The 229896-nt window shown below is 50.1% G+C and overlaps 8 protein-coding genes, 2 long non-coding RNA genes, 25 other non-coding genes and 2 pseudogenes across 40 annotated transcripts; 17 read left to right on the forward strand and 20 right to left on the reverse strand.

Moving 5' to 3' along the window:
- Positions 1-828: 828 nt before the first annotated feature.
- PLK3 (polo like kinase 3) lies at positions 829-12383 on the reverse strand. Its single transcript, XM_077824976.1, has 15 exons — positions 12125-12383; positions 10556-10663; positions 10312-10428; positions 9214-9343; positions 9020-9107; positions 8379-8474; positions 7231-7429; positions 6566-6692; positions 5928-6037; positions 5649-5766; positions 4936-5019; positions 4283-4445; positions 3511-3640; positions 3086-3196; positions 829-2453 (listed from the first exon to the last, which is right to left on the reverse strand). The coding sequence occupies exons 1-15, from the start codon at positions 12326-12328 to the stop codon at positions 2259-2261; spliced, it is 1980 nt and encodes a 659-aa protein (XP_077681102.1). The 5' UTR covers positions 12329-12383; the 3' UTR covers positions 829-2258.
- Positions 12384-25790: 13407 nt separating this feature from the next.
- Positions 25791-35327, forward strand: LOC144269048 (uncharacterized). The gene is made up of 2 exons (XM_077824520.1): positions 25791-25893; positions 33833-35327. The coding sequence occupies exons 1-2, from the start codon at positions 25875-25877 to the stop codon at positions 35089-35091; spliced, it is 1278 nt and encodes a 425-aa protein (XP_077680646.1). The 5' UTR covers positions 25791-25874; the 3' UTR covers positions 35092-35327.
- Positions 35328-43744: 8417 nt separating this feature from the next.
- BEST4 (bestrophin 4) lies at positions 43745-58467 on the forward strand. The gene is made up of 9 exons (XM_077824772.1): positions 43745-43896; positions 44503-44597; positions 47124-47357; positions 48227-48381; positions 48545-48622; positions 49348-49506; positions 51124-51204; positions 56792-56946; positions 58065-58467. Exons 1-9 carry the CDS (start codon positions 43745-43747, stop codon positions 58465-58467), a joined length of 1512 nt encoding a protein of 503 aa, XP_077680898.1.
- A 6314-nt stretch (positions 58468-64781) lies between these two features.
- On the reverse strand, positions 64782-64913 carry LOC144269666 (small nucleolar RNA SNORA35). Its single transcript, XR_013346978.1, has one exon. It is a non-coding gene; the product is annotated as a small nucleolar RNA SNORA35 (small nucleolar RNA).
- Positions 64914-66064: 1151 nt separating this feature from the next.
- Positions 66065-73544, reverse strand: RPS8 (ribosomal protein S8). The gene is made up of 6 exons (XM_077824467.1): positions 73389-73544; positions 72613-72719; positions 72081-72180; positions 68976-69151; positions 67597-67726; positions 66065-66229 (listed from the first exon to the last, which is right to left on the reverse strand). Exons 1-6 carry the CDS (start codon positions 73390-73392, stop codon positions 66120-66122), a joined length of 627 nt encoding a protein of 208 aa, XP_077680593.1. The 5' UTR covers positions 73393-73544; the 3' UTR covers positions 66065-66119.
- Positions 66491-66561, reverse strand: LOC144269717 (small nucleolar RNA SNORD38). Its single transcript, XR_013347022.1, has one exon. It is a non-coding gene; the product is annotated as a small nucleolar RNA SNORD38 (small nucleolar RNA).
- On the reverse strand, positions 68568-68640 carry LOC144269716 (small nucleolar RNA SNORD38). The gene has a single exon (XR_013347021.1). It is a non-coding gene; the product is annotated as a small nucleolar RNA SNORD38 (small nucleolar RNA).
- On the reverse strand, positions 72257-72362 carry LOC144269718 (small nucleolar RNA SNORD46). The gene has a single exon (XR_013347023.1). It is a non-coding gene; the product is annotated as a small nucleolar RNA SNORD46 (small nucleolar RNA).
- On the reverse strand, positions 72790-72874 carry LOC144269715 (small nucleolar RNA SNORD55/SNORD39). The gene has a single exon (XR_013347020.1). It is a non-coding gene; the product is annotated as a small nucleolar RNA SNORD55/SNORD39 (small nucleolar RNA).
- An 8195-nt stretch (positions 73545-81739) lies between the features above and the next one.
- LOC144269713 (U1 spliceosomal RNA) lies at positions 81740-81903 on the reverse strand. Its single transcript, XR_013347018.1, has one exon. It is a non-coding gene; the product is annotated as a U1 spliceosomal RNA (small nuclear RNA).
- Positions 81904-83273: 1370 nt separating this feature from the next.
- LOC144269691 (U5 spliceosomal RNA) lies at positions 83274-83389 on the forward strand. Its single transcript, XR_013346998.1, has one exon. It is a non-coding gene; the product is annotated as a U5 spliceosomal RNA (small nuclear RNA).
- A 738-nt stretch (positions 83390-84127) lies between these two features.
- Positions 84128-84243, forward strand: LOC144269693 (U5 spliceosomal RNA). Its single transcript, XR_013347000.1, has one exon. It is a non-coding gene; the product is annotated as a U5 spliceosomal RNA (small nuclear RNA).
- A 1163-nt stretch (positions 84244-85406) lies between these two features.
- LOC144269685 (U2 spliceosomal RNA) lies at positions 85407-85599 on the forward strand. The gene has a single exon (XR_013346992.1). It is a non-coding gene; the product is annotated as a U2 spliceosomal RNA (small nuclear RNA).
- A 442-nt stretch (positions 85600-86041) lies between these two features.
- On the reverse strand, positions 86042-90776 carry LOC144269078 (uncharacterized). The gene is made up of 3 exons (XR_013346886.1): positions 89204-90776; positions 88068-88119; positions 86042-87924 (listed from the first exon to the last, which is right to left on the reverse strand). It is a non-coding gene; the product is annotated as an uncharacterized LOC144269078 (long non-coding RNA).
- Positions 87902-88104, forward strand: LOC144269684 (U2 spliceosomal RNA; annotated as a pseudogene).
- A 1395-nt stretch (positions 90777-92171) lies between the features above and the next one.
- On the reverse strand, positions 92172-92335 carry LOC144269659 (U1 spliceosomal RNA). The gene has a single exon (XR_013346972.1). It is a non-coding gene; the product is annotated as a U1 spliceosomal RNA (small nuclear RNA).
- A 1370-nt stretch (positions 92336-93705) lies between these two features.
- LOC144269689 (U5 spliceosomal RNA) lies at positions 93706-93821 on the forward strand. Its single transcript, XR_013346996.1, has one exon. It is a non-coding gene; the product is annotated as a U5 spliceosomal RNA (small nuclear RNA).
- A 3897-nt stretch (positions 93822-97718) lies between these two features.
- On the forward strand, positions 97719-97882 carry LOC144269670 (U1 spliceosomal RNA). The gene has a single exon (XR_013346982.1). It is a non-coding gene; the product is annotated as a U1 spliceosomal RNA (small nuclear RNA).
- Positions 97883-101158: 3276 nt separating this feature from the next.
- Positions 101159-101322, reverse strand: LOC144269671 (U1 spliceosomal RNA). Its single transcript, XR_013346983.1, has one exon. It is a non-coding gene; the product is annotated as a U1 spliceosomal RNA (small nuclear RNA).
- Positions 101323-105209: 3887 nt separating this feature from the next.
- LOC144269690 (U5 spliceosomal RNA) lies at positions 105210-105325 on the reverse strand. Its single transcript, XR_013346997.1, has one exon. It is a non-coding gene; the product is annotated as a U5 spliceosomal RNA (small nuclear RNA).
- Positions 105326-106696: 1371 nt separating this feature from the next.
- LOC144269672 (U1 spliceosomal RNA) lies at positions 106697-106860 on the forward strand. The gene has a single exon (XR_013346984.1). It is a non-coding gene; the product is annotated as a U1 spliceosomal RNA (small nuclear RNA).
- Positions 106861-107727: 867 nt separating this feature from the next.
- LOC144269021 (uncharacterized) lies at positions 107728-114507 on the forward strand. 2 transcript variants are annotated; one of them, XR_013346875.1, is made up of 3 exons: positions 107728-109828; positions 110917-110968; positions 111112-114507. It is a non-coding gene; the product is annotated as an uncharacterized LOC144269021 (long non-coding RNA). The 2 variants fall into 2 exon arrangements; XR_013346876.1 differs by having other exon boundaries at positions 110920-110968.
- Positions 110932-111134, reverse strand: LOC144269683 (U2 spliceosomal RNA; annotated as a pseudogene).
- On the reverse strand, positions 113437-113629 carry LOC144269686 (U2 spliceosomal RNA). The gene has a single exon (XR_013346993.1). It is a non-coding gene; the product is annotated as a U2 spliceosomal RNA (small nuclear RNA).
- A 285-nt stretch (positions 114508-114792) lies between the features above and the next one.
- LOC144269694 (U5 spliceosomal RNA) lies at positions 114793-114908 on the reverse strand. Its single transcript, XR_013347001.1, has one exon. It is a non-coding gene; the product is annotated as a U5 spliceosomal RNA (small nuclear RNA).
- Positions 114909-115646: 738 nt separating this feature from the next.
- LOC144269692 (U5 spliceosomal RNA) lies at positions 115647-115762 on the reverse strand. The gene has a single exon (XR_013346999.1). It is a non-coding gene; the product is annotated as a U5 spliceosomal RNA (small nuclear RNA).
- Positions 115763-115961: 199 nt separating this feature from the next.
- On the forward strand, positions 115962-126597 carry LOC144269611 (uncharacterized). The gene is made up of 4 exons (XM_077825389.1): positions 115962-116814; positions 123532-123779; positions 125348-125645; positions 126305-126597. Exons 1-2 carry the CDS (start codon positions 115962-115964, stop codon positions 123543-123545), a joined length of 867 nt encoding a protein of 288 aa, XP_077681515.1. The 3' UTR covers positions 123546-123779; positions 125348-125645; positions 126305-126597.
- LOC144269673 (U1 spliceosomal RNA) lies at positions 117133-117296 on the forward strand. Its single transcript, XR_013346985.1, has one exon. It is a non-coding gene; the product is annotated as a U1 spliceosomal RNA (small nuclear RNA).
- Positions 118714-118899, reverse strand: LOC144269681 (U2 spliceosomal RNA). Its single transcript, XR_013346991.1, has one exon. It is a non-coding gene; the product is annotated as a U2 spliceosomal RNA (small nuclear RNA).
- Positions 126598-127026: 429 nt separating the features above from the next.
- LOC144269675 (U1 spliceosomal RNA) lies at positions 127027-127190 on the forward strand. The gene has a single exon (XR_013346987.1). It is a non-coding gene; the product is annotated as a U1 spliceosomal RNA (small nuclear RNA).
- Positions 127191-129581: 2391 nt separating this feature from the next.
- LOC144269700 (U5 spliceosomal RNA) lies at positions 129582-129698 on the reverse strand. Its single transcript, XR_013347005.1, has one exon. It is a non-coding gene; the product is annotated as a U5 spliceosomal RNA (small nuclear RNA).
- Positions 129699-133391: 3693 nt separating this feature from the next.
- Positions 133392-182426, forward strand: KIF2C (kinesin family member 2C). 2 transcript variants are annotated; one of them, XM_077823847.1, is made up of 22 exons: positions 133392-133455; positions 136753-136847; positions 139461-139568; positions 139879-139927; positions 142405-142452; positions 143756-143878; positions 147125-147238; positions 148786-148886; positions 151328-151423; positions 155605-155659; positions 155756-155918; positions 156277-156367; positions 160258-160321; positions 161254-161345; positions 161844-161986; positions 164918-165122; positions 169112-169222; positions 170068-170135; positions 176150-176261; positions 178260-178376; positions 178750-178873; positions 181725-182426. In XM_077823847.1, exons 1-22 carry the CDS (start codon positions 133392-133394, stop codon positions 181802-181804), a joined length of 2223 nt encoding a protein of 740 aa, XP_077679973.1. In that variant the 3' UTR covers positions 181805-182426. The 2 variants fall into 2 exon arrangements, with proteins under 2 accessions (XP_077679973.1, XP_077679974.1); XM_077823848.1 differs by lacking the exon at positions 142405-142452.
- Positions 182427-184152: 1726 nt separating this feature from the next.
- On the reverse strand, positions 184153-202429 carry ARMH1 (armadillo like helical domain containing 1). Its single transcript, XM_077825182.1, has 11 exons — positions 202224-202429; positions 201478-201546; positions 200433-200599; positions 199315-199511; positions 197276-197360; positions 190304-190426; positions 188595-188667; positions 187344-187473; positions 186518-186595; positions 184532-184651; positions 184153-184170 (listed from the first exon to the last, which is right to left on the reverse strand). The coding sequence occupies exons 1-11, from the start codon at positions 202427-202429 to the stop codon at positions 184153-184155; spliced, it is 1266 nt and encodes a 421-aa protein (XP_077681308.1).
- On the forward strand, positions 185458-185621 carry LOC144269674 (U1 spliceosomal RNA). Its single transcript, XR_013346986.1, has one exon. It is a non-coding gene; the product is annotated as a U1 spliceosomal RNA (small nuclear RNA).
- LOC144269699 (U5 spliceosomal RNA) lies at positions 191549-191666 on the forward strand. The gene has a single exon (XR_013347004.1). It is a non-coding gene; the product is annotated as a U5 spliceosomal RNA (small nuclear RNA).
- LOC144269698 (U5 spliceosomal RNA) lies at positions 193574-193689 on the reverse strand. Its single transcript, XR_013347003.1, has one exon. It is a non-coding gene; the product is annotated as a U5 spliceosomal RNA (small nuclear RNA).
- An 8813-nt stretch (positions 202430-211242) lies between the features above and the next one.
- On the forward strand, positions 211243-222347 carry TMEM53 (transmembrane protein 53). 4 transcript variants are annotated; one of them, XM_077824604.1, is made up of 4 exons: positions 211243-211337; positions 213737-213849; positions 217340-217915; positions 220483-222347. In XM_077824604.1, the coding sequence occupies exons 1-4, from the start codon at positions 211295-211297 to the stop codon at positions 220504-220506; spliced, it is 756 nt and encodes a 251-aa protein (XP_077680730.1). In that variant the 5' UTR covers positions 211243-211294; the 3' UTR covers positions 220507-222347. The 4 variants fall into 4 exon arrangements, with proteins under 4 accessions (XP_077680730.1, XP_077680729.1, XP_077680731.1 ...); XM_077824603.1 differs by lacking the exon at positions 220483-222347 and having other exon boundaries at positions 217340-218151; XM_077824605.1 differs by lacking the exons at positions 211243-211337; positions 220483-222347 and having other exon boundaries at positions 213749-213849; positions 217309-218151.
- The last annotated feature ends 7549 nt before the right edge of the window (positions 222348-229896 follow it).

Below are 229896 nucleotides of genomic sequence, written 5' to 3' on the forward strand. Positions count from 1 at the left end.
GGCCGCTCCTCAGTGGGCAATAGCTGAGAAGCCTCCTGACCAGATCTCCCTCCAACCCCCTTTTGTACCTGGCCTTACCCACGTAGGGGACACTAACGCCGTTAAGGTCCCACCAGCCGGACCCCTTGTTCAGCAGCCAAGCAGCGTTTCGGATAGCCAAGAACTGATGTTGCTCCAGCAGGTTGGAGGGACAGGATTGAGCTTTACTTGGTCACGATTAAAGCAAGATGGGCCTAAAACCAGATTCTCATCTCTGCCAGCCCCTTGCGGCATGGAGTTGATGACAGGGTCGAAGACGAGCAGCGATCCATCCCGCACAGGTGAGAGCAAGGCAGGGCGTGTAAGAAAGCATTGAGAATAAGCACTGGGATGGCCCTGATTTTAGGGTGCTGTCTCTCCAGCACCCCTTACTCACCCCCACCCCCCGACATGGGAGCACTAACCCTACCCCAGGCTCTGAGGACCCCCAGCACTCAGACAAGCCGAGTACGATGCAGATGTAGAAGCATGTACAGATCAGCTGCTAAACAGCGCACTGGGGTGCTGCCCCTCTGCAATAATACACCCCTGCACCCATCTTTGTGAGGGGCAGCCTGAGGGCTGCTTCCCAGGTAGTCAATTGCTCAAGAGCCAGGAGCAGTAGCCCTAGGTCCTGGAGGATACATGGGAGTCATTTGCATAGGGCAGGTTAATGTCCCCAGTGCACAGGGAATGCCCATACAGGCAGGCAACCATCGTTGAGCCAGGGGCTGCAGCGAGAGACATGGCACTGCCCCAGCAAGGGCCCAGCTCCCCAAGAAGGTAGAGAAGGGTGGCAGCAGGCCCATGTGTTTTATAAAAGGAACACTTTTATTAGTGAGCAAGGCACGGAGCAAACAGGGCCCTGCACAGACAGGAGACCACGGAAGGGGTGAAATAAATACTTCAATATAAATACAAATACATAAATAATTTCATCAGGCCAAAAAACCTGCATTTGGAAACCAGAAAAAAGTCAATCCTGTTTAGGTCCCAGCTGGCTGAGGGCTCATCGGGTCCCTTTTTAAAGCATTTCGAGTCTGTACCGTGGCAATTCACATTCCCTGGCGCAAGCTGCAAGACAAGCAGGGGATGTGCCTTCACCAAGCCTCAGCACGAGAGGGACCCTGCCCCCTCCTTAGTGTAACAATTCTGCAGCTCTCCCGTTCCCCACCCAGGGCCGGAATAGGGGCCAGCCTGGGCTGACACAAAGGCTGTGCCTTAGAGCTCTTGGCCTTGGCAACACCGTACCTCCTCCCTCAGAGAGGGTATCCTTATTCTCACCCCCTCCTGACAGAGCGATTGGGCTCCTGCTGTAGAGATATTTTCAAGTTCAATAAAGTATTTCCTGGTGTGTCTGTGCCTAGGCTGGTCTGCCCCACAGCAGGCTCTCCCACCCCTGCTGAGTGGCCCTGGCCCCCATCCAGCTCTCAGGCCTCTAGGCAAGATGCTCGTGTTAGCTAAGATCCCACCCCCAGGGCCAGAGAGTGACATGGAGACACCCCCCTCTGCAGAAGAGAGTCCCTAGGGGTAGCAGCTCAGCGTAAAGTCAGCAGCGCTGCCAGAGGAGCTAAAAGCAGCTTCCCCTTCACCCCAGCCACCCACAGGCTGGGCAGGTTTCACTAGGAGCCTTCCCCATGTGGGCCAGACAGGGCAGGAGCAGGGAGGTTCTAACCAAGCCCAGATGGAGCATGGTTCTCAGCTCCTCCCTGCCCCAGCTCAGAGGCCAGGACAGGACACTGACCTGGACAGACATTGGGCTCTTAACATTTAGGCATTTAGACACTGGACAAAGATTTTTCTCCCCCTTAAAAATCAGGTTTGTTCCTTCTCTCCTCAGCTTGCTTGGCATGGGAGGAGAAGGAACAGCTGTTCCCTGGAGATTCCCCTACCCAACCACGTGCACGACTTAAGCTGTGTAAAGATTACACAGGAGTAAACTTGACGTGTAACTTCACCCCACACACCTCCCCATCTCCTCCATGGATTGAAGCAGTCAGCTGACAAACACCAGGGCAAGGATTTCAGTATCAACAGCCAGCAGCCATCAGGAGATGAAGGATGCTGAGGCCAGCGGCTGCTAAGTCAAAATATCCAGATGCCCTTATTTAAGTTCCTTCAGCCTGGTCATATTTAGCTGGGTAGGAAAGTTCTGGTGGGCAGCCAGAGCTGTCACTCATTCCATTGACATGACAGGGGAAGGCTTTCGAATTCAAGGAGGCTTCTCCCAAGGCCCCAGCCTAGGCATTGGCCCTCTCCTGGAGGAGCTTGAGGACATACTTGAGCCGAAACTGGAGCTCTGGAGAGCAGCCCAGCTCCCTGATGCTGCTCGTCTTGTACGTGTAGGAGCTGCGGTCTTTGGTGACGTAGGTCAGGAGACAGGAATGGTCTGGCTTGCTGAGGATCACCTTGGTGTGATCGTTGTAAAAGTTCACCTAGGAGAGCCATGTTACAGAGGAGTTACTTCTCCAGCCTTGGGCTGGGTGTGTCTCATAGTTCCCAGGCTGATGCTTTGGGCCTCAGCCAGCCCCTTCTCCCTGACCTGTGATGGAGCTTTGGCCACGGTCAGGAGGGCAGCCCCCGTGCCATGGCTAGGCCAAGCAGAAGGGGAGCCTCAGGGCTAACAAAAGCTGGGAGGGACACATGCAGCTAAGGGTCCCATGCTGGGAAGCCACAGGTTGGCTACTCAGCCAAGGAGCCCTCTTCCCCTTGCAAAGGTTTCCAAACAAGAGGTTAGCTGAGCAAGAGACCAAGTGAGGAGGTTGCTCTGCCCCTGTTGTCTCCCCCTAGGAGCCCCAGACCTCTGGGGGAAGACTAAGAAATCCCCTGTAACTAGAACTGGTTCCTAAGCCCTGGTGTGAAAACTCCAGCCCTGAAACAGATTATCTGGGAGAAGTGGAGAAGCACTGAAAGCAGCTGCTCCCTGCAGGTGAGGGAAGCAGCCATCTACAGAGGGGTGGGGGCTAGTTCTGTAGAGCCAGCCTTGGGAAACCTACGCAGAGGTCTAGGGACTGGCAAGCCGGGCAGATGCCATCTTCCCCCCTCCATCCCCAGAGCCCCACCATACCTGGAGCGTTCCGTTGCTGAAGAGCATCAACAAGGCCTGGTCAGTTTTCACCCACTGCAAGAGCAGCAGTGCAGGATGCTCAGTCTCATCTGTGCTGGGCAGGTCTCCCCCCTAGGAGAAGCATCCGCATTAGCCACCGATTCCTGCCTGAGCAGCAGCCTCAAGGACAAAACCCAGCAAGCATCTCTCAGCCACCCACTGGTTCACAGGCTTCTACTGCTGCGAGACTAGACAGCGCCTGGGCCAGGAACAAGCCACCAGCTGAGCTCCCCAGAGTGCATTCCCCGAGGAGCACGCCCAGCTGTTCCCCCCGGTATTTATGCCACATGCCTGTGAGCCACAGGCTCCCCCTTCAGCAAGTGAGCTTGCTCTGCCAGGAGTCCACCCCGCAGCACTGGCTTCTGGACAGCCAGGAGGCCACTCACCTTCATGAGATGCTGCTCCATGTAGGAGGCAAAGTACCGCAGCACGCTCGTCTGGCTCTGCAGCTGCTCTGGGATGGCCGACATGGGAAAGGCGAAGTGTTTGCTGTTTGTTAGGTTGTAATGGACCATCCTGGAAAGGGGAGGAGACCAGGTGAGCTTCCATCTCCAGCAGCAAGTCCCTGCACTGCCAGGAGTGCAATGCGCATGGGCTCCACCATCAGGTTCCAGACCGTGGGGAGCCTAGGTCACCCGCAGCTGGATGGGGGGTTCTAGTGTAAGCGGCAGAACGTGCTCAGAGCCAGCAATAGTCTGAGGGTCTTGTCTTGTGACTGAGGTGTAACCACAGGACATGGGCCCTGCTGAGGAGAGGAGCTGGCAGCCTCGTTAGAGTCTGATCTTAGACCTGGGGAGAAGGGCATTGGCTTCCCTCGCCCAGCCCAAGGCTTGGAGTCTAGGAACAGGGCTTGTACCCCTGGGACCTGAACACGCTCCTTGGAGTTCACCGCCTTCGGCGTGTACAGTTACTGCTCCCAGTCCCCATTGGCCTGTAGCCATGCTAGTCTTTGCTCGGCCCGGCCCCTGGGGAGGAGGAACGCTGCTGTTCTGCAGGGAAGCCCTCACGGGGTCCCCCCCAACCCCGCACCTTCTCCTCCTCTTCTTGCTTTGAGTTCTAAGTGCCACGCAGCTGCCCAGAGGCCAACATAGGAAGAAAGCCAGGAGACCCCCCCCACACAGAGCAGAGACATCCAGGTGGCCCATGGCCTCCACTTACTTCCGATCGGCCGACAGAGCCATGTGCGTCCCGTCGTTGAAGAGGACCCCGATGCGGTGGTCGGACAGCTGGTAGCCAAAGCCGTATTTGTTGGAGTAGTCCACCCACTTGCTCACCCAGGCAAAGTGCTCGTGGCAAGCCAGAGAGGCAGGGTTCCGCTCGGCTGGTGGGGGCCAGAAGGGACTGTGAGCAGGGCGACACCCAGGATGGGCCTCATGAAGGAGGAGGCTAGCAAGCACCGGGTGGCCTGCACCTCTGCCGGCCCCAGCAGGCAGATTGGGAGCCAGCCAGGTCTCCAGAGGTCCAGCCCTCTGCTCCAGCCACATTACCCACCCCAGCCAGCTTCCTCCCTAAGCCTATTCAATACCACTGGAAGTAGCCAGTTCCCTACAGGAGGCACCAGTCTCCATTCAGAGCATCTTACAGATGCTGGAGTCCCACAAGGGCCACCGGGCAGCCATGGGGACACATCCCCCCTCCCCACCTTCGGTTTCACACTCCGGGACCATGGAAGTCTTTTCTGACCAAGCCAACACCAGCCTCGAGGAGAAGCTGCTACACCTGGCCCTCCTGTGTTGTCCCCCTCCATCCCCCTGCTAACCCTCTGTGTGATGCAACTTGAGAATCGGCAAGAGCCCGAGAATCCGCGTTACCTGGAGGCATGGAGGACAGGCAGCTCTTCAGGAGTCCGATGGCAGATTCAGTGACCGCAGAGGCCGTAATGCACTCTTCAAACACTGCAGGGGAAGAAAGATCCGTCAGCCATACTGGAGGCAGAGAGCTGCTGATCAGCTCAGAAATTGCAAGACAGGTAGCCTGATCAGCTGCTGCCGAGGAGCACGCTGTGTCTGATGCCTAAGAAGATTCCAAGACACAAGACGATGTTCCCTCCCCACAAGGCAAGGGCAGGGATTTTGTGGAGCTGCCATGAAGAGCTACTGTTCTTTTTGAATTCACAGCTCTGAGGTCACTGGGGAATAGAGGGATTCAAGTTTAGGCCCCCGTCTTCACAACAGGAAACCACATCAGCCAGAACCAGGGAGTCACAAGCATGGGAGGAAGAGATCTGGGGTCTACAGTAACTGGTCATTCAAACCCCCACCCTCAGCTGGGTACAAAGAATTGTCTCTAGACATGGTCCTCTCCTTGCTGGGAAGTGTGATGTCAGCACCAACCCCTGTGGGGTGGCTGGGGATCTCACAGGGTTTCCAGTGCCCCTCCCCCAGCCCAGTGCAACACTTCGCTAGCAGCTCCTTGGCCTCCCTGCCACTCCCACCCGGCAGGCCAGGGGCAGAGCTGCAAGAATCTCAGGGCAGGACGGCTCTACATACAGGAGCTGCTCGAAGCAGGCTTCCGCCTCACTCACCTTCACAGCTGCTGGCTGCTGTCCCCCTAATGGACCTGGAGACGGACCTCCGCGAACCCTCTTCTGCCAGCGTCTCCACGGGGCTGCAGCTGGTGCTCTGACATGTCAAGGGGATCACCTGGAGAGAGGTTGTGCATATTGGCACTGTCCCACCTGGGGCTCCGTTCCAGGAGCAGCCCCACCTCATCCCTGCTCCCCGGCCAGGATACCGACACTCAGGGAAGAGGATCCTCGCCCAAGGAGCCAGCAAGGCTCCCCTTTCCCAGCCTTCAATCTTACCTCATTCCCTTCCACAGTTTTGTAGCTCATCTGCCTGCAGATGGAGGTCTTCATGAGGCCAACAACCAACTTGGAGATGTCCTCCTTCTCTTCAGAGGGGCCCTTCTTAACTAGAAGGAAGAAGGAGACGTTTAGTGGGCAGACCCAGCAGATGGTCAGGGAGGCCAGCAGAGTTGGTGGGTCAGAGGATCGATATTTAGTGTCCTTCCACTGGCCCCAGCCGAGAGCAGAAGCAGTTTGAGATCTTGTTTACATTCTCCCACCCCCTGATTCTGTTCCAGTTTTGCACTTCACTCAGCTTGGCCAGCGAAACCAGGCTGGGCAGTTTCAGTCAGTTTCATTTCCTGGTTCTCATGCACCCGGTGAACTTGCTAAGTTGCAAGGAAACATTTCCATCCCAAGGGAGAGGGATTGGAATGGCATTTCAGCTCCAAGCATGTTCTGCAGAACCTAGGCAATGAGGACTCGCCTGCTTGGAGCAGTGCTCTGTGCAACAGAGCATCAGAATAAAAGCTTCCGTGGAAGATCAGAACGAGCTCTAGAGGTCAGGCGTGCCATCCTCCATCAGGTTTAACTGGCTTCATGCTACCTGCTGGCCAACAACAAAAGCCAAGACAGACACGAGGGAGAGAACTTACTTTTGGGTTTCTTTTTCCCAAACAGCGTCTTGGTGACTTTTGCAAACAGACTCTTTGCCGGGTTGGGGGGACTCAGCTCTGGCATCATCACACAGCTGCTGGGGGGGAGCTTATCAGGTGTGTAACCCTGGGGAGAGAGCAAGCGTGTCATTGTCTGGTTTACCTTCCTCCACGGACCACACGTCACGCAGCAAGACAGACAACAGCTGCCCTTGGTTTGTTGGCGGTGGCCACTTTCTCTCCTCCGACAGCCAGTGGCAGCTCACATTTCCTGGGAGCTGCCCTGAAAGGGCTACACTTGAGAATCGGCCTCCCTGAGACGCAGCCTGCACTCACGTGTAACAGCCACATGGCCCCGCAGGGCAGATGCAGCTCAAATGTATACAAGGGTATTTAGGAGGCACGCTAAGGCTAAAGACCCAGTGATGTTAATGGCCAATAAGGCAGGCTCAGGGAGAGCGGCCACTTGCAGGTTGGGGTCTCCAGCAGTCTGGTGTCCTCTGCAGCCTGCAGGGGCACTGGGTCGTGGGAGGAGCGCAATGTACTGAGACAGACACCCCGGGAGGTTTGCCACCCACGCAGAGATCAGGCCCACCCTGCTTTCATTCTCCTCAGACTGGTCCAGGGGTGGGGGCGCGTTCGCTGCCTGCAGGAGAGCCACTCACTTTGGTGAAGAATTCATGGTCCAGGATCCCCTCCAGCGTGAGGCGGTCACGCGGGTTGCGTTTCAAGATGCCTGTGATCAGCTGCTTTGCTGGCGTGGAGAGGAAGGCTGGGAGGGTGTATTCCACCTGCTTGATACACCTGTACGTCTCCTTGAGGTCTGAGGTCTCAAAGGGAGGGTTCCCACACAACAAGGTATACCTGGAAAGAGGTGATGGGAGTGAGGGCTGGGCACACGTCCCCCGTCCACCTGAGCAAACCCCGTCCTGACTCACCCCCAGCCAAGCAATTACAAGGCACGTAAGTTATTCACAGGCTGACGAGAGGTTGCACCTGGCTCTAAGTGCCACCTATAACAAGCCTCTGAGCAACCACCAGCCTCTAAGTAGCAAGAGGCTGCAGTCACATCCGGAATGCGCCTCCCTGCAATCGTTTACAGCACGAGATAAGGAAGCCTTGGGAACCAGGAATGTCAGTTGAGCCACTTCTATATTTAGCAGGGGTGGAGCTAAACTCTGCCCCAGTCCCACCCCTGGCGGCTGAGCTCACCGCTGTGCGAGCCCACCTTCCGCCTCCATCTGTCCAGGCCTGAGTGAATGGAAAGTTCAACAGGAAGCCTGTGGCTTACCAGGGCAAACAGCCACACAGCGATGTTTACAATTCACACTGTGGGGAGCGATAGCCGCCCATATTAATAGATTGGTGACCACCCCTCGTGTCTGACATTTTCCATTGTTTTGAAAGCACTCTGCAGAGCAGTGTCGTCTGCAGCGACACGGGACTCCGGAGCAGCAGGGGTCTGTCTCAATGGGCTCACTGGATGACACCAAGCGCCAGCCATTTACAAGCACGGCAGGGTTCCCCCCTTAACTGCCAGCCCTGCAGGTGCCCCAGGATCAGTCCAGCTGGGCTTTGCTTCCAATCCAGGAGCAGTAATAAAATCTCTGCAAGCTAAGCTTGGCCCTCAGCAAGGCCCATTGCTTTCAGTGGCATCTGACTGGTACTCATGCAAACCAGAGACCAGCTCACTCATCTGTGCTGGGGAGCGGATCTGGCTGATTTCCCAGGAAGCTGCCCAGGACACTGTCATTCTTCCAGTCTCTTTTCCCACCAGCCCTGCCCTGCTTTGCAACAAGAGCTGGGAACTTACACGACACAGCCCAGAGACCACACGTCTGACTCCGGCCCGTGGCCCTGCCGGTGGAGCACTTCAGGAGCGAGGTAGTTGGGGGTGCCGCATATCGTCCTATGGGGAGAGAGCAGAGCAGAGCATAGTCAGCGGCGCAGTAACAAACCAGAGCACAAGTCTTCCTCCATGCAGCTCCCTGGCCGACGGGGTAGACGCGCGAGCCCTGGGCTCCAGCATGTATATTCTGCATCCAGAGCACCAGGACTCCATCACCCCCATTCTCCAGGGAATGCACCAAGCACCCTGCCCCCATCCCTTCAGGATCCAATTTAACACCTTCCCTAGATTAGAACCCCCCACGATCCCTCCCCCTGCATCCACAGACCACCTCTCCCCCCACTACTGACCCAGCACCAAGCTCCCTCCAGCCTCTGATCCCCACACAGCTGCCCTCACCGCCTGAGTGTGGGGCCGGGACAAGGAGGCACCTTCTTCCCTGTGCATTCCCCTCCCCCCGGCCAGGCAGGGCCAGCAGTTGATTACAGCAAGGTAAGAGATGGGAGGGCGGTGGTGGATTTCCCAGGCAGGGTATGGGGCTGAGGGGAAGAATGAAGTATCAAGGTGCAGGCAAGCAGGAAAGCCTGGCACGTTAGGAGTCTTACTTTTTCTTCTGGTCCATAGACTCGCGCCGGGCGGCGAGGCCAAAGTCTCCAACTTTCAGCTCCATGTTGTCATTGACAAAAACGTTGCCTACAACAGAAGGGAGGCGTTAGGACACCAGCGCAGGGATGGATGCTACCCAGGGGTCTGCTCCCCACCCTGCCCCCCGAACAGGCGCTCAGGTCATGGTACACACCCAGTTTGAGGTCCCGGTGAAGGATGCCTTTGAGATGGAGGTACTTCAAGGCTGATATGATCTGTTTGAGGTAATACCGCACCTCCGGCTCCAGCAGCGTCTGCCGGGCTTTCCAGATGTGCGCCAGGGACTGGAAGAGGAAAAGCAAAGCAGTTAGCGAAAACCTTCTTAGTCAGGGACGTGCCTCACCAGAGGCCTGAGACACTAGTGCGAGCTGTGGTTTGCAGCATGCAGACCCCTGATCTTAATCTGGCAAGCCCCGCCCTGACCAGGGGAGCTGGCTCTGGTACCAGGAAAAACAGGGGCTCGATTCCCGTGTGAGAGCGGCTCTGGTTTGTTCTCTGGCCCACGTTATATCGGCAGTCAGACTAGATCACCCTAGGCATTTCTTCCGGCCTCAGGCTCTAGGACTAAGAGGTGCAGCCTGCTCCTGGAGCAGGATATTTGGTCAGGCCAAAGGACTCGAAATACCACTTCTGGTGAAGCCGTGGCCGTGAGCCACTCATTTTACACAGGGGCTGTTCTGAGAAGTTGCCAGCGTGACTGGCTGGCGAAAGCCTGAATTGATCCAGGCAGGCCCAAAGATGCCACCTTAGCAGCTTTGGGTCACTGAAGGATTTTGGGTCAGCCCCACTGCTATTTACAAGGGAGTGAACTGCTGGCAAGAGAGCCAGACTAGAACGGCCCAAGCAACATGTAGAATCTAGGAACAGCCCCACCAAGAGAAGCCCGGTCACAGGGTTAGTGTGGTTACGCAAGACCAGCACGTGGTGTTTAGCTAACCCGGTTACCCGGCCAATGACACACAATGAGGCAAGGACTGGAAAATGAAAGGGGCACATCTGACAAGCAGCTGAGTGTGAATTCAAGCATCCGTTAGAAAACGAGATCTGCATCCGTGCATAAGCGGTGAGTGACGAGGGGCCTGCGGGGACTTGGGAACGCAAACACAGCTACGGCCTTGTCTACACTAGACAAATCGGGTGTGTTTGCTGCACGGTCCCCCCTTAACACGACTGACACCTCGAATCCATGCACCAGCGCTCCCAACAGCGCCACACCAGCCCATGGGCCATATGGGGCGAGCCCACCACGTACTTTCCTGCTGCAGTGTTCCAGGAAGATATAGATGTTCTCCGAATCATCAAAGTGATGCGAGAACTTGACAATGTGTTTGTGATGCAGGTCTCTGTGCAGCTCGATCTCATTCATAATCTGAAAAGGAGGAAGGAGCCCATCAACTAGCAGCCCCATCACTATGCAAAGACCTTGCTCCGGGCAAGCTTGAAATCTCTCTGCTCTCCCCCAGGGCTGAGCACTCAGCCATCACTTCCACACATACCTTCTCCCGTTGGTGTGGTTTAGCCACTCGGCTATGAGGAATAACTTTCACCGCATAGGTTTTGTTGCTGTTGACGTCAGTCATTTCATAGCATCTTGCAAATCCTCCCTGCAAAGGAAGAGGCAGTCATTACCCATGGGTCACCATTTTCCATTCCTCCCCCTGCTCTTGGAAGTCACCAGAGCATTCAACACATGTCAGTGACTCACTTATTCACAGCTCCACCTGCTCAGGATAGAACAATTGCCATTTGACTTCCTGGAGGTTTCCCTGGAACACATGGGCTTTGAAGAAAACCAAAATATCTGGTTTCCTGTCATGCTAGAAGCCCCATTATTAAAATCTGGAGTGACAGCCCTGAGTCAGGCCACTTTCTAAAATCAGTTCCTGTAAGTCTGTATCATGCCCAGCCTCCCACCACACCACTATTGAGTCTTCTCCCCAAGAGCAACTGGAAAGTCCTGCACATGGGAGGGAAGCGAGAACAGGCCAAGATTTTGGACCACAGGGGGAGAGAACCGTACAGGCAGGTTTTTCTGCAATGATGCAAGGCACACAGCCACAGAATCGCGCCCTGCGCCTTGCCCTAGGTGGAACAATGCTCTGAAGGGTAAAGAGAAGGCGAGCGGCTCTTTCATGGGGGATCAGCCTCTGCCCTATAGCCCCAGCAGCCAATGGGGCCAACCATGAGGCCCCGGCCCGGAGTGAACAAAGAACTCAGCCCTGTTCAGTACTTCCCCCTCCCTCCGGCTGGGAGGTCGCTGGCAGGGCTTTGAAACCGAGGTGCTAAGAGGAGGTTGCTGAAGGCAGCAGGTCACCAGAAGCCTCCGATTGCTCCGTCCGGGGCGAAAGCCGCTTTTCGGGGGCGTGGGAGGGGGGTGTCGCTAAAGATAACGAGTTATCGAGGCACAAGGGGGAGAGTATCGAGTCGCCTCCCTCCACTGCGGCGACCACAGGCAGCGGAGGCTGGGCGTGCCGCAGCCAAACACCTGCTCCGGGGGCAGCTCCTGCCGGAGCGATGAAACCGGAGGCTGTCTCAGAAGGAGAACCGGGCCTCGCAGGGGCTCCCCGGGGGCGGGGGAGAGAGGGCAGGCCCCGGGGAGATTTGCTGGATCGCACCCCAGAGCAAGTCCCTAAAGCTCCCAGCGGAGCCGGGGGAGAGCCCGGGGCACTTCCGAACGGACTCCGAGTCTGCCACTGCCCAGTGCCGGGGATGGGGGAGGGAAGGAAGGGGTGACTCACCAGCTCACAGCCGCATCACCCCCCCGCAGAGCTGCGCCCCCCGAGCACGCAGATACCGGAGCCAGGCTGCCCTCGGAGGGATCCACCCACCCCCATCGGCCGGCAGCCCGCAAGCAGCTCCCACCTGCGCGGGGCGGGATCGGAGAGCAGCGCCCCAGCCAGGCCTCGGGGGTCCAAAGCTTCGCACGGAGCGGCCAGGGAAAGAGCCTTCTGCCCCCACGGGCGCCGCCCCGGGCCCAGGGCCCCCGACCCAGCAGGCCGCCCCCCGCCGCCCCGGGACCCCCTCCGCGCACGCCCCGCGCCGAGCGCCCCCGGGACAGGCGGTACCTTGCCCAGCAGACGTCCCTTGCAGTAAAGCCTGCCCTTGACCGGGTCGGCGATCATCCGGGTGGGCTCGGCCGCTCGGGGCTCGGCTCGGGCCGGGCTCGGCTTGGGCTGGGCGGCCCCGGCAGCGGGGCCAGGCTTGTACGGATCCGAGCCCATGAGGCTGCAGTGGAAGGGGTGATGCCGCGCGTAGCAGGCGAGCTCCATGGGGGGCGCCGGCCGCTCCGCCTCCAGCCCCTCGCACGTGGCGAGCCGCCCTGGAACCTCCACGCCCGGCAGCCGCGCCGCCGGGGAACCCCGGAGCCTTTAAGCCACGCAGGGCCCGACGTCACCCCCGGAGCCCCGCCCTCCGGGTGGGGGCGGGGCGAGCTCTTAAAGAGACCGCGGCGCTCGTAGACGGGGGCCGGGGGCAGCGGCGGGTTCGCCTGGGGCTCGCCTGGGGCTCGCCTCGGGCCCGCGGTTCCGTCGGCGTCCGACCGAGCGAATTAGTAACGGGACAGCGGCCGCGCCCGCTAGATCTGGGCGGGACGTTACCCTCTGCGTTTGAGTGGCCGTCGGCTGCGCTGCCCCCCGGGCTGAAACCGGAACCCGGGGGGCGGGGTAGTCCCCCCCGCAGGGTAAAGAGACTCTTCAACAGAATAACCCCCGGGGGGGGCTGCCTCTGCCCTGCCACCCTCCCTGGAAACCCAGAGAAGGAAAATCCAGTTCACAAGGGCAGGCCTGGGAACGGCTGAACCGCGTCAAAGAAACCGGCCCCCAGAAGGCTGCGGGTTCGGTCCCCGGGGTGTGTTTGGTTTGTTTTCGTCCTTTGGGCCCACGCTCTGGCTGCCAGGTGTTTGCTTCCCCTGGTGTAACAGCCACACCTGGTTGCAGGGAAGAGTTGGGGTCTGCACAGCCCCTCAGAGCCCTCCTTGTCCCCAGCCTGTTTCGGAGATGAACAAGAAATGGGGGTCTCTTTCCCAAAGTATTTTATAACCAAATCACTCCACTATCCTGCAGCAATGGCCCCAAATACTGCGGCAACGTTCCTGCAATCAGTTGTGTTTGGCTCTGTTTGGGTAAGATAATGGCCAGATGCTCAAACGTATTTAGGCACCTAACGACTGGGATCCAGGCCAATGTCTTATCTGACAGGAGAGCACTTTAATCAGGGGGATGGGACCAGTCAGGCTCTTCCTGCAAGGAGTTTCTCTCCTCATTCATTTTTGTAGAAGGGGCAGGGCAGGTTATAGGAAGGGGTGGCTGGTTACCACCATGATGGACTCTTAGGGTCACCGTCTGCCTTGATTCATACTTCACTTCCCATTGTGTCATCTTACCCTGCTCAGAGTTGAGCGGCAGGAGCTCAGCACCCTGCAGGAGTGGGCCCTTGGTGGGCTCTGCCTACCAGGGCCGGAGCTCGGGCTGGAATCAGTGAGAAGGGCACTGGCATGTTAAAGCTATTTAGGTTTCCCGATCCCTAGTCCTCCAAGTCTGAAGAGATGCCAAGGCGGGGCTTGGGGGAAGCCTCAGCTGGTAAGATGGACAGAGAGGGTCAGGAGGACAGGCCTAGCCAGGCTTTACTAGAGAATCACAGGCAGAGATGGAAAACAAACCCTAAAATGTCACGGAGTCTCTTGCCCCTGCCAGGGCAGGATATGAGCCCCTCACCCAGCAGGCATGTGTCAGACACTAATCTGATTGGAGCTGAAAGGCTGTATGGCTTTTAGGGTGAGCGGATGAAGCCGGGCGAGAGACTTGCGTTACGTACAGAAGCACAGCAAGGGGGTCTGGTGGGGAGCTCGACGCCAGCCCCCAGGTGTTTGTTATGGGACAGGCAGCGCAGAGGGCTCTCAGGCAAGGCAATTGCATGGCTCCTCTGGGTCAGGTCCACAGGCTGTCCCTGTTCATCTCATCATCATGGTGTATTATACTGTTACCCTGATCCAATGCTACAGAACATTTATATACTACTAGCCACTGACATGGTGCTTGGGAGACTCAGATCAGCTCCACCCCCTGCCACACTGAGCTCCCACTCTGTCTCTGACCGTATTAGCGTGTTGCCAGACAGTGAGGCATGAAGCTGTTCAAGGAGCATGTCCAGGAAAGACAACAAAGCTCAAACGACATCCTGTCAGAATCCTGCCTTTCTTCCCAATGACGCAGGGCCCAGCCTGCATCTCCTAAGAGTCTCAGAGAGCTCACTGCCAGCCAGACCCCCGGCCCCCTTCCTGTCTGTATCATATCAGCCAGCAGGCCTAGTTCGGGGGAAATGCCAGACATCGCCCAGGAGGGCACAAGGGGAAACCTGAGCATTCGCTAGTGGATCCCTAGTTACTGACGGGTCCCAGTCTTAGCTGCCATCCTGTGTTGATGGCTCAGTAACAGAATTACACGTCTCTTGGTGGCATGAGCATTGGTGTCATGCTGGCAGAGGATTCCTCGCCTCCTTCTCCACCCAGGGAGTTGCTCCCAATGTACAAGATCTCCAGTGCGGTTCTTACTCTGCCTGTCCCAAGATTTTGTCACAAGCAAAGCTGGAGTCCCAAGTATCAACTCTTCCCATGCACTGAGCTGACGATGGTATGCAGATGCTGCCCTCCACTAGTGAATCAGTATTGCCCTCCCTGCTCTCAGGGGCTGCTGATAATCCTTTCCCAGGCAGGCTGGTTTTCCAGTATTGCGGCTGCAATTTGCACCCTGGCAGGACTTCTAATTGCCACAACTGGCTTCTAGATTAATTACCCTTCAGAAGGAATCAGAGTGGGGGAAAGGGGGGGCAGGATGTAGAGGAGACCAAAGGGGCTTAATTGGATTCCCAATCACGTATCAGCATGGGGAGCGGGCTGATGGGGTCCCAGGAATCTCTCTTCTAGGGTTCAAAGAAACAAGACTTCTCAAGGGAGCATCACTTACTTCACCCCCATCTCCCCTCCCCAGCTGTTCTCCTCGCCTTCCTGGACCACCCGAAGTTTCCATTCAAGGATCCTCTTCAAAGAGAAACGGACCCAATGTTGTGGCCTTCACAGCTCACCAGGCAACGGAGAAAGTGTCAATGGCCCTTAATGCAAGCGAATGTGAAGAACCAATTCCTTTGTCTTTCCCAGGCTCCGCCCCGACTCGCTGTGTGATTCTGGGCAAGTCTCTTCCCTGCTCTGTGCCTCTGTTTCCCCACCTATCCACTAAGGGACGTGTTACCTGCCTACCTCCCAGAGGACAGGAAAGCTTCATTAACTTAAAGTGTAGAGTGCTCTCTGAGGCTGCAGAGAGCTACGTACTAGAATGACCTTCTGCCTAGCTCCAGCATCCAAGGAGCTCAGCCCTTTGCAAGCACAGACGGATTTAGCCTCATGACCCACCCATTTAGCCTCAAGCCCATTTTAGAGATGGAGAAAATGAGGCACTGAGCATAAGCAATGATTCCTCTCTGTCTCTCCCCCTTGCTCTGTTTCTCTCACATTTCCAGCTATCACACAGGAAACGAACATACCAGCCACCACCACAACAAACACAAGGGAGCCCCGCCCCCAGTGAGAACAGATGCCGAGGAGACCTTCACCACTTCACAGAAACTAACCCTCTCCACCCAGCCGTAACCACCCCCCAGCCCCTGTTTCCAGGCTCGGGAGGGGCAGGAGGCGTCACGGGGCAACCCTGCGCTTTCCGATGGAGGCCCCAGCCCCGTGGAACCTTCTCCACAAGGAGCTGACTTGACAGAACAACACAGCCCCGGTGCTGGAGGAGCCCTGGTAGAGTTTGATTGGCAGTGAGGGGGCTGGAGCCTTTCACCCTTATGTTCAGGTTGCTGCCGCAGTGGCCTGTGGGGGCTGGGAGTCCGAGGGTGTCACAGGCCAGCACCTAGGGGCAGCAGAGGGGATGGTCTAGTGCTTAGGGTGCTAAGCTAGGACTTGGAAGACCTGAGCTGAAATCCCTGCTCTGCTGCAGCCCCCCTGCGTGACCTTGGCCAAGTCACTTAAGCCCAGATCCTCCAAGGTAACTAGGTGCCCAGCTTCCACTGGGGTTTAGCCTCAGTTCCCCATCTGTTCCCTAGCAATGATAGCAGTGCCCTGCCTCACAGGGGCATGAGAGGGTTAACAGCTGTAAGCATGACGCCCCAGTAACGGGGGTACACGGATAAGTACCTAAGCTGGAAGCTTGATCGCCAGTGTCCCCAGCAGAGAGTTCAAGGACTGAATGGGCCGTGGAGACCGAGTTTCCCGCTCCCTTTTGTGGGGATCCCTCTGGGGCAGGGGTGCAGCTCAGCAGAGCATTGGGCTCAGGTCAGAGCCTTGCAGGCCTAGGAAGGAGGCAGGAGGAGGGAGCCCAGCCAGCCTCGCATGTAGAATCCATCGCAGCATTTGGGAAATGCAAAAGGTGCCGCTGGATCTCCCTGGGTTGCCCAGCCCAGGAACCGCCCCCCAAACAGGCTGGCCAGCCAGGTGCCTGCAGCCCCTAACACCCCCCTGCTCTGCTCATCAATCGGCCACTGGGCAGGAGGGGGTGCCCCTGATACCATCCCACTGTTTGTTTCCTGGCCATGGCACAACTGGGCTGGGTTCTGAGTCACAGGCCTTGGGTGCCCTCTACCGGCTGCTCAGAGCCCAGCAGCTGTGCTCTGGGTTTGCCTCCCCTTCTCCTAGTCACACACAGCTTCCAGAGACCACCCGGGGGGCTAGGCCTCCTTCCTCCTGGGTGCGTGGACCCCAGAAACACCTCGCTCTGCTCTTTGCCCCACTTGTGTAGCCTCTGGCAGTGACCGGATGAGAGGGAGCCCGAGCCGGTGCTGATCCTGGCTTGCAATCGGGACGCTCCCCTTCTCCTCCCGGCCGCGGCTGGGGAAGCAGTCTCTTAGCCCAGGGGACGGCAGAATTTCACACACCCCAGTCACCCCTGCAAACCACAAGCCTCAGCCAGAGGTGGGTGTCCAACCCTGGGGCCCAATCCTTTATGTCAATGGCAGCAGGACCGGGCTTCAGAACAGCACCTGTGACCGCACGGGCTCCAGAACAGCATCTGTGATCTGGCTGGTGTCAGCATTTTGCCGTTGGCTCTGGACCCCTGCCCTTGGGGGTTTAAAGCTGGAGTTGATACGTGACTCTCACTGGGCCCCTGGCGTGCGATTCCCCTGGGGGCACCCTGGACAGTGCTAGGATAGGAGAGTAGGTCTGGGGCCGCCTCCCAGGGCTGAGAAGTTCCATCCCCCCAAGCAATGTGGCCTCCCCAGTTAAAAGACGCCAGCTGAGGCCAGAGCTGGATTCATTTAGGGTGGGCCGGTTCTTGACTGAAGAGGCCAGACTAGGACTTAGAGAGGCTGTGAGGTGCCACCACACAGCACAAGATGGGCTACTCAGAAAGCGCCACGGGGTCAGCCCGTGTCCAGCAGCCTCAGGAAAGACCCTCTCGCATGCGCTCCACCTGCACCCTGTTGCTTTTCCACCACGAGGGATGCTGCAGTCACTAGCCAATGGATCACCTTGGCCTGGGCACCTGGCTGAATTACAAGGGGGGGTTCGGGTGAGGAGCCCACTCCAGAGAGCAGGAGGCCAGAGCTTGGCTGGGAGCCCTAGGCCAATGGAGCTGTCCCTGCACTGATCCCTGCCGGGTTAGGACTGCACTGGCTGGACCAGGAGACAGGCAGCAAGCTCTGTGGAGTGGGGAGCAGCCCTGAGATCCGTGGTGCCTTTAAACATTTGGCCTCTAGTTTATTCAATAGGTTTTTTTTCTGTCCTAAGAGCCATTTTTCATTCATTTTTAAGCTACATTGCAGCCTCCCCTTCTACTGATCCAATCCGGTCCCATCAGCAGGAGTTAAGGGGCTGTGTTGTTACCCACCCCACCAGCAGGGGGCATGGCACAGCTTGCAGGGCACATGGCAGTGCTCATGTGTCAATGACACACCGTGGACAGCAGTTTCATTCCTGACGTGGGTTTCCCTTGGGTTCTGGTGAACTCTCTCATTCAGCACCTTCATTGATTACATGCCAGGGTGCATTAAGGCTGCGACGGAGGGTGGCCCAGCAGCTAGAACAGTAGCCTATGACTATAGCGATCTTGGTTCAAGTCCTTGCTAGCCACAGGCTTCCTCGGCCAAGTCCCCTACCTGTGCAAAGGGGATAACAGCGCTGCCCTTCCTCCCTGGGGTGGTGGTAGGATAAACACATTAGAAATTATGAGGCATTTGGATACTCTGGTGATGGGACCAGAGAGACTTTAATTAAATGCTCACTGATTGAATCACCCCTCCTCAGAGGGATCCAAGCTAATGAAAGCAGAGGATGGAGCTTGTATGATTATTGATGCAAATGCTCAGTTCCTGAGGTTTTGATCAAACTGGATGGAGGCTCAGCTAAACCAGGGGCTGCGTTAAACTCCGCCTGACAAAATGGCTGACAGAGGTGTCCTGCAAAACAATAGACAAGGGGCTATAAAATCCATGCACCAGCACAGGGCCTAGTACCTGCAAAGCACTTTCCATCTTCCCAGCACTGAACAAGTGGGACATAATTAAACCCCACAGCCGCCTATGAGGTAAGTATCAGTGTCTCCATTTTACAGAAGGGGAAAATGAGGCATGACTCGATGAAGTGATTTGCCCAAAGACAAAGCGGGAGCCAGTGCCAGGCCTGGGCTCCCATCACTAGGACTCACCTCCCCATACAGCTCAAGAGCAGAAGGTGTAAAGATCTGATGATGTTTTAAGTGAACCTGGAACACAGAACCGAGAGGTGACATCTGAGTGTTTGAAGGGTCACACGCAAATCCCACCAAGGTCAGAGGTCACGCCATGCCTTCGGAGCAAGGTCTTTCCCCCAGATTCACAGTAAGGATTTGGATTTGACCCATGGCCTGAGTGTCGGGTAACTATAAAATTCCACATTAGGAGGAAAGAAGGAATAATTTCTTTGGTGGGCTGACTTGGGGTGAGGGCATTTGGTTCTTTAAGGCTGCTCAGAGGCTTGGGGTGTTAGAGTAAGTCCCAGGGGAAATGGAATGGTGGGCAGAGCAATGCAGGGGAGCTGGTCAAAACACATAACTGCAATCTCCATTGCTATAGGGGTTTGCAGTTTATCATATGGAGAACACCATGTAGGTGAGTGCATGTGTGAGACAACACATCGGCATAACGCTGCCTGGTGCGGGGAGGAATCTGCTCCTGCGTCCGCAGGGGTGCGTTCGCTACTGGCACCGGCTGGGAGGAATTAAACCAGATAGTGTGCATGGCATTATTGCCCTCGGTTGGAAAGAATCAGACCTGCTTGTGCAGGCCTCCCCTGGCTGTGCCGGGGTACAAGAATCACACCTCCTGCCGGATGGAGTCCTACCTGCTCGCTTATGTTTTATATTTGTGGGTACTACTGCCCTCTGATGGAGGAACATAGATCTGACAACATACGTGTGTGTGCTTTGCTCTGTGTGTGTGTGGGCCTGACAACGTACCTGTGTGTGCTTTGCTCTGTGTGTGTGTGGGCCTGACAACGTACCTGTGTGTGCCTTGCTCTGTGTGTGTGTGGGCCTGACAACGTACGTGTGTGTGCTTTGCTCTGTGTGTGTGTGGGCCTGACAACGTACCTGTGTGTGCCTTGCTCTGTGTGTGTGTGGGCCTGACAACGTACCTGTGTGTGCTTTGCTCTGTGTGTGTGTGGGCCTGACAACGTACCTGTGTGTGCCTTGCTCTGTGTGTGTGTGGGCCTGACAACGTACCTGTGTGTGCTTTGCTCTGTGTGTGTGTGGGCCTGACAACGTACGTGTGTGTGCTTTGCTCTGTGTGTGTGTGGGCCTGACAACGTACCTGTGTGTGCCTTGCTCTGTGTGTGTGTGGGCCTGACAACGTACCTGTGTGTGCTTTGCTCTGTGTGTGTGTGGGCCTGACAACGTACCTGTGTGTGCCTTGCTCTGTGTGTGTGTGGGCCTGACAACGTACCTGTGTGTGCTTTGCTCTGTGTGTGTGTGGGCCTGACAACGTACCTGTGTGTGCTTTGCTCTGTGTGTACATTGCTACCTGTGCTGGATGGAAACTGACCTGCTTGGGTGTATATATGTTTGCAGTGTTGCTGTAGCCGGGTTGGACCCAGGAAACGAAAGAAACCAGGTGGGTGAGGTCATATATTTAATTGGCCCACCTTCTGGTGGGGAGGGAGACAATCCTGAGAGCTCCACAGAGCTCTTTTCCCAGAGAGTCCTGCTCCTGTCTTCCTATGGAGGTGCCTCAGCAGCTGGGAGGTTAAGGCTGGGTTTAGTTTCCCACCCCCTAGCATCACAGTGGGGCGGCGAGGTCTGTATTGATTCAGGGGGGATAGCGCTTCGTATTGCGTCACCTGCTCTCTTCCCATCAGCAGCCTGAATATTCTCCTGGTCATCTCCCATCCAAGGACTGCCCCTGCCCAGGCCGGCTTAGCTTGTGAGAGCGGATGAGGCCCCAGCGTGAGGTGGAGGGGGTGCAGAATACATCAGCGGGCCATGTCTATTCAGACGTAGCAACAACCGGCTGGACGGTGCCCTAGGGAGCAGGGGGCTGGAACAATTTGTATCGTGGGGGTGCTGAGAGCCATTGAACTAAGCTGTAAACCCTGGATATGACAGAAACCACTTCCAGCCAGGGGGTGCAGCAGCCGCTTAGTTCCAGCACCTAGGCCTGGGAGGGGCGTTCACAGAGTCGTATGCTGGACCTGGACACTGCCCTGGTCAGAATGTCCCCCATTTCATAACCCACCGGTGCTCTTGCTTCACCAGTTTGTTTCCACACATCAGTGCATTGGCCCCAGGGTCAGTGACCATTAGCTCCCTCTGCTGGACACGGTCCACCCCAACCCATGCAGGGCCCTTGCAGTTCATTGGCCCCCCGGGGCGCTAGGGCAGCACCGTGTTACAATCAGCTTGTGGCTGGAGAGCTGGGACTTAACAGATGGGGAAGGGGGGGCCTCGACTGAGCCACAAGCATCACCAGACCATTGGACTGGAGCAAAGCCAGCAACAGAAACAAGGGGGAGGGAGAAAGGAGGAGCAAGACAGAGAGAGATGAGCCATTAGATCCAGCTACCCCCGTCAGCTTCTAGCGGGGCCCATGCAGGGGGCAGTTAAATATCCCAGGTCACAGGTTGAAAGGAGGCAGGGACCAGCTTTTATTTTAGAGTCAGGGGAGATCAAGAAAACAAGAAAGGTAAAGTGTCCATGAGAGCAAGGGAGTGGGTAAGGCATGTCCGGGATCCCGCACCAGAATGGTGGTCAGGGGCCATCGACCAGGGAGACAGGATGTGGTTTCAGCCGCTGAGTCCCCCGCCAGCCACCTGATTTCCTGGGGAGGACACGGGGCATTACAGACCAAGGCTGAGGTTTTCAGGAGGGAGTGCCCCTGACCCAGTGCACAGCTCTTGGGAAAGCAGACCGGAAACCCCTCTGGATGGGAAGGCAGACTATAGAAGGAGGGTGGTACCCTGATTCATGCAGTGCTTCTCATTCCCGGAGCTCAGCATCCCTTGCAAAGTTGGGGCTGGATCACTATCCCCATTTTAAAGCTGGGGTGTGATTTCTCCTGGGTCACCCAGTGACAGAGCTGGGAATGGCTGATCAGGTAGAGTAGAAGGGTGGGCATCACCTCTGGATACAGCATCAGAGAGGCCATTACTGGCTGCTGCGTCCAGCTCTGGTGTCCACACTTCAGAAAGGATGGTAACCAATTGGAAAGGGTTCAGGAAAGAGCTACAAGAATGATCTGAGGTCTGGAAAACCTGCCTTCCAATGAGGGTCTGAAGAAAGTCAATCTATTGAGTTTATCCAAAACAAATTAAGAGGGGACTTGCTCATGGCCTACAAGTACCTCAGAGGGGAGGAGATTTCTGAGTCAGCCAAGGGCTCTTTAACCTAGCAGGAAAAGACAGAACGAGATCCAGTGGCTGGAGGCTGAAGCTAGACAAATTCAGACTTGAAATAAGGCCTGATTTCTAAGTGATGGTAATTAGCCATCAAACAGCTGACCTAGGGATGGGGAGGATTCTCTGTCATTTTAATTCTTTAAATCAGGCCCGGATATCATTCTAAAAGATCCATGATAGCTCAACCACATGTCATGCACTCGATGCAGGGATCGCTAGGAGAGGCTCTAAGCTCTCTGCTGGCAAGGAGGTCAGACGGGATGATCCGAATGGTCCCTTCTGGCCTTAAACTCTAGGAATACCCAGGGTCTGGAGTCCCAGCGAGACTCTCACCACTAGACCACATTTGCAGGACTGTGAGGAAGGCCTCTCTGCTTCCAGCACTGAGTATTGCATAGCAAAAGCCATCCATCTGCAGTCCTTGTCTGGTCCCTTTCTCCAGAGTATCTGAGACCTCACAATCTACTGTTCTTATCCTCGCAACAGCCCTGGGAGGGAAGGCAGGGCTATGACCCCATTGTACAGATGGAGAACGGAGACGAAGGGACATGCCCTGATCACACAGGGAGACTGTAGCAGAGCAGGGACTTGAGACCTGGTTTCCCAGGCTAGCACCCTACCCAATGCACCATCCTTCCTCTCTACACCCTCACTTCCTGTAACCTTCAAACACTCGTTCCCTGCATCACACCCAAAAGGGAACTGTCTGTTTCTGTTTCACCCGCTCTGCTTCGTGTCTGAAATCCCCAGCCAGGAGAACGCGCGGCCTTGTGTTGCTATGGAGTTTGTTTTGTTTGCTGCCTGCTGCAGACGGAGCCCAACTGCCTGCTCATAAGGCCGTTGCTCATCTGCTACCATCAGCTCTTGCTGGTGACCCACCTGAGCTCAGGAGGTGACAGATCCGGATGTGTGGGCAGTGTCTCTTGGGGACGTGCCGCGGACACACTCACAGGGTCAGTCAGGCAACGGGAAGAGAAGTAACACTGGAAAGGCAGGCGGGGTGGACTTCTTACAGCAATGAAATCTAGTCACTTTTCAAACATGAGTTAAAAGCCATTCCAAGACCATCAGCTGCCCCAGGGTCTCCCTGCCTATTTCTGCGGCTTGACAACCACATTTTCCTGTTTTTAAAACGTGTTTTTCTCTCTCTGGCTGCTGTGAGAAAGAACCATACAGACAAGACACGGAAACTGACAAACCACCTGCCTCTGCAAAGGAAACCGTGAAACTGACTAGACCAAAGCACAAAGCTAACACTCTGGAAAACTGAGAAAGTCTTTCCTCCCCTCTAACCTCTTTCAGGTAGAGTGAGCTTAGCTGTCACTTGTAACAGGAGTAAGGGGGGAGCCATGGACCAGGGCCCCACTGCGTTAGGTGCTGCACACACAGAACAAAATTTCCAGGTACTGCACCTTTTAAAATTGGTTCCATTCCTTTAATTGTAGAAAGCTCAAAAGACGAATAAAACAGTGTAAGCCCTAACTACTATCACAGCTTGCAGGGGTACCTCACCTATGTCAGCTGATAAAAGCAAATCAATAAACCCTTTAAACTATTGGCCCCTACCTACTTGTGTCTTAAATGATGAGCCATAACAACCTCTTAGCATGTATCAGGGCACCGTTTATTCCAGGCATGTACTGTGATCTCTGGAATGCTTAATAGGTGCTTAGGAGGCAGAGTGGCTGGAGAAAAGGCCAAATACATTTATTATTAGCCATAGGAGCACTCAGCTCACACCAAGCCTCCCCAGGCTTCTGGAAACATTTAGTTTGCACTGAGCATGCTCAGACACAGATCTCATGCTAGGCCAGGTCTACACTTAAATGTTTTGCCAGCATGCAATGCTGGTTGGGGTACGATTGTTTTTATGATGTAGCTAGGCCGGCAAAAGCCCTGTTGTAGATGCAGTTATACTGGCAAAAACCTGCTTCTGTCCGATTTCAAACTGGCATGAGCTGTGCCGACAAAAGCTCCTTTTTGCTGGTATAACTGTGTCTACACTAGCAGGATTTTGAAGGTGTAGGGATAGCAGCAGTGTTTTTAAGTACAGACAAGGCCTGTGAGTACAGTCAGACCCACACCGGTATTATCCATCACACACACACTCCCCTGCTAGTCAACTGTGGGTTGATTCTCTCCAGTCTTGCGTAGTCACTTACATATGTGCAAAGTGGGTGTCAAACGCTACTGGTTTGATGCACAAGGTTTGCACAGGTTTAAAGGATGGTTGAAAGGTTCAGGGCGCTGGGGCATCCTGCCTCTACCTGAGCCTCAGTTTACCTAGCTGTACAGTCATTTTGATCTGTCTCCGAGATCTGTCTCTCACGGTGGGAATCAACATTTTATGACTTCCCCACCCTGCAGAGCTGGAGCAAGGATTTATCCCTTAGCATGGTTGGTGTTTCAAAGATGTTAGTTACAAGCCTTAGTATTATGTATTAATAATTTTCCTTTTTGTTTAGCTTTGTTTCCTCAGCCTGGGGCTCTTTTCCCTCTCCAGTTCCAAGTGCCCCTGGGCTTTTGCTTGTACTGGGGAAAAGAAAATTCATAATTCACACAATGGGGGGGGAGAATCTTTGATCTATTTGGCCCCAATCCTGCAAGCGTTTACATTCACTTTTAACTTTACGCACAGGAGTTAGGCCCAGATCCTCAAAAGCATTTAGATGCCTAACTAGTCGCTCAGCACCTAACCACCGAGATCTGAGTCCCACTGAACTCAACAGAAATACTCGTGTGCATCAAGGTAAGCAAGTGGGTGTTTGCAGGATAAAGGCCACAGAGAGGAGGACGCACCTTGGGTCAGCAGCCAGTCAGATCCCATCCCCCTGCATTTCCTAGAATCAGGAATGGAGGGAACTAGAGGGATAAACCCCCTCAGACCTCCTCCTGGCCCTACAGCGCAATTCCAAGTGCTTTGTCCAGTTGGTCTATCCCAAGTGATGGGGTCCCAGCCAGGCCCTCCCCCACGGCCACTATTGCACACCCAAAAGCCCCAGCATAAGCGTTCCCCTGTCAATTCCATCCCGATCGTTCCTAGCTACGGCCCTTTGCACAGGAACACCGGTGTACACAGGGATGGCAGCAGGGCCCCAGGGCTCCGTAGTTTACACACGCTCTCAGTCACGGGGTTGTGCACGTTGCCTGGGCTGGTGTCCCCTGGCTCTGGGTGGGTTTCCACTGATGGTGAAATAGACACACAGAGACACACACGCAGCTGCTTCCCACCACCCACAGGGGATGGGGAAGGTCAGCCAGGTGCCTAGCAGGGGCCTGGGGGCTGGAGGGGGAGAGGCTGGAGTTGAGGAATTCCGGGGGCTGGAGGTTGGGAGCTGGAAGAGGAGAATGCTGGGGGCTGGGAAGAAAGAAGAGTGCAGGATATGGGGGGGGACACTGAAAAAGGGGGGGGCTGGGGAGAAGGGAGGGGGCTGGATATTGAGGGGCTGGGGAACCAGAGGAAGACTGCATACTGGGGGGTGGCTGAAAAAGGGGTGCTGGGGAATGAGGGGGTGGATATGGGGTGGCTGGATGGGAGAAGGGTTAGGGAGAAGAAGGGGGCTGGATAGCAGGAAACTGGGAAGGAGAAGGGGGTGGGGGCGGGATACTGGGGGGCTGGAGAGAAGCGGACTGCGGAGAAGGGGGCTGGAGGTGGGAGGCTGGAGAGAAGGGGGCTAGCTCTGGGGCAGGGGACCGGGCGGCGGGGGACTGGGAAATCCCGGAGGGCGGGGAGTGACTTGCCTCTGCTCCGCAGGCGGCCCAAGCCGAGGCGGAGCCGCTGCTGGGCGCCGGGCGGGCCACACCCCGGGAGGGCCGGCCCGAGAGAGCGCGGAGCGCAGCCCGGCATGGACACCTGAGACGGGGCCCCGCCGCTCGGCTCCCCGGAGAGCCCCCGCGGGAGGATGGGACCCGCCGCGGGAGGTGAGTGAGGGTTGCCCGGCGGCGCTGTCCCGGGACCGGGGTCAACTTCCAGCTGGAGGCAGCGGGGTCCGCCTCCCTCCAGCCCCGGGCGCCCCCCGCCCCAAATCCTCCGCCCCGGCTGCCCGTCCACTCCGCGCCCCCTTGGGCTCCGCGGGCGCATTCCCACGCACCCCCCGGGCGCGGAGCGACTGACCCGGCCCTGGCCCGCTCCGGCTCGGGCGGAGCAGCGAGGCCAGGCTGCCGGGGAGCGGGTGCGCTCGGGCTTGGCTGGGTCCCGCCGCCCACGGGTCTGTTTGGCTGGGTTTCCCCAGTGCCCGTCCTGCTGCCCGGCTTTCCGGGAACGGGGGCCTGCGCGTCCCCTGGGCTCCATTCACAAGGGACGGCGAGGGCAGGGGCCACCTGGTCCCTCCAGCTGCCCGGCGCGGAGACCCCTCTCCCGGCTGGGCCACCAGGGCCGGGAGTCCGTGCGCCCTTCCCCAGCCGAGCACCGCCTGGGTTCTCCCAAGTTTGGTGCCCCAGCGTTGGGGCAGGTGACTCAATAGGGGGCGCTCTTCCCCCGGCGTCAATCCCGACTTCAGTGCCCCAGTCTAGCCCGGGGGGGGCTAGGGTGACCAGATGTCCCTGTGTTCGTGGCGTTGCCTTATATAGGCGCCTATTACCCCCCACCCCCACTTTTCACACTTGCTGACTGGCCACCCTACTGGGGGCGCCTGTTGCTGCGAGGGAAGAGACGGACAAAAATAGTTCCTGATCATCAACACTGTTTAATTTGTGCCAGGGCCTGGCAGGTCTGAGCCCCGGCCCCTCCCGGCCTGGCAGTTCAGAGCCCCGGCCCCTCCAGGCTCCCCACATCAGTTATGAAAATTAAAAAATTGCTTATGCCCCAGCACCTCTCTCCGTGGGAATTAAGCGCCATTCCCACTTCTGCTGCTGACTCGTTTTGTAACTTGGAGCAAGTCTCTGTGATGTGGAAAGGCTGTTAATTTCCTACCTCACAGGGGAATGTTTGTAAAGGGCCTTGAGACCCTTGGGTGGAAGGTGCTGGCGACCTGCAAAATGCATCCTTGCTGAAAAGGGATGTAGGTCTTTTGGGCTCCAAGAATGTAGCTGTCAGAAGCCAAGATTTTCAAAAGTGGCTAGTGATTTTGGGGGCCCCACCTGAAACACCTCAGAGGGGCCTATTTCTCAGGAAGTGCTGAGCACTCCCCTTTGAAAAACTAGCCCCTTTAAAAGAAATTGCAAGTTAGGCTGCCCAAGTCAGCAGTTCCCAAAGTGGGAAACCAGCAGATGGGGTGGCGGTGGCCCCTCGTGTGTGGAGGATGCCATTTTGGGACCTCAGACGCACCGTCCATGTGAGACCACAATGCACGGAGACCACTCTGCCCTACAAAATGGCGCCCTCCGTGCTCTCTGCGGGGTCTCGGGAGGAAATAATGAATTACAGTGGGTTTCGAGCTGGCAAAAAGTTTGGGAACCCCTGCAGGGCTAGCCTTAGGGGTAGGCGACTGCCCAGGGTGCTGTGGTCAAGAGGCAAGAAATAGGGCAGGCCTGGGGTTCGAGGCTGCAGAAAGTGTGTGTGGGGGGGGCGCAGCAGGGGCCAGAGGTGACGGGGCGGGGAGCCCGGGAGCCAGGGGCACCATTTTCCCTAAGGCCGGCTCTGAACCCCTGGCCTAATCACCGTTGAAAATCTTGCCCAGAGTCTGTGAAATCTGACTCTAACCGGGTGACAGCCTTCATGATTTTTCATGTATACCCATGTAGGAGTAGGGGGTGTAAACCCAGGATCCATGTATTCCCTAGAGCCCCTGTAACAATGGGGGGGGGTGTGCGTGGGGTGGAAGGGGATGCAGTGAAAAGTAAGCGCAAAAGTGCTTTCCTCAGCTCAGAGCCCAGGCCCCGGGACACGAGAGAGGAGCAGCCACGCAGCGTGCTGTGACCAGCCAAGGGGAACGGGGGCGTTTCCTTGCTGCTGCGCAATGGTCCAGTTCTGCGGTTGCATACAGTGGGTGGGAGTTCCACTTGGTGCTTCAGAGGCAGGGGGGAAGATACCGTGAGCCGGCTCCACTCCCCCTGCTCCGGCCATGCTGGCTGGCTGTGCTGGGGCGCAGTGGCATACAGCCACGTACAGGGCCTACAGAGACAGAAGGGAACGTGAACAGAGCGGGAGTGGTGCTGATCACCATGAGCTGGATACCCCGTTGCTGCTGGACTCTCTTTCCTGCTGTGTCAGCGAGCTGCTTGTAGCTGCTGCCATCCACGACCCTGCTGGGTGTATGTGCCACTCTGTGCCCATTCCCCCTGGCCAGGGGGTTGCAGTTCCAGGCTTCTCATGGGCAGTGCTCAGAGAGGAACCAGAACTAGGTGCAGGGGCTTGGTGAAAGCTGCCACTCGGCATCACAGAAGATCGGGTGAGGGCTGCCCAGATGGTCTGACTAGACCCTCAGTAACAAGCACCTTTCTCCCGTCCACTTCCCTGCAGTATCCGGTTCGTTCTAAAGCCTTCCTTCAGGAGGTCTGCTTTCTATCACCGGCTGAGCGATTCATGGGGGGGAACGTTTCTGCTGCCGTGAAACGCGGTCTCCCTGGAGTAAATTGGAGATGGGGGGGATACGAGTTAAGGCTGAAGTTTGTCGGCGGTAACTGCTTGGAAAGCCGCAGCGCCAACCTCTGCCATTGCCAGGTCCCAGCCGCACAGAGCTCGTGTTTGGGACAGGCACAGAAGACAAATGTTTCCAGGCAGGGCCGGTACGCAGTTGGCATCCCAGGGGCCAGGCTTAGCTCTGTCGGCTGAGCTGGGCCATCAAGGCCATAGGCGTCCATCGGGGCTGGGAGGGCTTTTGCTCCACGCTGAGAGCAGTGTCCGTGGGTGACCAGTCTGCTGCTGGCATGGCGCCCCGCTCAGGTGGTCAAGCTCTTGGCCCTGGGCCGTTGCCAGGGGACAGGCCTGGCCCTAGCAAACAGGAAGGCAGTGCAATGAAAGGGACATGCCTTCATGGCTGAGAGGGCTTCCAGTGTTGCCGCTGGCTCTCCTTTCCCGTCCCAGGAAAGCTCCTCGCCTTGAAAAGCTGCGGACAGGCTGCCCTGGGCCCCACGTTTCCTGGGAGAGCCTCAGGTTTCACAGATTTGTATCACAGCCTGCTGGGTCCGGCCCAGAGGGGACGAGAGCAGCACTGGGCCATGGTGCCTGGTTCTCTTATGGGGCAGGACAGGGCGGGGAAAGCACACCAGGAAGGCAGCTCAGGGTCCCCTTCGGAGCCCATCCCCACGGCTGCTTTCAGGGTGAATTTCCTGCAGGTGAAAGGTGCTTGGCAGGCAGCCCGGGGGTCTGGATGTATCCATGGCCAGGTACAGCCGGGGCATTGGCAAGTGGGCTCCCGCCAGCCGTGACAGCGTCGGTTGCTCTCCTTGGCCTTTTGCTGGGGCTACCAGCGAGGGGCGGGGGCCATTATTGCTGATTGGCCTGTGCTGGATTGGAACAAGCCACCTAGTGGTGGAAGACCCCCGGAGCCCCCGGCCTAAGTCCCATGTCCCCCAGCCTCAGGCTGGACTGGAGTTGGAGGTGAAGGTCTCTGCATCCCATCCTGGTCCCCTGAGCCATCCAACCCCCACAGCACACAACAAACGCACACACCCCGTGCACACTGCCTCTTAATTAGCAGAGGGGAAAGTTGCTGAGCAATACATGGTCCCTCGTGAGACACCGCCTCCCCTCTCAAGAGTCCTTCCCACAGCTGGGACCTGAGCCCCGTTTTCCCACGTTGAAAGACCGAGCATTGGCCACCCTGGCTTCCAGAACAGGCCTGCTCAGGGTTTAAGCCGTAAGAGGCTCTTGGTTAAAAACCAGGCCTGGGCCTTTAAGGAGAGCAGGGCGGGGAGGTAAAGCCGACGTCAGGGGCAGTGGCCAGGAAGTGGCCAGGGAGTGCCTGGCTGAGCAGGAGTTCCTCTGGGGATGGCGGGGCTGATAAGCAGAGATTGTTCATTGTTCCACCCCTGCTCAGACCAACGGACTGTAACCGGAACATGGGCCAAAGTGCTGGAGTTTCCTGTCCCGCACAATGGCAGGGAACCGAGCCCGGGGCCCTGTAATGTCTCCAGCATACAGTATTATTCCTATGTATATTACCGTAGCACCTAGGACTGGGCCCCCATGGTGCTAGGCTCTGTGCAGACAGAGCAAAGGGATGGCCCCTGCCCCAGAGAGCTTACAATGTAAGATGAGACGTCAGGTGGGGTACAGGTGAACTAAGGAGTCCCAGGAAACAATGGCCAATGTGACAGGCAGGGCTCCCTGCACACCAGCGATTTAGCTGTCATCCGTAGGCATCATGGCAGTGGAGAGCTGGGAGGGATTTAAAGGAGGACAAGGAGTTCCTTTTGCAGATGTTTCCAGGGAGCTCCTCCCAAGCATGGGGGGGCAGCCTGGGGGAAATCCCCAGGTCCTCATTTGAACGCTAGCTTGTCTGGGCAGCCCCTCTGCTGAGGGTCTGGAGACACAGGTCAGTGCCTGTATCAGAGACGTTCTACGTGGACGTGCCCTCAAAATTCCCTCAGCCTGTCGTGTCTTGGGGCTGCACAAGGGCATCCAAGCCTTGCCATAAGGAGGCATCATGGCAGAGAGTCAAGGGGAGGGAATGGGAACTGAGAGAGGGGAAAGGGAGAAGGGAAGCACTGGGAGCCGAAGGAGAGAAAGAAGGGGTGAGAAATGACTGCAGGGTCGGGGGGAGAGGCAGGTGTGGAACCAGGACCACCAGGTAGAATCACCGTCCCACCAGCCTAGGGAGTCACGGATTTGGGGGTGACACAGTGGGGTCTCTGGTAACCCCACTGCTGAGGGCCATCCCGGTGTGGCCTGGCGGAGAGAGAGCTGGGAGAGAGGAAACAGCGTCCGTGGCCTGGGGCTCGTGTTACCATCAGCACCGCAGCTGCGGCCGGTCTTTGTCTCCAGTGCTCGGACTGGCAGCCTGGCCCCAGCTGGGCTGATGGCTCCGGAGAATGAGCGGATGCACCGCAGGTCCTGCTGCCTGGGGCTTTGATTCCCAAGGATCTCCCTCCTCGCCCTCCAGCGGTTCAGCTCCTGAGCCTTTCCTGCATCTCGGGCATTGTAAAGCATTCGGACGCCTCCCTCGGCACGGGCTCCCCTGGGGCCCAGCCTGACCGCCCAGGGAACTGAACCCCCTGCTTCTCCCCGGGACATGGGTAGCGACAGGTCGAGCTTTCCACACACACCCCTCTGCCAGCCAACCTCGACCCTGACCCGAGGGGGGAGCTCAGGCTCCTGGCACTGGACTAACACCCACCAACCTGCTCTGCCCAAGCTGCTGACCAGGTCCCGATGCCCAGGTGCTGGTGTCTGGGCAGGATTGGAGCTAGAGGTGGAACCCTGAGTCACCCAAGCCCCGTGAATGCTTCCTGTCAGTAAACATCTGACCCTTAAATGGGGAGACAGGCAGGTCCTCCCTAGCCCCACAGCCATCGCAATGCACCAGAGGACCCACTAGGTGTCGCCGATTACCCAGACGAGGGGAACCAAGCCGAGCGTGCATAACTCCGAACCCTGCCTACAGCTGCCTCGTGGGTGGATCGAACCCGCTCTCCGGCAGAGACCTGTGGGGCTGACTTTTTCTTACCCTGCAGCAACACTGGCATAGCTTGTCATGCCAGGAAAGCTTCACTGAATTGATCTGTCCTACATAACGCCTGGCATCTAGATTTCAACCCCTCCCACGCCCCGCTGCCCTGCTGTGGCCCATCAGTACAAAGTTATGCCCGCTGAGTTGGCAGCTTGTCCATAGCAGGGCATTCTGGGGTAGCTGGGGTAGCTACACACGGTCCTAACAGGCCCTGGGGTGGACGAGAAGGTAGGGTCAGACCCGTCTGCAGCGGTGTCGGTCCCAGGATATTGGAGATTCAAGAGGGGTGAGGTCATATCTTTCAAGGGACCAACTGCCTGGTGAGAAAGACACACTTTCGAGCTTACCCAGAGCTCTTCTCTGAGCCACTGGGGTCAGACCTGTCAGACTGGAGTTCTGGGTGGCCTTTTGTTATACGGGCTTTGTTAATTTCTCTGGTTCTGGTGTTGCACATGCAGACAGCATGACGTCGCCTCCGGAGCAGAGCTCACCTGTTCCAGATCCCTGCCCCTACGCCCTAACTCCTGCGCACTGGGGTGCAGGGAGCCCCAATCCATGATACTCTTGGGGTGCAGATCCCTTTATGCAGTTCCCCATATCGTGCTCCTGGCTCTAAGCAGCAGGATCACACTGATTCCACTGTATTGAAGGCCCTCTGCACCAAAGAAAGGGGAGCAGGATTTGCCCCTATAGGCTGGGTGGGGAAGCCCTGGCTGGCTGACCCTCAGAGAAGTGGCTGTGCTGTATGGAAGTATCCTGGAGAGATGCCTCCAACCACCAGTGTGAACGGAAGGGTCTCAGACCAGCTGGTTCCCTGAAAGAATGGCCATAGCCATGGGAAGGAGTTTATGTGGCTGCTACAAGAGGAACAGGCAGATAGCTGGGGCTCTGGACCTGCTGGAGGGGATGATGGAGGGCATCGAGTCTGAAATCCTACACTCCTCGGAACCAAAGGTTTCACTCCCATCAGGATCTAACTCAGCCTGCATATTTCTGCAGTTTACTGTGTGTGTGGATGATCCCTTTGAGTCCATGGTCCTGTCTGTGCAGCGTAGATGCCGACGACCCCAGGGCACTGGTCCTAGGAATCTGGATCACTCATTGGCCAAGTATTGCAGGGTCATGGGTATCCAGTCAATCTCTGTGCCCTAGGGAGCGTGATTCCCACACACCACCTTTCTGGTTTGAACAACACATGCCCCTTTTCAGTACAAGAGCTCACGTTTGCCCAGCCGTTGCCTGGGGAACTGCTCTCCTCTGGAGTGGGTGTAATCAGGGTGTTCCCCAGTGCTCCTGGGCACTGAGCTGAGTACCTGGTGCAGGTAACTCTTTGCAGAGCAGCAGGATCAATCCAGGTGAGAGGCAGGGCTCCTGCCCATGTTTGTTTGTGCCAGGGCTGGGTTGCTTCAGAAACTGCGTTAGCAGCTTGACATCAGCTGCCTGCCAGAATCAGCCTGGGTTTCATGCTCAGACAGAGGAAAGTCCTAGATGGCCACCACGTACTGGGGGCAGGCGGTTCCATTCTTGGGAAGGAGCTAGAGCGGCTGGGTGAATTTAGTTAGTGGTTGAAAAAGGAAAGTCCCTCCCAATCAGCCAGTTCCCCCTCACCTCTTCCCTCCTTTCATGCCAGATGCAACTGGGAGATGCTAGTGGGTCACAGATATTTAGGGCTCAAAAGAAGGACAGGGGGTCACCCCAACCCTTTCCTCTCCCCTGCTGCAGGGTGTTTTAATGTGAGATGCTAAAGGTGGCAGATTTTGGAAGATGTGACCAATAGTATATCCCTCTAATTACCTATAAGTAATGATAGTGGTTAAACATGCATTGCCAATAGGGGGCGGTGTGCTGCTGGGGGGTGCCATCTTTCGGACGACACGTACAATGGAGGCTCTGAACATTCATTGTTGTTAAAGATCCCATGGCACATTTAATAAAAGCAGCAGGGTTGGCCTTTGTGAAGTTCTCATCTGGGTACCTGCACGCTGTTTCCCTGTATTTCAGTTAGGATAGGATTCTTTTTCACTTCCTATCTTAAGCTGCTTTGCAGAAATACTGTACGCTGCGGGGTTCCCCACCAGAGACAGCTACATTTCAGGCCTGGGTGAAGTGAACCTTGTACAGATAAAGTTTGGAAAGTTTTTGAAGAGAGAAACTGCTCTCCAAGAGTTAAATTGATCCATTAAATGGATCGAACTGCAGGCTTACTCAGCAATTGGTGTTTGTTGTACAAGAACTGTTGTGAGTTAGTTACAAACCTCTTTTTATTCAGAAGAAATCACGAATCTATTTTCCTCTCCTTTTTGCTTTAGGTCACGAGCTGTGGACCTTCATACTGTGGGGTGGGCTGCTGCTGGCCACGCGACTTGCTCTAGGAACTGTGGAAGAAACCTGCAACTGCAGTACAGTTGTGGCCTTCTCTGATTTTCAGGCCGCTCCAGCCCTCCAGACATGCTGTTTGAACTTCACCAGGACTGAAATTCACTCCCTGGACTGGAGCCTCTTTGGTGGAGTAACAGGCCTGAGAGAGCTATACCTCTCGCATTGCAGCGTATTGGACATTGTCAATGCACCAGGGGTGCCCGTCATGCTGGAGATTTTGCACTTGGATCACAATCGGTTGGAAAAGCTTCCAGAAAGTTTCCTAGAAGATGCCCCCCGATTGAGGGTCCTTCGCTTGGACGGCAACAAGCTTCACAAGCTGCCCAAATCCTTCCTGAGAGCTTCCACCCAAATCCAAGAGGTTAACCTTGGCTTCAATGACTTGGCCTCCCTTCCCTCCAGTGTCTTTAAGCCATCTCTCACCAGGCTCGGCCTCTCCAACAATAGCTGGGATTGCACCTGCACCTTGTTCAGTGACCTGGAGAAGTATCCCCGAGAGCCACCCAGCGGGGACATGCAGGGCTCTGTCGTGGTGTGCAGCACCCCTGAGCGTTACCGCAGCATGGACATCCGAGACATCGGTAAGAAGGAGCTCTGCCGAGCACACAGCTTGACCGCCCTCTTCATCTGCCTGCCCCTGGTGGTCATTTTAGCCCTGGTCGCCTGGTGCTTTTGCAGGCAGAAGAGAAAGACGGGCTCTGCCCTCAGCCGCAGTCCGGAGTGCCACCTGGCCACAGCGGAGAGGAACGGTGCCAAGGGGCTGGCAGAGCATCACCACTATATCCAGTGTGAGCTGCCCACTGCCCCCACCGAGAGCGAGAAGAACATGCTGCTGAGGAACCAGATCCTGCTGAAGCCTTCCACCGCCCTGCTGGGGAGCGACCGGGACCTCTACGAAGAGGTGGAAATCAAGCTGGGGGCCTTGGATGATTCCTTGGTGCTGGTCAACGATGGGAGCCTCGACCAGGAGACGGGCCCCGAGGGGGCCTCCCCGGTGGCGGCAGCAGCAGACGAACTGGCGGGCAGCGAGCTGGAAGCGGAGACGGTGAGCGTGACGGACGTCCTGAAGGACTCGGTGGACCGAGAGAAGCTCTACATGAGCCAGGCGGTGGATTATTACAACCTGGTGCCTGCCATCGAGCTGGAGGACTCCGACCACCAGGAGTACGAGAACATTGACCTGCACTGAGGCTTGGCCACTGAGGTGTCCTGGGAACCTGGGGCCGTGTCCTGGGAACCTGGGGCCGTATCCTGCCCTTGCTGACATCCAGCGCACTCCTGGGGGTGAGAGGGGATGGGAGCTAGCGCAGGATGCAGCTGGAAGGCAGTGAATGGATATCTTGTCAGTCAAACGACCGTTGTCATGTCGATCCATTGGACTGGAGCGAGAGCAATTGTACATGAGGTATAAATGTCTGGAAATGACTCCGGCTGGCTCATTGCAGAGTGGGACGTGCTGCCTTCCGAATTCCCACCCCCTCCACCCTCAAACCCCCTTTGCCTCTCACGGTCCGGTCTTCCCGCACATGTCCCGCATCATAGGCTCCCGTGGCCGCCCACGACTGGCGGTCAGGGGCCAGCCGTCCTTAGCAGGGCTTCGTGCTGCTCCCTGAATGCCCTGGAAAACAACAGGGGTTCAGGTCAGGAAACTATCCGACCCTCTCCGGCGCGGCGTGATTCCCGTCCTTCTGCTGAGGGGGTCGGCACCGCAGCGGCTGCGTGTCCCGCTCCTGCTGGCCCGGGCATGCAGTGGAGGGAGCGTGTCGAGGAGTCGCAGCACCTCTTGCTCCACCGCACGTGCACCGAGCAGGGGGCACGGAGCCGTCGGGGCACGGAGCCGTCAGCGCGACCCCGCGGGCAGGAGGCAGCTGGAGACGGGTCGTGGGCATGGGGAGCGGGAAGCCCCAAGAACGAGGTGGTGGTACTGACACGGGTTGGGTCTGAAAAAGGCTCGGGTTGGGTTTTGGTCTCCCTCAGGCTTGAATTAGACCCAAGCAGGCCTCTGCCACGCTCCCACCCCTGGCCTGGTTCTGCTCCTGCCTTCGGGGTGCAGGTCGGGACTATCTCCATCAAAGTCACTGGGGTGACCCGGGTGCAAAACCAGCATGAGTGGGAGGAGGCTCAGGCCCTGGAAATCCAAGGCTGCTCTGCTGGGGACAGGGCAGGGTCGCTGCGGGAAGAGGAGGGACCCAACGGTGAGGTGTCCTCGCGGCCCTTGCTGTCCAGAGATGGGCTGTGCCTCTTTAGAGAGTCCCTGCATTTCCCTGCAGGGCAGAGAGGGGACCGGCCACAGCTCCTGGTACCCCAAACCCCACAGCGTTAACAACGACCAGTGCCCTGGGGCACGAGGGCAGCAGCAGAGCTGAGCTCCCAGCTCCTGGCCCTTTAACATCTGGGAGGAAAGTCATTTATTGCTGCAGGGACGTACAACACTGGGACGACGCAAAGCAGAACAGGCCAGCTCCCCTCTCCCCTTGGCTCGGGCTAAGGAGCTCAGGATCTGGCCCTGCGTGTGTTGCTTATGAGGCAGCCAGTCACCACGCCCGCCCTGCTGCCGCAAGAGTCACTGACATCAGCCCCTCGTCCTGTGGCTCCAGGGCTCCCTAGGCCTGAGCGTGGCAGGGGTGTGGGCTGGTGGCTGGAGCACAGGAGTGGGAGGCAGGAACGCCACATTCTAATTCCTCTTCTGCCACTTCCTGTCTGGGCGGCTGTGGGCACATCTGCTCCTCTCTGTGCCCCTAGCTGCCCTGTGGGGTAAAGCTGACCTGGCCCCCAGAGCTGGGAGGCTTCATTCAGCGTGCAGAGCACAGCAGGAAGCTGAGAAGTGCTGAGCTAAGCAGGCTTTGCAGCTGGCCGGCCCTGCTGCTGGGCCACGCGGGTGTTGGCCTCGGACAAGGGCCAGATCCAGCCACAACCACCCAGTCCCCAAACCCTTGTCTGGCCTCTCTGGCTCATGCTCCCAGGGGCCCCAGTGCAGAGCTGTGTCAGGCTATGGGGGGAGGCAGGCGGCTGGTGAGGGGCATTTTATCCTTGTTGGAGTAATGAGGATCTCCTGGTTTTCCTCCTTTGAACCCCAGCCTCGTGCCCACCCCCTCCTCGCTGTCTCTTCCTTCCCGCCAGCTGTGGGGGCTCAATGGGATAGGATTCCCGCTGCCCTGGAGCCAGCCAGAGACACGCCCAGAGCTCCCGCCCTGCCCCAGGCACTGAGTGTGGGCGCAGGGTGCAGTCCTTGCCCGCCGGGACAGCCATGAACCGACCCTGCCTACAGCCAGCTGGCATGCTGCTGGAGCCCGGGCAAGCCAGCAAAGGGGACCCCTCCCCACGGGCCACAGGCAAAGCAGCTGAGGCTGAAGGATGGTTTTATGAGCAGCCATAATAGCTTCAACCCGAGGCCGACTTCTCCTGGAGATCGACTCCGCAGCTTATCTTTATGAGGCCCGTGATGCTGCAACAGCCATGGCCCCTGCCGTGGCGCTGCTGGGATCCCGCCGCCTTTCCTGGGCGGGTATGTGGAGGATCCCTGTTTCCACTCGGACCAGCCCACGGCGCTCTGTGCAGGGCAGCGTCTAGAGCCAGGCCGAGGCTTTCACAGTGGGTTCGGCCTCGCAGGGGACACAGGATCAGCAGTGTCGGTGTATCCCTCCCACCGCTGCGGACTTCTCCTGGGCTGCCCAGCCCAGCCCCACCCTGCCGTGGGTGATGTGTACCCTTTGCACAGGGAAGCTGTCACCAGAGCAGGCCGGCTGTAAATAAGGGCTATTTACTGCCCTCTCCTCTGAGCTGGGCTCCAGTGGGAAAGAGGAGAAGGGAGCGGAGGGGTTGTAAATCATCCCCTACCCGGGGCAGGGCCAAGGCAGAGCTCAACGGATACATCCACTGAACCCTGCAGGGAGCATAGGCTGCTGCCACTCCTACCTCAGCCCCTCACCAGGGCCCTGCCCTCTGCCCGTGGAGTTTCTGCCCAGACAGCCCAACCCCCTGCTGCCCTCGTATGGCCTACGGGCAGCACTGGGGTCCCCCTGAACCCCAGGGTCCTTCACTCCAGCTGCCACAGCTCCTCCTTGGAAGAGTCGCTGCGGCCAGTGCAAAGAATCCTGGCACACAAAGGCTCAAGGAGGCAGAGGACGAAAGGAGACGGGAGGGAGCGAGGGCTGTGTGGGGGACGGAGCAGTGGGCGGCAAGGAATTAATTCCTTCCTTTCTCCGAGGCCACCAGGCTCTGGGAACTGAGACTTTCCTGGATGCCAGGGAAAGGAGCAGTCTAGGCTGGCGTTAACCCTCCATGGAGAGACGTACTGGCCCCAGGAAGGAACGGCAGAGTTTCGGGGAACATTTCATTAACAGTCACTCAGCCTCAGTGCCGGAAGGACAAGCAGGTTCACCAGGCACACCCCGAACCTGCAGCCCTCTCCTGGGAACCGACTAGCTCCCAAAGTGACCTGCTCCTGCATGGCCTGGATCTCTCATAACCTTCAGGCTGGATTCTCCCCTAGTTACCACAGCTTCAGCAGGTGCAAAGATCTGACTGGGGATAGGGGGAAGAAAGGGGTGCAGAATGCTGACTATAGCTGGCCTTACCAGACGTACCAGCACTAGACATAAGGCAGGGCTGTGAGATGAAAGAGCTCCAAGAAGGGGAGGGACAGAACATGTTGATATCTCCGTTAGAGGAAGCCGCATTTCCTGCAAAGAATATCGCTCAGCAATCTCTGCTTGGCAAGGAGCCCCTGCCCCATATGTTGGTGCTTTGTTTTGATTTGAGTATTTATTTATATCCCACCAATGCTTTCTTCCAGGGGTTTACTTCAGGGTAAGTCCAAAACACACAGCAGCAAACTAGTTATGACTCAACACCAAGGCGGGATCAATATCCACCAGGGTCTGGAAGTGAGGGTGCTTAGTACCGTGGAGACGCGCAGGGAATACAGTTTCCTTCCAGAGGGGTTGGAGGAAAGGCAGAGTCTTTTAAACAATAGCACGTGGACAGCTCCGCCTCTTCCCCGTGGAAATAAAAAATGGTTAACAAGATAATGCATTTAGTTTTCTCAATGCCAGTGAAATATATAAGACCCAGAGGGGCTACAGAAAAATATACTTAATCTGCATATGTAAATTAAACAAAGAAATTGCACATCAGGCTTTAATGGGATCTAACATGTTTCACAATATCTTCATTAACATGTACTGACGAGCAGGTCAGTACCCCAAGGGTGATCCCTGAGGATTCCAGCAGGAAATGCAGCTGGAGGACACATCCAGGCAGGAAGGTGAGAGCATTACTGGGACACGCATGCCATGCTAGAAAGCAAACCCCAGAAAGCTCCTGGGCTGGCCTGCCATTCTTTGTGTATCTGCCTGCAGCTGTGGTGCTGGTCATCCTAGCGTGCTATGTTAGGCTTCCACCACGCCTGCTTCGTTACTTTGTGTTTAGTTATTTCCCCCCCCCAGAGACAGAGCAGTGTGGTATCCTCACTCAAGAGACTGGAAACTATTTTATGTTCCATTGCAGCTTTCCTTTTTAATCTCAAGGGGAGCTAGTTCAAGTCCATCATGCTGTGAGAAACTGGCTCCTTTCTAGCCTTGAACAAACTTGGTCACCAAAGGGCACTCAACTCAGTAATTCAATAAAGATGTGCTTGAGGGATGCCAAACTGCTCAGAGTCTCAAAGCCAGATTGGGTGCCTGTGAACAGAGTGGCTGCCTCCTGGGCACTCCCTCCTGGGCTGAGGTCACTCTGCTGGCACCCTGCCTCAGTTTCCACATTCTCAGGGCTCACTCACTCAAGCTACCCAACAAACTCTGGTTCTGCTACTGCCCCGCCCCCCAGGCTGGGTTTATTAAAAGAACAAAACCATTCCCAAAACAGGTTTCAGAATAACAGCCGTGTTATTCTGTATCCGCAAAAAGAAAAGGAGGACTTGTGGCACCTTAGAGACTAACCAATTTATTTGAGCATAAGCTTTCATGAGCTACAGCTCACTTCATCGGATGCATTCCCAAAACAGAGTTTCTTAAAATCCCCATCAAGTCTGTACTCCGCATCTTTCCTATGCAGATGGGGGGGGAGTCATCCAGGCTATCCCAGCCTGCGGCCTCTTTCTGGAGACTCAGGACTCCCTATGGGGAACCTACTCACTGCCCCCTCCCCAATTCTCCCTGGGCATCACCCTCCCTGCTGTTCTTTATTGGGGAACCAGCCCCTCCGGACTCAGCTGGTTCTGCTGATTAATCTTCACCCCCCATCCCAGATGTGACAGGCAAGGCTCATTAGATGGGTCACACAAGCCTGGTCCAGCTCTTAAAGGGTCAGGCTGCCCCAGGTCAGTGCAGAAGACTTCAGTGCCTGCGGGGTCCCCCGTCCGCTGTGCTGGGGCAGAGAAGTGGAGAGGTTGGCTGGAGTTTTTCTCCTGTGTTCAATGAAGTGAAGGGAGGTGAGAGCTCAGCAGCGTCGCCAACCCCAAATGTTCAAAAATCATGAGATTATGTACAAATAATCGATCTGGAGTTTGTTTTATTTGCCTTTTGCTTGTTGAGCCTTTAGGGTGCACAGGGGTCACATTTGGAAGCTTTCGCCTCAGCCACGAGGGCTAGAAACTTACTTTTTCTTAAAGAACGAAGGCTGAAACCATCACAGATCCCCTTGACTCCAGGCACTGGTGCTTTAAGGAAAACAAGAATTGTCAGGAGACTTGGCAACACTGAGGAAGAATACGCCCTAGTGCTTTAGAGCTCATGCAGTGGATGCTGCTAGGGTGTGTTCACTCTCTAAGGCCTTGTTGACAGGGGAACATTACACTGCTTTAGCTTATCTCATTTTTAAACCAATGCAACCCCATGTGTGGACACTCTTACTTCAGTAGAAGAGGGATTTATTTTGCTTTCGCTTATTCCTGTTCCCACTTGAATTAAACTAATACAGCGGTTCTCAAACTGTGGGTTGGGACCCCAAAAGTGGGTCACGACCCCATTTTAATGGGGGGCGCCAGGGCTGACGTTAGACTTGTTGGGGCTCAGGGCCAAAACACAAGCCCCACTGCCCGGGGCCAAAGGCCAGCCCGACCACTTCAGCCCTTGGTGGCAGGGCTCAGAGTTACAGGCCCCCTCCCTGGGGCTGAAGCCCACGGGCTGCGGCTTTGGTCTCTCTCACCCCCCAACCCGCCCGACCTGGGGTGGTAGGGCTTGGGCTTTGGCTCTGACCCCCCCTGCCCAGGGTGGGCTCAGGCTTCAGTCCCCCCGCCCCACACCCCACCTTCCAGGGTCATGTAGTAATTTTTGTTGTCAGAGGGGGGTGCGGTGCAATGACGTTTGAGACCCCCTGAGCTAATACAAAAAGCAAACAACATACCTGTTGGTCTGGAATCAGAGGTTTGTACTAGTTGAACAAAATCAATTGAAATTCTCACTTTAGGCTACACTGGCTCAATTTTAAACCATTGCTGAAACCAGGGCTCAGAGTAGGGGGGAAACTGGGATGGTCACCTACTCCAGCTCTGCTCCTAACCCCAAAATCCACCACAGCCCAAGAGGAGCTGGATGCTTCTGCTACAATAGTCAGCAATGAAAGAGTTAATGTTCCAATGTTCACTGTTGTCATTAGGCTCCAGAATAAACCCACATTCACTCCCTTAGAACCATTGTCTCTGTCTCCTCGCAGACTCGAGGGCGTGATGGTGGGGCGCCTGTGTCAGGTCACCTTCACAAGGTTTCTTTGCAACAAGAAAGGCTAGAAACTTTAATTTAAAAAAAACCCCAAATCTTAAATTCTGCTGACTCTTATGGGAGCAAAGAGACACAGTGGCACAGAGCAGCGGCCTGATCGCTCTCTCCATGACCCTGCTCGGAATGCCTTGAGCCTGTACTCTCTGCACACCACGGCCTGCCACACGCAATCAAAACCAGACGTTTTCCAAGCCTGGGCTCCCCGTAACCAGAGCCATCTGCCTCGGTTTCTCTCCGGTGCGGATGGAAGCTGCAAGCATTGCCTCTGCATTAGGTTCAGCTGGTCCTCCCTTCGCCATCCCACAGTGCAGCGCTTCGTGTGTGGAAATTACCCGGTGGCACCTGCTCCTGGCAGCACTGCCCGGCGCGACTGGGGAGGTTGAGCAGGAATCCCAGGATGCAGCCGTGCATGGATCTCTCCTGAATCTCTGCTGCACTGGGAGTTAGCAGGCAATCCCCATTTGATGTGAGTGGCCACGTGCCATGTGCCAGGCAGGCCTGTGTGAGTCCAGCAGGACGATCTGGGAGCCTTGCGAGTCGGAGTGCTGGCTATATCTCGCCAGAGGGGCTCAGTTAAATTCAGGACACTGCTGGACAGCCGGCAGAGGCATGGCTGGTGTGACCCTCCCTGTCAGTTCCCTGTTCTCTGCCTGGCGCTAACCCCCAATCCATCACCCTGAGGAATGTGGTTTATGAGCCACAGGGAGGTATTTAAAGGGAGAACGTAAAGGCTCTCTCGCTGCCTGGACGCTGGTGGGACAAAAAGGGACTCCTGGTGCAGGTAGGAGGCTCTCCCCTCCAGGGGAGCAGCAACTGATGTGGGTAGGAGCGGGGGTCTGTTCATTTGTGGGCGTCCCCCTTCAAGGAGTTCTGGACTAGCAGTGTCTTGTAGGGGAGTGTGTGGGAGAATCAGCTGTTGCCACTGAACCGGCTCTTTGAACAGAAACAAAGCGTGTGTATTCTCCACGCGAGTGTCTGAGCCGAAGCGGCACTGTTTCCCTTAAATGGTTTTCAAGGGGGACTCTGGGAAGCCGGGTGGGAAGGTGGAGGGCTCACCACCTTGTTTGGGCTGCATCCCCTTCTCTGGAAGCTGCTACACCATCCCAGGCAGGGGCTGACTTTTGACCTGCCTGAGGAGCAGGTGTTCACCCAACTGCACCGTACAGCATGGGTATTCCCCAGAGCAGAGCCCCCCAGAGAAAGGGCTTCTATGCCCGCCAGCCTCCCTACAAACCGTTCGGTTCACACCGTGCCCTGCACCAGCTGTGGGTTTACATGCTAAGCTGGGAGAGTGACAAGTCAATAATGAGCCACGCTGCAGCCTAGGACTCTCTATTATAGCCACATAAGATGGGATAGTGCAAATCCAGACCTGGGGTGGGTGGCTGTAACTCCACTGAGCTCAGCCCAGTTCTATCTGATCACACCTGGTCTGAATTGGAACCAATATGTATTAATAAAACTGACATTACGAAGGGAAGCATCTGCTCAGCTGGCACTGTCTGCTAGCAACGGGTGTATGCATTCGCCTGTGTATCGATCAGCTGGTGCCCTCTATTAACAGTTGTTGCTCTGGGTGTGTGTGCTTGTGCACGTGTATGGTTTCCCCACCAGCACCATGGTGGGTCCTCACCAGGGATGGAACACCGGACCCTCAGCATGAGCCCCTACCAACTGAGCTAAAAGAATAACTATCACATGGTAGATGTAGTAGGTTCTTATCCTCTGATGTGGAACAACCACTAGAGAGCGACAAAGACATGCACGCCTAGCGTGGCTTACACATGCCCCACCCACTGCATGGGAGGTGTCAGGTGGTGTGCGTCGAGGCGCACGGCTGCCCCTTGGTGGCTGAAGGAGCATGGGCTCGCAGTTGGCTGACGAGTGTGGCATCTGCGGCCATGGATTATTATGAGGCCTGCACTGGAAATGCGTGCTGGCCGCTGGATCCCAGCCTGGTGGCCCGAAGCGGGCTCAGGCTCGGTCTGTGACCTCCAGCCATGGCACTTGAGACCACAGAGCTTCCTCAGACTTGCAGGCGGAGCTCCAGGGAGGCGGAGGGGAAATCTCACTCTAGTGCCGTCTCTCCCCACTGCAGCCCGGAGGGGGCGGAGGCAGGCAGCCATGACAGTCTCCTACACGCTGAAGGTGGCCAATGCCCAGTTCGGAGGCTTCTCCAAGCTGCTCTTCAGGTGGAAGGGGAGCATCTACAAACTGCTGTACAAGGAGTTCATTGTCTTTGTCATGCTGTACACAATGCTGAGCATCACTTACCGGTGAGTCTGTGGAACAGCGTCCCCACATGGGATGTTGACACTCCAGGGACAGAACCCAGGACCTATGGCAGCCCTCTGCCACCTGGGATAAAGGACTGATTTCATGAGCTGGTAGCAGTAGTAGGCTGTTCCCTTCTCATGCAGCAGCCAGTCTGTTTCACTCGCATGCGGACTTGCTGGAAACACCTGTGTCCTTTACCCACTTGCTGTTGCTGCTTCTCTTTTATTAACCCTGTTTCTGCCGATGGACAGTGCCTGCCGTTAGAGTATCCATCCATTTGACTGGAAAACATCAGGAAATGCTAGTCTGAGGGAAAACCTGCCACTGGAGAGATCCCGCAGGCCCCCATCAGTGAAAGATCCCTGGCTTGGCACATGACAGCTGGAGTGGAAACTCCTGAAGAAATATACCACAGCGAGCCATCCATCGCAGGCTGGGGGGTGGGGTCACTTGGGGAGGGAGAGAGCAGGGAGGAGCTGGTGCTCCTGTGACGGGCCAGTGAGAGGAAGGGGAGTCTGAAGATGAGCACAGAGCGGAGTTGGAGGTTCCAGGCAATAACGCACACCAGGTTAAGCACCTGATCCCGGCTCTTTGTGTCCCTGCAGGCGGCTGCTGACTGAAGAGCAGAAGCGTGTCTATGTGAAAGTGGCTCAGTACTGCAACCGCTCCACGGACCTCATCCCCATGTCCTTTGTCCTGGGTAAAGTGCCCCCTACTTTGTTTTCCATCCTTAATGGCCAGTTAAGGCTGGAGCGAATGGATCAGATGGGCCAGGGCATGAATCTTGGAAGGGATCCCTTATTCTTTGGCTCCAGGCCCCAGAAACACACGGGCAGTTAGCCAGTTCCAATTAAGGTGACAACAGTTATTTTCACCCCAGGATCTTAAAGCACCTGCCACAGGAGGGTTAGCACTATCATCCCCATTATATTACAGATGAGCAAACAGAGCCCCCAGCAGGTGAAAATGACTTGCCCGAAGTCACACAGCATATCAGAGGCAGACCCAGGGATAGAACTCAGGCATCCTGTCTCCCACTTGACCACACTTCCTCCCAATACTGTCCATTCGGCCTCTCTATTCCCCCTGCAGAATTCTCCTTCCCTCTGCTAAGCTGTTATGTAGCACTGCTGTTCTGCCCCAGAGGTGGCTGCATTTCAGCAACCCCTGTGGATAAGTGCAGCACATTTAGGATCCTTAGGGGAAGAGAAGTCCTGCAAAAACGTGAGCAACTGTTGTATGTGTGAGCAGAGGGCACGGACAGAAGGGAGGGGTGGGAGGGGGCACCAAGCATGAATGGGGAGACATGGAAAACGGAGCGAGGGATTAATGATTAGACATTTACCGGCTAAAACAAGCCCTCACCCAGCCAAAGCTTCCCATGCTGGGAAAAGCTGGTGGGAATGCAGTGGCGCCCATGAACACCTCTCCCCACCCTGCTGTGCCTTGGGAACGGGATTATCTCTGACAGATGACTGGGGCATTATTTAGTGGCACCCTGCCCATCCCATGTGCCAGAGAAATGAGGAACTTCTTTGCTCCTTTCTGAGAGGTGACTCCTGCAGTAGCTAACCTGCTGAGCTCGGGTGGCTGCCTGCCCGCGGGCTGCCCCCCGGTGCCCAGGCCTGACATTCACAAGAACTAGAGATTCACCCCGTTCAGAGAGCTGGCTGGCACAAGGCGTGGGCGCCACTGAACAGGGTGAATTTCACCCTGTCTGAGCATCCCTGAAAGGCCTCAGCTGATGGATCTACCAGCTGTTCCCTCGGGGATTCTGGTCTTTTCACTGCTCTTTACAAAATCTCCTCGATCGAATTCAGCCAGAGTCTGGCTAAATGCTGGAGCTGTTCATTCAAGCCCAGCTGTAGGTTATCAGATGTCAGTCCTGATCCTTCCGCTGTTGCCAGGGGAAATGAGTCAAAGGAAAAGCACAATGTCCCTCCAAACAGCTCAGCTACTCTTTATCTCTCCTGCCACAGAGAAATCCGTCTCCCACAGAAACCAGACAAACATGGTGACCAGGTGTCTTCCCACTTCTGTCTCTTTTCTAGCCACAAACCGCTCGGAGACCATCTTCTGGTTACACACCTTGTGCAAGTTATTTACAGCGTTCTCCCCACCAACCGTACAAACTTGTGCAGCTCTGTACTTACAGCTGCATGCAATCCTTAGCGCTCACAGCCATGGAGGGGGAGACAGAAGGTTTCTGAGAGGCAGAGGGCTCTGGCTCTGAAAGTGGGTAGGTGGGTGGGTCAGTCATGTCGCTTCTCTCTGCTCTAGTCTACCCCCTGCTCTTCCTTCCTGTGCCTTTTCTACTTTCTGGGCTCATGGGCTAATTAGCCTTGTCATGATCTCCTGCCCATCCCCAGTTAGGCCCAGCTTTGCCCCTCAGATTTCCTCCAGAGCGATGCAGTTGGTGGTCCAGTGATCAGAGTGCTGATACAGTTGTCACAGGCGGAAACTGGCCGAGGGGAAAATCTGTCTCTTCTTTATGGTGTGTAGAAAGGGTGGAAAGCGTTCGTTGCCCTGCCCCCAAAACACCAGCGTTGTTTCTGCGCTGGGGATATGAGCTATGGGAGGTCTGCTTTGCCCTGGCTTTGGTGTGGAACTTTTGGTTCTCACATGAAGGATGGGAATAGTGATTCTTTAACCAAGAGAGTTTTCGCCCTGCTGTTGCTCAGGCTTGGCTTAGATTTGGATTCAAAGGGCTGATGTTAACAAGCAGGCTAACACCTTTCACCTAATGCATCGGGGAAGTCTTCTAGTGTGAAGGGCTCATACACGCTGAATGGATCATGTTAAAGCCAGTGGAGGAGGGTAGGTTTTCACTCAACCATTTTAGTGGATGTTGAAGGCAATGGGCCAGATTTTCAAAGGGATTTAGAGAGGGACCAATTGGGATTTTCAGAAGCACCTGTCAGTCTCTCTAGGTGCCTAGATCCCTTTGGAAATGGGGCCCCATAAGCCTTGTCTGCACTTGTCTTTTAAAACATGCCCGTTAGCACACGTGAGCTCCCACACGCTCAAATCCCATCTAGACAAGGCAACACAGCCACGGCCCACACTGCAGCTCTGCCGGCCCCTCACACTCAGCCCAGCCCGCAAGTCACCAGACACCATCCCTAGTTAATGACCCCACTTGCTCCTACCTCTCTCCTTGCTGGGTCTCCGATGCTCGGCCTCCCCAGCTAGTAACCGTGCCCCTGTGGGCTATCTCCCTGGGCAGGTTTTTACGTCACGCTGATCGTGAACAGGTGGTGGGCCCAGTACACCAGCATCCCGCTGCCTGACCAGCTGATGTGCGTCATCTCCAGCACCGTCCACGGGAAGGATGAAAAGGGGAGGATCCTGCGGCGCTCGCTCATCCGTTACGCCAACTTGTCCTCCGTGCTCATCCTGCGCTCTGTCAGCACCAGGGTGCTCAAGAGGTTTCCAACCATGGACCATTTGGTAGATGCAGGTGAGCTCGTCTCAGGGCCGGGGCAGAGCACTGATGCGTTGGTTAATTTCCAGGCTACGGCCAGCAGCTCTCTGCCTAAGGAGCAGCAAGGGCTGGAGTTAAGGTCCAGTGTCCAGGGAAAGCCTAGCTTGGCAGGGTGTGTTTTCTTGCCTGGATGATTTCCTGTCCCCCTTCCATCCCGAGGGACCCATTTCTCCCTATGCCTTGCTCAGTGGTGGCCTTGGAGACTCCTCCTCCCTCCACTGAATGTAGACTCTAGGGGTGGGAGCCTTCCTCTGGAATCTGTGACCCTGGAGTGACTCCCTCCTGGGCAACCAGGAGGCCAGGTTAGCAGTGAAACCACATTGAGTTCATCACCAGTTACTGAGGCAGAGGGATGGAACTGGTTCCAGGGGCTCCCATGGCTGTCTGAGTCACAGAAAGGGGGCTGGACAGCTCGGGGAGGGGGGGCGGGAGGCAGAGCTCAGATCCAGCCACTGGGTAGTCACTGGGAGTTGCTACCAGCTGATGGCTGCCTGGTGGTCTGTGTGAAATGAGCTTTGGTCTCAATCCGGTTCCGAAGACAGGGGTGCCCATCACAAAACCCACCCCACCCAACCAACTCCCTTGCTGGCAGCATCAGCAGAGAGATCAAGGACTGAGCGGGTCATGGAGACTGACCTCCCTGCCCCTGGAGAGGGCACCCCCCATCTCAAGATGGGGCACATTGATGGAGCAGTGTGTGGGGAGCTTGCCCTGCTGCTGCCCGCACCGTATCTGTTCTGAGGATGGAGGGCTGCTGCAGCCAGGCCAGACAATCTGGTCCTTTTCACCAGTGCTGGATTCATGGACCCTGAATATCTGCCCTCCTGCTGTCTCCCACGCTACAGGCTTCATGACACAGGAAGAGCGCAAGAAGTTTGAGAGCCTCCACTCAGACTTTAACAAGTACTGGATCCCCTGCGTGTGGTTCACCAACCTGGCTGCCCAGGCGAGGCGAGATGGGCGGGTCAGGGACGACGTGGCCCTCCGCTTACTCATAGACGTAAGTTTGCAGGGACTGGAAGGTCAAGGGATGGGGCGGGGGTGTGTGAAGCAGGGGGCTTGTTGCTGGGATCTGGGGAGGAGGAGTGTCAGCTGCTGGTGGGGGGGAGCCTGTCCAAGCTGCTGTCACCCAGGTGATGACCCCCTTTCCCCTCTCTGCGTAGGAACTGAATCTGTACCGTGCCAAATGCAGCATGCTGTTCCATTACGACTGGATCAGCATCCCACTGGTCTACACACAGGTCAGTGAGCGCCCGGCCTTCAGCTCACCCTCCATTTCCAACCCTCCAATGGGATCAGGAGATGGGAACCACACGGCCCACGGAAACTGAACCCTCCATCCCAATCACAGCAAGGGAATCAGCTCCTTTCCCTAACACCCTTCACATGTAAGCCACTCCTTCAGGCTACTTCTACAGGGTAGAGATTACCTGCTACATATAGCATCTTCAGAGAGTTTATGGGGCCCTGGGGGCTGACCCATGGTGCGGTAGATCCTTGTCTTCCTAGACACAACTTGAATTTCTCTATCGCTTTTCATCCCAGAGCACTTGGCGCTTCACCCACCACTACACTGCATCCACCTCTGGGGTGGGGCGCAGCAGCTGTTTAACAGCACACAGCAACATTGGACAAGGAGGGGTTCAAACAGGGAAGGGAAAAGGATCCAGTTTCCTAATGAAACTGTAGGAAGAGTGTAAAGTGGCAGCATGGAATCACCCAAGTTGGAATTTGGCCAGGATACCAATTTACACAGCACGCTACTCTTGTGAGATGTGCCCCAGACTCTTTAACGCTCACCAGTGCCGGGATCTCAGTGTTACTCTCATCTATCTCCATCTGTCAAACTGTATCTAGTCTCATTTTTCAAAGCAGTAGTTCCCCCTTTGGGATTCTCCATTTGCATTGGGACTAGCCAGTGGCTTCTCCCCACCCCGCTCTGGCTAACGGAGAGCCTCTGTTGCAGGTAGTCACAATCGCTGTCTATTCCTTCTTCGCCTTCTGTGTGATCGGGCGGCAGTTTCTGGAGCCCCTGGACCCAGAGCAGGATCAGGACCGGGATCTGGATCTCTACGTCCCTCTGACCACCCTCCTGCAGTTCTTCTTCTATGCTGGCTGGCTGAAGGTGAGCACAGTCCTGGCGCAGGACCCTGCCGGGCACCAGCTTGGTGGGAGATCTGACCTTGCCCCCGGTTGTCAGACTCCCCTGCAGCCCCTGTCCCCTCTGTGAACGTGACGTAGGGTCCTGGGGGATGTCAGGGGAATCGAGGAGGAGCCTTTCACCTCTAGGTCACTGTGACACTCCCCAGGGGCACCCACTGTCTGCCCTTAGCATGAACCAGCTTTGTCTGTCTCTGCTGTGGTTCAGCTCCCTGAAACCAACAGCCTCTGGCCCCGCAAGCCCGTACTTCTGGGTCTCTGCAGACTCGCCCTTTCTGTGCAGGCCAGTGCGAGGTGTACACAGAGCCACCCCCAAGTCCTCACGGCGCTCCGTGCAGTGCCTGTCCCTGGACGCTCCTAGGCACCAGGTTCGCTGTCCCGGAAAGAGAACAGTGCGCACGTCACCTTGGTGAATCCAGCCGAGGCGTCGCACTTCACTTGCCACCACAGTGCTACGAGTTATTTCTAATACAAATACATTTATTGGCAAAGAGCCAAGGCCCAAAGAGCCAAATGAGTCATGCGCAAGAATATTAGCAGCAGAATGGTCACACGGACAACAGCAGGATAACAGGCGTAGCAGAGACAAAACTTAATTTTAATGGCTCAAACCCTTGTCTAAAGTAGTTTCTCATCTACAGCAGTGTTTCCCAGAGTGACCAGGTCAGATTTTCAGTAAATAAACATAATGATTAAAATTGCATCAATATATATGCCTTTCACAGCGAAATGAATGACCAGCATGCTCCTGGCTTTCGCTGGAGACCTTACAAAGCCCCATCGTTTAGGGATAAATCCTACAAAAGCAATTTGTTACGCGCAGCAAGTTTTTCAGGCCTGTTAGGAGGTGCTGACACAGAGCTGTGAACCCTTTGCCAACTGGCGCCCATGGGCTTGTGTCTCACAGTCACTGGTGTGGATGTATCCCAGGTGAGTGAGTCTTTCCCATCAGATGGACTCAGTGAGAGATGAATTGGGATTTTGGTTCAATACCTAGTGGGACAAGTGTCCCACTCAAAAATTAATTCTCTCAGACTGGCCCCCTCTTGTGGACCCTTTTAGCAATGACAAAATGGGCCACTGGGACTGACCTCCACTCTCTGCCCTAGAAGGGGTCTCTCCAGCTCAGGGCAGATGTGCCTCAGCATCAGGGAAGATTACAGCACCGCTTCCCATCTGTACCTCTTCTGCGGGCAAGCAGAGGCCTCCGGGGCTGCAAAGCCCTGCTTAAGGGGCTCCTTTTCGGTAAAGCCTTTAAGTGAAAATCCACCGCCGAAATGAGAGAAGAGAAAAGATGAGAAAGCAAGTGCACATGGCTCCGAGACTGGCCCTTCAGCTGGGCTTGCACTGTGTGCGTTCAAATGCATCGTCCACATCATCATCCATTTCCACTGTGGTCTCCTTGGGAAAGGGACCGGGTAGGTGCACACTCCACGGTCCCTAATGCATCAGTGGCACTCAGATAAGAAGTGGTCACCATAGCAACAGCTGTCAGTGCAGCGTGTTTCACGAGCATCAAAGAACCCTGAGCCTGGTGTCTGAGTGCGTGTACCTCATGGGGTGTTCTGCCTTCATTCTCCAGGTAGCAGAACAGATCATTAACCCATTTGGAGAGGACGACGATGACTTTGAAACTAACAAGCTGATCGACAGGAACTTGCAGGTGCGTCCCATCCCTCCGAAGAGCACATGGTGTAGAGACAGGTGTGCCGGTAGCACATCTTCAATGCCTCGGGGGCTGCTCCATCAGACTGGAATAATCAGGGCTGCACAGAGATGCTACAGGCCGGGATTAGGGGCAGGACAGGGAGCCTTTTGCCGCCAAGTCACAGATTAAAATCCAGCCCTTGTATAGGCGTTCCTAGAGCCAGTGAACTGGGGCTTTCAGCAGGCAGATGTCCACATCACAAAACTGACCATCACAAGTGATCCTCATTGGCATTGCAGTGGAGAAGACCCAGAATGAATGGGCTGTATCTGAACTTCAACTTCGGGGTCTCTCCAGAACAGGGGTGAAGCTCAGCCCCAGGGGATGGTGCCCGGGTGACAGGGAGAAGCTAGCACTGCTAACGGTGGGTGGCAGACATCAGCCTCTGGGATTAATTAGGCTGGCACCATGCACCAGGCATAAAAAATCCACAGGAGAAATGGAAACAAATAAAGGAGAAAAGCTAGGGAAGTGTGAAGCTGGAGGATTGTTCCGTCACAGAATGCTTCTCCCGGGTGCCCAGTTCTGCACCTAATGCCTTTGGCTGGAGAGGGTACAGGGTGAATCATAGAATCATAGACTCATAGAATATCAGGGTTGGAAGGGACCTCAGGAGGTCATCTGGTCCAACCCCTGCTCAAAGCAGGACCGATCCCCGGTTAAATCATCCCAGCCAGGGCTTTGTCAAGCCTGACCTTAAAAACTTCTAGGGAAGGAGATTCCACCACCTCCTTAGGTAACGCATTTCAGTGTTTCACCACCCTCATAGTGAAAAAGGTTTTCCTAATATCCAACCTAAATCTCCCCCACTGCAACCTGAGACCATTACTCCTTGCTCTGTCATCTGCTACCACTGAGAACAGTCTAGAGCCATCCTCTTTGGAACCCCCTTTCAGGTAGTTGAAAGCAGCTATCAAATCCCCCCTCATTCTTCTCTTCTGAAGACTAAACATCCCCAGTTCCCTCAGCCTCTCCTCATAAGTCATGTGTTCCAGTCCCCTAATCATTTTGGTTGCCCTTCCCTGGACTCCTTCCAAATTTTCCACATCCTTCTTGTAGTGTGGGACCCAAAACTGGACACAGTACTCCAGATGAGGCCTCACCAATGTCGAATAGAGGGGAATGATTACGTCCCTCGATCTGCTGGCAATGCCCCTACTTATACATCCCAAAATGCCATTGGCCTTCTTGGCAACAAGGGCACACTGTTGACTCATATCCAGCTTCTCGTCCACTGTAACCCCTAGGTCTTTTTCTGCAGAACTGCTGCCGAGCCATTCGGTCCCTAGTCTGTAGCGGTGCATTGGATTCTTCCGTCCTAAGTGCAGGACTCTGCACTTGTCCTTGTTGAACCTCATCAGATTTCTTTTGGCCCAATCCTCCAATTTGTCTAGGGCCCTCTGTATCCTATCCCTGCCCTCCAGTGTATCTACCACTCCTCCCAGTTTAGTGTCATCTGCAAACTTGCTGAGGGTGCAATCCACACCATCCTCCAGATCATTTATGAAGATATTGAACAAAACCGGCCCCAGGACCGACCCCTGGGGCACGCCACTTGATACCGGCTGCCAACTAGACATGGATCCATTGATCACTACCCATTGAGCCCGACAATCTAGCCAGCTTTCTATCCACCTTATAGTCCATTCATCCAGCCCATACTTCTTTAACTTGCTGGCAAGAATACTGTGGGAGACCGTGTCAAAAGCTTTGCTAAAGTCAAGGAACAACACGTCCATTGCTTTCCCTTCATCCACAGAGCCAGTTATCTCATCATAGAAGGCAATTAGATTAGTCAGGCATGACTTGCCCTTGGTGAATCCATGCTGATTGTTCCTGTTCACTTTCCTCTCCTCTAAGTGCTTCAGAATTGATTCTTTGAGGACCTGCTCCATGATTTTTCCAGGGACTGAGGTGAGGCTGACTGGCCTGTAGTTCCCAGGATCCTCCTTATTCCCTTTTTTAAAGATGGGCACTACATTAGCCTTTTTCCAGGCATCTGGGACCTCCCCCGATTGCCATGAGTTTTCAAAGATAATGGCCAATGGCTCTGCAATCACATCCGCCAACTCCTTTAGCACTCTCGGATGCAATACATCCGGCCCCATGGACTTGTGCTCGTCCAGCTTTTCTAAATAGTCCCGAACCACTTCTTTCTCCACAGAGGGCTGGTCACCTCCTCCCCATGCTGTGCTGCCCAGTGCAGTAGTCTGGGAGCTGACCTTGTTTGTGAAGACAGAAGCAAAAAAAGCATTGAGTACATTAGCTTTTTCCACATCCTCTGTCACTAGGTTGCCTCCCTTATTCAGTAAGGGGCCCACACTTTCCTTGACTTTCTTCTTGTTGTTAACATACCTGAAGAAACCCTTCTTGTTACTCTTAACATCTCTTGCTAGCTGCAACTCCGGGTGTGATTTGGCCTTCCTGATTTCACTCCTGCAAGCCCGAGCAATATTTTTATACTCATCCCTGGTCATTTGTCCAATCTTCCACTTCTTGTAAGCTTCTTTTTTGTATTTAAGAGCAGCAAGGATTTCACTGTTAAGCCAAGCTGGTCGCCTGCCATATTTACTATTCTTTCTACACATCGGGATGGTTTGTCCCTGTAACCTCAATAAGGATTCTTTAAAATACAGCCAGCTCTCCTGGACTCCTTTCCCCCTCATGTTATTCTCCCAGGGGATTTTGCCCATCAGTTCCCTGAGAGAGTCAAAGTCTGCTTTTCTGAAGTCCAGGGTCTGTATTCTGCTGCTCTCCTTTCTTCCTTGTGTTAGGATCCTGAACTCGACCATTTCATGGTCACTGCCTCCCAGGTTCCCATCCACTTTTGCTTCCCCTACTAATTCTTCCCAGTTTGTGAGCAGCAGGTCAAGAAGAGCTCTGCCCCTAGTTGGTTCCTCCAGCACTTGCACCAGGAAATTGTCCCCTACATTTTCCAAAAACTTCCTGGATTGCCTGTGCACCGCTGTATTGCTCTTCCAGCAGATATCAGGGTGATTTAAGTCTCCCATGAGAACCAGGGCCTGCGATCTAGTAACTTCTGTGAGTTGCCGGAAGAAAGCCTCATCCACCTCATCCCCCTGGTCTGGTGGTCTATAGTAGACTCCCACCACGACATCATTCTTGTTGCTCACACTTCTAAACTTAATCCAGAGACTCTCAGGTTTTTCTGCAGTTTCATACTTGAGCTCTGAGCAGTCATACTGCTCTCTTACATACAGTGCAACTCCCCCACCTTTCCTGCCCTGCCTGTCCTTCCTGAACAGTTTATATCCATCCATGACAGTACTCCAGTCATGTGAGTTACCCCACCAAGTCTCTGTTATTCCAATCACATCATAATTCCTTGACTGTGCCAGGACTTCCAGTTCTCCCTGCTTGTTTCCCAGGCTTCATGCATTTGTATATAGGCACTTGAGGTAACCTGCTGATCGCCCCTCTTTCTCAGTATGAGGCAGGAGCCCTCCCCTCTCATGCACTCCTGCTCATGCCTCCTCCCGGTATCCCACTTCCCCACTTACCTCAGGGCTTTGGTCTCCTTCCCCCGGTGAACCTAGTTAAAAGCCCTCCTCACTAGGTTAGCCAGCCTGCTTGTGAAGATGCTCTTCCCTCTCTTCGTTAGGTGGAGCCCGTCTCTGCCTAGCACTCCTCCTTCTTGGAACACCATCCCATGGTCAAAGAATCCAAAGCCTTCTCTCCGACACCACCTGCGTAGCCATTCGTTGACTTCCACGATTCGACGGTCTCTACCCGGGCCTTTTCCTTCCACGGGGAGGATGGACAAGAACATCACTTGCACCTCAAACTCCTTTATCCTTCTTCCCAGAGCCACGTAGTCCGCAGTGATCCGCTCAAGGTCATTCTTGGCAGTATCATTGGAGCCCACGTGGAGAAGCAGGAAGGGGTAGCGATCCGAGGGGTTGATGAGTCTCGGCAGTCTCTATGTCACATCGTGAATCCTAGCTCCTGGCAAGCAGCAGACTTCTCGGTTTTCCCGGTCGGGGTGGCAGATAGATGACTCAGTCCCCCTGAGGAGAGAGTCCCTGACCACCACCACCCGCCTCCTTCTCCTGGGAGTGGTGGTTGTGGAACCCCCAACCCTAGGACAGTGCATCCCATGCCTTCCAATCGGCGGAGTCTCCTTCTGCTCCCTTCTCTCAGACGTATCATCTGATCCACTCTCCACATTATTACCTGTGGCGAGAACATGAAAACGGTTACTTTCCTGTATCTGCCCTGCTGATACATGGACATTCCCCTTTTTTCTTCTGGAGGTCACATGATGCCAAATTTCTTCACCATCCTTCTGTCCCCGATGTGCAGCCTGCTCAATCTTCAGAACCTTGTGCCCGTAAAAGCCTATCCTGACATCTGTCCAGGAAATCTTCAGTTTCTCTTATGCAACGCAGGGTCGATACCTGTTGCTCCAGACCTTGAACCTTCTCTTCCAGTATGGAGACCAGCTTGCACTTTGTACAGACAAAGTCGCATCTGTCCTGTGGAAGAAAGACAAACATAGCACATCCAGTGCAGGTCACAACAACTGAACACCCCCCATCCATATTACCTTCCTTCTACGAGCTTCCTCAGGAGTTGTAGTAATTACTCTGAGAATCCGCCAAGGGCTCTCTCCCCAGGCGAACTCCCAGGCAAACTCCTTTTGTTCGCTGCTCAGCTGGTTCACAACTGACTGGCTTTTTATGCAGTCAGGCCCACTAAAGGCTCACCTGGAACAAAGCACACCCAGTTCCCACCCTTTTCAAACAACCAATCAAGCACACAGCACACAGTCACGCTGTCCTCACAATAAACACTCAGATACTCACCAACACAGCCCCCTTAATGCAGCCCTTCGCGTACCTCCTCTCATGCAGCCTCCAGGTCTGACTCTCCCTCAGGCAACGTCCTCGCTGGAGTGAGAGGGAGTTTTGCCTTCGATGCATGAAACGTGTGTCAGGGTCACCCTCGTGGCCCGCCTTCGCTCAAAACACCCCCGCGTGGGCACTGCTAACAGACTTAGACAATAGTCCCAAAGGACATGTAAAATGGAAGGTCTCTGCCCCTCCTGAGCTCCCCTTCTGCCTGCTCTCTGAGTGCTGACCTCCCTCCACCCTCCCCGCCCCCCCGACTTCCTCCTGGGATGCCCAACTTCTTCCTGAGCTGCTGATCCTCAGGGCTCCCTCCCTGGAGTCTTTCCCCCAGGCCAGATCCTTCTTTCCTATCCCTCTCCGGGCCACCTGCCTAGGGTTTGGCCCACTCCCAGACCAGCCACAGCTACCCTCTTCCCTCAGGGCCAGTCACAGAGGACCATCCCCCTCCTATAGCTCTTCTTCCCTGCTGAGCTCCCCCAGCCCTTTCTGGAAATCAGCCCATGCGTCCTCAGTTGGCTCTGATAACTGAATTGAAACACCTGATGCCAGAGCATCAGATCAGCGGATCCCCCACAGGCAGGACTGAGCCCCACTCCCCTTAAAGACCCAACCAGCTTGTGGCATGCTGTGTTCCTCCTTTTGAAGCTGAGCCTGCCCTTTGCCGCCCTTAGGTGTCACTGCTCTCCGTGGATGACATGTACCAGAACCTGCCTCCAACAGGGAAGGACAAATACTGGAATGAATCCACAGCTCAGCCGCCTTACACCATCGCCACGGCCGCAGAGACCTTGAAGCCCTCCTTCCTGGGCTCCACCTTCGATATGCGGTAAGGTCAGCGGGCTCATTTGGAATGAGAACAGCAGCTTTCCTGAAGCAGCAGCTACGGCCAAGAGCCTCTGGGATTGCTCCAAAGGGCGGTTTGGACCTGAAACCCCACTCTAAAAAGGGCTGCACGGGCTCCCCTTTCTTGCCTCTCAGTCACGCCAGATCAGATTTACTCAGTTTACAAGTAGGAAGGTGATTTTTCTAATAACTGCCTGTGTCACAAACTGGTCCTGGAATCTAAGAGACAAGCTGTGGGGTGGGGAGTTCTAGCTTGTGCCTCATCCATTTATAAAGATCTGCAGGTCAAATTCTGCCCTTAGTTACACCTAAGTGAACCCCGTTGTCTTCAGGGGTAATTGAGGGCAGAACATGAAGACAACTGGGTGCACTAGGGTAAGTGAGGGAAGACTCTGGCCTGAATAATCTGAATTACTTACTAAGATGCATGACCTGGGAAGAACCCAGTCTGCAGTGAGATTGCAGGGCTGGCAGTCAGGGGAAAACATCTCTTACTTTACCAAGCAAATTTGGTGCAGAATCATATGGCTCTGCACTTGGAGCGTGTCTCACTCTTGATGATGCACAAGCCAGAAGAGACTCCAGCTCCCTCGGCGTTGAGCTAACAGGAGTAAAAACCATCTCTTAGGCAGCAGCTCTGGCTCCAGGTTGTACAGAAGCAGCTCTGTGAAGGAGATGGGGCTATTTTGAGTAACAATTTTTCTTACACTAACCCCATTAAATTGTGTTCGGGAACTTTGGCTTGGGAGGCGAGGGACCCACAGCAGCCCTCGCTCCAGGTGCCAAACCCAAGCTCAAATATTAAAGCCAGGAATGCTGATGCACTGGCCACGTTTTAGTCAGGGACGCGTCCTTTCAGCCCCCTTGCTGAGGCAAAGCTCCCAGGAGCGTCCAGGGCAGCTTGGCTGAAGGTCTGTGCTGGGTGGGACCTTGTTGTCCCAGGAGCCTGTCCCATGCACGTTGCATGCTTTAGCCAGCAGCTTGTCCCCAGAGCACTCTCTGACGCTGATCTGAAGGCTTTCAGATCAACAGGAACCTTTCCCCTGCCTTCTAGCAGCTCTGACTCAGAGCCTGTGCCCTAATCCCACACTCCTTCCCCAGGATGAGCGACGACCCAGAGCAGAGCCAGCCAGTGGAGCCCTCACCCAGCCTGCCCCGCATGCACACGCCCTTGCTCAACCGCTTCCTGACCGCGGCCGCCTCCCCCGCTGTCAGCCTGAAGAATTTCGGGAGGAGCAACCGGGCCCACCACCACCTTTTGCGCCTGAGGGGCGAGGGCAGCTTCCCCTCCCCCAACCCCCGCCACAGCGAGGACCCTGAATCGGTGGGCCGCATTGATGAGGAAGAGACGGAAGATGAGGCCAGCGAGCCCCCCACACCCGGCACCCGCCTCAAGGTACCCAGCCAGCTGGAAGCCTCACGGGGGCCGCAGAGGGAGAACCCCCAGATCCAAGTGAGGCAGCCCTCCAACGAGAGCATCGACATCGACCAGTCAGCTGCCTAGAGGCAGCGAGCTCAGTGTGCCTTGTCACTCCACTCTCGGTGCGAGCTGTGTCCCCGGTGTCTGCCCTCTAGGCCTGGCAGCTCGTGACAGCACCACCAGCTACGGGCCTGATCCAAAACCCACTGAAATAAAGGGAAAGACTCCCCCTGGTTCAGTGGGCATTGGAGCAGGCCCATAGGGCCGGAAGCCAGACTGTAGTGATCAACTCAAATGCTGCAAAGGGTTCAATGAAGATCGTGCTCTACACAAAGCCCCGTCGCCATTTCCCTGTCACACCCCTCCGGTTGCCATGGCCCAACTGTTGGATTCAGTGGGTGACAAAGAACCAAACTGAGGGACACAGGAGAAATATTCATACAGGAAACTTAAAATGCTGTGAGACGCCTCCTGTGAGGGTAAATAAACCTCTCCCTAGCCTCAGCCGTGTGATTCTTTATTGCTGACGTCAGTCGTTTTCAACAAGACAAATGCAGGGACATCGAACATGTGTGGAACATGGGGAGTGGTGGGGTTAAAATAAGACACGCAAGAGGGATTCTCGTCTGAATTATTCAGTCTTTCAGCTGGAGCCGTCTTTTGACTGAGACAGACCCGTATTGTGGCTCCCTCACACCTGCCTAGGCAGTTGTTAGGTCAGAGAGGTTACGGCCAGAAGGGACGACTATCTAGCATGAGTACCCACACACTAACCTAACGACCCAAATATTACAGCCCACAGATCGTCTTACATTGTATTTTTGAAAAAACTTTTTAAACTGGTTTAAGCAATTTGATGTTTTTGTAAGGGGATGACGTAGTGATCAGAACAAGTTCCATGAAAATAACACAGTGATCACGGATGAGAAATCAAGCCTTCAAAGTTTGGAAATGCAAAGTTCAGGATGAAAACTCCCCCCGCCCCAGCTTAAAATGAGCTATTTTTATAGCATCACAAATGCAATTAATACAGTATGGAATACCCACCCCCACAACCACATATCACTACACAGGTGATATGGCATACTCTTCAAATGGGATTTTGTAACATCTCAATGAAATCTACAAAAACAAGCCAAGTCTGAAGAAAACTGGTTCATTCGTTTACAAGCTATGAACATTTAAAGGTAACAAGGTAAAATATTTCCATTTGGTTTGTCGTAGTTTAGAGCATTTCAGGGCCGCTGTCTCTTTTCCCAGGCTTTGTGTAAATGTACAGGGCTACTTCAAGGCTTCATTATTAATAAACTAGCATCCCCTACAGTTTGCAACAGGGTACACACATTGTGTGACTTTTGGAAACTGCATAGGTAGTGTGCCCCCTACAGGCTGCTGCTGCAGTAGCAACACCAGCCTGGTCTCATTCCAAATTTCCAAGCCCCAGCAAGTTTGGGGACATGTTTAATAATTTTATTAAGATGAGATGTTAAAACAAAAAAAACGGTACAGAGTTTAAGCGTAGAAGTTTCTGGTTATCAGGGAATAACGTACAGATTATCAAGGGGTGCGAAGTTTGGTTTAGGATCAGGTGGCGTAAGGAATACATAAACTGCAATATCCCCGATTGGGGGTAAAAGGCTAACGGGTCAAAGTACAGACATTGAGATATGAGGGTATGTTGTTCATATAATGGCTATAAAACCAGCCCACATGTTGGATCTGAGATGGACTGTCTCTCCTGTACACCCTCCCATCTCAGTAAAAGAAGAGACCAGTTAATCAAGTGCCGACTTCACATTAATTCAGAGATTGCAAGGCCAGAAGGGACCATTGTGATCCTCTAGCACAGCAGTTCTCGAACTGTGGGTCAGGACCCCAAAGTAGGTTGCAACCCCATTGTAATGGGGTCAAAAGGTCTGGCACTAGACTTGCTGGGACCCAGGGCTGAAGCCAAAGCCCAAAGACTTCAGCCCTGGGTGACAGGGCTTGGGTTTTGGCTTTGGCTCAGGCTTCGGTCCCTGCTCCTGGGGTATTGTCAGAAGGGGGTCACAATGCAGTGAAGTTTGAGAACCCCTGATCTAGTATGACCTCCTGTATAACAGGACAGAGAACTGTCCCCAAAATAATTCCTCTACCAGACCTTTTAGAGAAACAGCCATTAGTGATGGGGAATCTACCACAACTCTTGCTAAATTGTTCCAATGGTTTATTACTGTCACCGTCAAATATGTACACCTGATTTCCAGTCTGAATTTGTCTAGCTTCAGCTTCCAGCCATTGGACCATGATAGACCTTTCTCTGCTAGATTGAAAAGCCCATTAATATTTGTTCCCCATGGAGAAAGGCTGTAATCAAGTCACTGCTTAACCTTCTCTGTTAGGCTGAATAGATTGAACTCTTTGGGTCTATCGCTAGAAGGCAGGTCTTCTAACCCTTTAAGCATGCCCATGTCTCTTCTCTGAACCCCCTCCAATCTATCAGCATCATTCTTGAATTGTGGGCCCCTGAACTGCACACAGGATTCCCCCAGCGACTGCACCAGTGCCAAATAGAGAAAATAACAAACCTCTGCTCCTATTCAAGATTCCCATTTACACATTTCAGGATCACATTAGCTCTTTTGGCCACAGCATCACACTGGGCGTTCATGATCAGCTGAATATCCACAACTGTCAAATAGAAAAGGAGTACTTGTGGCACCTTAGAGACTAACAAATTTATTTGAGCATAAGCTTTCGTGAGCTACAGCTCACTTCATCGGATGTATCTCTAAGGTGCCACAAGTACTCCTTTTCTTTTTGCAAATACAGACTAACACGGCTGTTACTCTGAAAACTGTCAAATAGTTTCCAGAGCCACTTCTTCCCAGCAGTCCCCCCACTCTGTCTCTATGGTTGACAATCAAATGGGCTGTATGTGTGTGGAGCCCTCTCCAGCATGTTTCAGACAGGGAAATAAGCAGAGGAATGAAGTGAATTGCTGTGGGAGTATTGTGGCCACATGAATTATGCATAATCCCAGTCAGCAAGAGCCCTGGATTCTATTTCCTACTTCACTACTGAATTACTGTCATCTTAAACAAATCTCTGCCTCGGTTTCCCCATCTGTGCAACAGGGAATATCCCATGAACGTTCTGACCCACTTGCACTCGTACAGAAAAGAGACGAGGTACTTGCGATGACATTTTTCCAGGATGCCTTTTATTACCGTAAGACCACCTCTGGCGTTTCTTTGGTGGAGGGCAGGGGATTCATGCAATGTAGTGAAGAATGCTTGTGTAAACTGTATAGCAAACCTCCAGGCCAAATTCAGGTCTGGTGTAGGCAGGCACCTGTCCCACTAACTTCACAGGAGAGGCATCTAGTTACCTCAATGGTAAACTTGATCCTCCATTGCCTGCCAAGTCTCAGACAGCTGCAGCTAAGGGAAACATGGCAGAACATGGTGTAGTACCAGAGTTTAGACACACCAAAACCATCTGCACCTCTTATTCTCGCACATAGCAGACAGGTTTCAGAGTAGCAGCCGTGTTAGTCTGTATTCACAAAAAGAAAAGGACGACTTGTGGCACCTTAGAGACTAACCAATTTATCTGAGCATAAGCTTTTGTGAGCTGGAAAGCTTATGCTCCAATAAACTGGTTAGTCTCTAAGGTGCCCAAGTCCTCCTTTTCTTATAGCAGACAGTGGTAGGCTGGGCACGGAGGACATTGGCTGGGGGTTACGGGAGGCACAGCCACTTCTTTCGCGCATGCTCTAAAGCCAGAACCCCTTTTCCTTCCACAGGGCAGGATTTGGTTCTTGTGCACCGGAAAGGACTCGAGAGAAATAAGTTGTATAACCACCATTTTATACCGTATTGAAAAGCAAGGTCTTAAGCACATACACAAACATTTTTGGTTTAAAAATATACGTGGTTTAAGCCTGGGGTATATATTTGCACCTATTCCCAAGAAAAATCTGAGTAGAGGGAATTAGTAGTTCTCTGCTTTTGAAACTATTCAACATTTGAAAGGGAAAATAATGTAACCTAGGGCTTGTCCACACAGGGAAGCCACTGAAAAACAAGCTGGGGTGTGAATTTAAGGGCAAAAGCTTTTCCAGGCTATTTCCCCATGTAGACAAGCCCTAATTTCTTGAGTGTATTCAAGTGGTTACTCAACTCTTCTCTGCCACTATTTCAGACTGGATTTGAGGACACACTTCACAGCCCGTAGAGGGAACTGCCAGCAATCTGTGCATCCTCTCTGTTAGAACGGCTCAGCCATGCTTGTGACAGTCTGCTCCCTCCTGATTAACAGTATTTCTTTCATTTTGTGGATGGCCAAGCTACATTTGTAATCGTGACCTGCAAGGTTTAGCAAACATTAAGGACCTAAGTGCTGCATGCTATGGGGTGCTCCCAGGGCTAACAGGTTTGTACAAAGACCAAGAGTGTTGTTACAGTCTATAAGTAAAATATAAGAAAGTGATGCCAGCAATGGTTTATACAGCCATTTTCACATGCAGTTATTCCATCTGTGTACATACGTTACGGTAACTAGCTGCACAACCAACACAGGGGAGTTATATGAAGATCTGCTATGTCCAGTATCGCACTGAGGTATAAAGGCAGAACACCTCCTTGAGATGAATAAAGCCAAAGCACATCTTAGAGCTATTTCAGGTTATCTGCAAGCAGGAAAACAATACAAGCAGGGCTACACTGATTTAGTAGCTTCTCTTTAGTCGCAGGGGCTAAAGGCATCAAAAAACAACCAAGAAACAGCAGCTTGTATTCTGTAAAATCTGGCACATGGGCTAAATAAAAGATATTTAACACCAGTTGTGTGCCTTTGCCACTGCCCCCTGGTGGATGGAATATATCACCACCAAGGTGGTGGTCACCTTGCTAGGAAACAAGAGCAAGAGCCAAGAAACAAGAAGAAAGGAACAGACTTGCATAGCACGAAACACTTGTTGGGGGTACTTCTAGTTACACATCAAAGAAGTCTGCACCTTTCTTAGGTTCAAACACTGAACTGCATTTCCGGCCTGATAACCTACAGGAGACTTAAGACACGCATGCCCAAGCAGAAGACTTGTTTAGTTTGATGCAGAGGAGAATCTTGGGTCACATTATGTTCTTTTCTTCAGCTGAAATGACCTTATTAGGGAATGAAAACCAATATGCAGGGGTGCATCTTTTCACAATGGAGAAGTGACACCGGGGCCTGCCGAGGATCTGTACTGGGACCAGTGCTGTTCAACATACTGACAAGTGATCTGACAAAGGGGGTGAACTCCGAGGTGGCAAAATTTGAAGACAATACAAAATTACTCAAGACAGTTACATTGAAAGCTGACTGCAAAGAATTACAAAGCAGTCTCGCTAAACTTGGAGACTGGATAACAAAATGGCAGATGGAATTCAATGTGGTAAGTGCAAAGTAATGCACACTGGAAAACATCTCAAGTATACATTAAAACGGTGTGGCCTAAATTAGCTGTTACCACTCAAGAAAGAGATCATATGTGAATATCCACAAGTCATACTGTACATTTCTCTGAAAACATCCACACAACGTGCAGCGGCAGTGGAAAAAGCTAACTATGTTAGGAACCACTAGGAAAGGGACAGATAAAACAGAAAATACTATAATGCCATTATATAAATCCATGGTACGCCCAAGCCTTGGATACTTTGTGCAGTTCTGATATCCGCATCTCAGAAAAGATATATTGGAATTGAAACAGGTACAGAGAAGGGCAACACAAGTGGGGTAGGAACAGTTTCAATACAAGGAGAGATTAAAGGCTGGACCTGTTAAGTTTAGAAAAGAGGCAGCTAAGGAAGGATACGATAGAGGTCTATAAAATCATTTTCTCTATGCCATTCATGAATAGGGGTGTGTTATTTACCTCTTCACATAACACAAGAACCAAGGGTCACCCAATGAAATGTATAGGCAGCACACACAAAATAGTACTTCACACAACACAGTCAAGCTTGCGGAACTCACTGCTGGGGATATTGTGAAGGCCAACAGTATAATCAGATTAAAAAAAAAAATTAAGTAAGTTCTCAGAGGATAGGTCCCTCATTGGCTACTAGCCATGAGGTCAGGGATGCCACCCTATGCTCTGGGTTGCCCCTAAGCCTCCAACTGCCTGAAATGGGACTGGATGACGGGAGGGTCACTTGAAATGCCTGTTCCATTCATTCCCTCTGAAGCATCTGGCACCAGCCACTGTCAGAAGACAGAACACTGGGCTAGATGAACCACTGGCCTGACCCAGTACAAAATTATTTTCCAACGTACAAATGGCTGTTCACCCATGTTCAGGGTCTGGCACCTCAGCTGTGCAATCAACAGCAACCTCCTCTCCACTGGATGGTAGGTGGACAGAAAGGGAAGTTTGTGCCCAACCATCGAAAGAGACAGACCACTGAAATAGCCTGGCCCTTCTGCTAGAAGGGAGTTAATCTTGCACTGCAATGAGACTCAGGAGGTCAAGAAAAAGACCAACCAGCCACTTGGCAGTGCAGCACCTATTCTAACCAATGGCTAACCTGAAACAGAAACAACTGAAATTGTAGAAAGAAAAGGAGTACTTGTGGCACCTTAGAGACTAACCAATTTATTTGAGCATGAGCTTTCGTGAGCTACAGCTCACTTCATCAGATGTATACCCTGGAAACTGCAGCAGACTTTATATATACACAGAGAATATGAAACAATACCTCCTCCCACCAGTAACTTCTCAACCGCGCAGGAAACCGTAGATGTGGGTTAAACGTACAACTAGATCAAAATAAGTCCTGGGTGTGTGGCGTTTGGAGCAACATAGAGCACTCACAGCTGCAGAATATTGACTGAAATAGTTTAGTAAAATTTCAAAAGTTACATTCGTGAGTTAATAGCACACGGTACCTGCTACAATAGAAGTTACGGTGTCCAGATAACAGTGATGGGGGGGAGGACGGGGAGAAAAAAAGATAGCCTGGCTATCGATTCTCTCATGTCGCAGTGTCTAAACTGTTCCACAAACGTATGTCTGAAAGGAAAACAAGTCAGCAGGTCTCTCTTAAGTAAACCCTATTAGCCAAAGCTCTCTGTACAAAATGTAAAGCAATGTACAGATAGGAACCACTGTCCAAAATGGGAAAGGTTTCCAAATGGAGATTTTCCCAGCACCCAGTAAAAAGACCCCATTGGTGCCGTATTGGATTAACGGCTTATTACAGGTTATTAACACCTCCTGTAACGAATCCAGTACAGGAGACAACAGACTAGACAGACCACAAGTCTGCTCCAGTCTAGGAATCCCCATTTACAGCAAACATACCGGTGTATAAGAAACACCCCTTTACATCAGCAATTGAAGTTAACAGATCTAGAACAGGTAGAATTACACCAATGGCCCACATCAGTGGCGTAGACTATGAGCTGCTGCACAAACCAAGCCACTAACAACCTCCCTTCCTCCACACTTGTGTTTGCCCCATTAAGTCACTCCTATACATTTCCTGCTAGGTCTCATCTTAGCACAGGGCTTGCAGGTTCAGTGCTTTCCTAGGGTTGAAAGCATGGAGAGCGCAGAAATTCCTGATTATAGCCCCTTTGCTTTCAAGTCTCTGCAGGAGAAAGGAGCTTCACAAGCCCTGCCTCTCTCCACACACAAATAAGCACACTACCCTTTTATAACAAGACTCTGGGGTTTTTATTCGGTCTTTTAGTTGTGTATCGTACATTCATTTGCCTTTCCTGGCCTTGATCTTCCTCAGGTAGAATTCTAGTTCCTTGCCTTCCAGAATATAGCCGTCTGCTCGGCCACACTGTCCAGGTCTGGAGGCGATGCAAGCTGCAATGAGAAGTCAGTCATTAGGTCAGGGAAAAAGAAATGGGAGCTACATTGCTACGGACTCTCACATCAGTGTCCATCCAAACAAGCTGGACTCTTTCTTGCCCTCTACTGTCAACCTTTCTTGGCCTCGTCAAACAAAGGCCAGTAACATGTCTTCAAACAAATCATTATGTTAGTGAGCATCTCCCTGAAAGGACCTGCTCAGGCACAGCTGTGGGGCTATGCAAGACTGAGGGGAAAGGTACGCACTAGTGAAGTCCTCTTCAGATTTCCAATTGTCATCGCTCAAATTCAGTAGCAGAACTGGACAGTGTCCTCATCACCAGAAGACTTCAGAATAGCAGGCCACCCATGCACAACGGCAGATAGGTGAAAGGTGTTACTTGTTAAGCCCAAGAAAGCTGCTCACCGCAGAGAGGATGCACAAGCAGCCTTAGGACTTGTCTTCATTAAAGTGCTACAGCAGCACAGTACTGAAGACACTACTAAGCCAACAGGGGAGCCTCTCCCATCGACTTAGCACTGTCTACCCCGGGAGTTAGGTCAGTGTCGATTTTTCACACCCCATAGCAACGTAGTTAGACGATACAGGTCTGTAACGCAGACCTGGCCTTAGGCTTTTCACAACACTGGCAAGTCTTACCAGAGAAAGGCCTATAGAGAATGACCACTAGCCAGGGCTGAGCAATTCCAGGAGCTGAACAAATGTGCCAGCTGAGATGTGGGAAATTTTTCCTTCCCACCGGGGCCAAAATTGCTGGACCCTCCAGAATCCAGACACATGAAAGGAAAGCTGTGGCTAATATCCACTAAAAACATTTTACAACTAGGCTTGGAAGGAGTCGGTTTTTTAAAATCGGTAGATGTCCATTTCACCATATAAGCACAAGCTGATGAAACAAACATTTCCAGCGACAATTACCAACATTTACAGATACTGCTATTTTAGAACTTAAGAGTTTGATTTAAAGATATTTCCCTGGCAGATTTTGACATGTGATGCTCACAATTTGTGTTTTAATAGTTCTAAAGCTTTAACTTTTTGAATCTCAACATCTACGGTCATTAAATAATTACTACTGGCTAACACCCCCATAATTTCCTGCAACGGTGAAAAATTTAAAATAGATAAAAATACTTAAAACAAACACAGATAACTGTCGAAATTATAAAAATCAAATTCTGCCAGGCCTACTTACAACAGATGAACTCCCCCATCACTTTCTATCTGCACCTCTGCATGGCTTTATCAGGCTGACTAATCCAGACAGGATTTTAGAAATACTAAAAAGAATAGTTTCTGCTCTGGCACCTTTTCTTTGTGCCTGTATAGTCCACTGAGTTCTCCCTCCCTGGGGACTCACCAAGCAGCTTTCCCTGCTGGAATTGCTCCTCCAGGATGCTGCTGATCTTGGCGTTTTTCTTCCGCTCGTCATATTTCTTCTGGATCTTCTTTGAACGCTTCTTGTTTAAGATTTCCTCCTCTTCAGGAGTCTGAAACAAAGCCAGAGAAAGGACTGAGAACAGGCTGGGTTTAACTGTCCACCTTTTTGTTGGAAGCCTCCCACTGAATTCCCTTTTTCTGCTCAGTGGCATTATCTCTATATTCCTTCCATGTCTGGAAAGGAGCAGAAATTGTTTATGCAGGAAAAGGCATGATTTTAGAGCACAATACTCAATTGTCATGTCAGAAACTCTTTGTATTTCCAGTACCACTTTGGTGAACACTACAGTGCAATAACCCTGGTTACAGTCCTGGCCCAAAACATGCCTGATCATGTATGGAGAACACAAGGCAGGAGAGGAGGCTACTGACAGTGAATGAGTTTCTGGAAAAGCAATTGTCCCCCATCGTCCAGCAATGACTGCTGTTAGTCATTGTCCACGCACATAGAATAGGCAACCTCTGCTAGCCAAAATGCTTAGATATGAGGCATGAATGCAGCTGCAACACCAACCAGCCTTTGCTGTTAGTTTACAGAGCCAGGGATCAGGCTCCAGAAGGGATGTGCACTACACAGGCATAGGAAACTCTTCCAAAAGGACAAACCGTAGGAAGTCTGAACTACCCTCCTCCCCAAAAATCAACTGAATCTCCCTTCCCGCAACCACACAGACTGGAGTAATGATCTGAATGTGTCTCCAAACAACCAGACAATGTTAACAGGCCAACCTACACCAACTATCCAACAATAAACTGAATAGTCCAAACTTCTGCCCCAAAAAACACATTGCAGGCAGGACCCAAATGCCTACGTAACTGACTAACATATAGGAATCTGCTCTAGAAGCAGAAGCTTGCTCCCTGCAGTGAGGCCCCAACTTGCCCGCTAGTCTTCTTCAGCATCACCAGTTGTCATCGCTCTCCATTCAGTAGCAGAACTGGACAAAGTTATCATCATCAGAAGACCAAGGAAGCTCTAAGGGGCAGATCCCTCCACTAATCTAACACTGCCAAGTGCAAAAGCCATGGCGATGGCTCCGTGGAACAGTGGTTTTAAGGAACCAGCATTCCCTTTGGAATGGCCATGTGGCTCCAAATGAGAACATCTCAAATGGTTAGAGTTGGTCCCGAATGCAATTCTGAAATACTTTGTTCAAAATTGCTAAGAGGCAGAACTGACAGCAGTGACTGGTATTAAGCAAGGCAGGAACACAGTGCAGACTTTGCAATCCCTGCCCAGCAAGCAGACTGGCACGATTCACACAGCATCAAGAACAGATCTCTCAGCCCAGCACGTACCAGTTTAGCACCCTTCTTGCGTCCGAGGGGCAAGGCATAGTGGGCTTCATACCACTGTCGGTATGGGGTGCTGTCAATGAGAACAATGCAGTTCTTCACCAGGGTCTTCGTCCGCACCAGCTCATTGTTAGAAGCATTGTAGACCACATCAATGATTCTGGTCTTGCGGGTGCAGCCTTGGAAAACAAGGGAATTCATTAAACCCCACACAAGCCAGACGAGCTTTTACAATGGATGTATCATCAAAGCAGACAACACAGCATCTTCAGTGCTCAACCCACACCTCTTTGGAAGTTTATCCTTCAACTACTTGGGGAGTCCTTTCGGTACATCCTTTCCTCTCCCAGGGCAGCCTATATGGGTTCCGGAAAGAGACCTGCAAATGGAAAGCTGCACCCGCTCTAAATAAAGCACTAGATAAACTCCAGCATGGTCCCGTGCACCCTCCTCCTCCCCCGGTCTCATCTGTTGAAATCAAACTTCTCATCTGAAAGTTATTACCACACAAGTTGCATAAAAGACAAGTGCAGAGAGTCAAGGCCCAATCCTGTGAATCCTTCCTACCACGGGTAATCGACCCCATGGAAGTGAATGGGACTCCCCCTGCAGCAAGCACTACACTCTGTTTGCAGGATCAAGACTTTACTACGGAATCTGAGCAGCAAGCTGGGTTTCCCACCCCAAAAGGCCTCTAGAGACCACAGGTCACTCCACAGTGGGGTAAAACACCATTTTATGGTAGTCGTTTTGCTTTAATAAGTTTAGCAGTTGCCATCCCCGGGGACTCAAGTCTTTAATTTGTCCACAGGACAAGCACAGCAGCAATGCTGGCTTTCCCCACTGCTCAGCAGTGCTGGCTCATGCCTGTTGGTTAGGGACTGTCTCTAAAGAAAGGGGGGAAGCTCAGTCTTCACAGCCCATTCAATTTTTGGCCTCCCTGCTGAGATTGCTAACAAGGGATTGTGATTTTCATAATACTTCACTACTAACTGGAGAGAGACCATTTCCCCTCTACCTCATGTCAGACAAACCACCTCTCAGTCATCATTAACCTGCACCAGATTTACTATTTATTATTTGTATTACAGAAGCATCCAAAAGAATAGCCAGGATTGGAATCCCCTGGTCTTAGCATGGCACAAGCAAAAGACACTCCTTGCCTCCAAGAGTACTGATGATGGCAGTGTTGGATCATATTAAAGAAGTTCTGTATTAAAATCACAAATTAGTTTGATTCCCCATAGTTTAAATTCCAAGGTATTACTAATTAAGAGGTCTCTTGGTTTTTGGTACTGTTTCTCTCCCACTATGTGTGAAACTTGCAAGCTGCTAATTGTGTTAGTACATTCTAAGACAGAGAGTCTGTTCTCAAAGCAATTCACAGAGAGAGAGCAAAGCAATACTCTAACAACAGAAACAGCACCCAGAGGCTCCCCGCCCTTTTGTTGTATTAACAATTGTGATTAAAATAGAGATAGAGGATGTATGTGGATGGATGCTTGGTGTGGATAATAACTGAATGATCAGGGAGGTGCCAGCCTAAGAATCCAGTGTCCATTGGCTGAAGAAGGTGTCAAGTGGAAATAACCAGAGGACCCCCCGGAGGGCAGACTGGAATCCACCCAACAGCCTCAAGAATGGGAGAACCAAAGAACAAGATAACATCTTGGAGCCGTCAGGAATGTGCTATCTGCTGATTGATTCAGCAACAGCATGAAGCAGCAATTCCCATAGACTGGCATAGGAAGAAATTCCTATAAAAATAGACTCTAAAAAATGAGAACTTTGGGGGGGTCTGATTCTGCAAACCAACTTCCAGGAGCATCAGATGAGCATCTGACAAGGCCCTGCTCCCTCCTCATGTTCAGGCCACCTTGCCAGTGGCTTGGCATGAGCAACTCTAAGGCTGGTAACTATGATAACAACAGTTTCCACGGTATGCATCTGATGAAGTGAGCTGTAGCTCACGAAAGCTCATGCTCAAATAAATTCGTTAGTCTCTAAGGTGCCACAAGTACTCCTTTTCTTTATGATAACAACCTTGCAGAACCTGTGTGTGTGTGTGTGTGTATGAATGAATGAATGTGTGAATAAATATGAGATTGAATGGAACGTTATAACTATAACTAACTGCTTACTAGGATTCTTTCTGTATTCACAATAAATGTGGTATTTTGCCTTTTTCCCTTTAATAAGATCCTGCTGGTTTTTATTTTATTGGTACAACAGCAGTAGCAGGATTACATATCCCCATCCTCTCACTTGAATGCCCGACTCCTTTTCAAAACTCTTCCCCACCCTCCAACCCTTTTGTAGGGCATTCTCCTTCAAAACCACCTGTTCCAGCAAACCATTCTCATCAAGCACCCTCATGCTCTCCATTCTCCTGAACTGTTTTGTCTTGCTTTATTTAGCTAACAAACACTTGGAGACAGGGAGCACATTCTGCTGAAAGCTGTAAATCTAAACCAATCATTTGACAATCATTTGTTTTTAATGTGAAAACTCCATGACAGCTGCCCCCCTCCTGAAACAAGAGCTTCTGTGAGCAATGCACTCAGTGTAACTATGACGTTCCTATCACTATGAGCTTTACAAAGGCCTCCAAACCTTCTAATAAGCCCACCTAAGGTCAAAGTTATCATCATTATTCACACTGCTCCAGAACCAAACACTGTACAGACAACCACATTGCTGAAGATCAGTATCCAAGCTGTTTGTTTGGATCATTCCTCCAGTCCAGCAGTACCACAGATGGTTAGTATCAGGGGGTAGCTGTGTTAGTCTGTATCCACAAAAACAGCAAGGAGTCTGGTGGCACCTTAAAGATGAACAGATTTATTTGAGCATAAGCTTTCATGGGTAAAAACCCCACTTCTTCAGATGCATGGAGTGGAAAGTCTTGTGAGGTAACTCCCTTCTCTTCATGCGTTAGTCTATGTCTGCATCCGTAATTTTCACTCCATGCATCTGAAGAAGTGGGGTTTTTAAGTCTTTAAGGTGCCACCGAACTCCTTGTTGTTTTCACGGATGGCTGACACAGCGAGAAAAAGACTGAGTTGCTTTCTAGATGCGAGGGGCCCGCATTCTCATCTTTCTACTTACATTCAGAGCCCCAAGAGAAGTTGCCAACGTCCAAGCGCAGAGCACGATATTTCTTGTTACCACCACGAACCCTCACTGTGTGAATCCGGCGCGGGCCAATCTGTAACAACAACAAAAACATAGCTGCTAACAATATCCTAGGGGAGAGCAGACCTTGAGTTTCAGGCTGAAAGGCAATAAGGTCAGTGTAACTATGACAGATCCTAGCATCGGCAGGTGCAGTAATTGCGACCGAAACGGTCCATAGTACCCACCTAAGGTGAAGTTCTCATCACTCCAATTGCCTCCTAAACCAGTAACACTCTGAACTAATGTAATGCTGAAATCCCAGGGGGGGGAGAAGAGAGGGAGGGAGAGATAAGGAAATGCCACTGCTCAGAAGAGCACAGGCAGAAATTAGAGTACTGACTGATAAAGCAGTGCATTTTCACAAGTCCTTATCACTGCAGTATGAAGCCAGAAACTAACACAGCATTTTCTAAGCTGGCCAGGGCAGCACCATCCAGTTATCCCCAACGTCCAAATCCCCCACCTTGGTGTTGGCGGGCGGTCGCCCCAACTCATACTTCCTCTTCTTGTGGTAGGGCTTCCTTTTGCCCCCAGTCTTGCGACGCTTGTGCCAGTTGTCCCTAGAGATACCTGGGTTAAACCAAAGAGCAGCAGGTCAGAGAGGCAGATGAGCCCACCCAAGTGTACAACAGCAACGCTCCGAGTACTCAGCTCTCCAAGGTTCATTTCCACACGGTGCATTCGGTCTAATGCAGCAAGTAGAGAAGCTTCATCACGGATACTCAGAGCCCCCCCATCCCCGAAGCGTTCAGCAAAGCCAGCGCACGGCACGAAAGGAAACGGTCCCTCCCAGACTAGGGCGCTTTGCGATCACAAGCCCTGCACCCCAGCCCGCGCCACAACGCCCGGCCGACGGGCTCACACCCACCTGGGCCCAGGGCGGGTCAGGCTGCGCCCAGGCCTCGTGCCCGCTGCAGGGCCCCCAGCCGGCTGGGCGGGGGGGCAGGCGACGGAGGCTGCCGACCCGCAAGGCCCCCGCAGCCGGAGGAAGGGGGGGAGCTCTGGCGCCGCAGCCCACCCCACCCGCAGGAGGCGGCGGCAGCGGCGGGCCCGCCCCAGCCCGCGCCGCACGGGACCCCGGCATCCCGCCTCCTCCCGCCCCGCAGCGGCCGCAGCCGCCCACGAGCGCGGGCCCCGCGGGCCCCGCAGGCCCCTCGCGCCGCGCCCGGCCCCGCGCCGCCGGCCCCGCGGGCGGATGGCGGCGGATGGCGGCGGGCCCGGAGCCGCAGCCCTACTCACCCATCCCGAGCGGCGCCGGCTGCAAAGAGGGGCCGCAGAGGCTCACGGGGCGGTTTGTGGGGCCGAGATCGCGCGAGACCGGTACGTCATACCGCCGCGCCCGGGAGTGCCGCTGGCCGACGACATCCCACGGCGACCCACGCGCGTGACGCCGGCGCGCTGGCCCGGGGGCTACGTAGGTTCCGGGGCGGGCGGAAGCGGTGGCCGCGGTTACTCCCCCAGCCCCCGTTCTAGGCCCCGGGCAGGCCGCGCTCCCCCAGGCCCGGACCCCCCAGGCCCGGGCGGAGGGACCCGCCGAGCTCCCCGGGCCAGGGCCTGACCCTGGGAGCTGGAGCTGCCCCTTGCCCACGGTGCGGGGCGCGGCTCCTTCCGGGACCCCCCCCCCCCATAACTGCCCCTTCGACAGACCCTAGGGCCTGGGAACAGCCCCTTCCCCTGGCAACTGCTGCAGGGACCGTCCAGCCCCAGCTCAGCCTTGGGAACAGCCCCCGGGCCAGGCCCTGCGCCCCGCTAGGCCGTGAGAACAGCCCCATGCCCAGGCATTGCCCCCCAGGCCTTGGTAGCCACCCTGCGAAGTGCCCCAGGAACAGCCCCTGCTCGGGGATGTCGCTGCACCCCCCCCAGGGGAACGCCTGCTGATAGCCTGCCACGCTCCCGCCCCGAGCAAAAGTCTCACGCCCTCGCTGGAGGGTCCTAGACTCCAACAGCAGTAACAGCCAAGGGGGTGTGTGGCCCTAGCTCAGGGAGTGAGGGGTGAGCCTGTGGGGGCATGCTGTCTGGCGGGATCTGTGTTGCTTTTAAACAAATTGAAGGTGAAATGTTCTTTGTAATCCCCCCTCTTTTCTGATCTAGCACTTCACATGAGAGGCTCATGGGAAAGTGGCTAAGAGGCCTGTGTGACCTGGGTTGTAGAACAGAGTGAAATAGGCTGAAGGAACTGGACTTGTTTAGTCTGCAGAAGAGAAGAGTGAGGGGGGATTTGATAGCTGCTTTCAGCTACCTGAAAGGGGGTTCCAGAGAGGATGGAGCTCGGCTGTTCTCAGTGGTACCAGATGACAGAACAAGGAGTAATGGTCTCAAGTTGCAGTGGGATGTTGCAGTGGGGGAGGATTAGGTTGGATATTAGGAAAAACTTTTTCACTAGAAGGGTGGTGAAGCACTGGAATGCGTTACCTAGGGAGGTGGTGGAATCTGCTTCCTTAGAAGTTTTTAAGGCCTGGCTTGACAAAGCCCTGGCTGGGATAATTTAGTTGGGGATTGGTCCTGCTTTGAGCAGAGGGTTGGACTAGATGACCTCCTGAGGTCTCTTCCAACCCTGATATTCTATAATTCTATGCCCTGAAAGGCATGTCCTGGTTTCAGTTTATATGGAGTTGATGTCATATCCGTTTGATGTCAAAAGAAATCACGAATTAAGCATCTGGCCTTTAGTGTGTCCATATACGCTCCTAACCTTTGATTGTCCTGTATTTATTGGGAAAAATGGAGCTGCGATCTTCCAACCCCATTCAAATTCTCTCCAGGCTTGGAAACATGCTCTTTCCTCAACAATTCTAGCTGTAGGTTAGTTACCTAAACTAAGCCCTGGTCTACACTAGGACTTCGGGTCGAATTTAGCAGCGTTAAATCGATGTAAACCTGCACCCGTCCACACGATGAAGCCCTTTATTTTGACTTAAAGGGCTCTTAAAATCAATTTCCTTACTCCACCCCTGACAAGTGGATTAGTGCTTAAATCGGCCTTGCCGGGTCGAAATTGGGGTACTGTGGACACAATTCGACGGTATTGGCCTCCGGGAGCTATCCCAGAGTGCTCCATTGTGGCTGCTCTGGACAGCACTCTCAACTCAGATGCATGATTGTTTGCCGTTGCTCTGACGCAGGGAGGGGCGACTGACGACACGGTTTACAGGATTGGCTTACAGGGAGCTAAAATCAACAAAGGGGGTGGCTTTACATCAAGGAGTATTTCAGGCAGGACTTCACGGAGGGTTCCAATAAGAAATGGTGCACCTAAGTTATTGTTCTTAGTGGAACAAGGAGGTTAGTCTGGCCTCTGATTGATATGTGGCTAGATTTACCTCGCTGCACCTTCTCTGTGAGTGACTGCAGTGTGACCTAGAGGAATGAGTCCCCTAGACGGGGGGTGGGTTTGCAAATGAGTACAAAACAAATCTGGTCTATTTCTTGTTCTGATCTACTCCATCTATCTTTTACATCTTTGGCTGGCAGCAGACAGTGCAGAAGGACTGCATGCCATCCACATCTCAGGGCTGCTCGGCAGAAGATGGTACAATAGGACTGCTAGCCATCCTCATCTCTTGCCTGCCCAGCAGAAGGTGATGCAATAGGACTGCTAGCAATCCGTATCACCTGCCTGCTCACCATAAGATGGTTCAATAGGACTGACTGCAGGACTAAAGAGAATGACCTGATCAAGTCACTCCAAATTTAGTCCCTGCGCCCATGTCTGCCCAGGTGCTCCTGATCGACCTCACATAGGCAACCAGGAGCACCTTGGACATTACAATGACAGCTACCAGTCCTATTGCACCGTCTGCTGCCACAAGGCAATGGGTTGCTGCTGCTGTGTAGCAATGCCGTACCACGTCTGCCAGCACCCAGGAGACATACGGTGACGGTGAGCTGAGCGGGCTCCAGGCTTGCTGTGGTATGGCGTCTGCACAGGTAACTCAGGAAAAAAGGCGCGAAACGATTGTCTGCCCTTGCTTTCAAGGAGGGAGGGAGGGAACGGGGGCCTGATGATATGTAGCCAGAACCACTTGTGACAATGTTTTAGCCCCATCAGGCATTGGGATCTCAACCCAGAATTCCAATGGGCGGCGGAGACTGCAGGAACTGTGGGATAGCTACCCACAGTGCAACGCTCCGGAAGTCGACTCTAGGCTCGGTACTGTGGAAGCTCTCTGCTGAGTTAATGCACTTAATGCACTTAGAGCATTTTCTGTGGGGACACACACACTCGAATATATAAAACCGATTTCTAAAAAACCAACTTCTATAAATTCGACCTAATTTCATAGTGTAGACATACCCTATGTGCTTTTGACTGCTCTGTTAATTAGAGCTCAGGCTGCTGACTTCTTTGTTGCTTTTCTGTCCTTTCCTGGACTTTTGGAGCTGGTCTGCTCTCTACTTTACCTTTGTGGGGCTTGGACCAGTTCCTTATTTTGCCCTAAGGAGAGCTGGTTGGTTGATCTGCCTCTTGTCCTGCTTGCAGCTTTTTGCCTGTTCCTCATTCTTGGGCTCTTCCTGCTCTGACGGGAGGATGGTTTGTCAAAAACATCTGTCTCACCTGGTCCCCTCATCCAACGTGCAGGTTCACCCCCTGCCCTGGGTTGCTTTGGCTTTTTCTGTCCTTTCCTTTGGCAGCAACCCTGTCTGTGCTACCGAGACTAGGCTGGCACAACCCCATGGTGGAGGAGGCCCACCACTTCCCCGAATGTCCTTAGCTACGCTGGGGGTTAGGTCAGTGTAGCAATGTCGCCGAGGAGCGGGTTTCCCTTTTACACACCTCTGACGAACGGAGCTGTTTTGACTTAACTGTTCAGCACGCACCAACCCTCAGGCCTCGTCTGCACGGGGAACGTAAGTCACGCTGCTACATCTGTGCGGACTGTGGACAGAAGAATTCTTCTGTCTACCTAGCTCCCACCTTTTGGGGAGGTGGGTGGTCTACGCTAACAAGAAAAACCCTCTCCAGGAGCCTTCTCCAGGAACAGTGGCCTTCCATTTGGGAAGTTTTTGCTGATTAAAAAAAGAGAAATAGTTTAACTGCGTTTCTCTGTGACCAAGGTTGACTTTTTATTGCTTCCCTTGTGTCTCCTTAGAGCAGTTGTCGTTGACATAGATTTCAGAAAAGAAAAACCCTCTCCAGGACCTCAGCAGGCCACCAAGCCTGCCTGGTTTGCGGATGGGGGGGAGGGTTACAACAAAAAATGGCAGTCTCACGGCAGCAGAGAACTCTCCCCCTGCCATCAGTAAGGGTTGCCTCACAGTCACTGACCCCACGAGCAGGCAGCAGCTAGCCAAGGAGACATGCCACTGCTCTGCCCTTCCACATTAGCATTTCAGGGAGCATGGCAAAATGGAAGGCAGAACATGGGGGGGGGCAATCTCCCTGGACACTCAATAACAGACTTAAAAGTGGCCATTCTTCAACAAAAAAAACTTAAAAAACAGATTTCAATGAGAACCTGCAGAACTGGAATTAATTTGCAAACTTGACACCATCAAATTAGGCCTGAATAAAGAATGGGAGTGGCTGGGTCACTACAAAAAATAATTTGCCCTCTGTTGATACTCATACCTTCTTGTCAACTGTTGGGTATGGGCCACATCCACCATGATTGAATCAGCCTCCTTAGCACTGACCCCCCTCACTGGCTAAGTCAACTCCCTTCTTTTCATGTGCTCTATATTTATACCTGCCTATTTTTTTCCCCACTCCATGCATCTAATGAAGTGGGTTCTAGCCCACAAAAGCTTATGCCCAAATAAATGTGAGAGTCTCTAAGGTGCCACAAGGACTCCTCGTTGTTTTTATTGTCTTGTATGAAATTTTAGTTTGTACTGACTTCTCTAGTGCTTTTCATGTAGCCTGTGCCTCGGGCGGTGCGGGTGGGCTCGGGGCTGGTCACTCCTGTTTGCCTGCAGGAAAGGGCCGGTACAAGAGCTGCTAAGCTGCCCTGGGTGAGCTGGGGGGAGATTGGTGAATTTGGGGGGTAGGGAATCCCTGCCTGTTGGCCAGGGGCTTCCCTTCCAGCTTCTGAGCATTGGTCTCGCCGCTCAGGGCAACTGCATGGCTCCTGTTCTGGGGCTGAGCTTTCCCTTCTCCTGCTCCCAGGCTGGAGCAGCTGCTCCCCTGTGAGCCCATGGCACCCTGCCCAGAGTTCCCAGGCAAGCTCCAGCCAGCCCGCCCTTGTGAGGAAGTTTCACCCACCTTTGGACGCCCGCTGCCCCCAGTCTCCAAGAGGTTCACCTGGTGGTCCTCCAAGCAATGCTTGGGGGGATGCAGGGGAGCAAGAGCACCCAGGTGGGGGACGGACCCTTGGACACCCGACTGCCCTCCCAGTCCCCTCTCGCCACACACTGAGGGGACTTGGTGGCGTCAAAGTACAAACTGTGCAAGGCAGATGACTTGATTCATGGATACGAGTGTCTGCTTGTGCCTAGTGTAGCAACTCTGTGAAGGCCCAGAGTTACTCCATTTCTCTTTGCAGGTTAATTCGGGATATTCTGATCAGTGTGGCCAAGGTACCTGCGGAGGTGGTTGTAGATGCAATTCTAGTTAAAGGCTGACGTAAAGAAATGACTCGTCTTGCAAAGCAGTTGATAGAAACTTGCAGTCTGTCCTGGTCAGAGGAAACATGCATTTTACATGGCAATTTCCAAATATGATTTGTTTCTCCCCTAATAATGAGACTGAAGAGAATGTTTTCTGTAATAGCACATTCCACTCCTCCGGGCAGTTACTTACTGGAAGGACAAAACAGTGTATTCTGAAGCCTGAATGAAGCAGGTCAACTCAGTGTAGAGTAGATATTGCCCTCTCGGTCAGTGTTACAATTTACAACCACCTCTGACTATTCCATGAACTCCGCACTCAGCAATGACTTGTCATAGCTGGTGATCATAGTTCTTGCTTCTTTTCAGCCGCTAGTAGTGAAGCTATGCCTGTTCCAAAGTGGGTGGATAGTTTTTGTGGGGGAAAGGTAGCAGTTTCCCTAGCAGCAGCTCCAATCCCCAAATACCAGCTGCATTCAGAGAGGATTTTCTTTGTCATGTCTAAGCACCACAGACAATAAATAATTGGCATTCCCATGCTGCGTTACGCACTAAGAGGTTTTTACTTGGTTGTGTAGAAAGTATAAAGCCAGGTAATAATAAAGCTGGAGAAACACAGCCTTCTTTATGCTATTTCGCTTCACTACACCAAGTAAAATTTAATCCCCAGTAAAAAGCAGCTCAGTGACATTAATGGGCATTTTTGCCCTCGAACATTTGTGAGAAAACTGCTAATTGTCTCCCCAGGAGTTTCCTTTTGTATATGTAAAGTCCAGGTTATTAAATCCCTTGAGCTGTGATGCCAAACTCTGAAGATGTTTGAGAATCTTTAGTTATTTTATACTAGAAAATGCTGTTAAAATATGCCTAACAATACAGGTTATTATAAATGGCCGTACTCATTACAACTACCATTTGGGCTGCTAAATACATAGACGTTTGTCTATCTCAGCAGTTCTCAAACTGTGGGTCTGGACCACTGTTCCCTCTAAGCTGTGCGTGTGTGCGCACGCACCCAGATCCTAAACCCCATGCACACGGCGAAACACTGCGCACACAAACATTTGCACAGAACTTTTTTTTTGCACATGCCTGTCAAAAATTAGAGGGAACACTGGTCGAGACCCCAAAGTGGATCACAAGCCTGTTTTAATGGGGTCACCAGGGCTGTCGTTAGACTTGTGGGGGTCCAGGGCTGAAGCCTGAGCCCCACAGCCACTCCTTTTCTGAGCTGAAGCTGGTCCACCATACAAGATATTACCTCCCCAACCTGGTCTCTCTAATATCCTGGATTGCTGGGACTGGACCCAGCTACAACTGCACTGCATGCAAGAATCTGAAGTGTTATTGAAATCAGGTTACAAGAGGCTGAAGTGCCAGACTCCACCAGGGCTGCTGCTTTTTTTGCTGCTCAGCCCTTTCTTAGCTGCTTAGTGGTTTTATATATTCGAGTGTGTGTCCCCCCACAGAAAATGCTCTAAGTCCATTAAATGCATTAATTCGGCGGAGTGCTTCCACAGTACTGAGCCTAGAGTCGACTTCCGGAGTGTTGCATTGTGGGTAGCTATCCCACAGTTCCCGCAGTCTCCGCTGCCCATTGGAATTCTGGGTTGAGATCCCAATGCCTGATGGGGCTAAAACATTGTCACAGGTGGTTCTGGCTACATATCGTCAGGCCCCCGTTCCCTCCCTCCGTGAAAGCAAGGGCAGACAATCGTTTCACGCCTTTTTTCCTGAGTTACCCGTGCAGATGCCATACCACGGCAAGCATGGAGCCCGCTCAGCTCACCGTCACCGTATGTCTCCTGGGTGCTGGCAGACGTGGTACTGCATTGCTACACAGCAGCAGCAACCCATTGCCTTGTGGCAGCAGAGGGTGCAATAGGACTGGTAGCGTTCGTCGTCATGTCTGAGGTGCTCCTGGTTGCCTATGTGAGGTTGATCAGGAGCAGCCGGCCAGACATGGGCGCAGGGACTAAATTTGGAGTGACTTGATCAGGTCATTCTCTTTAGTCCTGCAGTCAGTCCTATTGAACCATCTTATGGTGAGTAGGCAGGCGATACGGATGGCTAGCAGTCCTATTGCATAATCTTCTGCTGGGCTGGCAAGAGATGAGGATGTCTAGCAGTCCTATTGTACCATCTTCTGCCGAGCAGCCCTGAGATGTGGATGGCATGCAGTCCTTCTGTACCGTCTGCTGCCAGCCAAAGATGTAAAAGATAGATGGAGTGGATCAAAACAAGAAATAGACCAGATTTGTTTTGTACTCATTTGCAAACCCGCCCCCCATCTAGGGGACTCATTCCTCTAGGTCACACTGCAGTCACTCACAGAGAAGGTGCAGCGAGATAAATCTAGCTACGTATCAATCAGAGGCCAGACTAACCTCCTTGTTCCACTAAGAACAATAACTTAGGTGCACCATTTCTTATTGGAACCCTCCGTGAAGTCCTGCCTGAAATACTCCTTGATGTAAAGCCACCCCCTTTGTTGATTTTAGCTCCCTGAAGCCAACCCTGTAAGCCGTGTCGTCAGTCGCCCCTCCCTCCGTCAGAGCAACAGCAAACAATCATGCATCTGAGTTGAGAGTGCTGTCCAGAGCAGCCACAATGGAGCACTCTGGGATAGCTCCCGGAGGCCAATACCGTCGAATTGTGTCCATAGTACCCCAAATTCAACAGGGCAAGGCCGATTTAAGCGCTAATCCACTTGTCAGGGGTGGAGTAAGGAAATCAATTTTAAGAGCCCTTTAAGTCAAAATAAAGAGCTTCATCGTGCAGACAGGTGCAGGTTTACATTGATTTAACGCTGCTAAATTTGACACAAAGTCCTAATGTAGACCAGGACATAGTGTTGTAAGCCAGAATCTGTTTTCTTGTTTAACCAAACACCAGTTGGAATCACCACAGCACCAAGAACTACTTACAAACACTGAAAAAGACATAGAAAAAAACTAAAAACATAAAAAAAATTCAGAATAATTTACAAAACAAACAAAAGTAACTGAAAACACACTAACACTTTTCTTCTTTTGACCGATTGCCAGGGGAGAGCGCGAACGCAGTCCCCCACTACCACAAATTATGCAGTCGAGTTTCCCGCATTTGGGGAAATCGCAGGGGTCAGCACACCCGCAGTGCAATGGATGAGCCTCGCCCTGGGAAAACCACCTTCGTGATCATGGTGTCTCCCCTGCCAGGTAAGTATGAATAACGCAGCCCCGGCCGCCGCCCGCCCTCGCTCGCCCCGCACTCTCAACCCACGGTGGGGCCCGCCGCGACACGCCCGCCGGCCCCGCCCACGCCGGCCCCCGCTGCCGCGACCTGCCCCGCGTGTCCCCGGGCCCAGCCTTCTCCCCGCCGAGCCCCGAATGCCGAATTCGGGCCCGGCTCCGCAGCCAGCTCCCGCTCCCATAAGGCTCTGCTCGCACACACATCTGCATACGGGCTGCCGCGGCCCCGCCCCTCCCGCTGCCCAGCCCCGGCTCGCCCGCGCTCAGAGCCCCGCCGCCGGCCCCACCCCCACCAGGCGCCCGGGCCGAAGGGCCGCCCGGTCCCGGCCGGGGCCTCTGCGGGGCCCGCTCCCCCGGCGGCCGCGTCTCGTGCTGCAGCCAGCCCGGCTCGGAAGAGGCGGGGCCGACAGAGCTGCCCCCGGCTTCAGCAGCGCTCCCGTGTCCGGCCTGCCCGAGAGCCGGAGCCGGTCCCGTCCCAGGGATCCCGGAGCGCCGCGAGCAGCTCGTGTCGCGGACCCGCTTCTGCCGGGGGACGAGGGACGCCGCCTCCCGCGTCTCTCCCCCCACCAGGAGTCGGAGCCGCCCCGAGCGGCCTCCCCGGCCTGCTCTCGCGCCCGGCCCCCGGCCCTGCAGAAGGGCGGGGGCGGCCTCCGCGCCAGACCCGGGAAGGCCCCTCGGTCCCTCCCCGGCCCGCCCAGGGAGGCGGAGCGCGCAGGCGGGCGGCGCGGGGGGAAGCTGCTCCCGGGTCTCGGGGGGCTGCAGCTCAGCGAGCCCCCGGGCCCCGGCAGCGACTCGGCAGCAGAGACGGAGCAAGCGGCGGGCCCCCGGCCGGGCCCACCCCGGCTGGCGAGAGACGCTCCGGGGCGAGCCCGGCTCCTGCGGCCTCGCGAGGCGCCTGCCCTGGCTCCGGGTTCGAGCCTCCGAACCCAGCGGGGCGCCACGTGCCCTCGGGCTTCCCCGCCCGGCTCCGGGGTCCTCCGTGCGCCTGCGCGCCAGCGGGAGTGCCTGGGGAGACCGGCCGCCCCCGCCCGCCTCCGGCCCCGGCCCCCGGCAGCGCCACCTCCGGCCGGCAGGGGCAGCCCCGAGAAAAGCCTCGTTTGAGCGGCGAGGCGGCCGGCGAGTCTGATTTGCATACCCACAGTGCATTGCGCTCAGTGAAGCCAGTCCCTGGTGAAGGGGATGGTTCTGCTCGCAGCGTGCCCGGTTCCGACGATCAAGCTCGGGATTGAAGCGGGCTCAATTCACTTTCCTGTAAAGGCGAGCGGTGTAGCGGGCTGTGAGCGTAGTCACCGTGAGGTGAGGAGAGAAGGCGGTTTCCCCGGCAGCGCCTCTGCCGGTGTTTGTCATACTCTGGTTTCTCTTCAGATCGTATAAATCTTTCGCCTTTTACTAAAGATTTCCGTGGAGAGGAACATTTATGAGTTTCTACCCAATTTTTTGAGGCTTCATTTCGGTGAAGCTGCCTCTTCTTGTGAAAAACAGACCAAGTGTTGCAGAGCGGTTATTGTTTAGAGTAACGCTTTGTTAAGGGGTGGAGGGTTGTAATGTGTGATTGTTTCGCAGTTGTAAGTTCCCGGCCGCACGTTGAGGAACTGGGGAGGCCTGTTGGTTTGTTAAGATTGTTGTTAGACACAGCGTGATAGTTCTGGGGGGTCCTTGCGCAAAACAGACGTGGGGTTTGTTGGCAAGTAGCTGTTGGAACTGCTGCTCTGGCAAGTTCTATGTCTTTTCTCATTGCAGTTGGTGAATGTGCTAACACTTTTAAGCTTACAGGAGCACTGCTGGGAAGTTAAGAGGTTTTTTTCTTTGCTAACACTGCTGTTAGATACGCTGTACGATTTTTTTTTGGCTCCTGCTTGCTTGCCCAGACAATGTTTGTAAGGTGTTCTTTTATTAAACGTTTTTCTGACGTTTTTCATCAAGTGTTGTCTATTCTTTCCTACGTCCCTTCATTTTCAGATTAAGGATTCAGGACATTAACCAGTCCCCAGTCGTGGTTCTTTTTATGCACACTCTCTACCTTGATCTGCAGATTTTGTATGTTAATATTTCATGATAACAAAGAGAGCACTCGTAGTAGTGAGTATGGTTGTTCTAAAGGATGTAACCCAGAGAAGTCGCTTGCAACTACTGGTATTTTCCCCACACTGTTTTCTATATTTGTGGTTGCCCCGGCAGCACCTCTGCAGAGTATCTTGGATACTCTGGTTTCTCTTCAGCTCTTATAAATCTTTTGCCTTTTACTAAAGATTTCCGTGGAGAGGAACATTTATGAGTTTCTACCCAATTTTTTGAGGCTTCATTTCGGTGAGGCTGTTCCCTATTGTTGTGTAAAAAGCAGAATTGTGGTTGGACTTTGCTACTTGAACGTCTCTTGATGGCTAAAGCTCCTATTGTAAAAAGAAAACCAGTGCTTTAAAAAATAGTGTTTACAACATCTTTAGAGCTCGATGTGTCAGTGAGATGTTTTTCCAGCAGGGGCCTAGTGGGTGATCTGCATTCACCTAGCTGTTTGGTTTCATATGTTTTTGGTATGAGTGATTTCCTAAGACAAGGTTTGCATAATGTAGAAAATAAATTTCAGATATGCACTATTTTCAAGTTTAATTTTTCTCATGCATGATTTTATTCCCAAACAAAGGAATTAGAATAACTCATCCCCATGTTTTCTGTGTTAATATTTAATGGCACAAAAAGGATATTTATATTGGCCTATCTGGGAGACAGGCCAGTCCTTGCCTACAGACAGCCCCCCAACCTGAAGCGAATACTCACCAGCAACCACATACCACACAACAGAACCACTAACCCAGGAACCTATCCTTGCAACAAAGCCCGTTGCCAACTGTGCCCACATATCTATTCAGGGGACACCATCACAGAGCCGAATAACATCAGCCACACTATCAGAGGCTCATTCACCTGCACATCTACCAATGTGATATATGCCATCATGTGCCAGCAATGCCCCTCTGCCATGTACATTGGTCAAACTGGACAGTCTCTACGTAAAAGAATAAATGGACACAAATCAGATGTCAAGAATTATAACATTCATAAACCAGTCGGAGAACACTTCAATCTCTCTGGTCACGCGATTACAGGCATTAAAGTTGCGATATTACAACAGAAAACCTTCAAATCCAGACTCCAGCGAGAGACTGCTGAATTGGAATTCATTTGCAAATTGGATACAATTAACTTAGGTTACCTTGCATAATGACTTAGCCACTCCCAGTCTCAATTCAAGCCTATTTCCCCTTGTTTTCCTAACCCACCCCCCCTTCCTCAGACGTTCTTGTTAAACCCTGGATTTGTGCTGGAAATGGCCCACCTTGGTTATCATACACATTGTAAGGAGAGCGATCACTTTAGAGTCTATAGGGAACTATTACTGTGCTTTGTTTGACAATAAACCTGGCTCCGGTGCCTTCGTACCTTACTAGAGTCTGTGGGTTTTTGTTCACCTGTATTTTAAATCATTTTAAATGCAGCTTGAATAAAAATTTTAAATCTCTTCTTATCGCTTTAATAACTGATAGGTCCTCTATCTGAGAACTATATATGAAACTGACTTTTGGAATAGGGAGATGGAATAGCAGCTTGCTCCATCCACTGCACACATCACCCTGTTATTGCAGTACTGAACCCACAGGAACGGTGGACCTCCCTACGGGGAGAATATCATGGTCGAAGAGCAGCAAAGAAACGCGTCGTTGTCTGTGTTAACATTTGGTTTGTACTAAGAGTATGGTTTTGAGTAATTTGTAACTCTTTGGTTAGTTATTAGTAACATCTTATTATTAGGCCTCTGAGTTGAAAGACTGCTCTTGCAGATTTTCCTTTGTCATTGTTTGTCGGTCAGTTAAAGAGCTGCTTTCTTAGGCTATTCTGTGTAGGTTCATAAACCACTCTCCTTAGTATTCCTTCCACAAGTGAGTGCATGGTTTGGAGCCTTCTTTCCCCCATCTCCCCACCGGAGAAATTTTCCATCCTTTTCCCGCTGGGAAAACACCACTGTTTTAACTTAGGAAACAGTCTCTGTAAATGTTTTGCCCAGACGAGGGGTACTTCATAGGAACAGAAGAGGAGAAAGGTTGTGCATAGCGTTTAAGGCCAGAAGGAACCATCTGATCACCTCAGAGGGACTGAGGGGCACCAATGCCCGAGGATCTGCAATGCCAAGGAATTGATTGGATGCGATTGACTGTATGTTTGAGATAGTTCTCTGGGAAGGAGCAGAAAAGAGCATTGGTAATGACCAGTGATCTCTCTCCTGCCATCCATCTCCACCCTCTGACAAACAGAGGCTAGGGACACCGTTCCTTACCCATCCTGACTAATAGCCATTAATGGACTTAGCCTCCATGAATTTATCCAGTTCTCTTTTAAACCCTGTTATAGTCCTAGCTTTCACAATCTCCTCAGGCAAGGAGTTCCACAGGTTGACTGTGTGAAGAACTTCCTTTAAACCTGCTGCCCATTAATTTCATTTGGTGGTCCCTAGTTCTTATATTAGGGGAACAAGTAAATAACTTTTCCTTATTCATTTTCTCCACACCACTCATGATTTTATTGACCTCTATCATATCCCCCCTTAGTCTCCTCTTTTCCAAGCTGAAAAGTCCTAGCCTCTTTAATCTCTCCTCATATGGGACTTGTTCCAACCCCCTAATCATTTTAGTTGCCCTTTCTGCACCTTTTCTAATGCCAGTATATCTTTTGTGAGATGAGGGGATCACATCTGTATGCAGTATTCAAGATGTGGGCGTACGATAGATTTATATAAGGGCAATATGATATTCTCAGTCTTATTCTCTATCCCTTTTGTAATGGGGCTGAGGTACAGTATAGCGCTTGTGTGACGAAGGGGGACTGTCCTTAATGTTTCCTCTGAATAGCGTGCAGGGGTCTGGACACAGAGGATGGCCGACACCCTGTTTCCTGGCCACTGATGGCCTGGGCCCTTCCCTCCTGCAAGGTGAGAGCTAAAGTGTTGGAGAACAAAGGAATCAGGTGACCTCCTGGCCCGGGAAAGGAACAAAGCCCAGGGGAGAGGGGCTGGAGGGAGTTTTCAGTTTGGGGCTGGCTGGGACATGGAGTGAAGTGCAGACGTGGTTGTCTGGCTCACTGCCCCCCAAAATGGACCCAGCTGAGGGGTCCAGTTCTTTGCACCTACAAACTCTGTGTTAGACCATGATCCTGTCGTCTAATAAACCTGTTTTACTGGCTGGCTGAGAGTCACATCTGACTGCGAAGTAGGGGTGCAGGACCCTCTGGCTTCCCCAGGACCCCGCCTGAGCGGACTCGCTGTGGGAAGCGCACAGAGGGGCAGAGGATGCTGAATGCTCCGAGGTCAGAACCAGGAAGGTGGAAGTTGTGTGAGCTTTGTGTCCTGCGGACAGGCTGCTCATAGAAAGGAGACGACCCCAGAGTCCAGCCTGGCTTCATGGGGAGCAGTTCCAGAGCATCGCCCGGGGACTCCGTGACAACTTGTATAGGCTTTCTTTGCCCTGTTTTACTGTACGAGTTAACAGGGAGAGATTGCTAGTCACAGGGTCCATGGGTGGGTTTATGCAACTTAGGGGTGTACAGGGAAACCAGCGAGAGGAATGCGGCTGCAAGACTTGTCTGTCTTTGAACAGAATTGTGCGTTGCCGTTGCCATTTAGACTAACGCTTTGGTAAATTTGGGGGGTTGTAATCTGTGAATTCTTCCTTTGAATTCTTCCACTGGAGTCATTTCGAGGAAGTGATCCTCACTTAGAGTGACCTAGTTATGGTGTTGGTTGCGTGTCTGGGAGCTCGTCAGGGTGAGGTAGAAATCGGTGTGGGCAGGGGTGTGCGTGCGTCGCAGAGTATCAGCATTGCTTCTTGGCTCCTTGGAGCGATGGCCAAGTGTCGGCAGTCTCTTGGCCGATCAAAGGCCGTGATCAAGTGTCTTGACGTTTTTGGTCTTTTGGCCTCAAGATGAAAACCTTGTCTGTGTCTCTTGGACTGTGAGGTAAAAGTATTATCTAAGTTATATCTGTTCTTAATTTAATATCTGCCCAGTCCTTTATTTGGGGACTGTATATTAAATTGATTTTTGAAACAGGGGGATGGAATAGGAGCGTGCTCTGTCCACCCCATGTATTGACCTGGTATTGCAGTGCCTCCAGGAACGGTGCATCTCCTTTTGGAGAGAATCTTCTAGTTAGAAAAGCAGAAAAAGTTTAACTGTGACAATGCTTCTTGAAAGCAGGTTTTTTTGAAGTAATTGAAAAATCTGAAATCTCGAGCGCTTTGGTTTCTTTATGACAAAATATTGTTACAGTTTCTTGGGAGTGTTTTGGAGAAATGTTGGTGGTGCTCAGAACCCGCCCCCACAAACTCCATACCGCCCATCCCAACTAAGGCTCTGGGAGGGAGTTTGGGTGGGGGGAGGAGGTCTGGGGTGAAGAACCTGGGCTGGGGATTAGGGTGCAGGGTGCAGGCTCTGGGACGGAATTTGGGTGCAGGCTGTGGACTGGGGGGGGGGGGTGTAGGAGGGGGTGAGGGGCTGCAGGCTCTGGGAGGGAGTTTGGGGATAGGAGGGGGTGCAGGGGTGAGGGCTGTGGGGCTGAGGATGAGAGGTTTGGGTTGTGGGAGGGGGCTCAGGGCTGGGGCAGAGAATTAGGGTGCAGAGGATGAGGGCTCTGGCTGGGGATGAAGGGTTTGGGGCATTGCAGAGGCTCAGCACTAGGGCGGAAGGGCAGGGTAAGGGCAGCCTGAAAGGATCCTGTGTAGTTTTTTCTGCATAACACTGCCAATCTGCCCTGGAGGAAAATTCCTTCCTGACCCCAAATATGGCCATCAGCTAAACCCTGAGCATGTGGGCAAGACTCACCAGCCAGACACCCAGGAAAGAATTCTCTGCAGTAAGTCAGATCCCACCCCATCTAACATCCCATCACAGGCCGTCGGGTGTATCTACCGCTAACAGTCAAAGATCAATTAATTGCCAAAATTATGCTACCCCGTCCTACGAAGAAGGATCCCAGCTTCTTAAACAATCCTCTGGCAAGACAAAGAACCTCACGTCCAGGAGCGGCGAGTGATATACTAAATCACTAAATAAAGAATCCTTAACTTCTCAGTGTTGTCACCCTCACCATTGGAAAATCATGAGTCAGATGGCCCAAAATCACGAGATTGGCTTAAAAATCATGAGGATGCTTTTAAAAAAAAAAGAAAGGTAACGTGGGTCCTCTTTATTTCCCTTCCGGTTTCTGAACGAGGGAAGCTAGAAACTTACCTTTCCAGTGCAGCCAGAGCCCCAGAGAACAGGAGCCTGGGTGCCCGGGGCTGGCAGACAGCGGGGCTCCTCACGGTTGTGTCTTCAACATTTCGATGTCACCAACCAAGTATCAAGTGTGAACTCCTCAGGCACTAGGTGAGCCTGCCTTTGTGACAGATGGTCCTTTGCACCAAAAACCATAACAATATTCTGGTCACTCGGACCGGTCACTCAGCCAGGTCAATTGCACCTCAGATCTCACAGTGAAGACAACGTTCGTGGCCAATCCCATACTAAACTAGCTAAATCTTTACTAACTAGGAAAAGAAAGAAGACACTTATTTACCAGGTTAAAGCAGGGAAACATACACACAAAGGAGTTACAGTCTGAAGTTTCAAAAAGCAGTAGAAGCTGCTGTAACACACAAGCCCTGTGTGTCCCTGAGGGCTAACCCTAGCCAGACAGCCGGGATCCCTTGCTGACGCTTAGAAGGCGTGCCCTCTCCCTGAAGTCCAAGCAGCATAGGGACAACAGTTTCTTCTTGACAGGGATTTTTATTCCATTCCCCCAGAGCTCAAACACTGAGGATGGAGTGGAGGTCAAGGATAATCTAGGCATGGCCCAATATCTAAACAAATACTTTGCCTCAGTCTTTAATAAGACTAAAGAGGATCTTAGGGATAATGGTAGCATGACAAATGGGAATGAGGATATGGAGGTAGACATTATCATATTTGAGGTAGAAGTGAAACTCAAACAGCTTAATGGGACTAAATCGGGGGGCCCAGATGATATTCATCCAAGATTATTAAAGGAATTGGCACATGAAATTGCAAGCCCATTAGCAAGAATTTTTGATGAATCTGTAAACTCAGGGGTTGTACCGTACGGTTGGAGAATTGCTAACATAGTTCCTATTTTTAAGAAAGGGAAAAAAAGTGATCCGGGTAATTATAGGCCTGTTAGTTTGACATCTGTAGCATGCAAGGTCTTGGAAAAAATTTTGAAGGGGAAGGTAGTTAAGGACACTGAAGTCAATGGTAAATGGGACAAATACAACATGGTTTTACAAAAGGTAGATCGTGCCAAACCAACCTGATCTCCTTCTTTAAGAAAGTAACAGATGTTTTAGACAAAGGAAACGCAGTGGATCTAATTTACCTAGATTTCAGTAAGGCATTTGATACCGTGCCACATGGGGAATTATTAGTTAAATTGGATAAGATGGGGATCAATGGGAACACTGAAAGGTGGATAAGGAACTGGTTAAAGGGGAGACTACAACGGGTCCTACTGAAAGGTGAACTGTCAGGCTGGAGGGAGGTTACCAGTGGAGTTCCTCAAGGATCAGTTTTGGGACCAATCTTATTTAATCTTTTTATTACTGACCTCGGCAGAAAAAGCGGGAGTGTGCTAATAAAGTTTGCGGATGATACAAAGCTGGGAAGTATTGCCAATTTAGAGAAGGACAGGGATATCCTACAGGAGGATCTGGATGACCTTGTAAACTGGAGTAATAGTAATAGGATGAAATTTAATAGTGAGAAGTGTAAGGTCATGCATTTAGGGATTAATAACAAGAAATTTAGTTATAAGCTAGGGACACATCAATTAGAAGTAACGGAGGAGGAAAAGGACCTTGGAGTATTGGTTGATCATAGGATGACTATGAGCCGCCAATGTGATATGGCCATGAAAAAAGCTAATGCGGTCTTGGGATGCATCAGGAGAGTATTTCCAGTAGGGATAAGGAGGTTTGAGTACCGTTATACAAGGCACTGGTGAGACCTCACCTGGAATACTGTGTGCCGTTCTGGTCTCCCATGTTTAAGAAGGATGAATTCAAACTGGAACAGGTACAGAGAAGGCCTATTAGGATGATCCGAGGAATGGAAAACTTGTCTTATGAAAGGAGACTCAAGGAGCTTGGCTTGTTTAGCGTAACTAAAAGAAGGTTGAGGGGAGATATGATTGCTCTCTATAAATATATCAGAGGGATAAATACCAGAGAGGGAGAGGAATTATTTAAGCTCAGTACCAATGCGGACACAAGAACAAATGGATATAAACTGGCCACCAGGAAATTTAGACTAGAAATTAGACAAAGGTTTCTAACCATCAGAGGAGTGAAGTTTTGAAATAGCCTTCCAAGGGAAGCTGGGGGGGAAAAAGACCTATCTGGCTTTAAGATTAAACTCAATAAGTTTATGGAGGAGATGGTATGATGGGATAACATGGTACTGGTAATTAAATATTCATGGTAAATAGGCCCAATGGCCTGTGATGGGATATTAGATGGGGAGGGATCTGAGCTATCCATTAAAGAATTTTCTGTAGTATCTGGCTGTTGAATCTTGCCCATATGCTCACGGTTTAGCTGATCGCCAGATTTGGGGTCGGGAAGGAATTTTCCTCCAGGGCAGATTGGAAGAAGCCTAGTCTCCTTAGCACAGAGAGGATTGCCACCAAGAGAAAGAACAGAGAGCAAAAGCCAAAGCACCCCAGGGCAGGGGGAGAGCCTGCAGGTTGGAGGAGGGGACCAGGGGACAGGCGTTTTTGACAGGCCATCCTCCTGTCAGAGGAGGAAGAGCCCAAGCAACAGGCAAAAAGCTGCAAGCAGAGCAAACGGCAGAGCCAACAAGCAGCTCCCCTTAGGACAAAAGAAGGCACTGGTCCTAGCCCCACAAAGACAAAGTAGAGAGAAGACCAGATGTAAAAGCCCAGGAAAAAACAGAAAAGCAACAAAGAAACCAGCAGCCTGACCCACCATTTGAAAGACAAAATCACTGAGCTATGCTCCAAAAAGCAAAAAAAAACCAAAGTAGATAAGTAATTATCCTTACTCAAAAGCAGAGCACAGATCTAACCTTTTCCAGAACAACTATCAAAAGGAATAAGTTAAAAAAAAACAAGACAAAACCGAAACAACAATGCAAAAAGCTCGAAGTATCATAGCTAAAAGCTTTTCTACTTTTGACCGATTGCCAGGGGAGAGCGCGAACGCAGTCCCCCACTACCACAAATTATGCAGTCGAGTTTCCCGCATTTGGGGAAATCGCAGGGGTCAGCACACCCGCAGTGCAATGGATGAGCCTCGCCCTGGGAAAACCACCTTCGTGATCATGGTGTCTCCCCTGCCAGGTAAGTATGAATAACGTCGCCCCGGCCGCCGCCCGCCCTCGCTCGCCCCGCACTCTCAACCCACGGTGGGGCCCGCCGCGACACGCCCGCCGGCCCCGCCCACGCCGGCCCCCACTGCCGCTACCTGCCCCGCGTGTCCCCGGGGCCAGCCTTCTCCCCGCCGAGCCCCGAATGCCGAATTCGGGCCCGGCTCCGCAGCCAGCTCCCGCTCCCACAAGGCTCTGCTCGCACACACATCTGCATACGGGCTGCCGCGGCCCCGCCCCTCCCGCTGCCCAGCCCCGGCTCGCCCGCGCTCAGAGCCCCGCCGCCGGCCCCACCCTCACCAGGCGCCCGGGCCGAAGGGCCGCCCGGTCCCGGCCGGGGCCTCTGCGGGGCCCGCTCCCCCGGCGGCCGCGTCTCGTGCTGCAGCCAGCCCGGCTCGGAAGAGGCGGGGCCGACAGAGCTGCCCCCGGCTTCAGCAGCGCTCCCGTGTCCGGCCTGCCCGAGAGCCGGAGCCGGTCCCGTCCCAGGGATCCCGGAGCGCCGCGAGCAGCTCGTGTCGCGGACCCGCTTCTGCCGGGGGACGAGGGACGCCGCCTCCCGCGTCTCTCCCCCCACCAGGAGTCGGAGCCGCCCCGAGCGGCCTCCCCGGCCTGCTCTCGCGCCCGGCCCCCGGCCCTGCAGAAGGGCGGGGGCGGCCTCCGCGCCAGACCCGGGAAGGCCCCTCGGTCCCTCCCCGGCCCGCCCAGGGAGGCGGAGCGCGCAGGCGGGCGGCGCGGGGGGAAGCTGCTCCCGGGTCTCGGGGGGCTGCAGCTCAGCGAGCCCCCGGGCCCCGGCAGCGACTCGGCAGCAGAGACGGAGCAAGCGGCGGGCCCCCGGCCGGGCCCACCCCGGCTGGCGAGAGACGCTCCGGGGCGAGCCCGGCTCCTGCGGCCTCGCGAGGCGCCTGCCCTGGCTCCGGGTTCGAGCCTCCGAACCCAGCAGGGCGCCACGTGCCCTCGGGCTTCCCCGCCCGGCTCCGGGGTCCTCCGTGCGCCTGCGCGCCAGCGGGAGTGCCTGGGGAGACCGGCCGCCCCCGCCCGCCTCCGGCCCCGGCCGTCGGCAGCGCCACCTCCGGCCGGCAGGGGCAGCCCCGAGAAAAGCCTCGTTTGAGCGGCGAGGCGGGCGGCGAGTCTGATTTGCATACCCACAGTGCATTGCGCTCAGTGAAGCCAGTCCCTGGTGAAGGGGATGGTTCTGCTCGCAGCGTGCTTGGTTCCGACGATCAAGCTCGGGATTGAAGCGGGCTCAATTCACTTTCCTGTAAAGGCGAGCGGTGTAGCGGGCTGTGAGCGTAGTCACCGTGAGGTGAGGAGAGAAGGCGGTTTCCCCGGCAGCGCCTCTGCCGGTGTTTGTCATACTCTGGTTTCTCTTCAGATCGTATAAATCTTTCGCCTTTTACTAAAGATTTCCGTGGAGAGGAACATTTATGAGTTTCTACCTAATTTTTTGAGGCTTCATTTCGGTGAAGCTGCCTCTTCTTGTGAAAAACAGACCAAGTGTTGCAGAGCGGTTATTGTTTAGAGTAACGCTTTGTTAAGGGGTGGAGGGTTGTAATGTGTGATTGTTTCGCAGTTGTAAGTTCCCGGCTGCACGTTGAGGAACTGGGGAGGCCTGTTGGTTTGTTAAGATTGTTGTTAGACACAGCGTGATAGTTCTGGGGGGTCCTTGCGCAAAACAGACGTGGGGTTTGTTGGCAAGTAGCTGTTGGAACTGCTGCTCTGGCAAGTTCTATGTCTTTTCTCATTGCAGTTGGTGAATGTGCTAACACTTTTAAGCTTACAGGAGCACTGCTGGGAAGTTAAGAGGTTTTTTTCTTTGCTAACACTGCTGTTAAATACGCTGTACGATTTTTTTTTGGCTCCTGCTTGCTTGCCCAGACAATGTTTGTAAGGTGTTCTTTTATTAAACGTTTTTCTGACGGTTCATCAAGTGTTGTCTATTCTTTCCTGCGTCCCTTCATTTTCAGATTAAGGATTCAGGACATTAACCAATCCCCAATCACGGTTCTTTTCATGCACACTCTCTACCTTGATCTGCAGATTTTGTATGTTAATATTTCATGATAAAAAAGAGAGCACTCTTGTGTATGGTTGTTCTCTGATGTAAAGCAGAGAATTCACTTGCAACGAGTGGTATTCCCCCCCCCCCCACACACACACACGTTTTTTCTGTATTTGTGGTAATTCATTCATCACTTTAGGTTTTTAACTCCGATTTGTAGCTAAGAAGATGTAAAAGGGAAACAGTCCTATTAAAATAATTGGTGTTTTTACTTTGTAGGTCCTAATGTCCTTTTGCTTTTTTTGCAGCAGATTTTCGTGCTGGAAGCCGGACATGACGGGCTCCTTATTTTGATGTAAAGTTCCCTGATTCGGTCAGCGCTAACTCGGGTCACCCTGGCTGCAAAGCCAAGTGCTTTAGCCCTGATGGTGGTTTTGGAGCCAGCTTGCCAATATCCAGGTTTTTCTTTATATTGTCTAAATATTTTGCTTTTTACTAAACTTTTCTGTGGAAACAATATTTATAAATTTCTCCCCCCTTTTTTTTCCCCCAAGCTTTGTTTTGCTAAACCTGTTCCTTGGTGTGTACAGTAAAAGACAAAAGGTATTAGAGCGGATGTAACACGAGCTAAATCCTTTTGTTATAATTTCTATAATCGAAAGCGGTTGGGCTCTCTGTTAATTTTCTTACGGGGAAGTTAGAATGAACACGTTGATGTGGTTTTTCTTAGGGGGCTCTTTTTGCCTTCAGGCTGTAAGGAGTGTGTTTGAACAGACGAAGCACCCGCATGCAATACCAGAATGGCCCCCTACGCGACTTTCCTCGGACGTGGGAGGATTGCACGCGGAGGCGTACTGTCAGCGCTCCCCAGCCGCACCCCGGTCTCCGCGGGCGGGTCAACGAGCTGTGCGGTGGCTGCAGGCTGGCGAAGCCCAGTCCCGGGGGGCGGCGGGGGCTGGGGACAAGCCGGCCGCTCTTCGCTGCCCCTGGGCGGGTGCCCTAGCCGTAGGGGGCGGGGCGCGATCCCCTGCAGGCTCCGAGCAATGGCCGGTCCGGCCCGACAGCTCGCCGGGGCGGCTCCGCGGCCCTTGCAGTTGCACCGGCCCTTTCCCGCGGGCACCCGGGAGTGGCCAGCACCCCAAGCCCGCCTGCACCGCCCGAGGCGCAGAGCCCGGCACCGGCAGGCTCCGGGCCCGGGGGCGTCTCCTGTGTGGCCCCGGGTAACCAATGCGCGGGGCCGCGCCCGGAGCAGCTGCGGGGACCGCGGGAGCCGCCGCCCCACCCAGAGCCGCGTTCCAGGAGCTGCAGCCGCAGCTCGGAGGCTCGGGCCCCCCTGCGCTCTCGGACCTACCTGTGAGGCTACTTTGAATGCCCAGAATGCATTGCGCACCGTCACCTGCTCCCCGCCCCGCGTCCCTGGTCCTTGGGCTGGGTTTGCTCCCAGGGATCCTGGTTCCAACGGTAAAACTCGGGCTTTATGCCGGCCAGTGCAACGGGCCGTACAAGGGGAAGGATTTACGGGCCGTCCGTGTAGCGCCCATGGGCTTTTATTGTGAAAAAAAAAAGAGCGTTGGTGATTCATTAATTGAAGTTGTGTTAATGGCTACATTGCTCAGAAATCTCTACTGGTTCTTTACATGTCACTTATCTCGAGAATTAACAAAAATACCGTTTACAATGTATTTAGAGCTCAGTGTGCTAGTGAGATGTTTTTCCAACAGGGGGCTATTTTGTGTTCCGAATTCATCTTGCTGTTTGGTTTCGTATGTTTTTAGTACTAGTGATTTGCTGAGACTTTGCATACTGTAGAAAATAACTTTCAGATATATATTCAAATCTCATGCTTTTCATGCATGATTACATTTCCAAAGGAAGGAATTAGAATAACTAATCCCCATGCCCTATGCACATAATTTAACTCAATCCCCACGTTTTCTGTGTTAATATTTAATGGTACAACAAGGGTATTCATATTGGCCTCTCGGGTTATTCTAGATGACCTTATGCAGCAGAGCTCACTGGCAACTAATTCTTTCACTCCCATGTTCTGCTATAGGAAGGCCAGCGTGGGTCAGACCAAGGGTCCACCTAGCCCAGTGGAGTGTACAGAACAGAACAATTTGGAGTGATCCACCCTCATCTGCCACTCCTGGTCTCTGTGGAGTCAGAGATTTAGGGCTTGCCTCAAGCATGGGATTGCATCACTGACCAACTTCACTAATAGCTCTCGAGGGACCTAGTCTCTATGAACTCATCTCATTCTCTGTGGAAGCCAGTGATACTTTTCGCCCTCACAACATACCATGGCAGGGAGTTCGGCACCTTCATTTTGTCAGGCGGGTCCCCCGCACCTTTACTGTATTGCGGGAAAGGGTGAATAACACTTCGCTCTTCGCTTTAGCCACATCATTCATGGTTTTATAGACCTCTCTCACGGTGGTTCTCAACCTTCTTATTTACCAGGGGCCCTCAAAATAAATACACGGCCCTGGGGATCCCCAGCAGAGGTGAAGCAGGGACGGGGCCACACGGGGTCACCTGCTCCCCCCCACACCCCGCTTATGGAGCGGGGCGGAGCAGTGGCGTGTCTCCTTGGCTAGCTGCTGCCCGCTCGTGGGGTCAGTGGCTGTGAGGCAACCCTTCCTGGTGGCAGGGGAGAGCTCTCTGCTGCCGGGAGACGGCCATCTTTTGTTGTGAGCCTCCTGCCCCCGGCAGCAAGCCAGGCAAACGGGCTCGGTGGCCCGAGGAGGTGGGTCAAGCCCAGGTTTCTCTTGGCGGCCGCCCAGTTGGGACCCGGGGCTGTAGCGTATCCCTCCTTCGTCATCTCCAGTCTAAACCGACCCGCCCTCCTCACCTCTGGAGTCTGGTCGCAGCCCTGGGAAGCTGCTGTTTCTGCTGGGGAGAGAGAGAAGCGACATGCAGCGTCTCTCCTCCCCCGGCAGCACGTGACGCAGCCGCCCGCCCGCCCGCCGGGGGGACCGGGCGGCCCTTGGGCCAGGGCGCCTGGTGGGGGAGGGGCCGGCCGCGGGGCTCTGAGCGCTGAAGTGTGGGGACTGGCCGGGGAAGAGCGCGAGGTCCGAGCCAGCAGGGGGAGGGGCCCGATCGGAGGGGCGGGGCCGCGGCAGCCCGTATGCAGATGTGTGTGCGAGCACAGCCTTGTGGGAGCGGGAGCTGGCTGCCGAGCCGGGCCCGAATTCGGCAGGCGGGGCTCGGCTGGGGGAAGGCTGGGCCCCGGGGACACGCGGGGCAGGTCGCGGCAGCGGGGGCCGGCGCGGGCGGGGCCGGCGGGCGTGTCGCGGCGGGCCCCACCGTGGGTTGAGAGTGCGGGGCGAGCGAGGGCGGGCGGCGGCCGGGGCGACGTTATTCATACTTACCTGGCAGGGGAGACACCATGATCACGAAGGTGGTTTTCCCAGGGCGAGGCTCATCCATTGCACTGCGGGTGTGCTGACCCCTGCGATTTCCCCAAATGCGGGAAACTCGACTGCATAATTTGTGGTAGTGGGGGACTGCGTTCGCGCTCTCCCCTGGCACTCGGTCAAAGACAGAAAGAGGAGCAAAAGATGTGCTGTCGGCTGAGCAGCATGATGTCTGTTGTTTTTTTCCGAGTTCTCGCTGAGGTTGTGTTCTTCGCTGTTCCTGGGGGGTTTTCTGACTTCACCGTTCTGCAGCTTTCTCTAGGAAGGCTTAGCTCCTGTATTATGGCATAGCCCAAGGAAGTAGCTGCTTGGCTGCTTTTTTTCATGGCTTGCAAAACTCGAAAATTTTCGCTTACAACGCTCTGTGCTTTCTGCTACTCTGTTAATCCGAAAACGAGAACTGAGAGGTAAGCTGTGCAGGGAACTCTTCCTCAACTTGCACTCCATTCCTTAAGGGCCTTTTGAGGTGTTCCAATTCCCTCCCTTAGTTCCTGATTGACTGCAGGCTATATAGTAAAACTTGAGTTCTGCTTAGGTATACCTTAACCAATCATTTTACTAACATTTAACTAACCAGTGCTGACATATTGTAACATGATTATTTAACCAATTATATCCCACCACCTTAATTAGTTTGCACCCAGCGTAATACATTATACAGCAAAGAGAAACAATCACAGAACCAGACAGAGATTATGCAGACAAACAATAGGGAAATGGGGACTACAATGACAGAACAAACACAGAAATGAGGATTTCACATCCCAGCTATTGATAAGTGAGTTCTTGCCAGACAGGATGCTATCAAACTAAGTTTCCTTTTACATTTTCTAGGCTCTTCCCTTTCTCTGGAGGTGATAGATCAGATCACCTTTCTAACAGCCCCATGTTGCCTTATTTCAATGTGACTGGTTTGGGATGTGAGGATGTGACCGTTCTCTTCCCAGCTTATGGCTGCCTCTGCTGCTTAGCCAGAGATCTTAGCGTAAGAACAGGGCCTCAGACTGTCACAGTAAGAGAAGCCTCTTACACCAGCAGACAGTGATTTTGATTCTTTCTGTTATACCTCTATAACTAGCTAAGTGATAAGAATACACCTAAAGTCTTAGAGTATAGCCTGAATAGCTATATTCTACAACTGTGGAACTCTCTTGAGTGGTAACAGGGGTTCTTCCCCTTGGGGAGTGGAGTGGAGTGCTTATTTCCCAGCAGACTGACTAGACACCAGATTTGGGTGCTAACAGGGGGACTCCTTATTTTCTGATTTCCTTCAGCAGCGATGAACTTGCCAGGGCACAGCTTACCTCTCAATTCTCGTTTTCCTGTACTGAGCACAAAAGTTGGGAATCAGCTCATGATAGGGAAGGAATACCATATGTGTGCAGTGGTTAGACAGGAAACTGGACTGGTATTGAGTGAAACTGTAAGTAACTTATGTATGATGCCTGATGCCTGTATGTTTGAAATAGCTATGTGGGAAGTGGAGGTTTTAAGTGGGCTTTTAAAGGAAATTGAAAGGCAGCAGAAAGTGGAATCCCAGATTTTTAAACAATCTTCCAATAACACACAAAAAAAGCTCATGTCTAGTTAGTCATTCAAAAGTAGAATAAAGTTACAGCAAGATTTCATCATAACTGAAGTAAAATCCTAAAGATTTCAGAACACAATTGCTAAAAGGAGACACAAGGGAAGCAAGGAGACACAAAGTCAACCTTGTCACAGAGAAATACAGTTAAACTAGTTCTCTTTTTTTAACCAGCATAGTCTCCCCAAACGGAAGGGCACTGTTCCTGGACAAGGGGCCTGGAGAGGGATTTTCTTGTTGGCGTAGACCACCCACCTCCCCAAAAGGCAGACTGTTGTATCAGTGCGACTTACATTCCCTGTGCAGACCAGGCCTGAGGGTTGGTGCACGCTGAATAGTTAAGTCAAAATAGCTCCATTCGTCACGGGTGTGTAAAAGGAAAACCCGCTCCTGGGCGATACGGTTATGCTGACCTAACCCCCAAGGTGGCTAAGGGCATTCGGGGAGGCAGTGGGCCTAAAGTGACGGAAAGACCACCTCCACCATGGGGCTGTGCTAGCCTACTCTCGGTAGCACAGACAGGGTTGCCACCAAGAAAAAGAACAAACAGCAAAAGCCAAAGCAGCCCCAGGGCAGTAGATGAGCCTGCATGTTGGATGAGGGGACCAGGAGAGACAGGCATTTTTGACAGGCCATCCTCCTGTCAGAGGAGAAAGAGCCCACGAAGAAGGAACAGGCAAAAAGCTGCAAGCAGAGCAAGAGGCAGAGCAGTCAGACAGCTCCCTTAGAACAAAAGGTGGCACTGGGGAATGGGAACAGGCAATGGGGGTGGAGAAATGGGAATCATGTTTTGCTAAGGAGGGGAATGGGAACAGGGACACAGGTAAGGCTCTGTGGTGTCAGAGCTGGGAAGGGGGACACTAAGGAAGGAAACTGGAATCATGCTGGCTGGAAGTTCACCCCAATAAACATTGAATTGTTTGCACCTTTAGACTTTAGATAAGCTATTACCAGCAGGACAGTGGGGCGGGAGGAGGTATTGTTTCATATTCTCTGTGTATATATAAAGTCTGCTGCAGTTTCCACGGTATGCATCCGATGAAGTGAGCTGTAGCTCACGAAAGCTCATGCTCAAATAAATTGGTTAGTCTCTAAGGTGCCACAAGTACTACTTTTCTTTTTGCGAATACAGACTAACACGGCTGTTACTCTGAAACCTTTAGACTTTGGGCATTGTTGCTCTCTGTTCATGTGAGAAGGACCAGGTAAGTAAGTGGGTGAAGGAATAAGCCCCCTAACACACAGGTTGACCGTGCGGTGTGCTTATTTCCCAGCAGATTCCGGATGCTCATGTAAATGTAAAGCCTAGTGCTCAGCTTCATTTCTGTTTCTTAGCTCTTTTGGGCAATCTATCTTTGGTCTGAAATGTAGGATCTTTGCATTAGGAGAGATGACTAATTAAAGATACCATAAACCTTGGCAATCAAATGAAACACCCCGAAAGGCCCTTAAGGAATGGAGTGCAAGTTGAGGAAGAGTTCCCTGCACAGCTTACCTCTCAGTTCTCGTTTTCGGATTAACAGAGCAGCAGAAAGCACAGAGCGTTGTAAGCGAAAATTTTCGAGTTTTGCGAGCCACTTGTAAGCCGTGAAAAAAAGCAGCCAGGCAGCTACTTCCTTGGGCTATGCCATGATACAGGAGCTAAGCCTTCCTAGAGAAAGCTGCAGAACAGTGAAGTCAGAAAACCCCCCAGGAACAGCGAAGAACACAACCTCAGCGAGAACTCGGAAAAAAACAACAGACATCATGCTGCTCAGCCGACAGCACATCTTTTGCTCCTCTTTCTGTCTTTGACCGATTGCCAGGGGAGAGCGCGAACGCAGTCCCCCACTACCACAAATTATGCAGTCGAGTTTCCCGCATTTGGGGAAATCGCAGGGGTCAGCACACCCGCAGTGCAATGGATGAGCCTCGCCCTGGGAAAACCACCTTCGTGATCATGGTGTCTCCCCTGCCAGGTAAGTATGAATAACGCAGCCCCGGCCGCCGCCCGCCCTCGCTCGCCCCGCACTCTCAACCCACGGTGGGGCCCGCCGCGACACGCCCGCCGGCCCCGCCCACGCCGGCCCCCGCTGCCGCGACCTGCCCCGCGTGTCCCCGGGGCCCAGCCTTCCCCCAGCCGAGCTCCGCCTGCCGAATTCGGGCCCGGCTCGGCAGCCAGCTCCCGCTCCCACAAGGCTCTGCTCGCACACATATCTGCATACGGGCTGCCGCGGCCACGCCCCTCCGATCGGGCCCCTCCCCCTGCTGGCCCGGGCCTCGCGCTCTCCCCCGGCCAGTCCCCACACTTCAGCGCTCAGAGCCCCGCGGCCGGCCCCTCCCCCACCAGGCGCCCTGGCCCAAGGGCCGCCCGGTCCCCCCGGCGGGCGGCTGCGTCACGTGCTGCCGGGGGAGGAGAGACGCTGCATGTCGCTTCTCTCTCTCCCCAGCAGAAACAGCAGCTTCCCAGGGCTGCGACCAGACTCCAGAGGTTAGGAGGGCGGGTCGGTTTAGACTGGAGATGACGAAGGAGGGATACGCTACAGCCCCGGGTCCCAACTGGGCGGCCGCCAAGAGAAACCTGGGCTTGACCCACCTCCTCGGGCCACCGAGCCCGTTTGCCTGGCTTGCTGCCGGGGGCAGGAGGCTCACAACAAAAGATGGCCGTCTCCCGGCAGCAGAGAGCTCTCCCCTGCCACCAGGAAGGGTTGCCTCACAGCCACTGACCCCACGAGCGGGCAGCAGCTAGCCAAGGAGACACGCCACTGCTCCGCCCCGCTCCATAAGCGGGGTGTGGGGGGGAGCAGGTGACCCCGTGTGGCCCCGTCCCTGCTTCACCTCTGCTGGGGATCCCCAGGGCCGTGTATTTATTTTGAGGGCCCCTGGTAAATAAGAAGGTTGAGAACCACCGTGAGAGAGGTCTATAAAACCATGAATGATGTGGCTAAAGCGAAGAGCGAAGTGTTATTCACCCTTTCCCGCAATACAGTAAAGGTGCGGGGGACCCGCCTGACAAAATGAAGGTGCCGAACTCCCTGCCATGGTATGTTGTGAGGGCGAAAAGTATCACTGGCTTCCACAGAGAATGAGATGAGTTCATAGAGACTAGGTCCCTCGAGAGCTATTAGTGAAGTTGGTCAGTGATGCAATCCCATGCTTGAGGCAAGCCCTAAATCTCTGACTCCACAGAGACCAGGAGTGGCAGATGAGGGTGGATCACTCCAAATTGTTCTGTTCTGTACACTCCACTGGGCTAGGTGGACCCTTGGTCTGACCCACGCTGGCCTTCCTATAGCAGAACATGGGAGTGAAAGAATTAGTTGCCAGTGAGCTCTGCTGCATAAGGTCATCTAGAATAACCCGAGAGGCCAATATGAATACCCTTGTTGTACCATTAAATATTAACACAGAAAACGTGGGGATTGAGTTAAATTATGTGCATAGGGCATGGGGATTAGTTATTCTAATTCCTTCCTTTGGAAATGTAATCATGCATGAAAAGCATGAGATTTGAATATATATCTGAAAGTTATTTTCTACAGTATGCAAAGTCTCAGCAAATCACTAGTACTAAAAACATACGAAACCAAACAGCAAGATGAATTCGGAACACAAAATAGCCCCCTGTTGGAAAAACATCTCACTAGCACACTGAGCTCTAAATACATTGTAAACGGTATTTTTGTTAATTCTCGAGATAAGTGACATGTAAAGAACCAGTAGAGATTTCTGAGCAATGTAGCCATTAACACAACTTCAATTAATGAATCACCAACGCTCTTTTTTTTTTCACAATAAAAGCCCATGGGCGCTACACGGACGGCCCGTAAATCCTTCCCCTTGTACGGCCCGTTGCACTGGCCGGCATAAAGCCCGAGTTTTACCGTTGGAACCAGGATCCCTGGGAGCAAACCCAGCCCAAGGACCAGGGACGCGGGGCGGGGAGCAGGTGACGGTGCGCAATGCATTCTGGGCATTCAAAGTAGCCTCACAGGTAGGTCCGAGAGCGCAGGGGGGCCCGAGCCTCCGAGCTGCGGCTGCAGCTCCTGGAACGCGGCTCTGGGTGGGGCGGCGGCTCCCGGGGTCCCCGCAGCTGCTCCGGGCGCGGCCCCGCGCATTGGTTACCCGGGGCCACACAGGAGACGCCCCCGGGCCCGGAGCCTGCCGGTGCCGGGCTCTGCGCCTCGGGCGGTGCAGGCGGGCTTGGGGTGCTGGCCACTCCCGGGTGCCCGCGGGAAAGGGCCGGTGCAACTGCAAGGGCCGCGGAGCCGCCCCGGCGAGCTGTCGGGCCGGACCGGCCATTGCTCGGAGCCTGCAGGGGATCGCGCCCCGCCCCCTACGGCTAGGGCACCCGCCCAGGGGCAGCGAAGAGCGGCCGGCTTGTCCCCAGCCCCCGCCGCCCCCCGGGACTGGGCTTCGCCAGCCTGCAGCCACCGCACAGCTCGTTGACCCGCCCGCGGAGACCGGGGTGCGGCTGGGGAGCGCTGACAGTACGCCTCCGCGTGCAATCCTCCCACGTCCGAGGAAAGTCGCGTAGGGGGCCATTCTGGTATTGCACGCGGGTGCTTCGTCTGTTCAAACACACTCCTTAGAGCCTGAAGGCAAAAAGAGCCCCCTAAGAAAAACCACATCAACGTGTTCATTCTAACTTCCCCGTAAGAAAATTAACAGAGAGCCCAACCGCTTTCGATTATAGAAATTATAACAAAAGGATTTAGCTCGTGTTACATCCGCTCTAATACCTTTTGTCTTTTACTGTACACACCAAGGAACAGGTTTAGCAAAACAAAGCTTGGGGGAAAAAAAAGGGGGGAGAAATTTATAAATATTGTTTCCACAGAAAAGTTTAGTAAAAAGCAAAATATTTAGACAATATAAAGAAAAACCTGGATATTGGTAAGCGGGCTCCAAAACCACCATCAGGGCTAAAGCACTTGGCTTTGCAGCCAGGGTGACCCGAGTTAGCGCTGACCGAATCAGGGAACTTTACATCAAAATAAGGAGCCCGTCATGTCCGGCTTCCAGCACGAAAATCTGCTGCAAAATAATCAAAAGGACGTTAGGACCTACAAAGTAAAAACACCAATTATTTTAATAGGACTGTTTCCCTTTTACATCTTCTTAGCTACAAATCGGAGTTAAAAACCTAAAGTGATGAATGAATTACCACAAATACAGAAAAAACGTGTGTGTGTGGGGGGGGGGGGAATACCACTCGTTGCAAGTGAATTCTCTGCTTTACATCAGAGAACAACCATACACAAGAGTGCTCTCTTTTTTATCATGAAATATTAACATACAAAATCTGCAGATCAAGGTAGAGAGTGTGCATGAAAAGAACCGTGATTGGGGATTGGTTAATGTCCTGAATCCTTAATCTGAAAATGAAGGGACGCAGGAAAGAATAGACAACACTTGATGAACCGTCAGAAAAACGTTTAATAAAAGAACACCTTACAAACATTGTCTGGGCAAGCAAGCAGGAGCCAAAAAAAAATCGTACAGCGTATTTAACAGCAGTGTTAGCAAAGAAAAAAACCTCTTAACTTCCCAGCAGTGCTCCTGTAAGCTTAAAAGTGTTAGCACATTCACCAACTGCAATGAGAAAAGACATAGAACTTGCCAGAGCAGCAGTTCCAACAGCTACTTGCCAACAAACCCCACGTCTGTTTTGCGCAAGGACCCCCCAGAACTATCACGCTGTGTCTAACAACAATCTTAACAAACCAACAGGCCTCCCCAGTTCCTCAACGTGCAGCCGGGAACTTACAACTGCGAAACAATCACACATTACAACCCTCCACCCCTTAACAAAGCGTTACTCTAAACAACAACCGCTCTGCAACACTTGGTCTGTTTTTCACAAAAAGAAGCAGCTTCACCGAAATGAAGCCTCAAAAAATTAGGTAGAAACTCATAAATGTTCCTCTCCACGGAAATCTTTAGTAAAAGGCGAAAGATTTATACGATCTGAAGAGAAACCAGAGTATGACAAACACCGGCAGAGGCGCTGCCGGGGAAACCGCCTTCTCTCCTCACCTCACGGTGACTACGCTCACAGCCCGCTACACCGCTCGCCTTTACAGGAAAGTGAATTGAGCCCGCTTCAATCCCGAGCTTGATCGTCGGAACCAAGCACGCTGCGAGCAGAACCATCCCCTTCACCAGGGACTGGCTTCACTGAGCGCAATGCACTGTGGGTATGCAAATCAGACTCGCCGGCCCGCCTCGCCGCTCAAACGAGGCTTTTCTCGGGGCTGCCCCTGCCGGCCGGAGGTGGCGCTGCCGGGGGCCGGGGCCGGAGGCGGGCGGGGGCGGCCGGTCTCCCCAGGCACTCCCGCTGGCGCGCAGGCGCACGGAGGACCCCGGAGCCGGGCGGGGAAGCCCGAGGGCACGTGGCGCCCCGCTGGGTTCGGAGGCTCGAACCCGGAGCCAGGGCAGGCGCCTCGCGAGGCCGCAGGAGCCGGGCTCGCCCCGGAGCGTCTCTCGCCAGCCGGGGTGGGCCCGGCCGGGGGCCCGCCGCTTGCTCCGTCTCTGCTGCCGAGTCGCTGCCGGGGCCCGGGGGCTCGCTGAGCTGCAGCCCCCCGAGACCCGGGAGCAGCTTCCCCCCGCGCCGCCCGCCTGCGCGCTCCGCCTCCCTGGGCGGGCCGGGGAGGGACCGAGGGGCCTTCCCGGGTCTGGCGCGGAGGCCGCCCCCGCCCTTCTGCAGGGCCGGGGGCCGGGCGCGAGAGCAGGCCGGGGAGGCCGCTCGGGGCGGCTCCGACTCCTGGTGGGGGGAGAGACGCGGGAGGCGGCGTCCCTCGTCCCCCGGCAGAAGCGGGTCCGCGACACGAGCTGCTCGCGGCGCTCCGGGATCCCTGGGACGGGACCGGCTCCGGCTCTCGGGCAGGCCGGACACGGGAGCGCTGCTGAAGCCGGGGGCAGCTCTGTCGGCCCCGCCTCTTCCGAGCCGGGCTGGCTGCAGCACGAGACGCGGCCGCCGGGGGAGCGGGCCCCGCAGAGGCCCCGGCCGGGACCGGGCGGCCCTTCGGCCCGGGCGCCTGGTGAGGGTGGGGCCGGCGGCGGGGCTCTGAGCGCGGGCGAGCCGGGGCTGGGCAGCGGGAGGGGCGGGGCCGCGGCAGCCCGTATGCAGATGTGTGTGCGAGCAGAGCCTTGTGGGAGCGGGAGCTGGCTGCGGAGCCGGGCCCGAATTCGGCAGGCGGGGCTCGGCGGGGGGAAGGCTGGGCCCGGGGACACGCGGGGCAGGTAGCGGCAGTGGGGGCCGGCGTGGGCGGGGCCGGCGGGCGTGTCGCGGCGGGCCCCACCGTGGGTTGAGAGTGCGGGGCGAGCGAGGGCGGGCGGCGGCCGGGGCGACGTTATTCATACTTACCTGGCAGGGGAGACACCATGATCACGAAGGTGGTTTTCCCAGGGCGAGGCTCATCCATTGCACTGCGGGTGTGCTGACCCCTGCGATTTCCCCAAATGCGGGAAACTCGACTGCATAATTTGTGGTAGTGGGGGACTGCGTTCGCGCTCTCCCCTGGCAATCGGTCAAAAGTAGAAAAGCTTTTAGCTATGATACTTTAAGCTTTTTGCATTGTTGTTTCGGTTTTGTCTTGTTTTTTTTTAACTTATTCCTTTTGATAGTTGTTCTGGAAAAGGTTAGATCTGTGCTCTGCTTTTGAGTAAGGATAATTACTTATCTACTTTGGTCTTTTTTTGCTTTTTGGAGCATAGCTCAGTGATTTTGTCTTTCAAATGGTGGGTCAGGCTGCTGGTTTCTTTGTTGCTTTTCTGTTTTTTCCTGGGCTTTTACATCTGGTCTTCTCTCTACTTTGTCTTTGTGGGGCTAGGACCAGTGCCTTCTTTTGTCCTAAGGGGAGCTGCTTGTTGGCTCTGCCGTTTGCTCTGCTTGCAGCTTTTTGCCTGTTGCTTGGGCTCTTCCTCCTCTGACAGGAGGATGGCCTGTCAAAAACGCCTGTCCCCTGGTCCCCTCCTCCAACCTGCAGGCTCTCCCCCTGCCCTGGGGTGCTTTGGCTTTTGCTCTCTGTTCTTTCTCTTGGTGGCAATCCTCTCTGTGCTAAGGAGACTAGGCTTCTTCCAATCTGCCCTGGAGGAAAATTCCTTCCCGACCCCAAATCTGGCGATCAGCTAAACCGTGAGCATATGGGCAAGATTCAACAGCCAGATACTACAGAAAATTCTTTAATGGATAGCTCAGATCCCTCCCCATCTAATATCCCATCACAGGCCATTGGGCCTATTTACCATGAATATTTAATTACCAGTACCATGTTATCCCATCATACCATCTCCTCCATAAACTTACTGAGTTTAATCTTAAAGCCAGATAGGTCTTTTTCCCCCCCAGCTTCCCTTGGAAGGCTATTTCAAAACTTCACTCCTCTGATGGTTAGAAACCTTTGTCTAATTTCTAGTCTAAATTTCCTGGTGGCCAGTTTATATCCATTTGTTCTTGTGTCCGCATTGGTACTGAGCTTAAATAATTCCTCTCCCTCTCTGGTATTTATCCCTCTGATATATTTATAGAGAGCAATCATATCTCCCCTCAACCTTCTTTTAGTTACGCTAAACAAGCCAAGCTCCTTGAGTCTCCTTTCATAAGACAAGTTTTCCATTCCTCGGATCATCCTAATAGGCCTTCTCTGTACCTGTTCCAGTTTGAATTCATCCTTCTTAAACATGGGAGACCAGAACGGCACACAGTATTCCAGGTGAGGTCTCACCAGTGCCTTGTATAACGGTACTCAAACCTCCTTATCCCTACTGGAAATACTCTCCTGATGCATCCCAAGACCGCATTAGCTTTTTTCATGGCCATATCACATTGGCGGCTCATAGTCATCCTATGATCAACCAATACTCCAAGGTCCTTTTCCTCCTCCGTTACTTCTAATTGATGCGTCCCTAGCTTATAACTAAATTTCTTGTTATTAATCCCTAAATGCATGACCTTACACTTCTCACTATTAAATTTCATCCTATTACTATTACTCCAGTTTACAAGGTCATCCAGATCCTCCTGTAGGATATCCCTGTCCTTCTCTAAATTGGCAATACTTCCCAGCTTTGTATCATCCGCAAACTTTATTAGCACACTCCCGCTTTTTCTGCCGAGGTCAGTAATAAAAAGATTAAATAAGATTGGTCCCAAAACTGATCCTTGAGGAACTCCACTGGTAACCTCCCTCCAGCCTGACAGTTCACCTTTCAGTAGGACCCGTTGTAGTCTCCCCTTTAACCAGTTCCTTATCCACCTTTCAGTGTTCCCATTGATCCCCATCTTATCCAATTTAACTAATAATTCCCCATGTGGCACGGTATCAAATGCCTTACTGAAATCTAGGTAAATTAGATCCACTGCGTTTCCTTTGTCTAAAACATCTGTTACTTTCTCAAAGAAGGAGATCAGGTTGGTCTGGCACGATCTACCTTTTGTAAAACCATGTTGTATTTGTCCCATTTACCATTGACTTCAGTGTCCTTAACTACCTTCCCCTTCAAAATTTTTTCCAAGACCTTGCATGCTACAGATGTCAAACTAACAGGCCTATAATTACCCGGATCACTTTTTTTCCCTTTCTTAAAAATAGGAACTATGTTAGCAATTCTCCAACCGTACGGTACAACCCCTGAGTTTACAGATTCATCAAAAATTCTTGCTAATGGGCTTGCAATTTCATGTGCCAATTCCTTTAACAATCTTGGATGAATATCATCTGGGCCCCCCGATTTAGTCCCATTAAGCTGTTTGAGTTTCACTTCTACCTCAAATATGATAATGTCTACCTCCATATCCTCATTCCCATTTGTCATGCTACCATTATCCCTAAGATCCTCTTTAGTCTTATTAAAGACTGAGGCAAAGTATTTGTTTAGATATTGGGCCATGCCTAGATTATCTTTGACCTCCACTCCATCCTCAGTGTTTGAGCTCTGGGGGAATGGAATAAAAATCCCTGTCAAGAAGAAACTGTTGTCCCTATGCTGCTTGGACTTCAGGGAGAGGGCACGCCTGCTAAGCGTCAGCAAGGGATCCCGGCTGTCTGGCTAGGGTTAGCCCTCAGGGACACACAGGGCTTGTGTGTTACAGCAGCTTCTACTGCTTTTTGAAACTTCAGACTGTAACTCCTTTGTGTGTATGTTTCCCTGCTTTAACCTGGTAAATAAGTGTCTTCTTTCTTTTCCTAGTTAGTAAAGATTTAGCTAGTTTAGTATGGGATTGGCCACGAACGTTGTCTTCACTGTGAGATCTGAGGTGCAATTGACCTGGCTGAGTGACCGGTCCGAGTGACCAGAATATTGTTATGGTTTTTGGTGCAAAGGACCATCTGTCACAAAGGCAGGCTCACCTAGTGCCTGAGGAGTTCACACTTGATACTTGGTTGGTGACATCGAAATGTTGAAGACACAACCGTGAGGAGCCCCGCTGTCTGCCAGCCCCGGGCACCCAGGCTCCTGTTCTCTGGGGCTCTGGCTGCACTGGAAAGGTAAGTTTCTAGCTTCCCTCGTTCAGAAACCGGAAGGGAAATAAAGAGGACCCACGTTACCTTTCTTTTTTTTTTAAAAGCATCCTCATGATTTTTAAGCCAATCTCGTGATTTTGGGCCATCTGACTCATGATTTTCCAATGGTGAGGGTGACAACACTGAGAAGTTAAGGATTCTTTATTTAGTGATTTAGTATATCACTCGCCGCTCCTGGACGTGAGGTTCTTTGTCTTGCCAGAGGATTGTTTAAGAAGCTGGGATCCTTCTTCGTAGGACGGGGTAGCATAATTTTGGCAATTAATTGATCTTTGACTGTTAGCGGTAGATACACCCGACGGCCTGTGATGGGATGTTAGATGGGGTGGGATCTGACTTACTGCAGAGAATTCTTTCCTGGGTGTCTGGCTGGTGAGTCTTGCCCACATGCTCAGGGTTTAGCTGATGGCCATATTTGGGGTCAGGAAGGAATTTTCCTCCAGGGCAGATTGGCAGTGTTATGCAGAAAAAACTACACAGGATCCTTTCAGGCTGCCCTTACCCTGCCCTTCCGCCCTAGTGCTGAGCCTCTGCAATGCCCCAAACCCTTCATCCCCAACCCCAGCCAGAGCCCTCATCCTCTGCACCCTAATTCTCTGCCCCAGCCCTGAGCCCCCTCCCACAACCCAAACCTCTCATCCTCAGCCCCACAGCCCTCACCCCTGCACCCCCTCCTATCCCCAAACTCCCTCCCAGAGCCTGCAGCCCCTCACCCCCTCCTACACCCCCCCCCCAGTCCACAGCCTGCACCCAAATTCCGTCCCAGAGCCTGCACCCTGCACCCTAATCCCCAGCCCAGGTTCTTCACCCCAGACCTCCTCCCCCCACCCAAACTCCCTCCCAGAGCCTTAGTTGGGATGGGCGGTATGGAGTTTGTGGGGGCGGGTTCTGAGCACCACCAACATTTCTCCAAAACACTCCCAAGAAACTGTAACAATATTTTGTCATAAAGAAACCAAAGCGCTCGAGATTTCAGATTTTTCAATTACTTCAAAAAAACCTGCTTTCAAGAAGCATTGTCACAGTTAAACTTTTTCTGCTTTTCTAACTAGAAGATTCTCTCCAAAAGGAGATGCACCGTTCCTGGAGGCACTGCAATACCAGGTCAATACATGGGGTGGACAGAGCACGCTCCTATTCCATCCCCCTGTTTCAAAAATCAATTTAATATACAGTCCCCAAATAAAGGACTGGGCAGATATTAAATTAAGAACAGATATAACTTAGATAATATTTTTACCTCACAGTCCAAGAGACACAGACAAGGTTTTCATCTTGAGGCCAAAAGACCAAAAACGTCAAGACACTTGATCACGGCCTTTGATCGGCCAAGAGACTGCCGACACTTGGCCATCGCTCCAAGGAGCCAAGAAGCAATGCTGATACTCTGCGACGCACGCACACCCCTGCCCACACCGATTTCTACCTCACCCTGACGAGCTCCCAGACACGCAACCAACACCATAACTAGGTCACTCTAAGTGAGGATCACTTCCTCGAAATGACTCCAGTGGAAGAATTCAAAGGAAGAATTCACAGATTACAACCCCCCAAATTTACCAAAGCGTTAGTCTAAATGGCAACGGCAACGCACAATTCTGTTCAAAGACAGACAAGTCTTGCAGCCGCATTCCTCTCGCTGGTTTCCCTGTACACCCCTAAGTTGCATAAACCCACCCATGGACCCTGTGACTAGCAATCTCTCCCTGTTAACTCGTACAGTAAAACAGGGCAAAGAAAGCCTATACAAGTTGTCACGGAGTCCCCGGGCGATGCTCTGGAACTGCTCCCCATGAAGCCAGGCTGGACTCTGGGGTCGTCTCCTTTCTATGAGCAGCCTGTCCGCAGGACACAAAGCTCACACAACTTCCACCTTCCTGGTTCTGACCTCGGAGCATTCAGCATCTTCTGCCCCTCTGTGCGCTTCCCACAGCGAGTCTGCTCAGGCGGGGTCCTGGGGAAGCCAGAGGGTCCTGCACCCCTACTTCGCAGTCAGATGTGACTCTCAGCCAGCCAGTAAAACAGGTTTATTAGACGACAGGATCATGGTCTAACACAGAGTTTGTAGGTGCAAAGAACTGGACCCCTCAGCTGGGTCCATTTTGGGGGGCAGTGAGCCAGACAACCACGTCTGCACTTCACTCCATGTCCCAGCCAGCCCCAAACTGAAAACTCCCTCCAGCCCCTCTCCCCTGGGCTTTGTTCCTTTCCCGGGCCAGGAGGTCACCTGATTCCTTTGTTCTCCAACACTTTAGCTCTCACCTTGCAGGAGGGAAGGGCCCAGGCCATCAGTGGCCAGGAAACAGGGTGTCGGCCATCCTCTGTGTCCAGACCCCTGCACGCTATTCAGAGGAAACATTAAGGACAGTCCCCCTTCGTCACACAAGCGCTATACTGTACCTCAGCCCCATTACAAAAGGGATAGAGAATAAGACTGAGAATATCATATTGCCCTTATATAAATCTATCGTACGCCCACATCTTGAATACTGCATACAGATGTGATCCCCTCATCTCACAAAAGATATACTGGCATTAGAAAAGGTGCAGAAAGGGCAACTAAAATGATTAGGGGGTTGGAACAAGTCCCATATGAGGAGAGATTAAAGAGGCTAGGACTTTTCAGCTTGGAAAAGAGGAGACTAAGGGGGGATATGATAGAGGTCAATAAAATCATGAGTGGTGTGGAGAAAATGAATAAGGAAAAGTTATTTACTTGTTCCCCTAATATAAGAACTAGGGACCACCAAATGAAATTAATGGGCAGCAGGTTTAAAGGAAGTTCTTCACACAGTCAACCTGTGGAACTCCTTGCCTGAGGAGATTGTGAAAGCTAGGACTATAACAGGGTTTAAAAGAGAACTGGATAAATTCATGGAGGCTAAGTCCATTAATGGCTATTAGTCAGGATGGGTAAGGAACGGTGTCCCTAGCCTCTGTTTGTCAGAGGGTGGAGATGGATGGCAGGAGAGAGATCACTGGTCATTACCAATGCTCTTTTCTGCTCCTTCCCAGAGAACTATCTCAAACATACAGTCAATCGCATCCAATCAATTCCTTGGCATTGCAGATCCTCGGGCATTGGTGCCCCTCAGTCCCTCTGAGGTGATCAGATGGTTCCTTCTGGCCTTAAACGCTATGCACAGCCTTTCTCCTCTTCTGTTCCTATGAAGTACCCCTCGTCTGGGCAAAACATTTACAGAGACTGTTTCCTAAGTTAAAACAGTGGTGTTTTCCCAGCGGGAAAAGGATGGAAAATTTCTCCGGTGGGGAGATGGGGGAAAGAAGGCTCCAAACCATGCACTCACTTGTGGAAGGAATACTAAGGAGAGTGGTTTATGAACCTACACAGAATAGCCTAAGAAAGCAGCTCTTTAACTGACCGACAAACAATGACAAAGGAAAATCTGCAAGAGCAGCCTTTCAACTCAGAGGCCTAATAATAAGATGTTACTAATAACTAACCAAAGAGTTACAAATTACTCAAAACCATACTCTTAGTACAAACCAAATGTTAACACAGACAACGACGCGTTTCTTCGCTGCTCTTCGACCATGATATTCTCCCCGTAGGGAGGTCCACCGTTCCTGTGGGTTCAGTACTGCAATAACAGGGTGATGTGTGCAGTGGATGGAGCAAGCTGCTATTCCATCTCCCTATTCCAAAAGTCAGTTTCATATATAGTTCTCAGATAGAGGACCTATCAGTTATTAAAGCGATAAGAAGAGATTTAAAATTTTTATTCAAGCTGCATTTAAAATGATTTAAAATACAGGTGAACAAAAACCCACAGACTCTAGTAAGGTACGAAGGCACCGGAGCCAGGTTTATTGTCAAACAAAGCACAGTAATAGTTCCCTATAGACTCTAAAGTGATCGCTCTCCTTACAATGTGTATGATAACCAAGGTGGGCCATTTCCAGCACAAATCCAGGGTTTAACAAGAACGTCTGAGGAAGGGGGGGTGGGTTAGGAAAACAAGGGGAAATAGGCTTGAATTGAGACTGGGAGTGGCTAAGTCATTATGCAAGGTAACCTAAGTTAATTGTATCCAATTTGCAAATGAATTCCAATTCAGCAGTCTCTCGCTGGAGTCTGGATTTGAAGGTTTTCTGTTGTAATATCGCAACTTTAATGCCTGTAATCGCGTGACCAGAGAGATTGAAGTGTTCTCCGACTGGTTTATGAATGTTATAATTCTTGACATCTGATTTGTGTCCATTTATTCTTTTACGTAGAGACTGTCCAGTTTGACCAATGTACATGGCAGAGGGGCATTGCTGGCACATGATGGCATATATCACATTGGTAGATGTGCAGGTGAATGAGCCTCTGATAGTGTGGCTGATGTTATTCGGCTCTGTGATGGTGTCCCCTGAATAGATATGTGGGCACAGTTGGCAACGGGCTTTGTTGCAAGGATAGGTTCCTGGGTTAGTGGTTCTGTTGTGTGGTATGTGGTTGCTGGTGAGTATTCGCTTCAGGTTGGGGGGCTGTCTGTAGGCAAGGACTGGCCTGTCTCCCAGATAGGCCAATATAAATATCCTTTTTGTGCCATTAAATATTAACACAGAAAACATGGGGATGAGTTATTCTAATTCCTTTGTTTGGGAATAAAATCATGCATGAGAAAAATTAAACTTGAAAATAGTGCATATCTGAAATTTATTTTCTACATTATGCAAACCTTGTCTTAGGAAATCACTCATACCAAAAACATATGAAACCAAACAGCTAGGTGAATGCAGATCACCCACTAGGCCCCTGCTGGAAAAACATCTCACTGACACATCGAGCTCTAAAGATGTTGTAAACACTATTTTTTAAAGCACTGGTTTTCTTTTTACAATAGGAGCTTTAGCCATCAAGAGACGTTCAAGTAGCAAAGTCCAACCATAATTCTGCTTTTTACACAACAATAGGGAACAGCCTCACCGAAATGAAGCCTCAAAAAATTGGGTAGAAACTCATAAATGTTCCTCTCCACGGAAATCTTTAGTAAAAGGCAAAAGATTTATAAGAGCTGAAGAGAAACCAGAGTATCCAAGATACTCTGCAGAGGTGCTGCCGGGGCAACCACAAATATAGAAAACAGTGTGGGGAAAATACCAGTAGTTGCAAGCGACTTCTCTGGGTTACATCCTTTAGAACAACCATACTCACTACTACGAGTGCTCTCTTTGTTATCATGAAATATTAACATACAAAATCTGCAGATCAACGTAGAGAGTGTGCATAAAAAGAACCACGACTGGGGACTGGTTAATGTCCTGAATCCTTAATCTGAAAATGAAGGGACGTAGGAAAGAATAGACAACACTTGATGAAAAACGTCAGAAAAACGTTTAATAAAAGAACACCTTACAAACATTGTCTGGGCAAGCAAGCAGGAGCTAAAAAAATATCGTACAGCGTATCTAACAGCAGTGTTAGCAAAGAAAAAAACCTCTTAACTTCCCAGCAGTGCTCCTGTAAGCTTAAAAGTGTTAGCACATTCACCAACTGCAATGAGAAAAGACATAGAACTTGCCAGAGCAGCAGTTCCAACAGCTACTTGCCAACAAACCCCACGTCTGTTTTGCGCAAGGACCCCCCAGAACTATCACGCTGTGTCTAACAACAATCTTAACAAACCAACAGGCCTCCCCAGTTCCTCAACGTGCGGCCGGGAACTTACAACTGCGAAACAATCACACATTGCAACCCTCCACCCCTTAACAAAGCGTTACTCTAAACAATAACCGCTCTGCAACACTTGGTCTGTTTTTCACAAGAAGAGGCAGCTTCACCGAAATGAAGCCTCAAAAAATTGGGTAGAAACTCATAAATGTTCCTCTCCACGGAAATCTTTAGTAAAAGGCGAAAGATTTATACGATCTGAAGAGAAACCAGAGTATGACAAACACCGGCAGAGGCGCTGCCGGGGAAACCGCCTTCTCTCTTCACCTCACGGTGACTACGCTCACAGCCCGCTACACCGCTCGCCTTTACAGGAAAGTGAATTGAGCCCGCTTCAATCCCGAGCTTGATCGTCGGAACCAAGCACGCTGCGAGCAGAACCATCCCCTTCACCAGGGACTGGCTTCACTGAGCGCAATGCACTGTGGGTATGCAAATCAGACTCGCCGGCCGCCTCGCCGCTCAAACGAGGCTTTTCTCGGGGCTGCCCCTGCCGGCCGGAGGTGGCGCTGCCGGGGGCCGGGGCCGGAGGCGGGCGGGGGCGGCCGGTCTCCCCAGGCACTCCCGCTGGCGCGCAGGCGCACGGAGGACCCCGGAGCCGGGCGGGGAAGCCCGAGGGCACGTGGCGCCCTGCTGGGTTCGGAGGCTCGAACCCGGAGCCAGGGCAGGCGCCTCGCGAGGCCGCAGGAGCCGGGCTCGCCCCGGAGCGTCTCTCGCCAGCCGGGGTGGGCCCGGCCGGGGGCCCGCCGCTTGCTCCGTCTCTGCTGCCGAGTCGCTGCCGGGGCCCGGGGGCTCGCTGAGCTGCAGCCCCCCGAGACCCGGGAGCAGCTTCCCCCCGCGCCGCCCGCCTGCGCGCTCCGCCTCCCTGGGCGGGCCGGGGAGGGACCGAGGGGCCTTCCCGGGTCTGGCGCGGAGGCCGCCCCCGCCCTTCTGCAGGGCCGGGGGCCGGGCGCGAGAGCAGGCCGGGGAGGCCGCTCGGGGCGGCTCCGACTCCTGGTGGGGGGAGAGACGCGGGAGGCGGCGTCCCTCGTCCCCCGGCAGAAGCGGGTCCGCGACACGAGCTGCTCGCGGCGCTCCGGGATCCCTGGGACGGGACCGGCTCCGGCTCTCGGGCAGGCCGGACACGGGAGCGCTGCTGAAGCCGGGGGCAGCTCTGTCGGCCCCGCCTCTTCCGAGCCGGGCTGGCTGCAGCACGAGACGCGGCCGCCGGGGGAGCGGGCCCCGCAGAGGCCCCGGCCGGGACCGGGCGGCCCTTCGGCCCGGGCGCCTGGTGGGGGTGGGGCCGGCGGCGGGGCTCTGAGCGCGGGCGAGCCGGGGCTGGGCAGCGGGAGGGGCGGGGCCGCGGCAGCCCGTATGCAGATGTGTGTGCGAGCAGAGCCTTATGGGAGCGGGAGCTGGCTGCGGAGCCGGGCCCGAATTCGGCATTCGGGGCTCGGCGGGGAGAAGGCTGGGCCCGGGGACACGCGGGGCAGGTCGCGGCAGCGGGGGCCGGCGTGGGCGGGGCCGGCGGGCGTGTCGCGGCGGGCCCCACCGTGGGTTGAGAGTGCGGGGCGAGCGAGGGCGGGCGGCGGCCGGGGCTGCGTTATTCATACTTACCTGGCAGGGGAGACACCATGATCACGAAGGTGGTTTCCCCAGGGCGAGGCTCATCCATTGCACTGCGGGTGTGCTGACCCCTGCGATTTCCCCAAATGCGGGAAACTCGACTGCATAATTTGTGGTAGTGGGGGACTGCGTTCGCGCTCTCCCCTGGCAATCGGTCAAAAGAAGAAAAGCTTTCTGCTATGATACTTTGAGGTTTTTGTATTGGTGTTTCGGTTTAGTTTTGTCTTTTTTTAACTTATTCCTTTTGATAGTTGTTCTGGAAAAGGTTAGATCTGTGCTCTGCTTTTGAGTAAGGATAATTACTTATCTACTTTGGTTTCTTTTTTGCTTTTTGGAGCATAGCTCAGTGATTTTGTCTTTCAAATGGTGGGTCAGGCTGCTGGTTTCTTTGTTGCTTTTCTGTTTTTTCCTGGGCTTTTACATCTGGTCTTCTCTCTACTTTGTCTTTGTGGGGCTAGGACCAGTGCCTTCTTTTGTCCTAAGGGGAGCTGCTTGTTGGCTCTGCCGTTTGCTCTGCTTGTAGCTTTTTGCCTGTTGCTTGGGCTCTTCCTCCTCTGACAGGAGGATGGCCTGTCAAAAACGCCTGTCTCCTGGTCCCCTCCTCCAACTTGCAGGCTCTCCCCCTGCCCTGGGGTGCTTTGGCTTTTGCTCTCTGTTTTTTCTCTTGGTGGCAACCCTGTCTGTGCTACAGAGACTCGGCTGGCAGAACCCTATGGTGGAGGTGGTCTTTCCGTCGCTTTAGGCCCACCGCCTCCCCAAATGCCCTTAGCTATGGTGGGGGTTAGGTCGGTGCGTCCGTGTCGCCCAGGAGTGCGTTTCCCTTTTACACACCCCTGACAGATGGAGCTATTTTGGCTTATTTGACTTAACTGGTTCAGCACGCACCAACCCTCAGGCCTGGTCTGCACGGGGAAAGGGTGAACACAGGTTTTGTAAAGGGAACTCCTACCTCACCAGTCTAGGATTTTGGGGAGTCTGACTCATGATTTTCCAGTGGTGACAGTGGCAACACTGAGAAGTTAAGGATTATTATTTAGCTTTTACATTACAGTAGGTTTGGGGAGGGGGGAAATCAGGATTGGGACCCCTGTGTGCCGGATGCAGCACGACACCTGGTGCCTTGTCTTGAGGTTACAAACCAAGACACATGGAACATAGGCTGGGTGGGGAGAAGTCTATGTAACTCATGCAGTTGTTGATATACATGTGACCTCAAATATTACCCCCACCCCACCCCCGAAAAAAACAACCCAACAATAAGACCAACCAACCAACCACCTCCCCAACAGACCCACAGTCTGGAAAGCATTTGTCCCTCATACTGGTGAAAAGACTCACAGGAGAAAGAAGGATCCGAGCTTCTTAAATAATCCTCTGGCAAGCCAAAGAACCTCATGTCTATAGACTCACAAAACACTCCCAAAAATTGTAACAATATTTTGTCATAAAGAAACCAAAGCGCTAAAGACTTAAGACTTTTCAACTACTTCAAAAAATCTACTTTAAAGAAGCATCATCGCAGTTAAACTCTTTCTGCTTTTCTAACCAGAACATTGTCCCCAAAAGGAGATGCACCGTTCCTGGAGGCACTGCAGTACCAAGTCAATGCATGGGGTGGACAGAGCAAGCTCCTATTCCATCCCCCTGTTTCAAAAATCAATTTAATATACAGTCCTCAAATAAAGGACATAGCAGATATTAAACTGATAAGAACAGATTTTAAAATTTTATTAAAGTTACATAAAGGGGTTGCACCTTAATACGTCAAATTACGTCTGCCAGGGAGCACAAATTCGTAGTATGCCCTGTAGAGTCTGTAGGGAACTATCACTGTGCTTCGTTTGACAATAAACCCGGCTCGGGTGCCTTCGTACCTTACTAGAGTCTGTGGTTTTTGGGAGTTCCCTCGGGGTCTGCTGTGTTAGCTATCTGCCCAGAGCTGGGGCAGCACACAAAGGGAACACACACGCAGCCGACTGTTATCATCACCGAACACGAGCAGAGCACCACACTGGTAGCGTCTGACAACAAAAGTGTCAGTGGCTAAATGGACTCAGGTACATCACCCATGGAATGTATTAAGAGTCCAAGTCAATAGCGGTGTAGACAATAAGTACATAGTTGGGGTGTGTCCTTCGGTTCGTCAGGGAAGGGAGGAGGTGGGTTATTTCCCTGGTTGGCGTTCTCGGTTACTCGACCTGGTACTGGCGGTGTCCCGTGATGTGTTCTGTGTAGATGTCTCTGGACCACCTGATGGTGTCGGACACCATGAGCTGTCTCATGAGCCGGGCATAGCATCGACTGACTCCGCACGCTCTCAGTACCGGCTCATTGTGGGGGTCCCATGCGCTCAGGGCTCCCACGACCAGGGCATGGATCTGGACCTTGTAGCCCTGGGCTCTCAGGGTTTTGGCCAGCGGGGTGTACTTCAAGACCTTCCACGCTCGGGCCTCATGGAAGGCTGGTGACCTGTTTTCAAATGGCACTGTGATGTCTACCATGAGGACCTTTTTCTTTTCTGTGTTGGTCGCAATGATGTCGGGTTGCAGTTGGCTGTCTGTCCCGGGGATGGCAGAGTCGATGGTGATTTTCCCCAGGGATGGCGGGCTGGCTTTCACCAGCCGGTTCTGGATGGCATTGTGGCGGTGGCACCAGACTCCGGAGTGGTGCTTGCATCCACACAGGACGTGAGGCAGGGTCTCTTTGGCGTAGCCGCACTTCCTGCAGCGCTTGTCCCGGTTGCCATGGCAGATGGCTCCATTGAGGGGAATGCAGTTGAGTTGGGCCCGGTGGATGAACCACCAGTCAGCGAGCCTAGTGAACCTGCCCCCAGAGAGGAAGTGGTTGCTGGCGTCCCACTTGCTGGACACCTGAAACACCTTGTCCTTGTCCGGCTTCCGCTTGAGGTTCTCGGCGTAGTGGCAGCGGATGGCGTCTTTCAGGGTCCTTTCCAGCAGGGTTCTGGCGGTCGGGGTGGTGATAGTGTGCTCCAGGGTCTTTATGCACCGCACCAGTATTCCCAGCTCCTGGTGCTCCTCGCACCACTTCCACCGGCAGCTGATCCTCTTTCTTAGACGTCTTGAGGCATTGCAGGTGCGGGACCAGAGAGAGGACAGGTCTCCCCCCTGTCTCCCGAACTCAGCTTCCAGGAAGCCACTGAGGTAAGTGTCGATATCCTGCTCAGAGGCGGCCCTGCTGGTGCATTTCCTGACCACGTCCCATATGGCTTCCTCCACGATGCTCCTCACTGTCGGGTCCGGGCATGTTAGGAGGCGGAAAGTGTGAGTGATCACCGCCACATCGCACAGGTCACCCATCCGAGGCACGTTGGCGCCACCCTGCCTGTGGGAGATGTAGAAGATGTCGGTGCTGGCCCTCTGGGGAAGGTTGAGCCATTTCCTCACCAGCTGCCTGATGGTGCTGTCGGCCTTGTTCAGGTGCGCCTTGGCTACGGACGATCCCCTGAGGACAAAGGAGATGCGGGGGATCAGGAAGGTATTGAGGGCATTGATCTTTTGCCAGGGGGCAAGCAGGGAGGAGTCGGTTTGGGCTGCATCCCGCGGGATCTCCTCAATGGTGTCTTCGGGGGTCTGTCGGACACGAACTCCTGTGGGTGTGCCCAGATGGTGGTATACCTCTCCCTCTTCGAGGGAGGTCATGGGCTCGCCCTGGATCAGGAACCGTGACGCCCAGACCAGAGCCCTGGCACCACCTTCGACTTGGAGGGAGGCGCACTTTTGGGGTTGAAGCAGAGGCCCATCCACTCGGTGGCTCGGTTGGCAACGTCGAGCATCCCCTGGAGGCTTTCCGAGCTGTCAGCGACCAGGGCCAGATCGTCCGCGTAGGCCAAGATGCTGATTCTCTTGCCATGCAGGTTGAAGCTGGCCAAGCCGCTGGAGACTGCTCGGATGAGCAGTTCCATGGGCAGGTTAAAGATGATGGAGCTGAGGGGGCAGCCCTGTTTCATGCCGCAGCGGATGGGGATGGCGTCCGTCTCTCCGTCCGTGGCGCAGATGGTGGTGGTACAGTCCTTGTAGAGGTCCCGGAGGATCTGGATGAAGGTTTCTGGCATCCCGAACTCTCCCAGGGTGGCGAAGATGTGATGGTGGGGTATGGACCTGAAGGCGTTGATCAGGTCGAGCCATGCTACGGTGCACTGCCTCCTGGCCTCCTGGATGGCTGTCTGAAGAAGAAAGTTGTGCTCGTAACATCCCTCACAGGACATAAAGCCCTTCTGCGCTGAGCTGATGGGGCACCCGCACATTGACCAGTCCGTGATCCTTGCTGCGAGGCAGCTGGCATACAGCTTGTAGATGGTGGAGCAGAGGGATATGGGCCTCCAGTTGCTGGGGTCATCTCGTTCGCCTTTTTTGTGGATGAGCACCGTCATGGATTTTTTCCAGGAGCGGGGGGCACGGTGGAACAGCTTGCATTTGTTGAAGATGGCAGCAAGCACCAAGCAGCTGGGGTCTCACTTCTTCAGCAGGTGGTAGCGGATACCATCTTTTCCAGAGATGGTGTTTTTGGTCCTCGTCAGCCTCGCCAGCACCACCCGCGGGGAAAAATCTTGCTCCAGGTCCTCTGTGAGGTTGATCAAGGGTAGCGGTAGAAGGCACTCTGGGCGTCGCACATCGGTCTGGACCTCGCGATCAAACACGTCCTTGAAATAGGAGTAGAGCCTCTCGGTCTGGATGGCACAGTAGGAGGAGGTCCCGTCGAGGATCTCCCTCATGGCTTTCGAGCAGTTTGTCCTGTATAGTTTCTGAATATGGGATGCAGCCGCCGGATTATAGCGGCTGCTGGCATCCCCTCTCCTGCCTTCTCTGGCGGTGTTGTTACGGCTCAGCGCAGGGAATCTGCGAGTGGTCCGTGTGCCCTCCTGGGATTCCCTCCTTCTGGTTGTGATTTCTAAAGGCAGTTCTGTGGTCAGTCTGTCCATCAGGGTGTGGAAGTTCTCGAAGTTGTCAGCCTTTGCCAGCTCCTCCATCCAGACGGATTGCAATGGTGTGGCGACCCTGGCTCGCGGCCGTCGCTCCTCCTGCTGCATTGTCTCCACAGGTTCAGGTGCTGTGGGGACGGTCTGTGGCCTTGTTGTCTCTCGGACTGGGGAACGGTGTTCAGGTGGATCTTGAGGCCGGGGTCCTGGCGTGGTGGTGGGGGCAGCTCTCCGTGTCTCCAAGGCAGTGCTGGATCTTCCAGGAGGGAGTGGGGTTCTGGAAGCACCGGTGTTGGACTTTGGGGGGATGCAGTCGTGTCTGGAAGCGCTGGGGATGATCCTGGTTCTCCTACAGGCAGTATCCGGCTGGGAGGTCCTCAGTGGGGCATGGGAGGCAGAGGAGGGGCAGAGGAGGAGGCCTGTAGGGTTTGGGTCCTGGAGGTAGATGCAGTCATCTTCCCCTGCCTCACCCTCTGTGGGGCAGATCTCTGCTGTGCCTCGCACAGGTGGTTCCTCTCGGTCTGGCAGAGAAGCTTGAGGAGGTGAAGTCGCTCCTGGGAGGGGGGCGTGGACTCGCTGGCCATGATGTCTCTTTGTCTGGAAGGACAGCATGCGGCATTGAGATCTTGGGCTGTGGAGTGCGTTCGCTTTGGAGTGGCGTTCCTCTGGGCAGCAGGGTGATCAGTAGTTTCAGGGTCCTGGGTTGAGGAGGTGGTTCCTTCGGGAGCATCCCTCTGTGGAGCAGAGGGGCAGTGATCAGCATCCTGGTCGTGGGTCGTTGGGCGGGCTCTTCTGGTAGCAGCTTTCTCAGGAGCAGCAGGGCAGCGATCAGCATCCAGGTCCTGGGCAGTGGGAGAGGTTCTCTGGGCATCCTCCTCCTGAAGAGCTGGCGAGATGTTGTTGCTCCTGGATGTGAGGTCCCGAAGAGCCATCCTCATGGTGCTAGGTGCGGGAGTTTACTGGAGAAAAGAAAAAAGAAAAAGGGCAGAGGCCCTTCTCATTATTCTCCACTAGGATGTTCCAGGTGGTATGAGGAACACCCTAGCCCCTTTTTTAAGAATCTAATTGTTTTATTGCTCTGAGATCCTTTTTACCACTTGCCAAGATTTTAATAAACAAAGAATTAGAAGAGCAATGAAAATAAGGGTCCAAAATTGGATAAGGCAGAAAAAAACAGCTAGTGCTATAGGGTCAAAAGGTATATAAGTTTTATTGGTCATAAGCGAGATAGAATGTTGTGAATAAGGATTACAAGTTACACACCATGAGACTTTTGCAAGATTATACTAATCTTTCTTACATACAAAAGAAGAAGAAACTTCAATTAAAAAAGTTCTTAACTTAGATATCTGCAATCAGGAAATCATCAACCAGTTAAAATGATCAATCTGACAATCAATTATTTGAGCTCTTTTATCATTGACTCTCTCATCAATTTTTCCCCAGATACTCACGCCTAGGTAGTACACAAGCTCTGGCCAGGAACTTGTCGGAGATCCTTAGAAGAAAGTCGGGGTACTCAGCTTTTGGAAAGAGGGAGGCGAATTGATCCACCAGCCAGAGAGCAGACTCTCCGGGATATATCCTCAACATCACACTCTCCCTTGCCTGTAGCAGGTTTATATGGCTTGTTGCCGCTAGCCTGCTTGATGTGCTCTAGCCAATGAGGCCTTGAGATGCGAGCATAGTTTAGGGTAAGTTTGTTTGATTATCTTAATGTATGCATTGCTGCTTAACTTAACGTTAAGGGCCAATTGCTGCTTTGCCAGTACAATTTGGTTTCTCTTTTGCATTTTTACCGCTGTACCTTGTGTTTTTTTGCTATGCTGATTGCCATAGAACTGGTATTAGATTGCTGACGCTGATCTTTCCTTAACATATGCAAGTATTCTACAATTATAATATATATTCAGTTGATTTCCGCTAGACACTTTATGCAGCGCTACTTATTTCGAGAGGATGTGGTTTGTGGCCATCTACGTTTTGGGGTTTAATCTGCTTAAACAGTAGTAGATCTTTGTCCAGCAATACAAACTACATTTGGATCAATCAGAGAGCTATCCACTGAAAAAGTACAGGAAGAAGCAAAGACTTCAGTCCAGAAGTTGAATAATGAAGGCATTTATATTGAATCCTTAAGTGAAGAGGACAAGAAGTGTTTGTTAAGACAATTGAAAAAGTACACAGAATTGATTCTTAAAAATCTACAACGGCGACTTCTAGATTCTACTCAACCTCTACGTAGCTTTTACAGATCGCTGTTCTATAAAACACCGACAGTTGAGTGGAGTGAGGCACTACCAGCAATGGGACTGCCGTGTGCTCAGGACAGAATAGAGAATTTGAACACAGAGTGGAATATCATACGACGAATGAATGAAGATTTGACTTCAACTTCTTTTTTATCATTGCTAGTGGCTCGACCTGATCTTTGTGCTGTGTTTCCTGGGCTGCAAGAAGTAGGAATTCATCTCTTGCTACTCCCAGTCACAACAGCTACAGTTGAGTGTTCTGTTTCATCATTGAATAGAATTTTGTGTTCTGAAAGAAGATGAAGTACTGGACACATGAGAAGCCACCAAAGATGAATGCATTGCATTCAAGAAGTTCATTAACAGAGTTGTGCAAAATTATAACAAGAAACCAAGAAGGCTGTAGACATAGTGCTTCATAGAAGGCTTGAGTAGCCAACTTTAATTTGTGTGATGATTTTAAAACATGAGTTAAATCTAATAAAGTGTTTTTACTAAAGATTTCTGTGGAGAGGAACATTTATGAGTTTCTACCCAATTTTTTGATATTTTGCTTCAATGAGGCTGTTCCCTATTGTGAAAAGAGGAGATTTGTGTTTTGATTTTCCTACTTGAACTTCTCTTGATAGCTAAAGCGTATATTGTAAAAAAACCCTGCATTTTTAAAAAATATTGTTTACAATATACAGTGTTTAGAACTCGATGTGTTAGTGAGATGTTTTTCCAGTGGGGGGCTATTTTGTGATCTGTATTCATCTAGCTGTTTGGTTTTGTATGTTTTTGGTATTAGTAATTTGCTAAGACAAGGCTTGCATAATGTAGAAAATAAATGTCAGATATATTTTCAAGTTTCATTTTTTTCATGCATGATTCCCAAATGAAAGAATTAGAATAATCCCCATGCTTTCTGTGTTAATATTTAATGGTACAAAAAGGGTATTCATACTGGCCTATCTGGTTATTCTGGATGACCTTATGCAGCAGAGCTCATTAGCAATTAATTTTTTCAGCTCCATGATTTCCTGTAAGAAGGCCAGAGTGGGTCAGACCAATGATCCATCTACCCCAGTGGAGTGTACTGAACCAGGAAATTTGGAGTGATCCACCCTCATCTTCCACTCCTGGTCTCTGTGGAGTCAGAGATTTAGGGCTTGCCTCAAGCATGGGATTGCATCACTGATCAACTTCACTAATAGCTCCTGCTGGACCTAGTCTCTATGAACTCATCTCATTCTCTGTGGAAGCCAGTGATACTTTTCGCCCTCACAACATACCATGGCAGGGAGTTCGGCACGTTAATTTCGTCAGGTGGGTCCCCCGCACCTTTACTGTATTGTGGGAAAGGGTGAATAACACTTTGCTCTTCACTTTAGCCACATCATTCATGGTTTTATAGACCTCTCTCACAGTGGTTCTCAACCTTTTTATTTACCGGGGGCCCCTAAAAATAAATACACGGCCCTGCGGATCCCCAACCAGAGGTGAAGCAGGGGGAGGCACACAGGGTCACCTGCTGCCCCCCCAACATTCTGCCTCTCATTTTGCCATGCTCCCTGAAATGCTAACGTGGCGGGGCGGAGCAGTGGCGTGTCTCCTTGGCTAGCTGCTGCAGTAATACTCGTGGGGTCAGTGGCTGTGAGGCAACCCTTCCTGATGGCAGGGGAGAGCTCTCTGCTGCAGTAATACTGCCATTTTTGTTGTGCCCCTCCTCCCCCTCACAAACCAGGCAGGCAGGCTTGGTGACCCGATGAGGTGAGTCAGAGGTGGGTCAAGCCCAGGTTTCTCTTGGCAGACGGCTGGTTGAGAACTGGTGCTGTATCGTATCCCTCCTTAGTCATCTCCAGTCTAAACTGACCAGCCCTAACCTCTGTAGTCTTGTCTCATACTTCGGAAGCCTGCTATTTACCCCTTTCTATTGTAAAAACTGACTATTTATTCCTACCCTTTGTTTCCTATCTGCTAACCAGTTACTGATCCATGAGAGGGCTTGAGACGTCTGGAGTAGCTCATGATGAACACCCTTAACATGGAGCCATAGACAGCCCCCTTGGGAACCCTGAATCTATCTTGCCACCCAGATGAGCCTGCCTTTGTGACAGATGGTCCCTTGCACCAAAAACCATAACAATAGTCTGGTCACTCGGACCGGTCATTCAGCCAGGTCAATTGCACCTCAGATCTCAAACTGAAGACAACGTGCGTCGCCAATCCTATAATAAACTAGCTAAATCCTATAATAAACTAGCTAAATCTTGCTGAAGTGCCGCCTCTCTCAGTGCCCTCTGTAATGTTTCTCTCAGTTTGTCACTTCGGCCAGGACACCTGGTGGGGGTGAGGCTGGCTGCGGGGCTCTTGGCACTGAAAAGCCGGGGCTGGCCAGGGGAGTGCATCCCGGCCCCAGGCAGGCAGGAGGAGGGGCCTGACCAGAGGGGCGGAGCTGTGTGAGCACGTATGCAGATATCTGTACGAGCAGAGCACTGTGGGAGTGGGAGCAGGCTGCCGAGCAGGGCCCAAATTTGGCACCCGGGGCTGGGTGTGGAGAATGGTGGGGCCCTGCGGCCATGTCCGGGCAGCTCGCGGCAGTGGGGGCCGGTGTGGGTGGGGCCGTCAGTCAGGGCGTGGCAGGCCCCACCATGGGTTGAGAGTATGGGGCGAGCGAGGGCGGGCGGCAGTTGGGCATTGAAAGCTCATACTTACCTGGTAGTGGAGATACCATGATCATGAAGGTAGTTTTCTTAGTTTGAGGCTCATCCGTTGCACTGTAGGTGTGCTGACCCCTGTGATTTCCCCAAATGTGGAAAACTCAACTGTATAATTTGTGGTAGTGGGGGACTGCGTTCACGCTTTTCCTTAGTGTTTGGTCAAAACCAGAAAAATCTCAGTGAGTGCTGTTTGGAGCAATCTGTGTTTATACTTACCCCCCGCTGAAGCTGTGTCTTCCCTGTTACTGTGGGGTTTTCCCCATTTTTTTATGACTACAGGTTGGTCTAGGAAGTCTTGGTCTGTGCCCTAATAATGAGGCTGAAGAGAATGTTTTCTGTTATAGCAAATTCTACTCCTTGGGCAGTGTATTCTGAAGCCTGAATGAAGCAGCGTCAGCTCAGTGTAGAGCTCAGTGTAGAGTAGATATTGCCCTCTCGGTCAGTGTTACAATTTACAACCACCTCTGACTATTCCATGAACTCTGCACTCAGCAATGACTTGTCATAGCTGGTGATCATAGTTCTTGCTTCTTTTCAGCTGCTAGTAGTGAAGCTATGCCTGTTCCAAAGTGGGTGGATAGTTTTTGTGGGGGAAAGGTAACAGTTTCCCTAGCAGCAGCTCCAATCCCCAAATACCAGCTGCATTCAGAGAGGGATTTTCTTTGTCATGTCTAAGAACTGCAGACAATAAATAATTGGCACTCCCATGCTGCATTATGCACTAAGAGGTTGTTACTTTGTTTTGTAGAAAATATAAAGCCAGGTGATATTCATGGCCTGGAGAAACACCGCCTTCCTTTTGCTGTTTCACTTCACTACACCAGGTAAAATTTAATCCCCAGTAAAAAGCAGCTCAGTGACATTAATGGGCATTTTTGCCCTCAAACATTTGTGAGAAAACTGCTAATTGTCTCCCCAGGAGTTTCCTTTTGTAAAGTCCAGGTTATTAAATCCCTTGAGCTGTGATGCCAAACTCTGAAGACGTTTAAGAATCTCTAGTTATTTTATACTAGAAAATGCTGCTAAAATATGTCTAACAATACAGGTTTTTATAAATGGCCGTACTCATTACAACTACCATTTGGGCTGCTAAATACATAGACGTTTGTCTATCGCAGTGGTTCTCAAACTGTGGGTCGGGACCCCAATGTGGGTCACAACCCTGTTTTAATGGGGTCACCAGGGCTGTCATTAGACTTGCAGGGGTCCTGGGCTGAAGCCTGAGCCGCACTGCCTGGCGATGAATTTGAAGCCTGAGGGCTTCAGCCCAGGGTGGCAGGGCTCAGGTTACAGGCCCCCTGCCTGGGGCTGCAGCCCTTGAACTTCAGCTTTGGCCCCCCGCCTGGGGTGATAGGGCTTGGGCTTTGGGTGGTGGGGGCTTAGGTGTGCTCAGTCTTCAGTCCCCCCTCCTGGGGTTGAATAATAATTTTTCTTGTCAGAAGGGGGTCATAGTGCAATGAAGTTTGAGAACCCCTGGCTATCTACTTGCCCTTTAAAATATATTTAACTATAAAAGCATTTTGACAGTTTTTTGTCATAACAAAGAAACAAGGTTCTTGACTCAACAGACTTAAACATTTTCTTTCTACCAATGTGTGAGGGGAAAAAATCTGATAAAAGGCTGTAAATACAAAAAAGTACAATCCAACGCCATCCCCTCAAGTAAGATACCATAGAAGCCACTGTGAGTCTTGTTCTTACATTAAGCATTTTTGTAGCATAAAAACAGTAAATAATAGCCTGTGGAACTCTTTGCCAGAGGATGTTGTGAAGGCCAAGACTATAACAGGGTTCAAACAAGAACTAGATAAATTCATGGAGGATAGGTCCATCAATGGCTAGTAGCCAGGATGGGCAGTGATGCTGTCCTTAGCCTTTGTTTGCCAGAAGCTGGGAATGGGCGACGGGATGGATCACTTGATGATTCCCTGTTCTGTTCATTCCCTCTGTGGCACCTGGCACTGGCTGCTGTTGGAAGACAGGACACTGGGCTAGATGGCCTTTGGTCTGACCCAGTATAGCCGTTCTTATGTTCTTATAATCTGTACACCCACACGAGCAAATAGCCCCTGAGTGTGAAAAGAGCTGCTTTTTTCTGAATGTGGGGGACAGGGGATGTTGGGGTCCTTGGTTACAGGAGCTGTTCTGGTGGACATGGCAACCTCTGCAGTTCAAGTGCATCAAAGTGAAGTCAGCACAACTGCTGTTTCCCAAGAATTTCTCAATCATAAATTGCAGCGCGCAGATGTCAGATAGCTGCATTTCCGTCTGATCCCACCTTTAATCTCATTTTACCTAACCAGTTTTCAAACAGTACGTCTGACAAACAGCTTGAAGTTTAAGTGAAATTCACTTTTCTGTATGGGAAAAAACCCTAATTCTTTAGAATTTGCATAAATCCCCATCCCCAAAAAACTAACAAATTTGTTAAATTAAAAACATTTGTTCCAATGGCTTATAAAAACCAACCATTTAACTCACGGCTGTTATGAATTATTGTATAGTCATCAAATAAAAATTGTACCTACTTTTTACAATAATTTGCCTCACTGAAATGAGGCGTCCAAAAATTACATATAAACTCATAAAGGTTCAGCTCTATGGAAATCTTAAATAAAAGGCAAAAGCTTCATTCACTCTGAAAAACTCCCCCCAGTGTAAACAGAAATTAGAGTAGAAGCATTAACAGTATAGGACAGGGGTGGCCAACCTGAGCCCTGGAAAGGAGCCAGAATTTACCAGTGTACATTGCCAAAGAGCTACAGTAATACATCAGCAGCTCCCCCACCGCCCCGCCCCGAGCGCTTCCCACCCACCGGCAGCCCTGCTGGTCAGCACCTCCCCCTCCCTCCAGATCAGCTGTTTTGTGGTCTGCAGGAGGCTCTGCGGGGGTGGGGGCCAAGGAGCGAGGGCACGGGAGGCTCAGGGGAGGAGGCGGGAAGGGGTGGAGTGGGGGCAGGGCCTGTGGCAGAGCCAGGGGTGGAGCAGTGAGCACCCCTGGCCCATTGGAAAGTTGTTGCCTGTAGCTCCAGCCCCGGAGTCAGTGCCTAGACAAGGAGCCGCATATTAACTTCTGAAGAGCCGCCTATGGCTCCAGAGCCCCAGGGTGGCCACCCCTGGCCTAGCAGGAGAAGAACTAGGAGTGCAGCACCCCCTGGATTGCAGTGGTTTCCGCTATATACAGGGTTTACAATTCAATTCAATGGTTCTCATCACCCCTTACTCTAAAAATTGTTTCACCAGCACCCCTGATTACCAGGGGAGGAAGGACTTGTGCACAGAGTAAGCTGACTTTTGGGGGGAAACTAGGGGTTCTTCTAAATCATTTCATTTTAGGGCTCCATGTTTTGTGCAGCCCAATCCCGTGAAGAGTAGCTGAACAGAAATTGGCACATCTTTCAATGGACACCAAAATGCTCAAAGAAAGGCTTTTCAATGCACAATGCGTTGTGGGTTTGCAGATGAGCTGGTACTCCCAACCTGAGAAGGGAAGAGAATCTCAGCAAGGTCCCAGTCCACAAGCCTGTCTGTGCCCTGCTCCCAAACCCGCTCCAGCCCTCCCTTCTGCTGTGAGCTGTGCAGAGAAGTGCTGGGCGGGAGCTGCTTCTGGTCTCTCGGCAGCTGCCCTGGGGATGGTTGGCTCTGCTGCTTCGTGTACAGGCAGCAACATAGGCGCCTAAGGAACTTTTCCTGCAAAACTGTGGGTGCCGAGTTAAATTAGACGTCTACAAAGTTCAGCAGCAGCTGAGTAGGGGTTTTGGGAATCCCAGTGGGGCCTGATTCTGGGATTTAGGTGCCTAAGGTGATGATTTGGTGCATAAGTCCTTTTGTGAATCTAGCCCCAAGTGGTCAAGGATGCACTGTGCCCAGGGGATAGTTGTGGGTAATGAATATGTTGTAGCCAAGGAAATGACTGAAATGTGTTTGTTTGTGTGCTGATTTTATTAGGAATTGATACTACGGGTGGATGTTACATAATTTGTGGGTTGCGCTGTACCTCAATGACCTTTTTCAGCTGAGTTCTACCCCAAAAAATTGATTGAATGAACAAATAACGTAGGGAATACATAACTACTTGATTTAAAAAAACAGTAAACTAAGAACACAGTGCAAACCTGAGGCCAGTGGAACTGTGGCATGGCCAAACTGAAGGCTCAGAAACTCCTGTAGGTGATGTGTTTGAAGGGGTTCTCCTTCTCAATATTAGTAGGGTGACCAGATAGCAAGGGTGAAAAATCGGGACAGGGGGTGGGGGATAATAGGTACCTATATAAGACAAAGCCCCAAATATCAGGACTGCCCCTATAAAATCGGGACATCTGGTCACCACATCCTGGTAGGTGGATTGTTCTGGAAGGAGTTGTAAAGCTTGAATGAAATGGTTGTCCCTGTCTGGTGTGTTCCCTATAGTCTGCTGGACATTGCAAGGTTGGGGAGCAGCGCTTGACCTTTGTCACAAAAGGTGCTCCAACCGTGCTGTGTGAGTCTGCATCATGTCCCTTTCCAAGGCCATGCACTCTACTTTGATGCTTTGTGATTGCACCAGGAAACCTTCCCTCCAAACTTCTGCCTTCAAGGCCCTCTGTTGGGATGCAGTCACTAGTTCCTGGAACATTTCCTCTCTTGTCTTTTTTTTCCAGCCTCTCTGCAGGTGCTAATTTCCCTCTTTGCAGAGGCCGTGGCGTTAAAGGTGCCAAAGGAAACCAGAAAAAACACAAGGCCTTACTGTCCCCAGTTCTAGTCTCCATGCCAACAATGATACAATGTTTCTTTTCCGACCATTTTGGAAGGCCATTCCTATCTTCTCTTCCCACCCTGGGGTTCGCTTCCAGGTGGTAAGACATTTTCTAAATTACTTCCCCTTGTATAGGACTCCTGTCAAAATGCTGGGTGGGTGGCCATGGTGTACTTAGATGAGTGTTGGCTGTGGGGTGGGTGAGTGGCTGTGGAGGTTTTGGGGGGTAGAGGGGGCTGTTGGGTCGGTGAGGGGCTGCAGGGCGGAGGTTAGTAATTGCCAGTACACCCCTGCAGGCTGCCCTTATGTTGGAGGATATTACCCTTGGGCCACTTCACAAGAGACATAGCAGAGTCTTGTTCAAAAAGGGCGCTGGGCAAACCACAAAGATATGCAGCCTTGCTATTTACCAGGAGGATTCCTCCAGCTGATGCAGGGGTGAAAGGGAGACATGGGGAGTCCTAAGAGAAATCAAGTGTGTCAGAAATCAAGGCCAGCAGCAGAGCAAGTCTCTGGGCAACTTCATGTGCGCACCTGGCTTATAGTAGGCTGCCTGATTGCTACACCGCCTGGCTGGAGGGAAGAAGCTCCAAAACTCGTCTCTCTCACCAGAAGAAGTTGGTCCAACAAAAGATATGACCTCACCCTCTTGCCTCTCTAATATTCTGGGACGAACAGGGCCACAATAACACTGCATACGGTAGTGCTGGGAGCGTCATTCTGAAATTCCTCGTGCACTCTGGAAGTTAATTTCACAGCCCAAAATGCCTGAAGCGCAGGGGCCCTGTTCTACACCACACCCACAACGTGGGGATGCAGTTCAGCCCCGTGCAGAGGCTGACGGCTGCAAGGGCATCCTGCCGGCGACCTTCCCCTTGGCCAGGCCGAACCCAACCAGCTGCTGGCACGCGACACAGGGAAAGACACCGCTTTCCCGCTTTCAGTGTAAATACACGAAGGTGTTTGTAATGTGACCCCCCTGCTCCAGGAGACAGCAACGAGTCCAGGCTGGGGGTGGAAGTGGGGTGGCCAGTGACTCACGGGGGCACATGCTGAGTGGGGGAGGGGTTCTCTGGAGTGGGAATCACTGTCCCCTCTTTTCCATTATCCCTGATTATTTGGGTCCTACAGGCAGGGTCAGGGCCTTATTTCCCCATCCCTCCCCGGTTGCCCCTCGCCTGCAGGCCCGGGGCCCGGACAGAGGGGGAAACCCTGCCAGGGGTGTCAGCACCACGTGTAGCTGGGCAGGTAGACCGCACCGCCCTAGGACTACATCTCCCAGGGCGCACCGCGCGCGGAGGCCCCGCAGCGCTCTGAGTGACGGGTCCGCGGCATGCTGGGAGTTGTAGTTCCCAATAGGTGCACCGGCCCGGCGCCCCTTCGGCATGCTGGGAGAGGGAGTTCCCTGTACACGCACAGCATGCTGGGGCTTGTGGTTCCGAGGCCGCGTTTCCCGGTAGGCCCTGCGGCACGCCGGCGCGCGGAGTTTAAATCGGCGGCGGTTGCGGGGGGCCCGCCGTGCCCAGCTGCTGATTGGACGCGGTACCGCTGGGCCCACGGACCCCTTTGTGCCTCCCCTTGGTCCAGCGGCCCCGAGGACCCCCACCCCCCGGCGCTATGGACTCCGCGGTCTGCAGCCGCCTCCAGCCCGGCCGGCTTATTAAGATTCAGCGGAGCAACGGTGAGTGCGGGGGGAGCGCGCGCGCGCGTGCGGCGGGAGGGGAGGAGGGGGGGGGTCTCTGACAGGATTGACCCCCGCCGCCTTCCGTACCGCCCGCTTCCTCGAGGGCCTTGGTGGAGGGGCCCGCTCAGCGGGCGGGGGCGGGCTGGGTCTTTGCAGCACCGTTACATCGCTGCCTCCCGTTTGCTCTGTGATCCGCGCTTCCCCCGGATCCCTGTCCCCGCTGCTCCTTCCCGGGCAGGGCCTGTCCCGTTCCGTCGTTGCGCCCTCGGTCTTCTCCCTGGGCGCGGGGCTTTGCCTGCAGCCTTCTTGGCTTCCAGCCCCTCTCTCCCGCTTGCCCAGCTCCTGCTGCTGACTTCTAACCCTGGCCTCCCAAAAGCCTTTGCAGCCCCGCCCCGCCGGGTGTCCTCTGCGAGCTCGGTAACGGGGGTGCACTCTAGGCTGCTCCCCAAGTCCTCGCTGAAAGTTTGCACTCGAGCCAGCCCCAGGCCAGGTCCCCACTCCAGGGTCGCTAGAGGACGACCCATGAGTGTGGTTTTCCAGCCTTGTCCTAGGTTCATCTGGGATCTATTTCCCCAGTTTGCTTATGAGACGGTCACATAAGACGGTATCAAAAGCCATACTAAAGTTGAGAGATATCATATCTACTGCTTCTTCCTATCCACAAGGCTTGTTACTCTCCTAAAGAAGGATATTAGGTTGGTTTGACTTGATTTTTTTTTTCTTGCCAAATCTGTACTGACTGTTACTTATTACTTTATCTTCTAGCTGCTCACAAATTCATTGTTTGCTCCATTTTCTTTCCAGGTACCGAAGTTAAGATGACTGATCTAAGTCCTCTTTTTATAGATGGGTACTATATTTGCCCTTTTCCAGAGCTTTGGGATCTCTCTCTTCCTCCACAAATTCTCAAAGATAATTGTTAATGGCTCAGGGATCTCTTCAGCCAGTTCCTTAAAATATTCTAGGTTGTATTTTGTTAGGGCCCGCTGACTTGAAGATATCTAACTTATCTAAGTAAGGCCTGGTCTAGAATAGAAAATTAGGTCAGAGTAACTACATCTCTATGGGGTGTGAAAAATCCACACCCCTGAGCAGCATAGTTACACCAACCAAAGTCCTGTTGTAGATGGCGCTAGGTCAACTGAAGAATTCTTCTGTTGCCGTAGCTACTGCCTCTCGGAGAGGTAGATTACCTATGTCAACAGGAGAATCCTCCTGTTGCCATAGGTAGTGTCTTTGCTGTAGCATTTTAAGTGTAGACATACCTTAATTCTTAACTTGTTCTTCACCTATTTTAATCTTCGCTCCTAATCCATGTACACTAATGTTCACTATGTTAGTCGTACGATCACTGCTAATCTTTCTGGTGAAGACTGAAACAAAAAAGACATTTAATAATTTGGTCATTGCTGCATTTTCTGTTGTTGTCTTTCCTTCCTTATTGCGTAACGGGCCTACTCTGGCCTTGGTATCTTGCTTCTAGCTTATTTGTAAAATGTTTTCTTGTCACCCTGTATGTCCCTAGCTAGTTTAATCTCATTTTTGTGCCCTGTCTTTTCTAACTTTGTCCCTTCATGCTTGTGCTTTTTGTTTTGTTTTATATTAATCCTTTGTAATTTGATCTCCTTTCTAGGGATGTAAAAGGTTAACTGGTTAACCGTTAACCCTGGTGGCCCCATGTGGGGTCAGAGGGAGCGGCCCCAAGCACAGCTGTGCTGCTTCTGCTGGGGTCCCGCAGGCTCAGGCTCAGCCGGGGGAGGAGCCTGGCCCTGGCTGGATTGGCCTCAGCCCCCACTGTTTCCCCACAACTACCACAGTTAGCGGTTAACCAGTTAAACAAAATCATTTAAATCGTTTAACCGGTTAACTTTTTTAACTGATATTTACATCCTTACTACTTTCTTCTACCTTTGACTCTTTGCGTTTCAGACCATTAACGCCAATCTATCATACTTCCTGTCTTTCCAATGCATTCAGACAGTTTGTTTTTGTGTCCTTAATAATGTCTATTTAAAACTGCCAACTCTCCTGAGCTTTTTTCTCCTAAGATTGGCTTCCCATGGGACCTTACATACTAGTTCTCAGAGTTTGCTAAAGTCTGCCTTCTTGAAGTCCATTGTCTTTATTCCGCTGTTTCTCCTTCTACCATTCCTCAGCACTCCCCACCTCTGGGAAGCAGCCTCTCTATTGGGGGTGAGGGGTCAGGAGGAGAGCCCCCATCCACCTTGGACCTCTGGGTTGCAGCTGGGACAAGTCCCTTTCTCCCCTGTCCTGTCATCACTGGGTATGCAGTGAAACTGTAAGAGCTCCATGCTCAAATGGGGCTGTCATATTCACTATGGATGTGTGCACACCCCCTTCCCCCAATGTGTGCTTTTTCCCTCTGAGGCATCTGATACTGGCCAGTATTGAAAGACCAGATACTGGGCTACATGGATCATTGGTCTGACCCAGTATGGTTGTTCTTATATTCTCACTCTTGCCTTTGGTTGCCTCTGTTGGACTCACTGCTTGTGATGCCCTAGGGGACTGGTCTTCTTACAGACTTGGCTTTTTTTCCTTTCCGTTATTGATGAAATCTTTCCAATGACACAAGGCATATATGAGACTCTGTCCTTTCCAAAGGAGATTGAAAATGAAAGGATGCTGTAAACATGTTGTTTAGTAGACTTCAGTGCTATTTAAAAAGTGGTTTCTGGTCCTAAACAGACCCTTGAACTCCCCCAGGCTATCTTTGTGTGTGTTTTTTCTTTTTTATGAGACTGTTTTTTCCACTTTAAAAAAAAAAAAAAAATTCTTTCCCTTGGTTGCTGTGTAGGAAAACCCCATATAAATGGGAAAACACCTACTAAGTGCTGCCAAAATAAGCTAAGTAAGCCAGAAGTCTTTCAGTGTTCGGGCTCTATAGCACATAAACACCTTTTCTGGCAGGGATGTGGTCTTTAAGCTGCTATTGTCCCTTTGCTGGGGCATTAATTTCCTTTGGGCAGCTGGGCCCTCATGGGTGTTGGTACTCTTAGGAAATTGCTGGCTGACAGCAGAGTTAACAGCTTCATTGCTTTTTTGTGTCTTGACTGTTTATCCAATATTTATAGTATGAGGGCCATTCCCAGCTTTTAACAATGGCTCATAGCTTTGGATACAGAATACTGGCAAATTTCTCTCTGAAAAACTATTCTTCCAGTCTTGAATTGGTATTACAGAGATGAATATGAGGATTTGTTCTCTTCAGCAAAAGTTAATTGTGTTGTGTTGAATGACCTGATGAAATGTGAATTTATCTTTAATCCTTAGGCTTAATTCACAGTGCAATTATAAAGACTGTAAATGTTGAAAGGCTGTCTGTCTCGGTAGAATGGTCCGAAGGGGAATCAACCAAAGGAAAAGAGGTGAGTGTGAGAGGTGTCCCCAGGCTCACTCTATCTGGAGTAAAGCAGCATCTTTGAATTGCATAGTTATAAAGCATGGGGCTGAAATCCATGACTCTCTTAAATAAAGATCCTTTGGGCTTAAAGCCAGTTTTCTTACATGTGTTTCATAGAATTCCATGGCTCATTAAACTGAGGGTTAAAAATATAATAATATTTCTGTCCCCTAGGACAAGGAGAACAGCTTGGGCAGTTCACTTTTTGTTTGTGGTATGTTCTAACTCTTCAGATTCAAATGCATAAAAGTTGTAATATTTGGTTTGGAAATGCTGCAGATGAAGGTTTATCTGTTAATTTTCTTTGGAACGTAATGTAAGATTTTATTGGCCTTACAAAAACTAAGTCTGTTTTTATAAATCCTTAATTTTGGGCCATGTTTGTCTTTGGCTCTTTAGTTGGAATACAGTGGTCTAGTTTACAGAAATGAGTGATAAGGGGTTTTCACAGTTTTCCTACCCTCAAACTAATCACAAATAATAATTGCAATAATATTGCTGACATACACTGCCTCTGAGGGCAATGTTTTTTTATTTTTTTTCTAGTAAGAATAGTTGATTCAGAATAAAACTAAATGCGTATGTATTTATATACATACATTAGTTTTACGACTCATAAGTGATGAATTATGACTTCTTCATTAGTGTCGTACTGTCATGCTCTTAACAAAGGCCTGACTTACGCAACCTTGGCAGCTCTCTATTGGTGTTCAGCACCTTTAATGATCTCTCAAATTTTCTGGAAGAATTTCCTAACATATGGCAAAATGTGAAATTAGTTGGATACTTTGGACATCCCCTACCCACTTATGCATTAAAACCATACTTAGAATATCTCCATTGTCTTTGACAGACAAGCTGAGAAAGAACTGGAGGTATTTCTAATATTCTGCCGGACATCTTCCCGCTCCATTGGCTGTAGAAAAGGGTTTTCCTTGTTTCCCGTTTGTTTTGGAATCTGACTTTGTAAATCTCCTCCCAGCTTGCACAATTTACCACATTCCTTTTTTTAGTTCTGCTTATTTTATTTTCACTCAGGGAAACTTTTGCTTTTCCTGAAACTTAGTGGATGTTTGTACTGAGGAGCTTGCTCACGAGATCCCAGATGTCTTTGCAACAGATGGGGAATTAGCCGTGAGGTTTGGGCCAGAGTCCAACTACTAATTGCATTGTCTGAGACTTGAAACTCTTATCAGATCTAGGCTAGTCAGAAGTCTAAATATGTACCGGCAGGTAGAGAAAGATTTGAAAGATGAGGTGGCGCTCTGACATTGAAGCTGGGTATGCTATGTCATGCATAATCACCATTAATAGATGTTTTGCAGGCAAATTAGTTTGAACTCTACCAGTGCAAACCCATGAGCATAAGATCAATGAGGTTGCACAGGTATCATGGGGGCCTAGGTTTTTTGACTTGCAGAACCTCCAAAGTGATCTGCTATCGTAATGGGAAGAAACCACGACTGTCAGAGCCCAGGTGAGTTGGAGGGACTGGCATTTACCAAGGTCTCTCTTAGAAGTGAGTAAACTTGATGATTGTCCTGGGTTTCCATAATACTTGGAGACAATCACATATCTAGAAATCTGTTTTTTAAAAATCTGGTGAATGCTTTCTCTCTTTTGTATGAGAACAGTTAATATTGTGTATTTGCTCATTTTACAGAGGATTAAATGACATAGTTGTTTTCACTTAAAGCCTCTAAAAGGTTAATATTTAATATATAAACTTAACTTACTTGTGCAGAATAGGTACTATTTCAATATCAAAGGCAGCTTAGTTTCGGTGGAGGATGAAGTGATAATTATACAACTATGTGGCATACAAACTCAGTGTGTTATAAGGTTATCTTTACACAGTAAAAATAAGGGGGAGAGACTCAGTTTGTGCCTAAGTTTTCTCCTTCACAGCCCAACTCCTCACTACCCCCCTCCTCCCCCACAGACACTTGTGACATCACACTTTTTCCAGAGCTGCAGAATGTTGTAGATAAAGGATTATGACTTCACTACAGGGTAAAGCAGGAGTTTGGCGGTTGAGGTGAAATCAGTTATTTACTCCCACTTGCAAATAGCAGGAGGGTGAATATGGGGAAAATGCAGATGAATTTAATTGTTTTGGTTTAAATGTTGAATGCTTCATTTAACTCTGTGAGTAGCTTTTTAATATAATTATTTCAACAAGCACAACTATATTGTAAACTCGTAATGCTCTCCTAGAGCAGAAATCATGAAGTGATTGAGAGCTTTACTAAGATTAGCCCCAAGAGATTAAAACGGTGACAAATGTGCTTTGCTAGTGTTTTCAGAAGTGCCCAATGGCTCCTGCGGAACTGAGTGGTGGTTGGCAGACGCTGGTAGATGGTCTCGCTAGCAGATTTCTATTATAGTCCGATTAGACTGCTCAAGTGGAATTTAAAATACTACATTACTAATCAAGGCAACCCTAATTTTCCACATCAAACAAATGAATGGCTTATATTTGGTTGTCTTTATTTAAGGTTTATGTCAAGCTATTTGTCTTGCATTGGAGTTAGAACAGAAATTGTCTACTATGTAAATCTTGTCTTTGCCTTTGTAGATTGAGATTGAAGATGTGATAACAATAAATCCAGAGATTTTAGAAGAAATTCCTTCTGCTTCTGATGTGAAAGAGAACCTGCCTCTGCAGGAGAATGTAACTATACAGGTATGTAATCCTTAAACTCTTCAGACTCTTGTTATGGTACTAAAATTCAAACCGCAGCATGTCAGAACATAAATAAGTACAGATTATTTTTAAAACTGCTTTGATTCTTTCACTTACTTTCCATTTTAAACTTTGAGGTCTCTGGGTATGCATGTTTTGTTCCATATGGATTTTTTGGGGGCTTCCTGTACTGCTTTCTGTAAAAGAATAGGCACATCCTTGTATTTGTTACCATATCTTAATTGTATAATGCAAAGAGCATGGTAGATGCTTCAGATACTTACTGTAGTGGCTTTTTAACTTTTTGTAGAAACAAAAACGTAGAACAACGCTTTCAAAAATTCCTGCTCCAAGAGAAGGTAAAAATGACTCTTAATTCTTGTCTATAGTCATAAGACAAAAATAAATTATGCTGGAGATTTACTCTAATGTAGGCAACACAACACTACAAAATGTATTAGTTAAGCAATTGTACTTTATGCTGGTTCCTTATTGAAATCTGAGTTTTAAATCATTAGTCCTAAGGCATTCTGAGGCTTTTCTGTGTCTTGGAGGGTTCCTACCTTGGGTACCCTAATACAGGCCTACTGCCTGCAGGCTGCTTTTGTGCATCTATGAGCTGGCAAGCTGGTAATTGTAATTTGCCTTTTATCACAACAGTGGTTTTTTTTCCCTCTTCCAAGTTGTATAGTTCTACAGGCTTCAGGGGAATTCTTACTACAGCTAATACTAGTAAATTCTACTTTGCAAATTCCATAATCCAATGGAAAGTGAGTGCGTAGAGAGGCTCCGGAATAGGGTCAATGGTTCTTGTGTCAACAGAATAAAATGTTTTGAACAAAGCTAGTTGAGGATTGGCATGTTGCAAGGGAAAGTGGGGTCCATAAGAGGTTATTCTTCCTGGGCTGGAAGGTATGGGGCTAGCTGGGAAATACACCAGACCCTCGCTAGCACGAGCATCTATATAGCACGAATTCACATATAATACAGTCGCAGCCATGGATCCCAAATTTAATTACTTTTAATTGCAATTGGTTTTAACACAATCCCCGCTATAACGCGGTACCACACATGGATCCCAAATCCCGCATTCTAGCGAGGGTCCGGTGTAGTTCCCTTCCCATATCTAACTTTAACTTTCAGATTTTAGTTGACTAATTTATTTCTTGGGGCTTTTTGTTAGTTTGGGGAGGAAAGATTACTAGAGTGTGTACAGTTTGCCACCTCAGTGCTCGTGGTCACAAGCAGTATTCCCTCTAATTTTTGACAGGCCGTGTGTGCAAAAAATTTCTTCTGTGCAAATTTGTGTGTGTGTTTTGCCGTGTGCATGGGGTTTAGGATCTGTGTGCACGCGCACAGCTTAGAGGGAACAGTGGTCACAAGTGTGACTAGCTCTCCATAGAATTCTAAGTTACAAATTAGCATCCTATGCTAGCTATGTTCTCCTTGCCCCCTGCCATGTTGGCTCTGCCTTCCTTCCCTCCAAAAGTGCAGCAAGCCTCTTGCTTGCTACCATTTGTCCTGTCCAGTACAGGAGTGCTAAGCTTTGGAACAGGAGGCTTTCACCCCAGCTGCTATTGGCTTTTTGAGCTCTCTCTCGGCTCTCTGTGTGACCTTGGAGATGAAAGGCAATACAAATCTTGTTGCAGGGAGTGGCAGATCTGGCAGGAACCCAGGCATCCCAAACTGTCACTAATCCAGGGAACTCTCCATAAAATGGAGACTGGAAATTGTACTAGGAGTTATTGCCTCTAGGCTGGTCACTCCCTGGAAGTGAATGGCTAGCTGACCAATCAAGTGCTCTTAACCCAGCCAGTTACTGACAGATGGGCAGTGCCCTCCCTAGAGGTACTCTGACACATACAATATAAGTGAAAATTTGCAGTGCATGTTGCCTGGCTATTGTCCTAGTGTTTTAGTGCAGTGGTTCTCAACCAGGTACTTAGAGGTCTTCCAGGGGTACATCCACTCATCTAGATATTTGCCTAGTTTTACAACAGGCTACATAAAAAGCACTAGTGAAGTCAGTACAAACTAAAATTTCATACAGACACTGACTTATTTATATTCCTCTATATACTAGACGCTGAAATGTAAATATGATATTTATATTTCATTTGATTTATAAATATGATAAAAATGAGAACAAGCAATTTTTCAGCAATAGTGTGCTGTGATACTTTTTTGTATTTTTGTCTGATTTTTGTAAGCAAGTAGTGTTTTAAGTGAGGTGAAACTTGGGGGGGTACGTAGGACAAATCATACTTCTGAAAGGGTTACAGTAGTCTGGAAAGGTTGAGAACCACTGTCCTGGTGCATAAAGAAAGACCAGTTCTGAATCCAGCAAGAAAGCAAAGTAGTGTGTGTTCTCTTTTGCAAAACAGCTATGCTACAGTAGCAGGGACCAATATCCTCCTATTTTGAGCCCTGCATTAAACTGATTAGGAAGCTCAACACTTTCAGGTCCTGCAAACCTCTTTGGCTGAGCACATAAAAGGAAGCAAAGTCCCCATCAGTGTGTAATGTGTACTACTGCATCAGCTCCTGAGGGAAGCTAAAATAAATGGTAACTTTGAAAAAAAGTTAATTGTAAAACTGGTTCTGCCTAAACTAATCTTGCCAGTCTTCTGAATTATGGTATTCTGTCCTGTAAGGGAGCAGTGGTGTCATGATACCGCATGCCATTTCTTTCTGTAATGAAGTGACCAGAGTGCTGGAGACACTGAGAGTGTTTCTGGTGAGCTCCGGTTTGGAAATTGTTACACTTCACAAAGGACACAGCATTTAATTCCATCTCCAAGCATAATGGAAGTACAATTCTTTTTTGTTCCTAAAGTGGCAACGGTGACCCCTAATGTCTCTGCGCCCGAGCAGCAGCAACCAGGTAAAGAATTCTGGTGTGATCTGCACTGAGCTTCATGGGCACAATTACAATTCCTGTGCACAGGGTTTATCCACTATTCTAATGAACATTTGGTGTGCAATAGAAATCTTGTCTTCACATGAGAATACTCATTGCTCTATTCTGGATAAATTCCTACAATTGTTAGAGGGGATGATAGATCCAGTTTTTATATTGCACTCTAAATTTTTCATGTAAGATTTGCTTTCTTCACAAAAAAGGTCTATTTTAAACTATTTGAATGGGTGATATAGCCTTGGCATAAAAGCTCTAAAAGAATTTCAGGTAAGAAGCTAGAACTATTTTAAAGTAATAGAGATTTAAATGTGTGACTGCTAAGACATTAATTCCCTTGCAGCTTGCATGGTAAATCTTGAGATAGTGCAGCTTTTATTAGTCAGATGCTGTAATCATAGCTTTTAAGTGAATTTAGCATTGGTGGAAGTTTCCACACTAGCTCTAACTGTACTTAGGTGCCATGGTGATGCATGATACCTCCTCAACCCTCACATGGAGAGACTGTGATGACAAAGAAGCTGTCTCCATGTGTATGCTGTCTTTGGAAGTCTCCACAGAGACTTTAACCGAGGTGCCAATTTTGTGATGTGTGGACTAAGACAGATAAATTCCTGTCAAATAGTCACTGAATTTATAACACCTTCATCAAGATCGATTGATCCAGTGACCAGGAGTATGAAGATGAGCCTTCTGGTCCCTTTCAAGAATGGTAGTTCAGAAACCTCAGCATAAATTAATGAATCCTAATTTTCTTTTTAATTAAAGTGGAATAAGAAAAGGAACCCATTGGAACTGCAAATCTGGAGTTAATTATTTATCTTCCACTAGTGGCATTTTTTCAAGAACACTCTCTTCACCAAATAGGTGACTTTCTAGTACTCTGCCTCACCCTAAACTTCTCGAAAGGGTCAGAGAGCCTGCTGTGAATGGTTTCAGAGTAACAGCCGTGTTAGTCTGTATTCGCAAAAAGAAAAGGAGTCCTTGTGGCACCTTAGAGACTAACCAATTTATTTGAGCATGAGCTGCAGTTTCCACGGTATGCATCTGATGAAGTGAGCTGTAGCTCACGAAAGCTCATGCTCAAATAAATTGGTTAGTCTCTAAGGTGCCACAAGGACTCCTTTTCTTTTTGCTGTGAATGGTATCTCTTTAACCAGGCTGCTTTCCTTATTGTTCTGTACTTTCATGAGCATACTGATCTTTTTTGAAGAAACTGGCCTGCTGTTGTCAGTGCTCAATACTGACCTTGAATTCTTTATTTCCTAAGTATTACGTAGCCGTTCTACCAGGATGTCTGTTATCACAGAATCCCAGGGCAGCCTCCAAGATAATGAGATGGAGGTGGATCCCTCCACTTCTACACAAACAAGAAACCATTCAACAGTGCCTGGTGAGTGGAGACAAGCCCAGTAAAATGTGATTAAACTGAACTGAATGTCTTATGTGTTCCAAAATGCTTATCTCATGGGTGTGCAAACTGTAAAAGCAGAAAGAACTGATCAAAATCTCTTCCCCTTTTAAACAGAGAAGAGACCACAATAGGTCCATGATCATGCATTTTACATAGGGCTTCTAATTAAGAGGGATTTCCAATAACCAGAAATTCTCCTGATGTTGAAAAAATAAATCACTTAATCCACCACATGCATGTCTTGGGATGAATCTGACATCTGTTTAACAGTGCACAATAGCATACATAATGCTAGGATGGGAAGTGAAGTATCTGCTCTCTTGGAAGTGCAAAGTGTATTTTTACCCACATGGCAATGTGGTTTGAATGGCAGGGGTAATGGCCCTACTCTTGCTAAAAGAGCTATTAATAGTGCATTTTATATCTCATCTGAAAGACTTAGCAAGGATAACTTAAGATAGGGATAATATTTGGGGACAAAAAAAGCTGGATTGCCTCTGAGCTGTACTGCATTGACAGATTCCATTAATTGGGGATATGGATGTACTTGAGTGTAGCTAAAGTACTTCAAATTCTGCAGCAGTATTGATTACTGGTACAGTTGCATGTATTTACATCTATTGGGTAAGGAAAGTATTTGAGCCCTGCTTTGTTCTTTTGGAAATGCAGACTTAATGCTTTATTGGTAGCTACTACTGTTCATTTTGCTACTTCACACAGCAAAAGCATGTGTGCTGCATGTTCCATATCGGCTTTCATGATGGGCCCTGAACTTTAGAGAGGTTGTTTGTTAAAATTCAGTCTGTTCCATGCAGACATTGGGCTATGGCTTTGAAAAAGTAGTCTTAAGTGTAACAAAGTTGATTTTTTTTTTTTTAAATTGCCTGTTGCACATGTGTGACAAATGTGGGAACTAGTAATTGGAGTCCTATGTGTGCCTCAGTTTCTCTGTGTGTGTTGCACTGCTATGTACAGACACTGAAAGGTTAAATCAGCACTTGGGGCAGAGCAGGAAACATGAGGTGCATTGTATCACGTAACTGTCTGGGGTGAAATGAATGGGTGGTTAAAGGTCTGGCTGAAACAACCCTATCAGTGGAGGATCCAGAAGGACAATGAGAACCCCAACAACTGAACAATTGACAACTAGCCACAGGAAACTCTGGCAGGCAGAACATGTGAACTCAGCATGAGCCTGCAGGAAGAAGGCAGTGTCCTGGGGTGACAGGAGGCTAGGGTAAGAGTTATGTCTCTCGAAAGGCCAGGAGCTCACCTGGGATGGACAGACAGGCCTGATCTACATCTAAAACTAACTATGTTGCTCAGGGCTGTGAAATTTTGCACCCCGTGCTCTGTATTAGGTCAACCTAACGACCACTGTAGACACAGCTAGGTCAGCAGAAAAATTCTTTGGTCAACCTAGTTACTGCGTCTTTGGGGGGGTGGATTTACTGCAGCACAGGAGAAAACCCACCAGTCACCGTAGTAAGTGCCTGCACTACAGCAGTGTAGCTGCAGCTGTGCCCCTGCAGCGCTCGTACTGTAGGCATAGCCAGAGAGAGGAAACCACTATGGGAGCTCTGGCTTGGCTGGTATGGACTGTCTCCACCTTTGCTTCTCCATGGTAACCGAAGGACTTCGCAAGGCTGTGTTCCAGTTGACTAATAAACCCTGCTCTGCTTTGAAAAGGCTGCCTGGTGTCACTGCAAATACATGCTGAGGTGCACTGATCCCTGAAGAGCAAAGTGTCTCTGAACAGGAGTCTTCCCCAGTTAGACTCGCTGGGCAGAGCTCATGGTGTGAAACAAGTGCTGGAGCCCAGAGGCTCAGTTGTGGAAGAGTTGGACCCCTTGCTGGTCTAGTGCATTGAAGGGGTTCATCCAAGGGGCCGTGTAAAAGCTGGGGCATAGCACAGATCCGTGGCTCTGAAACAACTAATTTTAAGGCTAGACATGCATCGTTATGCAGATGCAAAACATTTTCTTAAGCACAGTTCTCAACTAGTTTGCTTTAAAGTTACACTGCTTAAAGTAGGCAAATGCCCTAATCTTCAGACTTTTATCAATGAGATCCATAAACTGAAAAACGTAGCCAAGGCTAAAAGCACTGCATAGATCTTGAAACTTGATTTCATTTAAATCTCAGACCTCTAATAGGAGTCAAGCTTGATAGGCACTTTTTCCCCTAGCCAGCACTTTTTTTGTAGCTTCCCAAAATCTTTTTAAGAAAAAATCTAAAAGTCCTACCCTATTCTCATTGAAATAAATGGCAAAGTCTCCATCTACTTCAGTGGGAGCAAGATCAGGTTCTAAGGCTACTCAAGCATCATAAATTACTTTAAGGCTTAAAGGAGACGGTGGGTGAGGCAATCTCTCTTTTGCCAACAGAAGTTGGTCCATTAAAAGATATTACCTCACCCATCTTGTCTCTCATATTTAAGCCTTTACATGAGTTATGCTGCCAAAATCTCTAAACTCTTGCTGGTAGAGGAGAGATTGGTATGGGGTGAGAAGCACTTGTGCCTCACTTTAAAAACAAAACAAGAGAAAACCTGCACACTTCATGCATTTAAATAACCTACCTTATGTGGAAATATATACTTGACCTGCAATTTGGACACTGGGCAAACCTTGATTTTAAGAAATCCAGTGCAAAAATCTGTATGAAAACAATGTTAAGGCTGTACAGGTAAGTAATAAAGATGGGAAATGCAGAAGCTAAGGTACAGTGCATAGATATCTTCACTACAGTAATCTTCAGTTCCATAGTCAAGTATTTAAGTAACTTTATCTTAGATCATATACATGCAAAGATGTGATCATATAATTGGCGGTACCATAGTGCACACAAATGAGAATAAAGCTAAAGGTGTGTATAGTACAACCTTACAGCAGAATTCTGCACTATCCTATTACATTGTTATATGTTGGCCTATTAAAGGAAACACTTACAGATTGTGAACTATTATTGGATTGGCAGTTTTTTATACTAAATTACTATGAAATGGCCACTGGGTGCCTGCATCCCATACAAGTGCTGTACCTTCTGGGTTAGCCCTATCTCCCTCACCTGCCATAGAATTGGAGAGCAGGGCAGCTCATGGCCTGACTCCTCTCCCTCCCCACCCTCTACTCTTGTCTTGGGGCCCTACAAATTGGAAGGCTGTTCTCCCTCATTTCTAAGGTCTAACAGATACCGTTCCATTGACCTGCTTTCTTTCAACAGCTGGCCGAGCCCGAACTACCAGGCCACATTGCGCTACAGAATCCTCACTGACAAATGTACATGAAGTTATAGAAGAACATCCATCTATCAGAAGCAGCTCTTCAGCAAATCCAGGTAAATAAGAACTATTGTCTGAGGGCTGGCTGGCTCATTGACCAGCATTGCATCTCTAAGCAGCGTCAGTTAAGATTGTTTCCCCATATGCTTAGAGGTTTAATATGACTTCCTGGAAAGTGGCTTAGCAGCAAAAGGAAACATCCTGATGACTTCAAATTGAAATATGGTACAGTTCTGATATACAAATAGATCTGCCAGGAAGGACTGGCTCCACCCCAGAATAGCAATACAATGGCTTTCTAACTAGCTTCAGTAGCTGGTAGCTATACTTTGTGAAGACACCACTGGTCACTGACTTTTTTCTTTTTTTTTTTTCCTTTGTTGCTGGGGGCGCGGGAATCGCCAACACCAATAAGGTGACCTCCTACCTTTTAACTTTAGGTGCCTCAATGCTGTGCTGCTGTGGCTTGGAGCCCTGACACTAGTAGCCAGCCCACAAGCATAAAGTTCTCCGCTGGCTTCCACCAGCCTTGTTACTCCCAACAGCCCGTTCAGTCCCAAGTCTACTAAGTTCTGTAACTGCCAGGCACCCTGACTTCCTCTCTGCTTGTCACCCCCCAAAGGTATGAACAGCCCCCAGTTATCAGTTCACTTTGGCATGCACACTCCACACAGATTGCACAGCAGAGACATGCTTGAGGTAAAAATAAAGTTCATTTAATAGAAAAATCACAGATGAACTAGTAAGGAAAGGCAAACACGAGTTACACAAAATACACATAGATACAACTTTAGGCTTTACACTTCTATATTGGATAAATTCCCTTTTCTAATAGTTACCCATTGCCTCGGAACAGTTTCCCACCATACTCCCTGTCGCAGAGGGGATCCAGTGTTTCATGGACTGCTTCCTGCGTAGAGGCTGCCCCTCAGTTTCTGAAGCCTTTGTCCTCAACCCCCTTCCCTTTTTAACAGGGTTTGCAGCCTTTTTCTTTCTCTCAGATTATGGTTATTCAGAGTGTGGGGAATTCCCTTTCTGCTTGATAGCTGGGGCATCTCAGTCTCTTCCCATTAACTGTAATGGTTCTGTTTCTCTCTTCCTGGGCTGTATTATGGATCATCACTTGTGTTTGGTTCTGTGTAAACACCTGGCTCAATAGGAGCCCCTGCCTGTTGTGAAGTGTATTTGAAATTGTAGTACAGTGTATGAGCACAATACTCTATGTACATAGATTCATAACCACAGTCTGTATAAACATCTCCTAATGACCATCAAGTTCAGAACACTACAAGCTTTCATAAGACCTTACTTGATATATTTATTAACAACCTTGCATACAAAACCAGTTGATTCAGTTGCTAACTCCTTGGGATTCAGACTCTTGTGGTGTCTGTACCTGGATTGTCACAACCACTGGCCACAACTAATAAGGAACACCCTCTCCAGGACAAGACTCTAGGTCATGATATCCCAGTTTGTACAGAAGAGGGTTTTGTATGTGTATGGGCAGGGGGAGGGTGTAGATAAAGAAATTATTCTGCCTAAAAAACTTGTTTGTGGTAACAACTTCACATAAAAGTGATATAAATGTCTCTTTTTCCAGTTCGGAGGAAATCTAATATTGTGAAAGAGATGGAGAAAATGAAAAGCAAGAGGGAAGAGAAGAGAGCCCAGATAAGTGAGATCAGAACAAAACGGGCACAGGTGCAGTATTTGATCAGGGAGTAACCCTTGGTTCCCCAGAATAAACTGGGATAAGAAAAATTCTATAGGATAGTGTGTTTATAATGGTCAAACTAAAACACATTTTGGACTAACATGCCCAGTGTTTGGTTTCAGTTTACACTCGCTGTGGATTTTGTTTTAAAGTGTCATGCATAAGGATGTAAACAAAACCTGTCTGCTCTCTCCAGACTGAATTTGTTTAGGGGTCTCCCGGGTAGCTGTTTCTGCAGTTGAAGGCTTTTAAACCCCAGACTTGCTCTTTCAGTTGCAGGTGGCATTTCTGAATCATAGAAATGTAGAACTGGAGGGGGATCTTAATAGGTCATCTAGACCAGCTCCCTGCACTGAGACAGAACCAAGTATTATCTAGACCAGTGTTTTTCAAACGGGGGTCTGAAGACCCCTGGGGGTCCCAGAGAGTACTCCAGGGGGTCCACTGGCCCCGCTGATCAACTCCTCCCCCTCCTTCCCAGCGCCTCCTGCACACTGGGGAACAGCTATTCCCTGGCGTGCAGGAGACACTGGGAGGATGGGGGGAGGAGCGGGGACGGGGTGCACTCGGGGGAGGGAGCAGAATCATGTCCAGGGCTGCCAGCCCCGCTGATCAACTAGGGTTGCCAATCCTCCCAGTTTTGCCAGGAGTCTCCTGGAATCAGGCTCTATCTCCAGGGGGGCTACTGAAGGCAAACTGGGAGATTTTAGGCGCTAAAAGTCCAGTGGGGCTAAGGCATGCTTCCTGCCTCCGTGTTGGTCCCGGAAGTGGCCGGCAGATCCCTGCAGCCCTTGGGAGGATGAGGGGGCTAGGGGGTCTTTGCATGCTGCCCTTGCCCCAAGCTCCGATTCCACAACTCCCATTGGCCTCAGTTCCCAGCCAATGGGAGCTGCGGGGACAGTGCCTGCAGCCAAGGGCAGCACACAGAGATCCTCTGGCCCCTCTGCCTAGGAGCCACTGCCAGAGGGATGTGCCGGTTACTTTCGGGAGCCACCTGCAGTAAGTGCCACCTGTACGGAGCCCTCACCCCTTCCTGCACCCCAACTCCCTGCCCCAGCCTGGTGAAAGTGAGTGAGGGTGCGGGAGAGTGAGCGATGGAGGGAGGGGGGAATGGAGTGAGTGGAGGGTGGGGCCAGAGTGGGGCCTTGGGGGAAGGGGTGGGGTGGGGCCTGAGGCTGAGTGGCAGGGCTTGGAGGTACCTGAAAATGTTTAAATAAAAATGGGGGTCCTCTGGTTGCTAAAGTTTGAGAACTACTGATCTAGACTATCCCTGACAGGTGTTTGTCTAACCTGCTCTTAAAAACCTCCAATGAGGGAGATTCCACAACCTCCCTTGGTAACTTTGTTGTACTGCTTAACTACCCTTACAGTTAAGAAGCTTTCCCTAATGTCTAACTCCCTTGCTTCAGCTGAAGCCCATTACTACTTGTCCTCTCCTCAGTGGACATGAAGAACAATTCCTCCTCCTCCTCCTCTATAACAACCTTTTATGTAGTTGAAGACTTCTCCTGTTCCCCCTCAGTCGTCTTTTCTCCACACTGACAAAACTGGGTTTGTTTAAACTTTCCTCGTAGGTCATATTTTCTAGACCTTTAATCATTTTTGTTGTTTTCCTCTGAACTTTCTCCAATTTGTCCACATCTTTCCTGAAGCCCAGAAATGAACACAATGTTCTTGAAACTATTGCAGTATTTTACTGAAACAGATTTCATCACTTTTTGGATAATTGAACTAAGCATAAATTGAACAAAATGATTGGCCACTAGCAATGGAAAAGCAAAGTGGTGACAATTGCAATATTGAAACTCATTGACAAATGGCAGGGTATTGAATGTTCTCTTCTCTTCCCTGTCATGTGAATCTGCCTCAGGGAGTGCAGACATAATGCAGTATTCTTATCTCTTCTCACTACGCACAGGGAGGAATTTACCATGCATAAAACTTAATGCTCTTCTTACTGTTCTGCATTGTCAACAGTCTTAAAATTCATCGGTATGGCAGTCAGTGTAAACTTCCCAGTTTGTTTGAGGTGCTACAACGCAGACACAGCACACAGATTTGGTACTATGTAGAGGAAAACTGGGGTACAAATGGAGAAATACAGGGTGTGTTTTTGTGGGAGAAGGCAATGGATGGGTAGAGAGGAGGTGTGCTTATCAGCAGTTAAAATGAGTACTGAAAACTCCTTCAGCTCTGTTCCTTCTGCTGCATAGGAAGATTCCCCCTTCCAAGCAAAATGAGATTAGAAATCCTAATCATTCAGTCAGGTTATTTCTAGTTCCAGAGTCTTTCACATGTCTTTGCAGCATGAGGACAGAGTAACAATATACTGAGTTCTTTAGCTGCACACAGACTAGTGCCCTTTGTACTCCTAGGCAGCACCTTTTTTGGCGGTTTGCTAAAGCTAATGTCTGTCACTGCCCTGCAGGAATTCGATAGCAGCTGTCCAAACTGGGAGTTTGCACGGATGATCAAGGAATTCAGAGCTACTTTAGACTGCCAACCAATATCTATGAATGACCCAGTAAGTACATATTTGGAATCATTGACTGCAATGTACCAATATCACCTGTGATTTTTTTTCCGCTCATTGAACACTCGTGCTTCGATAGTGATTATCGAAGACTTAACCAGAAATACTTGAACTTGCCTAGTTTAACTTGGTGTACCATGGATAAGCAGGAACAGTGCGACATCATGGCTTAGTATTGAGCTCACACTGCAACATGGAAAATGTAAGTTAAATATTAGGAGTAACTTCAAAGCAGATCAGCAGAACAAGCTGTGAAGGTAGTGGTGGAAACTGCCACTTCTGGAGTTAAGACTACATTGAATGCCAGAATAACTGAAGTATCATCCTAGCCTTGGAAAAATATTACTCTGATCTGTCAATGACAAAACTTGAGTCCAGAGAAGTAAAATGCAGCTTGCTAGCTGTTGACCCCTGTTCCAAACTCTTGACATGTTGGTCAAATGCCTCTAACATGAGGAGGCTGAAAACTAAGCGGTGATGTTGTAAATACCACCAAGCTGCAGAATAGAGATTTGCCCAGTCCACAAATTCTTTAAATACCTCTTCTGGTTAAGCTCAGCCAGTGACATGCAGAATGTGGACTTTCCCCAACAAAATGATCTTGTAGCTGGACTGCAGCGATGCCTAAATTGACTGCAATGTGAAGAGCTCAGATCTAGTGAGGTCATTGTGAAGTTAACTTCGCAATATGCAAATCTGGTGATTACAGACTTAATTTTATTATGATGTTGAAGTAAAAAGAAAACGGTATAGGGTTTAAGCATAGAAGTTTCTGGTTATCAGGGAATAAGGTACAGATTATCAAGGGGTGCAAAATTCGGTTTAGGAATGGGTGGTGTAAGAAATACATAATCTGCAATCTCCCTGATTGGGGGTTAAAGGTTAATGGGTCAAAGTACAAACATTGAGATATGGGGGTATGTTGTTCATATAATGGCTATGTTCAGGTGTGGAGTATAATGAGTGGATACGATGATGAGGATGGATTTACCCTCATTTGGTGAGATTTAATGTTCAGTGAGTTTATGGTTCCAGTTCGTATGGTCCAATGGAAAAAGTCTCTGTCCCTTTCCCATAGTGGATGCATGATGTCGTACCGGCTCACACCACCTGATCCTGTCAGTGGCCGGTGATGTGTTCGATGTAGATGTCCCTGGACCATCGGATGGTGTCCGAGACGGAGACACCACATGAGCCATGCGTAGCGTCGACCAATCCCACAGGTCCACAGCACACGCTCGTTGCAGGGGTCCCAAGCGCTCAGGGCTCCGACAATCTGCACCTCGTACCCCTTTGCTCTCAGGGTGTCAGCTGGGGGAGGGCGTATTTTTCCAGCTTACGAGCTCGGGCTTTGCGGAAGGCCGGGGTCCTGTTCTCAAAGGAGACCGTGATGTCGACGAGGATGATCGGTGACTACCACGTCGGGTCACAACTGGCTGTCAGTACCGGGGATGGCGCAGTTCACGGCGACCTCCCCCAGGCGTGGTGCGATAGCTTTTACCAGGCGGTTCTGGATGGCGTTGTGGTGCACCTGCCAGGCTCTGGAGTGGGGCTTGCAGCTGCCCAGGACGTGGGACAGGGTCTCGTTGGAGTAGTCACACTTCCTGCAACGCTCATCTCTGTTCCCGTGGCGGACGGCTCCATCGAGCGGGATGCAGTTGAGCCGGGTACAGTGGATGAAATGCCAGTTGTGAAACGGGTGAAGCCGCCCTCAGCGGGGAAGTGGTTGCTGGTGTCCCATTTGCTGGTCAGTTCGAAGGCTTTACCCTGGTCCGGCTTATGCTTCAGGGTTTCCATGTACAGTGAGTGGATAGCTGCCTTCAGAGTTCTCTCCAGCATGCCCCTGGCACTCGGGGTGACAATGGTGGTGTTGTCAGGCCTGATCTGCAGCACCAGGACTCCCAGCTCCTGGTGCTCCTCGCACCGCTCCCAGCGGCAGCCGATGCGCTTCCCCAGGCGATGCGTGGCATTGCGAGCGCAGGACCACAGTGAAGCGATGTTGTGCCCGTCCCATCCGAATTCGCCATCCAGGGAACAGCTCAGGAAGCTGGCGGTGTCTTGGTTGGAGGGGGCTCTGCCGATCTGCTGCTTTGTCGCGTCCTGGAGGGCGTTTGCTGCAATGTTCCTTACCGTAGCATCGGGACATGTCAGCAGGCGGAAGGCGTGGGTGATCACCGCGATGTCACACAGGTCACCCATGTGGGGGACATTTGCACTGCCATGCCTGTGGGCAATATAGACCAGCTTGTTGCTGGCTCTCTGGGGAAGGAACAACCACTTCTTCACCAGCTGCCGGACAATCTTGTCTGCCTTGTTGAGGGGTACCTTCGCCATGGAGGATCCCCTTAGGACAAACGAGATGCGGGGGATCAGGAAGGTGTTCAGGGCGTTTATTTTCTGCCACGGTGCTAGCAGGGAGGCGTCGATCTTGGCGGCATCGTGCAAGATCTCCTGAATGGTGTCCTCAGGTGTCTGCCGGACACAGAAACCTGTCATCGTGCCAAGATGCTACGCCTGCCCCTCTGTAAGGGGGATGATGGGCTCGCCCTGGATCTGGAACCCTGTTGTCTGCACCAAGTCCCTTTTGCTGCTGTCGATGTGGAGAGTTGCGCACTTCTTTACGTTGAAGCGAAGCCCCATCCAATCGGCAGCTCAACTGGTGGCATCTAGCATACGTTGGAGGTTCTCTGGGTCATTCGTGGTCAGGACCAGGTCATCCGCGTAAGCCAGGACGCTCACCCTCTCATTGTGGAGGTTGAAGCCATCTGGGCCATTGGAGATCGCTCGCAGCAACGGCTCCATGGCGAGGTTAAAGATGATGGGGCTGAGGGGACAGCCCTACTTAACTCCGCTCCGGATCGGAATCTCGGCGGTCTCCACTTCGACTAAGCGAATGGTGGTGCTGCATCCCTCGTATACATTCAAATACAACCTTAGTGTGTCCCACTCAAATCAGGGGAGCTACTGGAGGGCTGAATTTGGCACATTGATTACAAACGTTGCAAATTATCATGTCTGTTTGGATTTTTAATCTGTTTTGGACCAGGCTCTCATTAGCCCAACACACTATGTATAGATCTTTGCAGTAGGGTGAGCTTTCTGCAATAATAGGATATGGTCTTAGATAACCTGCCAACAATGGCTCTGCTCTGACCAGTAGTATTAGAGTGAACTCTGGTGGTATTCACAGAATAGTGATGGGGAGGAGACATTAGTGATCTTGGCCATTTCTACCCTATAGACTTAAGTCGACCTACATTAGGTCGACATACAGCCATGGCAGTAATTACTGTGGTGGTTCACATCCACACTATCCTCCTCCTGTCAGTGGTGTACGTCTTCACCAGGAGCACTTCCACTGACTTAAGGGGACAATGGCTCTCAGGGCTCTCAGCTCCCTGTCAGGCTGCCCCTTTCCTCTTTTTCCACCCGCAGCTCCACGCAAGGAATGGGGCAGCTGCACCAGGCCTCTTGGCTCCCCGCCAGGGGCATGGTACCTATCAGGACTCTGGATGTGGAGCTCCCTGCCGGGCACAGCTGTGCTCCTGGTAGGGAGCAGGGGCCGAAACCCCAGGAGGGCAGCCAGGCTCCAGGTGGGGAGATCCATGCCTGGAGCCTGCTGTGGCTACCCTGTTTCTGTTAGGGAGCCGTGGGGGGCAGCCTGGCTTCCAGCAAGGAGATCTGCACCCAGTGTCCAGTTGGTTACTCCATTCCCAGAAAGGAATGGAGCCAGGAAGCCAACTGTGGCTCCTTATGGGGAGCCTGGGTGGCAGCCTAGCTTGGAGCAGAGACCAGGCAGGAGCCTGGCTGCAGAGTATGGAGCCATGAAATTGACAAGAATGACAGCCAATAGATGCAAGTAACGCAGTTTTTACAGGGACACTGCGTCACCTGAACTACACTGACATAAGCCCTACGCCCCTTGTGGAGGTGGAGTTATGTTGGTGTAGTAGGGCACTTACGCTGGCAGGAGAAGGGCTGTATTGTGTACGCTGACATAATTAGATTGACGTAAGCTGCCTTACATCAACCTAATGCTGTAGTGTAGACCAGGCCCTTGTATCCTTACAGTCTCCACTGCAACACTGATTCACCACAGGTGTGGTGGTGGTGGGGGGGGGAATAGTGATACTCTGTATTCAGTCTCACTGTAACCTCTCCTTCTCTTAAAGATAGAAGAGCGCAGGATCTGTGTTTGTGTAAGGAAGCGCCCTTTAAATAAGCAAGGTAAGTGTGTGTCTGTATTGGCAAAATTTAGCCTGGAATCAGATGCCAGTTTGACGTTACTCATTCATGTTACAAATATTTTTTTTCCATCAACAGAACTTCACAAGAAGGAATGTGATGTGATTACAGTTCCCAGCAAGTGTGTCCTGCTGGTGCATGAGCCAAAGTTGAAAGTGGACCTAACAAAATATCTCGAGACCCAGGCATTTAGATTTGATTTTTCATTTGATGAAACTGCTTCCAATGAAGTGGTTTATAGGTAATATATCATCTTACATAGTGGGCCTGAGCAGCACAGGATTAACATGGTGGGAATGAAAACATAAAGGGTTACTATCTCAGATTGTCTTAGTTTAAAGGGATTGATATTTTACAATCCAGCTAACCATATTTGGTTTTGGTAGAGACCAGTAGACTGTGAAACATCTAACAGGAGCCCTTAGCTTAGTTTCTGTCTGATCTTAATGTTTACTACTGAATCCACTTCCATTTGTTGGATTCCTGGGAATTATTTGAAGATTCTAGAAGTATAGTGATGGCTGAAGCCAAGTATGGGCTAGTCAGGAGAGTGCCTCCTTTCTTTGTGCCTTATTCTTTTTATACTTCTAAATTCCTAGGTTCACTGCGAGGCCTCTTGTACAGACCATCTTTGAGGGTGGAAAGGCTACATGTTTTGCATACGGCCAAACAGGCAGCGGCAAAACACATGTAAGTGACTGGCTGGCTGTCTTCTAAAGGCCTCCAATATCTCAGTTTAGATAAACTGATTAAAGCACATTTGGATATTTAAGGTAAATAGCCTTTCATCCAGCAATTGGATCTTTGTTTTTGATCGTCCTTTGAAATGATAATGGAGAGAGTTCACTTACCTTACCAAGAGGTGAGTTAGTAACCATTAAAACTTCAGCAAGCGAATAGCTGCTTCCTTTCATATTGCTGAGAAAGTAATGAGGCTGACTCTGGCAATGTTGTTTAGTGGTTGAAGACCAGGACCAGGCACTGCTGACTTGTAATCCTGGCTCTGTCACTAACCTCAGGCAAGTCTCAATCTCTCTGCCTTCATTCCCCAGCTTGTGAAATAGGGTACTAGCGCACTCAAGAGGTGTAAGGATTGTTTGTATCATATTTTGAAGATGTACACTTTAAAGGCTCTCTGAACTCTTCCAGAAATACTTAATACACTTACAAAAATAAGCCTCTTCTCATACATGGTGTAATGATGCTGGTTCTGGCAGGACCCAACTGAGAGTGCCAATTCAGGACAAATTGCTTAAAGCAGGGCAGTTACAACCCAAGGCTGGGGTTTCTATGCACACCAAGGCAAATCAAACCAGCCAAACAGGGAAGACTTTGGTTTTACCCCACTGGCTAACCACAAGTCACACAAGCAATTCCCGTAGACACTCCAGTTTCCCAGTATCACCACCAATGCCACTTGTTATGGGGACAAATGGTTATGAAAACCAATACCCTAATAAAAGAAAGTTTCTCTCGATCCCAAAGGACCAAGCCCCAGACCCAGGTCAATATACAAATCAGATCTTACCCACAAATCACGCTGTTGCCAATCCTTTAGAATCGAAAATCTAAAGGTTTATTCATAAAAGGAAAAAGATAGAGACGAGAGTTAGAATTGGTTAAATGGAATCAATGACATACAGTAATGGCCAGGTTCTTGGTTCAGGCTTGTAGCAGTGATGGAATAAACGGCAGGTTCAAATCAAGTCTCTGGAGAACATCCCCAGCTGGGAGGGGTCTTTCAGTCCTTGGTTCAAAGCTTCAGTGTAGCAAAGACCCTCCACAGGTACGAAGCAGGATTGAAGACAAGATGGAGGAGCTGCAGCAGCTTTTTATAGTCTCATGCCATGTGGTCTTTCTTTGTTCCAAAGACAAGCTGTCCATCCCATGGCCTGGAAAAACCTCAGAGTTCTGTCCATAGACATGTCCCTGCATACCTTGCTGAGTCACAAGGCGTGTCTGCCTTCTCTCAATGGGCCAGTTGTATATCTGAGGGCCCTTAATGGGCCGTCAAGCAGGCTAGGTAGAGCTGACACCAACTCGTCTGGGGGTGTCACCCAGAAGCATAGCACAAGTTTGAAATACAGACAATATAGAGCCAATACAAAAATGATACATGCATACAGATAGCATAATCATAACCATCAAACCATAACCTTGTCTTAGACACCTTATTTGACCCCCTTATTACAAGATTTGGTGCCACTACAGGACCTTGGTTGCAACCATGTTCTATATGGTCCCAGTTCAAGTCAATAACGTGACACATGGATACCCCCTGATCTGGATATTACTTGTGGAGTGGGCAGATCTTCACTGCTGTGAGTTAGGTATCTTAAGCTTTTCTCTTTCACTTCAGACTTTCTGCAGCTGTTCTGTGGTATCACACTCTGGTCCTGGTTCACTGCCTCCATCACACCAGCTTTTAGGTTGGGGAGACCTTACAAGTGTGGACATTTTTTTGCCTACAGGATACTCAATACTAGACTTTCAGTAACTGGAACCTGTTTTCTTCCCCTGTAGCTTTCCAGTCACTGGAACGAAGTCTGAATTTCTCTCCCTTCAGGTCACCTGTCAGAGTAGCCTAATACACCGCCTTGTGTGTGTTTTTTGGTAATGATTTTCCCCAGGTCATGTAGCAAAGTGTTTTAACTCAAACCTCTGATTGGTTAGTGCCAGTTGATTAGACAAATGACTAATCCTGATGTAAAAGATGGATGCTAAAAAGGTCCAAAAAGTAGCCTAGGAATTGTCTTATGGCTTGTTGTTTCCCATTGGTGTTACCCAGGCATGCAAAAGGAGTTGTTTTCTTTGCAACTTTTTTTATTCCTATAATGGAGGTGATCCCTGGTTGTGGCCACTCCCTATATACCTTACTGATTGAATCCTATGGGCTCATAAATGTTTACACCTATAAAATATCAGGTTTATTTAGCTTCATCTAAAAACTTCCTGGTTATCAGTTTGATGCTGCTATGGTCCAGCAGCACTGTCTGATTTCACAGGCAAAACGCTTAGGCCACTTCCATTAGCATGGAATGGGCAGGTCTGTCCCAGTAGTGATGTTCAGCTAAGTAGATTCTACTCGGAGACCTAGATACAAATTATAGGTAGGAAAACTACATTTTTTCCATTTTTGATCACTGATCCAGGATCAGAACTAGTGCTGGAAAAGATGGCTGCTTGTGGAAGGACTTGTACTATACATTGAGCCCTGGCAGACTAAGATACTGGATCTTGTTAGGCTAATGGTTTATATTAAATAACTACAGTTCCAGGCTTTAGAGGGTGTAGTGTTGATAACTGTTACAGCAATTAACATCAGCAGCTACCTTAGTTTTGTTGGAACTGAAAGCAGCGTGGACGGATGAGCAAGATAGTAGTCACAGTGACACTAACATAAGGTTTTGCCAGGTTTGGAAACACAGTGAATTCTGCCTTTTCAATGCCACATGGAAAATTTTGCTATCTTGGAGTGCAATTTTTTTGCTCTCTGAACAGAGGAAGCCAGGTTACTTTGCCAAGATCCCAAATTCTTGCTTGTAGATAAATAGTTGGCTGGAACTCATATGATTTCCCCTTACATTTCATGGCACCTAGAGGGTCCCTTTGTCCCTGGTCAGGGGTTTCCAAACTTCTTGCTGGTATGACCCCATTTTAATGAATTTTATTTCTTTCCAGGACCCCAGACAGCATGGAGGACACAATTTTGTAGAGCAAAATGGTGCCCTCCACACGGCGTGACCTCTCATGCATCGTATATGTGCGCTACATACATGCGCTACAAAATGGTGTCCTCTGCACAGTGTGACCTCACACACACTATATACATTTGTGAAGTCACTTGGTGCAGAGCAAATAGTGTCCTCCACACATTAGGGATTGCTATGACCCCATGTGCTGATGACATGACTGCACTTGGAGTGGGGTTACCATGTCTGGGTTTTCCCAACATTTCCTCTTTTTTGATCCTCAACCTTTTGTCCAGGCTGATTTTTCAAATAAAAGGAGAAACATCCAGGATCTTTTCACAGTAGACATTGCAGCTCAGAAAGAGCTGGCTCCGCGTCCTGAATGATGTTTCCCGCTGCATCCGCAGTTGCTGGATCCTACCCACCCTGGCTCTGGCTTCCAGCCTTGGGAAGGGGGAGATGCAGGGAGGTGCTGACAGACAGCTGTCGCTGCATCCCAGTCTTGCTCCAGACACAATGACAGGGAGCGACATTGCCTCCCACCTCGAGAGTGAGGCCAAAGGCATCCCCCCTACAGTGTCCTTTTTTTGGGAACTTGAAAGATGACCCTAATTTGGAGTCGCAACCCACAGTTTGGTAACTACTGTCCTAGGTGCTGGAAAAAACGTGGTTGTCACACTGACTAGTTCCAAACATTCAGAATGAGTTAACACAATTACATCAAGCTTTTTATCCTGAATTACATGGCATAGCGCCATGTCTAGTTAGTCCATTGAGATCACAGGCTGTTCATGTGGACTCTTTTTTCCTAGAATATTGTTAGAACTACAGTTGAGTGATAACCTGACTTGCTTGGACTGCACCTCTATAATGGCTTTTTTTTTGTAGACTATGGGAGGAGACTTCTCTGGGAAAACTCAGAATGTCTCAAAGGGGATATATGCTTTTGCATGTAAGTTGACTCTTCAAGTTTTCTAATCCAAGTTGTATATAGTATTTTTCCTTCATAAAAGACTTTACTATATAGATGTATGAGAAGTTATTGAAGTCCATAAGGCCTTTATTTTAAAGTTCTTTATGAATAAATATTTAAAGAATTCCTATAAACCCTGATTATCATGTGTTGTTCCCAATAAGCAGTGATAAATTTAGTTGCAATAGTTATGTAAATCACCAACTATAGATATTACCCAATATATAGCTTCTGTATATAATGGTATTAACACTAATTTTTATTAGAGCAAAAATAATTTAATCAAGATCAAAACACTCTCTGAGACAGAGTGGTTGGTTGGTTGCATAGGGTATTGCTGGTTCCTAACAAATTAGTAGTAAGAGCTTGGCCCTAAAGGAAAGCTTTGGGTTTTTTTGGGGGGGTTTTTTGGGGGGGGGTGGGGGGAGTGGTGGAAGGAGTTGGATTTACTTTTGAACTCTCCCTTTCAAAACTAGAATCTTCCTCTATTTGCTGAACTGTACCTGAAAGTTTCCTTGTCTAGGAATCCCAACTAACGCTTTTTTGTTTTTTAACAAGTGATTCAAAGCTACAGAGGATTGCAATGTTCTGCAAAGTTAAAACTTGACTGTATTAACCAAGCCAGAAAATAAAGTCATTGCTCACTGATAACTTGAGAAGTAGAAGCTCACATAATCCCTTTCTTTTTTTCAGTCCTAATGAGGACACAGCTGAAATCAGATTCATTTGGAGGAGTCGTCTTGTACAGATAACTCCACTACTATCTGGCTGGGGCAATTGTCATTCCAGCTACTAGATACTATAACTGCCTTGCTGTGAAGAATTTTGGAAGGGGCAGAGTCCCAGAGGCAGCTGAAATTGTTGTTCTAAAATCTGGTTAGGTCATGTTTTTTTCTTCCTTTCCCCATCAGCACGAGATGTCTTCCTCCTTCAAAGCCAACCCAGGTACAGGAATCATGACCTGGAGGTCTATGTGACATTCTTTGAAATATATAATGGAAAGGTGAGATCTTGTGTCTTGATTTTAGTCTGAGTTTTTTGACCATGCATTTGATACATGGTACGATTTTATTTAGCTATCTGCATGTCCTTGCTGGAACATGGGCCCTTTGTGCCTCTGGTATTGAATTGGAAAGTCTGGGATATGCATAATTCATGCTGTGTACCTCTTCTTTAAATGAGGAAACTGTGAAATAGGTGTAGGCAGGGGCTCTCAAACTTTTTTACTGGTGACCCTTTTCACATAGCAAGCCTCTGAGTGTGGACTCTTCTCTTCTCTCCCCCCACCCCCCTTTATAAATTAAAAACACTTGTTAAAATATATTTAACACCATTATAAATGCTGGAGGCAAAGCGGGATTTGGGGTGCAGGTTGACAGCTCACGACCCCCCATGTAGTAACCTCAAGACCCCCTGAGTGGTCCCAACCACCAGTTTGAGAACCCCTGGTGTAGGGGATGGTTCTTTACTTGTGCATCTCCATCTCCTTGCTCAAATACAGGTGTTTGATCTCTTGAATAAGAAGGCAAAACTCCGAGTGCTTGAGGATGGAAAGCAGCAGGTCCAAGTAGTTGGCCTCCAAGAAAGACAAGTCAGCTGTGCAGATGACGTGATCAGAATGATCGAGATGGGCAGTGCCTGCAGGTTTGTCTCCCTGCGCTTCTGCTTCCTTAATGTGTGTGATGTTTGTTTTTTTTTAAGCTTTCCAGCCTTTTATTTCCTATTACAAGTCTCTATAGGGTATCTATAACCAGGCTTAAAATAAGGGGCAATGAACTTTGTCCCCCAATAACAAGCACATGCCTTAGCACCTTGTCTTTAAGGAAAAGAAAGAAAATCAGCAGTAGACCAAATCCCAGAGATGGGAAAGCATGGACATGGGTGTCTTGCAATAGGTTTTAAACATGGCTAGCTCATGCATAATATTCAAAACCTATCAAGGTAACTGTCTGGTTAACAGAACCACGGGATGTCTGTGGTGCAGCACCTGTGCACTACAGGATTCTGAGTGGGAGGCAAGGACTGTCTGATGCTATTTGCTGGTCATGTAACACATCCGAACTCTTGAAGGCTCTTCTCATATCACGGTTGAAAAACAGTGGTGGCAGCATGGTTGCGCACTGCTGATTCCACACCATGTGGTGGCTTCTCTGTGAAGCTCCCCTCTCGTAACTAGTTGAGTTTTTAGAGAAGTTTTTCCTCCAACTTATAAGAGTTCAGTAGCAAGCAGTCTTGTCATGACTCTGAAGAGGCTAGAAGTGCAATACAAAATTTATTTTAGGGAAGACCTTGTGTGTCACACTGAATGTCTGCATTGATCTACCCTAACCCTTTCTTAGTCTAGAACTCCCTAAGCACATTCAACTTACGTTGACTATTTTTTTTTTAAACCTTTCCAAACTCTAATACTTCCTACAGTAATATGTTATGAAGAGTTTTTGTCTCCCTAAAGGTGGGAGGGGAACTTTTCAGGCAGTAGATGGTAATGGAGATCAGGGGAGGGTGGGGTTATGAAGGTAGTTTATCTGCCATCATACTAAACGTCCACACCCATATGTGACACTTCCTTGGCATGCCCAGGATTGTATGTCACCTTTTTACCTCCGACCTCTGGCATGAGGGAGTTTATCTTGTGGTAGCTGGGTGTCAGCTCTTGAACACAACCAGCCTTTCAGCCATTCATGCTCTCCTCAGGACTCTACCAGTCCTGTTTTGCTTTACAGGCTATCAGGTGCACCTCAGAAGCATCTGCCTGTAGTGTCTGGCCCCTGTCACTGGCTACACACAGTAGTTACCAAGTCTGCTGTCTCCCAAAGGGAACAGTTGTTTGATCTAATATAGGATTCACACTTCGCTTAATACTACAACGCTGAGATGTAGTTATAATACAAAAAAGAATCAGTTTATTTAATAAAGAACAGAGATTCAAATGAGTAGTTGAGTAAGAATATTAAGATCAGGTTACAAATAAAATATCAAATGCAATCCTAAGTCTACACTGATTTAATAGGAAAGGTAACCGTTAATCAACTAGAGGTCCTCTCCAGAATTCACTCTGACAGAGTTGCTGAGTTTTCAGTCATAACCAGGGTCCAGATTTTCATGAATCCTCCTTTGTCCTACAAAGGGGTTCTTTTCCCTTCTTCAGTAAATCTTTGAAATGTGTCCTTTTGAAATGCACCACCCAAATAAGACTTCTTCCCAGTTGCTTGTTCTCTGGTATGCTAGTGCTATGTTGAGTTCATATCCCCTCCCCATCAGCCTGTTTTTCCTGTTGACTCTGCACGCAAATGGGGCTTCCTTTATGTCAGCTTTACCATGCTTAATTTACATTGTACAGAGACTTTTCTTCCCTTCTGTCTGGAAGAGAATTTGTTTTTCCCTTTGTTTAGTTACAGACTTTATGGCATAGTATCAGTAGGCTCACACAATTTATCATATAGAGTGAGTGCATACATTTCACAACAATAGTGACAACCAGTGTGTCATTGGCTTTCATCTGATACTGCACAAGACACTTCTTGGATAAATGCTATGAAAGCAGTGTGTTAAGTGTAGTGGGTTTGTCAGGCCTGATAGGAGTTGCTGACAGAACAGAGAGCCCTTTGCCAGCTGGCATTGAGGGATTCTTAGGATCACATCATATACTTGCTGAAAACATGTATCGCTGCCCTGTAGCAAACCAAATCTGGACCTGTCAATCCTCCAGGGGTTAATAATTAACATATACTTAAAAAATCCTTTTAAGGATTTCAGAGCATCTACAGTGCATCAGGCAGCAGTTTGGGAGAAGTTAACTGCTGGACTGACTTGACTGGGTAGGTGGCAGGGGTCTGGTACCCAAGTGTAAATGGTACTAAACAATGGGTAAACTGTACCAAAATAGGGAACCTGTTTCATCTTACAGTGGAAACATGATATGGCATGAGGTGTGGTCTATTCCAGGATAAAAATGGTAGGGAAACTGAATGTGGGCTATAAGGCTTCAAGAGAGGGCAGGTATCATTCTAGGCATTAAATACCTGTAAGGAATCTGAGTAGTCAGTCAGAGGCATTCTAGGTAGGAAAGCTGATTCTGTACCCTGAGACATCTCTAATTGCTGGCAGTGAACCCTCAAACTACAAAACCTCAAGGTCAGACTTCTGAGGTACAGGGGTTGATGTATTTCCTGTTGCTAGCTGGGGTTGGTGGTAACACTGCTTTCTGAAGCATTTCTCTCCATGCAGTCTGGAAAAATATTCCTTAGTACTAGTGACAGCCTCCATATACAGCTTCAGAGTCTCTTGAAGAGATAATGGGAGTGTCTGCAAAGGAGTATAGCAGAGAAGGATTAGGGCTTGATTAAATCAAGCTGTGGAAATAATGGAATTATTTTTTTAATTCAATTGGATTAATGTCTAACAGTGGGGTTTTTGATTTTGTTAATAAAACTGAGCAGATAAACTAGACTTTTTTACTGACTTCATTTGTGAATAGATTATGAATGTTCTTGCATAGTGCTGGGGGAGCTAGGCATGAAATATGCTTTGTGACATCTAAAATTGTAATAAACTTCATCCATGTCTCTGCTACAGGACATCTGGACAGACCTTTGCGAACTCTAGCTCCTCACGATCACATGCCTGCTTCCAAATCATACTACGCAGAAGAGGGAAACTACATGGCAAATTTTCCTTGGTAGACTTAGCTGGAAATGAGAGAGGTGCGGATACTTCTAGTGCTGATCGGCAGACACGCATGGAAGGGGCAGAAATAAACAAGAGCCTTCTGGCTTTGAAGGTAGAGTAACTCAGAGCAACGTCAATGTTAATCAGCAAAGTTTGGATGGAAATGACCTATTGGCAATGCAGGGCTGTTCCTTACAGGATGCTTTTTTAGTCTATATTTTTTAAAAATGGACCATCCTCAAAGGAGCCCAACTCTTTACATTGAAAGTTATGCTGCATGTATTTCCATTCAGAATCCTTTTGTCAGGAATCCAATCGCTTAAACCTTGTCAGCCCAGAGACTGCTATAACAATTCTCTGAATACCCAAGAAGTCTATTTAAAAGTCTAAGCAGTTAGACAATCATAAGGTGTTCCTGAAGAGTCAAATAACTAAAAGTTCTGAGGCAGGGGCCATATCTTCCTTTGTGTCTGTATAGCACTTAGCAGAATGAGGCCTTGACCCTGCTTGAGTCCTCTAGGTGCTGCTACAATAGCTCATTATTAACTAGCTCTTCGAGTGCTTGCTCATGCCGATTCCATTCTAGCTGTGTGCACGCCTATGTGCATGGCTGTTGGAGATTTTTGCCTTAGAGGTATCCATAGGATCGACTGTGGTGCCCTCTTGAGTGCTGCGCTCATGCATTGGTATATTAGGCGCTGTTGGCCCTACACCCCTTCAGTTCCTTCTTATCGCTCGTGGTGGTTAGTCAGAACCTTGTCCTTGGCTAGCAGTTTTGTCTTTTTCGACTTCGAGCCTTAGGGCCTTGCAAATAATTTTTTTATAGTAGTTTGTGTTAAGTAGTTGTTAAGTGTAGTTAGAAGTTAAAGTCCCAACGGGGATTTCTGCTTGGACTACAGCAGGTCTGTGGCTGTTAGTGACCCCCAGAGCAGCTGCCTGAAGTGCTTGGGGAAGTCGCATTTGCAAAAACTTTCGGCCCAGGACCAAGAAAGAGCACGACATCCATCTGAGGGCCCTCCTCATGGAGGCTGCTCTCCACCCGGTTTCTGAGCCTTCCCGGCCGGACTCTACCCCTAGTACCTCGGTCTCGGTGTGCAGTCCTTCCTTCCTTTTTTGCGAGGAAAATTGATTCAACAGCTAGTCTTCAGTTTCATGTGGTGAACCACCAGGCTCTCTTGGGCAGATACAGTTTTAACTCATGGGACTCCCTTTGTAAGTTCAAGGAGTCCCTGCCCCAGGTCTTGGCCCAGGAGTTTGGCACCCTGGGGGGGAGAGGGTATGGCGGCGGGAAGGTGCTCCCTTCAAATGGCATGGGAGACGGCTGACTCGGTGGCTAGGGTGGCCGCATTGGCGGTGGTGATGAGGCACAGCTCCTGGCTTCAGACCACTGGCCTGTCCCAAGAAATGCAGGCCTCAATTCAAGATCTCCCATTTGATGGGAATGGCCTCTTTGTGGAACAGACTGACTCATGGTTGCATGGCCTACAGGACACTCGGACCACCTTCACTCCTTGGGTCTGCATATGCTGCAATTGTCGAGGAAGCAGTTCCGGCCGCTGCCACCAAGGCCTTGGCAGGCTCGACAGGGCCTGCAAGGAGAAGGGATAGAGACGCAAGCTTTAGTCATTGCCACCCTTCCTCTTCCCGCTCGCTCACACAGCCCGGCCCACCAAAGCATCCCAGGGGCCAGAAGCACTCATTTTGAAGGTGTGCTTGAGAGCGACGCCCCAGTCAACTCCCTGGATCCACCTTGTTCTTTTCTTAAACATCTTCGTCCCTACCATTCAGCCAGGTCACAGGTCACCTTGGACCGCTGGGAGTTAGAGATAGTATCTCAGGACTATATCCTGCAATTCTTGGCCGTCCTTCAGGGACCCTTCTCATGAGCAACTATTTGTTCAAGAGATCGAGAACCTCCTGTATATGGGGGTGGTGGAGGAGGTCCCTTGGGACATGAAGGGACAGGAATTCTACTCCTGCTACTTCCTAATCCCGAAAGCAAAAGTGGGGCCTCAGACCCATTCTGGACCTGCGATGCCTCAACAAGTCTCTCAGGAAGTTGAAGTTTCACATGGTCTCCCTGGCCTCCATCATCCCCTCCCTGGTGTAGTAGGAAGAGAGCCTGAGACGTAACCCCTTGTATTAGAGGCCTGGTATGAGGCAGGACCTGCTCACAATCTGGCAAAAAGAGGGCTGGTATTGCAGAAATACACATTCCTAGAAGTCCTAGTCAGAGTACTCACGAAAAGACATCCCGACATTAAGTGGTACCAGAACATCCCAATATCAAGGATGGTACAAAAACATTCCTCAAGGATAACCAGAACACACTGACCCCTCCTAAAAGATAAGGTCAGGATGACAGTCTGTAAGGGAGACGTTTTGATCGAACCAACATGTACAAGATGATGGGTGATAACTAGCGATGTCAGGGGGCAGTAACTATGTCAAAGGGGCCGTACTAACTTGTTTGTATTGGGGTGTAAAGATGTATCTCAGAGGGATTATCTTTGTCTGGCTTTAAGGAGGAACGGAAAGTCCCGCCATTCACTGAGCTGGTCCATTGTTATTGGCATACGTGTATTAATGATCTGGTAGAGTCTGCAGGATACTAGTACCGTGCTTTGTCGACAATAAACCTGGCTGGGTGCCTTTGTCCCTTAACGGAACTTGTGGTCCATTGGGCAGTTCACTTGAGGTCTGCTGTGCCAGCTGTCTGCATAGAGATGACCCTCCCCTCCTCTCCCTCCCCCCCCCCCCACTGGTGACCCCCCGACTACTGATCTGGTAAGTAAACAAGCTGTCCTCTGTTGGAATTGTGATCTAACATATTTTAAAAAAAAAAACAAAAAAACCACAAGCTAGGGAATCCCTTTAACCTCTCCCTACAAATCCCCTGTTTTGTTTTTTTTTAAAGGTCAGGAGGCCTCCACCTGCATGTTAGGGATCCCGTCCCTCCCTGGGACCTGAACCTCGTGCTGTCACTGCTCATGGGTCCTCCCTTCAAGCCTCTAGCTCCCTTTTCCTCCTCTCCTGGAAAGTTTCTTTCTTGGGCGTGATAACATCCGCCTGTAGGGTCTCTGAGATTAGGGCGCTTACTTTGTAGCCGCCCTATATGGTGTTTTACAAGGACAAGGTCCGGCTGCGGCTGCACCCAGTGTTCCTGCCCAAGGTAGTTTCACAGTTTCATACTGGCCAACTTACCTGTCTTCTTCCCAAAGCCTCATAAATCGGAACAGGAGTGCAAATTGCCTGTCCTGGATGTTAGGAGGCACTTGTCTTCTACATCGACAGGACTAAGCAGTTTCGCAAGTCAACACTGGTGTTCATTGCGGTGGTGGACAGGATGAAAGGTTGCCCAGTGTCTGCTCAGATGATTACATCCTGGATCATGGCCTGCATCCGCTACTGCTACGAGCTGGCAAAAATGCCTCCATGGGTGACGGTGACTGCCCACTCGACTAGGATGCAGGCTTCAGCGGCGGCCTTCCTAGCCCAGGTGCCAATTCAGGATATCTGCAGGGCTGCTTCCTGGTAGTCTGTTTACACTTTCACGTCTCATTATGCGCTTACCCAGCAAGCCTGAGACGATGCTGGCTTTGGCAGAGCAGTGTTGCAAACCGCACGACCATGAACTGAGCCCGCCTCCAGGGATACTGTTTGAGTCACCTAGAATGAAATTGACATGAGCGAGCACTCGGAGAAAAGCCGGTTACCTACCTTTTGTAGCTGTTGTTTTTCGAGATGTGGTGTTCATGTCCCTTCCATTACCTGCCCTCTTTACCCCTCTGTTGGAGTTGCCAGCAAGAAGGAATGGAGGGGGTGTAGGGCTGGCGGTACCTAGTATACAGACGTATGAACATGGCACTCAAGAGGGCGCTACAGCCAACCCTGTGGAGACTGCTAAGGCAGAAATCTCCGACGGCCACACGTGGGCACACGCGCACCTAGAATGGAAATGACATGAGCAACACATCTCTAAGAACAACAGTTACAAAAGGTAGATAACAGTTTGTTTGTTTTTTCCTGGAACTATTCTGTGGAGACTTGTCAACCAAGATGGCAGACATTACATTAATGGGATCTATTTTGCCCCTCCAGGAATGTATCCGAGCACTAGGTCAGAACAAATCTCATACACCTTTCAGGGAAAGCAAGCTGACCCAGGTGCTGAGAGACTCATTCATAGGGGCAAACTCCAGGACTTGTATGGTAAGTGTAAATGCTTTATGGGCACCTTAAAATGCATGTTCTAATTCTCTATCAATTTATCAGCTTTGAGGTTCATAATACTTAAAGTGCAGGCTAACTCTGACAAGTGACTTCCTAGGTGACTGTGTGGTTTCATATTTGTCTTGGTGATTCCAGGTCAAATTGGATCATTTCACGAGTGAAAAGATGTTTTCCTTCCTTCCTTGCATCAGAAAGCTGGTTCTTGGCTGGTGATGGGCCAGGAAGGCTGTGCATTCAGGGTTTAGATATTGCTTTATAAATACATGAACCAGAAAGTCAGTGAAATCTGCTCCCCATCCCATAGCTTTACAATGAACTTTCTTGAGTCAAATCCGTGATGATTCTGAATAACTGTTAAGATCAGGTTTCAGAGTAGCAGCCATGTTAGTCTGTATTCGCAAAAAGAAAAGGAGTACTTGTGGCACCTTAAAGACTAAAAATGCTCAAATAAATTTGTTAGTCTCTAAGGTGCCACAAGTACTCCTGTTCTTTTTGTTAAGATCAGGGCCAGAGTAAATTGCTGAGTAGACTTGCATTTACTACTGAACGCTGACTGATACAGCATTTTACTCTTCTAGAACGTATCGGTGCCCTTTCAATGGCCCAAGTGAGCCAGTGGCAGCACTGGGAATAGAAACCAAGTTCCCAGTTTTAAGACGTTCTGTAGCTGTCAAAACTTTGTGCAATGTTCTTGGAATATTTTTGCTTTCTAGAGAGCCTTTGCCTTAATCCATCTTTTCAACAGTTTGGATGAGATGTCAGGCAAAGCATTTAGCAGTAAGCAAAAGCTTGACACATGCTTATTATCATCCATTTGTTTTCAGATTGCAATGATTTCCCCAGGTATGAGTTCGTGTGAGTACACCTTAAACACCCTGAGATATGCTGACAGGTAATGGCCTTTCTCACTTGTGAATTTCTCCCATTGCAATGGGGATCATGACTCGCTAACTCCTGAGCAAATGCTTTGTCGCCTGCCTTAGGTCACTCTTCAGAGCATCTTGGTTTTCTGTTTGTTCTGACTCCAGGTCAAATCTGCTCAATTAAAATGGGTTCTAAAAGTCAACTTGGAGCCTTCCTGGCTAGGGCATAATTACCAATAAGGAGAATGCATTGAAACCTTGGTTAATAGGTTTCCTACCTTTCAGGTTAGGATTGCACTTTAAAAATGACCTGAGAAGTGAAAACAGGATTTGTTCCCTCTTCTGCTTCTTGTAGTTGTATAAAAGCCAAAAGGGGAGGGTGGAGGGGTTTAAAAAATCTGCCTGCTTTTACCTTAAAAGAATCAGAAATGTGAAGTCTTGCCTTCCCTGGCCTGCTGTCAGCCTTGAAGAACTCAGATATGCCCAGGACATGCTTGACTATAGTTTTTCTTCCAGCTGTTTGTCAGGTATTAGTAAAATGAGTGTTTAATTTTAAGCTGCCTGGATACAAATTGCTTCACTTTGTATCCAATGTTGTACCAACTAGCACTTCAGGCTATTTTCAAGAGAAAAACCGTTTGGACAAGACCTGAATTTCCCTGGTAAGAAAATAAGCAAACTCTTTTGGAAAACCCAAACCTTTCAGGCCCTTTATGCTTTGTTGTAAAGAAACAAAAGGGCACAAACTGTTTCCTTGTTGCAAGTCATCAAAGGCAAACTGCAGAGTGAATATCTAATTTCAAGTTACATTAAATTTATGTACCAGCCAAGTTGTGTTGGGGTACTCTGGCAAATAATGCCAAATCTCCTATATGGTCCCATTTCCCTACAAAGCTGGCTAAAGGTACGTGTATCCCATAAATCTGTGTTAACTTGTCAGGCTGTTCAGAGGTCTTTTTAAGTTGTAATTGTTGGCTAAGGCATTAGGCAGCGTCAAATTTGGTTGGGAGATGTAGTTGGTAGAAGATCAGTAGCTGGTGATTGACTGCACATCTGATCAAAGTACTTTTTAGGTCCTGAATGCTACTGACTCTTAAACAGTAGACACTATCCCACAGACTTGTTCATGCTGCAGGATTGACACTAACTTAAATATTTACGGCTCCCGTTATCATAGTATCTGAGTGCCTCACAATCTTTAATATAGTTGTCCTTACAATGTCCCATTGAGGTGGTCGTACTCCCACTTCAGACAGGGGGAATGAGGCACAGAGACTGACTTGTCTGTGATCACACAGGAAGTCTGTTGCAGAGCAGAGAATTAAACCCAGGTCTTTGTAGTCACAATCTAATCCTAGCCACTGGGCTATCTTTCCTCTCTTCAGTGACTTGTTGAATTCTTATTTCTCTCTAGTCTGAGAAATGTAAAGTGCTGCATTCAATCTCATAAAGTGAGCACTGTACACTTTGTATTCTGTATTGTAATTGAAATCAATATATTTTAAAATGTAGAAAAACATCAGAACATATTTATAATTTAAATTGGTATTCTATTTAACAGTGCAATTAAAACTGCGATAATCACGACTTTTAAAATCTAATTAATTTTTGTGTTAATCGCTTGAGTTAACTGTGGTTAATTGACAGCCCTATTAGGAGCCACTAGGAAAGGAATAAATAATGAGAGAAAAAATATCATAATACCACTACATAAATCCATAGTATGCCCACTCCTCAAGTATTGCATGCAGTTCTGGGCATCCCATCTCAAAAAGATGTTAGAATTGGAGAAGTTACAGAGAAGGGCAATACAAATGATTAGAGGTTTAGGACAGTTTCCATATGAAGGGACTGGTTAGCTTAGAAAAGAGATGACAACTGAGGGGGAGGATGTGATAGAGGACTATGAAATCATAAATGGTGTGGAGAAAGTGAATAGGAAAATGTGTTATGTGAAGGTGGGGGGGAAGCCAAGAGTCAAGGGTCACCCAACAAAATTAATAGCAAGTTGTGAAAGCCAAAAGTATGGGTTCAAAAATACTAGATATGTTCATGGAGGATAAGTCCATCAGTGGCTATTAGCCAAAATGGTCAGGGATGCAACCTCATGCTCTGGGTGTCCCTAAGCCTCTGAATGCCAGATGCTGGGACTGGATGATGGGATGGATCACTTGATAACTGATCTGTTCTGTTGATTCCCTCTGAAGCATCTGGCACTGGCTGCTGTCAGAAGACAGGATAGTGGGCTAGATGGATCATTGATCTGACCCAGTTTGGCCAGTCTTATGTTAAACAGAAGCTACTAAAGTTGGACATGTTTAAATTAGTGGGTCCAAATAACCTGCAACAAGTTTTTGGTTTTGTGTTTGGTTTGTTTTTTTTTTTGGGGGGGGGGGGGGGGGCGCGCGGGGGTGGTGTTTTGTTTTCCCCCGGAGCTTGCTGGTCTGAGTTTTTTCAACAAGTCTTGGGGCAGTCCCAGAAAACGGGAAGAACGCTAATATTGTGTCAAGTTTTTAAAAGCATAAATGGGTTGACCTGGGTAACGATAGACCTGTCAGACTGATGAGGTGGCTAATAGGAGACTCCTATTTTTAAAGAATTAAAGGCAGGTAATATAACTAATGCAAATCAACATGGGTTTATGGAAAATAGATCCTGTCAAACTCACTTAATTTTTTTGAGATTACAAATTTGATTAGTAAAGGTAATAGTGTTGATGTAATATACTTAGATTTCCCTAAGGCTGTTTAAATGTCGTGCAGTATCAAGTAAGATTAAAAAAACAGAGCAGTACACATTAGCATGGTACACATTAAATGGATTAAAAACTGGCTAACTGATGGATCCCAATGTAATTTGTAAATGGGGAATGGTCTTTAAGCAGGTGTGTTTCCAGCAGGGTCCAACAGGCACCTGTTCTTGGCCCTATGCCATTTAACATTTTTTATCAATGACCTGGAAGAAAAAATAAAATCACTGAAAGTTTGCAGATGACCCAGAAATTGGATTGAAGTGGTAAATAATGAAGAGAACAGCTGACTAATTCAGAACGATTAGAATCGCTTAGTTAACTGGGCACAAGCAAACAATATGCATCTTTAATATGGCTAAATGTTAATGCATAAATCTAGTAGCAAAGAATGCCATATTTACAGGACGTGGGTGACTCTCTACTGGGAAGCAGTGATCCTGAAAAAGTTTTGGAAGTAATGATGGATAATCAGCTGAACCTGACCTCCCAAGGTGACACCTGCCAAAATTGCTAATGGGATGTTGGGAAGCATAAACAGGAATCTCAAATAAGAACAGAGAGGTTATTTTACTTCTGTATCTGGCACTAGTGCAACCACTGCTGGAATATTGTGTCCAGTTTCTGATGCCCACAATTCAAGAAGGATGACAATAAACTGAAGTTCAGAGAAGAGCCTTCAGAATGATTCAAGGAGCTCAAAGGATTAGAAAAAAATGCCTTAGTCTATCATTTTAACCTATTTAGTTTAACAAAAGGAAGGTTAAAAGGTTACTTGATTACAGACTGTAAATATCTATGGGGGAAAATGGGCTCTCCAATTTTTCATGGAAAGGTCTAACATGATCCAGTGGCTGGAAGTTGAAGCTAGACACATTCAGACTGAAAATAAGGTTACATTTTTTTTATTGGTGAGAGTAATTAACCATTGGAACAGTTTACCAAGGGTCGTGGTGGATTTCTCCATCACTGACTAATTTTAAATCAAAATTGGATCTTTTTTTAAAAAAAAAAAAAAAACTGCTCTAGGAATTATTTGGGGGGAAGTTCTCTGGCCTGTGTTATACAGGAGGTCAGACTAGATGATCAGAATGGTCTCTTCAGGCCTTGGAATCTGGGGGTGGGGGAGAAATCCCACTGATGCAGAACTTATCACTTTTGGTTGATACCTGATGTTAAAGCTGAGGCACCTACTCTCCACAGGTTTCTGTTCCTCTGCGGTCTTCCTTTCTGCAGCTTTCCCTAGTATCCCATGAAAGGCCATTAATTATCAAACCCTAACGAAGGGAGCTGTCTCTAGTTCATAGCTATAGATCTGCTGCAATCATTTTCTACTGAGGTGTTAAATAGAATTTTCTTTTGTCTTGGATAATCTCTTTGGGTAGATTGTGACTATTGCTAATCCGGATACGTGTTCCTACATGCTTCCAAATCTGATGTTCCACTTTCTGGTCATTGATCATAATACTTGCGTTTCCCAGTCTCTAAATTCCTGTTTCATATATTGCTGATGGGAGGTGAGGATAACCACTATGGCTGCTCTGAGATGGAATACTCTTTCATACTGACCTTACTTGAGCCTGGTCTACACTACAGAGTTAGGTCACTGTAAGCTGCCTTACATTGACCTAATTACATCCGTGTCAACACTACAGCCTTGCTCCTGCCGATAAAGTGCCCAACTACACTGACATCATAACTCTACCTCCACGAGAGGCGTAGTGCTTATATCAGTGTAGTTAGGAAGATGCAGTGTCTGTGTAGACACTGGGTTACAACAGCCCATGTCAATTCCACAGCTCTGCTCTCCTGCAGGAGCTCACAGCTGGAGCCACAAAATTGACAAGAAAGGCTGGTAGGCTCCCTACTATGAAACGGAGCCCTGCACTGAGCTCTCAGCTGCACTCCCCACCGGCTGTCAGCTGGGCTCCCAGCTGGAGTATCCACTCCTCCACCTTGAGGTGACCGCCTCAGCTGTAAGACTGGTGCTGGGCTCAATTTCACAGCAGAGAGCCTACCAGCCTTTCTTGTCAATTTCACAGCTTCAGCTGTGAGCCCCCTGCCTCAAGCTCAGAGGAGTCAGCCATGAAATTGACAAGAACGGCTGGTAGGCTCCCTACTGTGAACCCTATGCTGGGCTCATAGCTCAGGCTGTCACCCCTGAAGAGGGTGGGGGGCTCCAGCTGTAGCCCAGCTGCCATGTGGGCTCTCAGCCCTCCGTGCCTGCCCACGCCCCCCCCATTCTTAAGTCAATGCAAGCACGCCTAGTGAGGACGCACACCACCGACAGAAGGAGGGGAGTGTGGACATGAAAAACTGCAGTAATTACTGCAGTGGCTATATGTCAACTTAAGTTTGTAGTGTAGACATGCCCTTAGTCCAGTTTCCTTATGCCAGCGCCATTCAAACAACTTCTAAGTGTAACACTGGAGAAAGGTCACTGTGCTATAACCATCTAGTGCCCTTTGTGTGCCCAATTGCATACAGGGGTGAGGAGGGGAGTGCAGTATATGAAATATACCATGGCAGTTTTAACTGCCATAGGTGGCTTTAAAGCTCTTCAAGGAAATACCTAGATCTGGATACTGACTGCATGGAGCTGAGAGAAGCAGAGTTATGATGCCTTTCAGACTTCCGCCTCAGATCGATAACATTGGAATAAATGGTTCCAATGATCACAAGTGTCCCTGGCTCAGATTATTCATCGTTCTGGGGAAAAAAACTGGTGGGTTTATTTAGTGACCATCCCCCGTTCCAGGTAGATTAAAGCTAATTTAGTACTTGAGTATTCAAGTCACAGCCTCTGTCTAGAAGCAGCTCATAAAGGAAATGTTTAGCATTTAGGTCAGCTAACCTCCATGACTGCTTAAAGTCCCAGGTGGTGATGACAGGTCAGTTTGGTGACCTGTGAGAAGTTAGTCTCCAGGTAAAGCTCAACTGACAGTTTTCAGTGTTGCCGACCACCTTGGCAGTTTGTCTCTGATAGAAACAGTGGCTTGATGAGACAGAAGTCCTAGAAGCCAGGTAGACCTACACTGATGAGGCACCTTGGGAGAAGCACCTCCCAGTTGTTAAGGAATTTAACCTCCCAACAACCCTAGGAGGGTTTTTGCTGCCCCTGTGTCTGCTGTGTGGTGAGATAACATTCAGGGCTGTCAACATGGCACCTCTCTCAGAACTGAATAGTGACTTGGAGAAGTCTGGAAGTAGCAGTAGCTATTCAAGGTGACCCTTACCAAGTAACTGTTTGAGGCAAAACAGACTTTGTCATAACGCAGTCTTCCTCCTGTCCAGAGTGAAAGAGCTCAGTCCTTACAATGGCGGGAGTGGTGAGATGCAGAATTGTATGGAAACGGAGAATGAGGAACTGGACACCAGTGAAGAAGAGTCAAGTCTTCAGCATGACGTATGTTGATAAACTGTAGAGTTAATGGTTTCCCCACACTTTGGTTTGTTATGAAATATACTTCAGAGACCAAATAACCAGTGCTAGGTACATACTATGCTACAAAAAGCTAGTAATGCACATTTTAAAGCAAAAACTATTGTCTTGATGCAAAATTGAAAAAGCATCTAAATGGGTATATTTGTGCTAAAAATTGGAAATATAAAAACAAACTATAGATTGTAGTAAATGAAATGGTCTCTCTTACACTATAAATAAATTAAGTTCATCTGTGTATACATCTAGGTTACTAAAAACAAACTTTATCATGCGGGCATCACACAAACAAAAACACCAGAAAATATCAGTGCACAGATTAAAAAAAAAAATCCTTGGGCATCTAAAGGAAAAAAGTGTTTTTACAAATTACAAACTCATCAGCTGCATGCTAGTTGCCCATATAGGGAACTTCAACTATAGAGATGTTCTAAAGACTACTAGCCAAGCCAGGTCTAACCGTTACTAAACTGATTTTGCTTAATATACACCTGTGGTTTTAAATTTCCCATTAATATGACAGGTTTCAGAGTAGCAGCCGTGTTAGTCTGTATCTGGAAAAAGAACAGGAGGACTTGTGGCACCTTAGAGACTTAACAAAAACGAAAGCTTATGCTCAAATAAATTTGTTAGTCTCTAAGGTGCCACAAATACTCCTTTCCATTAATATATGGCTAAACTTGGTTATTGTGTAAAAGCAAATCTATATTACTGTATACTTTGTTAATATAATAGCATCTTATCAGGAATGTGCACAAAATCCAATGGATGGGCAAAAATCTATTTTGCAGTCTAGTATACTAAACTTCAAAGTCTAAAATTATTGGTTACATTTCAGAATTATTTAAATTTGTAATATCTATTTAAAGCAGGGGTAATAATAATAATCCCTCACCACCACTATTTTAAGCATCAGACAGTGAACATAGCCAAGCAGCTAGGAGTAACCTGCTTTTGGAACAGAATTTGGAGAACATAAGAATGGCCATACAGGGTCAGATCAAAGGTCCATCCAGCCCAGTATCCTGTCCACTGACAGTGGCCAATGCCAGGTGCCCCAGAGGGAGTGAACCTAACCAATAATGATCAAATGATCTCTCTCCTGCCATCCACCTCTGACAGACAGACAGGCTAGGGACACCATTCCTTACCCTCCTGGTTAATATCCATTAATCGACTTAACCTCCATGGATTTATCTAGTTCTCTTTTAAACCCTGTTATAGTCCTAGCCTTCACAATCCCCTCAGGCAAGGAGTTCCACAGGTGGACTGTGCACTGTGTGAAGAACTTCCTCTTATTTGTTTTAAACCTGCTACTCATTAATTTCATTTGGTGGCCTCTAGTTCTTATATTATGGGAACAAGTAAGTAACTTTTCCTTTATTCGCTTTCTCCACACCACTCATGATTTTATAGACCTCGATCATATCTCCCCCTTAGTCTCCTCTTTTCCAAGCTGAAAAGTCCTAGCCTCTTTAATCTCTCTTTTGAGACCCGTTCCTAACCACTAATCATTTTAGTTGCTCTTCTCAGAACCTTTTCTAATGCCAGTATATCTTTTTTGAGATGAGGAGACCACATCTGTATGCAGTATTCAAGATGTGGGCGTACCATGGATTATATAAGGGCAATAAGATATTCTCCGTCTTATTCTCTATCCCTTTTTTAATGATTCCTAACATCCTGTTTGCTTTTTTGAGTGCCGCTGCGCACTGCATGGACATCTTCAGAGACCTATCGCCGGATGATGCCAAGAATTTTTTCCTGATTAGTTGTAGCTAAATTAGCCCCCATCATATTGTATGTTTAGTTGGGGTTACTTTTCCCAATGTGCATTACTTTACATTTATCCACATTAAATTTAATTTGCTATTATATTGCCCAATCACTTAGTTTTGTGAGAAGCTCAAAGAACAATTTCTCTGTACTTATCGGGGATTTGTTTCTTCCCATGAACACTAGCTTTCCAAGGAGGAGGAAGAGGAGTTGTCTCCCCATATGTCCAGTTTCCGTGAAGCCATGACTCAGATTAGTGAGCTGGAGGAGAAGGCTGTAGAAGAACTTAAAGAAATGAGACAGGTATGTTTGAAGATTCAGGTGAGCCCAAGTTGTCTTCTGCATATTGATCTCAACTTGCCATATTTGAGTAAACTAATTGGGTGTTCTCGGAATTGTGATTGGAATGCACATGGTATTAACTGTTAAAGAATGTTCACCTTTTGCTCATTAGTGACTTATTCTAGCTCTTTCTTTTCCAGCCTCTCAAGATAAACTGGCTTGTGGTAATGCCTAGCCACTACCAGTTACAACCTTCAGATGGTTGGTGCTGGCATTGACAATGGACTGTCTTCAGACAATCTAATCTGCTTAACAGAAGCATAGGATGTGCCATGAAAACATTCCAAACTTGCACAAAGCCAGTTCCTAATCAATGTCACTTTTCTAAATCTAGAAGATGACTGAACTCAATGACCTGTTGGAAATGACAGAGCAACCAGACTATGATCTGGAGACATTTGTGAACAGAGCCAGATGCTTCATAAAGGAAGGATCAAGAAATTTCATCAGCATGGGAGGTAAGCTGGGACTACTTCAGAGCTTGCTGTCATGCATACCTTCGAAGCCCTGTTAGTGGGAATTCCCGTGTGGGCTGAAAAGGCCATTCTGGGATCATTCTGGATGCAACTCATCCTCTTCGATTGCCTCTTGTGGTGGGGACAGAGCTGAGGTGATTTGTCTAAGCAAATGATATGTCCTATTGCCTATTCTTTCCTAAGCAATATTCTGGCTGGCGTCCTCCACTCACTAGCCAGTTATCACAGAAAAATCCTTTCCAAGGGTACAGCGTAATTCAGTGAGCTACAATACCCAGCAAAGCCTAGCCAAGGATGCTGACAGTATCCTAGTTTGTCTAGTACGTGATCATATGTTTTCCCTTGTCTGAGGGACCAGTGACTGTTTCAAGGTTTAGGAATGTATGCTGTATACCCCTGGAAAGCTTGGGATCTCTGCCTTCCATTGATGTATACCAATTATTTTGGTCACTCCCAGGAGAAGGAACATCAGTTTAGAATGGGTCTTAAGTCTAAGTTGTAACAGTTGCTGACATGCAGGTTCTAAACATGGCTTGTGGCTATCTACCACAAGGCAATATTTGTAGCCATTGCAGCGAATCATGTCTTGCCAGCACCCAGGTCTGGTGTGCACGCTTTTTTCCCTTTTTTAAAATCCAGGCCATAACACTTGCTGTAGGGACTCCCTTCCCCCCCTACTATGCACGTATAACCCAGCTTGCTGGCCCTTCTTCCCAGACCTGTGCAGAATGAATTGCCTTGTATGTTTCTGATACTGTTCTGTACGTGTTCGCTAGGTGCCATCTCAGCTACCTTGATTTTTCCCAGAATGCAATAGTAGCAACAGTGACACAGGCAGCATAATGTGAATGTTCACGGTTGGCTGGTTGACACGCTATGATGTTGAGGAACTATTTACATTTCAGCTGTGTTTATACCCAGGTCAGATGAATGTCAGACTGGCTAAACAGTATTTGGAATACTCTTGTCTTTTTCCCCCACTTTGATATCAAGTTGGCTTTAATGGTCCCTATTTGGAAGTACTGGGGCTACACCAAACCCTGAATGCCTCCTGCAGGGCGGCCGCACTCTTCCAAAGGACAGGAAGCATTAATCTGTCCAGGAGCACATGGGAATACTAGCTGCTAAAAACATGAGGGACTTTGAACAGAAATGTTTGGGGAGCAAGGTGGTTTCTGTACATAAATATCCTCCCCTCAGAGGCTCCACATCCTAGCTGCAGCCCTGTGATGTAGGGCAGGATCCTGTGAGTCGGCAAGTGGAGCTGATGATTTGGAAGAGGATGACCTACAGCAGCTGATAGTAACTGCCCTTAGTCTAGCCTCCTCCAGACCCTGGCGAGGCCAGTGAGGCATGGCGTTCTGGGGGCTGCTTTGTGGCACAGGTAGAGGAAGTAATGTCAATTGCAGCTGGGAGATGAAGCTGCTGATGGACTGGGATCAGGAGCAGAGTGAAGGAGCTTTCTTGGGCCAGGCAGGGAGCCAGAGCAGAAGCTGAGGGAGTATGACATTTCACAGTGCAATCCAGATCAGTGAGGGCTGTGTCACCACTTGCCCTGCAACTTGGGGTGCCTCACAGTGCCTTGCTGCTGTAGCTCCCACCTGGGCTCCTGCAGGTCACACCCTGGGTGTCTGTGTGAAGCCACACCCCGATCCAGCAGCCTGTCACAAACACCAGCCACACTCTGGCTTCCTCCAGCCTTGGTTACTATTTGCAGGGTGATCCCAACACACTCCTAGTCCCAGATTTCCTGCCAGAAATGTCTTGCACTGTACAGTCCTCTCCTTAACAGTGCAGATATACTAGGTCCATTGCCCTCTGCGGGGATCAATACACAACAGCTTGCCACCTTAAATGGCATTACCTCAATGAGTCACTACACTAGATTAATTTTGATTAAAGAACAAAACAAGTTTATTTAACTGCAAAAAGACCGAGTACAAGTAACAAGACAAAAGTTAGAAACGGTAACAAGAAAAATAAACAGAATGCTTTCTAAACCTGGTTCAAGGTGAAGTTCTTGCTACATTTTCAGTGCTTTGCTAACAAAACTCTTAGACCAGGGTCTGCTCCCGAAGTCCATAGGCTGTTTCTTTTGTCATCTTAAGTGAAAGAGAAAGGCAGAGTATTTTTGCCCTTATTTTAATAGTTCAGTCACCCTTTGAACAACAATTTCCTGAGAGACCCCCTATTTAAATTTCTTGCCAGCTGAGAGCAAGGAGACATGGAGTCTGGTGGAGGAAGGAGGCTTCCTGCTGTTTCTTTTCACCTGTGTATGTTGAAATGCAGATTTTCTTTATATCCCCCTCTTCCCCCCCATAATGTCTGAGGACTCTGTTTATCGCTTATATGCAAACTGAGGTAAACACACACCCCTTTGTTTGACAGGCCTGTTTGACCAGTTCTACCTAATTGAGCCTGAGAGTTTGAACGTGTGCCCGTAACATTACACACAGTGTTGGGATGTACATTTCATCACGATATCATTGACCAGGGAGTTATTAGTTTTCAAACGATGCCACACAAGGCATATTTACAAACGTGTGTGTATGTGTGGGAGAGAGGGTGAATACAGGGCTGCATTTCCTTGCAGGCAGGGATAGGACAGGAGTGAGGTATTCAGACTCTCATCCACCACCCAAGTTCCTGCTGTATTCTTACTTCCCCACCTCCTCCCTGCTCAGCTCCTTGCTCTTCCTGCCCCCTTCAACCGCCAGGCCCAGAGACTGGTATCTGGGTTTTGTGAACAAATGTGAAATTGAAACTGTCTCAAACGCTGAAGTCACCATGTGTCCAAGTCAATCTGCCACCTAACTCCCACACTTCATTGCAGATGTCGTGGAGTCCCTGGCTCTTGCCATGCAGCTGGAGGAGCAGGCCAGCAAGCAGATGAATAAGAGGCGGCCTCAGTAAATATACCAAAACCTGATTCACAAATACCATTTTTCTCTTCTCTGTGTGTGTCTATCACGTCAGTGGTTTCTATGTTAACTCTGCCTATTTTAAATGTGATACAATAAAGTATACTTAAGTCAGTCCTACCTGAAGACAAGAGGTCAGAATAGCAGCCTTTGACCATGCAGGCCCCATGTTGGGACTTGGTAGTAATTGTTCTAGAAATGCCCTCTTGGCAGTGACGGAGCGGAAACTTGTAGTTCTTCCTGTCATTAAATGCCTCTTCCCCTCATTTACTGACAGAATTATCTGCTCTGATGTAACTAGATAAACTCATGTATTCTAGTGTACATAAACTTTTTTGCTTCTAGATATATTGTGAAATGGTGAAAACCTGCAACTCTAGCTGCTTTGCAAAGGAAATGGACTAAACTTAATTGTAAAAAGAATAAAATAAAGTCAGTATTTTTTTTAAGACTTTGGCTGGTAGATAAATATTCCTGGATTTATTAACTTCTGACTTGTAGAAAATTTCTTGTCAACTGTCAGTTATTTAAGAAATTCTCTGAAGACCTTCCCCCCCAGAGCAGACTGGCCTTTATGGCAGAGACTGGCTTTTGGGACTGGTTGGTCATTAAAATCTTTTGAAGTTTGTAATGTTTGTATTTAAGTAAAAAATCAATTAAAGTATCTTGTCTCTTGGTTTTTGGAAGGGGAACAGGGGAAAAGTCTTCAGACTAGTGAATCTCCTAAGCAATAGGTGGCAACAGCCTAGAGTGCCTCAAATCCACTTTATAGCAAAAACTGTAAGTACATCAGAAGCAGGCACTGCTAAACAACCAAAGGGGCCACTGGCTGATTGAGATGCTAAAGCAGCACTCGAGGACAATAAGGCCATTGCGGAGAAACTAAATTAATTCTTTGCATGGGTCTTCATGGCAGAGGATGTGAGGGAAATTCCCAAACTTGAGCCATTCTTGTCAGGTGACAGATCTGAATAACTGTCGCGGATTGAGGTGTCCTTAGAGGAGGTTTTGGAACAAATTGATACACTAAACAGTAATAAGACACCAGGACCAGATGGTATTCACCAAGAGTTCTGAAGGAACTCAAATATGAAATTGCAGAACTACTAATGTAACCTATCATTTAAATCTGCTTCAGTACCCAATGACAGGAGGATAGCTAACTTGACACCAATTTTTAAAAAGGGCTTCAGAGATGATCCTGGCAATTACAGCCTGGTAAGCCTGACTTCAGTACCGGGCAAACTGTTTGAAACTTCAGTAAAAGACAAAATTGTCAGACAGATGGATGCACATAATTTGTTGGGGAAGAGTCAACATAGTTTTTGTAAAGGGAAATCATGCCTCACCAATCTACTGGAATTCTTTGAGGGGGTCAACAAGCATGTGGACAAGGGGGATCCCGTGGATGAAATGCACTTAGATTTTCAGAAAGCCTTTGATAAAGCCCCTCACCAAAGGCTCTTAAGCAAAGTAAGCTGTCACGGGATAAGACGGAAGATTCTCTCCTGGATTGATAACTGGCTAAAAGATTGGAAACAAAGGGTAGAAATAAATGGTCCATTTTCAGAATGGAGAGAAGTAAATAGTGGTGTCCCCCAGGGGCCCAGTCCCATTCAACATATTCATAAATGATCTGGAAAAAGGGGTAAACAGTGAGATGGTGAAACTTGCAGATGATACAAAACTACTCAAGATAGTTAAGTCCCAGGCAGACTGCAAATAGCTACAAAAGGATCTCTCAAAACTGGCAACTGTCTTAAACTCAGCAAAAAAGACATACATTTCAAAAGAAACTGGAAAACAATTTGACACTGATCCTGGGCAGGTGGCCTGGGGGCCAGGGACACTGGGCAAGGGGCTGCTTGGCTCCATGCCCAGGGCAGGTGGAGGGTCCTCCACGGCTCCCCACAGCTGCTCACCCAGCTCTTACTGTGGTCAGGCTGTATCTCCAAGCCGCCCCCGCCGGGTTGGGGAGAGCCATGCTGGGAGCTACGGCGGACCCTCCACCTGTGCTGGGTGGGGGCCCAAGCAGCCCCTGGCCTAGTGTCCCTGTCCCCCAGTTACCCTGCCCAGGGCAGGTGGAGGATCCGTGCTGCGGTTCCTCACAGCTGCCTGCCCAGCTCTTACCATCAGAGCCCTGCGTGGATACAAAATTTGTATCTGCATCCATGCTGCTATCTGCAGAAATGGTCCACGGATGTAAAGCAGATACCTGCAGATTTGCAGGGCTCTAGAGAGGGGCACGGCCCAGGAGGAAGCGGTGGGGAGGGAGGCAGAGGGCGTGGAAGAGGGAAGAGAGGCGGGGCAGAGGAGCTGACCTCATTCTGTTTGATGTTTTCATTCTGTGCTTCCTTCCTCTGAAAGAACAAAGGAGAACCATGAATCGCAGAGGGGCAGTGGTGCCAAGGAGCGCTGGCTGCTGTGGTGTTAATGCTAGGCAGGTTTGTGGGGGGAACTCTCCAGCATCCAGACTCTTACGAGGGACAACAGCACCTCAGCTCCTTGCAGGAGACCTGGGATTCACCCCCTGCTCTGGCCTCTTGCTCTCTGGGCTGCCCCCCAAACCCATCTGAAGCTCTGTTCTCCTCTCCCTTACACTAGGGTATCCCCACTGACTTAGAAGGGCTGACTCTTGATTTACACTTGTGTACGCGAGAGACGAATTGGGCCCTGGTATCTCAGAGTCTCTGAGTCAGCCTTTTCATGACCCCTACACACCTTCCATGTGCGGCATCCTTTCTGGGCTTGATAAACTTCCTGGGATGTTCACTTTATTTGATGCCAGAATATCAACCTGTACTGCATCCATGTTCATGTACAAGGTCTTGGCATCTCTCTAGGAGAACCAGCAAAAAAGGAAGGAGGTTAGCAGCTTACAGGGACTTGGAGTCATCAAGGGCACGAGAAGGGCTAGCTAGAGAAGGAGGAAGGTTCCTGACAAGCCCCCTCAACTGGGCAGTCCTGGAAATGACAAGTCAGGGGGAGTCCTGGCAAAGTTTTCTTTTGCCGGTCTCCACCCATCATTGCACTGAGCATAGCCTGGGGGCTGGTTGCTGTGACTGATTCCTGAGCAGAGAAACCAAGCTTTAAAATGTTCTCAGCGAAAGGACTGGGAGCGTGTGTTGGATAGTCTTAGCACTCCCTGGTAAATGACTCCTGCTCTCAATGTTCCCTCTAATTTTTACATCCCTGTGAGGAATGAATTTTGTTATGTGCACAAATATGGAGGTGATGTGTGGTGGGGGTGGGGCTGAGGGGTTTGGAGTGTGGGAGGGGGCTCAGGGCTGGGGCAGAGGGTGGAGTTGCAGGGGAGTGAGGGCTCTGGCTGGGGGTGCGAGCTCTGGGGTGGGGCCAGGCATGAGGGGTTTGGGGTGTGGGATGCCATGGGCCTGCGGCGGGGAGAGAGGACTCCCCCTAGCCCTCTTGCTGCAGCAGCCCGGGCCTGGGGGAGCAGTGTCTCTCCCCAACCACGGCAGCTCCGTGGCCAGGGCACCTCTCCCCACTATGCATCTGTGTGGCCACAGCTTAGAGGGAACTTAGCTCTCCACTGCTGCAAGGCAGAGGCTGTCCACATTACAACAGCTTAAGGGCTAATTCCCTGGTGAGCGGTTGGCTGTCAGGGCAGACCCACTAATCAGGATGTAACCTGTGCTGCAGGGGAGACACCATGATCACGAAGGTGGTTTTCCCAGGGCGAGGTTCATCCATTGCACTGCGGGTGTGCTGACCCCTGCGATTTCCGCAAATGCGGGAAACTCGACTGCATAATTTGTGGTAGTGGGGGACTGCGTTCGCGCTCTCCCCTGGCACTCAGTCAAGCAAAGGAAGACGAAGCTCAACAGCCATGCATGAGAGGTACATAGCAGTCCCAGACTCTCTTCCCTCCATACCCTCCTGAGGATGGGCCTGGGCTTTGAGCACTGTGCAATCAAACTTACAGAGCCAGACGCCCAGCTGGGGTAAGTCGGCACGGCCCTATTGAAGTAGACGGAACCAGCTGTCTCTCCTTATGCCAGCTGAGTTTGCCATCCAACGCTTCCCCTAAAAGGGAACTGGGAAAGTCTTATTAGGCCCCATTGAGTCCAGCACGGCCCAGGAATGTTGCCTGCAGGACATTTCCTATGGCTTTGTCCTGCTCAGGTTTAAAGGGTCCATGTGCTAGGGCTTCCATTGATTTACATGGTGTTCAGTCCTGAGGTACCTCCAGGCAGGAGAGCTCAGATTCAGACAGGGGCTCATGCCTATCTCCTCATTCTGGGACACTGCTAGCCCTGCATGTCTCACCACTTTTCCAACATCACCACGCAAATCTGAGTCCAGACATGTCCCTCAGTGTTACTCCATTTACACTAAAGACGGGCCCCAAGTCAGAAAAGAACCAGCCGCTCGCCCCAGACTTCAGAGCTCAGGCCCTGCTCTGATTTGCACCAATTGTTCTACCTCATTAGTACAGGGGGATAGTGCAAGTGTACATTGATATTCACGGCATGGAGTGAAGTCTTTGGGGGTGTTGGGCCTAAACCAAATAAATTCATTTAACTGAGGACATTGTGATCTGACCCCAGTGGTTTCCGGAGTCTGATCAGGAACTGGAGCTGCACTGCGGTTTTAGAGGGATGAAACCCAGTCTCCATTATCCCTGTAAAATGGACCCAGGTTCCATACCAGTAACAAGCCCTGGCAGTTAGAGAAGCCCATTTACCATAAAAAGCTGGAACAGTCTCTCTCCTGTTGCCTTCCTCACATGTTCCTCCACAATGGGAAATGTCTGGACAAAATACTGCAACAAAACACTCCCAATAAGTGCAAAAGGAGGGGTGGGGGTGGTGTCTGGTTCCATTGAAAAGCAGCACCCGCACAGGATGTTAAAGTGCTCCAGTTCAGTGCTCCTTCCCACCTGGGATTTATCCTTCCGTTGCCCCCATTCTGCTGTTCACTTTGAGCGCCCACGCTGCTGGAGGCCAGGGTTAAACAGGTAGGGAAGGGTTGGTACTCCACCCAAGCCCAACCATATTGCTAGAGCAGCTGGGTATTTCAGCTACTGTGATCGGCAGGGGTATAGTTAACTGTCGCACCACTGGGCTTTAGAGCCGGCGTCCCCTGTGGGCGGAATGGAGGACCCTAACGCTGGATTTCTCTAGGTTGCAGGCTTTGGGTTGGGTTTGAAGCATGGCCTTTATGTTGAATTTCCTGATTTTGTATTATTCAAAACTGCAACCCATTCCATGACAGTTTCTTCTCATTTATTTACTGCCCTTAACTCCACCTCAGTGAAGGTTTTCTGCCTGGGAATCATGATTGTTAAGCAGAAGGAGAAGTGGGGTTGGGAAGGGACAAGCTCGTCCTCAAGCACTAACAGCAGAGGAGACACAGAAACTGTGGGTACGTTGCTGTATCATCAATGCCCTTTTTCTCCAGCTTTGCCCCAGTGTGAATGATCCCCTTTATCTGAATAACTCCCACTGCTCAGGAGCCTAGGGGGAGGAATCCACATTAAAATTCCCATTGCCCCACACAGAGACACTCACCTCTAGAGCGATGCTGGCCTGTCTCTGGCAGGTGGTATGATTCTCATTCCCCATAGCACACATAAGGCCGTGCACCACTCTCAGCTGGATCATCTCTTCGGCCAGTTTGGTGGAGTCCTTGGCTAGAATGCTGCAAGGAAATCAGCACAGTCAGGCTCTAAGGCTCTTTCGCATGAGAGAAGAATCCGTCAAGAACAGGAGCTTTCTGGGAATGAAATGAAAGAGCCATAGCTAGCAATTTGGAGGGACAGATTCTAGTCCTGTTGCCTTAGGTGTGGTGCTGATCCAAGTGCAAAGTGATGCCTCCATCTTTCCACGGTCACTCACAAATGACTAACACCAATGAACAAGGACGCATGCTATTCTTAAACTGAAGAGGAAGCCCATGGTTACATGTGAACAATTTAATATCTATGTTGGGAGATCTACATTTCTTTTAATGATTGACAATAAAAACACCTGATTTACATATTAAATCCTAGCAAATCCACCACGTTACCCCATAGAATCCAGGGTGGAAGAGTAAATTATATTATTTTATTATTGAGCACATCACTGGAGAAAGCAACATGGCCGGTGTTTTGCATCATCTTCTGCTTTTCAAGGGAGAAATTTGGCATAGGACCATCTTGTGGATTTTGCAGATATCGAACAGGAAGTGAGCTACAGAGAAGCATGGAGACAGCCAGAGTTTAGGGATTCACTGAGTCAGACACTGAATTTGATTTCATGCACTCTGCTGTTGATGTAAAATTGTTAAGTAGACGCATTTCACTACAAGAGACTCTCTGCTTCCTTGAGAACACAACAGGCTCTGTACTGTTACATAGCATGGTTTGGTCCAGCTATGTGGCAAGGTGCTAACACTGTCCCTCTCTATGCTGGCCTGGAAACAGAGGGAACATTCTGACTCTGTATTAATGGCCAGAGTAAAGGTTGATATTATATTTCTTCACCTATAATAAAAGCTTTGAATAATTTCAGGTGGTGTTAGTAACAGGGGAGGATCTGGATTTTGGTACCCAAGCAGAAGTGCTTCTCTCTAAGCTCCTGAGCACTTTTGTGAATGGATGAAAGCCCCCGAAGTCTATATAGAGGAGTTACAGAGCCACAGGGATATACTCAGACAGCAATGGCAGAGGGCTAAAGATTCCCTATGAAGAATAACGACTGGCCTTTTCTCTATAAAGGAAGCAGCTTCTCTAAATCCTGTATAAATCTCCCTTTGTATTTTGCTCTGAATTTTCTTACCCGATAGCTTTTGCTGCAGCGGCTTGCTGTATATACACCGACAAGGGCTCAGGAAGATGGAGTATGGCTGGGTCTGAATGGGGGAACATTAGACAGGATGAAAACTACGGCTAGAGCCATACTTCTGCCATAAAGCTTTAGTAATAACCTGGGGAATTAGACCAGTAGTACCTGAAGAAAAGAGGATTTGTGAGATTAGAGCAACATCCCTAAGGGAATCTACCTACAAATGTACTGTAGCTCAGGGCTCCACAATGAGCTCTCACTGCTCAGCGACTGTGCCAGGCTAATGCAGCGACTCAAACATTCTGGGACATTACAGTCTGTTTCATTGAGACAGGATGTGGGTCAGAAACCAAGGTTTCCCTGACTCTTGAAAAGGTGTCCTGGGATCTTTAATTTCCTCTGGCCACATGCAGAAGGGAATTGAGTTTAAGATCTCCTCTGAAAGACAGCGCCGCATCCCCTGCTCTCCATTAATTTGGCTGCATTAACTGAACAAATCCACACAGTTCACAAATAGCATCAAAATTCCCATTCCTGCTCTGAGGGCTCCAACAAGCTGGATGTTTGCAGTTGCCTGGCAGTTTCCATTACCCAAAACAGACAAAGCTGAACTCTGCAACTCGCCAGAGGGTCACTGGAAAACAGGACTCAGGAGCCTGCATCAGAGGAAGCAGCATCAGAGGAAGCACTGACAGTGACAGCCACATGTGGAGGTATGTCTGTACAGTTGCAATGGGGACGGGAACAGGGGATATGAAGGCATGGAGAGTGCAGTGCCAGCCTCCACTGCCATGGGGCCCTGCCTGCCATCTCCTCTCACCTTGTTGCAGGAAAGGGGAAGGGAAAAGAGAGGGCGGCCGCAATCCCAGGAAGGACACCCCACTTCCTGAGACTGCACCAACCTACCCATGGAGTTCAGCTGCTCTGATGAAGTGGGGAGGAGAAAGGGAGATTCCCTTCTACTTTGGCCTCTTGCAAGGCAGAGCTTAAGGGACACATGGTTTCTAGGTCCTGCTAGGAAGGGGATGTGGGCGCCTAGCCCTTTGCTATGTTTCCTGTGGCGGTGGGCATCAGCCTCCCAGCAGGACCCAGCCAGTTGTTCCACGCCCCCCCCCCCCCGTCGCCTTCCATTGCAGGTGACCTCACTCTTCTCTGGAGAGGGGGTCCAGGCTGCAAGAGGAGCACTCAGGCCCACTGCAGTGGGTACCATGCCCACTAGGAAGAGACTTCTGCATCTCCTCTTCTGAATAGCCAACACCATCTCAGATCAGCCAGGCGGTTGGCTGCAGCCTCTGACCTCTGCCAAGGTAGCGCAGGGATGGATTAGCGAGAGCCGGTTACACCAGGGGCTCTCAAACTTTTGTCCTGGTGACCCCTTTCACACAGCAAGCCGCTGAGTGCCACCTCGCTTATAAATTAAAAACACTTTTTTTATATTTAACACTGTTAAAAATGCTGGAGGTGAACCGGGGTTTGGGGTGGAGGCTGACAGCTCGTGACCCCCCAGGTAATAATCTCGTGACCCCCGAGGGGTCACGACCCCCAGTTTGTGAACCCCTGGGTCACACCCAAGGAGACTAAAGTACCAAAGTTGCCCATTAGTGGCTGGTGAATCACCTGAGCAAGCAGAGCAAGAGCAACCCACTTTGCAGCATTCTGCAGCCTCCAAGCAGACATGAAGGGAACCTGTTGTGACCGCTTACCTTCCAGGGCTTTGCCTTTCACTTTAGCAGTCTCTTTCCCCGGTGATATAAGTAATTCAACCAGACCCTTCAGCAGCACTGGCCGGACTTCATAGGCCATGAGATCCTTTATCAGCTGAATGGCTAGAGACAAGGAAAGAGGCCAAAGTGCCACCTTGGTGCTCTAACAAGGCTGCACAGCAATCCCAGCAGCAGGTGAAACATCAGAGACAATGGTTTGAACGCTGGCTCCTGAAAGAGCTGCATTTTCCTTCTGCCTGTTTAAAGTAAACCTCCTTGACTAGGGTTGGACTCTGCGCTGTTCCCTTCTGGAAGCTGCTCGGAAACAGAACAGGAGGCCAAGATATGCTCTGCGCATCTGAGAGCAGAACCATGTTCTCCAGGGCTCGTAGATCCCAGGTGACATTATTACCCCATGGGCTGGCCAGCAAGTGTATGTGGATGGCAAAGAGTCCAGCCAAAACATGGCTGGCTTTCTATTAAGACATGGACCTCTGTATTGCATGGAACTCTCTGGGACATAGTGGGAGGGTGCTGAGGTACTGGACATGTGAAGGTTACATTAACTTTACACATGTGCACCATGGAGAGCAGCGCTGGCCCACTGCAGGCTCCAGGTGGAAGGGGCAGGAGCAGCCCCTTTGCTGGAGCAGCTTCCCCACACACCTTTCAGGAGTTTCAGTCTGGGAATGTTGGAAATTTGGAAAGTGCTGGCACGCGGATGCAATGGCTCCTGCTGGGAACTCCCAGACCCTCCATCTGCAGGGGGCAGAATCAGGACTCTGGAGCACCTCAGAGAGTCATCAAGCTCCAGGATTAGTGCAAACATGAAACCTTTACCCAGTAACATAGTAAAGATGCAGGCACCACACTCAATGCCCCCCTCAGCTTGCAGCCACCTGCTCTGATGCCTCCAACAGCCGGGCAGCAGAGCCAACCATCCCCAGGGCAGCTGCCGAGAGGCCAGAAGCAGCTCCCCACCAGCACGTCTCAGCTCAGCTCATAGCAGAAGGGAGAAGCTGGGGCTGGTCTGGGAGCAGGGCTCTGGGAGCACCAGCTCATTTGCATACCCATGATGCATTGCACATTGAAAAGCCTTTCTTTGAACATTTCAGTGACTGTGGAAAGACGTGCTAATTTCTGTTCAACTTCATTTATGAGGATTGGCCTGCACAGAACACAGAGCTCAAAAATGAGAAGATTTGTGAAAACCCACAGTTCCCCTCCAAAAGTCATCCTACTTTTATATTCAGGATTTTTTTCTCCTCAGAGGGAATAAATCTTTTGCATTTTACTAAAAATTTCTGTGGCAATAAGCTTTTCTGAGTTTACATGCAATTTTTTTAATTGTTCTGTGAATAAGTCTAATTTTTGTGGAAAAAGTAGATACCATTTTTATTTGATGTCTATAAAATAATTCATAAAAGCTATGAGTCAAATGCTTTGTTTTCATAAGCCATTGAAAGTTTAAGTGCAATTGTTTTTTCTATGGGGGAAGAAAAAACCTAATTCTTTAGAAGTTGCATATATCCCCATCCTGTGTCCTTGCACCCCCTGTCCACATGTGTCCCTCCACCCCCATTCAGGCACCCACTCCCCTTATCCCCATGTGGCCCTGCCCCCTCTTCTCCTGTCCCTTTGTGGCTCTGTACCCCCTTCCCCTAACCCCCTGTGTCTCTGTGCCCCCACCCAGCCACTCCCCTGTCCCTATGTATCCCTGGCTCCCCTCCCCCTGTCCTCATGTGTCCCTGAGCCTCCACCCGGCCAGTCCTCTGTTCCTGTGTCCCTGAGCCTCCTCCCCCTGCCCCATGTGTCTGTGCCCCCACTCCCCTGTCCCTATGTAGCTCTGCACCCCCTCCCCATCACCATGTGGCCCTGCACCTCCCTCCCCTCTGTGACCCTGTGCCTCCACTCCCATTCAGCCCCTGTCCCAGTCTGTCTTCCCCCACTAGCCCTTGTAAGCCCATCTGACTCCCCGAGCACCCCAGACAGATGTTGTCTGTCTCCCCATAGCCCCTGTCTTCTGACCTGGCCTGACAGGTGCTGTGAAGAAGTCTGGCTTTCTCTTAGCTGGCTGGGAGCTGCTGCTTTGTTCGATCACCACAGCACCCTCTGGTGGGCAAAAGGCAGAACTGCAGCAACATTTTAGCAGAAGCTTTTTCTGAGCAAAAAGTTTAAAAATATGTGGGGTTCATTAATTATGCATGCACGCAGTAGTGCAGAATTCCCCCAGGAGTAAAAGAGAAATGGAGTAACTCTGGGCCTTCACAAAGTTGCTCCACTAGGCAAGTAGATGAGCTGTTGCTTAAAAAGAACCTCAAAAATATATTGAACTTTAAATGTATTTTACACAGTTGAATCTGTTCAATACAAAAAGCAAGTTTTTTCCTCTCCAAAAAAAAAAAAAATCATAAAGAAGAACATTTTTAAAATAAAAACATAAATTTATTTGTATGTAACTGTAGTGGGGTGGCTGCCCCACTCCTATCCTAGATGGGGCTTCAGCAGGCCAGGGAGGTGATGCAGGCGGGGGCCAATCAGAGGCTGCATTAGAGACAGCCAATTAGAGCCAGACTCAGCCATATATAAAGGCTGTCCAGGAAGGGCACAAGGAGTCTCTCCCTGGTGGTCAAAGGAGGAGGATAGGTGCCTCTGCTGGAAGGTAGCACCTTGGACAGAGCAGTGCTGGGGAAGGCCAGAAGGAGCTGGGGAGCTCTGGCCAAGGAAAACCGCAGGCTGCTGGCCTAGGCCAGGCAGGTCCATAGGGCTGAAGGGGAAGTGTCCCAGGGACAATAGCAGGGCAAGGGGAGAGAAGGAGGGCAGAGAGGCTCCTGCTAGAGGGTCCCTGGGTTGGGACCCCCCTTCCCCTTGTGCTGCACTGGGCTGAAGAGGAGTGTGGCCCGATCCAGGCTGTGGCTGGGTCCTGCGATAAGGGGCTAGACTTAGAGGCTGCAGCTGGCCCCTACAACAGGTGCAGATTGTGGACTGCTGATAACCCCAAACCCCTGGAAGGGGGTGAGACTGGAGCAGTGGGCACTGCTGGAGGGCAATGTCCTGAAGAGGATGCTGCTGAGCAGGGAGCAATGAGGGTCCCCAAAGCAGCAGAGCAGACAAGGGGCAAGGAAGGCACCATGCGGAAAAGGTGCTCCATGACTGGACAGAGCTAATTCCTGGAGGAACCAGCGGGAGGTGCTAGTGGTGGTGAGTTCTAACCCCATCACAGTAACACAAACAATTAATTCCTTTCCTGCTTTTTTCACAACATCAAGTAGCTTCATTGAATTGAAGCCTCAAAAAATTGGGTAAAAACTCATAAATATTCCTTTCCATGGAAATCTTTAGTAAAAGGTGAAAGATTTATACAATCTGAAGAGAAACCAAAGCATACCTTCAGCTCTGCAGAAGTGCTGCCAGGGCAAGACCATCACTTTATTACATCACTGTGACTATACTGATGGATGGCTAAACCCCCTTGTGCTGTTGCACTCCATATGCTTTATAGAAATATGCTTATGAATATGACATAACTAGAACATGCTTTACACTAAATACTCCTTGTATGGTGATATTAGAAAGCTTGCACTCTACTGAGTGTGTTCATACTATTTGTTTGTATGTGTGATGTTATTAGTGTAATATAATATCTCATTGAAAGGTGACAGGGCCAAAAGAGTTAATTAACTCACAGACTGACCTGACCCATGACCGAACTTTAGAGACTGGTTAGGAAGAGATGTAAATGAACAGCGCTTTGAAATGCAAGTCTGCATTGTTAGAGAGAGAAGGGGAGATGTTTGTTCAGGTCTTGTGATGTCAGCAAACAAGTCTTGTCTATGGCTATAGCTTTGATTCAAAGATCAAAAAAGGAATACTAACATTTAGGAAGACACTTGACTAAAATAGTATTGTTGTCTCTTTGAAGGTTGGGGTAACCTGTATCTGAACTGATCAATGGATAAATTACCTTGTGCTAATTGCCACAATGTTTGGGAGAAGGAAAGTGAAGCTGATTGTTTTCTCAGACCAAAAGGCTGCTGGAAATGTATAAAGACCTTGGGATATGATCCTTCTTCATCTCAGATCTGCTTTTGGCTTCAAGAAGGGGAAACCCTAAGCCACAAGGATTGAGATCCCCAGTCACTGACTAGAGTCACCCTGAATATGGATATTGGGCTATAACTTATGGACTATTGCCAGAAGGACTCTTGGCAACTACAAGCTCATCTCTGCTAGATATTTGAACCTCAAGAATTGAATTCAAGTCTCTATGTATATTGATCTTTTAACCAAAAAGAAAAGGAGTACTTGTGGCACCTTAGAGACTAACCAATTTATCTGAGCATAAGCTTTCGTGAGCTACAGCTCACTTCATCAGAGGCATACTGTTAGTCTCTAAGGTGCCACAAGTACTCCTTTTCTTTTTGCGAATACAGACTAACATGGCTGTTACTCTGAAACCGATCTTTTAACTAACACACTTTTCTTATTAACTAAACTAAAATGTATTAAAAAAGAATAGACTATAAGCCTGTATTTGGGGTAAGATCTAGGTTATTTGACCTGGATCTGGGACTTGGTCCTTTGGAGTGAGGAGAACCTTTTCTTTTATATGATGAAATAAGATTTTCAGAATTTATCACCATATGTTTGACGTGTGTCTGGATGGAGGCCTGAGGCTGGGTACTTTAAGGGAACTGTGTTTGGAAGTCTGAGTACCCAGGGAGGTGCTGTAGAAGCTGTTTTGGGCTGGCTGGGTAAAGCTAAGTATTGGAATATCCACTAGTGTCTGGGGTTTGTCTGCCCTGTTCTGTTTGCAGTGCACCCTGATTGAGTGACCTCAGCAGGCTCCCACAGGCAGCATCGTCGCAGCACGGATTATTTCTATATCTGGAGTTAGAGTAAGATATGAACATGTATCACCGATGTAAACATATTAAGTGGAAGCCATTAAGGGTGCGTCAGAATTGGTGACCTGTCAAGGGCTCTGTTTACTTGCAAACCTGCCTGTGTATGGTGGGCCAGGCCAGGAAGGATGGAGGCTGGGGTCTCTCAGGACTTGTGACCCTGTCACATGGTACTGGAATCCATCTTAAATCTGGTCTTTTTCCATTTAGAAGGAGGGTTGGGGACCCAGGAAGATTCCCGCTTGGTGCCAAAGCTATAAAAGCGGGTGGAACAGGACACCAGGGGCCAGTCATGAGAGCCCCTGCTTACCACCTAAAGATGTCGGCTGGAACTAACTAAGACTGTAGCAGGGGAAAGGATGGGGCCCAGACAAGGAGTCTCATCTGTGAAAGAAGCTTATCAGTTTTTTAATGTATTCAGCTTAGACTTGTGTGTTTTTGCTTTATTTTGCTTGGTGACATACTTTGTTCTGTCTGTTATTACTTGAAACAACTTAAATCCTACTTTTTATATTTAATAAAATTGCTTTTGTTTATTAGTAAACCCAGAGTAAGTGATTAATACCTGGGGAAAGCAAACAGCTGTGCATCTCTATCAGTGTCATAGAGGGTGGACAATTCATGAGTTTAACCTGTATAAACTTTATACAGAGTAAAACTGATTTATTTGGGGTTTGGATCCCATTGGAAACTGGGTGCTGGAGATAAGTGAAAACTGCTCAGCAGGTTACCTAAAGTCTGCAGCTTTGGGGGTGTGGTCCAGACCCGGGGTCTGTGTTGCAGCAGGTATGCATGTCTGGCTTAACAATGCAGGGTTCTGGAGTTCAAAGCTGGCAGGGAAAACAGACTCGGAGGTAATTTCAGCACATCAGGTGCCAGTCCCAAGGGGGTCTCTGTGACCAAACCTATCAAATCCCTGTTTCTACAGCCTATTGCTCTGGTCCAATTAAACTGCGAGTTTGCTCCTCGGAACTAGGGTCTCTGGGAGGAAACCCACCCCATGGACCAGGGAGTTGGAATGCAGGTTGCAATGCATTATGGGCATGCAAATGTGCATCCCAGGTAGGTCTGAGAGCACAGGGGAGCCCCGGCCTCCGAGCTGAGGCCACAGCCCCTGGAATGCAGCTCTGGGAGGGGCAGTGGCTCCCGGGGTCTCCACAGCTGCTCTGGGCACAGCTCCATACACCGGTTACCCGGGGCCACACAGGAGATGCCCCTGGGCTGGGACCCTGCAGGTGCTGGACTCTGAACCTCGGGTGGAGCAGGCGGGCTCGGGCCGCTGGTCACTCCTGTTTGCCTGCAGGAAAGGGCCAGTGAAAGGGCTGCTGAGCTGCCCAGGTGAGCCGCGGGGGCCAGATCGGCCTTTGCCTGGAGCCTGCAGGGGATCCTGCCCCACCCCCTGTGGTCAGTACAGCCTGCCCAGGGGCAGCAGAGAGCAGGTGGTTTTGTCCCCAGCCCTTGCCATCCCCGGGCTTTGCCGCCAGGGCTTGGCTTTGCCAGCCTGCAGCCACTGCATAGCTCGTTAACCTGCCTGTGGAGACCCACGTCCCCAGCCCCGCTCCTGCAAACCAGTGACGGGAGCCATTGGCCCTCCTTGGTAGGATGGGAAAAGCCAGAGACACACACAGCCTTTGCACAAGCAACACCCCCCGGCCGGGCCCGGCAAGGAGGCTGGAGCTGGGGGGCGGCGTGCTGACAACACACAACTGGGTTACAAACCACCCACCCCTCATCAGAGGGTAGCCCGGGGTGCGACCTGGTGTTGCACCCAACTGCTTGGCCTGTGCAGTAACAGGCACTCCGCCTTCAGCCCTTGTGACTTGCCTGTCTTCCTTTCCGAAGGCGGGGCCCTGGTGCCAGGTCCGTTAAATTCCTTAGAGCTCAGTGAGCAGCCGAAAGGCAAATCCACCCAGCCCAGTGCTCACGCACTCTGCTTGAGCTGAGCTCTGAGGACACTGCGGCTGCTGCCTTGAAGTGACTCTTCACAGGCTCACTGAGAACCTCCCCAGAAATGACTCAAACGTCTGCTTTCCTCCTCAGCAGACAGCATAAGGGATGTGGTTCCTACCTTCATACTGAACTTCCAAGTGCATAGAGCTCAGCACGCCCAACACAGCATCCACAATGCTGGGATGGGCTGCTCCCACGATCACCTGACAAGGAAAGGAACAAGCAGGGTGTTTATTCCTCACAGCTCTCCCCTCTGTAGCCCACTGAAATATTCACGTATTTGATCCTCAGGATACAGAGAAGTGCACACAGCACTGTGCTCTGAGAGACTCAAGGAAATGGCCTCTTGGGGCTGATTCTGCAACCATCATTCAGGATAGTGAGCACTTATTCTTGAATAGGACTCCTCATGTAAGTGCTCACCAGTGTAGTGGTGGTTGCCCAGTCTAGCCCTATGGTTCTAAGACTAAGGACTGCAGTTATTGGGGCAGCAAACTATTAATTACCATCATTTAATATTTGTAATATGGCAGTACCCAGAGACTCCAATCAGGATCAGGGCCCCACTGCTCTGGGGCTAGACAAAGAGGTAGAAAAGTCCCCTGCCCCAAGAGCTTACAGTGAAAGAAGACAAATGTTATACAAAGTGTGGGGAAAAGGGAGACAAACTCTTTAAAAATCCCCATAAAATCCTTTCCTCCTCTCAGGACTCCTCAAACCTGAGCATGCGGTTCATTGATCTCCAGCTAACTGAGGCATTAGAATAGCTTTGAGATTTTAACAGGGTGTGTGTCTCTGTCTCTCTCATATATATATGGTATGTAACAGGAGAGATCGAGAGAGACATTTTATGTTCAAAGATCAAGGATCCGTGGTCCTGCAGATTTGGGGAGGGTGGTGGCAACCCCCCCTTCCTTGATGACAAGGGACTGAAATTTCAAATGGAAGATTGTCAGAATTAAATTCAAGAGCAGCAGACTGCATCAGAGCTGCTACCTACCTCACAGCTTAGCTCTTACTCTGGGTAATTAACATATAGCTAAAACGTTTTATGTAAGTGCATATTTCCAGGCCAGGGAGAATTTAAGAAGGGTCAGAAGACCAGAACCCCATTCCCTCAATTTAAAAAAAAAAAAAAAAAAAAAAGGCACACCAAAGTGCAGGATTGAAAACAGTAGCACTAAAGACCATATAGTTCATTCTAAAACAAAAAGGCGTACTAGTGGCACCTTAGAGACTAACCAATTTATTTGAGCATAAGCTTTCGTGAGCTACAGCTTACTTCGTTGGATGAACGATGTAGCTCACAAAAACTTATGCTCAAATAAATTGGTTAGTCTCTAAGGTGCCACAAGTACGCCTTTTCTTTTTGCAAATACAGGCTAACACAGCTGCTACTCTGAAACCTATAGTTAATCCTGTATGCCATTCCCTTTGAAGTTCCCCGGAGTAAGGGCAGGACACGTCTTTAGAGGCATGTCCTCTCCTACAGCTGAGGTTATATTTTCATACTAGGCTTTCACAATAAGTAACAGACTGGAGGAGAAGGGGAATTATAAAATATCTTTCATACTCAATTTATTTAAAAGCAGCATATTAGATCCTGATGGAGCAGGGACTATGTAAACAACAGTAGCAGCCTTTATACACTCAGCACTTGCTCACACACAGCCTTGGAGTTTAGCATCTGTGTTACTGAGAGGGAAAAGTCTAAGGGGAGAATTGTTCATGATTTCATTATCCAAATCAGACAGAAAACAGCTCTGTGCACCTCTTTCCTTTTCAGTGTGTTCTCAGCCTCAGGAACTGCTGGGGAACTTGAAGAGCACACACTGTGCTGATGACATGCAACTGGGCACAAAAGGATCCTTGCTTCAGAATTCTCTTATCCAGTACTACCTCAACAAGGAACTTTCAGATTGGCTTATCCACACAGGGTATGCAGCCTTAGACATGTTAGGACATATCAGCTGAGTATATACTGGGTGTGCTTGTGGATGCAATAAGCTCTTCTCTGGGCTCCTTAATAAGGCAAGAACTGTAGCAGGATTTCCACTCACCTTTAGCCTCCAGCTTATGATAGATTCATTATGAAACAGAGTGTTCTGATAAAACTAAAGCATAGGCTAAAGTTTGATTACATCCCGTTCTGCTCACCTGCACAGTCCTGAGTGTCTGCAGAGACAGCTGTTGGGCTTTGGGGGATGTGCATGGCAGCAAAGCAATCAGGCCTTTGTATACCTGGTTCTGATACTTTGGATTGCCATGGCCTAAAGAGTCCAACAGAATTTGCACTTGTTCTTGAGTCTCTTCGGACTTGGAATTGGCCAAAAACTCAGCTATTGATCGCACACCTGTGTATAAGAAGATTTACTGAGTTGCATAGTTGGAAAGCCCAAGTGGTTACACATCTGAGGTTAGACAGAAACTTGGAAATTTTATTGAAATCCAGACTATCAAAAACACTGTCCCATTTTAATCAGTGCTGCTGGAGAGGTAGAGATGGGGAGTAATCTTCATTCTTGTGAGTTTATCAGTAGCTATTACACGGATTTTAAAATATAATAGGCCAAATTCTCAGCTGGTATAGAAGGGCAAAATGCTGCTGAAGTCAATTGAATGACATACATTTACACCAATAAAGAATCTGGCCCCCTGAGGTAAATGGTGCATAGAGAGTATCACTTTACTGATTCTATCCCACTCCTCTCACTGCTGAGGAAGTTGTCCAAACCTTGAGCATCTGTCACTGATTTTAGTGGTGGGTTCCCTTTTACAATGGGAAAAGCATTTATTTTTTTCCAGTCTTCAAAAACATCTGAAGAGATCTAGCTTTTCCTTTTCAGAAAAATTCCTGATTTCTCAATAGATATCAATCATAGAAAATTTTAGCCCCAAGAGGGAAAGTTTGGAGAGGTAGCAGTGGGTGAATACAGCAGGTTATAATGAAAACTCTTTTGCAACCTTAGCCACAGTAGTTGCCACCAGCATGACTGCTGTAATACATCAAAGGAAAAATACTGTACAAAAAGTATGCTCATTAAAAATGAGAAGGGGGATGAAATGTAACCACTCAGCAACGGCTGAGACTCTGAACTCCTTTCAACAAGAGAAAAAATAAAATAATCTTCCATCACTAGGACTCTCATAGAGTGAAAGGAACAGGTTCAGTTCTGTAAGGAGCCCTTGACGTTTGGAGGTCAGAGAGTACAGACTCGCCTAAATGGATGTAACCCCATTCCTTTGATAAAGAATGCAGATGGCATGGCACTTACCATAACTTTCACAAATGAGCTCCTTATACTTCCTGCCAGCGTTTGCTACGAGTTGGAGTAGCTTTATTGACTCCCTTTTGTCCTCTTCCTTCAGTTGGTTCAGCCCTAGTATTTCCAGGAGAGTCAGCACACCTCCAACCTCCAGAAATTCAATAAGATACTTGTGGCTACAGAGATGAGGGGAACAAAGCAAAAAATATACCACTTGGAACAAAATCTTCCTTCCTCAGATCTCCATATTACTGGGAACCTTCTTCCTACCTCCTTGCCTCCAGTTTGTGTCTAAGCTCCCGGACGGAGACGACAGCTACCAGAAGCTTGACTTGGAACCCAAATGTGAAGGCCCCACATGTCAGTATGATGTGCTCCCAATAGGCTACCAGGTGAGATATTTACCTCTGATTGTCCATATTTGGATACTGACCTACATGCACAGAGAACTTTGGGTCTCCATACACAGGGTGCTCACTGGATCCCTAACTAGTGTGTTAGCAATCAGACCACTCCTGGGAAACGAGGGACTCACTGAGCAATTGCATAGCATAGGCAACATCATAAAATATTTACAGTATTCTTGGGAAGCACAAAGAGTCCTGGCTTTGCCCAGCCTTGTGTGAAGTAACATATGCAGCACCTCCCACCTGCCCATGACTGATTTATCCATTTCTACAGAGCGCTGATCACCATGGTATCTGACCTCCCGAAACTGGGCTCTGCTGCCCAGGGGACACAATTCAAAACAGGTCCAACTGCACAGCCTACTAAGAGTGTGTGTGGGAGTCTCCAGGCATGAAGGAGGCTCACTGACTGTGGGGATCCAGAGACCTGCAGAGGAGATAGGAGAGGCTTGGCCAGTTATGGGTACATGCTGACAGCAGGGTGTTCAAAAACACAGATCATGGACTGTTGCCCTTTCCCAGACCATCCTTGTAGTAAAATATTAAGACTGGCCCCTCACCTCACAATCCTCACCCTGGGCTGGCACAACTCTGGGATGTTAAAGCCACCCAAATAATTCTTGTTGAAGTGACATAGAAATACTCACCTACTTGCAGCTGACAAAAAGATGCCAATGGACTTTAGCTGCTGATCTAGGTATATTCCATACATGTAGCTGTTTGACAATGTTAAGGAGCAAATACTGAGACAATTTTTCACATTAAACCTGGTCACTGCATCTGGTCTGGCTGGTAGCTTGGTGGCAATGTGTGGCATTACACCTGGGGAACCTGTCTTTGGGAAAGGGCTAGGATGACCAGATGTCCCGATTTTATAGGGACAGTCCTGATTTTTGGGTCTTTTTCACACATAGGCACCTATTACCCCCCACCTCCTGTCCCAATTTTTGACACTTGCTATCTGGTCAGCCTAGAAATGGCACAGGCCTTAATTTTCCAGGCTAGCTGGGTTGCAAACCACTAAGGAGGCAGCATGCTCATCCCCAGAGTGGGTGTGAAGTGACTCCCTGCCTGTAGCATTGATGGGCTTGGCAGGGAGTTTACATTTTGTCCTCAACTAGAAGGATGGGATGTCCTGATATAGGACCTGTGAGAGGGGAAGGAGAAAACAAGGGGAATCTTGTGTAATTTAAAACCCAATAATACCCTTGGTGTGGAACTTCCCTCAGATTCCAGCTTTTATGGGCCAAGCTCTTCTCCCTGAACGACTGGACTCAGGTATTTCCACAGAGAGGGGCTACCTTAAATCATATTGGGGGAAAAGAACATTTGGAAGAGAATCTTCCCCTCGATTGCCCCACCACCTCTTCTGGCATCCCAAAGAAGTAGATACGTGAGCCTCAGCCATGCTGTTAGGCGGGTCAGAAACAAGCTGGCTCCCTGTGAGAATTCCAGCTCCAACTCTGGTCCTGTCTTTCCTTGATTTGCCTTAATGAAATTGCCCAGAATGTGGCTACGAGCAGCTTTGCTAGCATTGTCCCATTCCTGCAAGAACCCCATCAGTCTGCTGATGGCTGCCTGCTCCTTTGTGGAAGTCATGATCAATACTGTCCTACAGGGGAGAGAGAGAGGTTATAGAAACCCTTAAAGATAAATGTAGGCTGTACAAATGAGTAACACCAGCCCTAATTATATTTTCTCCTTGTCTAATGCTTTGCAGCTAAAGATCATAAAGCACTTGACAAACATTGATTAATGTAATCTTAATCTTCCTTTATTCCCGTTATCTTCATTTTACATCTGGAGAAACTGAGGCATAAAGAAATTAACTGATTTACCCAAGGCCACATAGTAAATCTGGGGCAGAGCTGGGATTAGAATCCAGATCTCCTGATTGAGTCACAAGATCATCTCCCCAAGAGCAGTCTCCCTCCCAGATATGAATAAAGCACTTTAATGTTACAAATTTTCTTAATCTCAGATTCTTGCTAGCTTGAATATTTGATCACATGACAGGCCCTGCCAGAGGGTAAGGAGGATGAAATAAGAGCAGAGATGCACAGGATCTTGTCGATAAAAGGGTGGATTTGGGAAGCTTTTGCATTTTGAACCTTTTTGTCCTAGGTCATGTCGTATTATTTAATTTCTCTTCAAGTGCCGAGAGCTTTCAACGGCACATTTTTAAATAAATTCAGGGGGAGAAATGAAATAATAATCCAAGGAATAGGGCAGCTACAGAAAATCCCAACTGACTTTGTGACCTTCAATACAGTGATACCCATTTTGCTGAATTTCTTTGGCATATTTGGGCATTCTCTGTCTACCCCTTCCCCCCAAAATTTACAAATTTTCTGGTGTAATTAGTTCTGGTAAAAAGTGCAGACTGACAGCTCTGGAAGATAAAGATGGTTTAATCACATCGGTCCCAATCTTGCAAACACACATGCTTAACTTTAAACTTGTGAGTAGTCCCAATGTGGGGCTTAAAGTTAAGCAAGTGCATGGGTGTTTGTAGAATCGGAGCCAAAGGAGGTACAAGACAGGCAGAAATACTGCAAGCTTCTCTCCACACAGTCCTGTCAACACGCTTCATCTGTGTGGATGACAGAGAGTTCAGTCCTTGCCTCTTTCCGTTCTTGGCCCCTCTGCTGAGATTGAGGCCTTGTCTATGTGAGAAAGCTGCAATGGTTTAATTTAAGGTGTAATTTAAAAGCAAATTAGTTAAACCAATGCAAACCCTGTCTGGACACTTATTTCAGGGCTTCTCTCAGTTTAGTTTAAATTAGGTCTGTTTGGGTCCATGCCTATTTGCTATCAGTAAAGTGCCTAGCACTTGTCTACTAGGAACTTGACTGCACAAAAGGCACCGGATTGAAACCAATGACCTAAAGGTGAAATGCTCTGTAGTTAAGTGTATTAAAAAAATTAAAAACAAAAAAAACAATCACCCTAGAAAGTTGGATAAAGAAACAATTCTGCTGGGTTAAGAGGAGTTGGGATTTCATTAGGGAATTAACAGTCTGTGGTTTGTAGGAGTCTGTGTCCTTGGCAGAGTGTATTCAGGATCTCCTTTGAGGGAGGACAAGGTTTAAAATAAATCAGTTTTCCCAAAATAGTTGTGATTGGAAGTGTTATTAGCCATAACAAATGTTAGTGCTGATGGGAGACTGGCCTGTTAGGAGCCCTTTGTCGAAAGTCATATTTCACAGTCTCATGAGCTTTTTCCAGTGATTTACAGAATATTTGTGAAACATTATGTGCAAGGCTCAAGACAGACACTGAGAGAACAACTAGTGTGTTGAGGGAATGAGTATTTCACAGAGATGGTTTGCATCAAATTTACAGGCCCATAAAGAGCTCCTATGTCCTCTACAGAAATCTAGTTAAAAGAACTTAACAGTCTGAAGCATCCCAAAATTGATTCTAAATTAACATTTCCATATTTATGTTTGAGATGCTGATGGTGTGCTCTTATCCTGCTTTTATTAGGAAGCAGCAATAATCCTCACTGTTCAGAAACACCATCACCAGCCTCTGGACAGGAGGATTTGAGGAATAAAGGGTGCTTTCCTATTATCCAGCTGGGGAGAAGAGTTGGTCTGAAAATGATCACACAATACAACTAACTGAGGACATAATGGTACCAGACTGACTGTTATAATATTATGCACCTATATGGTGCTCTTCATCCAAAGATCTCCAAGTGCCCTATAAATAGGGGGTAAGTATTCTTATTATCCTCATTTTACAGATACAGAAACAAATTCACAGAGAGGGGGAAAGACTTGCCCCAAGCTCACACAGTAACTCAGTGGCAGAGTGAGAACAGAACCAAGTCTCCTCACTCCAAATTGTCCGGTCCAGCTACTCAATGAGCTGCCTCACTCATCTCGCTAGATCAGATAAGCTTAGAGGATTGGACACCAAGTCAGTACTTTGTTGGGAGGACTCTAAGGAAAACCCAGGTGATTTAGGAACTGTTGTTGGCTATTCACTAGGTAGCTGTGAGTGGCACCTTGAGTTTAGGAGGTGCAGCCCTGGATGAGTTGGGAGATGGGAAGGAAAAAGTGGTTTTAAGATATCTTTGCACCCACCAGATTCCAAGCCTTGCCCAGCCCCTGGCACAAGTTAGAGCCTGCTTGGCCCATCCACTTTTCGCCATGGTCCCCACCCCTGCTCGTATCTCTTCCCCCCGAGGTTCTGCCCCCCGGCCAGGCTGGCAGCTAGAGCCTGGCCCCAGTAGCCCAGGCAGCTGTGGAGAGCCATGGATCCTCCAGCTGCCCGGGGTAGCGGTGCCTGCCCAAGAGTTGCCCCTGGCCCATGGCCCCACTCCCCAGGCCCTCCGCCCAGGGCAGGTGGAGGGTCTGCGGCTCCCCACAGCTGTCTGGGCGGCTCTTACCATGGCGCAGCTCCAAGGCCCTGCCCTCAGGCTGGAGCTGGGTCGGAGCAAGAGCCACGCAGGCAGCTATGGGGAGCTGCAGACCCACCACCTGCCCTGGGCAGCGGGCCAAGGAGGCGGGGATACAGACCAGGGTCTGCTCTTGGGACCCCCTGACCCTGGGTAGGTAGAGGGTCCCAGGCTCCCTGGCCCTGCTCTGGCTTAGCTGTGGGTGGGGCTTTGGGGGGAAGAGATGGGGCAGGGACGGGACCGGGGGGGCGGGCCTTTGCCCCTCCACTTTTGGGAAGACTCTGCTGCCCCCCCACCAAACCCACAATCCTCACTGATCCAGCAGGCCCCTTCCTTCCTCCCTCCCTAAAGCTCTATGACCGTTGCTCCTTCTCCAGACCCCCTGCTGAAGCAGCCCCCTACTATTTTCTCTCCTTGGTCCCACTGACACCCCCAGCACCCTTTTGCCCCCAAACCCGGTACCTACTCTCCCTCTAACCCAGTTGGCGCCCAAATCCATAGCCGCTGACTTCGTGGGTGCTCCGGGGCTGGAGCACCCATGGGGAAAAATTGGTGGGTGCAGAGATCCCCGCCCTGCGCCCCCACCCCAGCTCACCTCTGCTCCGCCTCCTCCCCTGAGCGCACCGCGTCCCTGCTTCTCCCCCTAGCTCCCAGTGCTTGGCACTGCGAAACAGCTGTTTCGTGGCATCAAGTGCTGGGAGGAATGGGGGAGGAGGGGGAACGCAGCATGCTCTGGGAAGAGGCGGGGTGGGGCAGGAATTTGGGGAAGGGGTTGGAATGGGGGCAGGGCAGGGGTGGAGTCGGGGTGGGGCAGGGCCGGGGGCGAGCACCCACCGGCACCTGGAAAAGTTGGCGCCTATGCCCAAATCCATCTAATACTAGTCCCCTTGCTAGCTCTGCGAAACTCCATTTCCTCCAATGCTCACCCCACCCCAGCTGGGATGCCCCTACACCCTCTTCAGTTCCCCCATGGCTCCCAATAGCTCTTTGAGGAAGGGGCTGTGTGAGATCCTGGTCATTTCCTTTACCCGTGGTTGTCTTCTGGGGGTGATTGGCTGGCTCTCGCACCATGCTCATTATTCCATGAAGCACTGTGTCTCCTCCAGTCCTAAAAGAATCTCTCTGCCTTACTCCTACATAGCCAGGCCAATAGCAAACTAAGCCAGCAGGTCTCTGGCTTATTGGAATGGTTTGGCAGCACTTCCTTTCCCAGTGGGAAGGATGTCCCTGCGCTAGGAGTCCGAACATGGACAGAGTTGCCAGACTTCTGTCACCCTATCTGCCATGAACCCAGCCCTCATCCCACCCTCCCTTGCTGCCACCCAGCGAGCCCCAGCTCCATCCATCCAACCCGTCCTCACCCAACCCCACCCTGCCCACCTACCACCCACTCCTATTGACTCAGTCCTCCCCGCATCTGCCTGCACCCACCTACCCAACCCATCCTCACCTCCCCCACTCCATCCTTCCCCTACCCACCCCTATCTATGAAGAGAAATTCCATGTTTGAATAATAAGAGTATAGCAGTAGGGATGTATTACTGACCAGGATGGTGATGGTGATTGTGAAATGCTCAGGGAGATTAGATAGGGTATAAAAATAGAAAATTCACTAATAATGGGGGATTTCAACTATCCCCATATTGACTGGGTACATGTCACCTCAGGGTGGAATGCACAGTTGAAGTTTCTAGAGACCATTAATGACTGCTTCTGGAGCAGCTAGTTCTGGGACCCACAAGGGGAGAGGAAATTCTTGAGTTAGTCTTAAGTGGAGCAGAGGATCTGGGCCAAGAGATGAATACAGCTGAACTGCTTGGTAATAGCGACCATAATGTAATTAAATTTAACATCCTTGTGGGGGGAAATTACCAAAGAAGCCCACCACAGTAGCATTCAACTTCAGAAAAGTGTACTACATAAAAATGAGGAAGCTAGTTAAATGGAAATGAAAAGCAACAGTCACAAGAGTGAAATGCTTGCAAGCTGCATCGAAACTTTAAAAAAACCCACCCCACCATAATAGAGGCTCAAATTAAATGTATAACCTACATTAAAAAAAGTAGTGAGAGTATCAAAAATATACCAGCATGGCTAAACAACAGAGTAAAAGAGGCAGAGGCAAAAAGGCATCCTTTAAAAATCAGAAGTCAGATACTACTGAGGAAAATAGAAAGGAGCGTTAACTCTGGCAAGTCAAGTGTCAAAGTATAATTAGGCAGGCCAAAAAAGAATTTGAAGAGCAACTACCAAAAGGCTCACAAACTAACAGCAAATAATTTTTAAGTACATCAGAAGCAGGAAGCCTGCCAATCTGGGGATCATTGGACAATCAAGGTGCTGAAGGAGCTTTCAAGGAAGACAAGGTAATTGGAGAGAAGCTAAATGAATTATTTGCATCAGCTTTCACTGCAGAGGATGTCAGGGAGATTCCCAAACCTGACCCATTCTTTTTAGGTGACAAATCTGAGGAACCGTCCTAGATTGAGGTGTCAATAGAGGAGGTTCTGGAACAAACTGATAAATTTAACAGTGATAAGTCACCAGGACCAGATGGTATTCACCCAAGAGTTCTGAAGGAACTCAAATATGAAACTGCAAAACTACTAACTGTGTTTTGTAACGTATCATTTAAATCAGTGTACTAGACAACTGAAAGGTAGGTAATGTAATGCTGAGTTTTAAAAGGCTTCAGAGGCGATCCTGGCAATTACAGGCCAGTAAGCCTAACTTCAGTACCAGGCAAACCTGATTGAAACTATAGTAAAGAATAGAATTATCAGAAACTTAGATGAACACAATTTGTTGCAGAAGAGTCAACACTGCTTTTGTGAAGGGAAATCATGCCTTAACAATCTATTAGAGTTATTTGAGAGGGTCAACAAACACGTGGACAAGGGTGATCCACTGGGTATAGTGTACTTGGACTTTCAGAAAGCCTTTGACAAGCTCCCTCACGAAAGGCTTGCAAGCAAACTAAGCAGCTATTTGATAAAAGGGAAGGTTCTCTCATGGGTCTGTAATTGGTTAAAAGACAGGAAACAATGGGTAAGAATAAATGGTCAGTTTTCAGAATGGAGAGATGTAAACAGCGGTGCCCCCCAGGAGTCTGTAATGGGACCAGTACTGTTCAACATATTCATAAATGATCTGGAAAAAGGGGTAAACAGTGAGTTGGCAAATATAAAATTACTCAGGAAAGTTAAATCCAAAGCAGACTGCGAGGAGTTATAGAGGGATTTCACAAAACTGGGTGACTGGACAACAAAAAGGCAGATGAAATTCAATGTTGATAAAAGCAAAGTAATGCACATTGGAAAACATAATCCCAACTATACCTATAAAATAATGGGGTCTAAATTAGCTGTTATCACTCAAGAAAGAGATCATTGTGGATAGTTCTCTGAAAACATCTGCTCAATGTGCATCAGCAGTCAAAAAAGCGAACAGAATGCTAGAAACCATTAGGAGAGGGATAGATCATAAGACAGTAAATATCATGACACTATATACATCCACAGTACCCCCCCACACCTTGAAAACTGTGTGCAGTGCTAGTTGCCCCATCTCAAAAAAAGATATATTAGAAAGGGAAAAGGTGCAGAGAAGAGCAACAAAATGATTAAGGGCATGGAACATTCTCCATACAGGACACATTAAAAAGACAGGGACCGTTCAGCTTGGCAAAGAGACAACGAAGGGAAGTTACAAAGTTACAATAGAGGTCTACAAAATCATGATTTGTGTTGGGAAAGTGAATAAGGACGTGTTATGTACCCTTTAACATAACACAAGAATCAGGGGTCACTCAATGAAATTAATAGGCAGCAGGTCTAAAACACACAAAAGGAATTACTTCTTCACACAACGCAGTCAACTTGTGGAACTCGTTGCAGGGGATGTTGTGATGACCAAAACTGTAACTGGATTGAAACAAGAATTAGATAAATTCATGGAGGACAGGTCCATCAATGGTAATGAGCCAAGATAGTCAGGGATGCAACCCCATGCCTGGGGTGTCCCAAAGCCTCTGATTGCCAGAAGCTGGCAGTGGATGACAGGGGATGGATCACCTGATAACTGCTCTGTTCTGTTCATTCCCTCTGAAGCATTTGGCATTGGCCACCCTAAGGAGACAGGATACTGGGCTAGATGGATCATTGGGTCTGACCCAGTATGGCCATTCTTATATATCGAGCAACCCCCGCTGCCCTCCCCCACTGCCTGCATCCACCCCATCCTTGCCCTACTCCATTCCATCCTGCCACTCCCACCCCTACCTACCAACCCTCAGCCCCTGCATCTGCCTGCACCGACCCACCCCGCCTACCACCCCCCAGCCCTTCCCTCCCTGCCTGCACCCCCCCACCCCCCAAGCCCTTCCCTCCCTGCCTGTACCCCCCACCTACCACCCCTCAGCCTTTCCCTCCCTGCCTGCACCCCCCCGCCTACCACCCCCAGCCCTTCCCTCCCTGCCCGCACCTCCCTGCCTCCCACCCCCCAGCCCTTCCCTCTCTGCCTGTAACCCCCACCTACCAACCCCCAGCCCTTCCCTCCCCTCGCCTCCCACCCACAGCTCTTTCCTCCCTGCCTGCACCCCCCCAACCCACCACCCACAGCTCTTCCCTCCCTGTACCCCCCACCCACCAGCCCTTCCCTCTGCCAGCACCCCCCACCTACCAACCCCCAGCCCTTCCCCCCCCGCCTCCCACCCACAGCTCTTCCCTCCCTGCCTGCACCCCCACAACCTACCACCCACCAGCCCTTCCCTCTCTGCCAGCACCCACCACCTACCACCCCCAGCCCTTCCCTCCCTGCCTGCACCTCCCCGCCTACCACCCCCCAGCCCTTCCCTCCCTGCCCGTACCCCCCGCCTACCACCCCCCAGCCTTTCCCTCCCTGCCCGTACCCCCCGCCCACCACCCCCCAGCCTTTCCCTCCCTGCCCGTACCCCCCGCCCACTACCCCCCCACCTTCCACCCGCCTACCACCCCCCAGCCTTTCCCTCCCTGCCCGTACCCCCCCCCACTACCCCCCCACCTTCCACCTGCCTACCACCCCCCAGCCTTTCCCTCCCTGCCTGTACCCCCCGCCCACTACTCCCCCACCTTCCACCTGCCTACCACGCCCAGCCCTTCCCTCCCCGCCTGCCTGCACCCCCCGCCTACCACCCGCCAGCCCTTCCCTGGCTGCCGGCACCCCCCCAACTACCACCCCCACCCTGCACCCCCCCGCCTACCACCCCCCAGCCCTTCCCTCCCTGCCTGCTCCCCCTGCCTACCACCCCCCAGCCCTTCCCTCCCTGCCTGCTCCCCCTGCCTACCACCCCCCAGCCCTTCCCTCCCTGCCTGCTCCCCCTGCCTACCACCCCCCAGCCCTTCCCTCCCTGCCTGCACCCCCCGCCTACCACCCCCAACCCTTCCCTCCCTGCCTGCACCCCCCACCACCACCCCCCCCAACCCTTCCCTCCCTGCCTGCACCCCCCACCACCACCCCCCCCAGCCCTTCCCTCCCTGCCTGCACCCCCCCCCCCCAGCCCTTCCCTCCCTGCCTGCACCTCCCTGCCTCCCACCCCCCAGCCCTTCCCTCCCTGGCTGCCTGCACCCCCCCGCCTACCACCCCCAGCCCTTCCCTCCCTGGCTGCCTGCACCCCCCCGCCTACCACCCCCAGCCCTTCCCTCCCTGCCTGCCCCCCAGCGCTGGTGCGCCCTATAGAGGGGGTGTCGATTGGACGCGACTCCCTCTCACCTCCCCGCCAGCTCTTCAGATTGATTGACATCTCTGACGAACAAACCACAGGCCGTCCTCACCCAGCCTTCGACCAATGGAGAGCCTCATTCCGATCCGGTGGGCGGGGCGCTGGAGAGAGAGCGGTTGCTAGGGGCGCGGGTTCTCTTTGCCCGTGAGAGGCGCGTTGCTAGGATGTGAGGTCACAGGGCGTGGACCTTGAGCGCTCCGATTGGCTGGCGTCGCAGGAGAGGGCCGTCACTTCCGCTGTGGGGGGACGAGCGCTTCGGTCCGAGGGTGGGGCTGCGATCTCCTCAGCGCGTCCGAGCATGGGGGCCAGGGAGCTGGACTATACCATCGAGCTGCCGCCGGGTACGGGGCTGGCCGAGGGGTGGGGTCCCCAGGGTCCTCGCGGGCGTGGCGGGTCCGGGGGCGGCGCGTGTCCCAGGCCCTGCGGGGAGGAGTGAGGTCGGGGGGGGGACAGGGCGAGATCGAGGGAGTGGGTGTCTGATGCCCCGGGGGGAAGAGGTGGGGGGGACAGGGTGAGGTCGGGGGGGTGGGTGTCTGATGCCCCGGGGGGAAGAGGTGGGGGGGGACAGGGTGAGGTCGGGGGGGTGGGTGTCTGATGCCCCGGGGGGAAGAGGTGGGGGGGGACAGGGTGAGGTGGGGGGGTGGGTGTCTGATGCCCCGGGGGGAAGAGGTGGGGGGGGACAGGGTGAGGTCGGGGGGGTGGGTGTCTGATGCCCCGGGGGGAAGAGGTGGGGGGGGACAGGGTGAGGTCGGGGGGGTGGGTGTCTGATGCCCCGGGGGGAAGAGGTGCGGGGGGGCAGGGTGAGGTCGGGGGGGTGGGTGTCTGATGCCCCGGGGGAAGAGGTGGGGGGGGACAGGGTGAGGTCGGGGGGGTGGGTGTCTGATGCCCCGGGGGGAAGAGGTGGGGGGAGACAGGGTGAGGTCGGGGGGGTGGGTGTCTGATGCCCCGGGGGGAAGAGGTGGGGGGAGACAGGGTGAGGTCGTGGGGGTGGGTGTCTGATGCCCCGGGGGGAAGAGGTGGGGGGGACAGGGTGAGGTCGGGGGGGGTGGGTGTTTGAGGCCCAGGGGGGAAGAGGTGGGGGGGGACAGGGTGAGGTGAAGGGCGTGGGTGTCTGATGCCCCGGGGGGAAGAGGTGGGGGGGGGACAGGGTGAGGTGAGGGGCGTGGGTGTCTGATGCCCCGGGGGGAAGAGGTGGAGGGGGGACAGGGTGAGGTTGGGGGGGTGGGTGTCTGATGCCCCGGGGGGAAGAGGTGGAGGGGGGACAGGGTGAGGTCGGGGGGGTGGGTGTCTGATGCCCCGGGGGGAAGAGGTGGGGGGGGACAGGGTGAGGTGAAGGGCGTGGGTGTCTGATGCCCCGGGGGGAAGAGGTGGTGGGGGACAGGGTGAGGTGAGGGGCGTGGGTGTCTGATGCCCTGGGGGGAAGAGGGGGGGCAGGGTGAGGTGGGGGGGTGTCTGATGCCCTGGGGGGAAGAGGTGGGGGGGACAGGGCAAAGTGGAAGGGGTCTGATGCTGGGGGGGACAGGGTGAGGTGAGGGGGGGGTCTGATGTCCCAGGAGGAAGAGGTGAGGGGAGGCAGGTGTCTGATGCCCTGGGAGGAGGGGTGCGAGTGTTTGATGTCCCCAGGGGCTGTGGAGTGTTGTCCCTAGTAGCCTAGGGGGCTTAGTGTCAGGGGTGTTGCTGTTGCAGGATTTGCCCTTAACCCTTCTATCTTACATTCCTTTTAGCAAAATAATCCTGTTTGGATACTGGGTTGTGCTCCCTGGTGGCTTCAGGGAGAGCTGGGTTTACACAGGGCTCCCGCCTCCTTTAAATCACTTCCTCCGTTGTGCCTGGGAGTGTTAATCAGAAACAGTTATTTGTGGCAGAATGGTCTGTGTATGGAAACAACACTGGGCAGGGCCAGACTATCACCCTGTAAGCTTATTGCCATAGCCCAGGTCCTTCTCCAGCTGGTGTCTGTCACTCTCATTCCACTGCATCTGATATTAGGTTGGAAAATCTTTGCGGCAACTACCATCTCTTTTTATGTCTCTTTAAAGGACCGAGAGCTCTATTGGGGTGGCTTAAAAACAAGACAAAACTAATATCTTTGGGGCTTGTCTACACATAGAGTTATTCCTGATTAACTCCTCATGTAAACACTCTTATTTTGTTCCTTGTTCCTGTTCCTGTTTAGTTTAACGCACTTTCAAAGGATCAGAGCTAACTCCATGTGTAGACAAGCCTTAAGTAACCAACTGAGCTGGAAAGTTTTTTTTTTAATGCAAATGTAAACTTGTCCAAAAATCAGTGAGCCTGTTTCCCTCCACATACGGTGATGGAAAAACCTGCCATTTGCCACTGGTAAATGGATTTTTTTGAACCCTGAATTTTAGAAACATTTATAATGTGAGCTTCTAGTTTTTAGCATCTTTACCCCCTTATTTGTGTCCTACCTTGGCCTGTAGCCTTTTGTCTTTCTTTACACTAGAAGTTGTTCGGGGCAAGATTTGTCATTTATTTTTTGTACTGTGCCCAGTACAATAGGGCCCCAGTCTTGATTGTATTGTACCACAAATAATATGGCAATAATAGCTGATAGGCTACGGAAGGAATCCAGTTATCAGCACAATAGTAGCACTACAGGCTCGGGGGTGGGTTAAACCCACTATCCTTATTAACTAGTTTGGTTGCAATTTCGCTCTGACTCTAGTGGACTGAAGGGCAGTTTCATTTTTAAAAATCTTCTGGTTTATTTCAGACACTAGTCCAGAGAGGGGAAACACAAATAACCTGCCTGTGGTAATTCTGCTGGGGTGGGCTGGCTGCCGTGATAGACACCTGGCGAAATACAGCACCATCTACCATCAGAAGGTGAGTGGATCATTCATCTTTCTATGCCAATATAAAGCTGTAGCAAGGCTACCTGAGGAATTTTCTCCCCTGCACTCTGGTGAAAAGACCTTACCCCTTCTTATGACTCCAGAGAAGCCCTAGAAGAAAGTGTTGGGCTTATTTTTGTGTGAAAGCTCCTTGGATGTTCAAGTAGCATGTTGACATTCTCTGCACGCTGTCTTTAAGACCCTGGTTATGTGTACAACGAAGAGGCAGGAAGTGCTTCCTAAAAGGAATTATTTTTTGCCTTTTTTCAAAGTTTCTGAAGTCTTAAAGATTTGAAAACCAGTATAAATCTTTGTCCTCCGTTTATCCACAGAACATGTATAACATGGGCAGTGAGTACAGGCTGCATACATCTGTACAGACCTGGCAGGGCCAACTTTAAGGGTCAAAGGCAAGTTCAACCATGGCTTATTCAGCCTCTGGCCTTTCTTCTGAGACTAACAAGTGTGCTGGTTATTGATGGCTTTTGTGATCAGGTTGCCTGGCTACTGGGGATTGATTTAATGCCCCTAAACTCATTTCACACAATTTATGGAACAGCCATCAGATGGTAACAATGTTCAGTCATTACCAACCTGGACAGGATTTGGTATAGTGACCTAGAAATGGAAGTTTCTGACAGTGTCTGTCTCATTTTCAGTCCACTTTTAAAATATGTTGCTTTGCTGGTCTATGGAATGATGGAAAATGCATGGCTTTTGGACCTAATGGAATCTAGGCCCATTATTTCTCATCTCTTTCACAATATGTGAGAATGGACTTTGTTTTGGTTCCAAATTTGTTACAAAGATAGATGCCAAAGTTCTACTTGGAATACTACCCAGCATGACTGCCTCACATGCCCTCCTCTGAACTGTTAATGTTTAACCTGACATGAGATCATATATTAAAGTGTGTTCTAGTACAGAATGACTTGTGACTGGATGTCTCAGGATTGGTAACAGCATTTCACTGCTCAGTTGCAACTGGCCACAGCATTCCGCAACTGCTCAGTATCCTATATGAAATGCATTTGGTGTCTCAGTCCCGTTGCCAGAAAGGTAGGTGTCTGCATTCTAAAATACACAGTTTCATTTAGTCCTACCTAGTTCCCTTTTTAGCAATCCTAACAGAGACTCTAAGGATGGAATGAGCCATGGAGAATGAACGCCCTTCTGACCCTTATATGATTAATATTTAGCACTTTACAAGGATTAAGCCACACAACTGTGTCTGGGAGAAAAATTTCCATTGCCATTTTAATGGAAAATTGGGTTTTTGACTAATTTTTTACTCTGTGGATTTCTTTTATTACATCAAACACCCAAAACCAGAACATTTGATTTGCATGTGGTGCCATATGAGGGTTGTAGTTTTTATGTCATGTACTTATTTTCCTCTGTGGGCTGAACTCCCCAGCTAGACTGCACCTGCCGCATGCTGCTTTCCAGATAGATAGTTTCAGTGAAACCACTATCCCAGCTGTATTTATTCAGACACTGAGTAAAAGTTTCAAATCATAAGGTGTTGGAGGGTTGACGAGATGCGGGAGACTTTTGGGAGGGTTTGTCTTCTGGTGTGCTTAGCTGCAATTACTTGAGTGATTATGTTACCTTGGCTTTTTTATTATTATTTGTTTTTATTTCCCTAATTCCAAGATCTCTTAAATGAACTTTTTGAATCTTTACAAATGAAGCTGAAGCCATAGGGTGGTTATGGACTCAGAAACTGAAGGGGGAGGGTACACCTGATAATTATCATGGTTTTGTGTTCTGCGATGCCAAGTGGGAGACCCCAGCTCCCCTGCCAGCCTCATGCTTTGTGTGGGTGGGAAGCCCAGTGGAGGCAGCATGCTCAGCCAGTGGGAAAAGATGGATAATGCGGTACTTTTTATTGCCCAGGGGCCATCAGGCACCCCTGCTGGTCTACTGAGGATTGTTGACATGCTGCCGTGGGACACTTGGCAAGTCCTCCTTGGCCAGAAGGAGGATGGGCAGGATGCAGACCCTTGAGGGTAGGAAATCCAGGGGAAGTGAAGGGATGTGTAGGGTTCTAATAGGGATGTGGGTGGACCTTCCTTCCTCTAGGAAGTATGAATGCAAAACCCAGATGATTTTAAATCTATTAGAATAGGTGAAGATTTCTTCCTCCCTTCTCCCCAGTCTCCTCTGAACATAGCTGTTTTAATGCCTTTTCTCTGCATTTCTCAAGCAGAAATGCCAATAAATGCCTTTGCTGAGCTAATGTAAAAGATGGAGTGCTACTGCAACTAGCATTTATATAGAAACTTCTGTGGGGGCCCATTGCTTCAGCACCTGGGTGCCTGACATCATTAAAACCTACCATTAGTAAAGAGAATAGTCAGAGTAATACAGTGCATATATCCAAATGTGGGGGCTTCGCTATGTAGCCAAGCGCCCTAAGCTCTTTGGTACATGGTTCCGCTTATTAACAGTTCCTCAGTTACCAGCAAAAGCTGCCGTTATCCGTCAGTTGGTAATAAGTGGAAAGCAACTTTGCAGGGTTGCAGCCAGGGAATGAAACACTGGGATAGATCTTCCCTGCATGTGGGCAGGGCAGCAGCAGAGAGGGGGCTGCAGCACAGATGTGGGGGCTTTCTACAGGGAATGGGGCACGGAGGGTCTCTCTCCTTGAATTCTCTGTGGGTTGGGGTTCAGCATGTCCTAGTGCTTCCTTCCCTGGGTGCAGGGAGAGGTACTGTGCAGCTCTGGTGTCTGGGCTGCATCCCCCACTCCTTCCCTGCCCACAGCCCCTTACCTCCTGTGCTGTCCCTGGACACAGGTAGGTTTTCAGGGCACTGCCCTAGAAGGAAGCACAAGGACAGGGTGAGTGCTGGCTGGAGGCAAGTTTGCAGGGCTGCAGTGAGGGAAGGTATGTCCCAGCACTTCCTTCCCTGGCTGCAACCTTGCAAACCTGCCTCCAGTTGGGGTCTTTCTTCTAAAACATGTTAATAATCAGCATGGTATTACCAATATCCAAATCCCATTAACATTAAAGTCAATGGAACGCGATTGGTTCTTGGCCAAATGTTGCTATTAACCAGAAGTTGTCAATATCAAGGTGGCTTTTAAGTGGAATCTACTGTGACACCCCCATCCCTCCCCCATCTGATCAAATAGTTATAGGTTAGCAAGCTTCAAAAAAGGCCACCCATAAAAATGGCTTCTACAGAGGATCTTGGCTGGGATAAGTATTACCAGGTCCTGATGCTACTGGGCCCAAATGATCACCAGCCAGGGACAGGAGGAAATTCCTTCTCCTTCACCAATGTTGTGGATGATGTTATACTAAAGATGCACTAATGGTGAGCCAGCCCTGGCCAATTCCTGATTCAGGAAGAGGGGACCATTGCTCTTTCCCATAGGGCAAGTGCTATGAACACAGTGGCAGATTAGGATCCTGAAGGAGCTTGCCTTTCTATGTAACATACAGCCCTTGATGGGTGTCTCTCTGTTCCTCCCAGGGGTGCACAGTTATCCGCTACACAGCTCCATGGAAGATGGTGTTTTTCGCAGACAGCTTTGGCATCAGGTCCCTCCAGACCCAAGCTAGAAAGCTCCTGGAGCTGCTCTTTGACTATAAAATTGAAAAGAAACCCCTGCTGTTTCATGTGTTCAGCAATGGCGGGGTCATGCTTTACCGCTACATCCTAGAGCTTATCCACATGCACGGGCAATTCAGCAACCTCAAGGTGGTGGGCACCATTTTTGATAGCTCCCCGGGCAGAAGAAACTTGATGGGGACTCTGCGTGCCTTGGCAGTTGTCTTGGGATCAACTAACGTGCTGCTCAAGTATTGCCTCCTGCTTGTCTTCGCCATCCTGGTGGTGGTGCTGCGGATCCTGATGTATCCAGTGACTCGCTTCTTCCATGAGATCCATTATGATGCCCTGCTGAAGGGGCCTTCGAGGTGGCCCGAGCTCTACCTCTACTCCAAGGGTGACAGAATCATCCTGGCCAGTGACATAGAGCACATGATCGAGGCCCGGCGGCAGCACAATGTTGCAGTGAGAGCTGTGGACTTCTCAGACTCTGCTCATGTGAGTCACTTGCTGGCATATCCCTCCTATTACATGAGCCTCTGCACCTCTTTCATGTATGACTGCGCTGGATGCGCGTAGGGTTCACCAAGGCAGAGATAGCAAGTGCCTGTGTAAAGACCCCCAGCAGATGCTCCCTCTTCACTGGGATCACACCAGAAACAAACTGTGCTCTCTGTCTCTCTGTCTCTTTCTTCAGCATCTCTCTGCTCATAATAAAATCCTGATTCACCAAGGGCAAGTCATGCCTGACTAATCTAATTGCCTTCTGTGACAAGATAACTAGCCCTGTGGAAGAGGGGAAAGCGGTGGACATGTTGTTCCTTGACTTTAGCAAAGCTTTTGACACAGTCTCCCATAGTATTCTTGCCAGCAAGTTAAAGTAGTATGGGCTGGATGAATGGACTATAAGGTGGATAGAAAGTTGGCTAGATTGTCAGACTCAACGGGTAGTGATCAATGGCTCCATGTCTAGTTGGCAGCCAGTATCAAGTGGAGTGCCTTAAGGGTCGGTCCTCGGGCTGGTTTTGTTCAATATCTTCATAAATGATCTGGAGGATGGTGTGGATTGCACCCTCAGCAAGTTTGCAGATGACACTAAACTGGGAGGAGAGGTAGATATGCTGGAGAGTAGGGATAGGATACAGAGGGCCCTAGACAAATTAGAGGACTGGGCCAAAAGAAATCTGATGAGGTTCAACAAGGACAAGTGCAGAGTCCTGCACTTAGGACGGAAGAACCCCATGCACCGCTACAGACTAGGGACCGAATGGCTCGGCAGCAGTTCTGCAGAAAAGGACCTAAGGGTTACAGTGGACAAGAAGCTGGATATGAGTCAACAGTGTGCCCTTGTTGCCAAGAAGGCCAATGGCATTTTGGGATGTATGTGTAGGGGCATTGCCAGCAGATCGAGGGACGTGATCGTTCCCCTCTATTCAACATTGGTGAGGCCTCATCTGGAGTACTGTGTCCAGTTTTGGGCCCCACACTACAAGAAGGATGTGGAAAAATTGGAAAGAGTCCTGCGGAGGGCAACAAAAATGATTAGGAGACTGGAACACATGACGTATGAGGAGAGGCTGAGGGAACTGGGATTGTTTAGTCTGCGGAAGAGAAGAATGAGGCGGGATTTGATAGCTGCTTTCAACTACCTGAAAGGGGGTTCCAAAGAGGATGGCTCTAGACTGTTCTCAGCGGTAGCAGATGACAGAACAAGCAGTAATGGTCTCAAGTTGCATTGGGGGAGGTTTAGGTTGGATATTAGGAAAACCTTTTTCACTAGGAGGGTGGTGAAACAGTGGAATGCATTATGTAGGGCGATGGTGGAATCTCCTTCCTTAGAAGTTTTTAAGGTCAGGCTTGACAAAGCCCTGGCTGGGATGATTTAGTTGGGGATTGGTCCTGCTTTGATGAGGGGGTTGGACTAGATGACCTTCTGAGGTCTCTTCCAACCCTGATATTCTGTGATTCCACCACCCTTCCCCAGAGCTTGGAGACACAGAATTGCTGATTTCTAGGCATCTAGTACACAGCTGGATGTCTGAAGCCTCCAAATCGGTTGTTGGGCTGGTCGGAGGTGATGGTGCTAAGTAGAGTCAAGAGAGTCTAAATGAATATAACTTACATAATAGGGGTAAAATCCTGTCCCTGCTGAAGACAATGGGAGGGTTGCCAGGAGCTTTCATGGGGGTGGGCTTTCACCATAGGAGGCCAGAGAAAGGAGTGAATTAATGTGACTGGGGAGCACTACATCCCCCTTCTTATACCCTCTTTCCCCTTTCCCTGCTGCCCTCCACTTCGTAGTCCTGGGCGTGTAACTTACGTCACCATCCATGCTCCATCTTGTTACACTGGAGCAATTCTGTGATGTCCCTAGCAGCCAGGGCTCTCCGCTTAGCCTAGGTTTTGGTTTTTTTTTTTCTCTGCTGCTTCCTCCAGCCCACCGTTGAGTCTGCTGAAGCTCTGCAGTGTCACCTCATTCTCCCACTCCCCCCACTCTTCTATTTACACCCCTCTGCTCTCAGCTGTGCATATAGTCACATTGACGAGGACAGAATGAGACTCTTGGCAGAGTCTTTAATAGGGCAGACCAATGCAGGTCCCTCCCTGTCTGCGCCCTCAAGGCACTGCACCTCAGCCCTACTCCTAGCTGGAGATCAGCTACAGCAATCAAACACAGTGTCTCCGAAAGCCCAGTGTAGGTAACTGCACCCCAGTGTATCAGCCTGGTTCTATTTAATAGGGGCTGAGGCAGAATGGCCAAGGGGCTGCTCCCTTGCTGGATGGCTCAAATCCCTGTAGCTGAGTTAATTTAAAGCTTTATCTGTGAAATATCTAACATGTCTCAGTGTCTGGTCTTTGTTCCTCTCCCCTGACGCTTCCCTCTCATTGCTGAAATCATTGGGTGAGTAGCTGTGTGTTGCTGTGTAGATTTACCAGTCTGTTAAGGTGTGTGCCCAGGAGTGCAGGGCGGTCACTTTGAGTATCTGTAACCCCGAGTTCTATCTCACCTCCTGTGCCCAAATTTCCTGGGTCTTTCAGAAACTGCTTTCTCTTTGATCCTCTAGGGGAGAGCCTTCATTACCAACTAGCATCATTGCTCACATTCCAGAAGATTTGTTGACTAATCTACACACACGAACACTTCAGAGTGTGTTGCTTACTCCCTGTACAGACATGTTTGATGGGATGAGCCAAGCTAGAAAACATCCTGTTCGGGTTTTCTTCTGTGGAGGGGGAGTGAGGTGTTAAAGTAGGGGAAGGACTATACTACAATCTACGAAGGTTGAATTGGTTGAATTCTAACTGATCCGACTTTCTGTGTGTTTATGGATCTTGGCTTTTTGGGAGGGTAGGGGGTAGATTGAATTATAACCCTGGAAAAGCCTGCCACTTTCCAGCACAGCATGATCTAATCTGGGGCCTCTGAAATGATGCTTGTCCCGCGAAGGATCCAGTGCCCTGTGAACACCTGTACAGCTGCCTGAAGACACAGTTCGTCCCTGTGGTTTTCTGTGCAGCCTCCCCTCCTGCATACAGCAATCATGCTGACTATGGGATGTTCATGAGTTGTTCCCCCAGCAAGAGTCGCTTTGTAATGTCATTACTTTCCTCCTCTGCAACCCCACAAATGTGAATCAGAGCAGAGTAGTACCCTGTCATTTCACTGAGGGTCCAGTTGCAGGGTTGGGAGGAAATGCTTATTCAAATGCACTTGAAATGGGGATTTAGAAATGTATTAATACCGTTTATAATGTATTTTACAATCTGCCTCAGTTTGCAAGCAGAAACAACAGTCCAACTGCAGCTATTTTCAGCTTCCCAAACAGCTCAGAGAGGCCCTACAGTAGAACTGGGGAGTCCTTCTAAGTCTTCTTTTGACATGTATATGACTGTTTGCATGTTTCCTGAATCTCCTCTGTTAAACTGACCCCAAAAGCCTAATACTGTGATGAGGAATTAAAGATGAGAGAGGAAGATAAAATGTCAAACTTACAATGACTTTTAAGAGAGTCACCATTTCTGCCTGTCACCATGCTCTAGAGCAGGGGTCGGCAACCTGCTGCACGTGTGCTGATTTTACTGGCACGCTTCTGCCAGCCAGGGTCCCGGCCGCTGCCCCTGCTCAGCCTGCTGCTAGCCTGGGTGAATGGAACCCCAGGCCGGCAGCAGGCTGAGCGGGGCCGGCGGCCAGGACCCCAGCTGGCAGGAGCTGGCGGACGGAACCCCAGACCGGCGGTGGGCTGAGCCGCTCAGCTCGCCATCTGGGGTTTTGTCTGCCGATGTAGTGTATTAAATTTCTTCCTGTAGGAATGTGCTACTTGCGAAACACCAGGACTGTCAGCCGTAAGTAGTACACTGTAAGTAACGCATTCCTATGGGGAGAAATTTAATACAGTACACCAGGGAAGGGAAGGCTGTGCCTCCCCAAACAGCCTGCCCCCTATCCGCCCCCTCCTACTTCCCGCCCGCTGACCCATCCAAACCCGCCCCCACTCCTTGTCCCCTGACCACCCCCTCCCGGGACCCCCTGCCCCTGACTGCCTGCCTCAGAATCCTCCACCCATCCAACCCCCCGCTCTTTGTCTCCTGGCTGCCCGTGACTGCCCCGACCCCTACCCACGCCCCTGAGCGGCTCCCCGGCACTCCCACGCCTATCCAACCGTCCCTGTTCCCCATCCCCTTACCATGCCACTCAGAGCACCTGGACTGGCCGCCCTGTAATTAGTACACCATAAGTAGCGCATTCCTATGGGGAGCAATTTAATACACTACACCTGTCCCCGCTCATCCCGCTGACAGTCTGGAGTTCTCAAAATATGTTCTCTCCCCCCTTATCAAAAATTACACTACAATTAGCTTGAAAACTTGAAAACTTTGTATATTACAGTAATTGTTAAAAAATGTATAATAAAGACATAGGTTTTGATGAAGCAAAGTAGTTGTACTTATGTGCCTGTGCTTAATTTGTGTTTTCGATGATTTACCTTCTAAAAAAATCTCGCGTCTTGCACCCCCACAAAGGGCGTCTCACACCCCAGGTTAAGAACCACTGCGCTAAACTGATCTTAATTTTAATTTAATTTTAAATGACGCTTCTTAAACATTTTTAAAACCTTGTTTACTTTACATAGGACAATAGTTTAGTTACATAATATAGACTTAGAGAGAGAGACCTTCTAAAAATGTTAAAATGTATGACTGGCACGCGAAACCTTAAATTAGGCACGCCGCTTCTGAAAGGTTGCCGACCCCTAATGTAGAGTCTGTCCAGTGAATCCAGTCTAACACAAATACTAAAAACTCATTCCTTCTTCCTAATGGAGAAGCAGATTGTAGCATCACGTTTCCAGCTGTTGAGCTATTGGTGGAGATAAAAGCAGGGCCTGTCAGTACATTTTTCCCCTCTTCCCCCCTCTCCCTCCCCCCAGCATTGCAAGCAAACTACAGGTGCAATGGGAAGGAAGAATGCAGGGTCCAGTAGCAATGGAACACTCTAAAATCAATCTGGAGAGAACAACTTGCACTTTTAAAAAAGTATCAATATGTCATGGGTTGTTACCAATCCCTGAGATGGTAGGAGGGAAAATGAGGTTGCTTTTATGTGAACTATGAAGGAAAAGAACAACAAACTATGTAGCAACACAACCCTGTCCTTACATTTTGTGTATAAGCAGTGTGTGAATTAACTGGAAAGGTGACACTCAAGTGCTGACTTAATTGGATTAATTTTAATGAGCTTGTTACAATTTTTTTAATAGGTAGTTTTCTCCCAGCATTGGGGTATATTTTTCTGTGATTTGGATTATCTTCTCCCCCTTCAGAAGTCTTCAGCTCAGATTTTTCCTCCCATTCTGCTTGTGAAACTTGGACATAACTAAACCCTCCTGCCTGTATCCCGAACAATGTCTTCAGTGGAGTGTATAGACCGGAACATTTGTTTATGGTGTATTTTTAACTTTAGATGCCAAAAACAGTCAAGAAGCCGATCTGCATATGCAGTGTTCTTTTGGTAGCAAGCTGCTTTCTCTAGCATTCTTGTTCATCAGGGGAATCCACATAGCCAAGGCTGTATTTTTGTTTCTGAACATCAAACCAAAGAGTTGCAGAATTGTAAAAGCTCCCTCTTAAGGAGCAGAGATATTAAAGAAAGGTTATCAAACTATCACTTGCCTCAGCAGTGGCTTCTGGAGGCATAGCTTTTATAGAAACATGTAAGCGCATTCCACTGAGCACACCTCATGAATTAATACAATCACAGTGAGTGGGAAATGTAGTACGCAGATTTGACAACTGAACATTGTGGAGCATCTATTTGTGTGGCTATTCCACAACATGGCCAGCAGGTGGCAGCACTAAACCAACTATTTGGCTGCTCTATTGTCTATTAGAGAAAACTGCTGAAATCTATTTACATGAATTTCCATGATTAATGAGCCCTATTTAAAATTAAGGACTAATGTACACACCCACCTGCCCCCTTGAACATTAGGCAAATGCATATCAAGCCAGTTGAATTACAGAATAACCTGTAACCACAAAGTTTCAGTGGTGGGCTCATTTCCACACCCAATGAGGGACTGTAGTTTTAATTGTGGTCAAGTGTTGTATATTACTTGGTATACTATATTTTTTTCTCTTCCCCTCTTTTCTGCTATATAACACATGCCCCTTTTTTGCCCCCTTGTGTTTCTGGTTCCTGGTGTTTGAAACAGTGGGTTAATACACTGGCTATTTCTGACTGGAGAGGTACATTCAAATACTAATCGGATCACAGGTGAAAAATGTTTTTTAGTATAATCCCTCTTATTCCCCAGTGGGCATCTGTCTACCTTTCCAGGCTGCCGCACAGTGTGGTGCAGCTGGCCATCTGTGCTAGAGGGAAGCCCAACATTGGAATGGGAGGTCCAGATGCAGGCGTGTTTGCAGAGCTGGAAGATCCTGGCCCTAGACTGGTGTGGGGGTATTGCAGGTCAGGGCTAAGGGGTGAAGCCTTCACAGTAGAGGCCCTGGTCACAAGGGGGACTTAGGTGCCCAACTATCTCTTTAGGGGCCTAAAAACAACTGTTAGATGCCACTGGCATTCACAAAACCCTTGCTTAGCTACTGCCGAACCCTGCAGGCACCTAAATTTTCTCTGTGCCTAAGTTTCCACAGGTAAAGTCCCCTAGGCCCCTACATTTCTGCTAGTGGGCATGCATGCAGCCACTGGGGTCTTGCATGCGGCTGCTCCTGACCCATGCTTAAGTCCCATTGGGATTCCCAAAGCAGGAAGAGGAGAAGGTGGTGATGCCACTTAAAACTCCCTTGTGAAGCTGGCCCTAGCTGGTTTTACAAGATAAGGAGTAGTGAATGTCACGAGCTCCAAATTTACCTACAAACTAAAAAACAAAACAATTATTTTCACTAGACTTGATCCACCTGGTTTCAGAGTAACAGCCGTGTTAGCCCTGGTCTACACTAGGACTTTAGGTCGAATTTAGCAGCGTTAAATCGATGTAAACCTGCACCCGTCCACATGATGAAGCCCTTTATTTCGACTTAAAGGGCTCTTAAAATCGATTTCCTTACTCCACCCCTGACAAGTGGATTAGTGCTTAAATCGGCCTTGCCGGCTCGAATTTGGGGTACTGTGGACACAATTGGACGGTATTGGCTTCCGGGAGCTATCCCAGAGTGCTCCATTGTGACCGCTCTGGACAGCACTCTCAACTCAGATGCACTGGCCAGGTAGACAGGAAAAGAACCGCGAACTTTTGAATCTCATTTCCTGTTTGGCCAGCGTGGCAAGCTGCAGGTGACCATGCAGAGCTCATCAGCAGAGGTGACCATGATGGAGTCCCAGAATCGCGAAAGAGCTCCAGCATGGACCGAACGGGAGGTACGGGATCTGATCGCTGTTTGGGGAGAGGAATCTGTGCTCTCAGAACTCTGTTCCAGTTTTCGAAATGCCAAAATCTTTGTCAAAATCTCCCAGGGCATGAAGGACAGAGGCCATAACAGGGACCCGAAGCAGTGCCGTGTGAAACTGAAGGAGCTGAGGCAAGCCTACCAGAAAACCAGAGAGGCGAACGGCCGCTCCGGGTCAGAGCCCCAAACATGCCGCTTCTATGATGAGCTGCATGCCATTTTAGGGGGTTCAGCCACCACTACCCCAGCCATGTTGTTTGACTCCTTCAATGGAGATGGAGGCAACGCGAAAGCAGGTTTTGGGGATGAAGAAGATGATGATTGATGATGAGGTTGTAGATAGCTCACAGCAAGCAAGCGGAGAAACCGGTTTTCCTGACAGTCAGGAACTGTTTCTCACCCTGGACCTGGAGCCAGTACCCCCGAACCCACCCAAGGCTGCCTCCTGGACCCAGCAGGCGGAGAAGGGACCTCCGGTGAGTGTACCTTTTAAAATACTATACATGGTTTAAAAGCAAGCATGTGAAAGGATTACTTTGCCCTGGCATTCCCGGCTCTCCTGGATGTACTCCCAAAGCCTTTGCAAAAGGTTTCTGGGGAGGGCAACCTTATTGCATCCTTCATGGTAGGACACTTTACCACTCCAGGCCAGTAACACGTACTCGGGAATCATTGTACAACAAAGCATTGCAGTGTATGTTTGCTGGCGTTCAAACAACATCCGTTCTTTATCTCTCTGTGTTATCCTCAGGAGAGTGAGATATAATTCATGGTCACCTGGTTGAAATAGAGTGCTTTTCTTCAGGGGACACTCAGAGGAGCCCGTTCCTGCTGGGCTGTTTGCCTGTGGCTAAACAGAAATGTTCACCGCTGTTAGCCACGGGGAGGGTTGAGGGGGTAGCCACGCGGTGGGGGGAGGCAAAATGCGACCTTGTAACGAAAGCACATGTGCTATGTATGTAATGTTAACAGCGAGGTTTACCCTGAAAGAGTGTAGCCACTGTTTTATAAAATGTCTTTTTAAATACCGCTGTCCCTTTTTTTTTCTCCACCAGCTGCATGTGTTTCAATGATCACAGGATCTTCTCCTTCCCAGAGGCTAGTGAAGATTAGAAAAAAAAAAAAACGCACTTGAAATGTTTTCCGAGCTCATGCTGTCCTCCCGCACTGACAGAGCACAGACGAATGCGTGGAGGCAAATAATGTCAGAGTGCAGGAAAGCACAAAATGACCGGGAGGAGAGGTGGCGGGCTGAAGAGAGTAAGTGGCGGGCTGAAGAGAGGGCTGAAGCTCAAATGTGGCGGCAGCGTGATGAGAGGAGGCAGGATTCAATGCTGAGGCTGCTGGAGGACCAAACCAGTATGCTCCAGTGTATGGTTGAGCTGCAGCAAAGGCAGCTGGAGCACAGACTGCCACTACAGCCCCTGTGTAACCAACCGCCCTCCTCCCCAAGTTCCATAGCCTCCACACCCAGACGCCCAAGAACGCGGTGGAGGGGCCACCGGCCAACCAGCCACTCCGCCACAGAGGATTGCCCAAAAAAAAGAAGACTGGCATTCAATAAATTTTAAAGTTGTAAACTTTTAAAGTGCTGTGTGGCATTTTCCTTCCCTCCTCCACTACCCCTCCTGGGCTACCTTGGTAGTCATCCCCCTATTTGTGTGATGAATGAATAAAGAATGCATAAATGTTAAGCAACAATGACTTTATTGCCTCTGCAAGCGGTGATCGAAGGGAAGAGGGGAGGGTGGTTAGCTTACAGGGAAGTAGAGTGAACCAAGGGGCGGGGGGTTTCATCAAGGAGAAACAAACAGAACTTTCACACCGTAGCCTGGCCAGTCATGAAACTGGTTTTCAAAGCTTCTCTGATACGTACCGCACCCTCCTGTGCTCTTCTAACCACCCTGGTGTCTGGCTGCGCGTAACCAGCAGCCAGGCGATTTGCCTCAACCTCCCACCCCGCCATAAACGTCTCCCCCTTACTCTCACAGATATTGTGGAGCACACAGCAAGCAGTAATAACAGTGGGAATATTGGTTTCGCTGAGGTCTAAGCGAGTCAGTAAACTGCGCCAGCGCGCCTTTAAACGTCCAAATGCACATTCAACCACCATTCTGCACTTGCTCAGCCTGTAGTTGAACAGCTCCTGACTACTGTTCAGGCTGCCTGTGTACGGCTTCATGAGCCATGGCATTAATGGGTAGGCTGGGTCCCCAAGGATACGTATAGGCATTTCAACATCCCCAACAGTTATTTTCTGGTCTGGGAATAAAGTCCCTTCCTGCAGCTTTTGAAACAGACCAGAGTTCCTGAAGATGCGAGCGTCATGTACCTTTCCCGGCCATCCCACGTTGATGTTGGTGAAACATCCCTTGTGATCCACCAGAGCTTGCAGCACTATTGAAAAGTACCCCTTGCGGTTTATGTACTCGGCGGCTTGGTGCTCCGGTGCCAAGATAGGGATATGGGTTCCGTCTATGGCCCCACCACAGTTAGGGAATCCCATTGCAGCAAAGCCATCCACTCTGACCTGCACATTTCCCAGGGTCACTACCCTTGATATCAGCAGATCTTTGATTGCGTGGGCTACTTGCATCACAGCAGCCCCCACAGTAGATTTGCCCACTCCAAATTGATTCCCAGCTGACCGGTAGCTGTCTGGCGTTACAAGCTTCCACAGGGCTATCACCACTCACTTCTCAACTGTGAGGGCTGCTCTCATCTTCGTATTCATGCTCTTCAGGGTAGGGGAAAGCAAGTCACAAAGTTCCATGAAAGTGCCCTTACGCATGCGAAAGTTTCGCAGCCACTGGGAATTATCCCAGACCTGCAACACTATGCGGTCCCACCAGTCTGTGCTTGTTTCCCGAGCCCAGAATCGGCATTCCACAGCATGAACCTGCCCCATTAGCACCATGATGCATGCATTGGCAGGGCCCATGCTTTCAGAGAAATCTGTGTCCATGTCCTGATCACTCACGTGACCGCGCTGACGTCGCCTCCTTGCCCGGTATCACTCTGCCAGGTTCTGGTGCTGCATATACTGCTGGATAATGCGTGTGGTGTTTAATGTGCTCCTAATTGCCAAAGTGAGCTGAGCGGCCTCCATGCTTGCCTTGATATGGCATCCGCCGTTGCTCTGACGGAGGGAGGGGCGACTGACGACACAGCTTACAGGATTGGCTTCAGGGAGCGAAAATCAACAAAGGGGGTGTCTTTACATCAAGGAGTATTTCAGGCAGGACTTCACGGAGGGTTCCAATAAGAAATGGTGCACCTAAGTTATTGTTATTGGAACAAGGAGGTTAGCCTGGCCTCTGATTGATACATGGCTAGATTTACCTCGCTGCACCTTCCCTGTGAGTGACTGCAGTGTGACCTAGAGGAATGAGTCCCCTAGACGGGGGAAGGAGGCAAATGAGTACAAAAAAAATCTGGTCTATTTCTTGTTTTGATCCACTCCATCTATCTTTTACATCTTTGGCTGGCAGCAGACGGTGCAGAAGGACTGCATGCCATCCACATCTCATGGCTACTTGGCAGAAGATGGTACAATACGACTGCTAGCCATCCTCATCTCTTGCCTGCTCACCATAAGACGGTTCAATAGGACTGACTGCAGGACTAAAGAGAATGACCTGGTCAAGTCACTCCAAATTTAGTCCCTGCGCCCATGTCTGCCCAGGCGCTCCCAGCCGACGTGGCCAGGAGCACCTCGGACACAACAATGACAGCTACCAGTCATATTGCACCACCGGCTGCCAGAAGGTAATGGGTTGCTGCTACTGTGTAGCAATGCCGTACCATGTCTGCCAGCACCCAGGAGACATACGGTGACGGTGAGCTGAGCGGGCTCCATGCTTGCCGTGGTATGGCGTCTGCACAGGTAACTCAGGAAAAAAGGCACGAAACGATTGTCTGCCCTTGCTTTCACGGAGGGAGGGAGGGAACGGGGGCCTGACGATATGTACCCAGAACCACCCGCGACAATGTTTTAGCCCCATCAGGCATTGGGATCTCAACCCAGAATTCCAATGGGCAGCGGAGACTGCAGGAACTGTGGGATAGCTATCCACAGTGCAACGCTCTGGAAGTTGACTCTAGCCTCGGTACTGTGGAAGCTCTCTGCTGAGTTAATGCACTTGATGCACTTAGAGCATTTTCTGTGGGGACACACACACTTGAATATATAGAACCGATTTCTAAAAAAACGATTTCTATAAATTCGACCTTATTCCGTAGTGTAGACATACCCTTAGTCTGTATTCGCAAAAAGAAAAGGAGTACTTGTGGCACGTTAGAGACTAATCAATTTATTTGAACATAAGTTTTCGTGAGCTACAGCTCACTTCATTGGATGCATATTGTGGAAAGTCTTTGCTCAAATAAATTGGTTAGTCTCTAAGGTGCCGCAAGTATTCCTTTTCTTTTTGATCCACCTGCAGATCCAACCCATCAAATCAGGTCTGTGGTAGCAAGTGAGGGAGCCTGGAGCCCTCTAGAGGTTAATGACAGTAATGCAGATGGTCCAATTTTGATTAATTTCACAAGTGCACGCCTGCAGGTACATA

The sequence above is a fragment of the Eretmochelys imbricata genome, chromosome 8 (genome assembly GCF_965152235.1).
Source record: "Eretmochelys imbricata isolate rEreImb1 chromosome 8, rEreImb1.hap1, whole genome shotgun sequence".
NCBI classification, from domain to species: Eukaryota; Metazoa; Chordata; order Testudines; family Cheloniidae; genus Eretmochelys; species Eretmochelys imbricata.

Coding starts and splice junctions, on each gene's coding strand:
- KIF2C (XM_077823847.1), top strand. CDS start 133,392: ATGGACTCCGCGGTCTGCAGCCGCCTCCAGCCCGGCCGGCTTATTAAG. Junction 160,322..161,253: donor GGGGATATATGCTTTTGCAT/GTAAGTTGACTC, acceptor TTTCCCCATCAG/CACGAGATGTCTTCCTCCTT. Junction 176,262..178,259: donor AGTCAAGTCTTCAGCATGAC/GTATGTTGATAA, acceptor CATGAACACTAG/CTTTCCAAGGAGGAGGAAGA.
- ARMH1 (XM_077825182.1), bottom strand. CDS start 202,429: ATGACTTCCACAAAGGAGCAGGCAGCCATCAGCAGACTGATGGGGTTC. Junction 200,600..201,477: donor TTTTTGTCAGCTGCAAGTAG/GTGAGTATTTCT, acceptor TCATCTCTGTAG/CCACAAGTATCTTATTGAAT. Junction 187,474..188,594: donor GCTGCAGCAAAAGCTATCGG/GTAAGAAAATTC, acceptor ATTTCCTTGCAG/CATTCTAGCCAAGGACTCCA.
- LOC144269611 (XM_077825389.1), top strand. CDS start 115,962: ATGCACTGTGGGTATGCAAATCAGACTCGCCGGCCGCCTCGCCGCTCA.
- PLK3 (XM_077824976.1), bottom strand. CDS start 12,328: ATGGAGCTCGCCTGCTACGCGCGGCATCACCCCTTCCACTGCAGCCTC. Junction 10,429..10,555: donor AACCACACCAACGGGAGAAG/GTATGTGTGGAA, acceptor CCTCCTTTTCAG/ATTATGAATGAGATCGAGCT. Junction 7,430..8,378: donor TGGTCTCTGGGCTGTGTCGT/GTAAGTTCCCAG, acceptor ACCTCTTTCCAG/GTATACCTTGTTGTGTGGGA.
- TMEM53 (XM_077824603.1), top strand. CDS start 211,295: ATGGGGGCCAGGGAGCTGGACTATACCATCGAGCTGCCGCCGG. Junction 211,338..213,736: donor TACCATCGAGCTGCCGCCGG/GTACGGGGCTGG, acceptor GGTTTATTTCAG/ACACTAGTCCAGAGAGGGGA. Junction 213,850..217,339: donor GCACCATCTACCATCAGAAG/GTGAGTGGATCA, acceptor TGTTCCTCCCAG/GGGTGCACAGTTATCCGCTA.
- RPS8 (XM_077824467.1), bottom strand. Junction 72,181..72,612: donor GACCGCCCGCCAACACCAAG/GTGGGGGATTTG, acceptor TTGTTGTTACAG/ATTGGCCCGCGCCGGATTCA. Junction 66,230..67,596: donor CCAGCAGGGAAAGCTGCTTG/GTGAGTCCCCAG, acceptor TTCTCATTGCAG/CTTGCATCGCCTCCAGACCT.
- BEST4 (XM_077824772.1), top strand. CDS start 43,745: ATGACAGTCTCCTACACGCTGAAGGTGGCCAATGCCCAGTTCGGAGGC. Junction 43,897..44,502: donor ATGCTGAGCATCACTTACCG/GTGAGTCTGTGG, acceptor GTGTCCCTGCAG/GCGGCTGCTGACTGAAGAGC. Junction 48,382..48,544: donor CCCTCCGCTTACTCATAGAC/GTAAGTTTGCAG, acceptor CTCTCTGCGTAG/GAACTGAATCTGTACCGTGC.